The following is a 288,358-nucleotide window of genomic DNA, read 5'->3' on the forward strand; positions in this document are numbered from 1 at the left end:
AATCCTCCTGCAGTTAAATACCAGATCACTGCTCTCTCTCACTGTCTTAGTCTGAGCTCTCCCCAAAATGGAACCTGAGACAAAGGCTTAAATGAAGTAGTTACTTGAAAACATGATGTCAGGGAACAGGAATATAGATAAAGGAGTGAAGAGTGAAGGAGGGAAAGGATTGTCTAGGATGCATCATCAAGTTGGCCGCTGTCAGGGGTGACAAGCTCCCACTCTCACCGGATTTCTGGGGAGCCTTATAAGTTCCAACTGAAAACTGTCTGCCTGGGAGAGTGAAAAGGGAAGCATGTTCCCGTCCATCCCCATTCCCAGTGGCCAGGGATGGCCCCACACATGTCAACTCCCTTGTGCTGTGAGTTGCACATGCCTGAGCCATGATATGGTTCCCACGGTACCGGGTCAGGACATTCCAGCATCAGGAGCATGACAGGACCACAGCACAAGGCTGGCCTCCGTCAGGCTGCACCCAGACAAAGCTGCTTGAAGCGTGCACAGAACTGGTGACCACAGCAGCAGTGCGAGCGAGAGGATTTGGAGTGTGGCAGAGGCGGTGTCTGCACAATCCACTTCTTTCTCCTGTTTGTGCCTGCTCCACCCCGTTTGTATTCACTCCACCGTAGATAGTCCCCTTCAAGCTGGCACCAGCCACAAACTCTGCAAAACGGTTATTGCTGTTGCATCTGATCCCAAGACCAGAGTAATCTTCTTCATCTTCATCCTCCATCACTCACTCAGATTGCTCTTACCCTTGGCCAGCATCTCGGTCTAGGTGGCTTCCTTGGAGGGGGACCTTGAGTATCAGAATTTCAGCACAATATACAGATAAGAGACTCCCGAAACACTGCCACAGAGGCATTCCTTAAGCTTTCATAACATTTCTCAGCCACCTCAATTCTTAAAATTACCACAGCTCCCATACTGTTTAAGGACCACCACTACCAGACAACCCGATGCCTCTGCCTGGACCCCATCCCAGTCCACTACCAGTCTTAATCATTGGGACACTTCTGGCCAGGAATTGGGTCCTTATCACCTTTGACGGGTGGCCTCACTCCAAAATCCCAGTCCCAGCAATTGCAGCCTGGGTTCCCTGAAAGCAGAACCTGGGACAAAGTATTACACGCAGGTCGAGTGAAACAGGGAAGGAAGAAAGTCAATACAAGGATGAGTTTTCAAGGTTCACTGCAATAGACAACAGTACTCCCTCCTCAGGAACACGCTAAAGAGTCTCATGAGATGAACCTGAGAACCGGCTACATGAGCAGCAAATGTTATGAAGAGCGAGCTCTTCAGAGATTTAATCAGTTTGCCAAATGCTTACACCAACCTCTTTTAATCTGATAACACTTTATGAGTAAGAATTTACTTTCACACCCGAAGAAAATAGCTTTAGAATAAAGTTCATAGGGCTTTCTCGTGTGCTTTATTTAATTTCATGTCCTACTCTGCACAAGAAATTTGGAGGAATATGGGCTAATGGAGATGCTTACAGAGGTCTTGGTCAAATGCGCCACTGGCTTTCATTAACTGTTTTTAAAGATCTTTAAAATTTTTCTTAAAATACATAAAACTAAGACAATAGCATCATTTAGTGGAACAAATTCTGTTGTATCGGCTTGTGCTCACTTTCATTTGAGACACTTTAAAGCTAAAAGGAACGGAGGGAGGTTGAAAGAAGTTGGTCCATTGGAGACGAGGAAGGGAAGTGTGAAAAGCTGTGACTTCTCTTTCTAAGAACGACAGAGAGAAGAAAACAATGGACATAACAGGGGACGTTTGCTCACTTACCTTCAGCCAACAGCAATCAAACACAGAAAATATGAGTGCACTATAAAAATAATTGACACAAAAATGCTAATTAAATTCAAAAGAATTGACCTGAACAAGCCTTTAATCAATTTAGATCATCATCATAAGTGTATTTTTCCCCAGTATTTCTCACAATACTGCATATCATCTACATTCATGGTTATTTGGTCTTAGCATCTAATTATAAAAGCTTACAATTCTGCTTCAGTTGCACATGCAAAGACAGAAAACCATTCTCTAATCCCTCAGGGCACAAGGCTATGACATTGGTCCATGGGCATTGTGTTTATGGAGAATTTTCTTCTTTCAACTGTGTTTTCATTTGTATCACATGGAAGGGCCCTGAGGTCACTGGGCCGTCTTGGGCAGTCAAATATCAAGTAAATCTTAATGAGAAAGAAACCGCTTGTTCATCAAATGCAGCTTCAGGATTTTCACAAGCCCTTTTCTCTCTCATTATTCCTTTTAAAACAACCATGAGAAATTGTAGCTATAGGGAGGCAACAAGATAGCATGTAAATTATAATCCTGATTTTGTGTAAAGTGTGTGTATACAACATAACCACACAGAGAAAAAGATTAGAAAAATATAGACCAAAATGGTAACAATGGTTATCTCTGGGGGGTGAGGCTGAAGTGATCATTATTTCCTTTCTGCATTTCCTCAGCTCTTCACTGTTGCCCTGAGCCCTCCAGAATCCAGCCTTGTGTTGATATGGCAACCATGAAAACCTTGCTTTATTTTTCATATGCTAAAGAAGATAAAGTCCTCAATAATCATCCGTGACAACTGTCAAAAGGCCACAGAAACACTCAGGATGGACGTAGAACCCCCCCTTGCTCGTGAGAGTTTTCAGGCTGCACATCCAAAGCCCAGCATCATCCTCACATGGTCCAGCCTTGAGAGAAGCTTCTTGGATTTGTTTTCAAGGAAAACAAAATCCTGGGGGAGCAGGAGGTGGGGGAATTGGATAAAGGTGGTCAAAATGTACAAGATTCCAGTTATAAGATAAATAAGTACTGGGGATGTATGGTACAATACGACTATAGTTAACACTGCTGTATGGTATGTATGAAAGTTGCTAAGAGAGTGGATCCTAAAAGTTCTCATCATAAGGGAAAAATTGTGACTATGTGAGGAGATGGATGTTAACTAAACTTACAGTAATCATTTTGCAGTATATGCATGTCAAGTCATTGTGCTGTACACCTTCAACGTATACAGAGCTGTTAAGTCAACTATAGCTCAGTAAAACTGGGGGGAAAAAGATTAGAAAGCAGTTCCATAAATGTATAAAATTGGTTCTTAAGAATGATAAATGATTTCATTTCCTTAAAAAAAAAAGATAAAAACAGGATCGTAAGTTTTGGTTCTCATGCCAAAGAATAAGAAACTCTCCTGTTAGTCTTCACAAAGCCAGGGAGTCAGTCAGATCCTAGATAGTAACTCATATCTGGGGCTCAACCAAAGTAACACAACCACCTGAAGGTATTTGGAGGGTTTACCCAAATGTTTAAGTTTAAATTTAACATTTTTTCTTTGGAACCTACTATTAAAAGCTACAGAGAATGACCACATACTCACACACACTGTAGAAAGTTAAAGCTGCCTGCACGTCTTTGGCAGGCTTGTAGGTTATTTTTCTCAGGCTGGATCTGCTGGGATGACACAGGGTCAGTGCCTCTGGAAGACGGGACCCTGGACTCCATACCTGCCGGGCCTCTGAAGTGTCATGACCCTGGTCAGCTTCAACCACTGTCTTTTCCCTCATCCCCACTTCTAACCAACCCCCAAGTCCCTAAACACCTCTGGAACCCATACTCCCCTTCCACATCTACTCCTGCAACCTTGGCCCAGGTCTGGCCCAGGTCATGGTCATCTCTCACCTGCATTGCTGCACCAGCCCTTGACTCTTCACTAACCTCGCCAGTTCAGCCTTCCCATGAACTCAGCCCTGATCGTATCGCTTCTCTGCACATCCCTTCCATGACCTTCTAAATGCCCTCAAAATAAAGTCGTAATTCCTTTGGCATGACCTCATATTTCACACTGTATGTTCCCGCAACCCCAACTCCAACCCCACCCTCCTAGTGTCCCCAGCACTCCAGCCATCCTGAACTTCCTGATCTCTCACTGCTGGATCTGACACACGTGGATCCCCTGGCTGGAGCACTCATCTCTACTCAACCCTCCGGCCCAGGTTTGATGCTACTGGCTCTGGAGAAACATCTCCAATCTTGGCAGGGTTAGATGCTACTTTTCTATCCCTCATTGTGTCCCTGTGATGAAACAGCCCATTTGCTCCCTCCTTCACTAGTCCATAAGCTCTTTCTGGTGATGGACTGTGTCTTACTTTCTCAGCTCTTAACACAGTCAGATACATAAAAGACATTCAACAAATACTGATTCCATGAGAAGCAATAACATCACAGTGCTCTTGGTTTACCACAGATAGAATCTTCAACCATCCTCACTCCCCTTGACACAGACCTTCGGGATTTGATCAGTTCAATCACAGGACCATTCCAGATTTCTCCTCCTTTCCTTCATCTCTTACACAAAGAGAAATAAGGGAAACTGATCACTGGAGGTTCTGTATCAGGAGTCCTTTTTGGAAGAGAAAAGGCTTGAATCATCTGTTATCCAAATATCTTTCCTTTCTGCAGGATTGTCCTTATAGTTTCCTACATGTAGATTTTGGTCTGTCTGGTCATGAAAAAGTCTGAAACTACATAAACTCTGAGGCTGCGCTGTGAGACATAAAATTAGAGGAACGTCTCAAATCGATCGGTCCCTTCCTTCACTTCATTGTGAATTAGGAAGAAAATACTGAGATGCACAGGACAGTGGTTAATAAAAACCCACCTGATACCAGATTCAGACTTTTAAGACCAGAACAAATGACGTCTTCGTCTCAGAGGCAATAAAATCTCCAAGTGCGCACCCCCATTTGCCTTCCATTCTGCTTGCTCTCTGTTCCTTTACCTACAAACCTTGAGGAGAAAAGAGGATTTCTCCCCCTGCAGTTACTTCTTCTGTTTCTACTCCTTCTCAGTTCCTCCACCCTTAGGCCACAAAAGTTTCACCTCTGAGCAAAATCAGTCTTGAACTTTGGATCTGGAGACTGAAGTATTAGGGTGAGAATTTATATTCAATTTTTATTTATTTATTAAAATTTTTTCTTTTTAAAAAATGTTTACTGGTTTTAAAAAACTTTTTTTTTGGTTTTTATTTTGTGGGGGGTAATTAGGTTTATTTATTTGTTTGTTTGTTTTTTTAATGGCGGTACTGGGGATTGAACCCAGGACTTCCTGCATGCTAAGCATGCGCTCTGCCACGGAGCTATACCCTCCTCCTATAAATTATTAACAGTCATCATTATATTATTGCTCATGCTGCCTTTTGAGGAGGGAAAGTGAGATCTTCGCTTTACTGAGTGGACTATTTGAGAGGATTTTTTTTTTTACCCCAAAATTTGGGTGTGTTTTTAAGCAAACTAGAACAAAGGAATGTATGATTTGTTTTTTTTCTTTTGCTGCTGTTTACTAGGGGAAATTTCTTCCTTCCTCCCTCCCTCCCTTCCTCTCTTATCCTATATACACATAGTAGAAATCTGGGCTAATTAATAGGGAGTTAGATACCCAAAATAGGAGACTCCCAATGCATTTATACAGCTAACAGTGACTTACAACATAAGTGCTGATTATTCTTTCTGCATGTAGAACTTAAGCAACAGAATTATGTTTCCAGCTATGTTGACAGAGAAAATAATCAGATGTCTTTCCTCACTCCATCCCCAGCTTATCAGTTTAATGGCTTCCTCCCAAAAGGAGGTGTGTAATGCGGGGGGGTGTGGTACATGTACAAATGACGAGCATTTAGTAAGTCAACAGCATTATTTTGTTTTCAAATTCTTTCCTGTTCCTAGAAATTTATATTCAGTCATTTGAACTCTGCATAATTACAAGAGATATTTAACTGAGCTTAAGCTTATTTAAAGTAACCAAGCTCCTTCCATCTCATTGATCTTAGATTTCAATTCCCTCCCACCCATGTCTCTTCTACCTGGTGCATAGCAATTTTCTTTGACAGAGAGGATGGAGACATAGATTGGTGTAGATTTATGGCCCCTTTCTCTGCTAACGGTCCACCTCATTTGCACTCTTCTCACTCATCTTTATCATTTTTCCAAGTATCGGTGCATTCACAACTTCTGCCTCCTCTAGCACATTCTAATGCTTTGTGCCATTTTTACATCTGCTTTGTACTATGATTTTTCCTCCATCTTCTACTCATAGTTCTTCCCTTGTAACCATACCTTCACATATGCTAAAAAAGCAGAGATTTTTTTTCCTTCCGTGGTAATCCTGCCTTTTCAGATTTCCTGTAGTCATAACAAAGCCTATCTTGCCAAAAGGCCATGCAGGTAAAACCTTGTGCCAAATCCTGTAGCTTGTTCCCCGAAGCTGCTTTTTGGCAGCTGGTAGAAACATGGATGACTGACATCCACAGAAATCACAACGCCAATGGGTGCTTTGACGCTTCTCCCTCAAGTTGTGGGTGTGATTCCGCAAAAGGGGTTCTAATCGGACTTCCTCATGAAGAGGATGTCTGAAGGAGCAGAGAGACAGGCACTGGGCATCTCTCTATGACATTTAAACTTCTAAGTCTTAGCCTTTTAAAAAATAATAATGAAATAAAGGGCCAGCTTTGACTGACCATGCTAAGACTACTTTAAATACGTTCTAAAACTGTGCTTTAAATTTTCCCCCAAAATATATTTGACCTGTGTAAGAGTTACAGGTCCTTTAAGAAACTGTTTCTGGAAGGCTGCACCGAAGGCAGTTCAAGAGCTGAAGCCAAGGATGAGGCATTGCTAAGGGAATCTGTTTCCCTGGGATACTAATTCACTCCAAATATTGTACATAAATTAAGCCAGCAGCTACTGAAAGAAGTAATTTATGGGAGAGGAAACACTAAAGAGATTTAAAAGAAAAGAACTGTCTTCTAAGTAGAGAAAAAGACATCAGGGGCCCAGGAGGAACCCTTCTCTCTCCATCCCAGCCTTCTACTTGTTCTCTAGAAGCTTCTGCTCCCTCCTCATTCCTTCCGTTTTCCTTTCTCCACTGTGGCAGGTGGGACTGACTGGCTCGCTGACTAGGGGAAGGGTCTCTCCCACAGGCACCTGCTCTTTCCTCGTCTTTTTAATAAGGAAGCTGCTCTCTGCATACATGCTCTCCTGGTTGTGTCCTCAAACTTCCCTCTCTCCCTGGCGCTGCAGTGGGACACCTGCAGTTCTGAGGGGTAAGTCCAGTTCAGGGAGGAAGGGGTCAGACACTGACTACCAGCCCCACCCCCCTTCCTGACAGCTTTGCTGTTAAATGTTTTTTTTTCCAATTTTTAAAATTGACATATAGTCGATTTATATTGTTGTATAAATTTCCTTTAAGCTTTTTTTTTTTTTAATGAAGGTCCTGGGGATTGAACCCAGGACCTTGTGCATGCTAAGCATGTGCTCTACCACTGAGCTATACTCTCCTCTCTAGTGGTTAAATCTTCTAAGCTGAGTTTTTAGAATAAAGAGTTGACTTTTTATTTTCATAATGCAAATATAAGCATAGAAATCTCTTATTTTAGGTAAACCCATCAATGCCTGATTTACTACTTTTAATCAGGACAGCGTAACCACTGGCTGGCACCTCCACTGGGGGCAGTACCCCTAATCCTAGGTTTGTTCAGAACCTGACAACCTTTTCATTCCTCTGAATAACCTAAACCAACCACTGAAAATCACTGTTCCCCAGCCACTGGCAGCAAGGAAAACAGCCAAAATAAACACACCAGTCGAGCCACCCACAGAACCGTCCACTCGACCCAGGAGTTTCAGTGGGTTTGTACAGACATCCGCTGGGATCTAAGTGCCCTCTGTTTCTTTAAACAGTTACCTGTTCCCAAAAAGGACTGCAGAGACATTTCTGCTTAGGTCTAAATGCACATACATGTCATTCCCATAGCCCTCTGGATAAATGAAAATATGTGTCTGTCATTTGGGGCTTTGTGATACCATAGTCTGAAGGTTCAACCTACCAGCCTTGGTCTAGTTAAAACTACAGACTAAGAGTTAGTGGCTGTTAGTATCCCCCATGTGATGCTGGATGAAGCTGCCTATTGTCTGGTCTCTATAAACAGCTTGTCAAGGATCCAAAGACAGTATTGCCACATCATATTCAGCTCCTCCTAACTTCAGGGACACTTCCAGCAAAGGGCTGCTCTTAGAAAAGGCAAATGTCCCCTGTGCAGTATCAGGCTGTCCACTCATGAAACTACAAGTTCCTGGAGACGCATGGCTCTGAGTTCTTTTTTCAAAACCTGACTTTGAGCTTGTCTGTCGGTTGCTAACTTCTATTTGACTACACGGAGCTTTTCATTTCAATTGATAAATCCCACCCATCTGCTTACATCTCCTGGCAAAAAAAAAAAAAATAAATATAAATAAAATTATTTGATGAAAACATTCTTGTAAACCAGCTATCCATCATGAATAAAGTCAAGAAAGGTTTCTCTACTGAAATGTATGTGATTGTAAAGGCAATAGCTGAGGTGGGAAAAGGAAAAAATCTGTGTGTATAGGAGAGAAATTAGGCATCGTTCCTTTAATAAGGGCAGAAACTTGTATGACATGTTCCTTGGCCAAGCAGCTACTTCCTTAAAACCCTGGTTTTAAACAAAGACTCTGAAATGTCGCCGTTCCCTCCAAAGTACATGGAAAGGGCATTGAGCTGAAGACAGGGGTGCATGGTTTTGAGTCCAAGTGGGTTCCAGTCCTGATTCTTTCTGGGTATAATTTTGGGGTTTTTTTCTCTTTTTCTTTTCTTGTTTTTCGTCTTTCTTTCTTTCTTTTCTTCTTTCATTTTTTTCCTTTTCTTTTTGTCTCCTTCTTTCTTTTTTTTTTTTTTTTTGGATAACCATTTCACTTTTCAATTCTGTCTTCAGTCAAGTGGGAGAATAAAAACATCTGTCCTACCTCACACAGTAGCTGTGCGGAATAACTGTGCAGCTTGCCTCGAATGCATTGGAGCAGGCTCCAATAACTGTGAACAAGTTCTCCACGGTGTCAAGCACTATGGACAATGTTATTAGTAACTTTTATTCTTCCACACAAATGAGCCAAGTCTTTACCCAAATCCTCAGCTTCCTGAAAGTCCCAAATACCCAGGTTCAAAAGACAGGACAAGGAATTCCATTCTAAGGGAAATGAGAAATGATCTAACATAGTCCAACATCTCCCAAAGTGAGCCGCCCTGAGAGAGGCTGGTTTTTCTTAAGTTCCATCACTTTCCAGGACTCTGGCCACTGTGCCTGCTCCTACCACAGAATGTCTGTTTGTCTAATAAAGCCAAATAAGGGCCAATGGCAGCCCAGCAACTCCATGGCCAAGACCACAGATGCAGAAAAACAACACTCTGAATAATTCAGAATGGTGGCCACACAAGCAGAGAGCCAAATGGCAGAGATAAACGCTCAGGGAACTTACCCACCCTCTTTTTCCTCTTGATTTCTTCCCCATTTCCTTTTGACAATGTCCAATGAAACACAAAAAGGACACCTCTGAACGATAAACTTGTGAGAGTCTATTGATAGGTCTGTCGGACTCCATTACACTACTTAAGAAAGCAAGCTTACATTAAGACTGAGAGTCAATTTAATGCATTTTTTTCTGGTGCATTTTTTTCTTTGCCAAGAATCAGAATAAAAGGGCAGGGGGGAAATACTAAAACCAGGAGACTCCAGTACATAATGCAAGGTCCAGACAAATCCATATATAATCCTAATGCGTTGAGAGATCTTCTTACGGAAAAAGATTTCATTCGAAGTTGCTGCTAGTTTTGATGCAAATGTAAATGCAAATGCCATGGCCCACAAGCCTAGGGATTCCAGTGGGCAGAGCACGGTCATAACCAGTTGTTCTTTGTTAAGATTTCTATTTCAGAGTCAAGTGTGCCTTGGCAGCGATCATCGCTGTGCCTAATGCAGGTAATCCGAACCGAGGAAAAGACACTGTGGAAAAATACCAAATATTTACTCTACCTAACCTAGCAACTCCTACTCAACAACACGTGCGCTGCAGATTTGTAAGTTGGAGCCCATGGCTGTGGAAAGTTCACTACAGGATAAAAACATACACTGCGTATGGCAGTTCCTATACAGCAAGCCTCTTCTGCTCAGTCTAAGAAAACTCTACTTACTACCCAGCAGATAATGAGACTGACGGCCTAACACCCCTAAGGTGGCAGGACTTTTCTCTTTTTTTTTTGCCCCCCCCCCAAATAAAAAGTCAAATAATAACATCGTTGAATCTCCCAGTTAAACTCCAGTCCAATTCAAAACTCATCTTCAGAGCTGTCGGCTAAGAGCATTACTCGATCTTGCATGCTGTTGAATTCTCTCTGCTGGGGAAAGAAAACAGAAAAGTATTAACTCCTGCCGCAGAGCAAAGCTGAGAAACAGGTCCCCTTTAACCGAACATGAACAGATGAAGCCGAGGGAGCAGCTGCGGCAGCTAATTCGAACCACTGGGCACGTCCCTACCATTCATGCATCATTAAGCACCGTGTGTTTTATTAAGCAAATTAGAAAAGCGAAGAACGTTCCGCCACTGATCAGGTTTTGCTGTTGCTAATTCCATACCTTTCTTTTATGCCTTTTGAAGCCATTTCTCCTTCGGCGATTCATAACCTTAATGCTGTAGAGCGCTCCCAAGATGAACAAGGCTCCAGCTATCCCAACCCCTACGGGCACCAGCATCCCAGACATATACCCAGCCTGCAGAGGAAAGAAAATATGCATTAGGATGCTAAACAGACCGCTGCCCTGGGTTGCCCAGGTCTGCTGGATGGCAGCAGGTTGTTAGACCCTTTGAATTCTCCTGTCTGCCTTGTGATAGATAAAACAGCACCTGGAATAAAGTGACTTTTTAGGGAGAAGGCAACCCAAGAGGAGATAGGGCGATTTGGAAATTATTTTTTAATTGAAATATAGTCAGTTACAATGAGTCAGTTTCTGGTGTACAGCACAATGTCCCAGTCATGCATGTATACATACATATATTCATTTTCATAAAGGGTTTTTATAAGACATTGAATATAGTTCCCTGTGCTATACAAAATGAATTTGTTTTTTATCTATTTTTATATACAGTGGTTAACGTTTGCAAATCTCAAACTTTGAGATATTTCAAACACTTAGAAGAAGTACTGAAATAAATCAGCCAGACCCAGTGGCACCTCCAGCCACTTGTTTATGCACATTTGTCAACTTCAGGTTTTGGTGACAGAAATGTAATTTGTATTAAAGATGGATGAAGTAAGCCTCTGAGAATGCCAGGACTATTAAAATGCTATAAATTGGAAATATCAGCCTGAGTCGAGCTCCAGGGTAGATGGAGTGCCCTCTGGAATACTGTGTTTCTTGGAGGGCGAATGGAGAGCCTTGACTTTGATGGTCCCTCTCTCAGAATCTTAGCTGCATCATAGTAAGAAAGGAAGAAGCGAAGTGCTGTGTGTGACTGAAAAGGGAGAGCTTCTGGAGACAACAGGGCGAGAAGGACCTTCAGAGAAAAGAGGAAGGCTGTTAGCATTCGAGCAGAGGCAGAAAAGACAAGGGCGAGGAGAGAGCTGCACACAAGGTGGGTGGGCTTGTTTATACGAAAGGAAAATCTGTCCAATGGACAACACAAAGTTGAGGGTTGGGAGGGAACTCTGAGTGTCCCCGGCCCCAAAGAAAAGAAGTGGCAGAGGAGGGACAAAGACCACTGCCAACAGCACTGGTATCTTCCAAAGAGCCTGGAGGTTCAAATCCATGTGGGTCTCCAACATCCCCAAGGTGTCACTATGGATACCTCGGTCCTAAGACAGCAGCGTGATCGCCACACATCCCTGGGCTTGGGTAGGTAGCTCAGGACCAACCCAAGCTTGGGGTAGGGCCATCCCTATGTCTTGACACCTACGGGCTAAAGGAATATGAAATAACTGGAGCCCTTTCATGGGCAAACATGACACTGGTTTGCCTTCCATGATGGGTCCCTCTAGAAAACTACCCAGACAAAACACAGAAACAATGAACAATTTTTAAAGCTGTAATAAGTACTTTAGATAGGCATTATGGGGGGGAGGGGTGTGAACCAAGAGTCTGTTCATTTATTTGACTATTTTGAAAACTATTAATATAGCACAAACTATTTCTAGTATCTTTCAGAATGAGCCCAAAACAGAGAAGGACAAAAAAGTAAAAGTCCTTTAAAAAGCGCTGAAGTAAGCAGGCTGTGATGCTTTCCCACCAGTTCTAGAAGTAAATCAAAGGCACAGACAAGACCTTACAAAACTGCAGCGCCCTCTTCTGGTCCACAGCCAGCTCACTCACTGGTTCTGTTTTCCAGAGTCTTGAGTCAGAGCAGAATATGGAAATTTTTCCATTAATTTGAGAACAAGAGCATTGTTTCTCAGCATACTAAGTGTTTCTCCCCAAGAAACAAAGCCCATTCATTTTTCAACAAATTTATATGCTTTGCAGAAACCCAAATTTTTTCTAAAGTTCTTCCAGAGCTCGGTAAGACTTATGGAAAGTCTGTAATTTTCCACGTGGGAAAACGCTGGACAGCTGCAAAGTTTTGGTGCTCTCACCAGAACTATGAATTTGTTTTTTACACCACCACTCCCAGTGCATGGAAATATATGTATATGTTGATGTATGGTCAACTTTAAGCCCAGTAGATTAGATTTTACAGAGCAGTACGTTTGAAGGATGATATTTGAGCTTTTGGAAGTTCAATCTGAACAACCTCTGTGTGGGTCTCCTCACACTACATAACTCAACCCCACACCAAAAACATGAATATTACAAAATGTGTCACTCTTTCCACATTTCTTATTTACACATTGAGACTTCTCCTTTCTAGAGCTTTAAATCATGTAGACTTCACAAAAATTTAGTTCATCTCTCTCTTCTCTTTTGAATCCCTTTTGTGTGTGTGTGTGTGTGTGTGTGTGTCCATCTGTTTGACTGTCTTGCATTTTCCTGTGCTTTGAAATTACAATTACAGGATGGGAACAAAGGAACATACCCCCTTCAAATATAACTTAAACTTTCCTCTTTCAAAACTTGTTGCCTACAACTTGTTACCTGCAAAAATGAAAACAGGATGCATGTGCATACTTCTTAAGTTATAAACACTACCTTTTCTCTGTTCAGAATTATTGGGTATACATGTCCCTCTACGTGTAACATCCTGAGAAGGACACAACCGCATCTGCACATATTCCAACTGAGAATGCATAACTTGACTCTAATCATGAGGAGACATCCAATGAAGCTAAATGAAAGAATATTCTTTTTTTTTTTAAAGGCACTATGTTCTTTAAAAATATCAGTGTCACGAAAGGCAAAAGATGGCTATAAAAATATTCCAAATTAAAGAAAACTAAAAAATCCTGACAACTAAATGTGTTATACGACCCTAGACTAGATTCTGTACTGGAGGAGAAAAAAAACTTTTATTTATAAAGGACATTCTGGCTCTGTTAACTAAGACGCTGAACTATGGATGCCCATACAGAGAAAAGCACGATATTAATGTCAATGGACTCAAGCTGGTAATTGTGCTATGGTTTGCTAACAGAACAGTCCTATTTGTAGGAAATACACATGGAAGTATTTGGCCTAAAAGGGCCACAATGTGCGCAACCTTCCCCCAAACGACTCAGAGAAAAAGAGCAGAGATGGGGAGCCGATGCCAGCAGATAAGAAAACAAATGGGGCGGCGTGGGAAGAATGAGTGCATCTGGAGGAAAGGTGCAGAGTGTTCTTTGTTCTGTTCTTATTCTTAGACATTTTCCGTAAATTTGAAATTATTTCCAAATAAATAGTTCAAAAATTAAAGAATGGATCGTAAGGTAAAATTTACTAGATACAGTTGTTTGTGTTTCTGTTTGGCTTTGGTTCTGATTTGTCTGTTTTGTTTTGTATTTATGAGAAAGGTATCCTTACTACTTAGGAAAATGTATTTGTTCAGAAATATTAGTTTTCAAGAAAATCAAATGATACACGGTACTGCCTAAAGTCTGCTGAATTCAGACAGCACCCTCGTGATGTCTATTCCACAGTGGCTCTCCAGCTTAAGCGTGCATCAGAATCCCCTAAACAAGACTTGTTCAAATACAGATTGTCGGGCCCCTTTCCCAGAGTTTCTGACTCAGTAGATCTGGGGTAGGACTTGAGATGTTGCATTTCTAGCACGCTCCCAGGTGATGCCAATGCTACTCATCTAGACTGTATGTGAGAATCGCTGCTATGAAGTACAGCCTGGATCCATTTTCTGGATTACTTCCTAAAGCTAGAAGAAATAGAACGATCTTATACCTACAGAGCAGGTCTTTCTTATACAACTAAAATTTTGATGCATCTTCAATTCAAGAAACAATATAGATGTTGAAATAACACATCAACAGGTAGCCAGGTAAAGATTTGCCAAAGAAGCATCACTAACTTGGACATTTAACCAGAAAGAAGGTGGACGGAAGGAGGCTAGGGACTGTCCCTCAATATCCATTCACCCCTTCTTCTAGAGCAACAGAACCTCCCCTTTGGGCTGCGCACAGAATAGCAATGACTTCTCCCTGCCTTCCATGCAGCTGGATGTGACCAAGTGATAAGCCTCACTAAGGAGATGACACATCAGTGACACATGCAAATTCCAGAGCATGCTCTTCAAGAGAGGAGCAGAGCCTCTGTCCACACTCCAACTTAAAATGGCAGAGCACCTTTATCTTCCCTTCTAAGAGGGGAGGGATGTCTTAGCTTCCCCTTTTCCTCCTTCCTTCTGGCTAGAATATGGACCTAGCTAAGAATATGGTCCTAACTGCCATCCAGGACCTCAAAATGATCTTGAGAATAGAGGTCACAAATGATGGAGCATCAAACAGAAGGAGCCTGAGCCTTCACGGTGTTGCTTCTCACTAATCCTTGATCACTACCTCCAGACTCGTAAATGAGAGACAAGCAAACTTCTGTTTGGTTAAGCCATTGTCATTGGGGGGTTGCCTGTCACTCAAAGCTAATCGTAATCCTCACTAATACAGAAAAACTACATAATAACAACAAAAGGAACAATTCAGAACTTTTTAGAACACCAACCACCCTTCCTAGAGTCCAGCTAACCAACAGGGAAACCAATATTGGGAACAATTAAATGAAGCTAAACTGAGAAGATACCCTGGGTTGATGGAAAAGCCAGTTAAATATGCAGTTTAGTTTTCAGTTCTAAGGGATTCTGTGACTTTTATCAAAGTGGCAATAGTTCCATTCTCAAATAGTTTCTGAAGATAATGACTAACAAGACTTTTATTTTCTTTTTCTTATCTTTTATTTTTTGTTTTCTTTTATCTTTTTTTTTTGTTTTCTTTTGACTAACAAGGCTTTTATAAATGATAGCTAGCTAGACAGATGAAGAGAAAGAGAGAAAGAAAGAAGGAGGAAGGGAGAGAGGGAGGGAGAGAGAGGAAGATATGTACACACATATATACACATAGACATACGTGTGTGCGTGTGTTCACATATGAATGCAAGTATCAAGTAAAGTGTGATATTTCACTTCCAGAGGGAGAGGACTGATTAGACTGAGTCCCTCCAAGAAAGAGTCAAAACATGAAAACAAGGCATAAAATAAGTCAACCACGGTGGGAGTCTCAACTCTTCTTCTTCCATTTTTTTTTAAACTAAATCATAACTAAAAAATACTACAGAATGAAATGAAGAGAGGACTGGGAAAACTTCAAAATAGTCCAGAAAACTAAGAGCATACAAAGAATTATCTCCCTTGGTGAAACGGAGCAGGGAGAGGGTGCCAGGCCTTTGAGACAAGATAAGAAGGAAGGAACCACAGGAGGAGAAGAGACAGCCTTTCTCTAAGGCTAACACAGGTTTCTAAAAGCAGTAGCAATCCTATATATACAGGCAGGTAAGACATTTTGAACATCCAACTTCAAAACAGGCTACACGCCAACATTTGTTTTCTTAAGTTTATTTTTGTCTACTTTTGTAACTCAGAGGACACTTCCTGTAGAAACAATGACATATGGATTCGTAGATTAAACTATCAAAGCCTGTTTGCTTTCCACTGCAGCATGTCTTCCTCTGAAACATAACAAGAAGCACTGCCAATGTAAGTATATTCAGTTCTAAACTTTTGAGCTCCTTTTACCCCAAATCTTGCTCAGTCTGTCTGATTATAGTCACCCCGCCTTAGACAACTGGACCCGTCACAGATACCAACATGGCCTCCACTGATGTCAACAGGCTTAAAATTCTTCAACATTCCTTTTAGTATATATGAACATAAAATAATCTCATTCTCAAAAACTACCCATGCTGAATTTTACTGAAAAGCAAAAAAATAAAAGTGAGCATTAAGATAGTTATATAATTTTAGTTGCAACTGGATGTTTTCTTTTATCCTTTAACATTAAGCTGTAGCAAAATAAGTGTTAATCATTCAAATATGGGGAAATTGACCTCAAACAATAAACAAAGATATGGAATACCATCCACCGATTTATATTCTGAGGCAGGTGAATCTGAAGTAACTCAGTATCTGGCAGTTGAAAAGATTTCCATTTAACTAAACCCCCAGTGAAATCTGAGCTGGGTTATAGTAATGGGATCTGACACAAGCTACAGCATGGAGTTCAGAATTCCATCAATATTTTTATGAGCAATTCCAGTTTGAAATGACAAGGTAATCCAAAATTAGAGCCTAGAGAGTGTTGAAAATTAAAAGAAAATGAAAAATATGAACCTGGAAGGAAGTTAATATTGCCAATCACAGACGAAGATGGCAGAATTATGCCAGAGAGGAAACTATTTTTCTATAGTTGGTCATTCCAGACAGGTCAGCTCATCACTCGGTAAGCAATGGCACCATGCTGGACTGCATAAAAGTGGGACTAAGGAGAGTGCTCAGGTGTTTTTGTTTAATTGAAGTATTGTTGATTTACAATGTTGTGTTAGTTCCTAGTGTACAGCTGAGTGATTCAGTTACACACATATATACATACATTTTTTTCATTTTAGGTTATTATACGATGTTGAATACAGTTCCCTGTGATATACAGTAGGACTTTGTTGTTTATTTTATATATAGTAGTTAGTATCTGCAAATCCCTAACTCCTAATTTATCCCTCCCTCCACTGTTTCCCGTTTGGGAACCACAAGTTTGTTTTCTATGTCTGGGAGTCTGTTTCTGCTTTGTAAATAAGTTCATTTGCATCATTGCTTTTTAGATTCCACATATAAGTGATATCACATGATATTCGTCTTTCTCTGTCTGACTTACTTCATTCAGTATGATAATCTCTAGGTCTGTCCATGTTTCTGCAAATGGCATTACGTCATCCTTTTTATGGCTGAGTAGTATTCCATTGTGTGTGTGTACACACGCATATATATATATATATACACACCACATCTTCTTTATCCAATCATCTGCTGATGGACATTTAGGTTGCTTCCATGTCTTGGCTGTTGTAAACAGTGCTGCTATAAATATTTTTCAGGTGTTTTTAATCCAGCCTCCCATTATGGTTTAAGGATGTCCTTCCCATCACAAACTTGTATTCTTAAGTCAAGTCCATCAATTTTTGGCCTAGGCTCAGAAATATCAATGCCTTCCAAAATCCAAGGTATTTCTTCCTCATACTGGAAGATCAGGTTCAAAAGAACCTTGCACTGGCACAAGAAATACCCACTAGAATGGGATTATACTCCGGAAATTCCCTAAAAGGAACTCCACCTCGATATGTCAAGGATGTTACTCAGCTGTGCATATGAGATGTTGCTGCCATGAGAATGAAAAGTGCTCCAAAGAACAAGGCGTCCCTTGTGCTATACAAGAAGGGCCTTAAAGGGAAGGCCTTCTTTCTTGCTGGGTACCTGGAAGCAGCTTTGTATCTCTGCATGGATTACCAGAATCAGGATAATGAATTAAAGCTCCATTGCTCTGAAGAGCTTCTATTTGACAAAGCCATGCCCTCCAAGATAAACCCCAAGGAAGAAAATACTTCTCTTACCTTGTCTTTTAGTTTTTCCATCCAACTTCTCACTAAGGAAAATAAGAGAAAAAAAATGTAAATAGCTATCTTCTTACTTATACTTCATTGTGTTAATTTGATAATTTACTTATATTTCATAGTATTAAGTTAATTTGATACAATGAAATTTCCATTGCATGAGATTTAGCGAAAGAGTCAACAGTATTAACATCAGGACAGTAACAGTCTTGTCTTTATTCTCATTTACTTAAAAATGCAAAAAACAGCACAAACGTATCCCTCATGTCATCATTAGATGAACAGAGAATTTTTTTGTTTGCTAAACATTTTTCTGTTATTATTGACTGCTTTGGGGGTGGTCTGGGGAAAGAGAGAGGACATCGCCTTTAAAATATCAAGTTCACTTCTTATTGGACATTCTTTACTCCTCATCTTTCTCACGTTCCTTCACTTGAACCATTGTCAGGGAACAGAGGCAGGAAGGTACAAGAGGCAGGCCGGGGCTGCCCAGCTCTTGCCGAGCAGTGCACACTTCAGGGTCTGCAGCTGCACAGTGCCTCACACAGCTGCCCAGCTGTGCTGCTGCTGCGGGGAGAAGGCAGCCATGGACCACAGTACATGAGAGGGAGGTTCGGGCTCGGACCCAATACGCTTCATTTATGGACACCGACATTTGAATTTCATGTAATTTTCTTACATAGCAAACGTTTTTCTTTCAATTTTTTTCTAACCATATTAAAACCTGGAAACCATTCTTTGTTCCTGGGCCGTATAAGAACAAACAGCAGACTTGGGCCATGGGTCAGCTTGCTGAGCCCTGGCAGAGATATGTTTTACCCAAGAAGCTGGTGTCTCCATGTACAATCTGACTTTAGAAGTAACGTGTCTGACAGTAGTGATGACAGCTAACAGGTGTATGGCTTTCCCCCTTACAAAGTATGTTCACTTATATTGCATCATTTGACAGGGAAACCAATGACAAACATGAGAGTCAGATAAGATGACCCTCAGGGAAAAGAAACTGAGACAGTTAAGAGGCTTGCCCATGATTACCCAGGGAGTCAAGAGTCGCTGGAACTCCAACCACCACCTGATTAATGACCTACAGGGATAAGATTTCCCAACTACCCATTTCTTTTGATGAAATCACCATTCTCCTGCTCTCTCAGGCTGAAAAATGTGGAGATCCCTTTGGCTCCTCTATCTCCTTCAGTCCCTGGCTTCAATCTCTCATGTCAAAACCATGGCAAGACCTCTCAGGTTTCTCCTCCCTCATCACTCCTTCTGTGTCAACTGGGATTCAGGCAAAGATGGTGGTGCTCAGTCAGAATAAGATCAGAGTCAAGAGAAGGTCAAAGGAAGAAAGTGCAGGAACCTCAAGAACTAAGCCACAGATTAGTGATTCTGAGAGTGGTTCCATGGAGAAGTGAGGACAGCCACTGATTTGCCGAGTGACTCTGGAGAAATTAGCAAACCTCTTGGACCCTCAGTTTCCTCATCTGTGAAATGGAGATGGTAAAACCTGTCTTGCAAGATGGTTGTGAAGATTAGAAATAACATGTGTAAAATGTCTAGTATAGAACTAGTGTAGAGAATCTAGAAAACAAAGACAATAAATCTGGGACAGCAGTGGAGAAAGACAAATCAAATACAAGTATTGTGTTAACATGTCTCAACTAAGCCCAAGACATAAAGTTAAATTCTAGCAAGAGACTGCTACCAATTCATTCATTCAACAATATGTATGATGCACAGTGAGGGACGGAGCAGGAGAGCCAGTTACTGGGGCACAGGGCCAACCTCTGAAGCAAGATGTTTGGAACCAGAGAATCAGCCAGGAATTACACAAAGAGCAAAGCAAAAGAGAGATGGGAGCAGGAACATTGGTGTGAGCACCTTGTGAAGGAAGGGAACGGGGGCGGGAGCGGGGAGCTGACTACCTATGGATGACGGCACAAGTGTAGTTTGGAGAAGAGGCAAAGGAGGTCCAAATCATACCAGGGTCTGAGGCACTGACAGGCTTTTGAACTGTAGGAAATTCATCGCCAAGAGAAATGCTTTAACTTGGGCCTTCTCAAGGCAGGTCTCACTGGCAAACTGGCCAGATCTTAGGTTCTCAGAGTAAATTTCAGAGTCCTCCTTTGGATGATTCTTAATGCAGTAATTCTCCACTGGAGGAGGGACAGCTCATCAGCATGGGATGTGCACATGTGCACTGGTGGTTTGAAAAAGCACGTTCAGTGAATCTAGTTCTGTAGTTTGTAATGGGAACTAAAGAAAGAAAGCTGGGTGAACTCTTCTTGGCTAGTGAGAGGGGTAATACACCGAAAACAGACAGTATTTGGGGGAACAAGGGTCTAAAAAATGTTAAGAAAAAAACCTGCTCTTTAGAGTATGGGAGCTTGGTAGTGTTTCCCAAACTAAGAACGTGAGACCTCTAAGGGTGACACCTTGTGCTTCCCAAGCGTCCGCCAGGGTCCTTAACATGGTATCGGTCAGGTGCTTAATAAATATTTTTTCTCTTCTTTCCGCAAACAGATATTGCTTTTAAATGAGTTCACAACTTTCAAGGAAACATGATTTTCTTTCATGAGATTTCTTTCTATAAACTGTTTCCAACACAATGTTCAAAGCCAGTGTAAAAATAAATTTAACACAATGGTAGTTTTGAAACTTAAGAAACAGAAATTAATAAGGGCATGCAAAAGCTACAAGAGAGAAAATCAGAAATTTTTTAAATAAAAAAAGATGATTCTTTATGAAGAGGAGAACCAATGACTGCAGTTTTTTTTCCCCCAAATAGACAAAACATCACACTGTTAAAAGGGGATATAAATTGACACAACTTTTTGGAGGTGCAAGGAGAATTTGCAACTGATATCAAAAGCTTTTTTAAAAAGTTTGTTTTTTTTAATTCAAAGTTCCAGTTGTAGAAGAAATGTACCTTAAACAATTAATCATGGATATGCATTAAAATTTTTATTTAAATGCTGGTCACTGCCACATTATTTATAATAGAAAAGAACATGAAAACAGCATCAATATTCAGCAATAGAAGAATGGTTTAAACACTTGAAAGAAAACAAAACCTTAGGCTACATCTACAGAGAGGACTATTATACAAAAATTAAAATTATTTAAAGAAAAATACTTCATGGCATGGTGTTGTTCTCATTATGTATTGTAAATGAAAAAAATGGGAGCCCAAGTTTGTGCATAAAAATAGCATGTGTATAATTGAAATGATGTACATCAAAAGGTTAACTGACAATATTGTCTCACCTCCTCACTCCCTTGCTGTGCTTCCTAGAGCTACATCCCAGATTAATTCTTCATGCCACAATCTAGCTTTTAGGGAGACTGCAAAGTAAGACACTGGTCTTACGTCTGCTCTATGGGCAGGCCTGCCCTCTGGCACACGGAGTTTATTTATTTTGCACATTAAAACAACTCTCGGGGGGAAGGTATAGCTCAGCGGTAGAGTGTGTGCTTAGCATGACGAGATCCTGGGTTCAATCCTCGATACCTCCATTAACAATAAATAAATGAGGAAGAGGCAAGATGGCGGAGTAGAAGGACACTCATAAGTCACCCTCTCCCACAAATACACCAAGACCCACATCTACAGACCCACTCAGCCAACCAGAGCACCTGCGGAACTCCAACAGATCATCGCCCTCTTCAAAAGATAAAGACGCCAAAAATCTGGTAGGAGAAAAGGAAAAAAGAAAGAACAAAAGGCAAAGCAGCGCGGGACGGGTCCCGCGGGGAGGAAGTGGCAAAGGAGGACTGGCGCTCGCTCGCTGGGTCTCCCCTCTCCAACTGAGAGGCCAGCGGGATGGAGGGGGAGCCTCCGGGGCTCGGATCTGTACAGAGCAGCCCTTGTCTGACAGAACTAAGTTAAACGGGCACAGAGCGTCCCTCCCAACACCCAACCTGAGACACCGGCCGGCAGCAGCGGGCAGGGCCAGGCTGCATAATCTGGGCGGAGGACGGGGGCGGCTGCACGGAGGAAACTCCGGGGGACTGCAAGGGGCTGGGCGCCGGGGCTGTGGGTGTACAGGACAGAACAACCTGGGCCCTCCATAAAACAGCAAGGTTGATGTGCTCTCGGGGGGAGGGTGCATACCCCCATCTCTGAAAACCCGCGGAAACTTTTCAGGGGAAGAGAGGCGGGGCCCAGGCACAGCCGCCATATTCTCCGGCGCTGAGCACCCAGGCGGGGGCGGGGGCGAAACCTGCATCCCACCAAAGGGCTTCGCAGCCTCAAAGGCCAGACTGCGACAAGCCTACAGCCTGGAGCAGATAGGATCCTTCCATCCTGGTCCCTCAGAGAACTTGCTCCACAAAGACAAACAAGGAGCTGGGTCTTGGCTCGGAGCAGGGACGAGGCTGTCCCTCCGTCTTCCCCGAGCCCACCCGCGGAGCGCCGACCAGGGTGGAGCGCGCAGCCGCACAGAGCAGCGGAGCTACGGGCGGCGCAGGTAGAGGGAGAGCGGCCCCACGCCTGTCGGGCAGGAACACAGCCCCTGACCAAGGTGCTGGGAGGGGGCACGACCAGCCCTCCTGCCTGGCCAGTCTGCAACATCTGACTGCGGCATCCAGACGGGCAGTGACCCGCCCACCCACAGCAGAGGAGAGCTGCACCTGACCCCGTGTTAGGAGGAGGCGCGATCTGCTTGCCGACAGGTGCTGGGAGCAGCACAGAAGAGGGCGCCAACGGAGGGCCTATGAAAACAAGCTGAGCTTCCAAAACAGGCCGAAGACAGAAAGACTTCACATTAAAAGCACACAGACTCCAGGAGAACACCGACAACCCCCTTTTTTTAAAAAATCTGTTTTTACCTGTTCTATTTTCTATTACTCTCTTAATTTTTACTTCTTAATTCATTTCTATTTCTCTTGGGTTTTGATGTCCTGTTATTGATTAGACACAGGTTTCAAATACATCTATTCATCTCCCCACCCCCCTTTTTTTTTAAAGGTTTTAAAAGGACTTCTCAACCCGATTAATACTCTGCTTCAACTCGCTCTTCTATTATTCATTATACACTGTTTTCAAACCCTCTTTCTCCCTTCTTTTAAAAATCTTTCTCTCTCTCTATTTTTTTTCCTTTTTTTTCCTAAGTTCTATTCCTAAATAGGCATTAGACAGATAAAATCCTTAAGATCCAAAATAGACAACTGATACTCCATAAACCACAGTGCCAGAGAGGTATGAGCAAGATGAAGAAGCAGAGAAACCTTTCCCAATTAAAAGAACAAGAGGAATCCCCTGAAAGAAAGCTCAATGAAATAGACATCGATAGCCTACTAGATCAAGATTTCAAAAAAGGAGTGATCAAATTGCTGAAGGAATTAAAAGAGATAGTGTTTAGAGATATAAAATATGTCAAAATGAAATTGAAGCTATAAAGAAGAGCCAAGTAGAATGGGTAAACTCATTGACAGAGATGAGGAATGATCTAATAGCTGTGCAAAGCCGACTAGTTAATGCAGAGGAACGAATTAGTGATCTAGAAGACAGGGCAATAGAAAGCACCCATTCAGAAGAACTACAAGATAAGCAAATACAAAATAATGATAATAGCATAAGGGACCTATGGGATAATATAAAGCGTCCCAATCTTCGCATAATAGGGGTCCCAGAAGGGGAAGAAGGATCAAAGGGAATTGAAAAGGTTTTTGAAGAAATCATGGCTGAAAACTTCCCAAACTTAAAGAAGGAATCAGATATCCAAGTACAGGAAGCTCAGAGGGTCCCAAACAGGAAGAACCCAAATAGACCCACACCAAGACATATCATAATCAAGATGGCCAGGGTCAAGGATAAAGAAATGATTCTAAAGGCAGCAAGAGAAAAGCAAAGAGTGAACTACAAGGGAACCCCCATAAGGCTCTCAGCTGATTTCTCTACACAAACACTACAGGCCAGAAGGGAGTGGCAAGATATATTCAAAGCCCTGAATGAAAAAAAGATGCAGCCTAGGATACTTTATCCAGCAAGGCTATCCTTTAGGATAGAAGGAGAAATAAAGAGTTTCACAGACAAAAAAAAGCTGCAGGAGTTTAGCAACACTAAACCCATGCTAAAAGAAATATTGAAAGGGCTATTCTAAATAGAAAAGCAGCAGGATGCTACAGAAATGAGAAACGTACAACTGGAAAGGTGATAATTCATGAATTACAAATAAAGAAAACACGAAATTATAAAAGAAGACATACAAATCACTGAGAGTGGGAGAGGGAGGCAGGGAAATATAGAATTTTTTTCTTTCTTTTTAAAATTTTTTTAACAGTAGGATGGGTTTGAGATCATGTTATTATCAGTTTAATAAAAACAGTTATAGTAATAGGTTAATAGATTTACAAAAAAGGGTAACCACAAGTCAAAAATTTACAAGGGAGTCACAAAAATTAAATAAAATCCATGATAATACAAAGGAAAATTACCAAACCACAAAAGGAAGAAGAAAGGAACAAAGAGGATATACCAATTCAACTGCAAAGATAAGTTCAAAATGGCAATAAACACACATCTATCATTAATTACTGTAAATGTTAATGGACTAAATGCTCCAGTCAAAAGACATAGAGTGGCAGAGTGGATAATAAAGGAAGAACCTTCAATATGCTGCATACAAGAGACCCACTTTAGGGAGAAGGACACATATAGATTGAGAGTGAAAGGATGGAAAAGGATATTCCATGCAAATGGAAAAGCAAAAAAGCAGGTGTTGCAGTACTGATTTCAGACAAAATAGACTTTAAAACAAAGGCCATAAAGAAAGATAAAGAAGGACATTTTATGATTAAAGGAGTGATACAAGATGAAGATATTACACTCGTTAATATATATGCACCCAATATAGTAGCACCTAAGTACATACAAGAATTACTAACAGAGATAAAGGGGGGTATTGATGGGAATACAATCATAGCTGGAGATTTTAACACTGCATTAACATCACTAGACAGATCTTCCAGACAGAAAATAAACAAGGCAACAGAGAAATACTACAATAGAAAAACTAGACTTGGTGTATATTTTCAGAGCATTACACCCCCAAAAAATAGAATATACATTCTTTTCAAGTGCACATGGAACATTTTCCAGGATCGATCATGTACTTGGACACAAAAGAAACCTCAACAAATTTAAGAAGATAGAAATTATCTCAAGCATCTTTATTGACCACAATGCCATGAAACTGGAAATCAACAACAGAGAAATAAAGGAGAAAAAAAGAAAAGCATGGAGATTAAACAATATGTTATTGAAAAAACAATGGATCAATGAGGAAATCAAAGCTGAAATTAAAAAATACCTTGAGACAAATGATAATGAAAGCACAACCACTCAAAACCTATGGGACACAGCAAAGGCAGTGCTAAGAGGGAAGTTTATAGCGATACAGGCCTTCCTCAAAAAAGAAGAACAATCTCAAATAAACAAGTTAACCCACCACCTGAATCAGTTAGAAAAAGAAGAACAAAAAGCCCCAAAAAGCAGCAGAAGGAAGAAAATAATAAAGATCAGAGAGGAATTAAATACAATAGAGATTAACAAGGCCATAGAAAAAATCAACCAAACCAAAAGCTGGTTTTTTGAAAAAGTGAATAAAATCGACAAACCTCTGGCCAAACTCACAAAGAGGAAAAAAGAGAGAGCACAAATTAGCAAAATAAGAAAGGAAAATGGAGAAATTACAACAAACAAAATAGAAATACAGAATATCATACGAGAATATTATGAAAAACTATATGGAACCAAACTGGATAACCTAGAGGAGATGGACAAGTTTCTGGAAACATACTGTCCACCAAAACTGAATCAAGAAGAAACTGAACACTTGAACAATCCGATCACTAGAAAGGAATTAGAAATAGCAATTAAAAACCTCCCTACAAATAAAAGACCAGGACCGGATGGCTTCACTGGGGAATTCTACCAAACATACAAAGAAGAACTCATACCAGTCCTTCTCAAACTCTTCCAGACGATTGAAAAGGAGGGAATACTCCCAAACTCATTCTATGAAGCCATCATCACCCTGATACCAAAACCAGGCAAAGACACTACAAAAAAAGAGAATTATAGGGCAATATCACTGATGAACATAGACGCCAAAATCCTCACCAAAATTTTAGCAAATAGAATCCAACAACACATAAAAAAGATTATACATCATGACCAAGTGGGGTTCATCCCAGGGACACAAGGCTGGTTCAACATACGCAAATCAATCAATGTAATACATCACATCAACAAGAGAAAGGACAAAAACCACATGATCATCTCAATCGATGCAGAAAAAGCATTTGATAAAATTCAACACCCATTTATGATAAAAACTCTCGCCAAAGTGGGTATAGAGGGAACATATCTCAACATAATAAAAGCTATATATGACAAACCTATAGCCAGCATAGTACTCAACGGTGAAACACTCAAAAGCTTCCCACTAAAATGTGGGACAAGACAAGGATGCCCACTATCACCACTCCTATTCAACATAGTCCTGGAAGTCCTAGCCACAGCAATCAGGCAAGAGAAAGAAGTAAAAGGGATCCAAATTGGAAAAGAAGAGGTAAAAGTGTCGTTATATGCTGATGACATGTTACTATATATAGAAAACCTTAAAAGGTCCACACAAAAGCTACTAGAGCTGATTGAAGAATTCAGCAAGGTAGCAGGTTACAAAATTAATGTTCAAAAATCAGTTGCCTTTCTTTACACTAAAGATAAATCAACAGAAAAAGAAAGTAAAGAAACAATCCCCTTTAAAATAGCATCCAAAGTAATAAAATATCTGGGAATAAATCTAACCAAGGAGGTGAAAGAATTATACACAGAAAACTATAAACCATTGATGAAGGAAATTAAAGAAGACTTTAAAAAAATGGAAAGATATTCCATGCTCTTGGATTGGAAGAATCAATATTGTTAAAATGGTCACACTGCCCAAGGCAATCTACAGATTTAATGCAATCCCTATCCAATTACCCAGGACATATTTCACAGAACTAGAACAAATCATAATAAAATTTATATGGAACCATCAAAGACCTAGAATTGCTAAAGCATTACTGAAGAGAAAGAAAGAGGCTGGAGGAATAACTCTCCCAGACTTCAGACAATACTATAGAGCTACAGTCATCAAGACAGCATGGTATTGGTACCAAAACAGACATATGGACCAATGGAACAGAATAGAGAGCCCAGAAATGAACCCACAAACCTTTGGTCAACTAATCTTCGACAAAGGAGGCAAGAATATACAATGGAATAAAGACAGTCTCTTCAGCAAATGGTGTTGGGAAAACTGGACAGCAGCATGTAAAACAATGAAGCTACAACACACCCTTACACCATATACAAAAATCAACTCAAAATGGATTAAAGACTTAAACATAAGACAAGATACAATAAACCTCCTAGAGGAAAACATAGGCAAAACATTATCTGACATACATTTCAAAAATTTTCTCCTAGAAGAAATAAAAGCAAGAATAAACAAATGGGACCTAATGAAACTTACAAGCTTCTGCAGAGCAAAGGAAACCAGAAATAAAACAAGAAGAAAACCTACGGAATGGGAGAAAATTTTTGCAAGTGAAACCGACAAAGGCTTGATCTCCAAAATATATAAGCAGCTCATACGACTCAATAAGAAAAAAATAAACAACCCAATCCAAAAATGGGCAGAAGACCTAAACAAGCAATTCTCCAAGGAAGACATACAAATGATCAAAAAGCACATGAAAAAATGTTCAATATCACTAATTATCAGAGAAATGCAAATCAAAACTACAATGAGGTATCACCTCACACCAGTCAGAATGGCCGTCATTCAAAAATCCAAAAATGACAAATGCTGGACAGGCTGTGGAGAAAGGGGAACCCTCCTATGCTGCTGGTGGGAATGCAGTTTGGTGCAGCCACTGTGGAAAACAGTGTGGAGATTCCTCAAAAGACTAGGAATAGACTTACCATATGACCCAGGAATCCCACTCCTGGGCTTGTATCCAGAAGGAAATTTACTTCAGGATGACACCTGCACCCCAATGTTCATAGCAGCACTATTTACAATAGCCAAAACATGGAAACAGCCTAAATGTCCATCAACAGGTGACTGGATAAAGAAGATGTGGTATATTTATACAATGGAATACTACTCAGCCATAAAAACCGACAACATAATGCCATTTGCAGCAACATGGATGCTCCTAGAGAATGTCATTCTAAGTGAAGTAAGCCAGAAAGAGGAAGAAAAATACCAGATGAGATCACTCATATGTGGAATCTAAAAAAAAAAACAAAAACAAACAAACAAACAAAAACAAAGCATAAATACAGGACAGAAATAGACTCATGGGCAGAGAATACAGACTTGTGGTTACCAGGGGGGCAGAGGGTGGGAAGGGATAGACTGGGATTTCAAAATTGTAGAATAGATAAACAAGATTACACTGTATAGCACAGGGAAATATACACAAAATGTTACGATAAATCACAGAGGAAAAAATGTGACAATGAGTGTGTATATGTCCATGAATGACTGAAAGATTGTGCTGAACACTAGAATTTGACAGAACATTGTAAAATGATTATAATCAATAAAAAATGTTAAAAAAACACAATAAATAAATAGAAACGTAATTAACCCCCCAAAGAAAAGCAAACAATAAATAAAAAATAAAATTTTAAAAAAAGAATGTTTTAAAAAAAAACCTCTCAGAATAAACAGAAGTAAAAAGCAGCAAACACAGGCAAACTGGCCAAGTTCAAGGCAGAGGCCTCTCCACTTATTCAAATTAACTCTAACTGAAGGACCTCAGGCTGCCTGAATTGATAAAATATTCCCTTTCCAAACAGCATTGTGCAAGATGTACTGCATGGCTAGTCCCACTCAGCTCACATTCAGTTTTGACTGTTACAAACACAGCCTCTTTAATAATCAAATTTTCAACCTCATTTACATCTTTCAGTAAAGTGGGAAACTTGATTTTTATCTCAATGAAAAGAGAAATGTATGTTCCACCTATTAAAAAGTGAAACATCAATACATCTAGCCCTTTGTTCAAAGCACATGTGACCGAACTTCAATTACAGTGCTTCTGCAGTGCCAAGAAATAAATGGAGACGAGCTCTTTCTCTTCCTTGTTATTTAACCGTAAGTGCCTTTTCTAGCCCAAGAAACAGGTTTTTTTCCAACTTACGTAACACATTTAAAAATAATAAAACTTCCCAAGGTTTACATGTTGTCTGCATGTTTTTTCAAAGAACCTTGAGATTTTTCCAGGTACAGATTATTCTCTAATGATGCTAAATTTACCTGCTTTAAAATCACACTGAAATCCTATCTATAATTATTTGCTCCTCACATAATTACAGAACAGCAAGATTCGGATGAACAGAATGACCTACTTCTTCACGTGGGCCAAGTGAGCAGTAATCATGCATCTAGGAAGCAATTAATTCTGAAGGCTCTGCCCTGACATTTACAAAGAAGGGTACAAAGAGCCCAGAACCCTAATCTCTACTTTTAAGTAATATTAAGAGTGTCTTTAGTTGACTTCAAACTTAGGAATGACACTAGATACCAACTGGGAAGCTGCAAAGAAAACAGAATCAATCATCTTAGATCCCCTCTTGCCGGGATCATATATTAATAATAACCACACAGATAAACTCTAAACTCTATGATGAAAAGGCTGTCATGGACTTCAACCACACAGACCTACCTGGGGCATAAATGAAGAAGAAAATATTCCTCCATGTGTTCTTCTTTCTCTGCCCCCAAAAAGAAGCATGCTATACAATACTGCTCAACAAAGGAAAATACAACTTGTCTACACCCCTCTTCTACACCTGATTGCAAGGGTAAACAACAACAACAACAACAACAAACTCATGCATTTTGTCCATGACATCCTTGAAAGTTCTGCTGAGCACAGAAGTTTCTGATCTATGGTTTTACTACCCAGCAGCATCAAGGCCACACTCAGGGGACTTGAAATTCTCCCCAACTCACTCTTATGGGTCTCTCTTCACATCTGCACTCCCTGATTTTCAAATCCTTGATGGAAAAGAAAACAGTATGGTTCTCATACTTTATTTTTAATAGAAAGTTTACTGCTTCCTGAAGTGCTGTATCATCTGGCTTCCTGTGCAAAGTCATGTTTGTGTGCGTTGCCTGTCCCACCCACTAAATCGAAAATTTGCCACCTCCAAACGCTCGTGAGGCCATAGCGGCCATGAAGTCCATCGGGCTTACCCGCACTCTACTCTCAGTGTTATATAAAGGGAAAGACTGCTTCAGCTTCAAGACAAGGTCCCCGCACACCCCTCTCCTTTATATAAATTTTGGGATTTCCACTGATAAAAAGCCATTGCTTGACCATAGCGTGAGGCACAGAGAAGACTGGCTTAGAGACCAGGTAAACTCTGGAGTCTCCTGTTTGCTGATGACCCTTATTTAAACTTTCTGACATGATTCTACCTAATCGACTTGAAGCTCCCGCTTCCCTAGTGCTGTGGCTCAGCCAACAGGAGAAATCAATTAGAAGCGGAGCACTGAATGTGTGCTAAAGTGGTTCTCAAGGTGGCTTCAGGGCTGGTTCCAAAAGTTCCATTTTCTGGTTCATAGTGCAACACTTCTCACAATAATGGGCAAATACCAAGGTGTGCTCTCAAGAGAAATTAAGGCAAACCTTTGGCTAAGAGCACCTGAGCACTGCAGTTAATACGCTCAGAGGCGAGCTTTTCTGCCATCTAAATGGATTACTTGAAAAGCAAGCTTCCCTGAGCTCTTGATCCTTAGGAAAAAACTTTAAGGCCTCGCCGGACCACTATAAGACAGCAGGTGAACCAGCTCCGTCCCCACCTCTCCCTTTTTAAATCCCTTAAGCAAACTTGGCACGTGCTCCCTGGGAGCAGCTGTGCAATGATACAGGGACATCTTTTATTAAAGCAGGAGAGCCCATCTCAGCATCCTTATGCTTTAATCAGTTCAAACATACTTCTGTTTTGCCAAGTTCTTGAGATGCTCGCCCTCCCGTCTGTTATGTCTACTTACTTTCCCTCGTGCTGGGATATGTCCTTGTGTGATCTGTCATTTCTCAGGGGAACTGATTTCTCAGGGAAGGTTATTTTCCCCTAGGAATCTTGCACAGCCTGCATTGCAGAAGTGTCACCTCAGATGAGCAGTTTCTGTTTGCTTGTGCTGAGCACACCAGGGAGTTCACTCACCTGGCGCAGGGCTGTGCATTCATTTCTGAGTTGTGGCTTCTCACATGATGAAGGCAGGCCTGGGGCTTTGGTGTCTTCTTTCTCTGCTACTCTGAGCCCCTTTCCGTTTTCCTGGCTTGTGGTGGGTATTTTTCTAGACCTTTCACCAAGGAGGCAGCTTTTTCAGGATGCCTTCTTATGCAGGGTTTTGGCTCCTGCTCCCTGACCTACACCAGCCCTGCACCAGTCCAAGGTCATGTCTCTTGACCCCATGTTGGTGTTAAACTCCACCCTTCATCCCAGCATCTGTGTGTGGTCCAGAGCTCCCGTAAGACACCACAGCCTCAGCTCAGGAGGCTACTGCTCCGGCCTCAAAGCTGCCGCCTCTGACAACAGCATCCTTTCAAGCTCAGTTGCATACTTTATGTTTTTGTTTTAATTTATGGAGAATTTCTCAGTTTTTAACAGGAGGTAGAAATCTATACTCACTCAGTCCATTCTGCCGCTGGAACTGGAAATGCAGACTCGACATCTAACCGGGTGCTTTTCCTTTTTTATTTATGGAGGTAAAATTTACAAAACTTACAATCGACCATTTTAAGGTGTGTAATCCAGAGACATTCAGCACATTCACAGTGTTTTCTCACCCTTACCTCTAGCTCATCCCAAATTAGGTTTTATTGCCCCAAAAGGCAATAAAGTGACTGCCCATTAAGCAGTCACTCTCCATTCTCCCCTCCCACCAGCCCCCGGAAACTACTAACCTGCTTCCTGTGTTTACAGATTGACCTATTCTAGATACTCCATGTCAGTGGGAGCACACAGTATCTCACCTTTCCTGTCTTCTTTCACTTAGCCTAATGTTTTCAAGGTTTATCCATGTTGTGGCATGTGTACTAATGGCCAAGAAGTACATGAAAAGATGCTGAACATTACTGATCATTAAGAAAATGCAAATCATAGTCACAGTGAGGCACCACTTCACTCACTAGGAAGGCCATAAGGGAAACAAAACAAAAATAAAACACAGAATAACAGTGTTGGCAAGGATGTGGACAAATTGAAACCTCACACATGGCTAGTAGAAACGTAAAGTGTGCAGCCACTGTGGAAAACAATTTGGCGGTTCCTCAAAAAGTTAAATGTAAAATTACCATATGACTCAGCAGTCCCACACACACACACACATATATATATGTACCCAAAAGAACTGAAAACAGGCCCTCAAGCAAATATTTGTCCACTGATGTTCACAACAGCCAAAAGGTGGAAACAATCCAAATGTCCATCAGCTGATGAAAGTATAAACAAAGTGTGGTATATCCATACAATGGAATATGACACAGTCACAAACAGAAAAGAAATACTGATGCTTGCTACAACATAGATGAACCCTAGAAACATTATGCTAAGTGAAAGAAGTGATGGAAGATTAGGTAAAGAAGCTCTGTGGGTCCTTGGGAAGCAGGGTAGATGCCGTAGGGAAGGGAAGAGGTAGAACTATATTCTATCCACACTTACTCATCATGCCTCAGACCCCACGGGATCCCGCCTGCTACACTCCCTTCTAGAGCAAACACCCAACATTACACTCAAGCCAGCCCACCTAGAAGACTGGATCATAGGAGTCTCCTCTTATTAAAATAATTTCCCACTTAAATTATTTACTTCTCTGGAGTAATCATAAAATGTACAAAGTCAATTGCTAGGCAAGAAACAGAGGAATCAGAAGCAAAGTCTTACCTAGGCTTTTTATTTGATATGTTTTCATTTAATTAGAAGAAGAATCTGGCATTTACTGAGTATTTAATAGGTATCAGGTACTGTGTCAGAAAATATCTATAAAGCCTTGTATATTTATGAAATAAAATGAAGACTGCAGATATGCTTAAAAGGGAGGAAGAGAAATTTAATTGTATTTTTTCAGCAGACATAATTAAATCCCAAAGCTCTGAGCATCAATTAGACACTAGAAATAAAATCTGATTATCCCAGAGACACATTTCCATACTTTTATGAGTTGCCTAACTATGCATTGCCCCAAATTAGCCATCAACCAAAAATGGATTTGTTTTTACCTAGTAACAAACAAACCTTGAACCCATTTACGAGTTTCTTATGAAGGAACAACCAGAGACCTTTCGTTTAATTGGCAATATAACTATCTACATTATTAATGATAAGTTTATTTTCTTCTTGAAGTAGAAGTCTAAAGGCCATCAATGCGGCGGCAAGTAACAAATGTGCACTAAGAGAGCCTAACCAAACAACATCCACTTTCTCTGTGGTCCAACGTTATGGGAAAATAGTTTTCCAAGATTTGTGTGAGGTTTTACGTTCACACGGAGATATCCACAATAGGTATCAGAGAGAACTATGGCTACTATAAACATCTTAACTCTAAGAAAGATGCTTCCTGGAGAATGTCATTCTAAGTGAAGTAAGCCAGAAAGAGAAAGAAAAATACCATATGAGATCACTCATATGTGGAATCTAAAAAAAAAACACAAACAAAGCATAAATACAAAACAGAAATAGATTCAGACATAGAATACAAACTTGTGGTTGCCAAGGGGGCAGAGGGTGGGAAGGGATAGACTGGGATTTCAAAATTGTAGAATAGATAAACAAGATTATACTGTATAGCACAGGGAAATATATACAAGATCTTATAGTAGCTCATGGAGAAAAAAATGTGACAATGAATATATATATGTTCATGTATAACTGAAAAATTGTGCTCTACACTAGAATTTGATACAACATTGTAAAATGATTATAAATCAATAAAAAATGTTAAAAAAAGAAAGATTCTTCCACAACTATAATGCAGTTTACAGTAGAGTAACAAAGGAAAATTCAAGACCCACTCATTCACACAGAGCCAAAAATAAATCAAACAAGAATAACTTGATCATCTTGCTCAACATTGTTTTCTCCCAACATACGCTTCCTCAGAGGCTGCCATCTTTGTTCACCTTAGTGCCTCAAGGGCCTCCCTTGTTTCTTTCCAAGCAATACTTTTGAAAGGAAACCTGATCACATCATGCCCTACTTAAAACTCCTTCAGAGCTTCCTCTTGCCTTTGGGGAAAAGTCTAAACGTCTTCCCGTGGCTTACAAGGTCTGCGTGATTTCAGTTCTTGTGAGTTAAGTGTGCCTCACCTCCAAATCTGCCACTTACTCTAACCTCTGTCTCCACCTCCTCTTCTCCCAACTCCCTCCCATCATTCTTCAGGCTCAGCTTACAGCGCACTTTCTCCCCTCTCCTGGGACACCAGGGCATCCTGCGGTTCCCATATCATTAACACCACGTGCCACACAGTCATCCAACCATAATCATTCTTCTTTAATGGCTGTCTTTCCTGTTAGTGGATGAAACCCTCTGAGAGAGGGAATGCCCGTCTTGCGGACTGCTGCAGCTCCACCACCACACGGGTCCCGGCACACGAAGGACACTGTTGAATTAGCGAATCATCTTCCATGAGAACGTATTCTCATGACGACTGGGGCTACTGTCCTCACACATTTGAAGCCACGTAAAGGATAATTGGGCTTATGTAATTAAAATGGTTCCACTGAATACTAACTGCAGGAGGGGTTCTTAACCATTTTTGTGCAATGGATTTCCATCTGTCAGACAAAGATTATGGACCCCTTCTTGGAAGAATGTTTATAAATGCATAAAATAAGGCATATAAAACTCTAAAGAAACAATTATATTTATTTTTTTTCTACTTCTTTTAGGGGGATTAGGTTTGTTTATTTATTTATGGAGTCACTGGGGATTGAACCCAGGACTTCCTGCATGCTAAGCATGCGCTCTACCACTGAGCTACAGCCCTCCCCCCACAACTGTATTTAAATCCCACTACCAAATTATTTTTAAAATTTGTGATACAATAGTAAGTATGTCTTTTTACTTTCTCATTAAATAAGAAGATCGAGTGACAAGTCTAATAGCTACTGTCATTTCAAAGAAATGATGAGCATAAATGACATATTGAGATATCTGTAATTATCTGCAATATTCATTGGTGAGAAAGACACAGTTACTGCTAATACTACTATGGCTACTGGCTCCACTCATAATTAGACAAAATACTAAAATTTAGTTAGTGAAAATAAGGATATCATTTTCACCATCCCAGTTCATGGACCCCTAGGGAGATTCCTGTGAAAGCCATGGGGTTGTATGCTTACCTCTCCTGCTACGGGGAAGTATGGGCTACCCGCCCCCAGTCCCTGGGTCCACAGCCACAGGTGTGCAGTGTGCACATGTCCCTGGGCTGCTGTCAGACACTGGCTGGGCACGCTGGGTGCCAGTGAAGGCTCAGGCCTGTGGGGCAGAGGGGACCTCTAGCCGGCAACTTTGCTCCAGAACTCACCATCAGCCTGGCCAACACATTCTCAGAACTGAGCTGCCATCTGAGTCCTTTCCTACCCAGTCCTCCTTTCCTCCACCTCTCCTCTCCCAGACCTGCACTGCAGTCTGAAAGCTCTCCCAGCCACCTCCTGCTCCTCCTGCTTACCCTTCCCAGGGGGGCTCCCAGTAAATCTCTTGTACACATAATCCCATCTTGACTGCTTCTCGGAAGACCTGAACTAACACAGTCCCTTTTAATCTAAGAAAAAAGAAAGGCCTATTTAACCAATTTTATTCAGACCTGATTCTTCTGAAGATATTTGGACACACTGCATTTATAACACTCTACCAGTACCTACTACCTTATTTCAGAAAAGGGCTTTACAGAGAACTTTTTTTTTTTAACATTTCCCATTAACTCTTTGGCATCTAAAGGAAGAGTCATAAAGGGTTGAAGCCACAGACTAGCCTCCCTGAACAAATGACAATGGCTCATTAAGGAGCCTGGAACAAGAAGAAGAGGGCTGAGACGCCTAGCCAGCACAAAGACTTTGTTTAAACAATATGATTTGAAGTAAACACAATGGCAACCCCTCAGAATATCCTGCTTCTCATTTTTGAGAGCCCCTCTGACTCAACACCATGGGATACGAAGTGAATGCGTCAGAACTCCACATACACAATAGAGAAGTTAATATGCTGGGTGGCTAGCTATACTTAGAATTGCAGAGAAGATGCTGAGAAGGCACGATTGTGACAGTCAATTTTAATGGAGAAAAGGGGGAAAAGACTGTTTATAGCACAGGGCATTCCCCTTCCCCAAGCTTCACTTCTTCCACAAAGGATTTCAGGTACGACAACAACATAGAACGTAATATTAGAGCCAAAATAGAGAAGAATACACCAAATAAAAAAATAAGCGAAATGTAAATAAGCACAGAAGAATCAAGATGAGAGAAATAAACACAGGCATGAAGTTCCTAAGAGCAGATGGGGAGAAACACGTTCTTAGCACTCAATGTCGAAAGTTGAAACACATTCTCTCACAGGAACATTTTCCGGTGCGTTGGTTAGATTCTGCAGGACCCTTAAACGAAGCTCTACTTCCACGATATTGTGAGCTGAATCAGTAGTTGTGGCTGCTCCAGGGACCTCATCATGACATGTAACATGGTTTCTAAGTGATAAGGCCCTCTGCCTTTCAAATCAATTTTAGGAAAAGAATTCACTCAGAAATGTAAAACATCTTGCATTACCCTATGTAAACAGAAAACATGGTGCTATGGGTTGAAATGTGTCCCAACCCCCAAAAAGATATGTTGGTGTCCTAACTCCAGTATCTCAGAATGTGACTTAACTGGAAATAGGAGGCTTACAGATATAATTCGTTAAATTAAAAGGAAATCATACTGGAGCAGGATGGGCCCTTAATCCAATATGACTGATGTCCTTATAAGAGGGGAGAGACAGAGAGAGAGGATGTCACTTGAAAATACAGAGACCTACAGGGAAACGCTGGCCATGTGGCCACCAAGGCAGAGACTGGAGTGAGTATCTACGAGTCAGGGAACAACAAGGATTCCCCAGAAGCCAGGAGAGAAGCATGGAACAGACTCTCCCTTAGAGCCTCAAGAGAGAACCAGCCCTGCTGACACTATGATTTCGATGTCTAGCCCCAGGACTGTGAGAGTGTCCATTTCTCTTGTTTAAAGCCGCCCGGTGCACGGTTCTTTCTTATGGTAGCCCAACGAAAGCAGCACGATAACACAGGGCTCCTCCCCGCTCAGCCCGCCTGCTGCTCTCACCACCAAGTGTCTGATTTGTAAATTTCACGGTAATGTACCAGGTTTCACCGGGCTTGATTCCAAGCCAGAGGTGGACCCATGCTTTTGGAAACTGGAACCCTGGTAGCAAAACTCAGCCTGCTGCTGCTCTCCAGAACCTGAGTCACCTCTTTGTTCCTAGGGAGCAATTTGCATGCTGAGAGGATCTAGTTCAATTCTGGCCTCAGTATATGACACTTAAGTGGCACTTGTCTTCCAAGAATACTTACCAAAATTGCCTCATTAATTCTCCCCACTGCCTTGTGCAGTAAGAAAGGGACAAGTACCATTATCTCAATTTTGAAAATGAAGACACTGAATCCTAAGATCCTGGGTCTATGGAGAGCAGTGAGAGGTCATCACTTCCAAAGAGGCCCAATTGTGTTGCTTGGCAGAATCACCTGAGCAACTCAGCGAAAATACAGATTCACGGGCCCAGCTCAGCAGCTCCAGGACACAGCCCAAGAGCCTGTATTTCTGACAAGTTCCCCAAGAAATTTTTTTTATAACCTGACTAGTTCAATTCATGAACTGGCACTTGAGAACCACATTGGTCTTGTCTTCTTCAAGTTTGAGAAATATGTGGCAGACCCCTTTTACAAGATAAAAATTCTTAGGATTCTCCAGTGCTAACAAATCATCTTTATTATAATGTTACTTAAGTAGCTACAACCCTAAGCCTAGATATGAACCCCTAATCCTGATAGCTCATTCAAATGACATAAAACCAAAACAAATTCATAAATTAAATGGAATCCCAATAAAATGTCATTCTAAGTGAAGCCAGAAAGAGAAAGAAAAATACCATGATATCAGTCATGTGGAATCTAGAAAGAAAGAAAGAAAGAAAGAAAGAAAGAAAGAAAGAAAGAAAGAAAGAAAGAAAGAATAAGAAAAAAGAGGACACTAATAAACTCATCTACAAAAGAAACAGACTTGCAGACACAGTAAACAATCTTATGGTTACCAGAGAAAGGGGGTGGGAAGAGATAAATTTGGGAGTTTGAGATTTGCAAATGTTAGCAACTATATATAAAAATAGTTTAAAAAAACAAATTTCTTCTGTATAGCACAAGGAACTATATCTAATACCTTGTAATAACCTTTAATGAAAAATATGAAAACGAATATATGTATATATATGCATGACTGAGACATTGTGCTGTACACCACAAACTGACACATTGTAACTGACTATACTTCAACAATTTTTTTAAATTCAGAATTGACACCACCAGTCACTATACGACCACTGCACTGACTGCTACAGAACTGGTCCCTGACAGCACAGCAGGCTTGGCCGCCGGTGCTGCAAGAGACTCCGCCCCCTCCCCTCCTCTCCAAGAACCACGGCCGGGCCTGCCTTCCTGCTGCCTGCCTCAATGTCATGGCCTTCACTGCAAGAGAATGTGATCACAAACACAGTGTAAACGCAGGTTTTCCAATCATGCGGCACACTCAGCTCTAAGGAATCATCCGAATCGTCTAAATTGTGCTTCATCCTGATGGATTCACATTTTTATCCAAACGCAAACACAAGATTTAAAATTTCTCATAGTAAACTTGTGGATCTCCCTTTGATAAACACTGATCTAATATATCTAATCCACCTGTGTTCTTTCCTGGAGAGTCAGAATTCAGTGAATGTGGGCTTCACTGTCTTCCTAATAGTTAACAGTGTACCATGCTCACTATATAGCAGACACACTGTTCCAAGCCTTTTACATGAACTAACTTGTTTACTCCTCATATCAACCATGTAAGGTAGGTGCAACCATTATCTCCACTGTGCAGACGAGAGGACTGGTCCAGAGAGAGCAATTTGCCTGGGATAACACAGCTCGGAAGCCTCAGACTTGGGATTTGAACCCAGGAAGTCTAGCTCCAGACCCTGTGCTCTTCACCACTAATTAAACATACTTTCAAGTGAGGTATTCATATTCCATGATTAATGGTACAGTCTGACTTCTCTCTACTCCCAACAAGTGGGAATTTGAGACACTGGATCCAGGATTAGTGTGTGAGTTGCACTAATTAGGAGCTTGGGTGAGAGGTGAGAGGTTGCACTGCACAGAGATAGAAACGAAGGGACTTAGGGACTCACCGAGTCAGAAAACCAGGCAAACCGCCCAAGCAGGCATCCATCCAGAAAAGTTAGGTAAAGCAGAAAAATCTGGGTGGATATCAATAGTACAGAAACCAAGGAAACCAGATGTGTGAGCAGGTCTGAAGCGGAGTGAGGCAGAACTTAGAAATATTCTCTAAGCAGAAAAGGGAAATGTCTGCAGTCTTGCAGTGTGACAGAGGAAGATAAAGTTGCCAGTTTTGCTGCAGTAGAACCTGCAAAAGGAACCCCAGTCGGCTGAGGATGAACTTACACATGTTGCCCAAGAGAACGCCTCACAAGAGAGTCAAAGGTGACACTGGGATCTCTGGAGAGTTAAAGTCACCAAAGCTCACGAAAGAAAAACCCAAGTCTCCCTCCTCAAAGACAACTGCATCTTTTATCTGGTCATCTGCCAGGTGTTTAAATGAACCTCACTAACTAATACTTACTTCTCACTTTCTAAAAATATAAAGACATCAGGCTACATCGAGTTGCTATGGACTCAATCGCAGGTGAAGCAGGAAGATTAAACAGCATGCTTTTCAAAAACTTTCTTTGGACATAATTAATAGGAGGCTGACTTAAATGAAAACTCAGTTTGTGTGGTAATGATAAAAGATATCCTTGTAATACTGACCAATAGGGCTTTTTCCTGCCCTTCAAATTATCTGAACGTTCACCTTGGCAGTCAGCACTTTATGCCTGTCTGCTTCTGGAGAGATCTTGGCACTTTTTCTAACAGAAGGGCAATTTTTTTTGAAGGGAACAACAACAATAAAAAATCACAAGGAAAATGTTGGACATGAGAAGAACTGATAGAAAATAAAAAAGGATGTGAAAGCATAATAAACAAGAGGAGAAACAGTAGAGAGACACAAGACAGTGAAAGCCAGAGAAGGGAAATCAGGGGAAAGGAGTTTTTTTAAGTGACTGATTGATATCGAGTAAGAGTGAAAGTCATTCAAATGCAACCTGAAAATGCTTTGTGCCCATAATTAAACCTTTTACTTCATAAATAAGAAAATCAACCCACTGGACTTTTGATCAGGCCTCCCTGATGAGAGAGAAAAGAAACTTAAGCAAAAAATCAAAGAAAAACTGTGCCACAGAGAATAGATGATCTCTCACAGCTGCAAGATATATGTACTTGTTTCTGAACTATAAAAAAATGTCATAATCACAGATACTCACATTTCACACTTTTTTCAGAGAGACTCTCTCCCTGTCTGCATCAGCAGTAAGTTTTATGTATGATGGTTTCGGCACCAAAAGTAGCCATCTCTTTTAGAGTACAAAGTAGAAGCAAAGATGTAGACCCAGAAGACCCACGTTGTTTTGAACTTGAGATGCCTACAAAGAGTCTCAATAATTTATTAAGCTTCTTTTATGACCAGGCACTTGCTAGAGGATGAATACAGAGATGACCAAGACTCAGCCCCTGCTCTTCAGGGAGCTGATAGTTCACAGGGAAGCCCTTGAGAGGATTAACAGCAAAAGTGGTTAAGTCCCCATGATGGCAAACAATGAATGAAGGCATTAATGAAGGAGTATTCTTACTACTGAGGAAATTCAGAGAGTTCATTTCCCTCCGAGGATTTTCAAAGATAATGACTTAGTGACATGAGGTGCCACAGAGTAAGCTCAGCCCTCTAACAGCACAGGCACCTCCACTCAGAAAAGCAACACTTATTTTAAGTCTCAACTATTGAATCCTGATCAATCCTGACTCTGTTGGTCCCCCTTATGATTCAAAGTTCCCATGGTTTAGAGAGAGTGATTCTACTCAGAAGTATTTTGGGTGAAGGCTTTTGTATCCATTTAGCTTCTCACAGAGAGCATCAAAATAACCGATTCGAACCTGGATTTCGCAGTACTTTGTCCTACATCTCAGGTCCCACAGCACGACATTCACTTCTAACCATCGGCTTCAAGTGCAGCACTTTCCAGATGGCTTTCCTCTCTGTGTTTTGATTTTCCAACTGTCGAGGCTAACGCATATTAGTACAACACTGTCCAACCCTGCAGATGCTGTAACATGGGGAGAGCGGAGACAGACAGACCCTTCTCCAAAGTCTGCACAGCTGGAGTAGCGCCCTTGGCTGCTTTACTCGCATTCAGTTAGGTCCAAGCAAGTCAAGGAGGACCACACTCCTGAAAGCCCTGTCTTACAGCACTCAGACCCACGCCTCCCTCTCTCTTTCCACCCAGTGGACCTGGGGAGAGCCAGAGGCAAACAAATCAACCGTGTGAGTGACTGCCTTCTCCCACAGTAAGCAACCGGAAGAACATAAGGAGACCAGGCACAGACACTGAGACCTGCCATCACTCCTGGGGCAACAGTCCTGGGGGCACGGGACCAGCTGCCCAGCTGAGTAACCAGAGAAAGACGAGCCCAGCTGTTTGCCCGGTCTTGCTTTGTGTTGGATTTGCTTCTTTCTTTTTCTTTTTTTCTTCAGTGTTGGATTTTTTTTTTTCATTGTGATTACACACACACACACACACACACACACACAAAATGAAACTTATCATCTTAACCTTTTTTAAATAAACAGTTCAAGAGCGTTAATTATACTCAGATTGTTGTGCAGTGGATCTCCAGAACTTTTTCATCTTACAAAACTGAAATCTATACCCCTTAAACAACAGCTCCCCACCCCCCTCTCTCCTCAGCCCCTGGCATAGACCTGTTCTTGTGTTTTAATTAAGGTGAGTAGTACTTAGAAGGCAGGAACAGAGCTGGGTAGAGTGTCTGACATTAAGCTCCTCCACTTCACAACGATATCAACATTATGTGACATCATGTCACAAATAGCAATGAAATAGGGATAAAGGACATTACTTGTGGATAATCTTACAACTAAAGGAAAGATTCCTGATGTGCTGTTCTTTGCACACTGTGAAGTCAGGCAGCATCTCTTTCAGGAATGCTGATCAGACACGCACACAGGCTCCAAGGCTCCAAGGCTCTGTGGGGAGGGGGGGTGGCGGGGGAGGTTATTGACTCTAGTAATATTTCTTCCTATGCTCCTGCCAGTGATCTTCAGCAATGCAAAATCTGCAACAGCTCAGCAAATAAATAATGCAGTTTGAAGAGCAGCACTAAAAGATGATGATAAACCTAACCAAATCAATGTCTAGGGCCAATTGATGGCTTCAGAAAACGCCCAATTAATCAAACAGCCCCTCCAGTTAAGAAAAAAAAAGTCATATATTCTCAGCAGCTTCAAGCTCCTGGGATGAGCCTGGATAAGAAGTTGACAGATGTTATAGAACTTTGATGTAGAGCCATTCTTACAAGAGGGCTGCACTCACCCAACTCTCCAAACATCATAACACACCAGGTCAGGGCCAAGACTAGTAAGTGTTCAATTGATGCAACATCCAACACAGCTGAAATGATAAAGGTAAAAAAGTTCTGCTGGAGAAAACAAGTAACTCTACTTGGCTAGCCAACATATTCATACAGATAACGTTTATGGAAGAGAAGAAATTCTTAAACCTCTCCATAACTTTGCATAAAAAGGGTCATTTGTTATAGCAAACAATCCATGTCCTTTCCAGGGCATCACCATTTGGGATGTCAGTGCTCTTTCTTTGAATTCAGAAGGTCTATATGAACTTCCTCCTTTGGTCTCTGGAGGTTCCTCTGGGCTCCGCCCTTGGTCTCCAGCCTTCACTCTACATCAGGAAATACGAGGTAACAATAGCCTGTTTCCACTTGACTTGAGTTTCATAAGGCACTCTTTAAAAGACATCCTAGGCTTGCCTACTTGTTGGCAATTCAAAATTAAACACACAAAAAAAGAAAAAACTCTAGCATATTCTAAACATGAATGTTTGAAACAATTTTCCACATCTCTATTTTATTCCAGACTACTATCAAAGTTCCGGCACATTATCCAAAGGCTCTCTGCTCACTCACCTTGTCCCAGGCCTTGGGCATCTCCCACTCAGATCACTACCATTATCGAAGGCTCTCCTTCATTTGGACCCACCTGGACTTTTCTACCCTCCCAGACACAGACCAGACTCCAGTCAGACCCGGTCCTATGTCATCTACACCCCTGTCCCCAGTTTCTCTAACTCTCGTTTCCTCCATAACACTTTCGGTCATTCTTATATCAACTAAGATATAAGACTGTCTGCCTACTGGTTGTCAGCTCTGGGCTAAGTATTGCACACACATGTCATGTGGTTCTCAAAACAACTCTCCTGCTATCCCCAATTCACAAAGGAGGAAGCGGAGATAGGACTGAGTTCACAGGGCATACTACAAATACCTGGTGTGAACTGGCTCGATTTCAGGGCTTTTCATCAAAGCACTTTCAGACCTGTTGGTTTGTCTGCCTCCCTCTCAGCTGTATTTTCTCCAGCAACTGCTCCTCCATCTTGAAAGTCTTTTCCTTTGGCTTCTATGATGTCATGCTTCCCCGCACCTCTCAGTTTACACCTCCTCAGCCTTCTTTGGGGGTCTGATTGACCTACTCTATCTCACTTGTGAATGACTAAAGTTCCCCATGGTCCTATTCCAAGTCACAGTCGCTTTGAAACCATATTAAAATGTTCAGCGAAGAGTTAACTACCAACCAGGTTGGTACCTATATGGCTTCCTGATGACATAACATTCAAGGATGTTCTTTTTTTTCTCCTTAAAGCAATTATGTGGTAATGTCACTTGCCAGTAAAGCGATCAAGACCTTCAGTATCACATACAATTTGTTTGCAACGGTTTGAACGTAAAAACACTATACTGAAAATTTAGATAAAAATATAACCTTTCATGCCTCACCATTTAAGTCCTTTGATTTCATTTGGGTTTGGTCCAGGATAACCAAACACACTCATTATTTCCCATCTGCTCTGGGTCAGACTATGGGGGAACCCTCTCCCTTGGACCTGTATTTCAAGAAGGTACAGACCACCCTGCCCCTGCTAAGTGGAAAAAGCCACAGAAGCCTGTGCGACTTCAATCAAAATGGTGGCCATGGCTTCCCCGAGTCCTGAGGGCTGCTCAGGCCATGTGCATACATCAGTGGAGAGGAAAACACAGCACAGAGAAAAAATATTTCCAATGTGATCCTCTATGGGGCCAAGTTTCCTCTCATTTACTAATTCTGATCAAGAAAGGAACAAAAATACATCGCATATTTCGCAGGTCAAACAGATATACTTACTACATGGAACAAAATAAGCATTCAGTTAAATCTGTCAATCATTCATTTAAAAAACAGTTTTAAGGGATTATGAAATAAATGAACGTGTGCTAAATTCATAGAAGAAATCAGGTGAAATAAACAGGGCTCTTTCCTGGGTTTCAGGATCTTGTCATCTTAAAGAGATCATGTATGCATATAACTTTAATATGAGACAATATAATTACCTCATATTTAATTAATTAGTAGCAGAGCATCTTTAAAGTGCCATGTTATTAAGAAATAGTCCTTACATCTTTGCTCAAACTTGAGCCACAGACCAGCCTCATGGCATCACGTGGGAGCTTGTCAGAAATGCAGACTCTCAGGCGCCACCGCACACCTGCTGAACCAGAATCTGCACTTTAATCAGGTCCCCAGGGATTCAGATGCTCCATAAAGTTCGGAGAGGCACTGCTTTACATTCTTTGGCTCTCTGTCACTGCCCACCTACCACAACTTAATGGAAGTCGACTTCAAAACAGGGACTTAGATTTTTATAGAAGAAATGTTCAACACACTGTTTTCAAAGTGAACCTCTCAGGGATTTGTTTTAGAATTTAAATGCACAAAATGTGATTCAAAAGCTCAGCAAACTGTATGGCCCTGCATTTTAATATCCGATAAGGACTCAGACCCTTGCCTGAGACATGGAAGGATTTAAAAATACATCTCTATTCATAGAGGTAAGAATATTTTCTTTTCATGCTTTGTATGTATTAGGTTGACCTTGCAGAAGCCACTGGAGGAGATGGAAATTTTTATCCAGAAGTTTCAACCTGATGATTAAAAAAATTTTAAAGGGAGTATCACGGGAGGGAGCCGAGATGGGATTCCTCCCAACTTCGGAGCTGCTGAGTCACAGAGTCATAAACTGTGAGCGCAGGAAAGACCTGGAGGTTATTCTCTCGGCTCTGCCATACTCCCAGGGAAAATCAGTCTGCACTACTTCGCATCTATAGGTTCTTTTTCCAACGAGCTCCAAACGATTCACATTTATCAACCAACCAATCAGCCAACCCACAGTCTAACCTTCTGCAAAGTGCAAGACGGGCAGAGAGAACACTCGTTCCTTCACAAAGCTCGTCACTTCATGAGACAGAATAAAAGCACCTCACAAATGAGATGCACAGGGAGGAGATTCTTCGGGAGGAGAAGAGATCCCTTGAGATAAGGGGTCAGGGAGGGCTTCACAGCGCTGGAAGGAACCTTGGCGCTCACCCATCCCAGGTCTTCCCTTCCTGCTAAGGCAACGGAAGGGCAAGGGGTTAAGCCCTTTAGTCAGAGTCATAATGTAAGTCTCCCGAGGAACTAGAGTGAGGCCAGGCTCTCAACCAACTCCTTCCCCCACACCACGCAGCCCCTCAGCAGTGCCGGCTTCCTGGACTTGAGCTCTAAGGCAAAGTCTGCTGGGTGTCCACCAAAATCCATCCTCCCCTCTCTTCCACAGCAACAGGGCCATACCTGGGCACATGCTGCCCAGCTGCCCCACTTTTCTATTCTTCTGCAGCTAGAGCTGGCCCTGTGACTAAGTTGTTGTCAATGAAATGTCCATAAAGTGACATATGCAACTTTGGGATCCGGAAGTGCCTCTTTCACACTCTTCTTCCCCTTCCCACCAACTGCAGCCCCAACACCACCAACATCCTAGTGGATGTCAGAGCAGCAACTTAGAAAGGAACCTGCATCCCTGAATCCCGTGGAGCAGAGCTACCTACCAACCCGGAATGTTCACTTCAGACTTTCATGTGAGAAAGAAAGAAACTTCTCTCTACTTTAAGCCACTGAATTCCTTGGAGGTATCTTTGCTATAACAGTCCAGCTTTACCCTAAGCAACACAGTTTATAACTGATATATAACCAAAGTGAGGTTCAATGCAATGGCGTACGAACTGTAACAAGAAGTCTGATACTTTCTTACTTTAATAAGATAAGAATCACTTTGCATTCGCTCAGTTCCTGGTACACATGGATGGAGACTCGGATAGAGATTTTTTTTGGGCAAACAGACAGACGTGTTATTGGGCACTTACCAGGTACCAGACAATTTGTTAAACAACTTACGTGCACATTAGATTAATTAATCCTCACTATAACCCTCTGAGCTTGGTACTCTTTATTTTTGCTTTACACATGAGAAAAAAATGTAGCTGAGAAGGATTAATTAATTAATTCTGTAACTAGTTCGTGCTGAGCAGAATTCAGACCTAAGGATAACTGACTCCAGAGCCAGTGCTGTCTTTTAAGATGCTATATTCTGTGTGTGTGTGTGTGTGTGTGTGTGTGTTTTGATAGACAGAGATCAAGTGAATAAAATAATTGTGGCAGCTAGATGTGGTGACCAAAAACACTGGAACGAGAGACAAGAGACCTGGGATTGTCACAAGTTGTAACTCTGGCCAAGCTATTTAGCTTCTCAGAGCCTCAGTGTCCCCTAGTGCAAGAGGTGCTACCTGAATCACATGATCTTTAAAGAAACAGCCCTGACAAGTCTGCAGCAGAGATACCAGCTGTCACACGCTGCCATCTATACAAACATTCTTTCACTCTCAAATCTGAACCAAGCAGAAGACCTTGCTAGAGGAATAAGGGCTGTGTGGTCTGAAGGAACAGCATAGTACAGAAGTTTAAACAAGAAATACAAAACAACTACGGTACACCCATAAACTCAAATGCATGGGGTTTCACAGTGGCATAGGTCGTTACCCTATTTCCTGTTCAACTCCAGCTCCTTATTTTAATTCAGCAAAAGAGGACAGTATTAAGAACAGTCCCAGAATGGAAAGGTAAGAAAGTCAGCTCTTTTCTACCATTGTGTTTCATTGCAGCCTTGCTCAAAGAGCAGTAAATTAAAGAAATAAGTATAGTGGGTTGGGGGAGGTGGGTATAGCTCAGTGGTAGAGTGCATGCTTAGCATGTACGAGGTCCTGGGTTCAATCCCCAGTACGTCCATTAAAAAATAATAATATATTTTTTTAAATATCTCAAATAAAGAACCTAACTTAAAAAAAAAAAGAAGCACAGGAATATATATTTATCACAGACCACAGCATTTAAAGAGAAGAATTGGAAAGGTCTTAGGGATAAGCCCTAAGGATTCATGAAAGAGATGACTGATTCCTAGAGCAGGAATTTTTAAGCATTCTGTAATGTGGTGAAGAGAGGTAGAAAGAGCAGACAGTAAAAAGTGGAGCACATAACCCATCCTAGAGACACGAAGAGAAGGGTTTGTGGGATATAAATGATCAACAGAAAAAAGCTGCATTAGCACACGCTAAGGCTGGGAGCCTTTGGGAACAGGAGCAAGTGGCATGAAATATTTAAATAGGCTTTCTGGTATTTCATGTTTCCCAGGGTACACATAAATCTAAGAGGTCATGCTCTTGGTGACCTGCGGAATGAGAGCTGCTAGGCCACTCTGCGAAACACTTTGTCCAACCCTAGACACCATGATCACTGTAGCAAGGGGGTAAGATTTCAGAAGCGCCCTGGCAAGGATGCTAAATCTCATCACAGAGTGAGCTCTAATTTTAAAGTCAACATTTATGGCCAGCCTCTTACATTAAGTATGCCCTTCCAAGGTCTAGGGGGTGTAGATTCAAAATGTCTCTTCGGCTGCTGCCTGTGGAGAGAGTTCCAAATGAACTACTGGAAATGACTCAACTCATGTTTGGAACACTAATCATCTCAAAAGTAGCCTGTAAATACCAATTCACGCCACATCACTCACCAAAAATATGCCACCAAAAATTCTCCAAAGCAGTAAGTCTCTCTGCCTAGGGCGTTTATGGGGAATTAATGACCAACTGGAGTCGATGGGCTTTGACCAGAAGCAGCAGTTATTAATGCACAGGAAAAATGTTATACTCGCTTCATTTCTCCAAAGGTAGCATCCTTCAATGTGTGCAGAATATAAAACCCCAGATACTGCATTATATGTGAGTTCTCTGGTGTTTATGAACAGACTGGTGGACTCCCTTATGACTACAGCTCCAGATTTCAAGCAATTGAAAAGCTAAGTAACAGGATCTGTCAGGAGGATATTTACAGTTTAAACCATGTTGTCAACACACAGGAAACAAAGAGAGATTCAGACCAGCTAAAACACAACTCTCCTACAGTCTGCAAAAAACGGAAAAATGCTTTCAGTGTCTTCATATTCAGTCCATTGGATTGTAGTCCATTTTAATCAATATGGAATTCGGTTTTGAATCTTGTTTAACATGAACACAATTTCAACATTACTCCAACTTTTCCTGAGCTCTGTTGTGGTCACTCTTTCACTTGTCTGGCTGCACTGAAAAGACAGAGTAATTCATCTCTGGAGTCTCCTACACAGGGTAGTAGAAGCCGCATTAATGAGTCAGCTCTGCAGTTACTTCCTCATAACTCTTTGTCACTAACAGGGAACAGCGTGTTCCTGGCTTTGTACCCCCACTGCCCAAATCTACCCCTTTATTCTAACACCATGGAACTCGGGGAAGGCAATTTGGTCCTAATTCTAACAGAAAAATTGACTGCTGTCAGCAAAGACTGGTGAAGGTCTGGTAGAGATATAAAGCTTTTGAAAATATCTTTTCCCCTTAATAACTGATAGCCCTCCAAAACTGTGGCTTGATCACTAGAAATTGCAGCATGTGTGAGTCTTAGATCCAGATGTCACTAAAGAGGAATAACTGGACAACTACGACTTTGATCTTGTAGATTATCCCCCAGGCCTGCGCCCGGTGAATCTGTATTCAGAGACGTGATAATAAGGCATCCACAATGAGCACTTCTGAGTCAGAATGTCATTCTCAAAATACCTTTCTGGCTGAAAGAGGTGACTGCTCTTCAGAGAAATGAAGACCAGGGAGAAAGGTATCTGCAGGGTGTTTGGGTTGGCAGGGGGCCTTTTTCAGAGCATGTACAGTAAATGGACCAAGGGAAGATGTTTTCAGAGTTCCCAGATTCCCAAACTTCCTCTGTGTGTTTTTCTAATGGTCACAAGCAATAACATATCTGTTAGCTCCATTCTCCCTGGCTCTCCCTCTCCAGGTCTTCCCAGCTGGACCACTGATGCAGCCTTGGCCTGACCCTAGTTCCCAAGGCAATGATGGCGGAGACAGTCTGCACCAACAGCCCCTGCTTAGCCCCTCAGCCCCATTTGGTGAGGCTTAGAATGAGTTCACATTCCAGATTCTGGGTTAGCCTGCCACCCCGTCAGGTTTCTCCAGGACTAGCCTGGCCGAGGGCAGGCTTACAGAAGAATCTAGCTCATCTCTTGCAGCCCTAACTCCCAATCCCTGTGCTGGCTCAGTCCAGAGGAGCCAGGTTCTCAACTCTGATTGATCTTGATCTCCCAATCTAGAACCAGCGACCTTTTCCTGAGCCCCAGCTCACTGGCCAGGCCCCGAAATCCTGCCAGTTCCTTTTCCACGGCTTGACCCTGGCATCCCACCTACCAGCACCAATTCTCATACCTGGAGCCCAGCTCCCTGTGTAACACCACACATGAACCACTTCTGGATTCCCCACTGCCTTGCTCAGCCCACCTCAGTGGTTGCCTTTGAATTAATCATTTCTGAAATCAGGGCTGAAACTGTCCATTTCCATCAGACATCATGCCTGCTTCCCCTGCTATCCCCTCCAGAGACAGAGTCTGGTTTCTTCAAAAAGAGAAAGCTTCTAAGAGACAAGGAAGAAATCCAAGCCATGGTAACTACTGGTAACCACTGTAGAGGCTGGTGAGATTAGCATCAAAAATGACCAGTTTCAATCTGGTAGGACTTTTCTCAGCTCCTGAGAATATTCCACAGATCTAGTTCTACATTAAAAGTTGGAGGGTAGTTGAGGGGGTGAGTGAGCAGGGCTGCCACATTCCATTTTTCTTCAATCGTGTGACTCCCCTTGGAGCTGCGGAGGACCCCATCTGCAGGGGCAGCTTTCAATGAGGGGGTTGGAGGATGACTCCGAAGTGGAGGCAGAAGTCAAAAGAATCCAGCTTACACTGGGATCTCTGCTTGTATTATCTTATTTACTCCTCACAAAAGCCCAAAGAGGCCAGAGTAACCCCATCCCATTCAGAAAACACCAGGGCTCTGAAACGTTAGCTTGTCCCAAGTCACTCACTTTATTAAGTGCAAAGCTGATCACCGAGCCCAGATCTGTTAGATCCTGATCCCTGAGCTCTATCCAGCAGCTACCAAGACTTCCTTGGAGAATCTCTGCCAGAGGCAGGGAGGGTAACCAGAAGGCAATGGAACGCAGAGTCATGGAAGAGGAAGAGGCCGGTACTGCCCAACACAGCAGAAAGGCAATGTAAGAGCTGAAAAGGGATGACATACATGGCAAATGATGTTGCCGGAAATAAGTGCTTATTAAGTGTTACTATGTGCTTGGAACTATGCAAGCACTTCAGCTGTACTGACTCTTTCAAGCCTTACAACAGCCCCCAGGATGGGCTCTTTTTATTGATAAACATAAAGTAAGACATAGAAAGTTTAAATAATTTGCCGAAGTTCATACCACTAGAAGGGAGTGGAGCCTGGACTGGAAGCCAGGCAAGTGGGCCCCAGGGTCTGCAGGCTTAGCCCTCCTAGGATGTCCCCAAAGACCCCAGCAAGAAGAGTTTGGGTGGGGTGGTGCGATTTAGCCAATGTTCGGCCTGGCCGTGAAGGGAAAGAGAGAAGGCAAGCAGGAGCTCAAAAGGGCTATGTGTTTCCCCAGGGCTGCCATAACCAAGTACCAGAAACTCGTCCCCACAGTTCTGGAGGCTGGAAATAAAACATCAAGGTGTTATCAGGGCCATACTCCCTCAGGGGCCTCTAGGGGAGGACCCTCCTTGCCCCTTCCAGTTCCTGGTGGCCCCACGTGTTCTTGGCTTGTGGAAGCCTCACTCCAATCTCTGCCTCACTCCTCCCATGGCTCCTTCCCTCAGTGTGTTTGCTTCTGTGTCTCCTTGTGTGGTGTCTGTACCCAAATCGCCCTCTTCTTACAGAGACATCAGTCACCTCTGATTAAGATTCAGCCTAATAACTTCATCTTAACTTGATTAAATCTGCAAAGACCCTATTTCCGAACACGGTCACATTCACCGCTGTTGGGGGTTAGGACTTCAACATGTCTTTTTTTCGGGGGTGGGGGTGGAAATACAATTCAACCCATAACAGGACCCATGGGTTCAAGGGAAGGATGTTTAAAGGTAAATCTGGGGAAGATGATCTACACGCTCTTTTAAAATAACATTTTATTAAAGATCAGTTGGTAGGGCACGGTTCTTTCCAAATGAGCAGAAAATCTGATTATCTGCCTCCCAAGAAAGGCTTGCCATGCCTGGCACATCATTTTTAGTATTCTGTTTTGATTTAATGAGTTGGAGAAGGACACAACCTCACAGCTTTTGCCAGGAACATTCTGGTACCATCCATCTATCACAACCTCCCTAGCTCACAGCTCCCCTGGTCAATAAGAGAGCAGAATCAAAATGCCCATGTCAAGCTGCACGGTTAACTCTCAATCGCGCTGACAGACAGAGGCAAGCAGTTCTATAAACACTGAAACTAACAGCCTTTCCACCTGGCTGGAATTTGATCAGTTTTTTCCACTGACATTTTTCTTAGGCAGTTAAAAAAAAATAGTTCATAAGCCCTCAGTTTATCTTAAACGGAAGTATTAGTCCAAGGAAGTAGCCTGGAAATAGATTAGCAAGTGGAATCCAACAGGGGAGTAAATAGGGTAGCTAACCCACACACTTTTAACCAAAGATTAGCTAGCCATCCTTACAGAATCAACGGTAGGTGGAACCAACACTCAAAATATTGGCACTAAAAGTTTGCCTTAATTCCAGCACAGGATTAGTTATCACAGAAAGAAACTGCCACTCGTAACATTTATGCATTCATTAACTTCTCCCAAAACGTTTGCTAAATTATCACTCACTCCATTCTGACTAGTGTAGCATAATATCCTAAGCATGGAAATTTAGCAAAATTCTAATTAAAAACACCTACAAAGAATGAGCAGGTAGTAGCTGTCAAAGGGTTTCTAATACCATTGAGATACCTCTGATTCTCACTCTCTTTGCTCTTTAAATTTATAACCACTGCATTCACTACAGCATTAGAAGCAAAGAATGGCCACACCCAGTTGAGGCGGGTGATGTCAACATTACCCAGAGGCCAGAGTGCTCTTAAAACAAATACATGACTGTTTATACAAATGGATGTTGTTCTACTCAAACAAGCAACTCCAACGCCACCATTTAGTCCAACAGTATCAATCATTATGCAAACCTTTTTGAAAGACTCCTTTCCTATGATTGCCACCAGAGTACGTAATATATTCTTTGGAATTCATCAATTAATTTAGAAAATCTTTGTACAGTGCCTGCCATGTATGTGATACTGTGCTTTTGTCATTGATTTTGAAAGATTCAGGAGTAATTCAGAGCAAAATCAGACAGATGATACTGTTGACCAAGCAGGGTACTGTCATTTGGGATCAGAAAATATTTCACAAAAAGTGTGCTGCTCCCCAAAGCAGAGTTCACTCTTTCTGCATCTAACACAGCCCTTCAGTGGCTTCGGGATTTCTTCAGACTAGGTCTGCCTGACACAGGACCTTGAAGGATGGATCCTTAGCAAACAATACCATTGATTTAAGAGAATCTGTCTGCATTGCTTTACTGTGTGATTAAAGCCATTCTGTTCCCTCAAGCCTCAAGGCTCCAGGAGAAGCATCCAATCAGATATTCAGGCTGAGCCCACCAGGCAGCATTACCATTTATTTTCTTGTTCAGAGACTGTCCTTTTCCCCCCAGTTTCCCTTGAGAGATCAAAACTGAGTCGCTGTGTCTTCTATGCAGCACTGCAAGTATACAGCATATCTCCACAGAAGTTCCCCTCATGGCCACTCTGTCCTTTAGAATGAGTCTGTCCCTTCCTAATTGACTCTTCCATGCAGAATAGAAATGAGCCAGCTCTGCAGTGACTGGATGACCCATTCATCCAGCAATATGGCTCCATGTTACCCCCACCTCCTAACACTCATGTCCTTGAACTTCCTGAGACTCCTCTTGAGCATGGGCAGAATCTGTGATTTGCTTCTAACCAATGGAATATGGTAACAGTGACGGAATGTCACTTCTGTGACTATGTTACCTAAAACTGTAATGTATGTCTTGCCCATAGACCTTCCATCTTGTTGGCTTCAATGAAGCGAGCTGCTGGCTGTGAGTTATGGTGAGACCCACATGGTAAGTAACTGAGGGCATCCTCAAACCAACAGCCAACAAAAACCTGAAGCCCTCAGTCCTACTGCCCACAAGACATTGAATTCTGCCAACAATTATGTGACCTTGGAGGCAAACCTTCTCCAGTTGGTCCTTGAGATGAGGTCATAGCTTCAGCTGATCCCTTAAAGCTAAGGTTCTGAAGCAGAAGACCTAAGCAGTGCCTTGCTCTTGACATTATTTCAGCTCCATAAGCTTTCCCATCACGTCAGTCATCTTGCTTGTTCATTTACCTCAAATAAAATGACCACTAATTTTTAGAAACTGCCAGGACAATGCTATAACTGCCAACAGCATGTATATTTAGTGGTCAATCCTGATACTGGTGTCTTAGCATGTGTAATAAACATGTTATAATACGCCACAGCCGTGTCTGTGCATTCACTGCCTGCACATGCCAGGTGAGAAGGCCAATCCGGTCCTTCACAGTTGCCTTCAGGAGTAAACAGGGAATCCAGAATAGGTAAACTGAGTGAGGGGCAGGGCTAGGGGAAGAGAGGAATGGGGAGTGATGCTTAATGGGTGTGGGGCCTCCTTTGGGAGGGATTAAAATGTCCTGGAATTAGATGGAGGTAATGGTTGTACAACATTGCAAATGTATCAAATGCCACTGAATTGGACACTTTAAAATGGTTAATGGTTACTTTACGTTACATGAATTTTACAACACAAAATAGGTTTTTAATGTTAAAAAAAAAAGAGTAAATAAGGAGAAATAGAAACCAAGAAGGCTTTGAAGGGTTCAGAGAAATATTTTTTGAACTACAAAGGAAGGTCAGTCTGGTCACTTTTCCATGAAGAGACATCAAAAGCAACTGTAGTCTAGACTATTACCAAATGCTATGTTCACGGACTCTAAGAGGTCATTGATGATAAGATTTACCAGTGGCATTAAAAATACACATTGGCTGCAAGACTTATCCACGATTTTAGAAGCATTAAAATGCAAACATCATTGGTATTAGAATCAGAGCAAAACAGAATCACAAATAAACTAAACGTGGTTGCTACTAATTTAAACAGATACATTTTACTGGACTAATCTGCAATGTGACTTAGAATGCACTGATAAAAAAAATTAAGAACTATAATGTCAACTATGGAAAAAATGCAGAGAAAATAACAGGAAGATTATAGGTCATTTATTTCCTCTGAGTAGAGGGATTGTGGATAAGTTTTCCCATCTTCTTCAAACACTTCTGAAATGTTAAGATAGGGTTTCCTCTCCTTCCATCTTCTTTCTGGCTTCCCATCTTCCCCTGATAGGAAGAGGACCTTCCAGCCTTAGGCACCAGGGGAAAGTGATGGCAACAGAGAGGATGGTTTGTCTAGATCAGTACTTTCCACTGAAAACTTCATGTAGTCAACAAAAATTTATGAGAGTCTATTACATGGTAGGCATTATTCTAGACACCAGAGGGACAACTGTGAATACGAAATGTCTCTGATTGTGGAGCTTCCAATCAAGACCACAGGGTAAAACTGAAGCCACAGTGGGAGAGAGATGAAGATGAAGGAGGGGAGGAGACCAAGGAAGAGGGACTTCTGACCACTCGTGGAAGGAGAATCAGGACAGCCTGAATGGCAACCCGAAGGAAGTGGTAGCAAAATGTTCTGGTCTCCAGTCCTTCTGTGGTCTGCTCTAAACAAAGGCTCTTTGTGGGGCGCACAGAGCCAGAAGCCTGCCCAGCTCTCCTGGGCATAACGCCAGGATTGTACATTTTATCCAGAATTTTTACTTTGAGCATATACTGCTTCTTAGTCACAATAAACAAACAAAAATAAATGAAATGGACCACAATTAACCCCCATCTAACACCTTTTAGCCAATCAAGCAGGTGGTTTTAGAAGAGGTCAGGCAGGCCATTATCTGCAAAACATAATCACCTTATGAAAATATATAAAATAAGAAATCCCAAGTGAAGCTGAAATTTCACTTCAAGTTTAAAAAAACAAGAGAGAAAGAATAAGTGAACGAGAGTGTCACATTTCTCTTTGGGAAGTGCTGGCTTCTGAATTCTAATGGATTGTCTGTCATTGAAGCATCATTTAAGGGGTCTAAGTGATTCTTCTTCTCAGAATGTTAATGGATGTGACATAGGTGCTAGAGGATTAAAAGGAAGTAAGAATATGAATGAGGCAAGCAGATACTGAAATGAGATCTTGTAAAAGCTTTTAGTTTTTTTTTTATCATTCACACCCCTGAAAATGGATATGTCTGCAAATTGACTATAAAAATCAACTTGCCACATTTGGAAATGATAGGGTGGATTATCAGTTCATTCCTTTCCCCCAAGAAAACTTTTAGCTGCTGATGCTTTTGCATTAAAGGAAGCATTAATGTTTCCACCTGAAGCTTTACGTATTGATCACTACTCACTGACTAGAGTAATTGCCTCCACTTGAGGTATGCTGTAGCCTTGAAAGATGTTCCTCACTTCTCGGAACACCCCATTACCAAGCCTGTCACGATTAGATAGCATCATATTTGCCTTGCTCAGCTGAAACTAAGACATTTCACCAGTCTTAATGATGCCTACCTGATAACTAATTCATTTGGGAACGAGCCTAATGATTTGTCATTGACGGACACAGAGGCAGATTTCAGGGAACCAAGAAGAGAGACAATGACAAGTTGTGTTGAGCAACTTACCCTTGTTTCTTAGCCAGCAGGTAAAAGCGTTACAAGGCACGTGTTTCAACTCTCGGATTTGATGTGATACAGCCAAAATAAAGATATCAACTCTTACAGCTTAAGGGGACTCTAAAGATCTAGTCCAAAGACTCCCTGGCCATCAGGTCAGGATCTACCTGCAGGTATCAAAGCCTTACGAGAAAGATCAGCAAGCCAGTTTAACTTCCAAGTTTCTTCTTTCTGCAGTTACTGACATTTCCACCGAGATGAGAAATACTGCAGTTACCAATTCCATCCATTTACGTATGCATGTACATTCATTTGTTTATTTCAGTCAACCAACAACCACTTACTGAGCTGCTAAAATGTGCCATACACCATGATAGGTCTTAGGGAATACAAAGATGAACGAGGTATGATTCCTTGCCTTCGAGTAGCTCATGAGTAGCTCACAGTCCTATAAGGAAGACAGACATACAAATACAACACCATCAGCAAAGAGCCATGGAAGTATAAACAAAGAAGTAATCAACTCACAAGAATTCTCCCAAAGAAGATGGCATCTGCATTAGGTCCTACAGCATGAAGAGGCATTCCCCAGACCAACAGGGGAGCAGTGGGAAGAGGAATTCCAGACAGAGAGACCTGGACGTGCAAAATCTTAGACACATGAAAGAACACGGCATGCTCAGGTCAAGAAGCGTTCAGTGTGGCAAGGACGTGATGTACACGGGACAAGAGAGGCAGCAGAAGGTAAGATTATAGGAAGGCAGATTTGAGGTCAAAATGTGCACAGCCTTAAAGGTCATGCAAAAGACACTCATGTTACCCCATAGGAAAATGAGGTAGCCAACACAAGGCTTTAATTTAAATGGAACTATTCTGTCTTACTCAAATTTATTGTTTCTTAGAACCTAGCATAACAGCCTTTCTCACAATATAAATATTTGTTCAGTGGGGTTGTTGCTACTTCAACAGACATAATCAAACTTGTGTTTTATTTTATTTCATTTTATTTTATTTTATCTTATTTTTTTAATGAAGGTACTGGGAATCGAACCTGGGACCTCATGCATGCTAAGCACACGCTCTACCACTGAGCTATATCCACCCCTTCAGACCTGTGTTTTAGAAGGATATCACTGAAAATAGTGCAGAGATGGATTGGAGTGGAAAAGACTGCAAGAAAGGAGATCAGTAAAGAGGCTCTTGCAGTAGTCTGGGCAAGAGAGGACGCTGGCCTACGAAAGGCAGGATGGCAAGGAAGAATGAGTCCAACAGCCACTTAGGAGAAAGAATGGATGGGACTTTGCTACCAACTGGATGTGGGAACTGAGCGAAACAGAGAGGAATTAGAGATGACACTCAGATTTCTAGCTTAGACAACAAGTGTTCCCAAATGGATTGGCACCCCTGTCAGCTGAAAGAGGAGGAAGAAGTCGACAGGATCCAGCCCACAGGTGGAAGGGTTACACCTGGACTGGGAGTGGCTCACCTCTTCTTTTGAGTCACAAAGGAAGACATACTCAATACATTGGAAGTGAGTATGGAGGAAAATTAAAAGGGCACCAACATAGTGAACTCAGATTAGTACAAAGCCCCTTCAGATACATGAAAAAACTGAATCTCAGTTGCTCTGAGTTACCCAAGACCACACCATACATTAGAAGCAAAGCCAGAGCAATATAAGAAGTTTCCCCAGGGCTCCTCCATGATGTTATAATGTTTCTTTTCACAAATCAAGACACTGCCAAACACTTTAACCTCCTGAGCATGGAAATGGAAGAGGGGACATGTATGTAAATTAAGAGAACTTGTGTACAGCTATGCCTTTGACTGTCCATCTCTTCACTGTTCTGTTCAGCTCTTGACAATCTGTTTTATAATCTAACACATTGGAACATTTATTTTCTTTATTCCAAGGGAAAGAATTGGAAAGATCAATAGATACAGTCATGCTAGACTTGAGGCCATGGAGTTTGTAATGTGACAAAGAAATGTTTTTTGAATGAATTAAATATAGGTGAGTGCGGATCCCAGAGTTTAAAAAAAAAAAAAAAGCTTAGCTTTGCAATTTCTTAACTGAAAAAGAGGCAAGAGAAGTTGTTACTGATTCATCAGAACACATTTCTGCTGTCTCTGCAATACAAATTTTTGAGTCTTAGAAGGCATTCAGATTTACTAAGTTGTTTTTATTCTTCCGAAAATCAGTATCTGTGACTCTTAATAAATTGAATTTGGAACTTCAAAATGTAATTCATGAGTCACTGGAGCTACAGCAAATATTGAACAGAATAACTTCATGTTCCTTGTCAATATTTCTTTCTTTATTATCTGCTTTAAACACATTGATCACCCCCTGTGGATTGCGTCCCCTGAGGAAACGCAACTATCACCCATATTTGGGTGAGGTGGCGATCAACATGTTAAATGACCGAGATCTAATGTATGGACAATGCTTCCATCCAGCCCGGTCACGTAACTGTAGCCTAAGTAGCTCCCAGTTCTTTAGGCTGACTTCAACACCCTGATGGAATGGGAAGCTTTTTGTTTAATCCAATTTTCCAGTGAGGTGTGGATGTGGAAAGAAGGGAAAGGCAGACTGCCTCAACTTTCAAGTTTACCTTCCATGTCTCACACGCCAATAAAACAATCAAGAGTATTTGTCAAAGTACCCCACATATAAAAGACACCAACCTTTCAATATCTCTAGGGAGAGGTAATGATAGTAATAAATAAGTAAAAATAAACAATAAGTTAATTAATTAAAATGGTTAAAAGGAAGGCATTTTTTAAATTCTTGTTTTTAATTGAAGTGTGGTCAATTTACAATGTTAAAAGGAAGGCTATTTTTTTTTAATGTATTTCATATGGTGTTGATGACAAAGGAGCTAAACTGAACCGTAACTGAGCAGAATCTTATGGGGACTTCCTGGGACAGAGCCCTTTCCCCATGTCCTCCCCCTGCCTCTTGTCTGTAGAAAAACTTTAGTCAAAGAATAAACATAATCAGAGAAATGAGAAAATGCAAAAACAAAAGAAAATAAGCAAGCAAGACAAATAATAAGAGTTTAGCCATTAAACAAAGTCAAGGCCCTTTAGTTCCCCCTCAAGGGCTACAGACCATATTCTGAACCATATCCTTGGAGCTGTTTTGCAGACACTGAAACCCCCCTCCCCCCCCACCCAACCCCACCCGGCGGAAGAAATTAACTGCATGATGACCAGACTGCAGCCACGGTGTACGCTGCTCCATCTTACACAACTCTAAGAATGGGCCCCAGGGAAACGGGAACAAACCAAACTTCAAGTTGAAGATTCACTGTTCTAAAAACAATCACGATGATGCTGATCAGCCCACCGCATGACCAATTCCAAGATGACTGTCAGAGCTGACTGTGCTGTTCTGCCCGTAGGCCCCTCCCTCGGCCTGTGCACTCCGAAACTCTCCTTTAAAAGTTCTTGCCCTCTGATCAACGATGGGGAGTCGGTTCTTTGGGACTCAGTCCATGTTCTCCCCAGATTGCCAGCTTCCTCCATAAAGCTGTTTTTCCTTTGACCCAACACTTGTCTCTCAGTGTTGGATTCTTGAGCAACGAGCAGCCAAACCCGAGTTCAGTAACAGAACCACAACAAGAACCCAGGAGAATCTCAAACAGAGTGAAGGAATCCACATGCTGCCCTTCTAGTCTGTGCCTTGACATGTGATACCGGCACCTTCTGAAACACCATTTTATCCCAGAGACCATCCTGATCCCTCAGCTCAGCAAGGCCAGGCCCCCTCGTCATCTACTTTTCAACAAGTACATGCCTTACAACTACACTAATCTCTCTGTGCCATAATGACTTCTCTTTTGGCAGGGAGAGGGCATTTCCCCTTTAATTATCTATCTTTCCCACCTGACAGGAAGCTCCACAAAGCCAGACTGTCTGTACTGACTGTTCCTCATTGTAAGCCCAGAGCCTAGCAAGACCCTCACACATCACAGGTGCCTAGTAAGTACTTCTTGAATGAATGAATTGGTAAATGAAAGAAAGACGAAATGGAACAGTCTGCTGAATCAACTTTTTTCCTGAAAATCTTAGTCTATTATTGGACATATGTTATTAAAAACAATAATACACAGTAAAGGATTTGAGTCTGGGGTGGGGAAGAAAGCTAGATGCTCAGTTAATTTTAATAGCTACCAGTACTCTTTTCCTTTTTCCTTTTGGCCAGCGTTTCCTGGAGTTTTAGCTGACTGCAGCGACATCTACTGACGAGTCAGAGGAAGCTGCATCTTTTCAGCTGCTGATTACAGGTAGTGCCTGAGACTAGACCCCAGGGCACTCGCTCAGGTGTCACCCTGTCATCCCTCATGAGTCTTACAGAACATTCTCTCCATTTTACAGACAGAAGACTTGAGTGTGTATCTCATTCACATATCCCACAGCAAAGTAGGGACCGAGCCCTCAATAGCGACTCCTGCCTACAGCGCCCCTTAATGCAGCCTTGATGAATGAGGAGAGGCTATGACTGTCACACAAATGCATCGCTGGCATAGCTCCTCTTTATCTGAATACCACCTCTCTGTTTATACTTGTCTTTGAGAAACTCCCAGCTTTTGGGGAATTTGCCCCATTAAAATGGGGCAACTCCAAACTAAATGAATTGGGGGGGAAAAAATTAGGAAACCTAGAACAGTATAAGGAACCATCCTTATGCCATTTTGCAAAAACAATATAACTCTGTTATTTTTCTAGTGTCCTTGTTCACTTAAGAACTCACTCTGTGTGAGCCTTACCACTAAGGTCCTTCTGCTGATTATGGTCTAGAAAGCATTAAAAAAATACTAGAGGCAGCACTGTTTGTGATTACAGACAAACATATCCCAACTTATACACTCAAATGCTTACAAAATTCCAGATCTTGCTCAGGACTATGTTTGTTGTCTGAAATAAAGTAAAAAGGTCAAACACCATCCATCCCAAGCCGCTGTCCTCTCATCAGGTCATTCTGTCCATTGATGTCCCCTCTGGTGTGGGCACATTCATACTCTAAAGCGATGATTATCCTAGCAAGCAATCTCCTTTATTTCCTCTTCACCTCCTTGCTTGATCTCAGGAAGGATGAATATATTGACTTAATCAGAAAAAAAATCACCTTTCTAAAGCTGCAGTCTACCTTTAAACAGACTGTTTCTCTTCAGCTTGTGCTTAGAAGACATGATGACATGATCATTACTATGTGGGATTTTCAGTTTCAGCAGGTCGAAAGTAAAGGATATCGAAGCTCGAGAAAGCGACCTGGAAGCCCAGCCCTAGCTTCTCTGCTAACTAGCTCCACACTTGGAACAAATTATGGACCATCCTGAGCCTCAGTTTTCTCTTTAGTAAAGTGGGGATATTAATAACTCTGTTTATCTCATTGTTACGGCAACATGTGTTAAGACGTTTACCACACTATAAGAGGGCCATACAAATTTAAGGAAGTGTTCTCTCTTAAATCACTGAGGAGGTTCTATTCTACTTGCATTTAGCTTCATAAACCAAGAAGCACAAGAGAAATGCAGAATTCAAGACTGTGGAGGACTCTCAAATTCATCTTAACTCAAACCTTCGCTTAAGATGAAATAACTGAGGGGACAGCTTGTGAGGACAAGCCCTGCAGGGCAGGAACCTAGGTCTCCTGACTGCCAGCTCACGCTCATGCCAGGCACCGTGCTCGGTCCCTGGTGAGCAGGTGTCCCACCCCAACCGGCACGGATCATTCCTCTCTGGAATACTGTCATGTGCCCAGTTCTGCACACCTCAGGTAAAGAAATGTTCCTACTCAATTCCAGACTGCTCAGAGGAAATCTGAAAAATACAACCTACAGGGAAAGATCAGTGAATGACAGATCATTCTGCCTAGAGAGGAGAAGCAGCAGCTTTGCAAATGATCTTCATTTCCACTGAGGACCAAAGAGGTGGGGATGGCAGTGATACACTGGTAAATGCTTAACAATCAGTTCTCCTGGAAAAAGATGTGTGCTTGTGTGTGTTTACTACAAATTTTACTGACATAAAGGATGTGCAGCACACAATGTACAAATAGCAGTAACAGATACAATAGTCTTTATCGTAAATCCTATACAGCCAATCAAGCCTCACAAAAAGATTTTTGTCAGTCTTTTTTAGCTGTAAGTAAGCTATGGTTGCAATTCTTCTATGACTGGACAAGTGGAGTTGCACCCCATCCCACTAACTCTTTTTTCAGTAAATTTACTGTCATTAAATCTGATGTGTAATCTACAGTTCAGCTATTCCTCATCCTAACACAAAGTATATTTACTCAACTGAAGCAGCTCCATCGCTTTAACTCTTGACAATCAACAAAACAGTAAGTCAAGCTCTGATGTGTAGCATTTACCCATTTCTATGATATAAATATTCTCATCATAGCCAATTTCAAGCTACCAATATGACATCACTGACTGCAGAGCTGGGAAAAGAGACACAGTAGCCTGTCATTACATAGCGTTTCCACCATACAGATACAACAGACATAAACCACCTCAAGAGCAAGAGCACAGACAGAACTAAAATGTAGTAGAATAATTAGGAAAAGTTTTGAGTATGTTTCCCTCTACTTTTCACATAATTTATTTAATTTTAAGTTTGTCTACTTTATTGATTAAATTCATTTAAATGTAAGTTTATTTAATTTAATAATAGTTTGATTTTTCATAATGGCTGGGTTTAACAATTGGCTTACAGAATTCCTGAAACTTTAACAATTGGCTTTTGCAATTTAGTAAGAGCCTCCAGTGTGGGGCACCCAAAACTGTGAGAGGAATTTGGGTTCATATATTAAAAGCAGTATTTTCATTAAGCTACCATGTGATTTAGAAATTTCAATCCTGGGCATATACCCAGAATAAATGAAAACTCTAATTTGAAAGATACATGCACCCAGTGTTCATAGCAGGACTATTTACATTAGCCAAGAAGTGGAAGCAACCCAAGTGCCCATCAACAGATGACTGGTTTAAGAAGATGTGGTATATAATGGAATATTACTCAGTCATCAAAAAGAATGAAATATTGCCATTTGCAGCAACAGGGATGGACCTAGGGATTATCATACTAAATGAAGTAAGTTAGGCAGAGAAAGAAAATATTATGTGTTATTACTTACATGTGGAATTTAAAAAATAGTACAAATGAATCTACATATAAAACAGAAACAAACTCACAGACATAGAAAACAAACTTATGGTTACCAAAGGGGAAAGGGAGAGGGGAGGGGATAAACTAGGATTAATAGATACAAACTACTATACATAAACTAGATAAGCAACAAGGATTTCCTATAAAACACAGAGAACTATATTCAATATCTTGTAATAACCTATACTGGAAAATAATCTAAAATAGATATACTGAACTGGTTTGCTGTACACCTGAAACTAACACAATATTGTAAATCAACTATACCTCAATATAAAAAAAGAACAGCATTTTCACAACCAAATATAGATGTGGGTTTAATTCTTGGCTCTGCCACTTACTGGATATATGAACTTGATCTTAAAGTATTTCATATGTAAAAAGGAGAAAATATTATTATCTATCTCTTAAGAGTCATTGTGAGGATTAAATCAGGTTTTTTATAAAAGAGCGAAATTAGAACTTTTTCTCATGCCATACACAAAAATAAATTCAAAATGGATCAAAGACCTAAATGTAAGACTGGAAACAATAAAACTCCTAGAAGAAAACATAGGCAGAGCACTCTGACATAAATAGTAGCAAAAATTTTTTGGATCAGTCTCCTAAGGCAAAGGAAACAAAAGCAAAAATAAACAAATGGGACCCAATTAAACTTCAAAGCTTTTGCACAGCAAAGAAAGTCACTGACAAAAGAAATAAACAAAGACAACCTACTGAATGGGAGAAAATATTTGCAAATAATATGACCAATAAGGAGCTAATATCCAAAACAGATATTCAGCTTGTACAACTCAACATCCAAAAAACAAACAATTCAATTAAAAAATGGGTAGAAGACCCAAATGGACATTTTTTCAAAGAAGACATACAGATGGCCAATAGGCACATGAAAAGATGCTTAGTATCACTAAACATCAGAGAAACGCAAACCTAAATCACAATGAGATAACGCCTCACAACTGTCAGAATAGCTAACATCAAAAAGTCTACAAATAACAAATTTTGACAAGGATGTGGAGAAAGGGGAACCCCTGTATGTTATTGGTGGGACTATTAATTGGTGCAGCCACTGTGGAAAACAGTATGAAAATTCCTCAAAAAATTAAAAATAGAACTACCAGATGATCCAGCAATTCCACTCCTGGGTTTTTTACTCAAAGAAAATGAAAACATACACCTAAAAATGTTTGCAGCAGTGTTATTTACAATAGCCAAGACATGGAAGTAACCTCAGTGCCCATCAACAAACGAACGGCTAAAGAAAATGTGAGATATATTATATATATAAAATACACACACACACACACACACACACACACACACACACAGAGTGCAATATTATTCAGCCATAAAAATGAATGAAATTCTGCCATCTGTAACAACATGGATGGATCTAGAGGGTATTATTCTTAATGAAATAAGTCAGACAAGAAAGACAAAAACTGTATGCTATCACTTATAAGTGATATCTAAAAAATAAAAACGAATGAATATAATAAAACAGACTCACAGATATAGAGAACAAATGTGGTTACCAGTGAGGAAGGTGAAGGGACATGATAGGGGTAGAGAATTAAGAGGTACAAACTACTACCATAAAATAAATAAGCTGCAAGGATATATTGTACAGCCCAGGGATATATAGCTATTATTTCACAATAACTTTAAATGGAGTATAATGTATAAAAAATTAAATCACTGTTATACACTGGAAGCTAATCTATATGTTCATGTAAAAATAATAAATAAAATCAGGTTTTCTACATTAACATCATAGCCAATACCTGGTACATGTGAAACATGCAGAAAGTGTATATTATCATTTTTGTTGCTGAAGAATTTTCTCATTGTTAAGCAGTTTAATGAGTTTCCAGGGCAGATGATCATACCCTCTTCTCTGAAAGTTTATGGACATGGAGAAGATGTCCATATGCTTGGAAAGCACTTGTTGGAATGAAGCCAGGGATGAGTGACCCCTAAGCCTTAGGTTCATTATTATCCTTCCTTTTCCTATGAACCACTGCTACCTAGTGTCATTGAAAGAAAGCAGTGGGGGACAAAGAGAGAGAAAGAAAAAAGAAAAGAAGGAAGGAAGGAGGGAGGGAAGGAAGGAAGGGAAGAAATCCAACCTTCACTCCCTAGGTAAGTGGTCAATGACATTAAATGACTAAGTTTATTTTCATTTCAACCTGGATATTTACTTCCTTGGAAGAAAAACAGAACAAAGCTTTGGAAAATGGAAGAGGGATAAAAATTGGTATAGGACCTAAAGCAAGAAAAGTTGGAAAGGAGGAGAGTTAACAAATGAGAACTGGAACCCTCATATGCTGTTGGCAGGGATGGAAATTGGTAGAACTGCTATGGAAAACAGTATGGATATTCCTCCAAAAATTAAGGCTAGAACTACTATATGATCCAGCTATCCCACTTCTGGGTATTTATGCAAAGAATAAGAAAACACCAATTTGAAAGATACATGTAAATCTATGTTCATCACAGCATTATTTACAGTAGCCAAGACAGGGACACAACTGAAGTGCCCATCAGCGATGAATGGATAAAGAAGACGTGGTGCATAAACATGCAGTGGAATATTAGCCATTAAAAAGATGAAATCTTGCCATTTGTGACAACATGGATGGACCAAGAGGGTATTATTCTAAGTGAAATAAGTCAGACGGAGAAAGACAAATGCCATGTGATCTCACTCACATGTGGAATATAAAAAGCAGATAAACAAAATAAATGAACACACCAAATAAAACAAACATGAAGATACAGAAAACAGAGTAGTGGTTACCGAAGGGGAAGGGGTTGGGGAAAGGGCAAAGTGAGTAAAGAGGATCAGCAGTGTAGTGATGGACGGAAACTAAACTTTCAGTGGTGAGCACGCTGTAGTGTATACAGAAGTAGAAATACAATGTTGTACACGTGAAACCTATATAATGTTATAAACCAGTGTCACTTCTACTGAAAAAGAACAGAGAAAAATATAGCATCTGGGAGGTTTCAAATTGGTCGTAGGGAAGCTGTCCAAGAGAGGAAGAGGGCCACCACCTGGTAAGAGCAGACTTGGGAGAGGGGAACTTGAAAGGGCATCACCTGAGGCAGGCTGCTGCCTGCCTGCATGCCAGCTGCCCTGCCAAGACCCCACTGCTGGATCCAGGCACTTGATCCTCCTGTCGGGATCTTCCTGTCCTCCTACCAGGGTTTTGTTTTGTCTGCGCCAAGGCCTCATCCTGCCTGGCCAGCAACGGTGATGTCGATCCATGCCGTAATCTTACTTAGTCCCCTCTGAATAGCCCGGTGAGCTCTCCACACCACGGCCAATGCCCCAGATCATTCTTAAGCTCTGTAAGGAGGCTGCAGACTAGATGGCAGGATGTATTTGGTGGGCACACAGAGAGCAGGGGAGGGGAGGGGCGGGTGTAGCTCAAAGTCCCCTTGAGCTAACCCACATTTAGACGTTAATGACACTCTAGTTATAAAAGCTCTTGTTCCCTTTAAAGATGAGTAAGACCCAACGGTTCTCTCTGATGCAACAATGCCTCAATGAGAAAAAAGTGAGGTCAAGAGCAAGAGCGAATGCACCATTCACAATTATTTACTTCTTGATTTTGCCAAAGATGAAAATTTTTAAGGGTTAAAATTATAATGTATGTAATTAAACTTACTAAAATAATAAGGGAAACATTTCAGTATGCTAGGAAAGTAAGATGTGTTCAGTAAAAGAAGGTATGAGGATTATTTGGTTTGTTAAGTTAAATATAATCAGTCATTATTCTAATTATTGTAAACAAGTCTCTGCATTGAAATCAGGTGTTTAACCACACCTTTTAAGTCTTTTGTTGTTTATAGACAGTTATTGCTGCACTGATGCTACTGCAAAGTGCTTCATCTTTAAGAAGATTCATAGGAATGTTTACAGAAGCAGTTGCAACAGTTCCATCTCAAGATGATGGCTATGGGAAGATTTCAGCCCATACTGCCCTTGGACTCAAGAAACGAGAAGTTGTCCTGCCTCTGGGGCCCCTAGATTAGGCATTCAGAGATTTTTACTCCCTGGTAGGCAGGATCAATACCCCTACTCAGCCCTGAAGTAGCTACAGAAGATGGACCATTGCCCCTCTGCACCCCCATAAGATTATGGGAGTAAATCTGAGTGGGAAATGAGACAGAAAGGAAAGGGGCAGGACAGAGCCATTAAAGGAATGACACAGCAATTAGCACCAAGATGGCAGAAAAGTCAGCTCCCAATAGACCTGGAGGCACAAGATGGTGGGAGATTTGACCTCCAGTGGACCTCGAGCTTCATTATACACACTGTAATGTACTAGCATGGTGAATGACACACCCGCAGGTGCCGTGATAGTTCTGAGGCTAACTACCAAAGGTCAAGGAGAGGGTGGTGGCCTAATTCCTGGGAATCCCCACCCCTTCTCCAAAATAGCTAGAATAATCCTCTCACTTGTTAGCATATAAAAACTATCAACATAGCACCTCCCAGTCACGCTCGCTCTCTCTCCTGCGCTCTCTCTCTCTCTCTCTCTCTCTCTCTCTCTCTCACCTTCCAAGATGATCTACACCATGTCTACAGAGTGTGTATCTACCTTTACTTTAACCACCACTCTGCACTCCTTCCCACATCGTGTACTCCTCTCTCAATAAATCTACTTTTACTCAAATATGGCTCACTCTTGAATTCTTTCCTGAGAGAAGCCAAGGACCCTCACTTGGTGGGTGCATTCCAGGGAGCCAATCGAGACCCGGGACACAGCCATCCTCTCATGCCCCCTTTTCTTCTTGTATCACTATCTTGTTCCTCCCTTCTTCTTTCTCCCCACTGGTAACCACTACTTTGTTCTCTATATCTGTGAGTCTGTTTCTTTTTTTGTTATATTCAGTTGTTTGTTTTATTTTTTATATTCCACATGTAAGTAAGTATGTAAAAGTTCTCATTATAAGAAAAAAATCTTGTAACTAAGTACAGTGATGAATGTTAACTTGACTTATTCTGGTAATCATTTTGCAATACAAAGTATCAAGTCATGTTTTATACCTGAAACTAATGTAATGTTATATGTTAATTATTTCTCAATTAAAAAAAAAAACAATAAAGGCCATTCCAATCAGCACCCAGGAGCACTGAAGGAGGGGGAAAAATAGAGTGAATGCACCAGTGTCCAAGAATACTTTGTATGGGTAAATATTATACCTTAACTTACAAATGGTGAAACTGAGGCTCAGGGACCAGAAATTGACACATTGTAACTGACTGTACTTGAATATAATAATAATAATAATAATAATAATAATAATAATAATAATAATAATAATAACATTCTCAAGTTCCAAGAGCTAGCAAGTGATACAACCAGGATTTGAATCCACATTTTTTTGACTCCACTGCTCACACATATACACACACATCTTCTGAAATTCAGATTCCTCTTGAAACCACATTGGTCTTTAAAATTCCATCCTTTCCCTCCTCATCAGGTTCATTGTCAGCTGTACCATTAATTTAGTTGAACAGAAGTTTCTAGGAACTATTACCAATCACACCAGTCTTGAGTTGTGTTTGACTTAGAGTTAATGAACAAATATAACAATTCTTTCTTAGCTTCCTGATACGGGCTTTGCTCAAGTCTGGAGCATGGTTAATAAAGCAAAGAACCCCTCCTACCATAAGATGAAATGGACATGGCCTCTTACATTTCAGCCATCAGATCTGCCTGGATTGGATTCGCAGCTCCTCTTGTCGCCTTCATCTTCAGAAATTAAAACTATCACCAGGGCAAGGCTCTGCTCCACTGGTGGTGCTCTGTGTCACGACTACATGTGACCACTGGGAACTACAGGGGACCCGGCACTTGTTTAGTGATCTAATTTTGAAAGGATTGTTCACATTTCCCACATGCCAAGATGTAGAAGACATCATCTCTGTTTCTTTCTCTTTCTAGTCTCATCTAATATTTTCTACCTAACCTCAACCTAGGATCCTGTACTGTCCCTGAGGTGACAGCTACCTTCCTACACAAATGTCCTTCAAAGCACGTCTGCTTCATTGGAAGAAAGATGCCCTTCTGTAGCAGTCACTGCTGGTGGCCTATCCAACAGTCACTCACACCTTCCTTGTTGACAGAACCCCAGTTCTGTCCATGTATCCCCCTCTCTGGTACAGGATGTGAATTCTGACTTGTCTAAGCCAGCAGTGAGCAAACTTTTTCTGTAAAGAGACAGCAAATACTTTTGGCTTTGCAGGCCATAAGGTCTCTGTTGCAACTACTCAACTCTGATGTTGCAGGATGAGAGCAACCACAGACAACAGGTAAACAAATGGGCATGGCTGTGTTCTAATAAAACTTTACATAAAGAAACAGGCATCAGGATGAATTTGGTAAGAGCTGTGCTCTGCTGACTCCTGGACTAATGCAATGGGACTAACGTAGTCCCATTTCTTTTGCTAGCGACTGGCTTAGACATGGGCATATGATACAACCACAGCCCATGTGAGATGAAGGGAGATCTGTGAGCAGCTCTGGGAGCCTTCCTTCTTTAAAAAGATTGTAAGGAAGAGATGATCCCTCTCTTCTGCTGGCCACCATCACATCGGGATGTGACGCCTGGAAATGTCACAGCCATTCTGAGGCCATGGAAATCTGGGAGCTATTGTAATCTATGGGACACCCATATGTCCCCCCAGGTGTGAATGGGGAACAATGATTCCTACCTATGAAAGCTAAATGATGTAAAGTCAGTCAAGTGCGAAGCAGAACGGGGGTAGAGCAAGCACTCGGCAAATGAGAGCCACTACTGCTCAATTTGCTCTGTATTTATGTGCCCATTAAATTGCTATGTAAAAGGTGCTGAATAAATAAAAACTCTGAAGAAGCATGTACTTGGAAGCATGTCCTTGGATGTTTTTTTCTCCCAAGAGCAAACCTAGATTCGCCCTGCTCCAATCCGTTCTGACTGGGACTCTCTCGTCCCAGTCTTAGGATTGGGATTCAGCCTGTGACCCTTACCTGAAGGAGGCTGGGGGTTGCTTCCTTGGCACTATGCTCTTCCAAGTCACAGGGAAGTCCTAAAAGTCCACACTTCTTATAAGCACAGATAATAACCACGAAAATGATCTGAGCAGCTGAGTGGTTGGTAAGAAGATCTGTCAGTAAAAGTACAAAAGAGTTCATCCTCATTCCTCCTCTGCAGTAGCTAACAGCCAGATGGTTTTACTTTTGAAGACACTAAGGCAGACAGAGATGAAAAGCCCTTGTCACTATTGTTAAGAGTAAAACAAATAGGGAATAGCTCAATGGTAAAGCGCATGCTTAGCATGCATAAGGTCCTACACTGGGTCATGCTGGAAATAAAAAAAGAATGAATCAGCAAAGGCCACTAGAAATCCTCGTCAAATTTTTATATATAGTTCAACCATTGCACACTCAAGAACATCTAGGTTTTCAAATTTACGTTTGGTAGTGAATTCTCTTTTCTCACATACAGTCTTATAGGGAAATTCCAATGTACAAAAGCTCTTTGAGGAAATAGGTAGGAAAGGAACGGAACCCAGGGGTCTTTCTTACCAAGCCCCTTGCCTTCTCTACCTGTTGAAATCAACCTAACATATAAAGTCTCATATAAATGAGCTTCTGCCTTACTTTGCACATATATATCTACTCGTGTAATGTTACAACCACCCCATGAGCTAACAGTTATTAGGCGTTTTTAGAGTTAGAAGACCCAAGGCTCAGAGAAGTCAAAGATTTGTCCAGGGTCAATGGTGACAAAGAGAAGACCTGAGTTCAAGATGTCCTACTCCAAATTCTAGACTTTCAACTGCCATCCTGAATGTTGTCTCTAATACTGTTCATGGTTCCCCTTGGTTGAAATTACTATTGCACCCTTTGGTACTTTCAGAGCATTTTTTCACAGTATATGTCACTCCCTGCCTCACATTATAATTTTCTTCCCCATGACTCACATGCACCTGGGGAGCAGACACTGTGTTCTGCTCATCACTAATGATCAAGGAATCATTTATAAATAGACAACTGGGTTTGCCTTCCTAGGTGAAGTGCCCTTAGAAGTAGACCCCTGAAAATTCAAAGTGCTCACTAAGCAGGTTTTGCTTCAACTAAGCCGCTTTTACCATCATTACCACCACCACCAGTACCTGCCCCATCTCCCTCCAGGCAGGGTCGTGTGACTAGTTTTCACCAACAGAATCTGAGTGGAAGGAAAAAGAGTCCATTCCAGGCTGAGGAATTTCTAGCAGCCTTTCCCTAAGTTCCCTCTTCTTCTTGCCTCCTGGGTGGATGCAGAGGAGCCAGTGAAGTTGCTTAGGCCCAAGAAGATAGTGGAGACACTTGGTGGAAGTATAACTGAGTGACAGTGGAAACTGTGAAGGGAGCATGTAATAAATCTACTGTATTAAAATTAAGCCACTGAGACTGGAATTGTTTGTTACAGCAACTGGCTCTCTCTGACAGATACATCCCCACTTATCCGAAGTCTATCATTCAGTTCTTTTAGTTAACAAGTATTCTTTCACAATATAAATGCTTCTAAACCAATTAAGGTGACAAGGTACCCTTACTTTAGTGTGTAAGAAACCATTTTAACTTTGGAATAAGGAAGACAGTATTGAATATTCATTTAATGGAGTGTTGCAGCCTCCAAGAATTACCTGATTGGGCTCTGCACCACCTTTAGACTCTTTAAATTGTAGAAAATTGATAGCCATACAAGTAATTCTTCTCTAGACAAGAAAATTAATCGGCCAGTGGAGAAACAGCCCTCATCCCTGGGGGAAGTCAGTCCTGTATCCATTTGTAAATTCACTTTAACAGTCCTTGACACCACATAAATTTGTGATTCTTTGATCTCTTCTTTGATCCATTTGTGGCATCTGCCTGGTTCCTTTATTAATTAATAAGTTTTTAAGGGTCTTTGACACATGTTCATTTTATAAGTGAATGAGAATCATAATTACATCTTCTTTTAAAATTTATCTTTTAACAATTATGAATTATTAATGGTCCCTCAAAAAGCCTTTAAACCAAGGTCTTAAAGAAAGAGTGTTTTGAGTCAGTGAAAGGAATTAAGAGGGGACTAAAGCCTCTTTGGATCCCAGGGCCCTCCTAGGTGGCTGCCACCAGTGCTCAAAGGAAGAGTGCAAAGTGAGGGTGATAAGGATGATGACCAGGAAGAAGGAAGAAAAAAGGGTTGCAAGAGTCCACTGAAAACAAATTTCCCCACATTATCATTTGTCCCATGGTTTCCCCCTACCTCCTTTTTATTAGTGGATTAAGTACAAAAAAAACAAAACAAAAGAAAACAAAAAACCTGTGGTTTCTGCAGCTCAGCCCTGAATGAGTAAGGCCTACCTAGCAAGAACTCTTCACCTTACCTCTGTGTGCACAGCCTCCATTATCCACCTGCATCCCACGTAGCAGGGCTCGGAAGCCCAAGGCCTTGGTCCTGTAGGATGTGCATTATTTACCAACCTTGTGATACACAAACCTAGTGGTAGTTCGCCTGGTACCTGTGGCTGATTTCACACCAAACCTTGTGCCGTTGGAAGTCATCAACTTTACCTCAAGTATTTACCCCCAAGGATTCGTCAGATCTGTCCTGCTGCAAACAGTTGCTGTCTTCTTTCAAGAAGAGCAGCTTGAAATTCAAATCCCATTATTTCAGAAAGATTTCAGCCCTGCAGGAAAACTTAGAGGTGGAAAGAATAAATCAAAATTCCCTCAGCTGTGAGCACTCCTCCATTTTCACTCCTTCCCTGGGTCTTGATAATTTGTATGTTTATAAAGTTTATTTTTAAGATTCTACATGTGAATTGAAATGGGGACCCCTTGCTGGACATATATCTATATTTTGTGCCACATTCTGTGAAAGAATCTTTCTGTCCAACAAAAAATCAGAGAAGTTCTGAGTTGGAAACGCAGAACCCTGTAGTTATTAATTCTCAGATGCTGAAATGAAATGAACAGGTTCACCGGATGACTTCACCCTCCCCTGATCACTGGGCCCAGCTCTGAGGCTTTAGCATTCTCTTTTTATGATCTCAACTGGAGACAGGGAAAAATTACTGAACTGTTCTATTTTCTGAAATGCAAAAGATAAGTGCATTCTTTCTCTGATCCAGGTCAAGTAAGACAAATAAAATTTGGGAGACTCCAAATATTCCAGATTCTTAATACAGTGGACCAATAACATTTGATTAAGTAATTCACCTTAATTTAGCATCATGTAACTTCAAATCAAAAGATAAGGACATCTTTTCCACTGTTTTCTCAATTTTGTTTTAACATAATTGGAAGCTTTTTAACATCTTGGTTTACTTTCCCCTGTATTTTTCAAAAAAGACAATTTATACTCCATTTCTTCATTTTTGAAAATGTTTTCAGTTCTCTCGATATTTCCTCTTGTTCACTTCCCACTAGAGCCTACTAGATGTTTTCATATGTTAATAATTCCCCAACTGCACCTACAAGTACATTCTGATTACAAAGAAATTAGTTCAAAGCATTCTTCTCAGACGTAATGTGCCTTATTAATGTTTTCATTAACTGTAGCTGATGAAGAGATTATTTTCTGGCTTAGTTCCAAGAATCCCTTTCTAGCTCTCCAAAGGAAAAGTGGCTGCTGAATTTTCACATAAGAAATTCATTCCTAATGAATGAAATGTGATTTTTTCCAATTCTCTAATTCAATGTAATTTAATTATAAAAATACAGATAAGGGCTTCAGCTTCTGGAAAGCATTAAGTCTATTATCTCACACAGATCATTAAAAGAAATAAAGATGAATAATCAGAAGCTGAGATATTTGGGTTTAGTTTCCAGAAGGATTCCTAACCAACATGTCCAAATTTATTTATTTTTTTGGTGAACCTCTGATACAAGCACCCAATATCTAAGACCTTTTAAAAAGCATTGAAGACATGAAAAAAGAAAATTTTTTCAAATCAGAACCCTAAAGTATTTAAAATACTATATTATAATTATAATTTTGTTACAGCCAGAAGTGAAATACAAAAAGACAACTTGATTCTCTGACTTAGGGAAGCAATACTTCAGTGGCAAAAAGAATGAGGTTTAATAAATTTCCATATAGGTGATGCCATGTGTGTTTTTATTCTTTGGTAGACGCTACCAAAGGCCTTATTGCTATTCAGCCACCTAATTAACAATATGGAAATTTTTTAAATGATTGATCACTGTGAGAATACAATCATCTGATTCAGATTCTAAAGTAATGAAGGTAGTTGGCCCAACATTTACAAGGTCTGATCATTTCTATGGTGTAGAATCACTCCAACCTAATTCTAAAAAAATACTCTAAAATGTTAGATTACTGGCCACAAAAAAGAAATGGTAGTTACTCGACATGATGCAAGTGTTAGCTAACGCTATGCTGGTAACTGTTTTGCAATATGTAAGTGTAACAAATCAACATGTTGTACAACTTAAACTTACACAATGTTGTATGTCACTCGTATCTCAATGAAGCTATCAAAAATAGAATAAAAATTTTAATTAGTTCATTACTAAAGGATTTGTAGATATAAAAACTACTTTAGGGGAAGTGGAGAGAACCAGAGAAAGTTAAGATCACATTAAGTTCTACCTATCGTATGATATTTAAGCTTAATCTCAGTTATAAGCGTTATGGAAAGCCCTCAGTACCTGATCAGTTACCATTTTTTCCGTGAATCCAGTCAATTACTCCATTTACCACACCCTCTCACCCAACGTTGCTATCCAGGATAGTTAAATAAGGGACTACTATTTAATTGGCAGAGTGCAATAAGGCATCCCTGTCCCTCTTCCCAACTGGAAAGTTTCAGGTTTAGAACAGCTACCACCTGGAAGAGAACCCCCTTTTAAGCCACCAACAGTAGTCAAAAAGAGTAATAATAATAATAAACAAAATGAGATAATGGAGGGGAAAATTAGTTCTACTGACAAGAACTGCTGGGGGAGTTTCACAGAGGACTCAGTGGGAGTTAGGGTTGCCAGGAAGGGCTTCAGCAAGAGCCAGGGGCAGAGAGATAAAACAGGGAGAAGGCCATCCCAAGAAAGAAGAGCAATGGAAGAAAAAAAATGTGGGGGTCAGGAAATGTCCTATGATGTTCTGGTGACAGTGACGATAGCCTAATGAAGGTAGAGGCCTGGGACAAAGCAGTCAGGAGAGAAATAAGGAGAGAAGACAGACCCCAGAGAGATCCTGGAGGTCCTTGAATATATGGGGTACATAAAAGAGACAAACATATTTGAAGAAATGCTTCCTGCCCAGGAACTGTAGAATTCCTGAGTTACCTGATCTAAATCTCCAATTCCTTATTTTAACATTTAATCCCTCCTTCACTCTTGCTGTGGTATATTTTTACTTTGCACCACTAATCCTATAAATTTCAAAAATAGCTCTGGCTTCCTGGGAGGCTGGCAGTTATTCTGGATCACACAGAGCCTACTACTACAGCACTGGAGAGACCCAGCTGGTGCAAAGATTAATATTTCACCAACCAAGACTGATTTCCCTTCCTGAGCCCAGGGAAGCTTTATGCCTCAGGGAGTTGGCTCCGTGCTCCAGACACACAAAATCTCGTACACAGAGGTAGCTGCAGCTGCCACCGTGCTACAGAGACACTCGCCACTAACTCTATTCTGTGAGTTTTCCTCATTAGCATCTGAGACTTAGAGGTGACTCCTCACAAGTTTTCCCAAAAGAAAATTTAGGAGAATAAGGGAATTTGCAGCGTCCCACAGTTAATTTGGACAAAGGGAACTGTGTGTGTGCGTCTGTGTGTCTGTGTCTGTGTGTTAATGATCTGACTTCTATGATTCTTGGAATTAATGAATTTCTAAGCCTCAATTTGGCCTGAGATTCTTTGTGCAAAAGTCCTACAAACTGCTGTGAAAAATCGTTGTGTCCGTCTTTTTTAAAAAATGTAACACAACCCAAAAACTTATCTATGCCATCAATCCTTTCCTCCTTCCGAACAGCTTACCATTTCCTATATTAAAAGAACACAAAAGTTCGACTGTAGCCATTATACATAATTGCTCATCAGAAGTGTCATGAACATCAAAATGAAGGGGAAAACACAGAATACATTAAATTCTTTTTAAGTCAAAACCTGGATTTCTTTAGAGTTAGCCAGCTCTCTTTTTGTCTTCTGGTTCACGACAGTGTCCTCAGAACACACCTGTGAGCACGGATGGAAGCGAGCAGTAGGAAGGAAGTCTTTATTTTTATATATTTAACCTATTTATAACCTACCTCATGCTAAAAAGAGGATTTACAGCTTCTCACAAAGATACCTACAATATAACAGGATAAAAATAAATGGAAAAACTCAGGAAATAAATGCATTTAAAACTAAATTCCTGAGTTTGTCAAAGTTTTCACCACAGGCATATAGCCAGATTTTCTCCTCTAGAAATCCCCAACTACTACCAATCTGCAAGTAACTGATAGCTCAAGGGAAAAGATCTAGGAAGAAATAACTTGGACTCGGAAGGCATCTTGCCCTGCAGACCTAATTTCCCTTAAGCACTCTTTCTTGTGAGGCAAGGAGAGTCAGGGATCAAGGTCTCTAATTTTTTTTTTTTTTGAGTGAAGGTAGATTTATTGAGAGAGATACATTGAAGGGCAAGAGAAAGGCCACGAGGTGTGGGGGTTGGGTGCTCAAATTAAAAGCAGGTACACATTCCATAGACAGAATGCGGGCCGTCTCCGAAGAGGGAGAGAGACAGGGGCGGCCGCAAGGTGCCGTGTTGCTGGTTTTTATGGGCTTGGTGGTTTCATATGCTAATAAGTCTAATTTATTTTATTTTATTTATCTATGTTTTTATTTTATTTTGGGGAGGGGGGAGGTAATTCGGTTTTTATCTATTATTATTATTATTTTTTTAATGGGGTACTAGGGATTGAACCCAGGACCTCATGCACGCTAAGTATGTGCTCTACCACTGAGCTATACCCTCCCCACTGTGATCTCCAATTTAAACTCTGGCACCAGTGTGACTTCTCTACTGCGGAAAAAGGAGGTCTGCACCCAAGTCCTCTGCTCTTCCTGTTTAGGAAAAATAATTAAGTTCTTTCCAAAGAAAGAGTGAATGCCATTACTTCAAATCCAGAAACCCTGGGTACCGTCTTGAGACAGGAAGGAACCCCTAAGTAACTGGCCGGCGCCTACCAAAGGACACTCGTACCCAGAGATGCTCACTCACTCCAGATGCAGGAGTCTGGGCACAAACCTTGACAGTCCAGATTTAGACATCTGCTATGTGACCATGTACTTTCTGGGGAAATTAAACCATGGATATTGACTTTAAGTTTGATCTCTATGTGACTGTAAAAACCTGGTTTTTTTAAGACACACTAATCCAATACACATAAGATCATTACAAGCAATGTAAATTTTGACTAATGGGGATTCAATTCATAAAATATAGAACATTTCTTAAAATCTCCTTTCTCCATCACCCTTCACAAACAGAAGCTGCTTCACCCCAGGCAACACCCAGTAACCGCAGCCTAGGACAGCTGTGCTCCAGGGGTGGGACCCAGGTAGAGGTACTTTGTGTAGCTCTCTAGGGGATTCCAACGTGCAGTCAAGAGTGAGAACCACTGGCCCGGGGCCTTCAGCCAACGTGCCACCCACTTTGTGCTGGTTACGCTAGATTAAGGTTCCTTTCCTTTTCCTTCTGTACACATACTTAGCAGCTTCCTGAGCAACCTCATAATCCACAGCTTAACATGTTAGAGGCCAAAATACACCAACATTTGTCACAGTGAAGGGTTGTTTGAAATCTCACACTTTCCACTATCTTTTACGGAGCATCTTATCATTGCTGACACAGCCTGTGTCGCGTTATATTTAAGTGTTCAATCTTGGCTATACGTTAAGTGTTTTAAAAGAATAAGAAGGATGATGAGGAGAAGAAAGAGAAGGGCTGACCGGTTTAGGGGCCGAGGGTCTGCCTTTCTCACAGACAAGCGCTCAGTTTCTCTAGGACTCAACCACCACACCCTTTGCCTGCAGTTCATTCTGTTTCTACAAATTCAAAACACATGGGTCTTGTGTTTTCTCTCTTTCATCTTCAATCATCCTAAATCACTAGGTAATGAACCTGATAAATAATAAAAAACAAATGATATCATCTTAATGGATTATCCTATCCAGACAGCAAATCTGCATTTTTCTAAAGCCTTCTAGAGATGCATTATTTCAATCTAAAGGAAGGCTCTTAATAGTGAAAAGGAGGCAGTGTTAAAACAGACAGGGTGATATAAATTAGCTGCCCACTCAAAGAAATCCCTGGTTACAAGGGATGATTCAGTTTCTCACTGTGGAATTGCTCGGCCACTGACCTCGCATCTATGGGACCACTCTCTGCCCCATGGTAACTTCTCTCTTAATATGTCAGCCTCTCAGTTCCCACAGCACACAGCACACACGGAGCAGGTGCTCTTTGAATGTCTGGTGAAAAACTAGAAACATTGGAGCTCTTCATTCTTCTACTTTCCTATACTGTTAGTTGAATATCACATTTTTTTAAAGACTTCTAGAGAAAAGTATTCTACTTCCTAAATCAGGAGCCCATTTCAATGTTAGATGCAGGCTTTTGGGGGAAAAAAAGTGAAGACATCTATAATAATTCTGCACTTAATAACTGATGGCTTTTGGAAGCCTTATGTACCCAGAACATCAACCAAACTCTAAAGTGGCCAAAAGTGGTCTCTTCCTAGAACAATGCCACCCTCAGGCCCTCATCCAACTCATGAACTCAAAATATATTTAAGACAAAGATATTAATTAGAGGGTTCTTAGAAGGTAGAAGAGATATGAATAGGAATCAGCCACAAGAGAGGAAAACAGAAAAACCCAAAAGTCATGAGTGATAGATGTGGTGATTGACACGCACCCCTATCTAGTCCATCAGTCATGTGATCACATCCCCTTACCAATCATTGTTCAGAAATCAGCATGTGACCTAACCCAGCCAATCAGAAGTGAGAAGAATTCTACTGGGGGATTCTTGGAAAGGCTTCCTCTCTCCTGAGAAAGAAACACAGTAAAAAGACAGTCATCTTCTTTGTCTGAACAATGTCTTGTCTGTGTGTAACACCTGAAACTGCTTCAGCCACTGCAACTGTAAGGAGGCCAGCCTGGGGCCAAGGTCAACATCTTAAGAAAGACAGTGCAACAACATGGAAAAACTTGAGTCACTGATGACAGCTGAGCTACTGAGTCAGCTGAGTCAGGAGCTCCACCTCTGGACTTCTTGCTTTGAGAGAAAATGTATTTCTTTACTGTAAATCAGTTTAAAGTTTCTGCTACCTGTAGCTAAAGCATCCTAACAGATATAGGATGTACAAAGGGAAGAATTACTGGATATTAATTACATTGGAGATGTTTAAACATCAAAATGGATATGTTGACTTAGGTTATTTATATTGATTTTATACTTTTAAAAGAATAACCGTGTAATTTATTATAGCAAAAGGATAAGAAGTAGTGTGGGCCACAGTATCAGCTCTCTGTACAGATTCTTACTGATAAATCTGAAAATGAACTTGTTAGATCAGAGAAGAAATAGATTCTGCAAACATGAATAAAGAGCTTCCTATCCGCTGCTAGCATTTTTCCCATCAATCAGTGCACCTGAACCACAGCATGGAGCTTTCACTCCTGATCCTCTCTCCTGACAACATGCAGTTCAGCCCATGGTCCCACATCCCGACAGTAAGATCAAGAACTGAGCCCCCGCTCTCCAATGCTTTAGATGCCATGTGTACGTGACAATACAGAAAACAGAAGTGCAGAGAATTAAGCCATGAATCTACTTGCTCTGTCTTAGAAAATCATCTAAGTTTTCTGTTCTTGTTACTTCACAAGAAATGAAACGATAATCTATTCAAAGAGTTTGTATTATTTTTAGCCAATCCCAACTACCCACTTCAATCTGTTCATTTTTAAAGGTTTCCAAGGGTTTTAGCATTTGCTTTGGAATATCATTCATATTGTAAAATAGGATGTAACAATCTCTAAATAAAATAACCCACTTAAAAATAGGAATGAATAAGATGGACAGTTAAGTGTAATTACATTAAATTGGATCACTTTTTAAAGGTCTCATTCTTTACATTTTTAATGATTCACCAAGAAAAAAACTATAGTTAAGTTTACAGTGTTCACACTCAGACTACAGCTGCCACTCACTCAGCTCTACTTTCTAAAATGAAGCTGTTCACGAAACACTTCTTGAAATCTGTATCCTTTCCTATTTCTGCCGTAACAAAGCACCACAGATGCAGCAGCTCAAAGCATCACAAATTTATGATCTTAGAGTTCTGCAGGTCAAAAGTCTGAAATGGGTCTTGAGGGGCTAAAATCAAGGGGTCAGCGGGGTTGTGTTCCTTCTGTAGGCTCAAGGGGAGAATCTATCCATCTCCTTGCCTTTTCCAGGTTCTGGAGGCTGCCAGAACTCCCTGCTTATGGCCACATCTCTCTGACCTCTGCCTGTCATCACAGATTCTTCTCCTCCCACACTCTTTGCTGGGTGATTACACTGGGCCCACCCATAAAACCCAAGATACACTCCCCATCACCAGATCTTTAACTTAATTACATCAGCAAAGTCCTCGGGCCATGCAAAATAACACAGTCACAGGTTTCAAAGATTAGAACATTATGGGGGAGCCATTATTCTTTGTACCACAAAATCTATCACTAAGAGGGGAGGTTTTCCTCTATTTCACATGGTATGAGAGTATTTAGGAAACTGTATCAATTAATATTGATCTGGAAGTTGTCATTGGCTTTGAGTTACTAGGAGATGCTCCTGTCCCACCAAGAAAAAGTTGGTGAGCCAAAAAGATCCTAGACCCAGACAGCATTCTAACACTGTCTTCCCACAGTGGAAAAAAAGAAAGGCTTGAAAGGTTTGTTCCTGATTTTGGTTCCCAGGAAAACTACAACGTGAAAAACATGCCGGCAAACTGAATTTATCAGGAACAGAAGTGGCAGTAAAAGGTAAGAGACATCCAGCGAAATGGTCAATTTTATAAAAAGAAAAATCTGATATTAAATAAAATTTCAGGGCTTGGGGAAATTACTTTTTTAAAAACCCTGTGTCTGTGTCTGCACCATCACTTTATTTTCTGGTGGGGTGGTAGGTAATTAAGTTTACTTATTTACTTATTTTTCAGTGGAGGTGCTGAGAATTGAACCCAGGACCTGTGCCTGCTAAGCATGTGCTCTGCCACTGAGCTATACCCTCCCCCACCCTGGGAAATCACTTTTAAAAGCATAATAAATCACTAAGGGTGTCACTAATTTAAGAAACTTTGGCCATGTATGGAGGCTGGAATCACACAAAGGCATTGGAGGGACGAAAGAGCATGGCACATGCTGACGGGTTGGCAAAGAACATTGCAAGTGGGTAAAAAGAAGCTCTAGGAGATATGGCAGCAGATGAGGCTGGAAAGGTAAGCAAAGGTGCGTCATGGAGAGCTTTGACTGCAAGAGGTTTTAACTTGTACTTTATGAAAACCGTTCTGGTGACAGCGCAGTGGAGGAACAGTGGCAAAGCGTGAGACTGGGGAGAGAAAAAGGCCACGTGAGAAATGGAGGCATGAACTAAGGCAGAGGAAGTGGGATGGAGAAAAAGGAGGCAAGCTGAGAGCTTTTAGTCACAGGTACTGACTGATATGAGAGGACGGGGAAAATAGAGTTGAGGATGATTTCTAGGTGCTCTGATTGGGCAAACAGGTGGATAGTGATGCCTCTGATGAAACTAGGGAGTAGAGGAAGAGACGTGAACTTGGCGTATCGGGGGAGATGATGAACTGGTTCTGGGCATGCTGAATATGAGAAGCCTGTGGGGTTTCCAGGAGGGACTTAGATTTTGAGTCTTGAATTCAGGAAAGAAGTCTGGGGCTGAGATACTGGTTACATGCCTCTTAAATCTTACCTCTGCTACACTGAAGGTATAAGCAGGCCTTTTAAAGACTAAGAGAATTTCAGGAAGATTTCTCTGGAGAAGAGTTCACATCGCCTCAGGTCAAGAGAGTGAGGCATCAAAGAATCACCCAGTGCTTAATAGCATCTCTCCTGAAGAAACCAAGAGGAGACAGACGGGAGCATCCCTCTGACAGGAAAGAGAGAGTCAGAGTTGGGATCAGCCTACATCCATGGAGACTCTCACCAAAGACTCAGCCACACACAGGAGAGAGTTAACTTGGGGTTGTCTGGACACTCGCTGCTGAAGTGAGACTGTATTTGGCGATGAAATGCAATCACGAGAATGAACAGAAGAGTCACAGGACTGCTGAAGGCTCACCCAGAAGCGAGGGAAGAATGTTCCCCATGGAGGAAATTCTAAAAGGACAGAGGATAACAAAGTACGTTTGTTTTAAGACTCCAGACCATTCATGCTGCTTGTTCAGCTGACTGGCTATACACAATCCCTCCCCATTTGGAAGTCCTCCCAGAGCCGACAGCTGTCCTCCAGTTAGGAAGGAGAGACAGAATTCCTTCCAAAAATTAGGTAACTGTGTTCTTCGTGGGCAGATGGAGACTGTTTGGAGCCTGGCTATTGAAAAACATAAATATAAACATATTGAAGAAAAACTTAAGAACTTTTTCCCAAATGAAACACCCCTAAACAGAAAATCCATTCTGTTCCCCCTTCAATACCAATGAAAGAAAGCTGTCACCTCAGAAAAGTAAAAGGAAAGGAGGGAGGGAGGAAAGAAACACGCATGGCTCTTACCCAGGCCCTGATTTTGCTGTTCCCACTCGATGGCGTCCTGGTAGGTGGCTCTTTCCAAAGGGACCACGTTTCTCTGCTCTAAGCCAGGTTCCTGAGACGTGATGCCAGGGAGGGTAAAGCCAGGTAGCTCGGTGTCACCACCCAAGCTCTCGTCCAGGGCGTCTGCATCTTTATCTTCTTCGTCTTCCTCCTCGTCTTCCTCCTCCTCATCTTCCTCCTCTTCATCCTCTTCATCCTCATCTTCTTCTCCCTCTAGGCAAGAAATCAAAGGGAACACGAGGAAATACAGTGAGTGCATACAAATGAATCTTCTGAAATGACCCAGACACTACAAAATCATCACAACTGGCCTTTCAAGACACATTTTATAGCCAAAATCAGGCACTAAGAGCTTTAGGGGGTGATGTGCCCACCATGTACCTACATTTTAAACTTTCAAAAACCACAGTTATGTCAGATAAGTGTCACACACCATGTTTACTGGGAGTCAAATTTCAGGGAAGATGGATCTTTGTTAAAGTTATATTTATATTTACAAGGGTAGGAAACATCCTCTTCCTGTTTTCTAGGGGTTGTTAAAGACCCCTATCTGTTAGAAAGCACACTGAAATACTAGCAGAATGTAAAAGGGGTGTTCCACTCTCTTTATGTTTCATAATGCTCAACAAGAGAACTCATGCTGTTGGCACAGTTTCCTCTCTGTTCTTCTTCCACATCAGTGAGTAGAGCTCACAGCAGTGTCAAGTGAGAGGGACATGAATCCGCTCCTCCATCTGTTCTCCTAGCCCAGGAGTGACCCAAGAAACTGGACACAATTACAGCAACATTCTCAATCCAGTTGTCAAGGGGATGGGGACATGAGCTGTTGATCAAGGACAGTCAGAAAAGCAACACAAGAGAAAAATCATTATCGTTACCATCATCATATGAATTAAATTCATAATGTGTCCTTTGTGATGCTTCAAGCAGCGTAGGTTTAGGCAACTTAAGAGCCCCAATTTGATTTTGTTTCACTAATTTCAATTTTCGAGGAATACTTGGAGGCCTCACCCTCCACAGGAAGGCACCCCTGAAGCCCCCGATGAGGGCCCACAAAAGCCATCGAAGGCCTTCCCCCTGGTCGCTCCCCTTGGCTCTCAACACAGCAGTGACTCTTCCAACGGCAGAGAAGAGAAGAGGGAAGATTAAAACCACCCAAGAATTCTGAGACTTTCCTTTTCGGCTCCCAGCCAGTTTTCTCCACATAGAACCCCTTCCATCATCTATCATTTACAGGTTTTTTTTTAACTTAAAAAAATTACCTGTCAGCTTTTTCATTCTTACATATCCTTTAACTTGGCAGGACTTAATACCTTCCATTATTCCAAAAATTCAACAAACATTTATCAACCACCTAGTCCAGGCACTAGGAATAGAGCGATAATGTTTCTGCTTTCATAGAACTGGTATGTCAGGAGACATACAGAAAACAGACAGATCTACAAATAGATAATCAATACATTACACCCTGATTAAAACTGGCAAGAAGATAGAAAATGCCAGGTGCTACTTTAGATCGAGCGATCAAGGAAAGCTTTTCCGATAAAGTCTGAATAGAGATCACACCAAAATAATGAATTTTCTGGTTTCGTTGAGGTCAGTATCTACAGGAAGAGAAGCATTCTCAGCAGAGGGGAATGGAGGGAACACCCAGGGCAAAGCCTTGAGGCAGATGTCTGCTTATTGTGTTCAAACAACGGCAAAGGAGACTGGGCTCGGGGCTGGGAGGCAGGGAGGCACAGAGAGAATACAGGAAATGAGAAGGAAGGGTGGGCAGGGGCCACATCTAACGTGTATTTATAAGGAATGACGCAGGCTGCAGGGTGGAGAACAGGCTATATCAGAGCACGAGACAAAGCAGGGGGGCCCACCAGGAGGCCGTTTCAGAACCCAGGGGATGGATCATGGTGCTTTGGATGAGCGTGTAGTCCTGGAAAGGGAGAGAGGTGATCAGGTCTGGGATGTAATCTCAAGGTAGAGCCCTGCTGATAATTATAATGTGGGATGTGGGAGGAAGACCCCACTTTACCAAAAATGGGAATGAAAGGATAAAGAGCAAAAATAAGAATTTTATTTGACATACAGTCACTGTGTGATGGCTTGTGCCTACGACATCCAAGTGGAAATGTTGTAAGTCTAGGGAAGGTCAAAGCTGGAGAAAAATCTAGGAGTCATCAACTTACAAATAATACTTAAAACCTTGAGACTGGCTGAGATCACCAAGAAAGTGAGTGTGGATGAAAAGGAAGTGGTCCAGCCCAAGCCCTGGAAAATGGAACATTTAGACGTTGGCCAGCAGAGGGAGATTCAGCAAAGGAGACAGAGAAGTGACCACTGAGGTGGGAGAAAAACCAAGACAAGTGAATAAATCAGTTCTGAGGAGATAAGAAACTGAGACTGTCCACCTGGCTTTGATATTTTGGAAGTCAATAGTGACCTTGCCAGAAGTTGTTTCCTGGGAATGGTAGGGACAAAAGCCCTGGGAGTGCTTCAAAAGGAAATCAGAAAAAAGGAAGTAGACACAGCAAATTTAGAAAACTCTAAGAAGAAATTTGAAAAAGAGAACGGGGCAGTAGAGGGTAGTTGGAGGGAGATACAGGGTCAAGGGTAGGTTTTTGAAATAGGAGATACTACAATTTGCTTGTAATTGATGAGTAAGGTCTGATAGAAAGGGGAAATTGATGATGAGGGAGAGAGAGGAATGTCCTAGGAGATGAGGTATCATAGCAAGGTTATGCACACGGACCCTGGAGCCACATAAACTTAAGGCTGTGTGATTTTGGACACGTTACTGAACTTTGCTGTGCCTCAGTTCTCTCATCTGTAAAACTGGAATGATCCCGACCTCACAGGGCTGTTGTGAGGTTTATATTAGTTAATAATCAGGTGCTTAGAACTAAGCCTGGCACATGGAGCCACCATATGAGGTTGCCTTCTTTGCTGTCCCTGAGAGGGCAGGGGATCCAGTGCCCGGCTGGCTCACAGACAACCTCCACTGCGGTGGACACAGGTGCAGGCAGGTGGGTAGATTTGGTGGCGGGAATAGCTGACTGTTATCACCACACTTCTCTTCTCAGTCAAATGAAAAACTGGAAAGGAAAAGAGAAATGGTGGTGGTTTGAGGTGACAGGGAAAAGTATGAAATAGTCATCTTGAAGGAAATCCGGTAGGACTGCCAGGTAACCCTATGAGTCCCCTTGGGATATGACATTGTAAATTTAAAGTAAGGTGTGTTAAGATGATCGTGGGTTTTTCTTCAGCCACATTCAGCTGCTTGGGTGCAGGAATGGGTAGAGGGGTGGAGTAGGCAGAGACATTTAACCAGCGCCAAGTGGTGCTAGGAGATCTCAGTTGGGGAGGGGTGGGGGGGTGGTTGATTGTGTGTGAAGACAGTGATTATAAAGATGGAGCAAGCAAAAGGTACAAACTCCCAGCAATAGGATAAATAAGTTCTGGGGATCTGATGTATAGAATGGTGACTATAACACCACTGAATTATATACTTGAAAGTTATTAAGACAGTGGATCTTAAATGTTATCACCATACTCCCCAGTTGTAATTATGTGAGAGGATGGAAGTGTTAACTAACCTTATTGTGGTAATCATTTATATATATATGTGTGTGTGTATATATATATATATATATATATATATATATATAAAATTATCACTTTGTACATCTTAAATTTACAAATGTTATATGTCAATAATATCTTAATAAAGCTGAAAATAGAAAAGATGGACCAGGGAGTCCAGTTAAAGAGAAGCTGACAAGGAAGGTGGATAGGGAAAAAGTAAAAGGGTCACTGGATTATGGAGAAAACCATCAGGGATCACCAAGACCATCTGACAGTTTTGCTGACCTTCCTCCTGCCGACAGAAATTGGTCATAGGCTAAAAAGAACTTTTCTTTATTTTTAAAACATTATAAAATCACTTTTAGTTACCTTTCCTCTCCACAAACTTAAGAGTGTTGTACTTGATGGAATAATTGTGACAGTATGATACTGATCCCCTAAGAATGCAAAGACATAATGACAACCTACAGAATGGGAGAAAATATCTGCAAATGATACAACTGACAAAGGCTTAGTTTCCAGAATATATGAACAGCATACACAACTTAATAACAAAAAAACAAACAACCCAATCCAAAAATGGGCAGAAGACCTAAACAAGCAATTCTCCAATGAAAACATACAGATGGCCAATAGGCACATGAAAAAATGCTCAATATCACTAATTATCAGAGAAATGCAAATCAAAACTACAATGAGGTATTACCTCACACCGGTCAGAATGGCCATCATTCAAAAGTCCACCAACAATAAATGCTGGAAAGGGTGTGGAGAAAAGGGAACCCTCCTACACTGTTGTGGGAATGCAGTTTAGTGCAGCAATTATGGAAAACAGTATGGAAATTCCTCAAAAAACTAAAAATAGACTTACTCTATGATCCAGCAATTCCACTCCTGGGCATGTATCTGGGAGGAACTCTAATTTGAAAAGATACCTGAACCCCAATGTTTACAGCAGCACTATATACAGTAGCCAAGACATGGAAACAATCTAAATGTCCATCAACAGATGACTGGATAAAGAAGCAGTGGTGTATTTATGCAGAATACTACTCAGTCATAAAAAAGAATAAAATAATGCCATTTGCAGCAACATGGATGGATCTGAAGATCATCATTGTAAGTGAAGTAAGACAGAAAGAGAAAGAAAAATGCCATATGATATCACTCATGTGTGGAATCTGAAACAAAAAAAAGACACTAATGAACTTATATACAAACAGAAACAGACTCACAGACATAGTAAACAAACTTATGATTACCTGAGAGAGGGAAAGGAGGGTGGGAAGGGATAAATTGGGAGCTCGAGATTTGCAAATATTAACTACTATGTATAAAATAGATTAAAAAAAAACAGCTTTCTTCTGCATAGCACAGGGAACTATATTCAATATCTTATAGTAACCTATAATGAAAAAGAATATGAAAATGAATATATGTGTGTGTATATATATGCATGACTGGGACATTATGCTGTACACCAGAAACTGACACATTACAACGGACTATACTTCAATTTTTAAAAAATGCAAAGACGAAGCCAGAGCTCTGAGCCCTGAATTTCCAGCTTTCATCACTGAACCATTGTCCTCTGACCACTACCAACCACCAACGGCAACTTTTACTTGATCCTTAATGCATTCCTTAATTCCTCCTCTTTAAATTATGGATCTGCATGATCCAGCAATCCCATATCTGGGTTTGGAGCCAAAGGAAATGAAACCACTATCCCAAAGAGAGATCTCCACTCCCATGTTCATGGCAGCATTATTCACAATAGCCAAGGTATGGAAACAACAAAAGTTGTCCATCCATGGATGAATGGATAAAAATGTTAGATATATACATATGTGTGTATATATATACATATATGTATATAATACAAAATTACTCAGCCTTTTAATAAAAGGAAATCTGTCACTTGCAACAACATGGATCAAACTGGAGGGCATTATGCTAAGTGAAATAAGTCAGAGAGAGAAAGGCAAATACTGCATGGTATCACTTACATGTGGAATCAAGAAAAAAAAAATCTAACTCTTGGAAGCAAAGAATCGAAAAGTGATTGCCAGGGTCTGGAGTGGGGGTGGAAACAGGGAGAAGTTGGTAAAAGGATACAAACTTTCAGCTATAAGATGAATAGTTTGAGAATCTGATGTATAACATGGTGACTATAGTTAATAACACTGTACTGTATAATTGAAATTTGCTATGAGAACAGAACTTAAATGTTCTCACCAAAAAAAAGAAAAAAGGGAAATACGTGAGATGATGAACGTGTTAATGCTGGTGGAAACCCTTTCACGATGTATGTGTTTACCAAATCACCATGGTGTACATGTTAAATATCTTACAATTTTATTTGTCAATTATACCTCAATAAAGCTTGCGGGGGCAGAATACAGAGCTATAAAAATAATGAAATGGACCTCAAAAGTCATCTTCCTCGATCCTTCAGCATCCTGCAGAGAGGCTGGATCTAAGCAAGTCTAGGCATCAAAAAGGGTGCTGTCTTCATGATGGGATCTGGAGGATCATGCTTAGGTCAATGTGTGTCATAATCTCTTCCACACTCACCCACTACAGCAGAGCCTTCCTTCTCCTCCCTGCCCTGAATGGATGACATGTGATGTCCAACTCCAAGACAGACAATAAAACCACAGAGTACTCTCTGCAGAAACCCAGATGAGTAATATACAATTTACACTACAGGAAAGGAAGCAAGGACTCTGACTGATACGCTGGATGAAAGAAGAAAGCCTTCTTGAACCACCAACCCTGTCCTTCAACACAACAAAACTTGTAAGGTTTACTAGTTGTCACTTTTAATACTGAGCAAGCCTGAGAAGACAGTTATAGAAAAAAGAAGTTTCAGAAACTGTGTAAAGAAGATAGGAAGAAACATGCTTTACAAGAGAGATTTCTCCTTTAGTCTAGTCTTAGTCCCTCATTACTTCTTCTGCCAGGAATCTTCTTATTTTTTAGGAGGCTACAATCATTTTGTAGCTGTTAAACATTTTTAGTAGCATGTCACCCATACCCTGCTGCAATTTCCAGTGGAACACTGACTACTGTTACAGATCAGTAACAAAAAAGGTATGATCACCTTCCTAATATTCGCGAAATAGTGTATTTTATACCAGTTTGACTCAGAAAGGTGGAAAATGATTGGATAAAGAAAGGATAGTCTTGTCCTCTGTTCTATCACCAATGACTAGCCCACTGCTTGGCCATCTGCAGGGCTCAGTATTTCTTGGCTGAATGGATGAATGGATGAATGCATAGTCTATGAGCTAGATCCAGGTTTTTAACAAGTGGCTAGATCTAAGGAAACAAAGAGTAACATTTAATAAACAATTAGTAACACATTCCTCTGAATAATCTTCCAACAATCACAAAGGAAACCTAACAAATGGACAAGTACAAAACAAAGCAGAGTTGTACAGATTCATCTTTCACTCATAAAAACTGAAGACAAAGTCATCTGTATTTAGTCAGTCTTTCAACTAGTTGCACCCAAGAAAAACGATGTCATGAACACCTCTGAACGCAAAGGAAAGTGACATGAAATATACATTCAGCAAATAAAACTGTGCCAAAAACAATAACTGGTTCAAAGAACTAAAATTAAATGAAGAATTCATTCAAATAACAGGACAATGTTATATTTAAAAACTATAGGGTAATGCTTTCTGAATTTTGTCATTTTGTTCAAATAAACCCCAAGTTTTATTTTTATTTATCTGAATCTCAAAAAAGCATGTGGATCAAGGTAAAACACAAACACACACAATTATTCCACATAAAGATGTCACAGAAAAAGAAAAAAATCAATCTCTAAAAAGAAGCAATTGCTCTTGGTTTACCATATATAACAGACATACCTTCATATATCAACATCTGGTGACATCAAAGAATTGAAGTTCTATTTCTCTTGAGAATCCCTAAAAAAAAACCCACTGCAATCCAGGAAGGGAAAGTTCAGAGAGGTCAGCCTGAGAAGTTTCTCCTAGTCATGTGCCCAGAATGGAAAGAGCATCCTTGTAACTGACACTTCTTTTTCCCAGGTTGACTGGACATCAATTACTTCCTAAAACCAAACAATAACAGTGATGCTAACAGTAACCAAGGGGGTAGTAATAACAGCTTCTGAGTAACCATCTGTTGTGATAGACACAATCCTCCCACCACTTCGCACTGCTCCCACTCCCAAACACCCAAACACCTGCTACAGGTGATGTAAAATTCCCTGTTCACTCTTGCTGAACCAGCATCTGCTCAAGGTGTCCCACTGAATTCAGGATGCATAGTCAGGCATTGACTGAGGTTCCTTGCCATGGAGCTAATGGATTTCCCCATGGTACTCTTACTAAGATCAAGTCACTGGCAGCATGTCCACTGTCAAGAATTCTGACACCTTCAATAGTGAAAAAACTGACTTAGGTGTCAGCCAAACAGCCTACAGAGGTGTTTGGACATTAGACAGCTCAACGTGCAACAGGGTTCAATTTCTGATTGTTGGGCTTGAGGTGAACAGAAACGGTTAAAATTAAAATTGTGAAACATTAAACAGAGACGTCAAGTAACAGTACCACAAGGCCAAGAGATGCTTGATAATATTAAATAACAATGTGTCCACAGCTCAAACAGAGAAATGTCCTGTTGTGGGAAGCAGAGAGGAAAAAAATGTGTCTAGACAGCACCTTCTCTAAGCCAATTTCATCTGCCTGGCTACTGTCTGACAGAATCTCTAAACGGCTATTTCATAATCCATAAAAATACTTTGTACTTACAGGGGGTTTTTCTTCTGCGGAACTCAAAATGCCTCACAGGCATCAATCTCCAAACGTACACAGTTGGCTAAACAGAGAGCAAATTTTATAAGCTTTGTTTTACTACAAGCCTACTTGGGTACTCCAAAATCATAGCAGAGCCTCAAATGGGTTTGCTAAACCCCAAAATTTTGACTCTCTAGGTCAGGCATGGCTTAATTATTTATCACAAATACTTCTGCCTAAAGTTACCAAAACCAAGAGTGTTACTTTTGTCTGGGACACAAGCCATGGGTTAACTCCCAACAAAATCAAAGGAAGATACGGGAGAAAATGTGTCCTGTGATCCTGGCCTGAGTAATCTGACTCTGCTGTAAGGTCTAGTTGCCAGTTAATAGGTAGTTTCCACCAAAGGTACTCAGCTTCTCTCAGTCCATTTTTATGACTGTTTAGACGTTTTTAGATTTCCAGAAAACAGTGCTTTAGCTAGCATTTCCAGAGTACTGCTGATGAATCCACGGGGGCCCCTTGGTGGGGAAGACGTCATCCCAACAACAGGAGTAGGAGGAACCCCGCCTGTAATACTAGTTCCCCAGCAAAACCCGTAGATCCCGGACTTCCAAGAAGACTGGGGTGTTGCCTGTACTTTGTCTCTTTGGAATAACAATGATTAATTTGAATCCTTGTTTTTATTAACCTATTTATTCATTAGCTTTAAGGGTCAAACCTCTCTTTTTCTTTCCTTTACAGAGTTTAAAGTTAAATGTAAGGTACACAGATTAAGGCACACGAAGAAGAGGAAGGATACCGTGAACAGAAACAGGGTGAATTCTCTGGGCAGAGGCTGAGCATGTGTTAGTCTTTCATTTCCCGTCTAAAGAGAATGGCTCTGACACATCCCAGTGGCATACTTTAAAAAAAAAAAATGTTTTGGCATGTGTTTTCCTGGGAACCCCTATACAATATAATCAAGAGCTACTGAAGCAAAATGGTTTCCACACATAAAGAGAGACTGAAGACTTGGGATGATACTGCTTTTATTTTCTAGACTTATTTTTAACTTGGGCATCAAACTGGGTGCAAAACTTAAAAGCCAGAGAAGAGAAAAAATTAAACTTGTTTTGAGGACATGAATCAATTCCCCAGCAGATGGCTCCCTGAGATTGGAAGGGCTGGAGGAACTTCAGAAGCTACTGAAATAATGACCACAAAATAAATTCAGCAGCTCACAAGGTTATGCAGATTTAGAATTTATAGAATTTCATTACATTTCTTAAATCTTAAGTATTTCTGCTAACTAAGCATTTACCTTTTTATCATGTAACATTAGATACATACAAGAGAATATATATTTGTATTATTAATCTTAATAATGAAATGTACCTCAGAGAACTCACCATTCAGCTAAAGAACTGGAATATTATTACTGCTATAGCATCTACTTTCATATTCCTCTATTCTCCTAGCCAACTTCTTCCTCTGAATCCATAAAAAAAATTAATGAATATTAAATTCTGAGACCTTTTTTTCACTCAAAATTATGATTTTTAAGTTCCATACATCTGACCAAACCCTGGTTTGTTAATTTCACTGATTTATGGTATTCCACCTTGCAAACATGTCACAATTTATTTAGCCTCACGTGAATCAACATTGGAGCTATTTGGTTGTTGCCGATCTTTTTACTGTGATGCATAGTACTGTTATGGACATTCGTGTGTGATGTCTAGTCCATCTGTTCAAAGGTTTCTCTAGGGTGTAGCCCTAAAAGTGGAATTGCTGGGTCAAAAGGAATAGAAGTGCTCAACATTCTAAATAATAGTTCCTAACATTCTAAATAATAGTTCCTAATAGTTCCTTAGCTCCATATCCTCACCAACCTTTGGTATTGTCAAATGTTATTTTCTTTTCAATCCGGTGTGTATAAAATGGTACGTCACTTAGAGGTAGTTTGCATTTCTCTAATTATTTATGAGGTTGTGTATCTTATCATAAGGTTGTGTATCTCTGTAAAATGCCTATTCACATGTTGGTTTCCTTTTTTGGAAGGGGTTGTCTGTCATTCGCTGTTGATTTTTTGGAGTTCTTTCCCTTCTGGACACAATCCTTTATCAGTTATATGTATTACAAGCACCTTCCCTAGTTTTAGAGGTTGTACATTCACTGCCTTCCTAGTGTCTTTTTATAAACGTTTTCAGTACTAATATAGTTGACTGCATCAATATTTTCTTTTATGGTTAGAAATTCGTTCAGAAAGTCATTCTGTAATTTTCCTCAATATTTTAAGTTTCACTTTTCACATCTGTTTTTAAACCATATGGAATTGGTTTTTGTGTATCGGGGTACATTCAATCTGACTTAATATTTTTCCATATGAATAACCAACTGTCCCATAACTTTTAGGGAAAAAAAGCTGGGGGGTGGGGGTGGGGGAGATGGCACAGTGGCAGAGTGCATGCTTAGCATGCACCAGGCCCTGGGTTCAATCCCCCGTACCTCCATTAAAACAAACAAATAAATAAATATTCATATCATCTACATTTGACATATGCCCAACAAATTGAACAAGAGCTTTTATTGCCTTTTCAAACTCCATTTTAAATCAATCAATCAATCAATAGCTAGTGAGCTTTCCCCACTGCTCTGTAGTGCCATTGCTGTCATACACCAAGAACCCCTACAGGGGTATCTCTTTCAATGCTCTCTGTTCTGTTCCACTAGTAACTATCCCTGTCCATGACCATATTGTCTGAATATATAAAGATATAGTAAGAGCTTTATAAGTATTAATTTCTGGTAGGGCACGTGTCTCCCTCCTCTAATTTATTCTTCTTCTTTGGCAGTGCACTGGCAATTATTTCTTGGGCTTTTGTTCATACAAATTTTACAAAAAGTTAGTCAAGTTGTCATGAATTAATTAAATGGAGAAATAAAACTATGAAATCTTATTTTTATTACTTCTTTCCTTATATTTGCTTTGGGGCTCTTTTGTTTTTACAGCTTAGGTGGAGGCTTATAGCTTAGGTCATTCATTTTCAGGCTTTCTTCGTTTCTAATAGAAGCTTTAAAAACTAAATATTTCCCTTTATAACATCCCTTTACCTTCATCTTATAAGTTTTGATATAATATTTCACTATGATTCACTTCTAATTATTTTTATTTTCAATTATAATTTTTCCTTGATCCATAAGTTATCTATAAGTATGTATTTAATTTTCAAAAGTATGGGACAACTTATCTTTTTATTTTGAATGTCTAACTAAATTAAACAGACATCAGGAAATTGGCCTGCATGGTATTGATTTGTTGAAATTTGTCAAGATTGCCTTATGGGCTAGTACATGGCCAGCTTTTGTAAATATTTCACTTGTGCTTTAAGATAATAGTGTTCTCTAATAGTTGGGTTTAGTATTTTTTATGTGTCCATTAATGCATTTTGTCTTAAATTTATTTTGTTTGAAAAGTTTAGCAAATTGAAACCAATACGAAAAAAGGATAATACAGGTGAGTTTGTCTTAGCATTCAAAAATCAACCAGTGCAATTCACTATATTAACAAAAAACCATATCATCACCTCAATAGGTACAAAAACACAGAGTCAGAAAAAGCATTTGACAAAATGCAATATCCATTAATAATCAAAAAAACAAAAACAAAAAGTTTCAGCAAACTAGGAAAAGGAGGAAACTTCCTCAACCTGATAAACGACATCTACACAAAACCCACAGCAAACACTATATTTAGCTCCCTTGTATTTATTGTCATTGTTGATATGTTTGAATTCGTTCCTTTATTTGTCCCACTTTTTCTATGCTTTTCCTTCATGTTGGCTCTTGGTGCTATACTCTCTATAATGTCTTCAAATGGATCTTTTGTTCACCAACTCTATCTTATCAAATATTTAACCAATTAATTATTGAAGGTTTTCCTCCAACAATTCTATTTTTATTTCTAAATGCTTTATTTGGTTCTTTAAAAAAAAATCGTCTGGGTCATTTCTGTTAGCTTCTTATTACTTGCTCATTTTTGTGATTTCATCTTTTCTTTCTTTAAACCTTCTATACATCATTATTTTATACTCTATTCCAATCATTTTGGTATCTAAGGTCCCAGATCAGAAGTAGACCAACGAATTGCTTGCCTTTTCTGCTAACTCTCAGTCATGGCTGTTCGTTTCCTTGATTGATCTTTTATTATGAGATCGTATTTGCTTGATTTTCTTCTGTGGGAAACCCATGCATCTCAACTGGACATGGTCTTTTCCAGAAAGGATTAACATCTGCTTCTGTAGGGAGTCAGATTGTGATATAAACCTAGAACTACTTTATTCCTCTTTTAAAGACACAGGCTTAATGTGGGAATTTCAATCCTGGTCCCTCTTCTTGACCCAAGTCCAAACGTAGACTGCTAATGTTACTGTTGTCCTAGAGGATCTCTACATTTCCAATTTGCTTACTCCTTATAGCTCACTTGTTGGATTTCAGCTCACTTTGGGATGCCTCGAGCTAAAAAGTACAATCCTTGGAGATTTTTTTCTGACTGCATTAAAGTATATATTTTACCCAAGATCTTGTCATTGTGCTATGGTTGAGTCTGTCAGACTCTTCATCAGAAGGTGAAATCCAAACAACGTGCTTTCCAAAATTATGCACATCACCTGCATCTGAAGCAGGTCCAACACGCTGAGTAAGAGCTCTTATTGGCTTTTCAAATTCCATTTTCAAATTCCATTTTCAAATTCCCAGTTTCGAACACTCATAAGAGCATCTGCATGTTTAAATTAGATAAAGTCTCAAATGTTATTGTTTATTAAACATTCTGCCATAAATGTTTCTGTTAATTTCTTCAATTCTCTCTGTTTTAAATCTCACAGTGAATTTTTAAAACCTCATATATTAATCTGTACAAATGTCTTGAAGACATTTTGCTAAAGCTCAGATTTCCTATTAACTCTAAAATAGTAAATATAATCATTAGAAAGTCCTTCCATTCTAACGTTAGCAATATTTAAAAGGTATATACGTGAGAAAATAAAAAAGCTTGAGACAAGATAAATCTGCACACTTCAAACACCAGTTGAAAAATATTCTGGATTCAACCCACATTTCAGAGAGATATTTAAATATTTTCTTATTTAATTTAAAGTTACTTTCTTTAAATTAGAGGATTCTGCTATTGATAATGTCATCCCCTATATCTGGTTAGCAAGCTACAAAGATCAGTCTGCATAACCAACCTCACATTTACTGATCATTACATAATCCCTTCTCAGCCTTGACCCCCATGTAATTGGTGTTCTCCATTATCTTCCATAAATCCTGTCCCAAATTAAATTGAGTTATCTTAATAGCCAGAGCCCTAGAGCAATAATTATAAGTTCTAAAGTCTAGCTCCCGTTCATTAAACAACTCACTTTGGATTCAGATGACAGCATTTTACATATTTCCCTTTGGAAAATGAGACTACAGCAATATTGTTCTATCTCTCAAGGGTGCTATAAAGAGAAACATAAAAGCTTTATTATTACTATATCTATAAATTCTGAGCCATCCGGAATAAAACCCCTCTCTGCAGTAATTTAGTAGTTTTAATGGAATATCTGCTTTAAGCAAACCTATACAAAACTTGTGTATAATAATCTATATACACTCAAAAGATAAATCATGGGCTGGTTAGGCTGATTATCAATTTTGTAAAAATATCTATGAAAGTAGATTTCCCCTCCAAACTCTAAAACATGACTAAACTAATTCAAAACGAGGTTTACATATTAATTAGTGGAAATGTGTTTGTTTTACTATACTTGTATGTATTTACCTTCTTGAAACCAGAGATCCTGTCTTATTTCTCTTCGTACCCCACCCCCAAAAATCAAGTCTTGTGCCTTGCACAAAATAAGCCCTCAACGTATGTTGACTGAACAGAAATCAATTGGACAGAACTTTAATTCATTATCTTCCTCTTCAAAATAAGTAGTAATGCCTTTATGGGACTCCAATGTAATTTTTCTTAATTTATATTATATATTCACTTCAAATGAGTATGGTATCAACTTTTTAAGGAAAATCCATCTGCATGCTTTTGTCACCATGGGGAGAGGGATGGCCCATGGTGGAGAAAAGATCTTTGTACAAATTAACTCCAATAACGTTTCTAGAGAAAGAAGTCTCTCTTCCCACCTTTCCTTTCTTTCCTCTCTCCCAATCTGACTTCTCAAAGTGAGTTTAAAGAATCATTTAAGTTTATTGAGTTCCCCTTTCCTGACTGAGTGCAGGTATCGGACTGGATTCCAAAAAGAAGGAAATAATGTTCATCCTCACAATGGGATGCAAGAAATCTAAGTAAATTCCCACTAGATTTCTAGCAGAATGTAACTGGGAACCACCGCTTTGTCCACATAAAAAGTGCTCAGCTTCAGACCCAAAACAAGCACTGGATTTAAAACAGTAACAACAAGTAGGGCAAGTCAAGTAGAAAGCACATCAAATAAAGAAGAAAACAGTCCTAAAACCATGCACTCCATTGCTCATCAGCACTTACCCAACACCTGGTACCCACAGCCACTGTGGACACAAGGCAGAAAGCTCTGACCTTGCCCTTAAGGAGGTTTGGAGAATTCAGTCAAGAGCACAAATTGATGGTCAATGGCTGGGAAAACATTCATTTTGGGTATTCATACTAATAAAAATGAAGTAAGATAGATAAACACTTAAATTGATTCCCAACACTTAAAAACAATCAGAATATTTCATATAAAAACCAGAATGTTCAGCCTACCTTGGAAGAACTCTGAGATCTGGCATCGCTGAGCTCACAGTCTATTCCTGGCAACAACATGAACAGACTCTGTTTGGATCAGAGGAAGTGTGCTCGCTCGCTACTGACGCACACTCACCACTCCGTACTGTCTTACCCACCTTCCTCTTTGCTCACTTACATTATCTCCTTGGTCCCTGACCCATGGCTGCATACAGAGGATGTGAATATTTCATTATAACAATTAATGCCCTTACCCAATTACCCAGGACATATTTCACAGAACTAGAACAAATCATAATAAAATTTATATGGAACCATCAAAGACCTAGAATTGCTAAAGCATTACTGAAGAGAAAGAAATAAGCTGGAGGAATAACTCTCCCAGACTTCAGACAATACTACAGAGCTACAATCATCAAGACAGCATGGTAGTGGTACCAAAACAGACATATAGACCAATGGAACAGAATAGAGAGCCCAGAAATGAACCCACAAACTTTTGGTCAACTCATCTTCGACAAAGGAGGCAAGAATATACAATGGAATAAAGACAGTCTCTTCAGCAAATGGTGTTGGGAAAACTGGACAGCAGCATGTAAAACAATGAAGCTACAACACACCCTTACACCATATACAAAAATCAACTCAAAATGGATTAAAGACTTAAACATAAGACAAGATACAATAAACCTCCTAGAGGAAAACATAGGCAAAACATTATCTGACATACATTTCAAAAATTTTCTCCTAGAAGGAATAAAAGCAAGAATAAACAAATGGGACCTAATGAAACTTACAAGCTTCTGCAGAGCAAAGGAAACCAGAAATAAAACAAGAAGAAAACCTACGGAATGGGAGAAAATTTTTGCAAGTGAAACCGACAAAGGCTTGATCTCCAGAATATATAAGCAGCTCATACGACTCAATAAGAAAAAAATAAACAACCCAATCCAAAAATAGGCAGAAGACCTAAACAAGCAATTCTCCAAGGAAGACATACAAATGATCAAAAAGCACATGAAAAAATGTTCAATATCACTAATTATCAGAGAAATGCAAATCAAAACTACAATGAGGTATCACCTCACACCAGTCAGAATGGCCGTCATTCAAAAATCCACAAATGACAAATGCTGGACAGGCTGTGGAGAAAGGGGAACCCTCCTACACTGCTGGTGGGAATGCAGTTTGGTGCAGCCACTATGGAAAACAGTGTGGAGATTCCTCAAAAGACTAGGAATAGACTTACCATATGACCCAAGAATCCCACTCCTGGGCTTGTATCCAGAAGGAAATCTACTTCAGGATGACACCTGCACCCCAATGTTCATAGCAGCACTATTTACAATAGCCAAAACATGGAAACAGCCTAAATGTCCATCAACAGGTGACTGGATAAAGAAGATGTGGTATATTTATACAATGGAATACTACTCAGCCATAAAAACCGACAACATAATGCCATTTGCAGCAACATGGATGCTCCTGGAGAATGTCATTCTAAGTGAAGTAAGCCAGAAAGAGAAAGAAAAATACCATATGAGATTGCTCATATGTGGAATCTAAAAAACAAAAACAAACAAACAAAAACAAAGCATAAATACAGGACAGAAATAGACTCATGGACAGAGAATACAGACTTGTGGTTACCAGGGGGGTAGAGGGTGGGAAGGGATAGACTGGGATTTCAAAATTGTAGAATAGATAAACAAGATTACACTGTATAGCACAGGGAAATATACACAAAATGTTATGATAAATCACAGAGGAAAAAATGTGACAAGAGTGTGTATATGTCCATGAATGACTGAAAAATTGTGCTGAACACTGGAATTTGACAAAACATTGTAAAATGATTATAAATCAATAAAAAATGTTAAAAAAAACAATTAATGAATAGTAGTAGATGATCATGATACATAATTTTAATTGATAAATGATATAAAATATTCACATTTATTATGTATTTACTCCATGTCATGCATGTATTGACTACATACAAGACCTCATTTTATTCTCACAATAAGAGATAGGAACATCAACATCTCTGCTTTACGCAGATGGAAAAACTGAAGTCTGAAGAAATTAACTAGTTTGGTGAAGATCACAATGCATACTAGTGATGAAGCTAAGACTTAAACTCAGATATGTCTATTTGAGACCAGAACCAGGGCTATTTTCCACTAGTCTACACTGCTCATCAGTGCAGGCTGGGTGGTATGGGAGGCTTCATAAAGGAGGATAACTGTGAGGCGAATGGTTTGTTTCTCCTTCCTGTCCTCTTTTAACTTTAACTTCACAGCCCTCCATTTATGGAGTAGCAAAGCGCTGAGGATCGTGTGTTATAGAAAGCAACAAAACGACTCTATTGTCATACGGGTGTATCTCTTGTATAGTAAGAGCAATGTGATATTGCCCAGACATGAATCGTGACACACTTTCAACAGAGATGGGATTTCCTCTGAAGGGTGGGATGTACATGGTATCCATCGTGATGTTATCTGGCTGTCAGCTGCCTCAGGATTGAAGGTGTCTCCTTCAACCTGGAAAGCAGGACAGACAGTATGTATGTGGGGTTGGGGGCTCTCTACTTGGTGGTGAGCCCTGTAGGAAATTTATATCCTTGTCTTGGCTCTTCCACGGGGGGGGGGGGGGGGCAGAGACAGGGAGGAGGAAATGAGAGGGTAACCCTCTCAAGAGCTGAGAAGCCAAAAAGCCTACCAAGGCGCCTGAGAAGCGGCTCCATAGTTTTGGGTACAGAATATTAAAAGCCATCTCAGAGCTGGAATGAGTCAAGGCCTGGGATCCCTGGGAGCTCGTGAGCTAAGGTAAGATCAGAGAGAAATTTGTACCCTGTAAGCCTAATTCACCGTATGTTTCTTATTTTCTTGGTTTATTTGCTCTGTGTTCCCTCAGGTTTGAGCCAAGCATTTCTATGATTTCTACTAATTTCAGTTGAAACAAGTGAGAAGGTTTTCATTTACACTTGAGCTGGAGCTTTAACAGGACATAGGACTTCTCGGAGAGCACGTGAAGCAGATACCTTGAGAAAATCCAGGGGAAGCAGCATTGGGCCCTCTGGCCAGTGGAGAATCTCCTTCTCATGATAAAACCTTGGAGATTCTTTATACTATTTTTATAGAATTTCACATAGAATATTTTGCCCAGAGATATCAAACAATGTAGAAAGAGGCTGAATGTCTGAGAAAGAAAAAGCACTGGTAAATGTAGTCAGAATCTATGTAAATCTTTCAAGACAAATTTAATATTTCCAAGTGTGAACATTTTTAAAATCTTGTAAGGCCATTCAAATTGATGCACTATATTTTTTCTTCTAATCTTTTCCTTTGGGGATATGTATGCATTTAAATGATAAAAGGTCATCCGATGCCAAAAAACTTCATGGTTATGAAGACAGCTTGATAAAGTGCAGCTGGTAATATCCTTACATTATTTTATACTTTGCTAAGGTTTGTAATTATTGGTACTCTGATGCAATAAAATTCTGATGATTATACCAGTAAAAGGATTGTTATGTCTAGCCTTATATTGGAAAGTCATACCTTTTAAAATATGCCTTAATTTTCTGCAAACCTCTAAAATGCCTTAGAAATCTCCACAGCCCATTATGCAGTTACAAGCTACGTGTTTGCTTCAACAGCTGCACAGAAACCGCCACACACGGAAAGCCCTGCTTGGACCACTCCTCACAGGGATTCTCAAGCCTGGAGTATGAGCCCAGATGAAACACTCAGAACCAATCCTTTGGCCTAGGATTCTGAACAACCTACTCAAGAGGGACACGGTACTGTTTCCGGCAAATCAGGGATTTGTTAGCCTGAGGCTGAGCACCTGGTTCCTCTTCTACACTGGAAAGCAGCTGATTCAAAAAACTATTCTTAAGAAATAGTTCATCTCAGTAATAATGTACAAGGACCTACTGCCTAGCACAGGGAACTATATTCAATATCTTGTAATAACCTATAATGGAAAAGAATCTGAAAAAGAATATATGTATAACTGAGTCACTCTGCTATACACCTGAAACAGACACAACATTGTAAATCAACCATACTTCAATGAAAAAATTCAAAACAAAATTTTTAATAATAATAGTGTAACATCTTTGCATGGTGACATACGGTAACTAGATTTATCATGGTGATCATTTTTAAGTATATAGGAATGTCAAATCAATATGTTGTGCACCAGAAACTAACACAGTGTTGTAGGTCAATTATACTTCAAAAACAAACAACAAAAAAACTCAGAGAAAAAGATATCAGATTGGTGGTTATCAGAAGCAGTGGGTTTGAGAAGGGGTAATTGGATAAAGGCAGTCAAAAGATACAAACTTCCAGTTATAAGATTAATAAGTGCTAGGAATTTAATGTACAACATAATTAACATAATTAACACTGCTGTATGTTATATATTAAAGTTGTTAAGAGAGTAACTCATAAGAGTTCTCATCACAAGTGAAAAAACTTTTTTATTTTTCTTCTATTTTGTATCTACATAAGAGGATGGGTCTTCACTAAACTTATTGTGATAATCATTTCATGGTGTATGAACGTCAAATCATTATGCTGTATATACATTAAACTTATACAGTGCTGTATGCCCATTGTATCTCAATAAAACTGGAAGAATAAAAAAGAAAGAATTCATCTAACCAATAAGCTACTTATAGAAACATGCTTGATCACATGTCTATAAAGTAAGTGATTGCATGCATGTGTGTGTGTGTGTGATAGCTAAAGGAAGATTCACCACCTTTTGGAATATCTTCCACATTTTTAGATTTCCCACCACTTATTTTTCTATAAATATCAAAAGAATAATAGTATATATCTGTATACAAATCTACATAAACACATCAAACACATACACACACACATAAGGCTCCCAAGCATAAATATCAATCCTTATTTCTCTAAGCTAAGGCTGAGCTCTCTCTCCTAACTCTCAGTCCTTTTCCTGTAACTGTTTTGTGATGCCTTCCCAACTTCTACCTTGTGTTTCCATTATTTATGTATTTTTCATAACTCTTCTACTAAAATTAAGACAAGATCTTCTCTCATTTATTCTTTTTCTTTGTTTGTTTGGGTGAGGGGAGGTAATTCAGTTTATCTATCTATTTATTTTTTAATGGAGGTACTGAGGATTGAACCCAGGACCTCGTGCACACTAAGCATGCACTCTACCACAGAACTATACCCTCCCCCCTCCCATTTCTTCTTTTTATTACCTGAATCACCGAGTACTTGTTAAATGTATACACAAATGAATAAACAAACCCACTGAATATGTACACTGCTAAATCCTTTTCTTATCATGAGCCATTGTATAAAATTTCATGACTATCTAAGAGTGAGTTTTACTTAAGCAGTGTAACTTTCTAGTGCAGGGCAACAAAGATGCAAAAAAAAAAGTTGGAAGAATCAACTCTATAACAATATTTACTTGACTGTGATTATACTAATAAATGAACTCCCTATGCTAAGAAAGCACATCAGAAAACTTAGAGTCAATGTCAGTTGTCTTTCTTCCATAGTACAATTTGTAAGCAAAGCTTTATGGTAATACGTCATAACATTGATTTTAAGTATTACTGAAATACTGCTGGCTATGTGAGCACTGGCAGCAGACACGTGATGATCATTCTGAGTGCTGAGTAATTTACTGCACTAACCTATAGAGCACACAGGTACTTAAGAACACAGATCTACCACAAATGCCAGAGAAAGTGTGATGATTTCAGGACAAGACAACAGAATGACTTACCATAAGAGGCAATCAATAAGTGAAATAAACGGTAACTCTGTTATTGAGGCAAAAATAAATCCAAAGCATTTTCAAGAACAAAAGCCAAAACTTGTGTCCATTCTTAACACAATTAGAGTGAAAATCAAAGTGAACATCTTTAACCTCGTTCTACAGTCTCACAAGTAGCAATGGACGATTCAAATTTACCACACTCCACTTGATCTTTAGTATTATACTCCACAGAGCAGCTCCCAAGGGTAAAGCACAGAAACTTGGCTTTGTAAATATGGCCTGGAGATGAGATTTTGACCACTCTTTCTCATTTATCCACTCTAGTTGCCTTCTGAGTCAAAGGTTTTATGAGAATTGAGAAAAAAACAGCAAATATATTCTGAAAAGGAGTGCATATCAGGAAGATCAGAAAAACTGATTTTGTGAATCAAAGTGCAGGTGAAGAGCAAACATTTCTCTCATAAAAATTGCACATGCTGTTAAGAATCTTCAATGGAGCTACCAAAGAAAAATATCTCTGAGGCTTCTCCACAATGTACTGAAAGAATGCATTTTCCAATTTACTTCTCATTGACCAATAAAAGAAAAGAAAACAAAGCATCTTGACTTCAGTACCAATTCTGAGGCCACCACACTGCCAAAAAATACCATTCAGTCATCTGAATGAAGGCATACCTTTCAAACATGACTTTCTCCTGAAATTCTCACATTATCACAGAGAGAATCTTACATCAGAGACAACTAAGAATTCCACTTAAGAAAGGAGAGATAACACCACTATCTCTTCAGTAGAGGAAATTAAGAGGCGCTGCAAATATGTATTAGAAATGCCCTTAGAGGACTGTGGGAAAATAGCCATGATATTAAACACACACACACACACCAAGAGAGAAAAATGGATGTCACTGAAACAGATTCAACAACAAATGACAGAATAATGACAGCTTTCTGGCCTATGTGTGCTGCCTGGCTCGGAAAAGATGTCAAAAACACAATCTTTTAAAACCTAAATATAAGGACAGCCAAAATGGTCTTCAGAAAACAAGGAAAAGACTGTCAGAAAAGAAAATACTGAAGCTAAATGACACATTTGAGTCTTACTTTTTTTAAATCAAGACATTAAAAAAAGTTAAACATGACTTTCCTGTTGGATACTTTAAAAAAAATTATATCTCTTTATATGTTAAAAAAAAGGTAGTATGTTATATGCTTACATATAAAATGTCATTTTTTTTAAAAGGTAATCATCCAGCAAGTCAATTGCTATGAGTTTGTTCCATTAAACCCTGTAATAAATAGCCCCTTTGAAACAGATGAAGAAATAGGAATTGTCTGGAATAATGGCACTGGACAATAAAGTCCCAACACTCAGTCTATTATGACTACAGAAAGACAATAGGACCAATCAGATCAAGAATTCCTGCTCTCCAGAACAAAGGCAATGGTGTTTTTTCTTCTCTTGCAGAATAGCAATAAGCTAACCCAGGCTCATCTTAGGAGAATTCAAGCAAATTCATTGTGTCCCCAAGTCTATCCGATCAGCACCATGGGGAGCACCAAGTGGTTTCCCATTTCCCACGAGTTGGAAGGCCCAGGTACTGACTTCCAAACACTAAGGGAAGAAGTGCTGGGGATGTAAGGAAAGATTACCAAAATCTTAATTACAAGAACTGAGAAACCTGTTTTTGTCCTCATCTCCTCTTTTCTTAGAAACCTAGTACCTGGTACAAGTAGGCCCACAGTAGATTTTTTTCTTAATACTGAATTGTTAAAGCAATAACTTTCCACCCTACAGAATTACTGTTACAATTTTACAGCACAGACAAATTTTTATCTTCCATGGAAATACAGGAAAGGCCAAAATAAGTTTGATTTGTTTAGAGTAAATAGATATCTTCCGTTGGATTTCTAAAATACAGAAAGCATAATTTCTTTCAGTAAGAAATACTGAAAGTCCTGTTACTTTTGATATCAGCATGAAAATATTTCAAAGACAGTAACCCCAAATGAAAAAATTCCAAGTATGTTTTCATAAACAACCAGGAATTTTAAGTTGTCGTTTGGAGCAGAGAAAGACATTAATATTTAACAAAAAAAGGATATCAACTTAAACAGAGATCATGTCCAAAAATTAGTTTATGTACAGATATATATATACACATTATATATACATATATACATATATGTATACATACAAATATATGTACTTTGCCATTATTCAATTTTGAATTAAAAATAAGAACACTTTGTCATGTTTATATTTCAAAGATGCTAAATACAGCCCTAGTAGAGTTATGCCTAAGATAAGTATAATGCATTTTTTATCATCCTGAAAGCATTTGTTCCATAAAAAAAAATACAGAGAAGTAAAGTATATCAAGCAAGGTGACAGATAAACCATTATCCTTTCAAAAATCAAACTGCATTTTTGCTGACAAGGTAAAAGACTTACTGAAATAGGCAAAAGGTGGTCTGCACTTATAGAACCCGGCTTTCCTCAATGCCTGGAAGTGTAAAGCACACCAAACTTCTCCCATTCTACCAATGCACATCCCTCAAGTGCATGTGCCAGAGGCAGAGCAAGCCTGCCTTCAGAACCACAGAGGAAACTCCTCAGAAGCAGACCTCCTATTATGTGTTGAACTGCGCCCTCCGCCCCCCCCCAAAAAACATGGTAAAGTCCTAACCCCGCAGTACTTGTGAATGTGACCTTATTTGGCAATAGAGTGCTGGCAGATGTAACCAAGTTAAGATGTAGTTATCGGGGTAAGCCCTAATCCAGCGGCTGATATCCTTATGAGACGAGGGAAATGTGGGCAGAGACACACACAGGGAAGATGTGAAGATGGGAGCAGAGACAGCAGGGATGCTGCCGCAGGCCAAGGAATGCCTGAGGCACCAGAAAGAAGCTGGAGGAGGCAAGGGATGATTCTTCTCTAGAGGCTTTGGAGGGAGCACAGCCCTGCCTACACCTTGATTCCAGACTTCTGGGCTCCAAAATTGCAAGAGAACAAGTTTCTGTTGTTTTAAGTCACTTAGTTTACCGTACTTTGTTATGGCTGGCCTAGAAAAGGAGAAGACAGCAAGACAAGGTACCAAGTAGATACAACTTTTAGGTTCATTTGGGCCATTAACTATCCCTTAAAGGATAAACATTCCGAAATTTCCACAAAGCTTAGTCCTTGGGTGTGAGGTGTCTAACAAGGGCAGGTCTCCTGTCCATATCGCATTGAGAAAAATATCCCATTCTCTGGAGAAGTGCTCCTGTCCCCTAGTGGGAAGGAAGACATTAAAAGAATATATGAGGTGGGGGGACATACAGGGAGTTTAATAATATAATCAAATAAACACACAGCTTAAACTGGAGAATTGTTTGTCATTTATCAACACATCACAAAGATTCAAACTTGAAACGTAAATAACCTGACATCGCACAACCCTGTTCTGGCTAAGAATAAATGATCTTCCTCTGGGTATAATGCTATGTAAGAATTAAAATCTTCATCCAGTCAAAGCCTCAAGCTGCACTTATATTCCCAGACAAGATGGAAAAACATGCATTGAAAATGAAGGCTTCCAATAACATCCAGGAATCTAGTAGGTTTATCAATTTAAATAAGAGTAGTCACTTCGGCTTTCAGAGGGTGAGATGGACCAGCATAAAACTAATTGTGACATTCTTAACATATGCTAATTAAATATAAATACTTCCTGGTATTTAGGAGAAAAGGTATGCTCATTCAAAACCTTGTCTTAAGCCCGACAACATAGCAGAAAGAATATTTTTAAACCAAAAATGTCTTTTGTAAGCCTTGACAAGGAACATAACTTAGATCAAAACTGACAAAATATATCCTCAAAAAGAAGCTGGAATTGAATGGTGCAGAAGAAAAGCACTAAGACTCCAGGACATCTTAGGCAAGTTAAGAAAATTCTCACACATTTCAATACAACTGCCATCATCTGCTAAATTTAGAGAATTATTGCAGTTTCACAAGTATGGATTATTCACAAATACAATTTTTTTTCTCTCTGATTAAATGAGCCCTCCCGGGTAAAGCTGTCATCTCTAACTCAGGTTAATTTGAGGAAACCTGGTTTTTCCAGATGGCATCCAGGAGAGCAGACAGCTAATATGAGACTACATTCCAAGTTTTTATCTTACCATGGAGTGCAAGAGCTGTTACCCCCTGAGCTCACTTTGATCCATTTCTTAAATCAGACTTCTATGGAATTCGCACTATTCCTAAAATATCACATTTCTCCATCAGAAAACTACTGGTATTATCCTGAGAGTCTGCAATAGTCTGCTGTAAACCTGGCCGAACCACCTTCCTGGCTGTACAGTACACAACATATAAAATCCCAGCACATCCTATGTCTTTACCGCATCAAACGCATGGCTGATGTAGTGCCCGAAAGCTTACCTGTCCTTCACATTAGTTTAAGAAACTGCACTACAAATCTCGACTATTTTGCACCTCCAGCCGGGAGCTGTTCACCTGCCAAAATGCAGTTTAATTAAACAACCTTTCATCATATTTCCAGTCTTCTCATTTGTGGATGTGCAGCTGTGCTCCAAGCATCTTTTTCATACTCTAAGACAATGTCTTGGAAAGTAAAACTTCACATGAATTTCTCAGTCGTAATAGTTAAGGAGACCACCTATCTCCGAAAACTGGAACATCTAACCCAGAGATGTTCAATAGGCAGAATGACCCAGTATGAACAACCACAGCAACCTTACAAAAATACAATCCACATTAAATTTCCACCCAGTTTTCTCAATCCAGCCTGCACTCTGAAATCATCTAAAGCCACTCTTCATAAATGTTGACGCCAGATCCCATCCCATGCCGACTGAATCAGAATCACTGGGAGGAGGACTCAGGCACTAGAATCCTTTAAAAGCTCCCCAAGGTGATGCTAATGTTCAACTGTAATTGAGAAGTACTGATCTAGACCAGGGCGCCGCAAGCTTTTTCGGGAAAGGACCATATTATGAATATTTTAGGCCCTGTAGGCATGGAGTCTGTTGCAACCACACAGCTCTGCGGCTCAGGCACACAAGTAGCCACAGACAAGACATAAACGGACCAGCGTGGCTGTGTCCCAATACCATTATACTTAGGAGTGCTGAAATTTGGATTTTATGTAACTTTTCCATGTCACTAAATGTTGTTGTTCTTTGGATTATTTTTTCAATCATTTAAAAATTTAGCTTGCAAGCCATACAAAAACAGATGGCTGGCCAGATTTGGCCGGGCCATGGTCTACTGACCCCTGATCTACACGGCACACTGAATACACTTCTCCTTGATCTTTTCTCAAAAACAACTATTTTTGGGTTTGTTTTTTTTTTCAACTCAGTGACTCACTCAATCCGTCCCGGAAAAGATCCCCTTCAAAGCATGAATACCTTCAGATTCGAGCTGGTCCAGGCCATACGAGGCGGCTGTGTTAACATAGCTAATGGGGGGAGCAGGAGTTCTTCTCTGGGAAGACGCCTCGGGGTCAGCAAGTTCTGGAGAAGCGCTGGGTGCCTCCTCCATTATTCCAGGGGGCGTCACTGGAGAACCCACAAGAGGTGTGAACAGCTCCTCATTCGGCCCTGTGACTGTGTCCGTTAGGTCTGCCAAACACAAGAGACACAACTTAACCCAAAGAGGATCATTATGGGAAATGTCTACATGTGCTTTTACTTCTTAAGCAAGAAATAACTGATGAAACCACTAACTTACATACAGTAAGTTTGGCACCGAGACCAGCTCCCCTTCCCACACTGCATCGGTCCAGCTCCCCAAGGCAAACACTGTATCTTCCAGGAAAACATACCGTCTCAAATCAGAACTTTGTTTTTAAATTTTAATCTCCCATTTATTCTATTGACAATATTACAGATTTCATAGGATTTTATATAACCTATTACCAAAGGTAGAAAATTTAACAAAAATTTATTTAAATATATGCCAAAGACTTTTTTTTAAGTCAAGTCAAAGAGTAAGAGCTTCAATCTGTGTCTGGAATATGTTCAATTTCAAAGCAGCCAAATTTAGCCCCTGGTATTCTCAAATCTAGGAACTCAAGAATACTAGTATTTTACAAGCTTGGTTGGTCATCAGAATCTCTTGAAGTAATTTTTTTAAGTTGTTGATTGTCATACTTTCTACATATCCCAACTTACTGAATCAGAACCCCCTTGGTGATAAAGCCTGAGAACCTATTTGTAACAGCTCCCAGGCTATGGATCCAGAAATTCTCATACACATTGCTGTTGGCAGTATAAATGGGTGCAACAATTCTAGAAAGCACTTAGGCACTGTCTCCTAAAGTCAAATAGTCATATGCCCCATGGCCAGCAATTCAGTTCCTAGGTATATACCCAAGAGAATGTCCTACACATGTGCACTGGAGAGTATGCAACAGAATATTCATGGCAGCCGTGTTCACAACAGCCAAACCTGGCAATGACCCAAATGCAAATCACTAGGAGAGACTGGATGAAGATTAAGTGAACAGACTGTGATATAATTTCACAATGGAATATTATAAGCAGTCAAAATGAAAGAACCATAGTAAGTAAATATTAGCCATAGAATATTAAGTAAAAAAAAAGTCCCCAGAAGAGTATCTACAGCACAATATTTTTATAAAGTAAAAAACAACTAAAATGTTTAATTGTATAATATTAGAAGTAAAAATAGACATGATAAAACTAAAAGAAAAGGCAGTCCAGGAAATGGCAAACACAAGATTCAGGCTGACGGTTAAACAGGAGGAAGGGGTTTAGGTGGGAAGGGTCATGGGGTTACCTGTACTTTACTGACAAGACCCTAGGGGTGTTCCTCTTGTGGGCAGGGAAAGCAGAATTAGAAGGTATTTATTACATTGCTAAAGATTACTTAGTTAATAAATAAAAGTGGGCTTTAATTAGGCCAATGATGCAACAGAGATGTGAAGTCCAAAAATAATTATTAAATAATAATAATTTTTATAATTCCCAGGTGATTCTGATGATCACCCAGGTTTGAAAACTTTACTGTCCTCAAGATATCAGAGCATCTCCACTTTGTGTACATTATTTCAAATCCTTAAAATAAACTATAAGACAGGTAGGCATTAGTCAGAGATGAACAAACCAAGGCTCAGAGACATTAAGAAACTTGCTTGAAGCCACAAAACCAGTGAGGGCCAAAGCTGGGATTCAAACCCAGGCCCTTGCTGTTTCACCCCGGGCTCCTAGAAGCCTAAGTTGTCAAATTTAGGAGAGAGTTCTCAGAAGGCCTGGCCTTCTCGGGCCTCAGAGATGAGCCGCCAAAAGATTTTACTTGTAAACTAACCCCCTGTCCTTTTAGGCTGCACCACATCTCTCCAAACGAGAGTTCACCTACCTTTCCCTCCAGGTATGTGTGTGGACCCTGGTGACAGGGCCATCTGTCCCACTCATTCTATTCCTTATCAACTCAGAAAAGGTCCACCCCCCAAAACGCCGAGTCCAATACCCTGCCTTACAGACCTTCCATAGCAGGAGTAATTTCAAAAGACGGAGGGACGGCTGTAGTTGAAACTGTTGTGGCCAGAGGCTCCCATCTCCCCGACAGCTGAGTCACACCAGGAACATCAGCTGTGGCCGAGGGGGCCTCCTGTCCTTCCTCAGTCTCCACATCCTCTCTGGTAACCTCGAGGGTAGAAACCTGCTGCTCTTGTGTCACTGAAGATAAAGTGGCGTCTGCTTCTTGAACAGCTGTTGTCATCTCTTGAGTGATGACGTCTTAAAAGGGGGGAAACAACATTTTAAAATAAATTAAATCCCTATACCTGAAAAAGTCACTGTATAACTAATACTTAAAAAAAAAAAAAAAGGAGCCAGGTGTTTCAGGGAATAAGAAGGCAGAGGGATGGCTCAGAAACAAACTGCCAGTAAATAAATGTTCCCCGTGTCACTGTCGTCAGGAGGGGTGAATCAATCTAAGACAGAGATAAAGATGTTAATATTTTTAAAAAACATAAAATAAAATCTAAAACAAAACAGGAAGATCAACAGCTGAGCTCCCTTTTAAGCATATCAACATCATCAGTTCATTAAGAAATAAATTATACAGAACTAAATTTCAAAACTTCTCAAAAGCATTTGTATGTATTAATTTTTGATTTGCATTCCTGAATGGGAAAGGGAAGTTGACATTTTGAATTAAAGAAATAGTAATTAAAATCACCAATGTGTGCTGAGTTTCTATTAGGTGCCATACACACACACTGCCACATGCATGATGGGCATTATCTTATTTAATCTTCCCATATGTAAAAAGGGCAAGGAGTTACTAATATCATTTCATGGAAGCTTACGTATCATAGCAGTCAAGAATGCAGGCTCTACACTATTTACGACAGTCAAGACATGGAAGCAAACTAAATATCCATCAACAGATGACTGGATAAAGAAGTTGTACTATGTATATGCATATATATATATAGCAATATATATATCACTTGTGGTATATACATATATGGTATATCTATAATAAATATATTATACATAGGTAGTAATATATACCTATAATATATAGGTAATATATATATATATCTGTGATCTATATATACATATATATACACACACACATAAGTTGTGGTATGTGTATGTATATATATGCATACACACACACACACATGCACACAATGAATACTGCTCAGCCATAAAAAATAATAAAATAATACCACTTGCAGCAATATGGATGGACCTGAAGATCATCATACTAAGTGAAGTAAGCCAGAAAGAGAAAGAAGAATATCATATGCTATCACTTATATGTGAAATCTAAAAAAAGGACACAAATGAACTTATTTACAAAACAGAAACAGACTCACAGACATAGAAAACAAACTTATGGTTATTAAAGGGGAAAGCAGGAGAGGATAAATTAAGAGCTTGGGATTAACAGATATAAACTACTGTATATAAAACAGACAAACAGAGTCCTACTGTATAGAACAGGGAACTATATTCAATATCTTGTAATAGCCTATAATAAAAAAGAACATGAAAAGATATATATATATGTATAACTAAATCACTATGCTGTGCACCAGAACTTAACACAACATTGTAAACCGATTCTACTCCAATAAAAAAAAATCCAGGTTTAGAGCCAATACGCCTGGGTCTCAATTCTGACTCAGTCACTACTAGCTGTGTGACCATGAACGAATTACTTAGTATCTCTGGGACTTGAGCTTCCTCAGCTGTAAAATGGAAATAATAATAGTATCTATTTAATAGAGTTTTAATAAAGATTAAATCAGATAACACATGTAAAAATACTTAGTCCGTGCCTAGTGCTTGGTAAGTATTCAATAAGTATCAGCTGTTATTACCCCATTTTACAAACAACTGAGGCATAGAAAAGGTAAAGAATCTGACTAAGGTTACATAGTTAGTGCTCTGAACCGCTGTGCTAATGGTGCCCATTGCCAGATGCGTGGATAAACAAGATGTGATACACACACATATACAGCAATATTATTCAGCCATGTCATTGCCCAAGGAACAACTTGGAGTGGCCTCTGTAGAAGGTCTACATTTGCACTGAGATCATAAAACTGAATGAAAGAGACCTGTGGGGTATGACGTATCTATCACAGGCCCACTTTCTTTACAACGTTATAGCCCCCTCAAATGTGTTGTTACAGACTATTTATAAGGGTCAATATCTGCCTCCTTCTTAGGGAGGAGCTATGCTGGAAATTTCAAATACTGAGCCAGTACAAAAACTTAATTTCTAGAAGACTACATTATCTCCATTTTTTTTACATACTAATTCTAGATACTTAGCATATTAGCAAGTCCAGTAAATAATGCAATGAGCAATAGCATTCTAGGAATAGCTGAGAAGATAATACATAGTTTTATCATTTTAAGCAGTATACACTCCTTATGTGGCCCTCATTTTTGAAAGCATAATGAACACTTTTGAGAAAAAATACACAAAAGTAAATGTTCACTCTACGTTCATAATTTCATGAAATTGCAAGAAATATCAAAAGGGCACAGTACTTTGAATAAGTGACTGCTGTTAAAGAAAAAAGAGTGAGAACTAGAAATAGTAATGGGAATTTTAAAAATAGCATTCAAAGTTTCTCTGCATCTCTCATTCTTCCTAATTACTATAGAGGAAAAAATATGATGAGTTATTACAGATTATGTTTAAAATCTGATCTTCAAGTGAACCAGCTGAATCAGAGGACTGATTATAATCTCAGGATCCTCATCTGTTCATAGTACCCAAAAACACCAAGAAATCAGTGTGTTCCCTGAAGAAGACAATGTTCTATGTAGTTCCTGGGCCCTAAAATGAATGGCATTTGCGTTGTTTACTTCTGAAAAATACTTGTAATCACCAGAAAATGGGTAGAAAAGCTTTTTGGCTATTCTCTCACTACTGCTGTCAATAATCTCAATTTTTCTTATTATTTTTAACTCTACAAAACAACTAAATGAGTAAAGTTGAAAGGAATTATTTGACCGTTCCTCTCTTTACCAAGAACATTTAGAAGCTTTTTGATGAATTTGGACAAGGCAGTCAGAACGGATAATTCCAGGCTGAGTTGTTCTCTATCTTCATTGACTCATCCAATGAACAGGTATTTATTGAGCACCTACTGTGTGCCATATATTGTGCTATGTGCTGGGAATAAAAAGAAGCTGCCTGTCAAAAGACTGTAGTTAAAAGTGAAGTAAGCCAGAAAGAGAAAGAAAAATGCCATATGACATCTCTCACATGCAGAATTTTTAAAAAGAAAAAAGAAGACACTGATGAACTTATTTATCTACAAAACAGAGACAGACTCACATAGTAAACAATTTTATGGTTACCAAGGGGGAAAGGGGGTGGGAAGGGATAAATTGGGAATTTGAGATTTGCAGATACTAACTAACTATATATAAAATAAATAAACAACAAGCTTCTTCCGTATAGCACAGGGAACTAGATTCAATATCTTATAGTAACCTATAATGAAAAAGCATATGAAATGAATATATGTATGTATATGTATGATTGAAATATTATGCTGTACACCAGAAATTGACACATTGTAAATTGACTACAGTTCAATTAAAAAAAAAAAAGACTGAGGGGGAGGGTGTAGCTCAGTGGTTGAGTGCCTGCTTAGCATGCACGAGGTCCTGGGTTCAATCCCCAGTACCTCCATTAAAATAATAAGTAAGTAAATAAATAAATAAATGAGTACCTAATTACCTCTCTCCACCAAAATAAAATTTAAAAAAAAAAGACTGTAGTTAAGTGAGGCAATTATGACTAAGTAAGGAGCATATTCAATACGCAAAAACATAATCAGACAATTACCAAATACATTTTACTTTTTAGGCTGTATTAATAGAAGCTAATGCCAATGGAGTACATAAGACTCATGGATTCAATTGTGCAGTGAACAGTCTGGAATTATGTGATTTAATGCTTCAGGAATATCTTAAAGCATTATGGAGAATTGAAGTAAACTTCTTGTTTGGTCATATCTAATATCCTCCCAGTCACATGGACCCAACTCTCTTAATGGAATTTAAAAACCAACTTACAAAACATTCTCTGGAAGCGTCCATGAAAACCTCCAGTATACTAGGTCTTGGGGTCTTTTCAAAGTGAACTGGATGTGTAAAATTCAATCCTTTACCATTTTAATTCAATCTTGATGACACTTTATAAAACATATTACTAATTTGATATTTTCCATTAATGAGGCTACTGAGCTGAAGTAACAGCTGTACATATTCCAAAACAAGTTGGAATGATCAGATGCATGTTTCACTAAGTCTTCCCATCCCCATGCTGCTTCTGACCAACTACACATAATAAAGGAAAAACACGATCCGTCAACAACCAATGCAAGGACTGTCAGCTAGTAACATGCACAGACGTAGCGGCCAAGAGAAAGTAAAAAGTGCAGAATCAAACCAGCAGAGAAGATTTATCTGTATTGGGTTTTTTTCCCCTCACTTCTAGACGATTTTCTTTTTGGGAAAACAGCTCATACGGTTGATATTGTGAGATAAATATTTACTTACCTACAGCCTTTTGGTAAGAAATATCAGGGATGTGAGTGAGTACTTTTTACAACAATGTGTAAGTAAGTATTCTACACTGTTTATTTCACCATTTAAACATACAGCTAATTTTTTTTTACATTTTCCTGTATATTTACACATTTTTATAACAAAATATTTGAAAAATATTCATCTCTATTAGGGTTTCTCAGTGCTACTGACCTCTTGGCTCAGACAAATCTTTGTTGTGGGGGCTGTGTGTGTACCTAACAGCACTTTTGGCCTCTACCCACTAGACGCCCTCTGTCGTGACGAACAAAAATGTCTCCAGAAATAGGTGATGAAGATTAAAAGGTACAAATTTCCAGCTGCAAGATAAATGAGTCACAGGTGGGGAATAAGTCAATAATTAAGAAACATCTTTGTAAGGTGACAGATGGTAACTAAACATATCATGGTGATCACTTTGAAATGTACAGAAGTATCAAATCACTATGTTGTGCACCTAACTAGCTAGGAACTAACATGGTGCTGTCAATTATACTTCAAAAACAAACGAACAAACAAACTCATAGAAAAAGAGATCAGATTTGTGGTTATTAGAGGCAAAGGGTGGAGGGAGAGGAAACTGAATGAAGGCGGTCAAAAGGTACAACCTTCTAGTTATAAGATAAATAAGTTCTAGGGATGTTCAACATCATGAATATAATTAACACTGCTGTATGTTATATATGAAAGTTGTTAAGTGAGTAAATTCTAAGAGTTTTCCTCACAAGGAAAAAACTATTTTTCTATTTCTTTAATTTTGTATTTATATGAGATGATGGATGTTCACTAAACTTACCATGTTAATCACTTCATGCTGTTTGTAAGTCAGACCATTATGCTGTGCACCTTAAACTTACACAGTACCATATGTCAATTACATTTCAATAAAACTGGGAAAAAACGTCTCCAAACATTGCCAAATGATGGGAGGAGACACAAATTATTCCCAGTTGAATACCACTGGTCTATACGCAAGGATTATATTTGGATGTAATTTTTATATAAAATGTATTTTTATTTATTTACTTTTGTTTTTCATTAACACCTAGATAACTTATTTCTAAATTATCACTTAAAAAACATAAAACAACTAAAACTAATAAATGTTTTATGTCAATTATAACTCAATTTTTAAAAAATAGAAACATTTCAAATTAAACAAAGCTTTTTTTCTCCTTCTTTTACCTTTAAATGTATTTCCCAATGGTCGATATGCCTCAGACTCATATTCTGAGATGGAAACAGTGGTCTTTAAGAAGAACATGGCATTATTTTCCTGGGTGGATTCCATGAATTCTGCAGTATTTTGAACGTTTATGACAGAGACCTTCCCATCTTCCATTAGACTTGTGGGAGTAAAGAAACTTTGATCTGTGAAGGCAGATGATTTCTCATCTCCATGTGTTATTAGCAGGGCTGTCCCCATGTGTGTTTCCCCTTCAGGCAGCCTCAGAGCCACACCCGCAGCCTCTGTCAAAGTTTTGCCCCCTTCCATGCCTTCCATGCCATCATCAGTTACTAGGGCTGTCTGAGACGTTTCCATTCTCACCTGAGTCTCCTCTGTATTATCTACGAGCTTTGGGGTCTTTATCTGGCTTACACTCTCTAATTTGGTGTCATCCCACTCATCACTTACGACGGAGGCAGCTGGAACAGCTGTCCTGACACTCACTGTGCCATCTGGGGCTCCCAGCAGGCTGTCAGTTTCTGGCTTAGCACTCAGGGTGGACTCGGAGGTCATGAGCCAGTGTTTGGTGGCAGTAGCCTGGGTATTATCAACTGTCATCTGGGAAAGTTCAGTGCCTGCTTTGGGCTCAGTACCAGGAAAAGAAACTGTCTTATGCTCTGGGTCTGTTTCAAATTTCTCAGCCCTTGGATTGGTGGTTAGCATTTCTTTAGTATTCACAAGGGATAAAGGTGAATGTCCCAGACTCACTCCTTCCTGACTTTCAGTTGCAAACAACTGATCATCCACATAGTGCAGAAAACCTCGTGTTGCTTCAGTGGTTCCCTCCACAATGGGCTGAATGATGGTACTATGGAAGGGTTCCTCGTTCTCATCAATATTCAGAGCAGCAGTTGGGGTGATAGGGTTGGTTAACATGGCCTTGGAAAGCCGGCTTTCGGGAGACATTCTCTCTGGCAGGCTGGAACTAAACATTTCTTCCCTTCCTGGGACCACTGGCTCAGTAGCAGTGTAAATGGCAGAGCTATCAGGCTGCATGAGCCTAACTCCTGGAGGAGGAGTTTCTTTATTAGTAGGGAATTCTTCATTTAAAGACGTTGTTGATGGCCCTCCTAACACTGTCATTGGATCTTCAGAGACTGGAGTGCACTTTGAAGTGATGGAGTTACTTTCTAGGTCATCTGTGTTCATCCTCTCAGAATGCCTTTTTTCTGCATGAACAGGTGCTATCTGCCTTCTTTCCATCCTGGGGAAGGCCAGACATTGTGTGGCAACATTGAGAAGCAGAAGGCTGTTGAAAGCCAGACAAATGTGCACTGCAATTGGTCCGCTCATAGTGGAAGAGAAATGTGCACATAAATTGGCAGAGTTGACAATTCCTGTAATTGAGTCCTGCAGAAAAATAAAGCATATCAGAACTGCCATATAAATATATTTTGTAAATAAGCCCCTTAAAATTAAACCGTAAGTAAAATAATCTCCTTGACCTCATGCTCAGAGACAGTACATAGGAAAGGCTGTTCTATTTCTCTGTACCTTTGAGACATGGTTAACCCAGTTCATTTTTCCCTGCTAAATTTTGCAGCTGATTTAACTTGAAGCTCTCTAGAAAAGGGTACACATAGTTCAAGTCCTAGGTTCATTGTTTTTTAAATATCTACTTGAAATAAACTATCCTTAAAGTCACATTTGTAATATTCTCCTCGAATTCTATGAATCATGTAGTCAAATGACTAGAAATAGCAACATGTCTAGGATATAGAAAGTAAATCTTAACATTTACTTATAGTACTTTCACAGAATCTTTTAAGTATGTTTTAAAATGTATTGAATATCATCATAAAATACCGAATACTAGTTTTATTCAAGAGTTTTTTAAAGCATATAATTGATTTTCAATTAAAATTTGTCTTGAAAATACTTAAATTATTTATTTTCTCTGCAACAACTATAAAAATTAGGTTTTTATAGGCAAAATCTTTGTCTCAAAAAAAAAAGATTAGAAAAGGGAAAATAGTTAAGCAATGTAAATAAGTGTGTTTCTTGAAAAAAACTTTTTAAGACAACCAAAACACATTTTAAATTAGCAATCTTTACTGAATACACATTACTGTAAGATTAAGATTTAGTGCACTTTTTTAAACTACTCACACTCTCGTTACAACTAAAATTACATCAAAACTGCTCATTTTCCCCAAAACTTAAGGGTTTTATGTCTTTTTATCTATTTTGGTGAGTAGGACCCTTTCTATTCCCATCATCAGAAAGTCCTCAGATACTGTTTTCTAGAAACTTAAACCCTGGTATGAAAATTCTAAATCTAAATGTAAAGACTTATCTTTATAAAAGCCATTCTTTTCCTTTCTTCTACATCTAATCATAAAACTATCTGGGTTAGGCACACGACGTGCACACATAAAATATAAAAATTTACATTTCATAAGGCCTTCTGCCCTTAAGAAGTCCAAAGCTTCCACATGCTATCCCATTTAGTCTTACAGCCTCCTTTTGAGTCAGAGAAAATGCCAAGTGCTTAGGGCAAGATCTAGACAGTGGAAGAGAAAGAGTAGGTTGAATTTTTTCACATGAGGAAAGAGGAATCTATGGATTCAGAGCTGAAGCCTCTTGCTGAACTACCAGCACCACGTGAATGAATTATCTTGGAAGCAGCTCCCCCAGCCCCCAGTCAAGCCTTCAGATGACTGTAGCCCGAGCTGACATCTTGACTGCAACTTCCTGAGAGACCCTGAGTCAGCACCACCCAGCTAAGCTACTCCCAAATTCCTACACACAGGCATGGGATGAAATAATAAATATTTTTTGCCATCAAGTTAGGTGTAATTTTTTACACAGAAACCTTGAGTCACAGTACTCTGAGAGAATACAGGAATGGGGTGATGTCATGAGGTGCCACATGCAGAAAAGGAACAGCATTTCAGGGATCATACATTTAGAAGTAGAAGAAGACTGAAGCCAGAGATGACTGGAAGAAAAGTAAGCCACCCACCCAAGAATCCCCAGACATAGTGGAAGGGATGCTAGATGCCCCCCTGCGTAGGATGAGGGCTTGGAACAACTGGATTAAATATTAAACTACACACAGGCTAGCTACCATTGTTTTAAAAGGAGAGACTATGGGAAAGATATTTAGTAAAGAGGGAATAGCATGTGAACATTCTGGACATTATCCCCATACTTCAGCTGAGCCAGCAGGCATCCCAGTTCACGGGCAGGTAACTGACTGGGTAACAGTATTTGACCTGCTGCCTCTATTTTCCTTTCTTAAAACAAAAACATAGGATCGCTGTGAAGCAAGAGTGCTCACAGCTGATGAAACTACACCTTTGGTTTCTGAACAGACAAGCTGAAGTATAAACTACAGAGTCAAAGATACGTAAAAGCTATTGAACTCTCTGGCTCATTTCTAATCCATTCAGAGGGCTGCCCTTTCCTGTACAAATAGTTTTCCCATTCAGTGAAATCTTACCAAACACCCCAGAAAATCGAGGGTGTGGCCTAAAAGCTTGGTTTCCATGATTCTATGCTTCTGGATAAAAACCTAAGAGCAATGGCCATCATGAGGGGCAGTAGAGTTTAGAGGGACATGGACTGGCATCAGAAAAACGACCCGTAGCTTGATTGCTGTTAAAACATACTATGTGATGCTGTACAAATAGCCTCAGTTTCTCCTTTAACAGAATAAGGAGTTAAACAAAATAATTGAAATCCCTTCTTTCCCCATGATTTCATTTTTATATTGTATGTATAGAACACAAAACAAAAATACAAATGTTTTCATTTTGCCATCAAACAGGCAAGGCACCCAAATGATTGCATGAATGCTTCACATTTTATTTATATGTTCCAGAGACATGTGGACTGAGGGGAGAATTTTATGAACAAATCGGATTTGGAGGGTAGTGGGGGACAAACAATACAGATTTAATATAACCTCTATTGCCTTTCCAAGACAGATTTTTTTCCTTCAAGGTTTCATTTTCCCTAGATCTTGAGGTTTAGGATTTCTGTGTGAAGGGAATTCTGCCTTTGCTCCAGAAGACTTTCCTTCTGTAACGAAGTGCCGGCCACCTGCTTTCTAAATCCAATTACAGCAGAAAAAGTGGTGTGAACCACACGCCTATTCTGTGCCTGTGTATTGCAGCCTTATGCTCCTTCTCCCCACTATTCAAAGTGATGCCTGAACTTGAAAAGAAGTGGAAAAGATAGCCTGTGAGGGACGGCAGCAGGGAACACATCTGCAACTCAGATAAATTGGTAGATGACCTTCAAGCTCCTGGTCTTTCTCCATCTTTCAAAGCACAGCACAGGTTCAGAGAGCCCCTCCTAGGAGTTGGATATCCCCCACTGGGAGCTGCATGACATTAGGGAATAAATATGGAAAGGCTGACCGATGTCAGTTCAATGATGTTATTTCCAAACCTAAATAACCACGTGCAATCATATTTTTGAAGGCTATACACCTTTTTTTTTTCCTCGACATTGTCTCCTGTCCTTGTCAAAGTACCTGGCACGGGGAAATGCTTAGTAAATACTGGCTGAACAAACAGATGAATGTCTATAGTTGGAGGACAGGGAGGGAGAGGAGATTTCACTGCTTACTAGAAATTGTGTCTTAATTACCCTAAATTAATTCAAATATCAGAGTATTTAATAAATAAACATTCCTCTGACTTTTCCCTTACACTCTGACTATGGACGCTCCTTTCTTTTCAATCTATCCATTGGTGCAAATTAATTCAGATAAATGAACTCTAACCCAACTGCTAATGGATAGTGGATATTCCTTTCTAATAGCTTAAAAAGCATCCCTTTCTGAGCAAGTCAGTAGCACTTTGTCTGTCATTCGCTATCAAGGTATCCTAATGGCTTGGCAGTGCTCCGAACAATTTACTGGGTTTCTGCCACCAGTGAACAGATAAGCTGTTCTGTCAAGCATTATCTTTGACAATCTTAAATAGATACAGTCCAGAATCTGTTTCTTTGTCGAGTCTAGGCATATTCGAGTTTCAAAGACAAATGAAAGACAACCCAAAATACACAGCCTGAGCCACCCTGTTTGACTTAATAATCAGGTTTAAAAAAAAAAAAAAACTTGGCACTGGAAATAGACACAACATTGTAAACTGACTATAACTCAATTTTAAAAAAAGTTAAAAAAAAAACACTTCGTCAATATTTTTCCAACTGAAATATATGCTGCTCTTGTTCAGCGCATTAACAAAATGGAGACACAAAAGGGAACCAGTGTGTTAAATCATTCTCATCAGTGACAACGCTACTTTTTCCGAAGGAAACTGAGTTTCATGTATAATATATAAGGAACGTGAGCACTGCCTTAAGGGTATTCAAGAAAGGGAAGGCCTGTAGAGGATGCCAAAAAAAAAAAAAGCTGGTGACAGTCTGCCTAATATTTTCCTTTTCTTGGGATAAACACAAATACCATAAAGAGTTGGTGTGGGGTTTGGGGAAGAAAGCTCAGATTTTCACTGTCTACTGGATGTTACTCAGATGCTATCTCAAACACACACAGCATCCGCATCTAAACTGTGGGGTCATCGTGGACTCTTCTCTCCTATAGATGCTAGATTCACAACTTCTGCAGATTCTTCCCTTATAGTATCTCTTGGAATTGTCCCTCCTTGAGGACACTAGACTATCATTATTTTAATTGCCTCTTAATCAATGATCCTGTTCAGACTCTCTCCCCTCCACTCCATTTTATATAATCCAGATGGTTTATCCTTAAGAATAAAAACAACAATAATCACTCAACAATGGCTACTATTTGGAGGATGCCAAGTGCTTTAAGTACTTTATATAAATTATCTTACTTAATCCTTTACAATAACCTAATGAGCTAGGTACTACCATTATCCCCTTTTTGTTTGTTTGTTTTGTTTAGACGAGAAAACTACCAGCGTATAGAGGTTAATTAACTTACCTATGTGATTGTGTCTGTTTTTGAAATTGTGAATTCTGGCAGACATTAACTTTCCTGCCTTTGCCACCACAACTTTCTACCTTCCCAAAACATATCATTTAATGTCCCCAAACATACAATTGCCAAACTCTATATCTGGAATGCCACCCCACACCACCAGTGCCCAGCACAAACACCATTGCCAGCTGGGTATATTGTCCTCTTAGGCACCTTGCTCATTTCAGCTTCCTAAGTTTTGCACACACCACTGCATTAACCAGAATGAACATTCCCTCTTTCTTCCCTTCCCTAGGTATCCAAACCCTGACCCCCCAGGTCATGTCCTGTTTACTACCTGCTATCACAAAAATGCCTGGCCAATTCTTTTCTCATCCTTTTCCCAGCTTCTCTAGCACAAATCGTCATGTCTGTTAAGTCTCATCACTTCAAATAAGATCATGTTCTTTGCATGCAAACACTGGTCTTTTAGCTTCCTTTGTTTGCCATATAATTCCTAATAATGGTAGACACATAGGGGAGATGTTCAATAAACATTTACTGGCGTGAAGTGACTATAAATAAGCATTGAAGCACATGATAAAGAATGTTCAGAATCTCCTTTTTATACTGTAATATGTTCAATGACAGTTTATGGTCTGTCCATGTTGGTCTGTTTTGTTCATCCCCTAGTCACTTCTGGCTACTTATTCAATGTGTCATTTTAATAACAGTAATCATTTCTGTATTCTCATTTCTGCTATACTTTAGGTTTTCAGTTTATTTCATTTAAAAAAAAATAGATCACCAGGAACAAGGGACAAGCCTCAGAGCTTCAGGTCAACTTGCTTTTCAATTACCCCTTCACCTTTCAAAACCCAATTAGTAATTCTTTGATTGATAATGGGAAAAGGAAACTCTTTCCCTTCTTTGTGCCTCAACGATCTATCCATTTGGTGTTTTTCCTAAAGATTATTTTGTCGCTGTCTTATCTTTTCTTTTCTTAATTCTTAAGGCTCTCGTTGCCAACACTATTTCACTTGTCTGAGGCTGAGCTTATCAAGACTCTGACCCTATTAACCCAGCTGCGGCACACAGCATTAAGGTGCCCCATTTCTGATTCCCTGCGCAACTGACAACAGCCACTGGCCTGATATATTGGCTTTAAGATCACCTGACCCTAGCCATCCTTCACTGTAAATTAAGTGGCTAGAGTGTCAGACAATCCTTTCAGTAGCATGTTCAACCACAGTGGGAGGAGAGAGAATAGAGTAACCACAAGAAAAAGCAGAGTCTCCCAGGAGGAAAGTGGCATCAGAGCTGACAGGGAAGAGGGTAAGTAGGCTGGAGTCAAGACGGTTACTCTGGGCACTGCCAGCAAAGTGCTTTACCATTTCTGCAGACCTCAACTAAGTTCTATATATTGAGCCCACAAGCTTTATTCACTCCAATGTAGCGATGAAGATAAATGAAGCTATCTGTGTTTACTACTCCTAGTGCACCAGTCTGTCCCTGATGAAAAAAAAAAAAAAGCTAGACATGAAGATTTAAAAGCTGGCTTCGAGTTCCAGCTCTACCTTGGGAAAATCACTGAAACTCAGTTTCCTCATTGCAAAATGGAGATAATAGTGCTCATTTTGTTTTCTTCAAAGGTGGAAGAGAGATGACAAAGTGATGATAGACATAAAAAATGGTTCTAAGAAAAATTTTAAGTATTGTACCATTCAAGGCATATGCGTGTGGTACTGTCACGCATCCCCCTCAAAATACAGACACACGAACAGCTTGAGGAATCCATAGCATCCCTTTTCTCCTTGAGATATTTCCAAGGAGCTTCCCCTCTCAGCTTTTCATGGAGACAAAGTGACCTGGGAATTGTCTGATGTTTGCAGAATTCCGTCCTAATCAATCTTGATCAACAAGCTCTTGTCCCTCTATCACACCACTCTTGTCAATGACCCAATGTGACACTTCGTTTCTGTTTTTTTTTGGTCCCAAACCTCATTTGCTTGACAAGATCTCTAACTACTAGCTGGCATTTAAAGAGAAAGTAATCCCCAGGTAGACACTTCAAGGATTAAATATAATTTCTAACATTTCAAGCTGAAATGTGATTCAGATGCTTTTCTTATAATCACCAAGAAAACACAATATGAAAAAACAGGACTGACCACACATCTTAATTAGAGAATGAGCTTCCATTTTACAGAAATTAAACTCAGGTTCTCTCTGAACAGCCAGCTTCCCTGTGTGAGAATAAACAGAACTCAACGAACAAAAATACAATTCCCTACACAAGCTTTCAGGCAAACATCTGCTGAATAGAAAGTGAAGTATACCTTTAGCTGACAAGTAGAAATTTTCCACAACAGGTAAGCCTACCTTCCTCATTTTGATCCTATACTTATGTACTTCTACTTAGCATCAAACCGTTCCTGTAAAATCAAATTACGGTACTGAAAGGTCTAGCAGGACATGCCAGAATATAAGAAGCCTCCCATAAAAACGAAGACAAATCCACATCTCCCTAATTGGCTCTGTTGCTGTAGCTACCTTAGACTTGCTGAGTCTTGGGAGTTTTGTGAATAAACACAATCAGTATCAAGTCTGCTGCAAGTGTGCTTGGTTCATTATTATGACAAACACAACAACTCTACCTCATTCATAAGAGTAAGTCAGGCTACCCTTAAATCTCTGCTATGCGTAAATGTTCTGATTCTGTGAAATCTCACCCGGGTTTTCAGTTTCGTGCAATAGATGCTACAATGGGATTCCACCCGCGAGTAGCACTAGTCGGTCAGCGACTGACTCTGTGGGCGTGTAAACGAGACTCCTTGGAGCCCCAACAGCATCACTGGGGATCAAGGAAATACACAAAAAGGAGAGGAGACATGCAAATCTGGTCACACATTTTGCTCCCTACGGAAGAAATCCTTCAGAAGTCTATGGATGGTTTTGTGAGCCACCCCCCTTTCTTCTTAAGTTTCAAACTAAAACTTATAGAAAGAAGGCAGGCTCTTTAAAGCAGCCTCTCTCCTCTCCTCCACAATAGCTCTACACAGAAATGAGGTGCCAAGATCCTGGCAGATACTCGGGATCAGCTTGAGAAGACAAACATTTCTTATCATGGAGAACTCCAAACACTTGAGGGTCCTATATTTTGTGCCCCCGCTCCCTTTTTCGCCAGCCAGGCTCTATATGTTAGGAAGGTTCTGTCAGTGACCAGGTTCTGTCAGGTTCTGTCAGTGACCAGTGACCAGTGACCAGGACGCACATGCGACATCTGGACACCTCCAGGCAGCACCTCGCAACCATTCTGGAGTCTAACCCTCAGGCCCTCGTTCCAATTAACTGACCTTTCCAAGGAGCATCTTCCTGCCTCTGGGGGAACGGTCAGGGTCTGAGCAAGGAGGTTCCGTGACACCTCTGCGCTAAACACTCAACTATTTGTTTTCTGCAAAGTAGCAGAACACGTTTCGGTAGCCACCGCAGCCCCTATTCGCTCCTCAGCTGCTGGGCACTGGCTGGCGTCGGGGACACTGCAACCGATGCTTTGAAAGGATCAAATCTTAGTCTTCGGGAACTTCTCTACCACCGCTGTGAGACTGAGAGGGGGGGGAGAGAAGAAAGAAAGCCCACACAAAAGCAGCCAGCTCTGCAAGCTCCGCCAGCACAAAGGCCCGCTCGCTGGTGCGGAGCAGTGAGGCTGAGCTGGAGCGAGGAGTGCGGCCAGTCCTCCCAGGCCTGCGCGCCGCGCCCCACGCTCCCGGAGCTGCCCCCGCGCCCCCTGCGCCTGGGCTTCGCGTTCCGGCGGGGGCGCAGGGCGCACGCCTGGCGCGCCCCGGGCTGCCGCGCGCCCCGGACTGCAACGCTCACAGGGCGGCCCCGTGCCGCCAGGGGCTCCGGCTCCGGCTCTGACCCGGCGCCCGGTTGCAGCCGCGGCCGCCCGAGTGGCAGAAGCCCGACCCGTCCTCACCTGTGCGCCTTCAGCCGAGCAGCGCGCAGAAGAGAGCAGCGGCGCCCGCGTTCGGCATCCCCACGGCGGCCCCTGCAGGGGTGGCGGCTCCCTCCGCTGTCTGGGACGCCAGGGGGAGGGCACTTCGCCTTGTTGCTTATTCATGAGGCCGCGACTCCGGCTAGGGATTGGACGCTAGGAGTATGTGCCCGCCCAGGCTCGGCGGGCACAGACAACCGATGCCGTCGCCCCACGCCCCTCGGCGTCCACTTCCCCGCCTCCGCTCCGGCGCTGGGGACCGAGCCGCCGGGGCGAGTCCTACCAGAGTCCGGGCTCCCGGGACCCTTTCGGAGACTCCCTGCCGTCCCGATCGTCTTCGCAGCCTGGTCTGCGGAATCTCTCCCTTAGTGCCTACAGAGAAAAGACCAGGGCACCGGTTTTTCTAGAGGAGCCCGAATTTCTCTGGTCCCTGGCTGAGGCGAGGGGCATATATCGGAAGCCGCAGAATGTTCCTTGTGAAAACCATATGGCTTAGCAGTGCCTCTAAGTAGGACCCACAAAGTGGGTAGCCCTACACAAAGTGTTCCCTTCTCAATCACTCAGAGAAGTTGAAAATAAGTAGTAACAGAAGGTACGGTTTCTTGAGCCCTTACTGCTGCCGAGCACAATGCTAGGTGCTTCACTCATTACCTGCTTCTAATCTACCCAATAACCCTGCAAGATATTGGTAATCCCCACTTAACAGAGGAGGAAGTTGAAGCTGAAGGTGTGTAACTCGTCCAAAGTTTTATGGCTCCCGTGGCCACCGGCAATTCACGATCTTCATTCTTGGGTTTCTCAAGGACTCAGTTTCCTTTACCTGATACTCCTAATTTTGGAGAACAGGAGGTGTTAGGAGTTTAAAGGCCCATTCTAGAACAATCCCCAGGGCACTCTACATTTGCAATGCACTTTGTTTTTTATAGTGTGGATAAAAATATTTTTAATGTCTTTAAGTATAACATGGAAAAATCGTTCTTTTTACTTCTATTTCTACTTTAATTATTGAAGTACTGCAATGTACTTTCCACATACGTCATCTCTTGTTACTTTCTTCTTTATAAAAGCCGTCTTAGCCCTCTAGTTATTTGTAAACATCATGAAGTCAGAGCAAGTTCTTGTTCACCTAACAATGCACGGCTATGAACTCTCTTACCTATACCACCTCTCTTTAAAAGATACTATGTTGGGGGCGGAGGGTGTAGCTCAAGCGGTAGAGAGCATGCTCTAATTACCTCTCCCTGCCCCCCCCCAAAAAAAAAAAGATATTATATTTGTGTTTCCAGAAGGGTAGTCAACAAATAGTTGTTGGATTGAATTGCACTGAGCCTGTAAGATCTGTTTTTGAGGTGTAATACAATATAATACGTTGCACTGTGACCAGGCCTTCTTCCTGGATTCAATGCTCACCAGATTGAAAAGCCACACACCCAGCCTGACCAAGATATGTGTCAACATTTTATTTTTATGTAAGTTGTTTGAAATTCAGACCACATCTCATAAAAAATGTTACATAGTATGGTAAAATTCCCAGCTAGACCACAAAATTTATTCTGTTTGATCCAAATGCAGTTAAATAATAGTACTAATAAAAAACCAACCTGATCAATTAGGTGGACCAAAGGACCGAGCAGAATAGAAGACAGCAGGAGAAAGGGACTCCAGCCCCTGGTACATCTAAAGCCAGCCCTGTGCACAGACTTGAAATACTGTTTCTTTAACGTCTTCCTGGCCCCCATTCTGCCATCTTCTCTAACATCTTAGCGTTTTCCTTAGAGACCCACAATACACTTAAGTCCCAGCTATAGAACTCCACTCCCCAGACTGCCTCATTCTCAAAGGTTTCCATTCTCCAAAATTACCCTTCTCCCATAGAAGAATTCCTATTTTCCTTTTCCTCAATACAAATTATTTCAGCTTGCAGTTAAAGTGATCTTGCTGGAACTCATTTATACTAATCCTTTATCCTTCCCAAAATGGTTTGTATTGCTTTAAGCAACTCTGATTAATGCAGTTTATCTCAACAGCTGCTGTCGGTACAAGGCAGTGATAGCAAGATCCACTTCTCCACCCCAGCATACACACAACTATAAATCAGGGAGAATTACACTCTAAAAGTCAAATCAGTCATAGAATACAAATTTGTGGTTGCCAAGGGGGCGAGGGGTGGGAAGGGACAGACAGGGATTTCAAACTGTAGAATAGATAAACAAGATTATACTGTGTAGCACAGGGAAATATATTCAAGATCTTGTGGTAGCTCACAGCGAAAAAAAAAGTGACAATGAACATATGTATGTTCATGTATAACTGAAAAATTGTGCTCTACACTGGAATTTGACACAACATTGTAAAATGACTATACCTCAATAAAGAATGTTAAAAAAATAAATAAAAGTCAAATGAGTAAATCCACATGCAATGAATGTTATTAGCGTTTCATAGGTAAAGCAAGAAATCGTATGTGTACATTAAAAGAGTTAGGCAAACCCCAAAATCCAATCAAGGAAACAAAGAAGCAAGCTCAGGAAGGCCATTTTGGGGTTACCAGATTTACTAAATTAAAACAGAGAATTTCCATTCAAAATTTGGGAGATACTTATGCTAAAAAATTATTTATTGTTTATCTGAAATTCAAATTTAACTGTACTTTATCTGACAACCTTTGTAGTATTAGGTCATTATCTGGTCCTGGTTGATAAAAGCCTTTGTGTCAGACAGGAATTGGTCACATGAAGAACTGGATAACCAACCCCCCAAGAGCCACGAGTGGACAATGGCCATTCAGATACCACCCGGAAGAGTGAGTCTTGGCAATACAGACTTGAGCATTATGGTGTCCTCGGTAAGGCTATCACTAAATTGGGTAGAAATGCTCCACAGTACATTAACTAATTCTCTTTATTCTGATCCCCATGTACAAAGTAGCCTATCTGACTGCTGGATTTCCCATGTATGTTGCCCTTAAGGCATTGCTGAAATGAGTATATGCAAGCTGGATTGTGTGTCTGTAACCAAGGTAACATCACCTAGGTAAGTGCCACTTAAGGGCTCACATAAGGGCTCTTGAAAACCAGCAGGCAAGACATCCCCAGACTCTGCACCACTGTTTCCTGAGGATTTTTTGTTGTTGTTTTAGTTTTGTTTTGTTTTTGTTTGAAATTACACCAGCGACCAGCATGTGAGGCAATCGAACAAAATGAAGTGAAAGAGGCACGTGAGAAAACAACCCACTTGGAAGGCTGGATTTACCTGGAATCTCCTCAAAACTTCTCCCTCAACTTTCAGAAAGTTCCTGTCTTTCGGTGATTTTCCCTTCCTTTATGTTTGAACCCTGTAAGATTCCTTCCTTGGATTTTGTTCTTATTGGTTCCCAAGGCACCCAACAAAGAGGTCCAGCCACGGAAGAACAGGAGTTGCCAGAGGTCATTTGCAAATGGGACATTTAAGTCTTCACTACAGAAGATTGTCTTTTCTTCCTCGTCTTCTTAAAAGTTTATGAGCAGGAGCTTTTCAGAATCTCTCAACATTCTCTGCCCAGGTGCTCCTTGGCTCTAATTCTCTATTGAGGATTTTGTTTGCTTTTAATTTTTTAAGTTGAAATTCCTAGGAGTAGACTTCAGTGCAAAACAGTATTGCTAAGTATACTCCACTCCCTCAGGCTGTGGTGACGGCTGATGGTGGCAGTGATGATGATGTGGTCAATCATGGTAATGATGTTAGAATCAGTTGTTTAAATTCTAATTTGTTTTCACTGCATCCAAAAACCTCAAACACTTGACAGGACCTGCTTCAGTGCTAATGAGTTTAGAGTGTTACCTTGTACTAAATTATGTCTTTAGTATGCAGTTTATTAGGAAGACAAGTGGACAGAATAAATCCAATAACAAAATGATTTTCCTTAAACAAAATTTTTATACACTGTAGTTGCTTTTAACTGTCAACACAAAAGTCCATGATATTTACTGACTTTTATTATTTAACTCCCATTGTGCAAACACCCAGATGAATCCTCTTACTTCTCTTCTTTCCCCATGAAACCTACTGTAATTGTGGAGGCAGAATGTTGTATGCTTTATATTCTCTTCTTTTTAAAATCTGTTATTTTCTATATTCTCATATTAAGTGTTAGATTGCTTTAAGCCCTGAACTTTCTGATTCAGTTCTAACAAGTGGAATTTTGTCTGTTGCCTTGAAAAACCAAGATAAAAGAGCTACTAACACAGGTACAAAAACAAAATTTCTAACAGTATAGCCATTTAAAAAGAAACTTTTTAGATAAAGTCGAGAGTGAAAAACATTTACAAGAAAGAAATCTTGTCTCTCTCTCATCCCCCTCCTTTTTTTTTTGCAGCCATAAATAATGTTCTTGTGAGAGTGTCTGTTAAAAAAAAAAGACTTTAAAAGATCTGAACATCAAAGGTCTAGTCTAATGTCTCCTGTGGAATACACCCTTTAATCCTAAATGAATTGGTCATTGTGAATAACCCTATTCAAAATGGCATCTACAACCCTAGAAAAGATATGAATTACCTTTTACAATGTCAGACTTAAAAGAGTCTCCATCCTTGTCTTTTTTTGTAAGCCTAATGATAAATAAATCAATGACTTTAACAGATTCCTTATCTTAAATAATAAGCATGAGATATTTACTATTGACATATGCTGTGCATATCTACTGCCCATGTTGCAAAGAATGGTTGCTTACTCCTCTCTGCCTCTACCAAGGATAGAATTAAAGAAAAATGGCTTTGCCAGGAACAGCAAAGCTCAGGCCCAAGGAATTGCTCTAGTTAGATTAGAATCTGTTAGAATTGCTCTTGTTAGATTAGATTAGATTAGGCTGGAATAGATTAGCAAAAGAGATTAAATATCTCTTTTGTTCTAGATTTCTGAAAAAGGACGACTTTCATTCTGGCTGGGTTGGAGTTTCTGATGAAACACCATTAGCTCACTCAACAAGGAAATTATGGCGATAGTTATAGATGCGGGAAAACTACCAAATATATTGACTGGGACTAACGACATTGTTGCTTATTATTTGCCTTCCAACAAATGTTTCTTATTGGTATTAACATCACATTCAGGATACACAAGACTGTATTCAATCTGCAGCACACTGACAGCAAAAGCAGAGAACAGGACATGATCATGGAGTATCAACACTATTATCATGAAGATGTTCTTGAAACTCACAATCAGAATAACAGCAACAATGTGAGCATTGGTTTACCAAGGTTTAAATATGGTGTGGACATCAGTGCCCCAACCCCCCCCCCAAAAAAAAACACTTTCTTTCGGTACAGCACTTCATTGCCTGCTAAATTCCTCGTCCCTATACATTTTGGCTAATCCTTCTGGCCAAACTATCTTAGATGGTGGCAGAATTGAGTCCATGTTTCATAATCATTAAGAAACAAGCAGTGCATACTTACCTGGCAGAGGAGATACCATGATCACGAAGATGGTTTTCCCAGGGCGAGGCTCATCCATTGCACTCTGGATGTGCTGACCCCTGCGATTTCCCCAAATGTGGGAAACTCGAATGCATAATTTGTGGTAGTGGGGGACTGCGTTCGCGCTTTCCCCTTAAAAAACAAAAAGAAACAAGCAGTGCATCATCTGTGGGCCATGTGGATGATGCATTCATTTTGGCATTGAGTTTAGCTCCACAGTTAATCAATCCACAAGTGCTTTTGTTTTGTGGAAGAATGTGGTTTGGATGAAGATATTTAAATTGAACTCAACTTTCCTCACAGATCTGAAATTCAGCTAAGAGGAAAAGGTTATGCACACAAAAACATTATGAATAAAACATAGTATAAAATTTCCTCATATGCTTCTTTAACGACCTTAAAATGGCACTGATTTTCATCATCTTTTTTCATGATACCACCACAGAGAAGAACTATCTGATAAAACCTATGTGGGAAGTCCATGTCTTGATATGGTTAGTACATGTGTTATATAACCAGTTATCTTCCCCTCTTTCCCCTCAAATTGTAAGTTCTCTGAATTAAGACAGTATGTTTTATGTAGTCCCACATCTCCCACAACACCTACAGCAGTGCCTTGCTTTGACACAGCAGCTGTTCAAAAAGTATTTGTTGACTATTTAATTATGGCCATTAGTCTATTACTAAAATAAATATGGTAATGCTCATCACTTCACAACTATGAAGCACGCACTGTGTACTACTAACATAGAAAGGAAGTTTGACCAGTTTCAGAATGAAATATACTAATCTCATACAAATTGGGAAGATATATTCTAACATAAGTGGCTCTGAGACTCAGGATTAATTATTCTTTACATCCTATGAGAAGGGATTATTTCGGGCCTGTTTGTGACCTGTCTGAAATCAGAGAACTAAGCCAATTGATATATCAAGTCTCCTTCTTACCCCAAGTCTGCAACCCTTTTAATTGGTAAAGTTCACATTCATTTAAAAAAAAGTTGCATGTGAACAAAATATACCCTGAGAAGAAGGAAGAAAAAAGAAGAAATAGACTGCTTCAAGCTGAATCTGGAGCTCACGTTCTATCCAGGCCCAAATCCCTTGTAAGAATGAGAGCATTATGTTTTGTTTTATTTATTCTTTGTCAAGACCTACAACATACAGTAGACATAAAAGACGCATTTTGCAGAATCAGTTCAAAGCAGTGGTTTACAAAAATAGCCAAAGGGAAAAAAATTTTCCTTCAGAATCAGTGATTGAAAATATGTCTCATACAGTGAAAATTATTTACTTTTGGACTGGTCTAAAGTGTGAGGCATCACCACAAAAGACATGAATTGAGCTCCAAAAGATTCCCAGTAAAGAGAAATGGGATGATCACGTGGTGTTCTTTCTTTTCTCTTTTTGCTTTAAGGAGCTTTCTGTAAGTGGTCTTCAGGCCCAGTGACATGTTTTGTTTTCCTTCCATTTCTCTCTTTGTAAAAGGCATTTCAAGGCACTTACCCCTGTCAGCTAATGTTCATTTTATGACATTGTTCTCAGCAGTCATCTTACGTGGAGGAGCACTTTTCACTCGCATCATATTCTGCTTGGTTCATCGAAAAAAATAAAACTTTTTTTTTCCCCCTGTCAGACTTTATTTTTCCAGTACATTCTGTTTCTCTGGTCTTCTTTTATTAGACCTCTACTTGGTTCCTAGAGTGCATAGTGTTGCTTTTGAAATGTATTGTCCTCTCCAGGGCGTACAATGTCCCTTGTTCTGAAGATACAAGCCTGGGTGCTTTGGCTCGATCCTCTTTGACTGCAGAGTCTTGAATTCCAGTTATGCTGCTGCGTTTGAGGCAACCTCAGGGACTAGAACCAGACCCCTCAGGTGCAATGCCCTATTCATTCAGGAGCAGCTTTACAGGCCCACTCCTCTGCCCAAGGCACAGTCTAAGCAATTGGCTTCACCTCCTCTACCTGGGAGGAGGAGATACGGCAGACAAGAGGGGCATCTTAGGCAAATGATTTAAAAAAAAAAAGATATGAGATAACTAAAAATACCAGAAAATAGAAACCTTTTCCCCATCACACAGAAAGAAATGAAGGCAAAGATGATTACCTCCCCCCTCTTCCTCCTTTTCCATCCCTGCCTTCAGGCCCAGGAGGTAGACTTCTGACTGAAGAAGTGAGGGATGAGGCATCTGAGTTAGGGGAGTGTTAGGTTCTTGCTTTCCTTCTTCTGGCCTTCCTTAGGACCAACCTTGGGGGCAGACACACTGATGAGATGCAGTTTGAGACTGGGGGAGAGATGGCTGAGAGGGCCCCTTTCTTCAGGAAAGCTCAGTGCATTTGGGCCAGTGTGGAGTTTTGCTTTATACACACCGGGACAGTCACGCTGGTTGTTAAGACAATGAAGCACTTCCTTATCAGTTGGTGAAAAGCCATCATCCCAAGCTGTCACTCCTGTACCAGCCTCAGTGCCTCCACCAACTTTCCACCATCCCAAAGTAAATGGTGGGGGGCAGGTAATGCCTGGCACAGTTGGGGATCATGTCTGATTGGTTAGTGTAGCACTCACGCCATTCAAAGCATTTTCAATAGCTTCCCTGTTTGAAGCAGAACAGTGACATCCTCAAAGAGGGAATATGAGAGAAAGACCTTCCCCTCCACATAAACCATTTTCAAATTAGATAGTCCACAAGCAGCATCTTTGTTACAAAGTGGCTCTCCCTAATGGGGGATGCTGGCTCTGCCTTCAAGCCTGTGCCTTGTAGAAAGACGTAGAGCTTGCCTGGAGATTCCTGGCCTTCTAGGATAAAACAGCAACAAGCATTCTAGAATCTAAGTAGAAGTACTGCTTAGGAACCAGGAGTGTGCATTTAGCTTCAAAAGAGGATAATAATAGATTTGATAACCTAGGACTGTTGGATGAAGTGAAATAATGTGGAAAGCACTTAGCACAGTGTTCTTAACACCCATTACATGTTCAATAAACACCATTATTTGAAACAGAGTTCAGGCCCCGTTGATGAGGTATGGATTTCTTGGTATAAAAGGAGGTATTTCCTGAGTTGATGGCTAATACTTTTTTTTCTTTTGAGGAAATTCTGAGAACAGAAGTGAATCTATTGATATCCTCCTATTTAAATTTCAAGAATTTTCTGGAGATAGATTTTAGAGTAATAGTTCTGGTATAATTCTGTAGCATTTTCTTGGAATTTCACCAAGTTTAATCAATACATTTCTCAAATTTAACTGAGGACTTTGGACAATGTTCACCAGGGGCTTCCCATTAACACTAATTCTTTCCCCAAACAGAAATATTCTTAAATAAGCAGAAAACGTTTTTATATTTGCTGTGATTACGCTATTATTTTAAATGATTTAGCATTTTATGAAAATGCACTTAACTGGAATCAATTACATCGCTTACGTAGCTGAAAATAGGTTGGAACTATAATAGTATCTGGCCTATTACAGACATTCAATAAGTTTATCTTATTTACGGATCTCAAAGCACTTTAGAGTTATAAAAGGTGTATTTCTGCTCCAGTTTCCTTCTTTATCAAATGAGACACTAAAAGTGCAAGAGGTTGCCCAGCACCAGGGGAAAGCCATGCAGGAACACATACCTCTGGGTCTGCAGTCCGGGGCTCTTCCTCTCCTGCACAGGCTGTCTCCAGTGGCATGGTCCTGTTTCAAAGTGAGAGATTTAATGGCTTAATCAAAGATTTAGTGTTACAAGAAAGTGAAACATCATCATCTGCTGTGACCCGTCTGTGCCTGGTCTCGTTTCTTTCATCTGACTTGAACCCTTGCCTCATCTTTCTTCTTTGGCTGACTAAGGATGCCTTACTCTTCTTCAGGACTCGCCTTCAGCATCGCCTCCAGGAAACCATCCCTGATAACCAAGCTGGGCTGAGTGCCCTTCCTCGAGCCCCCATCACCCTTGGGCACACCTCTGCCGTAGCACTCAGATTCAGAATAGCTACTTCTCAGGCACCCAGTCTCTACATAGGTGCTGTGTGAAGCCTGCTTCCTGCATCCCATTCAAGCCTCTATCACGTTCCAGCTTGAAGCCTCTCGTTACATTGCATCATCCCCCTATCCATACTCCTCCTCAGTTGGTACCACTCCCCAACTTGTATCTGTCTCAGCTGTTATCTTCCCAGCCTATATCCTCCCCAACCTACATCCCCTCAACGTATCCCCCTGCCAACAGTATCACTCCCCAACTAGTAGTCACCCCAGCCTGTATCCCTCCCAGCTTGTGTCCCCGCTCCACCTGAATGTGCCCTAGCTGACATCTCTCCCCAGCAGACTGTATCTTCCCACCATATCCCCCCAGCCTGTATCCCCCTGTGAAAGGAAGAATTCTACAACAGCTCCAAAGATTCCTGGCCCTTGATAGGCACACAACTTCTCCCAGTTATTCAAACTCTAATATAGGTGCTGTGAAGGGATTCTGCAGATATAATTAAGGTCCCAAATTTGTTGACTTTAAAATAGAGAGACTATATGGGTATGCCTGATCTAATCACAGGAGCCCTTTAAATAGAGGTCCAGAGGTTAGAGACAGAAGTCAGGGAGCCGTGAAGCAGGAGAGGGCAATAGGGAGGGATGTCATGGCGAGGACCTACGAATGCCCTCTAGTTGCTGAGAGTGGCCTCTGCCAGCAGCCAGCAAGAATATGGGGGGACCTCTGTTCTTCAACCACAAAGAACTGAATTCTTCCAACAACCACGTAAGTTTGAAAGAAGACCTTGAGTTCCAGAAAGGAACACAGCCCGCCTTGATTCTAACCTGTGATATGCTGAGTAGAGAACTCAGCCATACCGTGATTGCACATCGAATAAATGAGTGTTGTTTTAAGCCACTAAATTTGTGATAACTTGTTACACAGCAGTAGAAAAGTAAAAGGCCCCCACCTACCCAACCCATATCTCCCCAGTGTGGATCTCCTCAGTCTAAAGCCTCCAGCCTGAGTCTCCCCAGGATGTATCTCCCCAGATTGAATCATTCTTCAGCCTGTTTTGCTCGCTTCCAGCATGGATGCCCCTGGCCTGTCTTCCTCCCATCTTGTCCCATCCACCAGCTGAATGCTCCCCATCCATATACACACAGCCTGTCCTATGCAATGCCTCCATCAACACATACACATACACACACACACACACACACACACACACATCACTAACACCAGCACCAACTCCCACGCACAGCAAAGCACCCTAGGTGATTCAGCCCAAGGAACAACCAGTCAAATTCACAGTCCTCATGACCAGATGGAAATTTTGTCTCCTTTCCAAGACCAGTGAGCAGGGCTGGGCATCCTAAAAGGAAACTGTAGTCTCTTCTCCTTTGCTCTCTTGAGCCTCAAGGCAATTGTGAGCAGCCAGTTAGCCCTACTTCCTTAGCTCTGGGCGCTGCACGAGTTTCCCCAGCATTCAGAGGACCCCTCCAGCTGGCTAAAGGCATTCCCTTTCCAAAGGAAATGCACTGGACCTCAAACCCACTGGCCAAAATCCTTTCATCTCTCCTCACTAAGGGTCTGAAAATCTCTTTCTTCCAGGAATATTTCTGACGTCCCTCCTCTCCCCACATTTCCCACCTCTATTTGAGGACTACGCATTGTCTCCTCTCCTCCTGGACTTTCTTCCTGTTTGTGCTATCCCAGCACTTACATTTGCAGGATGGCGCTTTTCTCAGTCACACATTCCTCCGTAATACATCCTTGTACCCAAACTCTCTCTGACGTGGTGGGAACTAGTGGTGTAAGTGGCTAATATCCACCTTCAAAAAGCAAACATTAAGTGAAGAGGATGAAATATCAGAATAAAAGGATAAATACTTTTTTTTGGCTTTTGTATTTTGGAGAGGAGTTAATTAGGGTTTTTTTTTTTAATGGAGATACTGGGGATTGAACCCAGGACCTCGTGCATATTAAGCATGCACTCTACCACTGAGCTATACCCTCTTCCCACAAAGGAGAAATACTTTTATTTATAATAATACTATGAGGCACAGTTATGACCCTTATTTCACATATTCAGAAACTGAGGCTCAGAAAGGTTAAGTTGTCAAAGGTCACACAGCAAGCAAGCAGTAGAGCTGGGATACCAGCTTAAGCAGTCTGGCTCCAGACTCCATCTTCTTGCCTGCTCCATTGAACACTTACTAAGCATCAGTATCACTGTGCCAAGTAGAGTGTGTGCATGATTTATGTGACAAAGGAGAAGGAGCAAAAGCAGAGAGAAATTTTCCACAGAGAAAGTGGGGCTTGAAGTAGCATGACAGGCAAATTAGGTCTCAGGGTTACAAGGGTGGGGTATTCAAGTCAGGTGAATGGAATAAACTAGGCATAGGAGGAGAACATGCATGTTCTGGTACCATAATTTGCATAGGGGAGTCATGGGAAATAAAGCTGGAGAAAGAATGGAGACAGGATTGCTGCTGCCTTGGATGCCAAGGCAAGGAATTTGGCCTTAGTTGTAAGGCAAAAAGGGAAAGATTTTGAGCAAGTGATTGTTGAGACAGTAGGGGCAGCTGAAGATGGTGACTGACTGGGCTTGGGAGATAAAAAGAAGAGCTAAAAAATTGTTCCAAGGTTTAGTGCTTGGGTGTCTAGAATAAATTTAGTTTTAATAATAAAAACTGATTACATTTGGAACTGAAATTTGCCTTCTTATAATAGTAACCTATATGATTGGCCTTTAAATTCTGCTGGGATGGAATCACATTTGCCCTTTCCATAAAGCAATCCAGGAAAATTTGTATAGGACCAGACAAGTAGGAAGAGTTAACAGGATCACCTGAATCTTGTAGGTGCTCCTTTCCTTATAGAAAAACTCAAAAAGTTCAGCTGTGCTACGGGCATTTGGGCAACGAGCCAGTTGCCTTCTAGGGTAGTACCACCCTAAATAGAACTGTAAGCAGCTTTTGGCAGGAAAGCGCTCTTTGTAGGAACCAGTTCTCTGCAGGAGGCCCCTTTTGTCTTGTCACTAACCTTAAACCAGGCACTCCCATGCTCTGCTCATCTCCAGCCCTTTCAAATCTTTTGCTCATCAGATACCTTTGCCTAGCATGTTGGTTCTTTCCATAGATCTGAGACAAGAGGGAAGGGGACAGGGCATAATCATTAAAAGAATGACACAGCAGTTAGCACCAAGATGGTGGATGATTCAACTCCCAGTAAACCTTGAGCTGCGTGCTAAATGGCACTCCCACAAGTGCCAGGACAATTTTAAGGCTGACCATGAAAGGTCAAAGGGTGGGTAATGGCCCAGTTCCTGAGAATCCCACCCCATTCCCCAAAGTAGACGGAATAATCCTCCCACTTGTTAGCACATGAAGTTACAAAGCCCATAAAAACTAGCAACACCGGGCTTCATGGCTGCGCTCCCTTCTGAGTGACATGACCTGCACTCTTGTATGGAGTGTGCATCTACTTTTACTTTAGCCTAAATGCCCAGCCCCATGCCTCACGTCCTCTCACTCCCTCACCTTCTGAGACAGCCCATACTCTATCTATGCAGTGTGTATGTACCTTTACTTTAAATGGAGCACCCAACCCCACATCTCGCGGCCTTTCTCTTGCACTCTGACTATGGAGTATGTATCTCTCTGAATAAATCTGCCTTTACTCAACTGTGGTTCACTCTGGAATTCTTTCCTGCATACTCCAAGGACCCACACTTGGCAGGGCATATCTCAACCGAGACCTGGGACATGGTCATCCTCTTGTCCCACATTTTTTTTTTCCTGTATCAGATTAAAGAAGTAGAAATGAAGACTAAGTAATCGACAGATGACCAGATCTCTTTCCTAGCTTCTCCTTCAGTAATCTCACAAACCGTGTGAACAAGATGGCATCTAAAGAAAAACCACAAGTTGACAAGCCTGCGTGCAGTCGGGGTGATGGCAACAACTCTGACCCCCTATCTCAGTGATTATCTGAGATTACTTCCCTTTAAAAACTTTCATGGCTGAGCAGAATCTTCAGATTTGTTTTGGGGGAGGGGCATGAGTCCACTTTCTCCCCAGACTGCCAGCATTCTGATTAAAAGCAACTTTCCTTTCTACCAACAGCTACCTCTCAGTAGTGATTTTCGAGCAGTGAGCAGCCAGACCGGAGTTCAGTAACAGGATGACTGAGGAATTCAACTCTAGGGGTTCCTTTTTTGTTCAATATGTATATCCAGCAGGTGAGAAGTAGGTCTCTGTTGACCATGAGACCAAAGCAGATCTAATTTGCTGAGGGTATGGAAAATACTGCTGGTCAACAGTTACAGATTGCAGATCATCACTATATACTCTCCAGCTGTTTTTAGATACTTCATTATTTTTAGGAATTTAGTTGCTATGAATATGCAACCTAAAAGACATACTTCTTCATGTACAGAGTGAGTTAGCAACAAACAATGGAAAGAACATGAGAAAAGATACTTCATGCCAGCACTGGAACCCACTGCGACTACTCAGCAAATCAGGAGAGGTGCTGCATGTGTTCCAACACTGCTTGGCATGGGAGAGTGAACTGAGAGGAGAGGGAGCAGGGGAGACCGATACGTGCCATACCACTGCCCCCAGCACACGCAGGATAGTCCAGACCTGCACGGTAAAGCCGAAAAGCCGAAACTCCAGGGCCAGCTCAGTTCAGTCCTAGTCTTCCCATCTGCCTGCTGCCCGTTCTGTGGACAAGTCACCGTGCCTCTCTGTGTCATAGTCTTGCTCCCCTCAAAAGTTAAAATACTATGTTACATTAAATGCCATCTGCAAAGTACCTCCTAGCACAGCACCCAAAACTTTGAAGAGGGTTGAAACTGTTCTTTTTCTCTTCCCCTCGGTGGGCAGCAGGAAGCAGTGGAGGTAACGGGGTTTTCCACCAGGCAAATGGGCGGGACCCAGGACCAGGGAATCAAAGAGAAGGCAAGTCCTGGGCTGGGACTGGGTGCCAGTATGTTGGGGACACACCTCCACGCTGGCCTGCAGCTTGCTGGGATAGACCTGCAGAATGAGGTGCTCATGGGACAGTGGATGGAGTCAGAAGTGGGTCTCAGGCAAGGCACTAAACACCTGGAGATCACACGGAAAAGGAAGGGAATTTAAACAGCAAGTATGTGTATGGAGGGAGGGAATGGGAATGAGGAGGGATTGAGGAATAGAGTGGGGCTTACAAAATGTTGAAGGCAAGTGCTTTCCAATTTAAAAAAACAAAAAACCTGAGCCAAGATAGGAAAATCTTTGTCCTCATACCAAGATACAGGGACAATCTCCCCTGAGAAAACTGGCATGAAAAGGACAGAGGTTTGGTGACAAAACAAAGACCCAATTTTCAAAACTGGGATAGAAAATGGGAGCAAGGTTGGAGCTGGATGACAAGATCAGATCAGGAGGAACAGCTGGGACCCAGTGCTGAGTCACTGTGACCTGGTGCAGAAGTCAGTGGAAGACACACTCTCCGATTGGTCCTCAGACTTGGCGGTGCAGAAGGATGTCCAGAGCCCTTGCTGTGAGCCAGGAGAGATTGCAAGAGCAGGAATCTGAGCTTGGTACCAAAACGGCAAAGATTCAATGGAATCTTGCAGTCAGCCCTCTCCAGGCACTAGCAGAAGCTACCTTCTCTTCACTGATTTTGCCTCATACTCACCTGGGGGGAGCCTGTTAAAAATGCTAGTGTTCAGCTCACCTCAGACTTAATGAACTAGAATCTTTATGGGTAGGGAAAAATCAACTAGATCTGGTGAATCTGATGCAGACTAAAATCGGAAACCCAGAGGTTTAGATTCTTAACTTTAGACACTCTTCCTTACCTTGATTCTAAATTTATGCATTTATGTCTCTCTACTCACTGTCTCTAGAAAATAAGTAGCTTCTAATAACCATATGCAGCTCAGACTCTGAGGCAGGTTCAAGTAGGTTCTTTTCTGGTGTGGTAAAATACATATAACATGAAACATGCCATCTGAACCTTTTTTAAGTGTGAAATTCAACAGCATCAATTATCCTGCACAATCCTCACCACTATGTATTCTATTTTTTATCACTCCTAACAGAAACTCTGTACCCACTAAGCAATGACTCCCCTTTTTCCCCTCTCCCTGGCTCAGCTCTGGTAACCTCTAATCCACTTTCTGCCTCTACAATGTTGCTTATTCTAATTATGTCATCTAAGAGAAATCCCACAGTATTTGTGTATTCCTTCCTTCACTTGGCATAATGTTTTCAAGGTTCATTCGTGTTATAACATGTATCAGAACTTCATTCCTTCCTATGGCTAAATAATATTCTATTGTGTGTATATATATACCACATTTTGTTTATCCATTCATCTGTTGATAGACACGTGGGTTATTTCCACCTTGTGGCTATTGTGAATGATGCTGCAATGAACACTGGCATGTAAGTATTTGTTTGAGTCACTCTTTTCAGTAGTTTTGATACACACTAAGGAGTGTAATTTCTGGGTTATATGGTACTTCTGTGTTTAACTTTTTAAGAAACTGTCAAACTGTTTTCCACGGAGGCTGCACCATTTTACACTCCCACCAGTAATGTACTATGGTTCCAGTTTCTTCACATCCTCAACATTTGTTTTCCATTTTTAAAATCATAACCATCATAGTAGATGTGAAGTTGTATCTCGCTATAGATTTTATTTGCATTTCCTTAGTGACTAATGATAATGACATCTTTTAATGTGCTTACTGGCCATTTGTGTACTTTCTCAGGGGAAATGTCTATTCAAATCCTTTGCCCATTTTTAAATTGGGTGGTTTGTCATTTTGTTGTTGAGTTGTAGGAGTTCTTTATATATTCTGGATATTAAATCTTTAACAGATATATGATTTGATATATGATTTGCAAATATTTTTTCAAATTTCTATAGGTTGTCTTTTCACTTTCTTGGTAATGTCTTTTGATGCAGAAGAGTTTTTAATTTTGATGGAGTCCAATCGAGTGAAGGGTGTAGAAGACTTTCTGTACCATCCTTGCAACTTTCTTACAGATCTGAAATTAATTCAAAATAAAAATTATCCCCACAAAAAAGTAATGATATCTCCTGTCTACAAAACAGAGTTCTGGAAAAGAAAACAATTTTTGTTTAAAATGTTTTTATACACAAAGAAAAAAGTCTGAAAAGACACCAAACTACTTATGAGTCACTACTTCTAAAGAGTAGAACTGGGTTGAGAAAACGAGGATTTAAACTTTTACTTTATACATCCCTGTATTGTTCAAATATTTTACCAAGAGCATGTATTCATATTGCAATTAAAAATAAAACCACAGAAGACATTTAAAAAAAAACCCTGGGGGTGATAATTAATGAGTGAGGAAACCTTTTCTATTGTATGATAATAGGGAGGGAGGGGGTGGTAAGAAAAGATGTTTTTTAAACAAACAAAAATACATATTTTACAAAAATACATAAAAATGAACAAATAGATGTGAACATATAAACAATTGTTGGTACTTAATAAGAATGGCTTTTATGTCCCTGAGAAGCTTTTCTTGAGAAACTGAGAATTCAAAAATCTTACCATGTTGTTCTCCCAGCCCAACACTCCACTGGTGAGGAAAATCAAGGAAACTCTTAATAACTGAAGCAAACAGTCCACATCTTCACTTTAATTACTGCCTACATTTTGCCAAAGCCAAGGTTGTCTTTGTTCAGAATGACTTCTGTGGGCTGACAAAAAAAAAAATTATAGTTTATCGTGTTTTCCCAAGCCCACTTGCGAAATCAAACTGAATTAAGCACTTGTTAAAATAATGTGCCTAAAAAAGGAGAGAAAAGAAGTTCCATTTAGTGTATGTATGTGTGTAAAAGGGAAATATAAAAGTGACACCAATCAACCAGTACCCAATTTCTTGCCTCTGGCCCCAGAATGGATAGACCACCAAGTCATGTTTTCCCCAGGGCTGTGTGACTTAAAACAAGTGATGGTGATGAAGCTTCCTAAACCAATGCTTGGATTCGCCCCATCTTTCCAGGTCAAGAGAGGGTGAGAGGAGTCAGGTAAAGTCCTAGGGCATCATCCTATGAGGAATTATCAAATGCCAATCTCAGAAGTCTCAGATGGTCAGGGCTCAGATCTTTTATACTATTTTTTACTGTTGTCTCCCAACTCATTCCTCCCACTATTGTACACCATTGTCATGTAGGTGCAGGAAGCTGAGCCTTATCTGTTAATGTCCTGGGTTGTTAACTCTCAGAGACTCAGCAGAGGAGAGGGCAGCTTGACTAATCTATCTTACTTGTGATTCTTTCAATAAATGAGAACATTCTTCTGGCTGGGTTCTTTTGTATCCGAGTACAATATTATCTCTTGACTTGATATATTTTGAACGAAAATATGCTGGTATATAAACCCTGGACATGAATATGACCTAGATTTCCTGTTTTTCTTTAATAAAAGAAAAAAATTATAGAAGAAAATTCCTAATCACAGGTTGAAAACGACCTGACTTAAAAAAATTCTATATCTCAGATTTAATGATCACAAATATACCTTTTAAGATATATACTCTACATCTTGACAGTCATCTATGTATTCAAAAATTATTCATTTATTATCACTACAATGCTGACTAAAACACATTCCCTGCCTTTAAGAATCATACATTCTAATAAGCAATTTTTTCATTTTTAAAAAAGGGCAATAAAAATCACAAAAATATATCACATCATCCTACCAGTTAGATAATAGATTATTTGAGCAAGTTTGCTGAGTGACACACACACACAAATAATAGAAAGTTGTTTGCAAACAACTGTATTGGTGACAATAAATTCAAAATTATATTGCACTACACTGTATGTATTTAGCTATTTTGTATTTCGTTCTCCCCTGATATCACTTTAACAGCATTTCGTTTGTGTTATATGTATTCTGAACCAGAATAAATATTGGGGAAAAGAGTGTTTTCATTGCAAATATTGCAAAGCAACAGAAACTAGTTTTGAGTAATGACACAAAAGGAAGCTTATGTATTTATTCTTCTTAAGTTAGGTCTTAATAGAATTTCAGAAGTAACACTTAAATAATTGTAACCATTTGGGATTACCAGCTAATAATTCTTTTAAAAAGCTAGATCTCTGTATTCTTTCTTTCCAAAAATATATATCCCAGTGGATCAGAAATTTAAACACAAATGCATGACACTATAAATGTACCAGAAAAAAAAGGATAAAAGTTTTTTATAATCTTGCATTATGGAAGCATTTTCTGAATATTACAGTTATTCCAGAAACCATAAAAATGATAAAACAGTTCAGATAAAAATTAATATTTGTAAAGATAAAAATTAAATAGTTAAAAAAGAACTAGGAAGAACATTTGCAACAAACATGACATAAAAAAGGACTGATTTATGTAATAAACAAAGAGCTCTTATAAGAATAAATGCAGTGATGAAATCAAGGAGGCACTGGGAGATGGGGAGGCTATTTATGTTACCTGTCCTCTATTCTTTGGTAAGGACAATTTGATTTTTTCTCAATCTTAGGTAAAGTTCTGTGCAATTACAATTGTAAGGCAAGGTCCGTAGCTCTAACCTTTCCAACAAGGTTGCTTAATTAAGCTCTTCCTGTATAGAAATTCTGATGTTGCTACTAGTAAGAAGACATCAATTCAATAGAATAATGGTCAAAGAACATCAATAGCCAATATAAAATAACCACATGAGGTCTTCAACCCCAACCATCATTAGAGAAAATTACATTAAAATAATCATGCAATACCATTTTCCATCTATCAAATGAGCAAAGAATAAAAAGACTGATGATACCCTGTGCTAGAGAAGATGAAGAAATGAGCACTCTTACCTACGATTGGTAGGAGTGTAAATTGGTACAACTTTCGGCAATGCATTATAGATTATAAAGGATAAACCCATCTATATAGACCTACATTGATATAGACCTAGCAATCCCACTTCTAGGAATTTATCCTACACTTGCCCAAGTGCACAAAGATTATATATTTATGTTCAGCAATGTTCACTGTAGCTTTTGATAATAGTGGAAAACTAAAAATAACCTAAATGTCACCAAAAGGGCTTTGCTAAAAAAAACCTTGGAAAACTATTAAAACTATAGCTATTAAAAAGCACTAAGTTCTGAGGGACTCTGTTTGCCATACTAAGTAATCTGGAATTTGTCCTAATGGTTATGAGTTTTAAGCAAGAGGAGGACACGATCAGAGTTGGGTTTCAGAAAGATCTCTTGGGTAGCAATGTGAAGAAATAAAACCAAGTGAGACATGTGAAAGGGCAGGACAATATTTACAGTAGGAAAATTAGTGAAGAAGTGGTCACAGTAACATAGGAAAGAGACGATGAGTGCTTTTGGCTATTAAAGAACATAAAGAACACGCCAAATGACAGGTGAGGACACCGCTAAAGCCATCTCTGATGCCATCTCCTAGTCCTGCAGCTATCTGACCCCTCAACTCCGCAAAGGGACAGTATTCACCAAGCTTATCTCTCAGGGATGTACGATCATCAAGGCCCAAGTAACAGTGCAAAGAACTCATAGAATCCTGTGGCTACGATGCTCAATTCTTACAGTACAAGCAAAAGTAAAGAGAATAAGAGAGAAAGATGAAGGTCTGAGCTAACATAGTAGCAGCAGCACTAGTAGCAGTGATAGTAGTAGTGGTAGTAAGAATGGAGGGGAGGTAACAGACTGAGATACACGAGGAGAAATCATAGTACCTCATAACTGGTTGAATGTGGGAAGTAAGAAGGAGGAGTTGAGAATGACCACTTTGGGTTTCCAGTTTAGGCTCTTAGAAGGAGTCTGAGATTTTTACTCCTTCCCCAGGAAATCCCTCGTGGGCCTAAAGATCTAGTTGATTCTGAAATAGATCCAGGGCAAAGACCCAGGCAGCTATGTCCTTTAGGGAGGACTAAAGATTCTGTGATGCTACTGTATGGCTGATCTATTGTTTAAATTCTTACCAGTTCTCCTGGCCCAACTGCTATCTTTTGTCACTACATGTTCACATTCTTCCAATGATTAACCCTTGAGCCCACCTTCTATGACTCAGGTGAGGCCTGGGAAACTAAAGCTTTTCTACAAACAAGAGACAGGCAGAGGACATGGCCACGGGGTGGGGGAGGTGGTCTGTCCCAGGAGGGTCCCATGGGGTCTTGCTCAGTTACATAACCATAATCCAGTTTTATAATATTTCCATCACTCCAATAAAAGCCCTAATGACCATTTTCAGTTAATCCCTGTTCCTACCCTGGCCCTAGGTAACTACTAATCTATTTTTTTATCTCTATAGATTTGCCTTTTCTGGACATTTCATATAAATCATACAATATGTGGTTTTTTTGGCTGGCTGCTTCACCTCAGCACAATGACTTTTAGGCTTATTCAATTCATGCTGTAGCAGGTATCAGTAGTTCACTCCTTTTTACTTTTTTTTTTTAACATTTTTTATTGATTTATAATCATTTTACAATGTTGTGTCAAATTCCAGTATTCAGCACAATTTTTCAGTCATTCATGGACATATACACACTCATTGTCACATTTTTTTCTCTGTGAGTTATCATAACATTTTGTGTATATTTCCCTGTGCTATACAGTGTAATCTTATTTATCTATTCTACAGTTTTGAAATCCCAGTCTATCCCTTCCCACCCTCCACCCCCCTGGCAACCACAAGTCTGTATTCTCTGTCCATGAGTCTATTTCTGTCCTGTATTTATGCTTTGTTTTTGTTTGTTCACTCCTTTTTATTGCTGGTAGTATTGTGCCGTATGGCTGTACCACATTTTGTCTGTTCACCAGCGGATGGACATTTGCTGCTTTGCTTTTGCTTCCTTCTTTGCCCTGTGTGACAGAGCACAGACTGATAGTTTTCTCTTCATTCTTTTCACATGCCTACTCACAATTTTAGACAGCGTGGCATATCATTTTCTGTAAGGGTGTGAAGTTAGGCTTTGCCAATTTTTTGGTGAAGGACCAAGTGATTATTTTGGTGACTGGTGAGGATAAAGACATTGTGGTGTCACTAGACCAGTGCCTCACCAGTATTTCCAAACCACAGATGACCGTGACAGGATGTACACCTGCCACAATCCACAAGAGTATACCTCACACACTCCCAAACTGTGGCTACTTCAAAGCAACAGCACCGCAAAACAGTAACAATGGCAGTGATGGCCACCACAATAAAACCTCACTGGGAAGAACGATGTAGTTTGGGAGGAACTCAACGAGAAAAATTACATCAAAAAGTGTTATGCCAAAATAGGAATAAATATGTTGTCCTGACATAAACATTGTCCTACAAGCACTGATGCCCATGGACAATAAGCAAACCTCTCAGAACACACTTTGAGAACTCTGTATGCAGCCTAAATAGTACCCTTGAAGGTAAGAACTATCCTGAAGTGAAACTATGCCCCAAGAAGTGATTCAACCTTCTTGTGTTTTTTAGGTTTTCTTTTTTTAGCTTTTACTTTTTAATATACAAAAGTATACAAACCAATATTAAAAATATCCCAAGAAGCCATCACCAGGCCCAAAAACCATCAAACTATAGACAATCTGCCTCATCCACAAATTAAATCTGCCCCCTCACATTATTTTGAAGCAAATCTCAGGCATCATATAATTTTATCCATAAATATTCCATCATGCAACTCTACAAGAGAATTTTTTTATGATAACCACAATTCCATGATCACAGCTAAAATATGATAACAATAATTACTTAACACAAATTTTCCAGTCATTGCACCTATGATTTGAATTTATAACTTAAAGCAATAAGCCCAGATGGCAAAACAACCTCTGTCAGATGAGGACGTGGAGAAGACAGGCTCCGTGCGTGTCTTGATAGAATACACATGGTAACATTTCTTCACATTGCCAAGTGATCTTGTAGGGCTGGGTTTTAAAGGACGGAGGGATTGCAAAAATAAGCTCGATGAACATATGCCATATGGACATTAAAGGATTACTCTCCCCTTTTGGGTATGAAATGACTAATTAACTATTTGCAGCTAAAATGTGTGGGATCTTTTTCAGAAAATGGAAAAGCTATCCCTCACCAAGCATATTGATTAGAGACATAATCTAGACTGTCTGGGAATAGTTTCTCTGTAGCAGAACAAATCACACCCTTCAGTGCACTATTTAATTTTAGATCTATCTTGTCACATTTATTTAAATGTTTTGGCTCTGGATTTTCTTCTCCTTTAGGCGTGCCTGATGTCCACATTTATAATTTAGCTGTCATTTTTCTCCAAGGTAGTGTGGGGCAATAGGAAAAGCACATGCACGGTATGAACTTATATGTTACTTAAGCTCTCTGAGTAAGGATTTTTTTTCACTTGTTGACCAAAAAGGACATGTGAGGATTAAGTGAGATCACAGATTTTGCATTGTACCTGCATGTACTAGATAATCAGAGTTATTGTTAATAAAAGAGAAGTTTTCAACAGTAAAAATGTATAGTTTACCAAAAGTTTCCCAATATTAGCTTTTTCTTTAGCAGTATTATTTCTTACTGATGCCTCAAAAAACCATGACATTACTATGCATGGATCAGATATCCAAGAAATAACGTTCCCTCTGTCATTGCCATGAATGTAAACAAGAGTTAGAGTAATAGAACTGTAACTGATGGACACAAATCATTCTATTCTGATCTGTTTTTTAAATCAGGTCAAGCCAACCATTTTTATCTATTCTATCCTATCAGAATAAAATATCAAACTTTTCTGTTTGAAACTAACAGTAAGAAAGTAGTAGGAAATAACAACAAAAAAGCCTCATTTTCTCATCTTAGTAATAATACTCCAAAAATCTGAGTCCTTATGTTCTATTCCAAACCTGACCCTGGCCTGAGGTGTAAACTTCCATTTTTGTCCATTCATTTATAGGCACAGCATGAAAATCATTTATACCAGAATATTAAAGAAATAGGTTGCTAGTTCAGCAAAAAACTTTTATGCTCAATGTATGGTTTATTAAAACCTGTATTAAATATTTAAGTCAATTTTCTCTGCCTTTACAAGTTTAACTATGCTGTTGGTAACTAATTCCGTGACTGATGGTATAGGATCTTGCCACACCTCATAGTTAGCAATAAATCTTCATTATGTAGTTCCTCAGAAAGGAAGAGTGTGATAAATCAGCCCAAATGTGTCCTGACCTTAACAGATTTCCTGGTACTATTCTCTGTGAATTCTCTAGTGAATTACTTCCCTTTAGTGAAAGGGGACACATCACCATGATTCCAGCTCATTGTGAGCTCTGGTTCATTATTTGAAGTTTTATTATGATGTGTCATGAGCATTCATGAAATGTGGCATGAAATACTCTTTGAGAGGTCAGCTTCAAAAGCACTACTGTGGTCCATCATGTAGATGAATAGCTACATACTAAGCCTACAGCAGTTTCCTATTGTCCTTTGCTAACTGGCTACAAGGTGAGCTGGGAGCAGTTCAGCTGGTCACCTTTCTATGCCACTGTCTTCCATTCAAAAAATGAGTGAGTGCCTACTCCATAGTCAGTCTTATACCCGGTGTTCATCTACAAAGTCCCTGCCCTCAGGATGAAGGCACAGTAAATAAGAGATTACTTTACAGTAATAATACAGTAATAAGTGTTAATCACTTGTCAAATATTTAGCCAGAACCTACTCTATGCCAGGTGCTCTGTTAGGCCACCAGAGATATAAAGAGTAAACCAAGCAGACAAAAATATTTTAATGTGCCGTAATGTCACAGGATGCCATGGAGGTCCAGATAAAGTGGATCTAAATAGACTGAAAAATAGACCAGGGGTCAGGGAAAGCTTTTCAGAGGAGGTGATACTTCAGCAAAGTTTAGAAAGATGAAGAAGAAAAGATGCTAGATAATGAAGACATTCTAGGCGCATTACGGGAGGTGTGAAGCAGCAGGATACATCTGGCAAAGCACTGGCAGGTTGATAAAGCTGCTTCTTTATCTGAACGCTGCAGAATGTCACTGTAAGACTTTAAGCAAAGAGTGTCATGATTGTATTCGCATGTTAGAGTGCTCACTCTGCCTGAAATACAAATAATGGATCGTGGAGAGGACAGAGAGGCCAATTAAGCAGCTGGTGTCATAATCCTGATTGCTGAGTAGGAGTGGAGAATATATGGTTTATATTAAACACACTACAGGACTTTGCAACTGATTAGGTTAGGACAGATTGAATGAGGGGGGCCTAGGAGACTTCTAGATTTCTGGCTATAAATGCAACTACTTGAGTCATTGGTGCTGATGAAAACTCTTCATCAACTAAAAACTGGAGAGCGTTTATAATGCATTCAATAAGCCTAGGATTAGGTCACCTTCTCAACCACCCTGGACCTAAAGTTAGTCTCCAAGTTAAAGACGGTGAGTTATTCCTGGATATAGTAGGTAATTGTTAGCTTTGAGGAGGATTTTGATGACTAAGAATGAACACTTTATTAACATGGGCTCAAGATCTAGTTTCATTTTGGGGACATAACTGCAAGAGTAGTTGAAAAAGAAGTTGAAAAATAAAGCTACATTATGAGAGCTGCAATGACTAAATCTCATACTTTAGAAAGGATTAATTAGGTTGCACTAATAAAATTGGAACTATAAAGCCTCTCTGACCATGGTCACTTTGATTGATTAAATCAGAATATAATTTTTCTACTACGGTGCTTGAGAAAACAGCTCTAAACTGTGTTCAAAGCCTTATTGCACTTTTGTTGTTATTAAGAATAAAATTACTCTTCTCCCATATATTACCTTGTAATGGTAATTTGTCACATACCATCATTATTGACTAATTAAGGATCACCATTTCTCTCATGGACTCTTGCAATAGCTTGCAGATTGTTTTCTCACCGCCAGTCTCAGTCCCCTGCATTTCATCCTGGTCTATCCCACTTCAGAATAAGTGAACATAAACTGATTAAACTGAATGCAAACATGACATTATCTTCTCTTAACATATTTTGAATGGTGACTAATAACTATAGCACAAAGTTCAAATTTTACAGCATATCAGTAAAGAGCTTAATGATTTGGATCCATCACTTCTTGCCAACTGACAGCACATTACCATCCCTCCAGCCTTAGCAACTTTCTTAGTATCTTGCCACATGTAGTTTTCTCAACCTGGAATGCCCTCCCTGTAGCTCTAGACTGGAAAACTGCCACTGAACTTCTAGAGAGAGTTCATGTATTCTGCTCTCCATTATTTATTGCTGTTCCCACCTCTCCTGAAAAAATTGCAAGTTGCTCCCTGGTGTCTGCCTCTAAATTTCCATGTTCATCCAAGCATTAGCTTTTATCAATAGTTTTAAGTTTTTTGATTTGTCTATAAATGTGACTATAAGCTCTTGAGGCTAGGAATTTTGTTTTTTGTGGGTTTTTGTTTTTGTAACTTTGTTTTATATTTGTACTTCCGGTGCCTAGCAGAGCATCTGCTTGAATTCAAGAATGGATAAAAGAACATCTCCTCCCGGAAGCTGCTCTGCACCATTTCTGAGGCAGTTTGTTGGTCCTTTCCTGTCTTCCCTTTAATATTTTCCATGTATTTCCAGTATGGTACTTCTCACTTTATATGTTTATCCCCCCAGAATAGTCTGTGAGCTGAGACCATTTTTTTCTTATTTTTGTAGTCTCTGAATCCAGCATGCAATAGACCCTCAAACACTATCTATTAAAAGAAGGAAACCTTGAAAGCATGCTTCTCGGACTTGTGGGTTATGCTATTTTTTTTAATACATGTAATGCCAAACACTTGATTCAAAAAGACTTAAACTAGGCAAAGATGGCTGCCATGTCCTGCCCACTGCTGTCTTCTGCAGACAGTGGGGTGTCACTTCAGGACCTTGCTTCGGACGTGTAAGATTCCCCCCTAACCATTAACCCACTGATGTCTCTGTCACTGACTCCGGGCTCTTTCTTCAGCCTTGAGGCTGAGCAAGTACAGGGCTTGCAGGCTGTGGGGTGCAGCCCAACAACAGAGAACTCAGGTAATGTGTCAGCCTTATAGCCATCAATCCCATATGTGAAAAGTGAAAGTAAGAGTATGTGTGAAGGACACCATAAATCTCATCGAAGAGAACATTGGCAAAACATTCTCTGACATAAATCGTAGCAAAGTTTTCCTAGGTCAGTCTACCAAGGGAATAGAAATAAAAGCGAAAATAAACAGATGGGACCTAATGAAATTTGTAAGCTTTTGCACAGCAAAGGAAACGATTATTAGATAAATAAGTACCAGGGATATAATGTACAACATGATGACTGCAGTCAGCTCTGCTATGTGATATATAGAAAGGTTGTTAAAAGAGTAAATCCTAAGAGTTCTCACCACAAAGAGAATTTCTTCCTCTTCTTTTTACTGTATCTATATGAAGGGATGTATGTTAACTAAACTTATTAATCATTTCACAGTGTATGTAAATCAAACCAACATGCTGTATACCTTAAATTTATACAGTGATTTATGTCAATTATTTCTCAGCAAAACTGAGAGAGAAAAAAAAAGAAAAAAAAGATTGAGGTTTTCTAAGAAAACAGGACACATCTGGATAATAGTTACACAGGCTGACTGACTGCTGAGGAAGTCATCATTCTACCCAAAGGAGAGTCAGAAACCACTGGGCAACAAAAACAAACAGAAAACAAAGGAGAAAACTAAAGCCCAGAGAGTTTAACGGAGTTGCCTGAGGTCAGTCAGCTAACAAATAGACTTAGGACTTGATCTCGGGTTTGTATGCCAAACTGTTGGAAGTTGGGTTTCTTTAAAGTGATTCTTATCCTTTCAGCATTTTCCATTTTTTTTAATGGCTAAGTGTATTAGCAAACGCATTTTTCAGTATCTTGCAGATCCCAACTAGTTATTAGTCTTCTGTTCATCATTGGAACCATCTGGGGAGATAATTCTCATCAGAGATGGACAGGAAAGTCTTATATTAGGTTGGAGTTTAGACTTGAATGACTCTTAGATCACTTCATATACTAAGATTGCAAAATTCTAGGATAAAATACAATTAATTGAATTAATATATAACTACTTTATAATTACACTGCGAAGTTTTGGCCCTGGAGTCAAACTGTGTTTGAATTCCTGCTCTGCCACTTAACCACTGAGATGACTTGGGCACATGATTTAATTTCTTTCAGCTTTAGTCTCCTCATTTGTAAGACAGACATACTAACACTTAGCTCATTGTGAAGAATGAATGGGATTATAGACAGCAAACAGAGCTAGCAAATAGAACTCAATAAATATTAGCTCTACCGATATGTAGGGAGGTGGTGAAAGAAACTGTCAAAGGAGAGGGTATACAGTAAGAGAAGAGGTCTGAGGGCAGAGCTATGGAGAACATTTTGCTGGTGTGCTGGGTTGCACAGTATTCCCCAAAATTCTTGTCCACTGGAAACTTTAAAATGTGATCTTACTTGGAATTAGAGTCTTTGTGGACATAATCAAGTTAAAATGAGATCATACTGGGTTAGGATTAGGGCCCTAATATAATGACTTGTATTCTTATAAGAGGGAAACTTGGACACAGAGATACACAAAAGGAAAATGTGAAAACACAGGGAAGAGAACATCATGCGAAGACACAGAGAGACAGGGAAGAAGACGAGGTGATGTAAGAGACAGAGGTTGGAATGATGCACCTACAAACCAAGGAAAACCAAGGATTGCCAGCAACCAGCAGAAGCTAGAAAGAGGCAAGGAAGTATCCTTCCCTAGAGCCTTCACAGAGAGCATGACCTTGCTGACAGCTTAATCTCAAACTTCTAGCCTCCACAACTATGAGAGGATACATTTCCCTTGCTTTAAGCTACTCAGTTTGTGGTACTTCGGTGTGGCATCCCTAGGAAACTAATCCAGCTGGTGAGCAGTCACAGAAAACACAGGATGGATAATAATAACACTTTATAGTTTCAAAATATAATGTCAATTGATCCTCATAAATACCTTGAGAAGGAGCAGTTCACAGATAAGAAAATGGATGATCAAAAGTATTAGAGACTTGACAGAAGTTGGCAGAAACAGAATTTGAATCCCAGAGTAAGATCCTGTTTTAACACTCCCACCCTATTAAGCAAAATGCTTCAATCCTTTCCCACTCTTTTTGACGTTTCCTTCCCCATCACAACCCCAACTTCATTTTCTTACCTCCAGCAACTCACTTTCAGGAAGACTACTAATCAGTGAATTCTACTAGTATCACATTGTCCAAGCTTATGCATTATACAGCCTTAAGTCTTATTATAGAAAGAATTTATCTTTCGTAGGGATGTTTAGACATCTACAGTAGGTAAGCAAGACCCACTGGGGGAAAACAGGTCACTCCTCTACCTATAGTCCTAGAGACAAGACAGCAACCTACCCCCTGACTCCAGTCTTCACAGTCAATTTCAGCAGAAAGAAAAAAAGGTGTGAAATGACAAAGTTGTAAACACTCCATATTATAGAATTCTTATTGTGTATTCACACTGGCACAGAAAGATAGCTTACTAACTTTTTCTGGGTTTCACAGCTACTCAGTTTTAGAATAAACAAGAACCCGTGGTTCAACGTTCCTTCCATTAAACCACCTTGATTTTTCCTCCATAGATTTGCAGATGCTACTTTAACTGCTTTTTTAAGATTAAAATTAACTTTCAGCACAATGACTATCATATAAAGATGTGTATGTATTATTCTCTAAGCCATCAGTAGTACAGGCTTTGAAATCTTAAAGTCTTGGGATCCAGTCCTGGCTTTGCTGTGGGGACACTGGGAACATTACTTCAGTTCGAACAGGTAAGCGACTAATACCTACTCTTGGTATTTCTTGAGAAGAATTAATGATAGGCGAAACACCTGGCACAGAGAATTGTGCCCCGAGACCGCACAGATCAAAGCTTTTTGGGTTGTCCTTTCTCTCAGCAGCCATAGCGTGGAGCTCTCTCGGAAAACCTGACCACAGAAGTAAGCCGAAAGACCTCCGCCCCGAGAGCCACTTGAGGGCGTGTCCAGGGGAAGGTCCCCAGCGTTGGCTCCGCCCCAACACGGGGTGCCCTGCGCGCCTAATGGCCTCGGCTCTCTGCGTTCCCACATTCTGATCAGCAGCCGCCCGCGCCTCTTCCTCCCTAACCCCCTTCCTCCCTAGTCCCCCAGACGGGGGTGCCTGCCAGGATTCGAGACCAACGCGGAATGAGGCACAGCCTGGGACAGCCCGAGCCCGGCGCGCCGCGACCACACAAGGCCCCCGCCGTCGCCGCGGCTCGAGCGCCGTCGCTCTGGCCCCGCCCCCCGAGAGCTGAGCTCTTTTGGCCGCCGAGTCCGCGCCCTCCTTCTTACCGGCGTATTTACTACCATGCCGCTGTACGAAGGCCTGGGGAGCGGCGGCGAGAAAACGGCGGTCGTGATAGACCTGGGAGAGGCTTTTACCAAGTGAGTGGCCGCAGCGCTGGCTGCGGTCGTCCCGTAGGGGAGGGCGGGTAGCCGAGCCCCAGGCCCAGCCCGGGCCCTCATCGCAGGCTCTAGGAGCGGCATTTTACGTCTCCTTTGCTTCCCTCGGGTCTGGTTCTGATTCCTGGAGAGGCCCGGGAGGCTTCAGGAGAATTGCCTTTGTTGCCGCCCTGGGTCATCACCCCAAACTGCACGGACCCTTCGGGGTCATCCATGCAGGGGATGACAGCGAACCGAGACCCCGCTTACCCTAGGCTTGTCTGCTGAGGAAGGGGCGGCCGAACTGTAATACTTGATGACAACCTTCATTATTAAATTTTAGTGAACAGAGCTTCTGTTAGTGCTGGAAGTTCAAATATGTGTAAGACAGGTCTATTGCTTTCCAAGAGTAGGAAATCGAGTGAGGGAGACTGAACGCATAAAGAAGTGAAACCCTATAAACAAAAGACTCCAGAGGTCTTTTGCTGCACCACCCTCCTCCCACCTCCAACTCTTCGATTAGGAAATTTAACATATTTTAAAAGGCAATTTGTAAACACTGGAGTAGTGGCTCTCAGCTTTTCAGATGGCAGAAATCCCTTTGACGACCGAATGAAAGCCACAAATGAAATGAAAGCCACACAACCCTTAAAATACCTGCACACAATTTCGAAGGTTGGTGAATCAGCACAGTGGTTTTTGGACTCCAGATTGAGAGCCCTTGTACTGAGTTCAGGAAGGAGAGTGACAGAATTGCGTCTTACATGTCTGAAATGGAAACATTTGAAAATTTGTTATGTATTTCTGAACAGTGCTGAACACATAGTATGTATTTAATAACTATTTGTTGAGGAAATAGTCAGAAGAGCCTGTTTAATAATTGGACTTCAGGTGATCGAGAATTGGATAAAACATAGTCTTTGGTTCCTGACATCCTCTTACTGTTCTATGCAAGATACTCCCATATTTATATTTTCCTATTTATTTTTAAAGGTTTATTTTAATAGCATCATAGAATTACCTTGAAGCTGACACCCAAAGGTAATTACTTGAATATGCTGAGGAAATGAGAAGTGGAAAATTACTATATAGGAGGATAATTATTGACAAAGACAACAGGAGGGTGATAAGATGAATTTATGCAGCCAACCGGTGGGTTGCATCCTGGGGAATTTGAGGAGCACTGGTACAAGTAAACATGGAGATGTGACTAATAGAAGATGGAGAGAGCTATTTGGGAATAGGAGGAGATCAGTACTGAAAACCAGGAAGACAAGAAGAGAGAATGTTAAGAATAAACTTGTGGAATCTATTTGCTGAATGTGAAATCTATTTCCTCAACCAACCTTTTTCATATTATATTGTGATAATGCTCTGCTTTTGCAAATTGTGTTTGCATGTCATTAGTTATACCAAACCGTTTTGTGGCACAAGGTAATGGGCCTCCCCTCCCATATAAGTATCGTATCAGTGAGGCCTCAGAAATTATTTAAGGCAATCCGTCGTGGAATGTTTTGATTAAAACAATGAAATTAAGTCTCCCAGTGTGGGGGGAAAAAAAGGATAAACTTACACTGTAGTCCTTTTTAGCAACTCTTTAGCAAAGTTTTATTTTACATGAAACAGAATTGGAAATGCTTAAATACTCAGGAGAATAGTTTTAAAAAAACGGTGAAATATTATGCAATTTAAAAAATGATAGAACGAAGACTATATTAATAATATGGGCAGAAGCTTATTGTATGAGTTCATGATGTATGAATTGTGTGATTATAATTATGTCAAATATGCATAGTTTAAAAAATAGACCAAAAGAAACACAACAATGTGAAACTAATAATATTAGAATGATGGAATTATGAGTAACATGAATTATAGGAATGAAGTCACATAATGGAATATAGATCCAGGGTTGTAGAGATGTGCTACCTAAAATTTAAGTAAAATTAAAAACTGAAAGAAAAAAAAAAAGTAAAGGCTACCCTAAAATAATTCATTGATTTTACTGTCGTTAATTTGAGACTATTTTATTTTTTACCTTTATACACAATTATGAATAGACGGTATTAACTTTTCCTAAGGTTTTTTTTTGTCCCTTTGAACGCATCAGGGATGTTTCTAGATGTTTTGTGACCACTGCTTAGAAACAAATACAGAAAAAGTTGTTCTATGAAAAATATACAGAAAGAATGTTATAGTAAGTTGAATATTTCAATTTTCTATTTATTTGCAGGTGTGGATTTGCAGGAGAAACTGGTCCAAGATGCATAATTCCTAGTGTGATAAAAAAAGCTGGCATGCCTAAGGTATTATTTTTTAACAAATTAGCAAAATAAATGCCATAATGTAAAATATTTTAAAATGTGACTTTAAGTAAGATTGATTAGAACAGTACTAAATATATAGCTTATGATCATAGTCCAAGAAAACTATTTTGAATCTTTGTTTAGGTTTAATTTTGCATACCAGAAAATTTACCTGTTTAAGGTGTACAATTCAGTGATTTTTAGTAAATATATCTAGTTGTGCAACCATCACCATAGTCCAGTTTTAGAACTTTTTTTTATCACAATAAGATTTCTAATGCCTGTTTGTTAATCCCATGTCCCACCCTCAGCCCACCACTGATGTTCTTTCTGTCTCTGTAAATTTGCCTTTTCTATACAATTTATATAAATGGAATTATGTAATTTTAAGAAAAAGCTTTTAACCTTAGTATAATAATTACATAAGTCTTGTAATGTAATTATAGCATCACTTTATTCTTACCCTGTTTAAAGTATAAGCCAGGTCATCATTTCTTTATCTGTAATTCAGAAGACCTGTGAAAAACAAATTTTTTTAAAGAAAAGTTTCTTGCCAGAGCTCATTTGGCAGATTAGGAATTGTAGAACAATAGAAAGAATATTTTTGCATGGCACAAAATTCACCTGTTAAAATCAAATATAGATTTTTCTATCATAACTTAGTATTTGCATTCCTGAAAAACCTCTTTTAGATCACAAACAAAAAAAGGTTTTTGGGAAAAATAGGGTTGGAGCAGACCACATAAAACCATTTGAACTTTGTAATCCGAGCAGTAGCAAAAACAAAAATTAATACCTTCGGAAAAAAAAATTAGAATAGTTTTGAGGTGTGACTAACTGTGGCTGGAGGCTCTCTCAGGGACATTTACAATCAAATGAAATAATTGAAACCATTGCTTAGTGGTTACTGTGACAGTGCAGACAAAAGTGAGCTCTAAGTCCCTTGGGCTGTTGTTAAGGTAGGACCAGGAGGATATGCAGCCTGATAAAGAGTCTTGTATGGGTCCACTCTGGTACTGGAGCCCCTGGTACACAAGATCATTTAAACTTTTTAAAAATAGGTCTGAGAGAATGCCTATTTTTGGCCACTGAGTCAATAATGGTTATAACCTGCTATCATAATTTCAGCTCCTTTCACCTAATATGAACTCTACAACCTTCATATAATAAGGACGTCATTCCCTTATTTAACAAATATGAACATGTTTCGTTTCATAAAAGCAAATGTTGGAGCAGAGTACAGTAAATGAAACTCTTATGATGTATTAGTGTTGACTGTGGCACCCATAGTTCATTAGCGTTTGCATATACTGTTTAAGTGCTAATGCTGCATGTTTTCATTTTTGCTACACATACTTATGAGCTATGTACTTGGTGCCTGACACTGTATCAATTGAAGGAGGATATATTATAAGCAAGCCAGAAATAGTTCTTGCCCTGTGGAGCTTGTAGTCTAATGGGAAAGTAGACATTTTACGAGTAATTAAGTGGGGTGATACTACAAAAGGGAAAGTGTCAGTGCTTTGGGAGTGAGTAACACGGACTGAACCAGGTCTGCAGTATTTGAGGAAGCCTTTGAAGCTTTTTAATCGATGCTGATTTTTATCAGTGCTGCCAAATGATGTCAGATGGAAGAAAAATGTGATGAACACAGCTCTTTACTTACTATGGACACACCTTTATCCCCATAAACCAAAACATTTCATCATCTTGGACATACCAGTTCTTGAAGATTTCTAATTTAAGTGATTAATTTATTTTAATGTTTGCATCTACTCTAAATTCAAATTGCTTTTGATTGACTACCAGAAAATCCATTAGTAATTAAAGCGTGTTTTAATTTGAGATTATTTTATTATTGTAAATTAATAAATCATTTAAATTTCTTATAGCCTATCAAAGTTGTACAATATAATATCAATACAGAAGAATTATATTCCTACCTCAAGGAATTCATCCACATCCTGTATTTCAGGTAAAATGCAATTGTGTTTTTCTCCCCAGCTTTTCCTAATGCCCATCGTTAGGTTGTATTTGGTTGTATTATTTCTAATGACAAAAAAAAAGAGGTTAACGGTCATTGCCATTTTAACTTTCTTATTTTCAGTCTTTTCAAAATGTATTTGAAGACTAGAAAACTGGCAAGCATAAGAAAATACTGGAAACAAATCAAATGTCCATTAATAAAGGGAATTGGATAATTTAATTATTGTACATCCATATAAGAAAACAATATATTGTCATTTAAGAAGATTTCTTTATCTGTATGTACTGATACAGAAAAATGTCTTAGATATTATGATTATTTATTTAGTTATTTTGATATTTTGATAATTTAAAAAACACAAGTTGCAGAACAACATCCATGGAATGAGTATTTCTGTTAAAATGTATGCATGTATTACACAATAATGAAGATACACAAACTACTCTAAGTAGTAGTTTCTGGATAGCAGAAATGTAAGATATTTTTATGTTTTCCAAGTTATAAACTTCTATAATATTTGGAGTCTTGTGAGCATACACTACTTTTGTAGCCTAAAAAAAGAAAATATCTTTTTAATGGCTCAAGTTAGTATTCATGATAGGCTGTAGTTTTTGTTTTCTGAGATAATTGAGTTAATAGATATAAATTTCCTGACACAGTGCATGGCACATGGTAAGAGGTCAAAAACATTGTCTCTCTGTGGTATATACATACACAACGGAATACTACTCAGCCATAAAAAGAACAAAATTTTGCCCCTTGCAGCAACATGGATGGACTTAGAACGGGTTATGCTAACTGAAGTAAGCCAGACAGAGAAAGACAAATACTGTATGATATGGCTTATAATTGGAATCTAAAAAAATGCAACAAACTACCAAATATGAAAAAAGAAGCAGACTCAGATACAGAGAACAAACTAGAGGTTACCAGTGGGTGGGGGGAGGCAATATAGGGGTTGGGGCATGAGAGGCACAAACAGTTGGGTGTAAAATAGGCTCTAGGATGTACAACACGGGGAATATAGCCAGTATTTTATAATAACTGTAAATGGGAAGTAGCCTTTTAAAATTGTGTAAAAACTTTAAAAACATTAAAAAATTTTGTTTTAGCTATCTTTTCTGGATGATAAAGATGTCATTTTGTCATAAAATTTCTTAAGCGAAGGTGGTATGATTTCTCTAATCTTGACAAGTTGCATTATGTACCAATATAAGTACAAACTTTTATTTACTTTTAAAAACAAAACCATCACTTTTCAGGCATCTGTTGGTGAATCCCAGAGACCGCAGAGTTGTGGTTATTGAGTCGGTATTGTGTCCTTCCCATTTCAGAGAGACACTTGCTCGTGTTCTTTTCAAGTATTTTGAGGTACCTATTTTGTTGATTTTTGTGGTTCTTCAGTTTAATGTTAACTACTATATTGTAATGTTTTAAAAATGTAGTTCATAATATAAACTGTATGAATAAAGACAATCAAGAATCTCTCCAAAAGAGAGAGAACTGAATTAATAAAAGTGCTTCATAATGTCATTTCAGAGTGAAACAACTTAGAGAATTTAAAGAGTGTTTTTATTTATTGTATTATATTTCGATTATTGTGTATATTCAAATAAATCAACAAACTAGTTCTTAATTAAGTGCCATAAAATGGTTGAATAGGTACTGTAATATAACTATGAATTTTTTCAAATATATTTGAAATGTAAGAGAATACCTTCAACTACTAACATTCATCCTGGTTTTATTGTTGCTATTGTTGTTTTGGATTTGTTATTTTCTAGGTTCCATCTGTCCTGCTTGCTCCAAGTCATCTAATGGCTCTTCTTACACTTGGGATAAACTCTGCCATGGTCCTGGATTGTGGATATAGGGAAAGCCTGGTGTTACCTGTATCTTTTTTGTGAACCAGCTAATTTGGCAGTTTTTACTCTACTTTAAAATAATTAGGCTTATTACAGATAGTTTTTATTGAATCAAACTATTTTGGGTTATCATGTACAAATGTGAGATATGTGGAAAAAATTCATAGGATTGTGAGACTTAAATTTATTTTTTGTAGAAATTGTTATATGACTTGGTCCCAGTGTATACTCCAGAGATCAGACCTTGTGACTATTATGTTCAGTTTTTAAGAGGAACATCAGCTAATTAGGATGTGTTAAAGAAGTTGACTAGGATAGTCAAGTTCTAAGAAGAGATCATGCGAAGAATAATTAGGAGAAACTGAAATGAGAAAGTTAAACCAAGAAAAATTAAAACTTATTTGGGACATGAAAGCTGCCTTCAAATAGCTGAAGGGCTCATTGTGGAAAAGTGAATACATATTTTTTCTATCTCCTAAGGCTGTCATGGATACAGAATGACATAGGGTTTATGAGTTTGGGTTTTGGAATCAAATACACACATACATGTAAATCTCAGCTATGCTTCTCGCTAGTTGTATGATACTGGTCAAATAGCTTAATCTCTTTTGGCCTCATTTCCTCATTTATAAAGTGGGATTAAATTAATTCCACTTCATAGGGACATTGTGTGACTTGAGTGAGTCATGTAATGTATGTAAAGTATGGCACATAGTAACTTGCTCAGTTTTTATATTTGCTATTGGGAAGAACTCTAGTAATTTAAACTGTCCCCAAATGAAATTACTGACCATAAACTGGTACATTCCTTGTCATTAGAAGAATTTAAGCAGAGGATAGGTCAGTGTCTCTTAGAAATGTTATAGTGGACATTTGCTGCATTTGAAAAGGAGGTTAAAGTACATAAATGCATGACTTGCAGTTTTTGAGATCTGCGTGTTACTTTATTAGAAGAAATACTCATGGGAAGGAAGTCAAGAATCATTAGCTCCTAAGGAACTAAGTTAGGCAATAACTTTTTAAATATAAAGTATTTTATGTATAAGTCTCATAACAACCCTGCAACATAGGTATTATTCTCCTCATTATGTAAATAAGATTGTTGAAAGTTGAGATAGGTAGTTGACCCAAGATCGTAGAAGCATACGGCCAATATATAAACCTGTCTTTGTCTCCAAAGCCAATGCTCTTACTAATATACTTTTTTCCTTTTCATAAATATTGTACTTAAAAAACATCAGCAAGAAATATGTAAAGTAACGTAGCAAACTCACAGTACAATATTGTCCACTATCCTGTTATCTCTAATAAAAACACAGTGTGAGACATACATGTAATTTAAAATTTTTCTAGGCACTACAGTTTTGAAAGTACAAATGAAAGAGCTGAAATTAGTAGTATATTTTATTTAGCCCAATATATTTAAGATATTATCATTTCAATATATAATCAACATAAAAAATTAGGGATGTTTTACAGGGTTTTTTATATTATCTAAATTTGCTATATAGTTTATTCTTACAGTGCATCTCAATTCAGATCAGCCACATTTCAAGTGCACAGTGGCTACTTTATTGGACAGCCTAGCTCTAACTAATGAATTCTCTGTGTGTGTATGTTTAACTGTTTTCGTTGGAGAAGAATATAAAAAAAGACTGATTTTTCTGTAACTCTTCTAAAAATAAGAAATAAAACTTTGGCATCCAAGCTGATTTAGAACAGTAGTGCAGAGGTGAGGAAAATATTGAGGAAAACACATTTTATCTCCTAAAATAGTAATATCCTTGACTACCTTGTAGATATATGAAGGAATCCCAGTACTAAATTGTTGGGGAGCACTCCCCCTTGGAGGAAGAGCACTTCACAAGTAAGTTTCTTGGCATTTAGCACATTTGCCTCACTTATGCCACAAAAACAGATGCTAATTTTTTGACAGTGATCAATAGAGGGTTGTAATATGGACATTCAGTGTTATTTACTCCATTCTTCATTAGCCTTGAGTTATATTCATCTTTTGAGGGTAAAACTACTTTTATTTAAAGTATCATGATATGTTATGAAGCAAAAGTATTAAATAAGAAAAGCATATCAGCTGTAAGATTTTAATTCCAGTAACTTTTTTTTTATCTTCAGAGAGTTGGAAACTCAACTGTTGGAACAATGTACTGTTGACACCAGTGCTGCTAAAGAACAGAGCCTTCCCTCTGTGATGGGTAAACTCATTTTAAACTATTTAACAGTGGTTTTGCGTTCCTTTTTCATTCTTCAGCTCATTTTTTTTTTGTGCTCTGTTGCATAGTTATTCTCTTCCCCACATCACTCTAATGTCATGGCTTCAATTATAAAGTCATCATTGAGCTATTAATCACCAAATCCAATAGGTGAATTTTAATCGTTGTTTTTAGAACTTCTGACATTGTGGATTATCATATACTCTTGATATTGTCTCTTTCCTTGGCTTTCAGGACTCACCTTTATGGTGTTCTCTGGTATCCTCTAATTTCTCCAAGTATTCCTTCTTAGTTTCCTCTGCTCTTACTTTCTTTGCTGTTACTCTTCTAGGAATTTGTTTTTTGTTCCTTTTTCTTCCTACTGGCTTTCTAAAAGTGATCTCTTCTGTTCCCATAACTTCTGCTATATCTCTATGCTGTTGATGCTCAAGTGTATCACTGGGCCTGACCGTTTTTCTAAACTTCTTATATCCAGCTGATTCTTAGATATAAACTAGGCATACCTCTAGGCACCTCAAACTTAAGACTTCCAAAAGTAAACATTATCTCCTCCCCTAGATTTGTTTCAACAAATCATTAGAGAGGGGAGGGTATAGCTCAGTGGTAGAGCGCATGCTTAGCATGCATAAGGTCCTGGGTTCCATCCCCAGTACCTCCTCTAAAAATAAACAAACCTAATTACCTCCCCACCACCACCAAAATAAAATAATTAAAAAAAAATCATTGTTAGATAAAGATAACATCTTCCTTACATTCTATTTTAGAAAATGGGAGTTTATCAATCCTTTCAGTTCTCCCTCAGAAATCTCTTTTTCGTCTCTTTTTTTCTGTCATCCACAACATCTCTTTTTTTCTATCATCTGAAAAAAAAAAGACATTGCAAACTAGTCCCTCATTGCTTCTTGCTTGCGTTATTATAGGAGCCTACTCTTTGGACTGATCCAGTCTAATTCACACTGTTGCCAAGAATAACTTTCAGAAAACAAATCTGATTACATTGCTCTTTTGCTTGAGAATTTTTGCTGACCCCCACAGGTTAAAATTCAAATTATCTGTTTGATATACATGTTTCTTCACAATCCAACTTTACTCTACCTCTTAGATTTGACTACTAAACTCAGCCCTTTGCACCTTACTTCAGCTACAGTAAGTTTCATACGGTCTTCTAGGCCATAGTCCTTGCACTGTAGTTCTTCCACAGTCCTCTGCCTTCATTTATACTATTTCTTTACCTGGGATATTTTTCTTTACCTGTTTAGGTTTTTGATCCCTCTATATGACTGAGCCAGAATGTCATCTTAATTGTGAAGCCTTCCTCATTTTCCCTAAGCAGAATAAATTGCTTCCCTCTCTGTTACACCCTCAGCAGTATTTATTATAGCACATATGACATAGTCTCATTTGTCTGTTAACTTGTTTCCTTCGTTAGCCTTTGGAAATCCCTGTCTTATTTATTTCTCAATCTGTAGCACCTAGTATAGCACCTAGTATAGTCTGAATAAATGTTGCAAAGAGAAAGGTGGGTTTTTAAGGACATTTATCCTTGCATATAGTGTTTTTCTGTGGTTCTTTAAGTAGTTAAGATAATAGCATTCTTCATTGTAGATCAGATTGCTATTTTTCTATTCCAGATAAACTCTGTTACCTTTTTAGGTATCATGATGACAGTTTATAAAAGATATCCAAAGATAATTAGTTTAGTGTAGCATCCCAACATTTTTTTTTTCTTTCTTCTTTTTGAGGGAGAGGGAGAGAGGGAGGAGAGATTAGGTTAGAATATAGAAAAGTAAACTAAGAGGGAGAATGGGGAAATCCAAGGTTGCTGTGGCCACCACGCAAAGTACTAACCACAGTCCAAGTCACGGCACCAAAAAATGTTACCCCAAAAGGTAAAGACCTCAGTTCTTGTCATACACGAAAGATAAGTCTACAGTTGGGAGACAGTGCATTGTGTAGTGAAGAATTTTAAAAGATTTATTTAGAAAAGGAAAAATACACCTCCAAGAACAGGAGGTGGGCCGATCCAAGGGAGGAAAAAGCCCAAGGCAGTTTTAATAAAGGTCTTCTTTAAAACTGACCCTGACATTTCCTTAAAATTCTGAACTGTATGTTCTTGAACACCCTTTCTTTAACCAACCATTTTGCACTCTGATTCTAGTCTTTCCCTCTCATATGCCCCCAGATCTGAGTCTGCAATAGTTAGTGTTGCAGTCCTACTAGTTGAGGAATTAAATCATACCACTGTTTGCTGAAGGATCTGTTTAGGAGAATCAGAAATGCAGATACACGTAAAGTATCTCTTGTCAAGTTTCCTTAGCAAAGATTAGATACAGGTCTTACATAGACTTAGGTGTCCTGAAGTGAACTCTGAATGAGCCTCTTTCAATTAGTATTTAGAACCTAGTTCAAAAAAGAATGAGTATACCAACTTATGAAGACTACCCTAAGTACATTGATTTGAAAAGTGCACAATTTAAATGTAAAGTATATACAAAATATTATACTTCTTATTCTCCTAAATTAACTGAAATTTAAATACGATTTTTCAAAGTCAGAGCCATTGGCATTGCTCTTTCTTCTCCTCGTTTGCAGAGTTTAAATGGGCTGTGATCATTCACTAAGATTGAGAAGCCCTTTCCCAAAGCAGCATCTACTCCTAGCTAAAATAAGCCCTTTATTTTCAAGCTTGCTTTCCATGTTGCCTAAAGAAAACTGCTTTCAGATTACCAAATGTCTTTGGCACATGTAGGAATTTATTTGAATATTCCTAGAGAGTATAGCAGATGTGAAATGTTATGGTTTTTAGCACTTATTCTTAAACTGTAGGTTCTTATAATCTAGTTACATTTCTCTCATCTGTTTGTAGCCAGACTTAAAGCCAGTTTTGGAAATCTTTATATCCTCCTGTGAGATAAAGTTTAACATTTAACGACAGGAGTCTTCAAACTTTTTGATTACAGACTGGCCCCATCAGTAAAAAAATGTTGAGTATGTACCTTCACTACATAGTTATATTTATATTTATTTATGAACTATATATGTATCATTATTAGTGTGTTATGAAACACCATAGGAAGAATTTGAAAAAGGCAGTATAGTAAATGTAAAATAATAATTCTAAAGTCATATTTACTAATGGTAAAATTTTTTGCTTCCTCACAAAAAAGCAATGTGACTAAATATTGTTTATTATTTAGTAAAGGTTATAGCCTTAGATTTTGAAGGTGTAGTTTTTAAGTTTATTTTAATTCTTAGTTTCATTGGCTGTCATAACTTAAAGATATAGCTGACAAGATGTGTAGATCCAGATGGAAGAAGTACCTGATTACCCTTATTAAATCATGATTCCTTTAGTAGCTATACATTTCTATCTTCCTTGATGTAAATAATCTGTTCTTGTAATATTTTTACATACTTAACAGTGGGTTAAAAATTCCAAGTTTAGAAGATTTTAAATTTAGATTAAATTTAAAATTTTGTTTCTGAGTCTGACTCAGAAAACTAGATTTGTTGACAACAAAATCACGTAACATGGTAAAATATCCAAACATCCATCTTCCAAAGTCTTCCTGTAGTATGTAGGTTTCTTTGAATAGATAAATGTCACCTTCACTGTGAAGAAAAAATTAAGTCTGTGTGTGATCCTTTTTACAAATACGTATTAGGTTAGCATGTCACTGACAGTCATTTATTATCACAGGAAAGATAAGCAAACTTGAAACTTCACTTTTTGTAAAAGAAAAGTAGATAGCTCATGTTTGAGCCCTACATTTCTTCCAAGTACTTGAGCATAAGATAACCAACAAATCTTTTTACAGTAGAAAAGATTTTCTTGGTCAATTTCTATCTAATGCTAGTTATTCTACTATATTTTTAAGGTCTTGTTTTTATCAAATTTATGAGTATCTGACATTCTGTAGCACTTTGTACACATCTGGCTTCAACGTCTGTGCTTTGGCTTGGCTTTGAATGATGAAGTTTCTTCCCTAAAAGGAAAGTTGATTTTTCTGTTTGGCTCCTAAAAAATCATAGTATTTTTTTTTAACTTTGCTGAAATGAAAAATGGAAATGTGGATGCAATTTAATAGACTGTTTCTGCTTATTATTAAAGTTCTGTAAGTTCTAAATCAAACTTCTGTTTTAGGTTCAATTCCAGAAGGTGTCTTAGAGGATATTAAAGGTAAGCTAAGTTCCCATTTTTGCTCCCTTCATCATTAAGTATTCATTTGGAGGGCATGTGTTTCTAAGTATTTACACAGATATAAAATATATTAAATCCATAATGTAATCCCTAAAAATATTTAACACATAGGCTGTGGAATAATGAAAGTAAAATTTTTGTTTTTCTTCAGATTTATGGAAGCTTTTGGCATTATTTATGATGTATTATTGAGGAAACTACTTAAATGATAGAATATACAGAGTTAGCAGGGAATTAGCAGTTTTCACAGTATGAATTAGCAGTTAAATTGCTTATGAAAGCCACTGATTTTAAGTTGTTTAGCATTTTTTTAACTCTAGTTTTTAAAATACCTTTTATAAATACATTTTTATAAAGTCATTTTCCTGACTTGAGAAATCCTACTGTTGAGGAAAGAATATTAGATGCACTTTAATAAGATATGTTACTTCTCTGTTAGAGTGTATTTTTATGATAATGTTTAAATTGTTTTCTGGTATTTTGGTGCACTAAAAGGAAAAGCAGTTAAAATGTAATATTCTTCAGTACTGAGAGTGCCAAGTAAAATTAATATTCTAGAATATTTAATAGAGAATTAGACAATAATGGATTTTAGAGTTAAATGGGACCTGGAGATAATCTGGTACACTGGGTCCCTGAAATATTAAATGATTTGTTCAGTGTCACACAATAGGTAGGGTTAGAGCGAAGGCTGCAAAATGGATCTTGTTCATTATATTGCTTAGTTATGTGGTATAATTGCCTAAAATTTCTTTGGTTATTATAAAATTTCAGTCATTTGCACATGCTTATTGCAGTAGCTCAAATAATACAGAAATATCTCAAATGAAATGAACAGTTGCCCTTCCCTTCTTCCACTCCTATCCCCTATGATGTAATAGTTGTTAACTCTTTGGAATGTTTTTTCCCATATAGCTTTCAGCTTGTGAAAAGATGTTTAACTTTCCTATTGGTCAGGGAAACATCTCAGATTGACAAAATTGTAAAGATAGACATTCAGTATTCCTGAGATTATGGGAAACTTAATATATTGCTATTAATAAGAATTTAAAACTAACCTTTTTGGAAAGCATTCTGGCATATTTGTAAAAACTGAAAGTGCATCACATCTAAGAGGGGATGTTGGGTAAAATTTGGTGACTTCATAATTAGGAATACCATATAGCTATTAAAAAGGAGGAGCTAGATGTATTGATTTGGGAGGATGTCCGTAGTATATTATGGGGAAAAAACTTGTTGCTGAATAATATGTACAATGGGAACCCACTTCTATTAAAAGTGAGTATGCAATATATACACACACTGACAAACACTCATATCAGTTACTCATGTAGTTTAATACCTAAATTTTTTCAATTATTTTAAAATCCTTAAGTGTAATTTATCTGTTTTTGGATGTTTAATTCAGTGAATTTGGTTTCTTTTAAGAAGGGCACCTCCCTATGCCAAGTATATAAGATGTTGAAGTCTTAAGTGTTTACCTTGCTTAGATAGTTATGAGGACTTAAAGTATAAAATACATAAGTAACTTGAGCACCTACATTATTGTCTAGCATATTAATATATTGCAGATCTTTTTTATTGAAGTATAGTTGATTTACAATGTTTCAGGTGTACAGCAGAGTGATCTGTTTTATATGTATATATACACATATATATTCTTTTTCAGATTCTTTTCCATTATAGGTTAAGATATTGAATATAGTTTCCTGTGCTATATAGTAGGTCCTTGGCATATTGTAGATTCTCAACAAATATATAAGTTTATGTTAACATGTTTTGCAAGTAAGCAACCAAAGCATTAGATTTCTTGTGTTCAACATCAGTTTTGTCTCTGCTTGAAAAAATGTTTAATTCCTGCCTATTTCTGAAAATAATTTGAAGGTGCTTGTTGTAAAAGGTGCTTTGCAACAGAAATAATCTTTAAAAGGATAAATATTCAAAGTAAAAAATAAAAAGTGATAACGTGTGCCAAGAGGGAGAAAATAATCATGCCAAAAAACCCTAAACAGAGGAGTGTTACTGCAACTAAGACCAAAATGTGGTTTTGTGTTCTAACCAATCAAGATTTTTTAAAAAGAATCAGATAGATATATAATGTCAATCTGGTTCAAAAAAACATGCTGTTCAGTTAGAAGAGGTACATTTTCATGATGCTAAAATTCATTTTTATTGTGGTACTCTTTACACAAGGAATACCAAAAAACATACTCATTTTCTCAAAGGTTTTTTTTTTAATGTGGCTTTATGGAAGACAAACATGCAGCATGTCTTATGGTTCCTCAGTGAATGAAAAGGTATTTTATTTGTGAATAAATTATCATAAGCTAACTAAAGACAGTTTATAAAATCTGAGGGAACGGATGATTAACATGTCCACTTGAATAGAATTGTTTTAACTCAAACGACTCAATTACAAACCATAACAATGTCTCTTTCTTTAAGTGCGCACTTGCTTTGTTAGTGATCTGAAGCGTGGACTAAAAATTCAAGGAGCGAAATTTAATATTGATGGGAATACTGAGGTAAGTTAAAAATAAATATATAATTTTTTTCCGGAGTTTATGACTACATACTTACGCATATGATACTTACATTTCAGCGCCCGTCACCACCCCCAAATGTTGACTACCCATTAGATGGAGAGAAGATTTTACATGTCCTTGGATCAATCAGGTTAGACTTTAATTTTTATGAGCAAAATAATGAACTGAAATAAATTTTTGGCCTTTAAAAATATTTGTATAAAACTTTAATATTGCTGATTTAATAATTATGTGTTTTCCATTAAGCCTCATCATTCATGATTAGTTTTATTATTCAACTTTTTAATATTTTAAAACTTTAAAATAATGCATTTTTCTGTCCTTCAAAGTAATTCAAATTAATTTAAGTAATGAAACTAACCATTCTTTGAGGCAGAGAATAAAGTGTGATACCTTAAAACAGGATTCATCAAACTTTTGTAAAGGACCAAATGGTAAAATACCTTAGCCTTTGGGGCCATATGGTCTCTGTTGCAGCTACTCGGCTCTGCGGTTGGAATGCAAAGTCAGCCATGGGCAATATGTAAATACGTGAGCATGGCTGTGTTCCAATAAAACTTTATTTGCAAAAAACAGATAGTGGGCTAGATTTGGCTTGTAGGCCATAGTTTACTGACTCCTGCAAAAAAATGTCTTGTTAAAAAGAATACATTCTTCCAAATATGCTAAATTTTTAGGACAAGTTAGTAGTTCACCTTTTTATTATTCATTATTTGGTCTGATGATACAATATAAGTTTCAAGGACTTATATGTTATATCAGTAACAATGTAATTTTTATTTATACCCAAGCTATATTAAATTTATACTATAAAAATTTCATTGTAAAATACTAGATCGGAAATACACAGAAAAGAAATAGAATGTACATGTAGAAGATCCCGTTAGATTTTGAGATAATGAATATAAAGGTTGAGATACTAAAAGGATAAATATAAATATACAGATGTTAAAGATAGTAGATTGGGAAAACAGAAAAGTGAGAATGTAACACTTTCTGGTAGTAACTTTTTATCATTTTACCTCTTAAGTTGTATTCATTAATTTACTATTTAAAATTTTCTTCTGATTGTTTAGTGGAGCCCAGAATACAAGAAGAAAATCTGTTTTAGAAAATTCAACTGATATGGAGCTTTTTGGCTACATAACAGTAGGAAAATACATTGGAAATAAAAAACCACTGTGTCTCACATTCCATACCAATTTAATATACAATTGTTTGCTAACATGTTTTTCCTACCAAAAAATCCAGTTCCATTGACATTTTCTAACTAGATACAGTCCAGACCAGTAATTTATTTGCCAGACTTTTTTCCAAGACCTTTTCTTTGATAAGTCTGCTTCTAGATTTCCGTTAAATTTACATAAAACAGTAATTATTTATAATTTCTAGGTTTTTTTTTTTTTAAGTATGGTGAGAACTTCAAATTATTTGTGAAAAAGTCTTGGTACAGAATCCTCCTAGAGTTTTACAGTTGTATTACCTATATTAAAAAGATTTTTAAAATTATTTTTCTTTCTAAATCATTCAACATAATTCACATAGAAAAAAACAACTTATTTTCCATCCTTTTATTTCTTTGGTTAAGTAATAATTGTAAAATTATGTTATTTCAATATCAAATCAACTGACAGATTTGGAAAAAGAAAACTGATGCTTTGTAAGCATTCATGTCAACTGGTAGAAGCAAAAGTGTGCAGGCATAGCAGCAAGTTGCTGACTAGCTGTGTGTTCACATACTGTAGGCCTCAGTACACTGTACTGATGAAATGGACAGTTAGCAAATAGGTTGAGTCTCAGGAAGAGAATTTTGTTTTGAAAAAGATTCAAAAAAACTTTAAAGTAGTATGCATAGTTTGATCCCAATTAAAAAAATTAATGTATGTATATGTATAGTTTTGTATTGCATTGATTAGGATTTAGTTTGGTTTCCTTTTAAACAAACCTGGAAATAGTGACATCAGCAAGATGGAATTTGTCTGTCATTCAAAAGCAGTTCAGAGGTAGTCTAAGGATGGTATGGCAGCTGCCATCAAAGACCAAAACTTCTTTCTGTCTGTCATCTTTGAGGTGTAGTCCTTGTCCTTGGGGTCCAGGGTGGTTGCTGGATTAGCTACTACATCTATGTTTCAAGCAAGTAGTCCAGGGAGGGAAAGGAAAAAAGACTTCCTCTCCTTTTTTTTTTTTTTTTTTTTTCCTCTCCTTTTAAAGAAGACTTTCTAGAAGTCCCACATACTACTTTTGCCTCCCGTCTCACTGTCTGGTACTTAGCTACATCTAGCTTCAAGGGACGCTGGTAAATAGTGTCTCAACTGGTGAGGGGCATTGTATCTAGATTAAAAATAGAGTTTTATCTTTTTTATTTTCAAATAGTTATAGATTCACAGGAAGTTGCAAAGATAATGTAGAGATGCCCCATGTACTCTCTCTCTATTTCTCTCAATGGATATATCTTACATATTGTACAATATCAAAGCCAGTAAATTGGCATTGGTGTAATATGTATGTATTGTACTGTGTAATTTTATCATATGTAGATTTTCTTAATTACCACCACCACAATCAAGATACAGAATTATTTCATCACAACAGAGATTTTCTTTGTGCTATCAAAAATAGGGTTCTTTTAATTTGAGAACGAATAGGAAAGTGAATACTTTATTAGGCAGCTAACAGTCTTTGCCATGTACTTTTAAAAACAAAGAAATACTTTGAGCTGGGTAGGGGAGGGTCTTGTTTGTTTTTAAATCTCTTGTATCACTGCTGATCTGCTTGTTGAATCCTACTGACTTTTACAGAATTCTGCTCCTTTTCTGTTACTAGGTTTAAGGTGGTATAACTGGAAAAAAAATATATGTAAATCTATACATAAAAATAGTTATAGCTAATACTTAGGGAGTACCTCCTGTGTGCCAGGTGCTGCTCTCTTAACTCATTGAGTCTTCATTGCCACACCTGTGAGGCAAGTGCTGCTATTCTCCTCGTTTACAAATGTGACCACTTTGGGTTTTAATCATTATTCTGTATTAACATAGTACTGGGACTTAAAAATATGTTGGTAGGACTAATGATGTGTACTGTATTATATTATGAGATATTAACAAAGCACTCTGTTTTTAATCTCATTAGAGACTCAGTTGTGGAAATTCTTTTTGAACAAGATAATGAAGAGAAATCAGTTGCCACTTTAATATTGGATTCCCTTATGCAGGTATTTTTATTTTGTGAAAGGTTTCAATTTATGACTATAGCCCTTTAGAGAAAATTTACAAATCATCTATATTTTTAATTTTAGCCATTGGTTACATTTTTTTTTTAGCTTTTATGTTACATTTTATAATTATTGAGTTTTGGCACTGAGATATGGTATCCACAACATTTCAAACCCAGGAGTAATACATTCAGTCGACATAACCATGCATTCTTTTTCCATAACAATGATACCAGATTTTTATTTTATACCTAGTATGGCTTACAGTTTCTTCAAATACAGGTTTGCATAGTATTGAATTTTAAATTCCACAGAATTCCAAAATATGTCTCTTTTGTTTAATGACTATGGAATTATAGAACTCTGTGTAAAGTACTATCACTTTGGAAGATACTATCTACCTCTACAGCTCTACTGGGGGACTTTTATGAAAAACATAACATCAGTAAAGGACTTTAACATTCCTGATTCTTAGAACTGACATGGAAACATATTTTTTCTAAGAATGTTATCTTCCCACTCAACAACTGGCTCTGGATATAATACTGTAAAGACAGTACCTTAGAAAAATTAGGTTTCCAAGTATTTTTCTTACTAAAAAAGAAATGAAAAGTTATTTATTCTCATATTCTTGGCTCAATTCAGTCATTCTACCCTGAAAATGAGAATACTCCCATATTACTACTATATGCCCTGTGGGATTTAAAATTCTACACTATCAGATTTTAAAATCTTTAAAGTTCCATATAAGTATATGGTAATATTATTATTACAGTGATTTATGTGCCACATGAAAAACTCCCTTGATAAAGAAACCTTGCTGTGGCCCTTGTAATAAAATCATCACCTATTTAATTTGTCATATATAATCTGTATATTTTCTTAAATTCAGTCAAGCATTATTAATACAGTTAAGCTTAACTCTTTTTTTTTTTATTTGTCTTTAATAACAGTGCCCAATAGACACCAGGAAGCAACTAGCAGAGAATTTGGTAGTCATAGGTGGTACCTCTATGTTACCAGGATTTCTCCACAGACTACTTGCAGAGATAAGGTATTTGGTAGAAAAACCAAAATATAAAAAAATACTTGGTACCAAGACATTCCGAATTCATACTCCACCTGCAAAGGCTAATTGTGTAGCCTGGTTGGGAGGTAGGTATTTAGTTTTTTAAAAAATAATGATTATGTAGTAATTGGTTCCTGAATGACATTACTAATAAATGTATTAGAATAGATGATTCATTGTTCAAAATTGCCTACTTAATAAACTAATAGAATTATTAAATAATTTTCTTTGAACATTGACTTTCCCTTAAATTATTAAGTTTTGAAATTATATACATATTTCTCTTGACTTTTGTACTTTGATTTTTTTTAAACTTCTGTATCCAATTAAAGTCATCCTAAATAGCGATAGTGATAGCTGTGCATTTATTCCAGTTATGCTACCATTGCTCAAAACATTCGTTTTAATTCCTTCCAAAGCTACTTTGTGAGCCTTATATGAAAATTGATCTCTTATTTTATAAGTACACTTTATTTTGTGACTGAGTTCATTGAATGTTTTAGGAAATGATAGTTTTATTGAAATATGGAAATAACCTAATAAAGAGACTACTTTGAAGAGAAAACAATCATGGATGTGTATATTTGTATAAGTTCTGATACATGTTTTATGATGCGGTTACAGTTAATGGGTATCAGGATCATTCAGAGGGAAAAATCAAGTCTTTCCTGAAAAGTAGCATTTGGTCAAAATGGTATTTCCATCTAGGACAGGTGGATTTAGTTACAAAATTATTTTTTTGAGACTGCCTTGTGGGTCTTCATAAGGTCTTCAGCATAGACTCTAGGATAGTATGATTGGCGTGTTGGGTTTTGCACTTCTGTTTTGTTTATTCACATATAATCTTAGAGTTGTGGCAAGAAAACTAAGGGTGTTATTTATTGCATTTACACAGAGTTGAAAATACTTTCTACCCTACTCTACCTCACCTGCATCTAAACACAGTAATACTTATTTTCACTGTAATCTAGCCCATTTAAGTTATTTTCAACCCAAGAGTTATGGCTTACTCTATTATTCAAAATGGAGAATATAGAACAACTTTATTTTGAAGAGTGAATATGCATTACAGAATTTTACCTGTTCTCTCTTTTTGTATAATGCAGTGGATGTACGTGTACATAAAATTTTCCAGTAAGTTTTCATCTCAGCTGAAAAAATATTTTTACCACACAGGTGCTATTTTTGGAGCACTGCAAGACATACTTGGGAGCCGTTCAGTCTCAAAGGAATGTTATAACCAGGCAGGCCGTATACCTGATTGGTGTTCTCTTAATAACCCACCTTTGGAAATGATGTTTGATGTCGGGAAAGCTCAGCCACCTCTGATGAAGAGAGCATTTTCCACTGAGAAATGAAAGTTTGATTAGAATTCAGCTTTGCTTCATTTCAAATATCTAATCAGTTACAAGCAAACTGTACAAAGTATGTGCGATGCTGTTAGAGATGACTAGTAGAAGTGAAAGCTTTTCTGTAATTATTCTTCACATTAATATTTAATTATTTTGACTCTGATTTCTCTTGTGTAGTAGTAAATTGGTAGTTGATGCTTATGAAATTAGTTGTATCAATAAAATATAGTAAAGCTGTTTAATTTTGAAAGTTTTTACATAGTTCATTTTTTAAAAAGAATAAAAACATTGTCCCAATTCACATAATCTGTCCTGAGCTTTGGAGACTTCATTAATTTCATTATTTTCAGCAATTATTTCATTTAAATAATAATGTTACCATTTCCAGTTATTTCAAATATTAACATGGGTCTATTTCTTAAAACCCTTTTGCTTTGATATTTATGTGTCCATGTTATACTAATGCCATTTTTCCAGAAATATATTTGACTTTTTGGACTGAGAATATTGGGTAACATAGTTAAGCATTTGGTAAGCAAAATATGGAAATGTTCACTTTTAAACTTTATTTTATGAACTTCTAAGAGAAAAAGATACTTCATGTTTATGCAAAGATATTTCATTTTATGCATTTTTATGCAACTGCTTTATAAATGTATTCATAACGTCTTTAATCTCTTTTGTGCTTTTTATCTTCTTAAGACAGGGGATCTTTGAAATATGTGATTAGTCATTACTTAATTTTTATTTTTGTTTTTCTTCATTTGTTTTTAATGAACTACCTCTTACTGGAATTCTACTGGTTTCATTTTTTCTAAGTACCTGTGAAGATGGAAAATACATACATATGTATGCTCAGTCCTGAAGACTGAGTAGGAATGTATACATTTTCTAGACTATGTATCCTAAGTCCATTCTTACTCATAATTTAATCATTCTGCCTTTTTCTGGATCCTTCCTAGTTTTGCCATATGCTTTATGTATGAAGATAGTACAAACCAACACCTGAAAGAGCCGGTTCCTAGCATTAAGAATAGGAAAGGGTTCATTTTCATATTTATGTGTGTGTTACTTTTTCAAATACTTCTAGGTCTACTTTGTCACCATGTACTGCTATTTTAATAGCCCCAAACTAAGATTCATTCAGTATTTATTGATTCTCTGCTGTGTACCTAGTATAGTTTTAGACACTGTAAGTGCTGCAAAAGTAGGACATGGACCTTTGCCCTTAGAGGGATGACAGGTTAGTAGAAGTGGATGTGTACACAATTGATGATACAAAGCAGAATGTGGTGTGTGCCATAATGGGCATTAATTGCTTTTTTACTGATGTAGTTAGTTCTAACCAGGGAGTACAGGAGGCTTTTGACTTTGTTCCTAAAGGATGAGGAGAATTTCAGTAATTGGGGGTTATTCCAGGCTACAGGCTGTGTGAACTGAATTCTCTACACAAAATCTTAAAAGCATTTGGCACTGAGATGTGACACTGCTAATTATAATTTAGGATTAGATCACAAAGAACTTGAAAACCATATTAAACCAGTGAATAAAACTATGAAAACCCAATTTTGCCATCCAGTTTCCTAATATATTCATTCCTGAAATTGAGATGACTCCGTCCTCTGGGGCTTACCACTTTTCTGCAGCACTCTTTCTCCCAAGTAAGACTTTTCTCATAAGCATATTATCTGTAATTGAAGCACTTACCAATTTTCAACTTGCATTTATTTTTCTGCAGGTTTTATCTTCCTTTCTGGAATGTAAGCTCCATAAGAACAAAGTCTTCCTTTCTTAACTTTGAAATCTCTCGATGGGATGGCCATGAATAGATGTACTACTAATTATCAATTGTATGGATTCACTGTTTTATTATTATCTTTTGTAGTAAACATAACTTAGATTTTTTTGTAGAATTTGGATTATTTATGGGAAGTTTTTCATCATTGAATAATACAAAAATAAGATCTCAGGTGGAATATAACTTTATAGATAGCTGTAAAGTGGCAGACACCCAGTGGCTAAGGTTAAGGAATGGGGTCCTCTGTTGGAGACTGAACTGTGTGCCTTAGAGGGATATGTTGAAGTACTGACTCCAAATACCTGTGAATGTGACCATATTTGGGAATAAAGTCTTTGCTGATGAAATCAAATTATGAGGATTTGAGTGGGCCCTCATCCACTATGACTGGTGTCCTTATATGAAAAGGAAAATGCCATGTGAGACAGAGAAACACGAGGAGAAAACGTGTGAAAAACAGAGGCAGAGATTAGAGTTAGGCACCTGCAAACCAAAGAACACCAAGGGTTGCTGATGACACCAGAAAGGTAAAGAAGCAAAGAATAAACTCTTCAAGAGAGCCTTTGAGAGCATGACTCTGCCTACAACTTGTTTCAAGCTTCTAGCCTCCAGAATTGTGAGACTACTTTTCTGTTCTTTGAAGCTACCTAGATTGGGGTAGTTTGTTATGGCAGTCCTGGGAATACACCTTTTTCAATTCACTAGTTCAACACATAGTTACTGAACATCTGCCAAATACTGATTTAGGTGCTTCAGGTACCTTAGTGAGCAAAGAGAAAAATCTCACCTTTGTGGACCTACATTCCAAGGGTGTGGGAGAAAGTGAAGAGAGAGAAGTTAAAAGGTGATACCCTCTGTGGAAGAAATAGTGTGGGATAAAGTGGATGGTGGGGTAGTTGCGAGTTAGAATAGGGTGACTGGGATTGGGCTCATTTCTTAGTTACTCAAAGACAAATTAGGCAAGCATAACAATAAATATATATTTGGTCTCTGCCCTCAGTTCCTGTCACAAAGCTCCTTAAAACCCTTGTAAATTCCTTAGTGATGGAGGTGTTAGGAGCATTTTATATCTTTCTAAATCCCTTGGAATTTTTGGGGTAATACAAGTGTCTTTTATTCTAATGAGGCAACTCGGTGGGCTCCTGAATGGCTTCAGGATCGGGGTGGTCACCAGAAAGTCTTAAGCCATGATTAGAAATAGAACTTTCAGCCCCATCCTCAAGAGGAGAGGAGTTGGAAATTGAGTCAATAATCATGCCTGTGTGATGAAGCCTACTTAAAAATCCCTAAACTACAGAATTCACAGAGCTTCCAGGATGGTGACCATACTCAGTGCTGGGAGAGTGGCATGCCAAAGAGGACATGGAAGTTCCGTGCTCCTTTCCCATACCTTGCCTTGTGTGCCTCCTATTTGGCTATTCCAGATTTGTATCCTTTTTAATAAACCAAGAATAAGTAGTTTTCCTGAGTTCTATGAGCTATTCTAGGAAATTATCAAACCTGAGGAGAGGATTGTGAGAACCCCTGATCTACAGTGGGTTGGTCAGAAGTGGAGAGGCCTGGACTTGTCATTGGCATTCTGACAACATTTAGACAAGTCGGTCAGTGTCTAGCTCAAAACACCAAATATCATCCTCTCTTAGCTAAATGAGTGATTTTTGCCTGTTTCAAGTTTATCCCTCCTTTAGTCTGCTTTCCCTATAGATAAGATTTATTAAGATCATAGGATTGCTCTGGCTTTCTGAGAACACCTAACCCAGAAGGAACCCCTACTTCCTTAGACCCTTCCCAAAATTACTCAATTAAAGCCCAAATCCTAAAATAGTTTCTAACACTCTTCCTGAGACACTCCAGGTCACCCTTGCTGCAAGGAGTAGTAAGCCAAACTTGTTCAACCACAGGTGTTTTTTGGTCTTTGGCTGCAGGGCATTGTCAGGATCAAGAGATGGGAGGAGAGGAATCCTGAGCCTAGGCGACTGTGAGGTAATTTGCTCCAAAGAGGAAAAAGAAACACAATGGTAGCCTGCAGGGAAACTAGGTCAAAGGTTTTGTTTTGTTTTGTTTTAAAATAGAGAAATAACATATTTGTACGTTGAAGGCAAAAACCGAGAGAAAATTGGTCATTTATTTAGTAGGAGGGAAGGTAGTAGGTAACACTCTGAGTACACAACTAGTACTTTAGGTAAGAGCTAGCTAGCATTGCTCACCTACACGGTCCCGGGAGTGAGAGTCTGGAACGTGCTTGGCTGTGGTTTAGACGTTCTTTTTCAGATTACTCCAAAGTTGTCAGTGAAGAAAGGAGAAAGGCGGAAGTCCTGTCTCCTACAATATCTAATTGCCCAAACCAAATTTCACATCTCGGTTCTTTCGTGCTTCTGTTTCAAAGCGCCTCATCTTTACCAGAATATTGACTTCCTAATATCTATCCAGTTGGATGGATAGCTGCCAAATATAGTCCCAGGAACAATGGAATTAAACCTGATTCCACCCTGGTTGTCTACATCTGACCACAGAAAGAAACATTTCTCACTATTTCTCCGGAGGTCATTCCCCCCACCCCTACCCCAGGACAAGCCTTATATTGAGAAGAAGAAAAAGTAAAATAAACAAGAAAGGAAGGCACATTCTCTTCGAAGTCCTTCTCCTCTCTGTTTTTACATCGGATCGCGGAAGTTTTATAAAAGCTGCCAAAACCGAGGCTTATGATAAAATAAAAAGCCTCCCTCTATCAGCAGTTTTGCAAGTATACAGTAACACACAAAAATCAGTTTCAACTTTAAACAGTGGCCTTTCAGTTTCCTCTGTGCTTTAGGAGGCGGTGGGGATGGAGGGAGGGATCGCGGAAAGGAAGAGGAACGAGTGATTCTAAAGCGCGCAAGCGCAGTTTGAGACCTGTTTAGTTTGCAAAATGGCCTTTTTTCCAGAGATCTGGTTAATATTGAAAGTATCTAAATTAATCTGGTTTAAAAAACTCTTCGTAGTTATAATGTTGCAGAGAAACCTCAAAACATTTAAGGGGAAGTAGAATCCTTTAATAAAACAGCTAAGTACGCCCAACGTGGGGCTCGAACCCACGACCCTGGGATTAAGAGTCCCATGCTCTACCGACTGAGCTAGCCGGGCACCTGACAACGTGCCTTCTTTTTTCTTCTCTTGATGAGTGTTGAACGACATATACTTTTCTTTTCCAATTCCTTGTTTGTATTAAAAAATTGTTTCATACTATTCGATATTAACTTCCAAATTAGTTATAAGAATTCTTTTAAAATATTTTATACTTAATCTAATTGTACTTAGATTTAATAATTTTTGTTGCTTGTGTATCCCAAGATAACTGAAAACTTAGGCAAGTCCTTATCATCACAGAATAACTGAATCTTTTTTTCCGAATATTTACTGCCGAATATGGTATCTTCTTTACATAAATACGTATCAAGGCTATTCACCTTCTATCAAATGGCATAATGGTTCCTACAATTTTGGGCGCAGCATTTAAAAAGTCCAACCTCTAAGAGTTAGCTACGCGGAAAAAGAGTGGAGCCTAGCTATTTTCCTTTAATATGATCCAGTCAAGGAAAGTTAAATTAAGGAAGGGGGTACTGGTTCAATTAAAATACGGCCTAACAATTGAGAGATAGGACCCTCAGCGATTGTTATTACTATCTAACTCAAAAGACAAGCTGGGAGGAAAGGATTATAGAGTCACTGCGTCTTATGGTAAAGAATGTTAATTATAAGAGAAAAGGAGAACTGATGCTGAACAAATTATGACAACCTGGGACAATGTAATAATCTCCTACGGAAATATATATATATAACATATATTATATATATATACATATATATATATATATATACACATACATACACATATTCTGTGATGCTAGTGAAATTCTCTAGATAAGGAATTCTGCAAATTTCTGTGATGGGGTTGGTGTCCATCCTACTGCTCAGAACAGCCAACTGAAGCCTAGTTGTAAACGCGGGAGTTACAAAGAACTCTTAGGATACTACCCCTAAAACACAGTATTTAGAAGTTAAACACATTGCGCATCACATTTCCTGAGCTACTTAATTAAAACATAATAATAAAGTGTGGCATTACATAATATATGTTTAGATTCCTCAAAGTGCACCTAGGATTTAAGTAGAATATTTAAAATTTTCCAACTTCAAATATTAACACAATTATTCACTAACACTTTTTTCTTGAAATTGCAAACTATGGTTTATTTAGACTCTTTTATAACTTGGCAAAATGTAACTGGGAAGTGAATTTGTATTTATATGCATTTTCAACACATTTATTAAGTACTTACCATGCGCAAAGCACTGTTACGTATTCTAATAGATGGATGTATAAAACAGACTCTGACAACCTCAAAAAACTTACCACCCTGTAAGAAAGATATGTGTAAATTACATACCAATTTTATATGCACTACTTCCTAAAGTAATTTGGAGTAATTAAAACAAACAAATACATCCATACCCATACCTTTTAAGTTTTCTAATGAATCAGGTAAATAATCAAGAACTTCAGACAAATATAATTCATTGTATTCTTCCAAGATACAAGATAACAACAATCCAGCCCCCAAATAGGCAGTTCATCTGACAATGAGTTCAGAAAGAACTCCAAATTTTTGATTATTAATGGATATACAATAGGCACTAGGCACTCAGTTTTTATCACATAAAAGCAGGAAAGTTAATTAAGAGTTTAACTGGGCCCCTAAACAAGTTAGGAGTATTTGTAGTTTACCTTCAAAGTAAACCCTCCTAGGATTATACTCTTTAGCTTTCTTCAGCACTTTCTTGGCTTACCCTGGTTTGAACCAAGACCTCTTATGAAAAAATTGCAACTAGAATATTTCAGTGAGAATTAGGCAAATTACATGACTAGTCTTCCAAGTGTATCTAAATACATTTATTCAAGAATAAAAACTAACCTTTTTATAATGCTTCATTATCAAGGAGAAGCAATTGAATTTCCTCTTTCCCCCTTACTGTCTACATCCAATTTTTCAGCAGGCCCTGCGTATCTAAAATCCATCTCCATGTTTTCACCTCCACTGCTACCACTCTAGTCCAATCACCCTCCACTACTTCTTGCCTACCGGACTGCAATAGCTTTCCAACTAATCTCTACTGGTATTCTTCTCTGTAGCTATCATTCTTCACACAAAAGCAAAAGAGATCATTTAATAACTAAATTAGATCATGTAATACTGCTTGAAAAACTGCTGATGACCTCATAGTAGAAAGCCCATAATAACTATGGAAGGAAAGATAGAATTAAAAAATCATGACTTGGCAATCATCATAACAATTTATTCTAATAAGAATCATGGAATACTATAGTGAGTGAAAGGTTGAGTAGCAGGATATTTACATAGTCTCAAGGTATTTCTTCATAAGATATTAACCACAAAGGGCAAAACAGAAACAAATTGACATCATGTGCTCCTAACATAAGGTTCTAATATGATTACAAGGTTACTTTTGTGGCATTCCTGCCAAAAAAGCTTCACTTTAATCTATCATGAAAAAAGTCATACAAACCTAAACGGTGGAATATCCTACAAAGCAAATGGTTTGTACTCTTCAAAAGCGTTAATGTCATGAAACCTAAAGAAATATTATAAAACTGTTGTCCTTATTAAAGGAGACTAGAGACATGACAACTGAATGTAAAATGTGATCCTGGATTTTCTTTTGCTATGAAAAGCATTACTGAGAGATTTACTAAAATCAAAATAACATCTGTAGACTAGAAAAAAGGTGTTAATTTTCTGATTTTCATACTTGCACTGTGGATATGTAAAACAATGTTTTCGTTTTTGGGGAAAGACACACTGAAGTATTTAGCAGTTAAAAACATGCTGCTGGCTTTCCATTTAAAATCAGATTAAAATCCAAACCACAAGATCTGATCCCATGTCTACTTCTCTGATTTCACTTCTTGTCATTCTCCCCTACTTAGTCACTATGACAGGCCACACTGACCTGCTAGTTCCTACAACAAGCCAAGCTTATATTCCTGTAAGAACCCCAAGCTTCAGTTTAAATACCACCCATTTTGAAAGTCACTCCATAAGTAACAGGTCTAAGTTCAAACTTCCATTGTTTTTTTCTTTTTCACCACAAGGTGCAACTACTTTGCTTGTTTACTTTTTGTTGCCTATTTTTTCCTATTGAAAATAAACTCATTAAGGGATGAGAAACTCTCGTTCACCGTTTTATCAGCAGTGCTTAACTGAGTACTTGGGACACATTAGATCTTATCAATCTTTAGTCTTATCCTCTACTATTCAGAATTATACTCACAAAATGAATGCTAATGCTTTTGTAAAGTTCCGAGCTGAGTTCAAAGGTGATACCCTTAGTGCACAACTTCCTTCCTGTGAGCTTAGGTGAATGCTGGGGATACCGTCAAGATACTGGGTTAGAACCAGGACGCCAAGGGTGGGGGGAGACCTCTCCCCTATCGTTTTCTCTGGTCTTTGTAAGGGTATAAGAATCTCTCCGCTTTGCTTTAGAAAGAATAAGGCAGCGAAAAAGATGGGAAGAAGATAAATAATAATTTCTAGGAAATGGAACGGAGCAGCTTCTTAGGCAAAACAAAGATTCAGTCTCCCCAAGATACTCAACACCAAAATTGGAAAGGAGGAATGTCTTGCCTATCTCCACCTCTATTACTTCTGCACATGCGCGTCGTCTGCCACGCGCCTCACCTCCTTTTCCCACAATCCTCTGTTCCGGAACGAGCCAAAGAGAAGAAGGCTATTGGTTGAAAGAAGAGCCAATGAGAGGGCCTGTTACTAGTCTGCGTGCTGCGGTGTAGGGGGAACGCTTTAGGCCGTGAAGCACCAGGCGACCCACTGGTTTGAGCACGATGAGCTCCATCGGCACCGGGGTGAGTTCGTTGTTTCTCGGTGTAGTAGTCTAGACTAAGGATTCGCGTGGAAGGGAGCGCGGACAGCCTGCTTGGGCTGCGCCGACTCGGGGTGAGCTGGGACTGCCTGCGGGCAAGTGGGCCGCTTCCAGGATGCGGTGCCCGGCGGTCTTATCTACGCTGATTGCTAGGCCCGCGTCTGCGGTGACCGTGACCTGAAGCCTCTCAGCTCAGGTGTAGCGGGCTCGGGGAGGCAGCAGGGAGATTTGGAGCGGTCTTGGATTGCTGAGTCACTTTCCTTAGCCGCTTAGGGAAACCGAAAGTGGAAACTCGGGGGACCTGAAATAATGTGTTTGAAGGGTATAGGCGACGGTTAGCCTCTTCAGAATCACTGAGGCAGGGCGGCTTGAGATTCTAAGGTCTGGACGGCCTTTGCAGTTCCTAAGGTGCTGCTGACTCACGGGAATCCTCTCTCCCTTCGAGTGTACTGATGGGTCACTCAGTATGAGTCCCTTCCTGGAACCCTGTCAGAACTAATAAGAAAAATTGTCTAAAAAGCGGAATCTGAAGTATCCTGTCTATTTTTTCTTTGTCCCAGCTTTTCCTGCTCAAATTACTTAGCAGTACTTTTGAGGTATCAGTACCGGAAGCGTTTAAATGAGTACTTTCACTAGACTGTTCAGGATTTTCGTGTTGGATTTGTTAACTTGTTCGGGTTACTGCCTTCCTTTGTTAAGCGTACTGCATATATAAACTGTTTTGCTCACTCCTTTTATGTATTTCTCCACATAGAAAATACAGCTTTTGTTTAGAAATATTTATTGGCTGATTGCACTAGAGGCATTGAATAATGGGTTTCTCACTTTTTCTATTCCCATTGTTCACAAGATTTTGATACTCACCGTTAGGCCCAAATACTGGTTTTCTGAATTTGAAAATAGGCAACTTATGGTTTAATTCATTCAGGAATGAGATGCTAGGGTTGTCATACTGTTTTTGGATTAGTAGATGCTCAGTACTACCTGTTGTAGCAAATTGACTTTGCAACCACATTCATATACTGTAAATTCATAGCATTTAGTTCTACAGACCCTTTATTTTGATACTCCAGCGGTAGAGTTAAGAATCTTGGTATAACAGGTTCACATACTGAGAGTCAGAAAGCACCACTGTTGAAGGCTTATATCCTGTCTTCACTTCAAGAACTCCAGATATGAAGACCTGTCTTCTTGATATTTCTCTCCACCTGATTGCTTAATAGACGTTTCAAGCTACATGTCCAAAGTAGATCTATGGGTTTTCTTCTTCCCTTCCCATTTTGCATCTCCTGCAATTTTCATTTCAGTGACTGGCCCAGTACTAGTTGCTCAAATGAAAAAAATTTATGATGCACTTTTAATTTCATTTTTGCTTTGGTCCAATCCATTGGCAAGGTTTGTTTGACTGTACCCTCAAAAGATAACGCCTTCCATCTCTTTTTCTCTAGTCTAAGCCACTACCTTTGGAATACCTGATCTCTGCATCTACTCTTACTCCCTCTAGAATTCATTTTCCAGACGAATGGTGTTTTTAAGAAATTAGGTATAACCCCTCCAACCCACTCCCCCAAACTCCAATGACTTCCTGCTGCATTTAGAATAAGAAGTTAGCTTCCTGCTCCAGCCTAGAAGACCTATGGTTTGGCCTTTACATACCTCTGATACAGTTTACTCTTCTGTCTACCACTTACAGTGCTCAAGACACAGTGGCTTTACTTCTTATTCTTGATTGTGCTAAGCTTATTTCTACCCTAATGTCTTTTATAAACTAGCTGTTTAGGATAGGGAAGAGGAGCTGTCCAAATGCCAGGACAGTTCCTCCTACCTATCTTGAATAGCTGGTTACTTGTTACTTAGGTCTGGCTCAGCCTCAATAAATATTAACTGCCCCAGCAACACCTTCCCTGATGAGGTGGTCTGTGGTAGTTCCCTTCACCCTGTCTTATTTTCATCTTAGTACCTTTTCTGGTTTACTGCTGTATCTCCAGCACCTGGATTTGTTCATGATCTGATTTGAAAATGAAGGACTTGTAGAATATGTATTCTTTGCATTTCCTTACAGTGACTAACATTGAATAGATGCTAATTAAATGTTTGAGTGCTCAATGATGTGTCCAAGGTCCTTAAGTTTATTAGTGCCACAGCTATGAATTAAAATTTTCTGACTCCCGTGCTATTTCTACCATAGTAATTTTTTAAAAAAAGGAGCAGTGTTCTGTGTGGGAAGAGTTCTGACTTTACCCAGGACTTACATCCATTGCTTTTCAATAGCAGAAATCTAAAGTGTGTAACTTATTAGTCGCTGTTGTTGCTCTGACTTGTTTCCCCTTTTCAAAGCAAATCTTTCTTGAGATTTAACACGTTTGTAATGTGTAAGTCATTTAGGGAGAAAAGTTGTAAGGTATTTACTACCAAAGATACACCATTATAAGCTTACTGTTATCTTTTTCCTCCTAGTATGACCTGTCAGCCTCTACATTCTCTCCTGATGGAAGAGTTTTTCAAGTTGAATATGCTATGAAGGCCGTGGAAAACAGTAGGTAAGAAACATTGTTTTACTTGAAATTAGCATGTTTTAAGCAGGTATTAAATGTCTCTTTATCTGTATTTTTGGTAATTAGGCTTTGTTATTGTTACTTTGGCACAAAATGATATATGCCCTAAAATAATTCCAATTTATTTGTAATTTCCAGATCTCTGTTTAGGTCATATCTTTCCGTGACCCTCAGTTCTAAAATTCTAGTTGATTCCAGGATTATGAAATGAAATGAATTGGACTTCTTTAAAAATTTTCTTTTATAACATCTCATTCAGATATCTTAAATTTTTTAGGCCTACTAAACAAATGGTATTGGGTGTTTGAACTCGGATTTTGTCATCATAATGAAAAGTTGTACATAGGGAAATGTTTCAGAATTTTTGAAAAGCTCACATGTAAATTTTTTTTTAATATCTACTAGTACCTTCAATATTTGATGATGGATGTTTCATGAGGGTAGAGACTGAAACTCATCTTTGCATATGCTAGCACACAGACCTCAGTAGTTATTGAATAAATGTTCATTTTTTGTGCCATCTTTTGACTGGTAGAAAGATATATGAATTTCTACTGGTTTATGAAATAGTATTTAAAATTTTTTGAGCAAAAATACATTTTAAGTCTTCTTACAGGATTTGTTAATGAAGCTAACTTATTTTGTGTTTAAATGTATTATTAGAGATAGTGGTACTTAGAAACTGTCAGTGTCTGATAATATAATAGAAATAAGGCTGATAAGAATTTTAGGCTGAATTGTATTTTATTATTGTATACAAAGCTTGGTAGAATTCAGAAGAGAATCAAATTTAAGAAAAAGTTGACACATTTTTTCCCCTATTGATAAAGGAAGATAGGCTGTAGACCAAGGAGCTGGAGAAAGACTTGAGGAAGTTACTGTTTTTCTCTTCCTCCTTTGCATTCTCGCATTTTCATTGGTGTAAAAAACTGGTAAGAGATGTCTTGACTAAGAAAAACTGGAGATATATTTTGAAACCATCTGTAATCCAGGTAATTGAGACTAGGCTATGAGGATCTGTGTATCTTAGCAATTTGTTTTCCATAAAATATTTCTAAATATAGTTTAAAACAGTTACATTTAAGCAAACTTGAGGAAATATAATTTTCAAAAAATGAAAAATTGAAAATCAATGTATTTTTTTCTGTATAAAGAAAAGATACCAGCAAAATTCCTCTTTTAAAGGGTTCTGTGTAACCTGGTATGGTAGAATATTGGATGAGAGTCAGAAGCTGTGAATTTTCCTCCTAGCTGCTGCTTAGTAGTAATGTTATACAGGGTTCCACTGTTCAGTTCTCTGAATGTTACTTTTTTGTCTGTAAAATTGGGATGTGGACATTTAACCTAATTACTTCACATACCTTATTACCATACAGATAGAATACATGGAAAAACATTTGAAAATTTTTGTTTTGTGGGCAAAGAGAGTGGAAAATAGAAAAATTAGATTGCATATGAATTTTCTTAAGAGTGTGGCATATAAATTGATAGAAAACATATACTCATATAATTTGATATAAGATTATATTCTTGCATCAAAAGGAGGTAAATTCTTTTAGAGAAAGAAGTTTAATCTTGGGGTTTTAAAAGTCAAATATTTTTGAGTACCTGTTCTGGTAAGCATAGGAACTACCAAAGCAAATAATTAATGACATATATGTGAATACTTAAAAGCATTTTATTAAAAATATTAACATGATCATAACTATTTTATAAAAGTATGCCCTTAGAAGGTAATATGCAAAAGAAAAAAAGGGGGAAGATTGAATTGTAATCTTCCCCTTCAGCCTCATTGAGGAGCCAAGATACAAAAGGAGGATTGTGCAACATGACAGTAAGGCTAGATTGTTTAGAACAAAATTGCTTGGAAAAAAAAATCACTGAGAACCTCAAAGAGCATTTATTTATGTATGCTATAGGTTCTATCAATATTTATCATCACCCAAAAGAGCATTTATTTATGGAGGTTTTGGTTCTATCAGTATTTACCATATTAGAAGTTAAAACTGAAAAACTGATAAATATTTATAAATTCATTAAAAAATAATAAATACAACTACATGTTAACAAGTAAATTAACATTTATTAAAATATTTAAGTAACATTAATAACACTTTTAATGAAAATTACTTTTCCAAAACATTAAAAAAATTTAATGAGAAGAGTGGCATTGTTTTACATTTTTGTAAATGTATAATTAATTGAAGCTTGATAGAAGACAGATTCTCATTTCTGCTTCAATATGTTGTTACTTTTGTTGAAGCATGTGAAGCCAGTCAGGTTTCATATAGATATGTGGTTGGAAAAGTCAGGAGTATTTTAATGGCCTTTCACGTAATTACGCATGTTGTTCTTCGATACACTGAAACTGGACAAAGGTTAGTTTCTTAAAGGTTATTGTAGTGTGGAGTCTGAAAACATAAAAATGTACTTTTTGTACTTTTACATTAAAATCTATTGGACTGTCTTGCACTTTGCATGTTTTACTCTTGCATGATTTGTAACACTGTGAGTTGGTCATTTGGAAAGTATTAGTTCACTGAGTTATAACAGACCTTCCAAATTTGACATGTTATAAACTATCAGAAACATTACACTTGTTAATATCACCACTAATCTGATCATGAAAGTTTGGGAAGCATACAAGCTCACAGTAGTGAATATGTTTCCTAAAATTCCAATTTATGCTTGAAAACTCAAATTTTATCACTGGCAACAAAATACTGTCAGTTGTTTTCCTTGAAGTGACAGGCTCACTTTGTTCATTTTAGAAAAAGTCTGCCAAAGATGTAAATGGAAAATAACCATAGTTGTCTGACCTTCTTTGTGGTAAAAACAGATGTTCCATGAAGAAATTCATAACTCAGTACAGTTTTATCAGTGCTTTTTCCTTTAGGTAACCATTGTATTTTGATGCACAGCAGAAGTACTTTGGCTAACTTCCATTTTATTATAATAATAAAAAGGGTGGTACTAAAGGGTCGACATCTAATAAAATTCATTATTACTGCTTTATCAAGGACATTGTTAACTAAGAATGGCTTAAAAAAGACCTGTGACAGCACAGCAATGGAGAATACAATGATTCTTAGCTTACTACTAACCATTTGTTGTCACTGCTTTATTTGTGTTCAAGTGCCAGCAGCTTTACCCACCAGTGCTTCTGTATCATCAGTGCAAATGACCACACAGTGGCTAAGGAAGATGATGTCTTTGCATTTTTATGAAAATAATTTTGACCTCATAGACTACACTTTGAGAACTTTTAATTTGGAAAAAAGAATGTTTTAAGTGCTGAAAAGTGAGGAAGATGATGAGCTGGAATAATTGGGAAAGGCTACCTGAGGCTGTAGAGCTTGAGTTCAAGTGAACTTGCAAAAGTTTGTGGAAATGTATTTAAATATGCAGTGGTGAGAAGGAAGTGTATTCTAGTACCCAGGATAACCTCAATAAAGACGTAAAATAAAAATGAACAGTAAGGTATTTGAGAGATGACAATGAGGTTGAATTTAGTAGAGCACAGGATTTATAATAGGAATCTGAGTAAGCTAGATGGGCTTTGCAGATTTTCAGGGCTTTTGAAAGCTGGGACAAGGAGTTTAAACCTGAAAGGGGAGCCCCTGGAGATACCTGCAGTATGGGAGAAGGAGTGTCTGAAATTCTTAACAAAATTTGTGAGTATGTGGCTTGGTTCATTTTTCTGGTTGTTTCTGATCAGAATTTTCTTTATTAAAGTGATGAGAAGATGAGAGTAATTAATATATTTTCATCTTGAAATGGCGATATATAATTTCTCTATTTTACTTAAGAGATTATTTTAAGATCTATTTTGTTTTAAATAGTTGTACAATATATGTATTTTATTTTTATATACTTATTATGAGCCACTAATGGTTGTTACAGAAAAAGTGAAAGAAAAAGAATTATAATCTTTCCAGCCAGACTAGTCACTATTAACTTTTTAGTTTGTATGTAGCCTGTCCTTTTAATGCATATTATGTACCATTTTCAATGGACATGACTTTAGTCAACATTTACTAGCATATGGCTAACAATATGGTAGACACTGTGCCATTTGGTACATATTTTATTGGCATCTTTTTTCACTTATATATTAGTACCTTTCTGTGTCATAATGTAGATTTTTGTTGTTGTTCACATGATCATTTATATGGCTCTAATTCATCACACTAGGTTGTCTGCCCTTTCTAGTTTTCAGATCTATTTTAAAGAATTGGTATGCTTTAAGAAATGAATTTGCCTATTTTTGTTTTTTTTTAAACTTGGTTTTACAAAGTTTCTTTTATTTTCATTAAAAAAAATTGATTTTCTTCTACTTGTTTTAGTACAGCTATTGGAATCAGATGTAAAGATGGCGTTGTCTTTGGGGTAGAAAAATTAGTCCTTTCTAAACTTTATGAAGAAGGTTCCAACAAACGACTTTTTAATGTTGATCGGCATGTTGGAATGGTAAGGTCACATTTTAAATTGTTCCTTTTTTCCTTGTTCAATTTCTTGTGAAGTAACTAACTGGAATATATTAAAACTGTGATTATAAGAAACCATTTATTACTTTAGCATTGAGGCAGGAACAGAGCAGCCACAGAAGTAATCACAGAGAGTTACTGGTTTGTGAACAGGTCACTGTCCAAAAGAAGGGTAGTATTCTTACAACCTGATTGGAGATAGAAATGCCAAGCTGCCTTAAGAGAAAGGAGGGCAGGATGGTGAGAAGTATGTGTAGAAAAGAAATCTTGGCAGCATAGATCACCAATGAAGGCATATGCTTGAGAGGCAAAGAATCTAGGTTTTTGTATCCCTAGTGAGGATCACTGTTACTGTTATCAGAAAGATAATACCTTTATAGTGAGGTGAAACATCCAGAAAGGATGTCTGATGAAAGGAAAAGTGAACACATCCTTTTTAGTAGCTTCATAGGCATCACTATATTTCAGTTATTTCATGCAGCTGATAGATTAAGTGAATGCTTTTGCACAATTGCAGGCCAAGACATAAATATATTACTGGTATATACTGAAATCTTCCTGTATAGATGCCAGACTTTCTTTAGTAAGAACGACAACCAAAAAAAGAAAAGAAATGATTTTTAAACCCTGCTTATTGAAAAGGCAAGGAAGAAAAGACAACACCTGTGTGCTAGGCAGTATGAATGAGACTCTTTACATAAATTATCTCATTTAATCCTGACAACTCAGTGAAAGTAATATTAATCAATATTAATCTCATTTTTTACAGAAAACACACAACTAGTAAAGAAATATGCTGGGGCTCATACTTGGGTCTGCATGGTCTATGTCCAAAGCCCATTCTGCGGGGTGAGGTCCTATAGCATCTGTCTACTCACTCTGCTGAAATACCAGTAGCATTAGTTTTTCTAAATGAGATGTGTTATGCACAAACACAAAAAGGACTAGCAAAATATAACCAGTAAACTATAAAGCTGTAAGTAAATTTTTTTGCTTCAATTATTTTTTGAAACGGTTTTCTCTCCTGAACAAACTTACTATTGCCAGTGAAACTGGTATGTTTTCATGAAACTTGCCATATTGTAACATAGTTGAATTAGTGACTCCTGCATTCTTTCACTTAATAAACAAAACTTTAGGTTAGGTGTATTTTGAAAAAAATCATACACGCTTATAGGCACTTTGGTGATGAAAAAGATTTTATTGCTTTAGAATTTTCAAATTTGTCTCATTTGTTATTTAAAGCCAGGAAATTGATGGTATTCCTTTTAGCTGGAAATCAGCAAAACATTAGACATTTAAGAAAGCTGGAGAAAATAAAGAATTACTGTTCTGTCTCCACCACTGTCATCTTCAAGTGATGTGATAAATTATTAGACTTCACAGTAAGTTTTCTCCAAAGCAATGGAAGATTCTTTAAATGGTGAAACTTACTAGCTGGGTATCCTTAGGAAGTTATTCTAAACACCAGTCTCACCTGCAAAACTATGGTGGTAAGAGTACCTACCTTCATGCATAATTATATAAAATGCTTATTAGCATGTAATAAGTGCTCAACGTTAGGGATTTTCATCATTATTACTATCACTAAGTAGCAGTAGACAAAAAGGCAGTTAAAAATCCTGATAGCACTTACTTTAAAATTCTGTAAGTCTTCTATGCCAGTGGTTCCTAGACTTTGTTGATTCCCAGTACCCCTAAGTGTTTTCAATAATTTCTTTTTTGTTTTCATGGCTTCCCTAGACCAAAAGAAATACCTAGTGGTTCTGTTTATTATATATGTAGATCCAAACTATTTATGTCCTAAAAACTTAGTAGCTGTAAAAAATAATACACAAAGAAAAATATTTTTAAAGAACCACAATTACAAATGTGTGCTGCACAATTTCTTAAACTTTAGAATTGGATTAGATTCTGCCTCCTGCCCCATTTCCTGTTCTGTATTAATTTTTGTGCAGCACTTACTTATCTGAAGAACCCAGCTTCTCAACAGTACGATCACATTGAAAGGAATGTACAATGATCTAATGTTGAAACTGAGCTACTTCAACAATTTCCGCCGTTTTAAAACATCCCACAGTTCTTGAGTTCACTTTAGTGCCCTTGGGATATCTCAGCACATGGTTTGGTAACTGCAGTTCTAAACCACCAGTCTTGGAAGATTTGTGGTTTGTCATGTTTTGGTTTGACATTTTAATTTATTAGTCAGGCTGAAAAGAGATTTGAGGTTGTACCTTTTAGGTCAAATCTTTTTAATAACTTTTTAACACAGAACTGCTTTAAATGAAGAAGAGTCCTGATCAGAGCCAATGGTTTTATTTTTCTTTGTTGTTGTTTATTCTTTATAATGAAGTGGTAAGTGGGGAGACATGGAGTATTTATAGAAATATTCCTTCTGAATGTGATCATTGGACAAAACAATGAAGTCACACTTGGTAAATTTCCAAACTGTAATCCTGTGCTCAGTCATCAAAATGCCAGAATGCCTTGTAAAGACCTTTAAGCGAAAAAAATTTATTCTAATGGTGATGTTTAAAAAAATAATAAGCCTACAATAATTACACTTACCTGATTTGTGATAGGAATGTTATCCATTGAACTAGTACTTTTTTTTTTTTTTCAGGCAGTTGCAGGCTTGTTGGCAGATGCTCGTTCTTTAGCAGACATTGCAAGAGAAGAGGCTTCCAACTTTAGATCTAACTTTGGATATAACATTCCACTAAAAGTAAGTTGATAAATGTTGAGAAGCTTTTTGAACAGTAAGAGAAGTTTATTAATAAGCTCTTCTGTTTTCTCACCCACAGCATCTTGCAGACAGAGTGGCCATGTATGTACATGCCTATACACTCTACAGTGCTGTTAGACCTTTTGGTTGCAGGTATGAAATTTTGTGAGATATTCAGTCATATTTGTACTATAGTTATGTTTTCCCAGCATCTTTTATTCACCTTTTATACCCTTAAAAAATGAACTATTATCAGGAAGTATTCAGTGACTAAATAAAATGGTGTGCATAAAAATACTTCGAAAAGTGAAAGACTATGCAGATTTGATAAACACAACTCAGTGATGTTTTAATCTGATTATAATAAATTCTCTGAAGGAAGGTGGTCAAAAGGTGTAAACTTCTAAGGTTTAAGATAAATATGTACTTGGGATGTAATATACATGATGACTAGTTAACACTGCTGTGTGATTAAAAAGGAAAGTTTTTAATAGAGTAGATCCTTAGAGTTCTCATCACAAGGAAGAATTTTTTTCTTTTTATTGTTTCTGTATAAGATGATGGATGTTAACTAAACCTAGTGTGGTAATCATATTACAATATATGTAAGTCAAACCATCATGCTGTGTACCTTAAACTTATACAGTGATCTGTGTAAATTATTTCTCAGTAAAACTGGGGAAAAATTTTCTCTGGAATTAGACCTAGACATTTTCACGAAATTGTAAGCTGATTTTAAATATATTCCATCTTGTCATTATTAGGTAGCCAACTGTACTGACACTTGAGTTTTCTCATTAATTCCCATCTGATATACTTTAAGCAGTAGGTAAAATCTTCTTAAATGGAAGTTGGCTATTACAGTATTCCGCACATAAATGATAACATAAGATGAGGCTGGTTTCTTTTCTACTTATAATTTCAAAAAATCATTTATGATTATTTAATATCCTAATTTTAATTTGTTGAGCATAAAAAAAAGTGTTGAACCATTTTGGATTATTGCAGAAAATAAATGGAGGAGTACTGGGGAATAACCAAAAAAGAATGAAGGGTGTCTGAGGTGGATTCAGTGTACTCCCTTCAGGATTTGTCCTCTTAGCTTTTTCATGTTTATGCCTTTACCTGTTGGGCCCTCTTATTAATTGTCCTTCTATCTACTGATGTCCATCTTTCTCCTTTGTGTGCACTGCTGTCCTCTCAGGGAAGTTTCATCAGAAAGTTTAATACAATAAAGCCACATGAATTTTGAAGTTTCAAGTATATCAGTTTTTATCCAAACTACCTTATCAAAGTGCTTACTATGAGTTATATGGGTATTAGTAGTTTATCTTAGAAAGTGTAATTGCATTTTTATCACTATATATTTTTAATACTATTAAATTAAGAACCATAGTTTAAATTATTAATTTACTTGTATGCAGTTTCATGTTAGGGTCTTACAGCGTGAATGATGGTGCACAACTCTACATGATTGACCCTTCAGGTGTTTCATATGTGAGTAGTTTTGAATCATCTGAAATTGTATTTGTATTTTGCTGGTATCTCATTAGCACTTAAATGATATTTGGATTACATGATGTTTCTTTAAAATTCATTCAAAGAAGGCAACATTTTCTTGTTTAATATTAGTAACAACAGCCTGTGGATATGAAGCAGAGCAGACATTTGTGGCTTTCAATATGCTATTATAGAAACTGCATAGTGAACATAAAATTTGAATGTTATTTCCTTTATAACTACAAATATTAGCAATGTCAAAACTGAATACAGTACCTTCCTTTTTAAAAAAGGATTTTAAATGAGATTTCTTGGACGTTTCTCTAATTACCTTTTCTTAACTGTCTTAATACTTTAATGGTTTTTATACTTGCGAAAAAACTAAGGCTATGTTTTGTTATTATACACAAATATAGTTGTTACACAAGTAACAAGTATAAAAACCTTTACAATATAAAAAAATGAAGGCTTAAGAGTATTGGACTCTTATGAATTATTTATTTCAACTTCATTTTGTTACAATGCAAAAATTTTTTTATTCCTAGAGACAAAAATGTCTCTAGTTCATGAAGAATATATAATGACATAATTTTTCTTTGGATATACCTCTTGAAAATAATCCAGATTATCCTAGAATTAAGTTTTTTAATTTTTTGAGTCCCTTCATATTCATGTTTTCTGACTGTATTTCTCCATACATGCTTCTGAATGTCATTTAACATCTTTTCATTAACCTTTAAATAGAAACAGTAGTCATTACTTGTGAAAGTGTATTAATTTAATAATACATGTGTATTTTTGGTGTGTGTTCTTTTTAAACAGGGTTATTGGGGCTGTGCCATTGGCAAAGCCAGGCAAGCTGCAAAGACAGAAATAGAAAAGCTTCAGGTAACATGTATTTATTGCTTAAATTTCTGCTATAACATTATCCTTATGTAGTGATGTTTTTATCACCACAAACTGAACCTTTTACTCCAAGTGTGGTTGGCTGTTTTCAGTAGTTTTCTGAAGGTGGATGAATAGGAATGCTGGCAACATATTTACCTGGAGAGTTGTATCATGGATCCCTTTATAACTTTGATGGCTGCTTATTATAAGCTCTTAATCCAGAAAAATATAAGCAGAAATTTTCATATACTTTCACAAAATCCCTGAAGGTCATTCATGGAGCCCTCTGAACCTTAGGTTAAGAACTTTGTTGTTTTACTGTATCATTTTTTCTTCTCTAGAGCACAGCTTTTGTCTATGGAGCACATTAATACTCTGCTCCTTTGCTTCCCTTTCCTTTGTTCCTATCTAAATGAGGCATGGAACCCTGCCATCTATTAGTGTGAAAATTTTCTTAAAAGCCTACCGGTTTTTGTTTTAGCCATAAATTGATCAACTTAATGGTGAAACAGTATCCACCTGCTTATCAGAAACTCCTCAAAAGACAACTATGTAACTTAGAGTATTTTGGTAAATTACAGTAAGAAAAAATTTCACATACGTTTAATATTAGTGCTGTATTGGAACCTTGCTCAACTAATACTCATTCAACTTATTTAAAGCCAGGTTGTAGAAAACATTTTTTCAGTGCCTGGAATTAATGTCAAGTTCTAGACATTTAAAAGCCTAATTCATGTTTGGTATTTTAGTAAAATTGACAAAAGAACCTTAGAGATCACTTAGCTCAAATCCAATCCAGGGTTAAACACACTGGCTAGAGTCATAAAATACTGCTTATGAACAATTCACAGACCTCACAGTTGTTAAACCAGTGTCCTTTTCCATCATACAATTCCTGGTGTTGTACTAAGTTCCTGTCTTCTATTCTTTTCCCTTTTGCTTTCATCTCTCAGTATTATGTGGAAATCTGAAAATAGAGTATTTAGAACAGTCAACTATCTTTTTGTGCTCTGTGGTTAAATCCTAGCAGGGAAAAGGAATACCAACCAATCATAGCTAAGAACTGAGGAAGAGCATTTCAACTGAGGAACATGTACACTTAATGATGAAAAATATGCTCTAAATCAGAGGTTAGCACACTGTGGCCCACTGCCTTCTTTTTAAAGTTTTATTGGAGCAAAGCCATATTCAGTCTAGCTGCTTTTGCACTAGTACAACAGTTGAGTTTAATAGTTGGAACAAAGACTGAAGACCCTATCCCATTGACTTAAGTATTACTCTGGTCTGGTTTTTTGCTTATGTTCTGTTTAAAAGGAATATTATTTTATGAAATAAAAACTTCAACATATGTAAAAATATATTTGCTATTTAAGACATACCTTTTTTAACTTTGCTTAAGTTTGCCTTTGTACATTACAATTAATTTACTAAATACAGAGCTTAACTTGTAAGGGCAAAAGTATGAAGATTGGTATTTTCCTTTTCTTCACCCCCAATTTAACATGAAAATTCTAATCATCAGAAAAGATCAGTACAACAAATATCTCCATCTAGACTGAAGTTATTATGTTCCAATATTTTACCTTCCTGAACTATTTAAAACAAAAATTGCAGACATTGTGACATTGTATCTCTAACTGCTTCAGCATTCATCTCCTTAGAATATCATTATCACACATCATCTAATATTCAGTCCATAATCAAATTGCCTTAATAATCTTGTGTCATTTGTAACTGTTTTTCAAACCATGATATAATTAAGGTTCACATACTGAATCTGTTTCTCTTATCTAAGAGTGTTCCTCTCACCCCCATATTCATTTTTTGAAGAACCTATGCTGGTTGCTTTTGTAGTTGGTCCCACGGATTTGTCTATCCCTAATAAGACTGTTACATTCTTGTGGGGAGTGTATAGCTCAAGTGGTAGAGTGAATGCTTAGCATGCATGAGGTCCTGGGTTCAATCCCCAGTTCCTCCTCTAAGAATAAATAAATAAGTAAACCTAATTATCTCCCCCCACCAAAACCAAAATAAAATTGAAAATGAAAAAGTATGGTTTAAAAAAAATTGTTATTCTTAAATTCAGTATTATGATTTTTTTTGTCATTGTTTGTCATGCAGCTGTACCAGCAGAAGGCAGAGCTAGAGCATCGAGATTTCTACATACAAAAAAATAGGAAAAATATCAATAAACCTAGTTTAGAGATACAGTAATTGAATCACCTCAAGTCTAAACTGCTGTATGTAACTTTTATTTTTCACCATTTCCCATCCTTCTTAGCATATCTAGAATATGAATACCAGTTTGCTCAAACTTCTTTTAATCTTGTCATGTGTATTCAGAAATGTATATACCTTAAAAAAAACCCTGCATCGTTTACTCCCAATATCTATAGTACATAGACTTCTTTGCTGGGCACCTAAGGACTATTTTTCTGCCTGATTTCCAAATGTTCACTTCTGCTTTGTGCAGTTTATTTATCTTCAAAATCCAACTATGTTCTAAGAATCCACTCAAGTCTTGGTTCTTCAAAGCCTTCCTTGACATTTTTGCATTTTTGTCTTAAATAATTTCATGATGGACAATTTATCTCATTCCTTCATCCCTCTGTATTTTGTATATAGAAGGTATCATAGTTTATTTGCATTTTATTATCCTAAATTGGCTATAAAGAAAAAACACATTTCTTTGCCAGTCTTTTAAACATCAGGGTCTGCCTATGAATAGGTGCATAGAAGAGTCTTGGTTTTTATAAATTTTAATACTTATCACAAAATTTAGTGGTGCCCATGGGTTAAGACTATGTTTTGGTATAATCATTAAAAAACATTAAACTGTAAATAAAAAGCATATTAAATTCTGGTCATTTTGGAAATTTGGTTATTTTCCTTGGTTTTATTTCTGAGAATCTATCTCAAGAGCATGGGTTACTGATGAAAGTTGTGGGAAGAATCTGAAAAGTTACACAAGTGGAAGGTCTTCCTCTGACTCATAACTTAATGAATATATATATTTTCTGCAGATGAAAGAAATGACCTGCCGTGATGTTGTTAAAGAAGTTGCAAAAATGTAAGTTGAAATTTTCCTTAGCATTGACAAAAATATTTCACTTGATCTTACTTTATACATCAGTTCTAAGAGGCTGTTTTGTTTGGAAATAACTCAGTGCATGATTTTTAGAAAGTGAATCCAACATTCTAAGAAGCGTCATTAGGGAGAAATGTCCATATTTCAAGTGACGACGAGTGAGATGGGAAAAAATAGCTTTTGACAAAATATATTCCTCTTAAGGTGACAGAACAGAAGAACGAAAGACATGGTGAACTTCTAGGGACTTCACCTGATGGCTCCCAATGTCTTAAATCTCAGAAATCCCAATAGCCATAATCTTAGCTTGTAACTTTATTTTAGGCCTACTGCTAATTCTTTCTATATACATGATCCATGAAGCTGGCTTATTTATAGCCTCTATTTCTTTAGGCAAGATATGTTAATTATAAAAATTCTTACAACAAGATGAGAAGAGCAGTATTTCAAAACATTTAGAAATAGCTTAAGAAAGCCTAAAGTGGTTCACAGCCAATGCTATATAACAGTAATAGTAAACAAAGCCAGTAAACTTTGAGTGGCAGTGCTTCAAAATTCGTGATTCCTTTTAACAGACTCACAGATAAACACACTTGTGGTTTCTGAAAGGGAAGAAGGGGGGATAAATTAGGAGGATGCTATTAACAGATACACACTACTATATATAAAATGGATAGACAGTGGGGATTTACTGTATAGCACAGGAAACTATACTTAATGTCTTATAATGACCTATAATGGAAAAGAGTTTGAAAAAGAATATATATATGTATGTATAACTGAATCACTTTACTACACCTGAAAGTAATGCAACATTGTAAATCAGCCATACTTCAATGTTAAAAAAATCATGATTCTTTTAGATCAAAGAATGCAGGCATTTGGTATTCCAAAAAAGATCTAGTAAAATGCTGGTTTTGCAGCCAGCTTTTCAGATTTTTAAAAGTAATAAATACAATGTTCCAGGGAATTCACAGCACCTCTAACTATCACGTGTTAGAACTATATGAACAGGGCCTAGTCAGTATTTTCTGCAAGTGTCTCAGGTTTTACAGTTAATACATGGAAGGAAAAAAAGTCCTAGAGGGCTCTGTTATATAATAAATATACTATTTGAACGGTACTCTTTATCTCTAAACTGATAGCTTAACATGTAGAATATTAAAATCAAGTGTTTTATTATTTTGTACCAACTGTCCAGCACTCCTGCTACTGTCATCTCCCCCCACCCTCCCACCATGAGACCCCTCCCCTTTCCAGTTTGTGAAAAAAACAGAATCCATTCTATGATTGTCAATTAATAACAACCTAAGGAACCCAGAAAGTAAATATTCCTCACTGAATTGTGCAACATGATAAACTCATGAGTTTTATCAGTTTCCTTCACTGGAAAGTCTTTGGGAAATCAGCCCTTACCACACCTTTTGTTTAGATGTAACAGTAGTATAACAGTAGACACTAATTTGTTCTACATAAGAAAGCCATCTGTTCATCATTTAATAAAATGGAGCACTGTGTATCTCCTACTTAGTTCTGGAAAATTAAGATGCTTTCTCATATTACAGCAAGGCTTTAGGAATACCCTCCAAAGGTGTATAAGATGGTGAAAAGTATAAAATAACAAAGCTTTGCTCTGGTACTATTTTTTTTAAACTTTCCTTTTACTGTAATATGTTGTGTGACAGTTCCTCCTTGTTTATTGCAATTTGTCACGTACTATTTGAGGGCCAGGTTAAGGGACATATAGAATGGTCAAGAGGTTTAAAAATATTCCTGTCAAGAAGGTGCAGACTGAAGAGACCACTAATTGTAAATTAATACGTATGTTCATTTTTTAAAAAATAATCAGTTAACGGGAAAAAAAACAGATATTCTGTAAAGGAACAGGTAATAATGCTTTTTCCCATTTGAAAATCTTCCTTATGAGGTATCTTTAAGTTATATCTCTCAAAGAATGTATCAAAATAACTTGGGCTGTAAAGGTATAAGGTATGTTGAATCCTTTGTAATGAGTATTTAATTTTTTACCAGTCCTTGTGTAATTTTCATAATATAGACTATATATAATATGGCTGTATAATTTTGTAAATACATTAGGCATGACTGTTCTAATTTGCTGAGTGCATGAACAAATAGTAGATGACCAAATGAATATAAATTTTTCCTTTTCTGTTCTAGAATTTACATAGTACACGATGAAGTTAAGGATAAAGCTTTTGAACTAGAGCTCAGCTGGGTTGGTGAAAGTAAGTTATTTTTTCTACATCTATTTGCTCTAGGAGTCGCCTGTAGCAAACCTAGTTTACTACTGATTGCCTTTTTCCCTCTCCTTTTAAATTTTTAATGGCATACACACACACACACACACACAAATAAATAATGAATTGATGAAGTATCACAGCATGGATAGATACACTCATGTAACCACTGATCTGGTCAACAAGTAGACCAGCCCAGTACAAACCACTGGGTGTAACAGGCTACAAGGATATACTGTACAACATGGGGAATATAGCCAATCTTTTGTAATAATTGTAAGTGGAATGTAACCTTTAAAAACTGTAAAGAAAATAAGTAAGAATTAAAAAACCAGAAAGTAAAAAAAAAGCCTCCCAGATCACCCCTTAGGCCTCCTTGAAATCACAGCCTTTACCTTCTCCCCAAAGGTAACCACTGTCTTGAATTCTCACACTGTAGATGGTTTTTGCCTATTGTTGAATTTTATTTAAATGGACTTATACATATTGTATATGTATTCTTTTGTTCCTGATTTCTTCAACATTGTATTTGTGTAAATTAATTTTGTTGTTAGGATAGTAGTATTTGTTCATTTGACTTGCTGTATAGTGTTCTGTTTTCTGAATACACCACACTGTTTTCATCTCTCTGTTGCTAGGGAGTTGGGCTCCTTCCAGTGTTTGTGTATGAATAATGCAGTTGTGGACATCTTGTACATTTATTTTAATAGACACATGTAGCATCTCTGTTGGAAATAAACATAAGAGTGGAATTGCTGGGTCATGAAATATGCGTATGTTCAGCTGCAGTAGGTATTGGCCAAAAGGTGTTCCGGCCACTGGGTGCCTTTCCAATACAAATAAAGCCAGAACAAATTTAGCTGGTACTCTTGTTTTGAAGGAAAAGTTCTGCTTAATAATTGACTAGCGGGGAGGGTATAGCTTAGTTGGTAGAATGCACGCCTAGCATGCAAACATGGGTTCAATCCCCAGTAACTCCATTAAAGTAAATAAAACAAACCTAATTACCTTACCCCCTCCAAAAAATTGAAGTCGTATTTGCTTTTTCCACACATTCATTGCTTATTTTTAAAAAATTGTTACTGGGAGCCACCCTCCTCCCTGCTCTTTTCTTTCTGGTATGGCAACCATAGGGCTTCAAGGACAGCTTTTTAATTCTAATCATGCTGTGAATGAATGCTAAGGATTTATTACAGCATCAGGATAAATCATGGCATAATTTATTCTGTTTCTGTAAGAGCTAAATTTGGGCAAATTTAATCTCTTACGTAGAGAAAACACAAAGATGAGTTTGAAGAATCTAGTATTAACCTGTGGACTGGCTAGACTGTATGGTATTGCAAATCACAACATAATCCTTGTTTTTAATTCATATATTCAAAAATATATGGCTTATTTTACAGTAACTAAAGGAAGACATGAAATTGTTCCAAAAGATATAAGGGAAGAGGCAGAGAAATATGCTAAGGTAAGCCACAGCATGAAAACTACTTTAGCTGAAAGTATCATGGGAAAATGTTGATTTCTGTTAATTAACACTTAAGAGTTGAACTGAACTAAGGATAGAAATTTTCTAGGTTATACTCAATGGGAATAAAGTTGCCCTTGTTCCAAAAAAATTTTTTTGTGTTTGTGAAAATGGTAAGGTGTTTTCAGGACATTTAATGCTTTCATATTGTGTGTGTATTCTATCAACAATATCATCACTGATTTGTTAGAGCAAGATATACTTAGTTATCCTTTACTTGGATGTCTTATTCTAAACCATTGTTCATTTTCACTTAATAAAGAATTTTTAATGACAGGTGCTTAAGTAGATTCAGGTTGTTACAGCAATGATAAAAACTGATTTTAAACACCATTTATCTCTTATAACAGGAGTCCCTGAAGGAAGAAGATGAATCGGATGATGATAACATGTAACATTAACTTCAGCATCTATTTTAAATTTCTAATACAGTCCCGTGTAACTATTTAGCCCTGTGGATTATTACATACTCACTGACCAATTTTCATTAAATTTTTGTCTTGTAACAACTGAAGTTTGGTTAATATCTGCTTGACAAAATTGTGGGCGTAACTGAGCACATACTTATTCAGCACTACAATGTAGATTTATGTCTTATTTAAAATTCCTTAATTAAAATACTGCAGAAAGAGGCTTTGGAATCAAATTAAGTTAAAGCTCCATTTCATCACTCGTCTAGAATCTGAATATCCTGCTGGGCCGTTGTATAAAAAGTACCAAGCAACCTAGTAGGCAATTAATTGATACCACTGCCCAGTTTTGTATTTACTGAGATGACTGCTGGCCATCAGCTACTGGTAACCTTTAGGTGTGATGCACAAGAAAGAAGTTTCAGGTTGGAGAGTCAAGAATTTTATTTTTCTTTTGAGTGGATTTCAATAAGGATCCACAAAGTCCTTATTCTGTCACTTAAAATTTTTCTTAATCTGTGAAGTTCAAATAAAAATACCCATAAATTTTATGCTAAAAAATAAATCAGAAATATGTGGAAGTGCTCTGTAACCGGAACTGTTACCAAGTGGAATACTCAGTATCACAGCCTTCAAGGAACAGTAGCACTCACAGCAGGAAGAAACAATTTGAACTCAGGCCAAGTATGCCAGGTACACACACACACCACACATACACACACACACACACACACACACACACACCACACACACACACCCATCCACCCACCCTTTACTGGGCTCATGCCAGTGTCACTCCACTCAACTGTTATGCTTTCCTAAGAAGGTAATCTAGTCATTGAATTAGCAGCAGGGTGTTGCTGGACTTTGAGCATCTGTATAGTTGAAATAGCAAATCATTATACATGAATAATTAACTACTATACAAACAACTCAAAACCAGTATCTCATTATCATGGCTGCTTTTACGTAAAATTACCTGCTATATTTTACAACTGATACATTTAACTCAGAATGACACCAGTGGCCTTGGACAAAACACCTAAACAACATTAAGTTAGATTTACCTACAGACAGATAACTAACTATCCTAAGCCAGTATCTATCCATTCTTTACTTTTCCAACTTCCAAAGTATAAAAGGCACATGAATCGATGCTGTTTTACAGTGCTGTAACTCTGTTCTTAAATTCACATCAGTATATTTAACACTCTTTAAAAGAATAGACGATGGTTCTAGAGAAACCTAAATTTGAGCAGCTAAGCCCCCTCAAAACATACATCAGGTAAATCTGAAACTACTTAAGTAGATATACCTAGCTTTTCAGCTATTATAAGAGGAAAGCAATTTATTTTCATACATGCTATACACAGGATTAAAAATAATCTAGGTTCATCTGTAGGAGCACTTTGTAACTACACCATTAGGATATGATTAGTCTGTGAGGGGAAAAAAAAGCTGGTACATTTTACTTTGACAAGATTATAAATTTATTTTCAGAAAAGATTGAATACCTTATTACCATAAACATTCTTGATACTGGTACCTAAAAAAAAATAGTAAAAAAAATTTTAAAGAAAAAAGTTTTGGCTTAGAGATTATAAATAATAGAATATACTTAGACTATAAAAGCACTTATCTGATACAACTATCCATTTGCTTTCATTCCTGTTATTTATAAAGGAACCTGAAAAATAAATGAGAAAAATCATGTTGTAGGCCATCAGTAATGTTCAACTGATTGAAACATTTAAAATACTCTTCCAATTAAGGTTTGAAGAGCAAATTAAGATTACAAATTAGTACTCATTTAAAAAAAAAATCCCCTTACCAAAGTGCTGTTAAGAAATCAGAAGAAATCCACAAATGAAAAAATCAAGTCTTAATGTAAAACACTCAATTCTAATATGGTTTCTCTAACTTTGGAATCTCTCACCTTTGGAAATGAAACCTAGACTGGACCTCTTACTTTCCCACACTCTACCATATTCATATTGTATTTGCCAAGCCTAGGCTATTTCTTAACTGGTCTTTCCTAAGGACTCCCACCACCTGCGGAAGAAGGGAATGCATATGGTAGATAAATGTTTCTCCATCTAGTTCAGAGACCACCTGCATAAGAATTCTCCATAGACTTGAAGCGAGGCCCAGGAATCTGTATGTTGAACAACAAACTGATGTAATGCTTATGAATACAGTGAAATTTAAGACTTGCTGATTTTGACACTGCTTGTTAAAAGGAGAATATAGCAACAGACATAGTTACTTTATTATAGTGTTTCAAGAGAATGAAGGATGAAGCTGTAGGGCATGATGGGTATTCAGGAAATTTTTTTTTTTTCCCCAATGGATTTTTAAAGAAATACATGTCTCAGAAATAGGAGCACATACCTACATGATAAAAAGGGAAGTATCTGGTAAAACCTTTATAGATGGTTTCTAGTATCTGATGATTCAGCATCAGCTCTCTAAACATTTCCAACATGAGGGACAAAGAGCCAGGGTGCTGATAAGGAAGAAATTTTGCAAGTGTTCAGAGATTAAAAAGCATTTTTCATATTTTACTGACAGGTCAAAAAAAAAGAGAAACAGCTCTGATTAAGACAGGTCAGGTCAATATGGTCAAAGAAAACATTATCTAAGGGCTTGGTTCCAGCACTGCAAAAAACCCTTAACACAAGATGGATTCCCTTACCAGCAATATGAGGTGATTTAGGTTTACACTGAAAGTATGTTCTACTAACATCTTCTATTAACACCTAATTAGAAGTTCATTTCATAGGATAAAAAATGTGACAGATAATTATTAATTGTTTATATCTAAATGTTGTATTTTACTAACAAAAGATTAACATCATTTTACTGCAATCTTTCCCCGGAAAATATTCACTATTCACTCCATTTCTATTCTAATCACCATTTGACATTTCACCTGTCCTACTGAAAATAAGAGTAAATGTGGCTGAATGCAGTTCTTACATATTTCTAAAGGAAAAGTCTACTAGAAATGAACAGATACACTTCCTTCACAGGCGATGTAATGACTCATTAAAAAACTAAAATACATTTGACACAGAAAGCCTAAAAGGCCTGCCACCAATGTTGGCAAGTCATACACTAATTATTTCTGACAACAGAGTTTTTCTTCCTTCTCCAAAACTCTTTCATGATACGAAGCCAAATGAAGCTTTCTGATGAATGACTTAATGTGTAGACATGACATGTCACCCCTCCAATCTAGATTTTTGGACAGCTTCCAAAATGAATTTCAGAAGAGATGCTTTGAACGTGAAACTCAGGCTTGTCTACTCTAAATCCATTCTTTCCCCTAAATGGAAATCTGACAAAACAGGAAGTACTTAGCAGCATAGAGAAGCAAGTTTTGTGGCTTAAGTATTTACTGGTAACAGTAGTTCTTCGTAACTGTAATAAAATGCAGAACTACAAATTTGAGAAGAAAACAGCAAAAATTTCCCTTGGTTACCAAGGTTCCCTTGACAATTTAAAGGCCTTAAAAAGACAGTATCGTATGATGCATGGAGGAATAAAAAACAGGAAGATGACTTTTCTTTTTGTTACGTTCCTTCACATAAGAACATCCCTCCAAATTAAACAAACACTGAAAGGAGTTTTGTGACTGCATGTGAAGACACAAAGATTCAAAACAAAACCAGAATTCGGGTTTAGTCTGAAGGAACCTACTTCGCGAAAATTTTTTGTTTATGCTTGCTGTAGAATTTGAATATAAATACAATATCCTATCTACAAAAAAATATAAATATACACCTCTAAGTGGGACATTAGGATTAGCAGTCAGTAACACACTACCAAACATATCATAAACTTACAAAAGGAAAAAAGAATGCCTCCTCCCCCATGAGTTCTTCCAGCTGCTTTCCCCACTCTCAATTCCACTGCTGTTGAAACAACTAGAAGCATTTTCAGGTAACAATTACTTTGTATCTTCACTTTTAAACTATCACACCTAAGGGTACAGCAGTATATCAAAGTGCCTAGTAAATGTTAAAACCACCAAATAAATGAAAAGCATTATGATTATCTAGTGCATTTGCCTACTCTGCAAAAGCAGGTTCAGACCCAGAGTAAATCATGAAATCAACTTTGTGGGTCACAACAGATTAAAAAAAAAAAAAGACTACAGGAGAAAACACTTGAGTGCACTGTACTTGCATATATTCTTTGTACGGGCAGTACGTAAACACACAAAATAGAAATTTCACTATAATGAAACTGATCAATGATCTTGCTTAGCTATTATGAAATACCTGTTTTACCAGAACACTAATATAAAACAGTGAGGTAGGTAGGACATTAAAGTTTCTGTCAATTTGATCCTATGTGATAAGAATATCAGGAACTTCTTTAAGTGCTAAAATTACCAAGTCAATGTCTGATACTTTTGATTTTCAGGGGTTGTTAAGTATTAGTTAACCTTTCTGATACTTAAATACCAGAAGTATGCTTAGGAATTCTTTGAAAAAGATGGTGAAGTGGGACTGTTAAGTATTAAGAGTTGTAAATACCTAGCTGTGAATGTTTGTCCCTTATACTCTAAAAGCAAACACTCATATAGAGTAATGTATCCCAACCAATGAGAACAGGCTTATGATCAGAAGACAGAGCACTTGGTCTTCAAATCCAGTGTTCTGTATTAGGACACTAACTCAACCCAATATCCCACTGAACTACTGTAAAATTTCTGAGAATTTTTGAGCTAAGGGAACATAGTTGCTGCTCTACCTCTATGAATGCCCACTATGAGCCTGATATTTTCACTTATGTTCCTATTTCCCACATTGCCATTTCTTCTAAACCTAGAGGCAAAGACTCCATTACTATTACAGTAACCAAAGATCAAGTAAGTGTCCTCATGAAATATCCCACCCTGTTCCTATTCTGACTATTCCTACTTTTATGCCTAGAAGCATTATGGTATTGTGGTAAGAAAAAGGTGCTTGTAGAGTGAGATTATGGGTTCAATAACTGAATCAGGTGGTTTGTATATTCTGTTATTGGCAACAAATGTACCCTTAGTCCTGGCCAAACTTTTCACAAATTTGGACCACTGTGGGTGAGGAAGATCAGTGGGTGGGCAGATCTAAGAAAAATCAGCTATGGTCAGAAAAACAATCCCTCCTCTAGTGGTTAATTAGACATATTATCCTTTAAAAAACAGTAAGAAATCATTCTAATGAAAATTCTTAACCTATGGATAGTCCCCAGAGTTATCTACTCTCTACACATTCTGGAATCTGACCCAATTCCTAAACCTCAAGTGATCTCATTTGAAGTAACTGATCAGGCAAGGAGTTCCTGGTATACAAAAACTGACAAAGCACATTTTTACAGGCAAGCACTTGTCCACTAAATGTCACCTTTTAGCTTGCTATACCTTTTATAAACCTTGAGTCCACAAATGAGTGCCTACTAAAGCCAAGGCCTGTGACAGATTCTAAACTTACAAAGGTGAATAGGTACAGTTCTGTCTGTAAGATGTCATAATTTAGTGAATATAAATGGACAAAAAGCTAAAATATACAAAGTGGTAGGAATCATGTAAAAGGAAATATAAAAATTCATATGGGCAGATTACCTATAGTTGCAGAGGTATTAAGGAAAGCTTTACTTAAAAAGCAGCTTTTGAACATGTAGTAATAGGGCAACAATACAGATGGCTGGAAAAGTATGAATGAAAACAAAGAGGTGAGAAAACATGGAGCTTGTACAAGAGAGCCGTCATAGTTTTAGTGTGACTGCAGCAAATAATACCTGAAAGGAAGAAGTAGAAAATAAGTTTGGGGAGATGTTGACAATGACCTTCTGGAAGTTCTTGAATAGGAGGCAAGATTCTAGATGCTTTACTTTCAGTATATAGGGAGGTATGGGCGCAGAGGGTGGGACAGGAAGCTCTGCTTCTAGTGGCAGGGTCTGGGGAAGGGTTAGCAAGTGCCATGTCTAGCTGCGAAGGTGTCAAGGAGTCCCTGAAGCAGCCCAAAGAGATGAACGACAGAACCAGTTCTGCCTCTCCCCAAGAAGAGAAGGCATTCAAGCAGAAACAGAGCAAAGAAACCGGAGAAGCTACAAGCTGTGGGGAAAGGCCCCTGGCCACAGGTGGAATTAAGCAATCTGGTAAAAAGTAAGCTGTTCCTCATGCCTGAGGCAATGATGATCCTTAATTCCAGTCTTGTTTAAACATTTGGAGTGCCTGCTATACCATCTATTGGCCACCTATAGCTAGGATGAAGTGTTGTCTTGGAACCTACTATACACCTATGAATGAACTTTTTGTTAAAAGAAAAAAAAAGAATGAACTTTTTGTTAAAACTCTCCTGGAATGAGAGACATTATGTAGCAACACTATACACACTACCACCACCACCTAATACCTGGCATCATTCTAAGCACTGTACATATACTGAACTCATTTACTACTAATCCCAACCAGGTCCGTTCTATTACTATCCCTATTTTACAGATGAGGCAGAGGTTAAGAAATTTTTCCTAAACCACCCATCTCCACAAAATACCCTGGCCACACCCACACATTCTAAAACTAAGTATCTTTTTTGCTATCTCTGAACAATTTTAAAAGTTATCATTCTAATTGGGGTTTGGGGAAGACCTAAATCCTGTAATTCAAATGACTTAATCTTCGAAAAATAAAAGATATCAAGGCAAGAGATTAATAAAAGAGAAGCAATGAAAACATACACACAACCACATATTCACTAAAAACTAAAAATGCTGAAAAATGCACAAACGTTGTTTCTGAATGTAGTAATTATTTTTCCCTCAATCTGTAAATCTCAACCTGTAAACAGATTATAGCTTTGTAACTCAAAGCTAGTGTTAACGATAAACTTTTTAATACCTATTTAAATGATATCAATGATGGTCTTAATATATATAACAAAGTAGCTCAAATTTCATAAGCTCATATATTACCCCAAAAGGGTTATTTAGGTTTTATAAAAACAGATTAAAAAGCCAAATCAGAAGGAGAAAAAGGAAAAAAAGTATTACCTAAGATTAGTAACAAAATCATAAACTCTCCCTTGCTAAACAGCAGGGAAGAAAACATATGCTATATGTAAATTATCTCAATAAAACTGGAAGAAAAAAAAGAATGAGAAACTAACCTCTTTAACTTCGTTCGAGACTCATCTAGTTTTCCTGCACCTATTTTACTTACTAATCCACTTTAACTATTTTTTTTCAAGTTGTACTTTAAAAATCAGAAATAAGAAAGCCCTAATAAAAGCACAAAAAGTCTACTGGAAGAATGGAATCAAAAGTCAGAATAAAGAAAACAATGTAAGGTCCGGCATATGCCTTATCCCCAGGTAGGGACCCCATAGGCAATATGACTTCATGTGACCATTAAGAAAGTAATGACATTTAATAAGGCATTAGACTACACAGAAATTGCAAAGGTTGGTTTGGTTGCAAATAAGCAAATTATGTAACTTTCCAAAAAATAACAAAATCACTAGAAAAGCAGCTACATTCAACGTAACAATCTGTTCTACTTCTCCAACACAGACATTTACAGAAATAAACTATACAATGGAGCAAATTCTATCATTTTTCAAAAGAGATACATATAATAGTAACACGGCCAATCTTGATTACTAAAGAATAGTTAAGTAAAACTGCATACCTGAAACAGAATTTTCAACAGATAGCAGATCCAGGTCTTTTTAAGACTGGGACACCGTTTCATTTTTTCACAAAATGAGGCTTACGCTAGAAAACAAAGACTTTTTTTTGTTTTGAGTATGCTATATAGTCCACACACTCAGAACAGACTGGTCTGCCTCACTTCCAAACATTGTTCCTGATGAGATCTCTGTATGTCAAGTATTTTACCATGGATTAAAATCTTAAAAATCATGAAAATGTTCAGTGTTCTGTAATTAAAAATCCAGAAATGGCAACCACATGAATGGGTAAAAAAAATCCATAGGTATGTTCTAATTTTGAGGCTTGTCCAAAAATATGTTGGGATGCTAAATATATAGCCTCACTTGATCCTTGACCAAATAAAACATTCTGCTCTCAAAACAGTTTTTCTTTATAAAAAATTACTAAAAATTTAACAACTTTGATTTTGTAGGAAACATTATTCTACCAGTTTGGGCTCACTGAAATAGGTTACAAAATTCTATGAAAATTTTCCTTCATTTATTCCTAAGAGATGATTTAGTGACTGTTTAATTAATATTCATCTATGGTTGCCTTCCATTATGGTATCATAAAATCCTTAAAAAAATTGAGAAAACAATCATGAATAACTTCTTAATGAGTTTCATAAATCTATGTTATATTAGCGATTACAAGTCAATTCAGTATTAAATCAAGTTCTGGAACACCAATAAATTTTTGAAAGTTAAGACAGCATCTGCAGAACATCATGAATTTTCAGGAGAGAACTACTATGAAGAAAAACATAAGTTAGCTTATTTCACATATCTTGTATACTAAAGATGCATAAAGATTGATAAGAAATATTGATAGAGCATCTATCGTGCACCTGATGTAGGGAAACATAACAGTGATTAAAACTGCAATTGTTACTCTCTGGGAGTAGAGTCTCAAGACCAGGAAGAGCCAAATACAAAACATTGTGAAGAGAGGGACGTAAAGGGTCCTGTGAAGGTACAAGAGCGCCAAGAGAATGCAGGTAAGAATGGAAAACTTTAAGGCAGGCTATGAGGAAACATAGTTAAACTCAACTAACTCTACCATAAAAAACAATTTGTTTTTAGTACCCTCTAAGTGCACTACTGTAGCAAAGTGTTTCACCGTATAAATGCCTAACTATTCTAGAACAAAAAATAAATTAGTTTTAAGAAATTACTCCTAAGGTCTAAATAAATTCTCAAGTTTATTTCACTCTATGTGTGATTTAAAAGACTGTAACAATTTTACTTGGATAAACTGAGACCCAGGAGAGAAAGTTCAAAAATAAAACTAAATTAAAAAGAAAGTTGGGGGCGGGGAAGTAATAAAAGGAAAAATGACAACAAATGCAAGTGCAGTAAGAGCAAAAACTTTCTGATGGACAACAGTATAATCCCTTTGGCCTTGTATTTCCACTTCTGGGAATTCATTCTAAAGAAATAATCAGGGATATGAGGAAAGATCTAAATGCCTAGAAACGTCAGCCATAGATGTCAGTTCTTAGACAAAATATTTTGTAAGACATGAGCAAGGATATTCAGACATATTACTGCTATTATAGAAATATTAAGAGGTCAGGTTACATAAATTATGGTACATCTATGCAGAACACAATGAGGCCATGAAAAATACTTAGCATGCTCCTAATATTTTCCATAAAGAAAAAACCTGAATGACAAAATGAATACAATGACAGAATGATCTCTGTTTTGTAAAACAAAACCAGAGAAAATGAGAAACCCCTCTATATAATGTACAACTACAGTATAAATGGTAATCACCTTTTGCAGGAGGCAATACAAGAGATTCTGTTTTCTTCTTTTGGCTTTTTGGTAATTTCCAAATGCCCACTGACATGCATTATTTGGATCAGATAACAAAAGTTTTAAGTTGGGTTGTAGAATTACAGGTGATTGATTACCCTTGCCCTAGCTGGGACGTTCAGCAGCATCGTTTTATAATTTTCTTAAGAGAAAAAAAAAATCGCTTCACTTCTAAATTCTTACTTAAATATTTTTCCTACATGCCAAATTTTTAAATAGGGAGGAAAAAAAAAATCACTAAAATGTTCGTATTATTCCTTGATGAAAATATTAAGTACTTAAAACCCCAGAAATGGGAATGGCATGAATGGATAAACAAATTCATTAAGTATGTCCTAATTCTGAGACTTCATTCTAAAGTATCACATCAGGAAGCTAATTATACACTCATTTGAACCCCTGACCACTTTTCAACTACTTCTCTTCCATTTTGCTATTTATGGTTTTACTTACTGATCCATACAAAAAAACCTGATCAGGCTGTCTCACGAATTTTCTAAAGATTTTTTTTTTTTACAGATATCAAAACTCACCTCAGTAACACTTTCGGATATTCGTCTCTGAAACTGTCCAGTTTTCTTCAGACCAACTGCCAAAAACAAAACAAAACAAAACCAAAAAACCTCAACCCAATAAATTCTTAAATCACTCAATCATTTTCTAGTGTGGAGCCCCACCAATACAGCAATAGGTTCAAAACAGAAATATGAGGATAATTTTAAGCAGCCATTCAGATCCGTATGACTAGGTCATTTAACAGAAATACCAACATGCATTCCATTTTCTTGGTTAGTAACTAAGAAAAGTCATCGCTGAAATGAAAAATTGACTCAATTCGTTAAAAGGTTTTCTTAACGAGTAAACTTGGTCAGCGTGGATAATGGTCCATGGATTTATTTCACTCTTTAAAACAACTTGTCAACTATTACTCTATTTTCGCCATTTCAAATGCGTTTTTGCTTTATTTAACAGAGGACAAGACTTTGCTAGTAGAACAAGATTAATGGCTGCCCTGAACAAAGTCCTATGGGGGAGGTCCTTTTATCTAAGGTGTTTTCAGTCCCTGCAAAACCACTGCCATTTCCTTTCAAAAAGCAGCATAAGCCTCATGAGTGTGGCAGTCTCCTATGGTCAGAGGAGCGGCATCTGTGCGAGCAAGCGAACTCCTCAGCACCCCAAAACCCAGCGTTTCCTTTCGTTTCCTCATCGCTTAACCGCGTGAGGAGCACGCGGCAATACCTCTCCCCATGCACGATGGGTCTAAGAACCTCGCCTTCCTCTTCTTAATCAAGGACGCGCCCACAGCCGGTGGCACTTGGTTGCAGAATATGACAAGCTCCCGAAACCCACTTCCAAAGGGAGAAAGCACTGCTCTGAGATGGGCAGAATCCAGAAAAATCTCTCACAGTCCCGAGAGGAGCCAAAAGGACCAGCCCTGGGAAAAAGACGCACTCGTCCCCTCCGCCCCTTTCTCTGGGGCAGCGGGAGAGGAAGCCTCGCCCCCTTTCAGCCCGCCCCCTGCTCCCCACCCCGCCGCAGACAGAACTCCCTCCGCCATGGCTGCCGCGCGGCCCCCTCACTTCCGGTGCCGGTGCCGCTAGAGCTGCGCCATCCCCCAGTCCACTGGACAGTCATAGCTTCCAACTGACCTTTTTGACAGACCCACGACTCTTCCAGCCTTCACTAGGTGCTGTCCTGGGGGGAACGGTGGATGGGTGCTGCCGTAAAGTGAATCTACAGGATGAAGACTCCGCTCTCGCCTAGCCAGAAACATAAAATGCGATAGTGCTGCGGCCACCGCTGCCCAGACAAAATGGCGCCGAGAAGCTGGTTCGGCGCAGGCGCCTTGGAAAGACCCTGCCCCGCCCCCGTGCAAGTCCTGGCCGCAGCTCCGGGTTCGGTTTCCATGGGACATTCCATCTCCAATCCTAGTGCGGAACTGCTCTTCCTGACCCCTCAATTGACCAATCAGTGCTCAGTCAAGCACATCCGGAGTCGTCTTTACCAATCATTTCTCAGGACTTGCTTACTCAATACCTGATTCTCCAGTAACGTTAGTCTTCGGAGACAGCCAATCACAAGTGGAAGATGTCCTACCTGCTGTTTTTCGCACCAATCCATGAAGTTTCAGAGCTACATCCAATGAGGACGGCAGGTAGCGAGCTCCAATCCGAAACTCTTCGGCGTCATGAGCAGCCAATAGGAGTTCGTGTAGAAGCGAGTCTGCTCAACAGCTTGTTATTTGGTGGATTGTGGCAGTAAATCGGGCGAGTGGGGAACCGGGCGCAGGAACTGCTGCCGCGGCCGGGAGTGGTACTGCCCGGACGGGGGCCCACGGGGGTCAGTGGGGCGGAGGACACGGGAGCTGACAGCGCGCACTTCACCCGCAGGTAGTAGGTAGGGAGAAGGGAAGCGGGGGATACTGAATGGACGAAGCTGCACTAGCAGCTGGTGCTACTGCCCGGGGTCCCGGTGCAGTTGGAAGCTTTGGAGGTGGGGAGTGGGATGCTAGGCAAGCGGGGCGGCGAGCGCAGGGGAAGCGGCAGGTCGTGGGGCAGCGGCAGCAACTGCAGGAACCGCCGCCGCAGCTGCCTCCTCGGCCGCTGCCCCGGGTCCCCGGGAAAATGGCTGTGGGGCTGGCCGCGCCGCTAAGTTTGCTTTCGCGCGGCGAGGAGCGGGCTACTTGGGGAAGCCGGTCCCCAACTCGGCGGCGCGTCCTCCCCTGTGGAGTCCGTGGCAGGACCCGGGAGACTGGGGGCTGGTACCGCTCGGGGCTGTACAAAAAGTTGAGGCGGGCGCGGGGAGGAGGCGGCGGCTGCCGCTGTGCGGCTCCCCTCCCCTCCCACACCCTGTCCGGGCCACCTCCCCTCCTCCTCTCCGCCCGCCCCCCCCCCGCCTGCTCCCCCTCGCGGGTCTTTCCTCCCTTGCGCGCCTCCGGGCTGAAGGCCGCGGCCCCTGCCCCTTCGGGTGAAGAAGCGCTTCTCCTTCCTGACATGGTGCAGAGCCGAGGAAGGAGAGCAATGGCGCCGTGACACTCCGCTGCCGCCACCGCGGGCCCGGGGCGGGCCGAGGGGGCCGAGCAGTGGAGGCGGGGCGCGGGCCGAAGTCGGGGTATCCGGGGGGCGGCGGACCTGAAGCCCGGCGACCGCGCCTGCGGGGGATCCGGGGAAACCCAAAAGGTGCCCTGTCCTTCTCCAGGGCGAACCGTCCTGGGGCTCTGAGTTGAGCATTCCGGGTCAAAGTGGCGAGCCGAGGCAGGGGCGCGGTGGGCCGCTGGAGAACTCCGCGGCGGAACCCGCTGCCCTTTGGCGCCCGTGGGGTTCTCGCCGCCCCCTCCGCTCCTGCGTCCTGGCTGCCCTCCGGGGGATCTTAGCCCTTCACTGGTGAGGGTTCTGCCCCTCCCCGCTGGCGTTTGTTTACTTTCTTTCTCCGGGTCGCTCCCCTCTGTTGATTGATTCTGTGCCTGTCTTTCCCCGTGTTTCTAGCGACGGAGAAGATAGCTCGTTGAGCTGGAACCCCACAGATCACCAATAAAAATGAAGGTAAGTGGAGTCAACGCTGCTCTGAAGCTCGCGCCCTGGACACTGCCTGGCGTGAGGCTGGTGCTGTGGAATGTCATTTCCTTTTTTCTTTCTTTCTTTTTTTTGCTACTCAGAAATGATCTCTCTCCTAAGCAGCGCTTTCTGAAAATGAGGACGTGTTGAATGGGTGAGAAATGATCATTGTGTCTAAATGCGGTCAGTTCAGCCCCTCTTCGAAGCAGTTAGCACTTTGGAAAGGCTGGTGCAGGCTTTCCATTGTTGTCCATTGGGCTAGTATTTTTAAACACTTCCTGTGTTGGCAGCAACCTTTGCAGAAGTAAATCTTTTGTCCTGCTTTGGTTCTTTGGGGGATTTTTTGAAAATTTTTTTTGTCCCCAGTGCCAGTACGATTTTCTAAGGAAGGAATGTGTGGATTGTATAAGGGAGATACCATTTCTTCTGGGGATAAAGTGAAATTCTGTGGCTAAAATATTTAAAGGTGAACTAAAATTAAGTTTTTATATATTATTACTATAATTAATAATGCTTAACTTTAGTTCAGTCGTTATAGTAAATATTTTAAACATATATCCGACCTGAAAATACTCTTCAGAAGACAACTAATACTGCAAACATCGTATGTGATGTTTAAAGGGAAAGGAAGGTATAGCATCCTACATTTCTCTGGCATTGAATGTTTCAGGTCAGATATTTATTTGCCAAAAGTGTTTCTCTTCGATTTGCATTATTTGTAAATGCACCAACTTTAAAAGATACTTGATTCCTTACTGTTTCAATGTATTAAGCTCTGAAATGCAGTATTTTTCAAATTTTCTCTTCCGTTCCTGTTTCTTTGGAGTGGCACATGTAACCTTCTTTAACGTTATTTGGGAAAACTTAGAAACTGAGAAATAATTTTCTACTTGAAAGTATTTCTCTAAAGTGTACACTGTCACCTTTGCACTTAGCGATGTTGATTTGAGCTTGTATGAATACACTTATTAAATTTTAAAAACGTTGGTAAAATGGTAGATGGCAATCGTTCTGTTACTGTCAAGATTAAAATGAATGGTGGAGTGAAATGTCTCACATCTTTCAATGTATCATTCTTGATCGTGGCCATTTGTTAAAAGTAGATGTTTCTTTGTGAAGCTTTTTTTTTTTTTTGTATACTGAGATTAGTGTGGTAAATGAGGTATGGATGCAAGTTCTGAGCCATTGGGTCATATCTCTGATCATCAGCTAATTTAGACAAAAACCTTTAAAATGCAGCTTTTAGCCAACGATTTTTCTCAATAATGCTCTCTTTATCAAAGGATGGGCTTCATTTCCTTTCTGTACAGTTAGTGTATCTAAAAAGATGTCTTTATGTAGCTGTATTAATAAACATTTACTTATGTAGTATTATTGTTAATTTTAATAGCAATATTTCTTTTAGTTTGAAAACAAATTTCAGGAGGCCATTATTAAATAATTTAGCTTTATGAGACACTTAGTATGAACATACCTTTTCTGATTTTTCTTATTTTTTCATTTCTTAAATAAATTGTAAAATTGTTGAATTATTTTGTAGCTGGAAGAAAAACATTATGTTTCCCTACTGATACTTTCAAGTTACAATTTAAAATGTTTTATTTTAGCAAGATACAGTTTATAAAATAAAGAATTGTTAATAAAGTGTTTGCTTTAGGGGTATTTTTCAAATTACGTAATGATATTAATAAGCAAATACTATTAATGTCCCTATTACTTTAACTACAGAACCTTTTGATGAGACTTGTGGTTGGAGCAGGGGAAATAGTAGTGACATTGACGTTTTGTGTTCCTTTCATCAGGCGGCGGATGAGCCTGCCTACCTGACAGTGGGAACTGATGTCAGTGCCAAGTACCGAGGTGCCTTCTGTGAGGCAAAAATTAAGACTGTGAAAAGGCTGGTAAAAGTTAAGGTAATTTTTCTTTTTTAATGCAACAGCTTTATTTACTCGATTGAAGAGAGTTGGGGGTGGGGAGACTGCAAATCAACATTTTATTTATTGAATCATTAATTACTTCACTTACTAAATCATTGCTGTATGAAAGCACTGTTATATGTAAAACTATAGGAATAGCACATTAAGAATTGAGAAATAACTCAAAATGAGAGAATATTCCAAAGTGCTTCTATGAAAATATTGTACTCATGATACTTTCCATCATTTGGATCTTTCCTGTTTGTGGTAGCATGCTTACTTAGGCTATAGTTTATCTTCTCACCTTTCACATTATGCAGGTAGAGACGATTTCAAGTGATTAGGAAAAACAATACAGTGTGAATGATAATTTCAAGATGGCATTAAAAATGATTTAAGAATTTTATTTTTAAGATGATTTTATGGATAGAAAAAAGTTAATGCATTTTTCCTGTACACTGTTTGGAAACTGAGGAAAGTACTGAGGGGTTAAAAGCCCTTGTTTACAACGTTTGAGAGCTGTAGAATAAAGTTCATGCAAGTCCTCTTTGATACTACTCCATAGAGATTTGATACGTTCTACCAGATTTTGTGTGGTGCTTTCTGTAACAGTGTTGTTGTTGTTATTGTTTTTGGATCATGCTGTACTTTCAGTTTGCTTTTCACTTACATATGAAAGGAGGAAGTGTTTGCCTTGTTCCATCCCCAATACCTGGAGTAGTGCCTGATACACACTTGGCATTCAGAATATGTTGAATGAATGAATGAACAGTGATTGTCAAAGTGTGGCCCAGGACCAGCAGCATCAGCCTCACCTGAGAACGTGTTTAAAATTAAGCAAATTCTGATAGGGCCCAATGACTGTGTTGTAACAAGCCCCCCAAGTGTTTCTGATGCATGTTGAAGTTGGAGAACCACTGAACCAGAGGAGTGTGATTTGTGTGGTAGACAAATAGACAAAATCTATGACTACTTTAAACTTTCTGTTTAAATTTTCATCTACTGGTGAAACTTTTCAAGTATTACTAAGACATCATTTGACATTCATTTCTTGTTTTATGTAGCCTTTTTACTATGTCAGCCATACAGGATTTGATTACTACATACTTATGTGGAATTAACTTTTTGTTAGTATTGTGGCTCTTTATAGATTTACTCAATTAATTTAAAGCCAATACAGTGATTGGGGAGGTCTTATCATACATAAATTACCTAGAATTTGATGTTTCTCCTTATTTGGGTATTTGCTCCTCCACCGTATGTGGGGGAATCTGTAGTCGAAAGAAGCACCTACATGTGATTGAATTGCATATCAGATTATTATTCAGGTATATTTAATAAAGGACCAGAAGAGCACTGGTTTTAATTTATTTACCTTGCATGTAGACAATAAAGTTTGATACTTTTTGGTTTGTTTTATATATACTTGTTGACAGAACTTTTTATAGGTTGTTAATAAAAAGCAGTGAAGGCAGTTTTAAGGTGTTACAATAAACACTACAGATTATAAATCTTCTATAGTTAATTCAGCAAACATTTAAGTGCCCTTAATACGCATTGACACTTGCTAACTGCTGGGGATATAGTGATGAAGGAGGACTCTAGCCCTCAAGGGGCTCACAGTTAATGAGACAGTAAACATAAATACAAGACAATGTAAAAAGTATAATACCAAAGGTAACCATAGGATGCTAAGAAAACAGACATTTTTGTTACAGTGTTACCATAAATGTATTCTTTTAAAAGTAATATGCGAACTATTGTGCAAAAATGTTTTTTAGGTACTCCTGAAACAGGATAATACTACACAATTGGTGCAAGATGACCAAGTAAAGGGTCCTTTAAGAGTACGTATGTTGTACAGTTCTAAATCTGAAATGGTGAATCATAAATTCATACAGTGATTTATTGAATTTTACATTTGTAGACACACTTTAAAAATGTTGTAAGAATGTTAATCAGAAAACAAAAATATAAGTGAGGTGTTGAACAGTTACTATAAGTTATGATATTGCAATGGCTGTATCCTTAGTGTAAGAATGTTAAATGAGTTTCAGCTACCTTTTTTGGAATTCTTGGATTGGAATACTTCATTTTGTTTTTCATACTGTTACCACAGATGTTTAGCTTACTAAGTAATATATGAGTTTCATAAATCTGAATCTTCTGTTGTTCTAACTTACCAAGTAAACTATGTTGACTTAATAATTCAATTTAATGAATACCTATATTATGTTTTCCATCCATTTCTGGCCATTTGTTTATGTAATAAATCTTTGTTATGTCAGAGTACCACTTCAGTTAATATCTGATATACAAAGGTCTGGAAGCTGAAAGAAGGTCAACTGGTTCATCCCTCTGTTTCCAGGTGAACCTTTATCTAAAAGGTCCCTTAAATACAAATGCTGAATCCAGTATTCAGTATTTCTGTAAAAGAAAATTGAAGCTATGTTTTTTATCTTGTGGTTTTTCGGTTCTTACATTCTACAGTTTTCTTGAAGTCAATATAATGTAATAAAAAAAATTATTAAATAATACTTAAAAGACTGGGTTCTCATCCTGGACTTTTTTGCAAATTATTTTCTCTTACTGGGCCACAATTTTCAATGTGTAAAATCGGGGTAATAATAACTATTTTATCGATGCCTAAGTATGTGGGGCTTGGATTGCATGATAAATGTATAAACACCATAAAAGATAGAGATTTAAGCCATTAAAAGGTAGAATGATCATAAATAGATTTTTTTGTACTCAGGTCATATAGTTGGTAGGAGTGATTTGGTTTGTTTATTGGTGATGAAATTTCGATTTTGTTTTTTAGGTTGGAGCTATTGTTGAAACAAGGACATCTGATGGATCCTTTCAGGAAGCTGTTATCAGCAAGTTGACAGATGCTAGTTGGTATACTGTGGGTAAGTAGTTAAGAAATTTAATTTGGGTGTTTCATAGCCCTCTTTTTTGTAAATACATTGAATCGTTATGTTAGCAGAGAAATATGTATTTTTTTCCTGTCAATTTACTTGACGTAAATGGCTAAAATTCTAATGACACCTTGGTGATAAAAACATACTTATCTTTTTATGATTACTATAGCCACTTATGGCTGTTTCATCCAGGAATATACTTCTTTTCTAGGTTATCATGATAGTTCTTTTAAAGAAAGTAAATTTATATGGTTTTCTTCCATTAGAAAATGCAATATAACTTAGTATTTTAAATAATCAGACTTTTAAACTTTTCCTGTAATTACAATTAAAATTGCATAGTTGCAGTTTTTTGTTTTATTGCTGCCTATTTTATATATGGGTAATGTAGATGTTACCACAAAATTTATAGAGTAAAAAAATTCTGACTAGAATAGATTCAGGCCTATTGCACTGGCTTTAAAAAACTTTACTGTGGTGAGTAGCAACAAGTGTCATAATACATGTAGATTGAAACCTAAATGTAGTACCTATATAGTTGCTATCATTATGTTGATGAGAATAGCAATGATTAACATTTCCAAATCTCCTCAGTCTTTTCAGACCACACAGTCCTGTGAATAACATCCAGTCCTTTGCTTTACACTGAACACCTATAGCATTGTTTGATTTTTACATCTATGTCTTGGTATAAGAGATGTAATTATAATGTTGTGGTTTCCTTGTAGAAGGAAAAGAAATGACCATTTAGATTTATTTTTAGTGTACTTGATTTTTTGCTTTGGGTAAAAATCATTTATCTCTAGTTGATGCTCAAAACTGTGAAGAACATGCTTTGGTTGAAAATTGTACTTCCTGTGTCTTACTCTGTGCCTTCTGTTAATAGTAGCAGTTTTCTGTATGTAACTACTATTTTCTAACCTTTTTTATTCTTCTTGGACCTCCTAGAAGTTGATGTTGGTTCACAATGGTGCTATTATTCTGAACGATACATTTTTAGGAGGCTTAGTTGTCGCTCTTGACAGTTGTTAGAGATTTAAAAACTAAGCCTAATGTTAACTTTTAAAGATTAAGTAAATACAATTTTGCTATATTAAATAAGGCAGTGATAAAAATGACAGGAGTGGATGTGTGCAGAGTCATGGGAAGTTGTATGATGCATGTTCAAATAATACTATTAATGCTATTTGGTGCTCAGTATCAAGGTTGCATTCATGATACTTGTGAAATTTTACTGATATAATGCTTATGCTTCTGCAGAAGCAATACTTTTCAGGTCTTCACATTTTAGATTTACAAATAGCAATCTGTATCCTTTACATAAATGACATTTTAAAATTTCTAAGAGCTATTGCTACTGAGCCTTCTCTATGATGATTTTCTGTGGTAGGTAATTACAGAAGAAATAATAATACAATTTTTGTTCTCAAAGAGCTTAGAACCTTAATTGCATATGATTCATATATTAAGCATTAGTTCACGTAAGAATCACTTGGTGCTTGTTTAAAAACATGAGGATTTGAGGACCCCAAATCTTTCCAGTTTAGGAGGTGTGGAATGGCAACCCAAGAATCTTTTTATAAGCACGTTGAGTGAATCTAATGCAGGTAGTACACACTTAGGAAAAACAGACCATACTTTGTAGAAAGAGACTAATACAGGAGAAAAATTCAAAATACTTAGGATTTTTGCATCTGTGTAATGAGAGAGTGACTACAATTTTTTAAGATGTTAAGAGGCACTGTTCTTTCAAGTATATTCAGTATTACACTAGTACAGCACTCTGCTGTAAAGAACATTTAAGTATTGAAAGATGTAGACCACATAAAGAATGATCAGTTTTAAAGGTACAAAATAAAATGTGTGATCTCTCACAGGTCATGAACTTTCTATATTTTTCTTTAATTGAGCACCTACTACCTACTGGGTTTAATCGCTCTTTTCTGGAGTTTTTCTTGATTTCTGCTTCTTAGAGAAGTGTTATGTAGGTAGTATCAGAAAATTATCTCAAGTACTATTAATGGTCTCACTGACATTTTTTGATTTTAAGGGATCTTGAAATTATGTCAGATTACTAAAAATGAAACACAAAGGGGTACCACTGCTGGTTTAGATCAAATATGAGTTATGATCATTGTTGATTAAAAGTTACTGGAGTCAGTGATATTAACTCCTTATATAATGTGTGTATGTATTTTTCCTATAATAGTTGAATAAACAATTTTGAAAGACATTATGTATCTAATGTAACTCAATTTAAAAAAAATCTGATAATACCTTGCCCTGTAATGTTGAACAATAAATAGCGCCAGTTCTTGGATATTTCTTGGTTTGTTTTTTTTTTTGAGACTTGGAACTATTTCCTCTTCCTATCATAAAACAGTTCCTCCAGCATAGTTTATTCATTTGATAGTTCTTATCCTTGCATTGAAGATAAGGAATCTGTAATGTATGGAAGTGTGTTGTTATCTGTCCAGTCATTTAGAAGATATCAAAATTGAGATTAGAATTCCTATCTCCACTTGTATGTTGCCTTTAATTCCTGGCAAATATGACTGTCAGTAAGACATTCTGAAACTGTTCTTCTTTTGCTTTTTTTGGAATATAAAAATAACACGTTGTATTTGAAAAATAAGGAAAATGTAAAGGAAAAAGTTGCCATTAATTTAAATAATTTTATATTTAAATGTACATAAACCCATACTTCACATATCAAGTTTAACAATAAAATCTTTTCCATCATATTTTTGTGACAAATGCTTTTTATGATTCGGGATTTTTCATGCCTTATAGTTAGTATTTTGCACATCAGTTATGTCAGCTCTCATGGAAGTTAAAGGAGTAGAGCAGGGTTAAACTGGTGAAGGATTGACTTTTGTAGAATGTGCTGCAGGCTTCTAAGGTTTTTTAATATGGTTAGAACCTCTTACGACAAATGTTGTTATAACCAAAATCAACACAAAATCTTTTCAAAACCAGATGGTTATTCCGCTGATTAGAAAATCATTCATTAAGAAAAAAGTACTAAGTAACAAAAAAAATCTGTTCAGTCCTGTGATAGGCTCTAACCCATTGTTTAAATGGTTTTCCATAAGACTTAGCATTCCCATCTTTTAAACATAAAATTATACATTTGAATGTTAATTTCTTCAGTTCACAGATTCCTCAAGTTTTTCATCTTAGCTGCTGAGCGGACTTATACAGGTATCACAGGTGATTTTATGAGTAACAGAACTAATGGTTTTACCTAGGGTACGCATATATTTTTAATTTTAAAGGTTTTACTCCATTATGGGAAAAATCATAACTGCTATAAACATATAAAACAATAAGACTTATTTTTACAGAGTCAGAATTCTTAACTTCTTCCCCAGTGTTCATTTTATGCCTCTGCTTCTTACCTATTTATTATGCATTTTGATTTCCCCCCTTCACTAAATTGTAGCTCACAGATTAACCTTCTAATTGTCAATTTCTTTATCTATAAAAGGAAGATAGTGATTCCTACCTTGTAGAGGCTGCTGTGAGGATTAGGGACATGGTAGAAACTTAAAGTATGTCTTTGGATAGATAAAGTTGACGTACTATTTTTATCATCTTACTGTTCTCCAGCATCTAATAGGCCATGATAACAGGAAGATTTTCTGTTTTTAGTAGTTAGAGAACAGATCCCTGTGGCTTTTGTTTCTTTGAATTCTAACAATTGAGGGGTAGGCTTTGTATAGGCTTTGTTTGAATTAGCATTATTTTGTCTAGTATAACTAATGTTATGGAGAGAGTCTTAACTTTGTCATTTTCCTCAAACTAGGTTTTAGTATTTATATGTAATATACTAACAGATACTACTTTTGTAGTATCTGGTCTTTTGCACTCAGTGAATAATCTATTCAAATGCCATTTTTGGCAAATATAAGACATTTCGTACCTCATAATTACTAAATCCGTATAGTCTGACTTTTTTTCTCTTGGCATGCTGTAGTATATGTCTTGAACCAAAAATAAGCTACATTTATTATATACACCAGGTAAATATTTAACTCTTATCAAAAAGCCAGAATCACTCTTCAGTACCTACAAATTTTGTGTTCTTTTAGATGATACTTCTAACATGGAAGTTATAGAGGAAACTTCTTGTAAATGGAACTTCTTCATGATTTTGATAATCAAGGATGTCATGATTAAATAGGTCCCCTGTGTTACTGGGCTTTGTCTATGTTTGTGGAAAAGATTTTGTTGCATAAATTTGATATTAGTGATTGGTCTTACATTCTCATTCTTCTTCCTCCCACCTCCATCACGTAATGATGTGGTGTATATGAGTGTATGTGTGCGTGTCCAGTGTCACCATCTTTGGTACTGTAGGCATTAAGGAAAATTAGAACTTTTAAGGTGTTATTCTTTAGTATACTTGTGACATTAATAATAACACGAAGAATTATTTTAAGTATGGTATGATAATTTCATGATTTTGAATTTTTAAAAGAACAGTGGTTTATTTAACAGACTTGATAATATTATATGAATCATAATTTTGATACAGAGGTTTACAGTAGTGTTAATTCAGTGTAGGTTAGTGATGTCACTGTTGGAGGATGTTGTGTTTTATCCTGTCATTGTGTCTGCAGGTGGTCCTTAATTTCTGTATCATTGACAGTGTGTAACACAGCTGCTTTTGTGGAATCATTATGGGACTTTAAGTATGTGCTTCAAGAGCTTTTAATTTTTTCTGGACTGTTTCCTACATGTAAGAGGATCTAAACTAGGTGTCTTTAGTCTAAGAGAAAGAACTGACTGTGGTAGATAAATATTGAAGAAGTTGAGCACTCTTATGTAATTAAGTTTCTAACGTGAAAAAAATTAAGTTTATGATTTGAAGGCAAGGTGTTTGCTTATGAAACAACCCTTTTTTTCAAAAAAAATGAGGATTCTAATTATATAGATAGATGACAAGGTAAAGGTTCTAAGATACTAAATCAAGATAATGTAGAATTTTCCATTCTTAACATTAACCTATTCTGTTAGAATGGGAAAACGCCTGTAATTGTAAAAATTAGGATTAAATCTTAAAGTAATAATCATTTTCTTGTATGCATTCCTGTGTATATGTTTTTTCCATGATTTATACAAACATTTGTTGATGTGTATATGCATTTTAAGTGTCTGAGGTAAGGCGTCTGTCTTCTTTTATTTTTTCATAATGCTTGGTGTCAAGTGTCTTCTGAGAGCATTATCTTTGTAAATCTTAGGTATCAAAACCAGAGTACATTTCTGAAAAATTAAACCTATAAAATTATCAAAATAGTATATATAGCTATATATATGGAGAGCACTGGTGATAAATTGTTAAATTCCTTACCCCCATTTCCTTGAAATATTTACATATAGTTTCCAAGTAGTACGATTTTTTGAAATGTACAAGTAAAAACTTGAGAAAGCTTCTGTGCAATTATGACTTATGTTTTAGAATTAAAAAAAAATCATCCTTCTGATGTTTCCTTGCTTTACCTTTTATATTTAAACTTCTTGCACCGTCTTCTATAAAAAGAAACATGTTCAATTTTATGACTTTAGAATTTGCCTGCCAGTACTTCTGTTCCAGCAGGTTATCATGCACATAAGTAGAAGCATTAGAGTAGACCAGCAGCGTTACCAGAAATCAAGCAGTTTCTGGACATTAGAGATACTCCATTGATAACTGTTGCGAAGAAACCCATAATACGTCTTTTTTTAAACCAGGTTTTTGTTCATTTTTCTAGGATTAAAGATAATTTAATATCTGTGCGTTGACTAAGTTGCTGATGGTTTAAGAAGGTGGTTCTGTAGTGATACAAACAGAAAAAGTGAATAGAGACACTTAACACAGTTGGGGCAGCCATTAACCTGTTTGGTATCTACAGAATGAAAAATGTGTGTATATTTTAAAAGGTTTGGGGGCATAACTAACAAATAGTGGATCTTATAAATATTAAGCCCCAGATAAACAGCAATGATAGCATTATGTGCAGTTAAATTTTATTAATATGCCTAAATTCTCTGATCTCTTTTGCTTATTGCAGTATTTGATGATGGTGATGAGAGAACATTGAGACGCACCTCACTTTGCCTGAAAGGAGAGAGACATTTTGCCGAGAGTGAGGTAGGGAGACATGGATGAGCTTTCTGAGTTTGAACAGCAGCTACTAATGTAGAGGCGAAAAGTGACTTAATCTGTTTGTTTCTTATCCAGACACTTGACCAGCTTCCATTAACAAATCCAGAGCATTTTGGAACTCCAGTAATTGCAAAGAAGACAAACAGAGGAAGGAGGTCCTCTCTGCCTGTGTGAGTGTTTTCATATACAGTGACATTACAATTATTACAACGTTCTACAAATGGTTTTTCTAGGGTGGCTAAACTTGTTTGGGTAACCTTTCCATAGCATCTCATATCTGTGTTTTAGGCACTGTGTTTTAGCAGAACTTGTTCTTAATTCTTAGACAAAGTAATAGGAATAATGATCACAATCCCTTTTTCAAAAAGGCTGTTTTTGTTTTGAGTTACTTTGCCAAATTCCTTAATTGATATGAGTTTCCTGTTTTAAATGAGTATATGTGTTTTTTAACCTTTTTATTTCAAAAACATTTCAAATTTAAAAATTATAAGAATAATACAGTAAATTTCATATACTCATCATCTAGATTCACAAATTGTTAAAAATTTTAGGCACATTTGCTTTATCATTTCCTCTCAATATATATAATTATTTCTAATTTAATAATAATTTTAATTGGCTGAAACATTTGAGAGGAAATATAAGCATCATGACCTTTTACCCCTAAATAATTTATTTAAGAACAGGGACATTCATCTTATATAACCAAAGTATGGTTATCAAATTTAGAACAGTTAATATTGATAGAATGCTATTATTTAATAATAGCTAGTTCATATTTCAAATTTTCCCAGTTGTTCCAATAATAGCCTTTATACTATCCCCTTATTCCAGGATTCAATCCAAGATCATGCATTGCATTTAGTTTACATGATTCTTAAGAAGTCTCCTTTAATCTAAAAAAGTTCCTCAGCCCTTTTTTTTTTTTTGCTTCTTCATGGCATTGACGTTTTTGAAGAGTACAGGCCAGTTGTTTTGTAGACTTTTCCTCACTGTGGGATTGTCTGACTGTTCAGTTATCCAGCTAGGTTATCTAAATAAACCTTCTGATGTGTTTTATGAGATCTTTTTCATAACCTGTTAGAAAATTAGAGTTATATTATCTGGCATTCAGCATACATAAAAAGTAGAAGGACAGTCTTTTGAAATGTATTTGGCACAGTAAGTACTTTATGGTGGTACAGCTTTTCTGTCCAAGCCGATGGTTAGCATGAGTCCAAGTCCAGATCCTAGTGATGTAGTGAAGTGAACTGATAGTTCTGTGGACAGCTCAGGACTGCTTCTGTGGGGCTAGGGAAGTATCCACTTCTTCAGTTCCAGTATAGATGAAGAGGCTACTACTCTGGGGTAATGCAGATTAGAAATTGAATTGTACACACTAAAATTCACACCACTCTGACTAAATAAAAAATGCTTTATGTTCAGATCATGATAAAGTTATTCTTTTAGTAATGAAGATGAAAAAGAAGAAGAAAGTAGTGAGGAGGAAGATGAAGATAAGCGACGTCTCAATGATGAATTATTAGGAAAAGTTGTAAGTGTGGTATCTACATCTGAGAAGACTGAATGGTATCCTGCTTTGGTAAGTAAGGTTTCTTTGCACAGCTAATTCACCATTTAAAATATTTGTGTAGCAGGGATTTTTAAAAAGCATTTAAAATATTTTGAAAGTGTTACACAAATTTAATATGGACTTCATTGCAAAATTGAGCAGTCCTACTCAGGTCCCACCTACTTCACTGTCTTCTTTTGTTATTTCCTTTGTTTAATTCTCTGTAACCAAGTGTTTATTGGGATCTTTCAGTTTGTCTTTCAAAACATGTCCAGTGGTATATTTTTATGCTGTTTCTATTACCATTTTACATATGATATACAGGAACTACCTCCAGCTTCCCTTAACTTGATTCCTAAATGCCTTCTTTATTAAATCCAGACTAATTTTCTAGAAGTCACTTTTATAGAGAAATTTTTAAACATTGAATTAATCATGATAGTCCCATTCTCAAAAAAACCCTGCACTGACTCTGCCTCATGCATCAGTTCTGCATTCTTTGGATGGATATCTGAGGTCATCCCTAGCTCTCTACTTAGGCTCTTTCTTAACTGTTCCTTGTGTAAGAAACTTCTCTTCTCCAAGCTTTTACACCTTAAATCAATTCGTATTTTCTGAGGAGCTGCAATGAGTTCAGCTTTTCTCTAAGCCCCTTAGAAGAGAGAAAAGTATAAGACTTGTAACATATTGCCCTCAAGAAGTTTACTATACATACCTAACAGATTATGCCATAATTAAATACTATATAGTAATTTAAAAAAATTTTGGTGTAGACACTGGAGCAGGACAAGTATTAGGGAAAAGAAGGGTAAACCTAGGCTTTAGAAATGGCAAATATTGGATAGGTTGGTAGAGAAAACTAATCTTTGCTTACTTGGGGAAGGGATGAGAAGGGATGGGCAAGAGAATTACTTCATGAGAGAAATCAGTAGTACTTGGTAATAACCTGTCTCCCTTTTCTCCTCTTCCTATGCCTCTCCTTTTAAACAGCTCTTAAGGTTCCGCTCAAGTCCTACCTTTTCTGCAGAGTCTCCCTTAACCACTTTAACATACATGTGCCCTTTCTTCTCTGAGTTTTGATATCATTTATTATCTCCTATGATAATTTTGGCACAAAATGTGTCCCAAAATAGATTAGACTCCTATAAAGAACTGACGCCATGTTTTAGGTTTCTATGTGCATGTAGATACATTACTCAATTCCTACTTAACAGACTTACTTTACATAGGAGAAGTTTGAAAATCCTTTGAACCTTTCAGCTATACAGGCAAACAAATAAATGGGTTTAGATTCAGAATACTCAGGTCGTAATTTGCCAAGAGATTTAAAAATAATAATAAATCCCTTTATTGATTCAACAGGTTTATCATTTCACAGGTGATACAGAAAGTAAAAGATGAGTAAGAATCAGTTTTACACTTGATGATTTTATAGTGTAATGCAGAGAATAACCCAAGTAACTATAATATAAAATAGTATACATTCATTATTAGGACTTCTTGTCCTGAGACACGGCATTTATTTGAAGGAAATCCAAAAAAAAAAAGACTTAACCTTTCCCCCTAAACAAAAGCCTTCATGAAGCCAGTGCTTTTGAGCTGAGCCTTGAAGGATTTAAAATTAGTAAGCAGAGCTTCACTAGAGGACCTTCTTAGAGGAAATAAAATAAGTAATAGCAAAAAAGCAAAGGGTTTGTTCATGGAACTAAGTGCTCTGGGAATCCATTTTGGCTAAATATTAGATGTGAGTAGGGACATAATAGGAAATAAGACTGGGAAGATAATTTGGATCTATGGCAGAAGTGTCTTTAAAATTCTATCTAAAGGATTTGGACATGATTCTGCATAGTATTTTGCAAAAAAGTGACATTATTTGAGCTGCATGTTTAGGAATGTTAATGAGCAGTGGTACAGTGGATGGATTGTTTTTAGAAGGAGTGGAGGTGGCAGGAATCAATTTGGAGGCCATAAGCATAAGAGTGGTCTGCATGTGAGGTGACTAAGTCTTGGGTTGTGCCTACTCATCCTATAAGACTTAACCTTGATCCTTTACTGCCACACATTATCCTTCCCCAGTTTGGGTTAAATCTTCCTCATATGTGCTTTTATTTTATCTTACACCTAGTGGTATCACTGTACTTCCCCTCTGTTATGTTCCTTCTGTGTATCTTTTTGTATTTACCCCTCCATTACAGTCTTAGCTCCTTGAGGGCAGACACAACTACATTATTAGCCTAGTAATTACCAGCACCTAAGAAACAAACATTTACGACCATCTGATGTGAAGACAGTTGATAGGGCTGCCAAGAATTTTTAATTGTCTGGACATATGCTGTTTAATACTTTAGCCATTAGCACATTTAATATTAAGTAGAAATAAGCATTGAGTCTCTCAGTTGCACTGGGCACATTTTAAGGTGCTCAGCCCCATGTTATTCATTGCTACTGTATTGATCAGTGCAGACAGAGAACATTTCCATCATTGCAGAAAGTTCTGTGGATGGTGCTAGATTATCGCAGGGGGACTAATGTTTAGCAGGTACATTTCAGCAATTTATTAGTAGACTTTAATTTTTTAATATATTCAGTTCTATAAAGAATATACAGAGATTGGTTAGTTACTAATGTTAAGATATTTTATCTTTAAAAGTTAAGAAATTTAAAAGTTCTTTACTCAGATTTTCTCTGATTATCTTTTTTTAAGTACTAAAAATTCTGCATGCCTTGGTAAGTATGGGAACTATAGGTGCATATTTTAAACAAACAGATTTCAAAATAGATCTGATTCAAGTATATTTAAAAAATTATAATATGCCATATTTTCATCATACCATATATTTTATTTTTTGTACAGTAAATGAGTTATTATTTATTGTAGTATGAATCCTAACATTTAAGTTGCCACGTTCTAATTTATATTTCATTAATTATTCATTTTACAATCTAATGACTGGATAAATTAAATATCTAGAAAATCAGTATGCTAAAGAAAAATTATAAGGTGATCTTTTGTAAGTAATTCATTAGTAATGGAAGCTATTGACAATGAACCTATTTCTTATCAAATATAAGCCTTTCAAGAAGTTAGGAATCCAGAATTATTTTTAAAAAAATATTCTTTTTTTGAGCAGAGGAAATAGATATCAGTCTGTTCTTATTTTATATTTCAGGTAGTATCTCCCAGCTGTAATGATGATATTACCGTGAAAAAAGACCAATGTTTAGTTCGGTCATTTACTGATTCTAAATTGTGAGTAATGAATCTCTTTATAGTGTTAAATTGGGAGGAAAAAAAATGGAATCACAGTCATAGACTCTTCCTCACTCCAAGACTTTGTTTTTAAAAGTTTAATCATTTCACGAACTGAGAAGTTGTTACCTAATAAGTTTTGAGTTTCTGTAACTGTAGGTGGTTTTTCACTGAAAATTTTTATATTAAAAACTGAACAATATGTGAGAATAATATTTTACTTATTTACTTATTTTTTGTTTAGAGGGAAGGTAATTAGGTTTACTTAATGGAAGTACTGGGGATTGAACCCAGGACCTCGTGCATACTACGCATGCACTCTACCACTGAGCTATACCCTCCCCAAAAAAGTTTTTAAATAAAGCAAAGTATTGATTTTCTCCTTATTTGTAAGAATTCTGTATTTTTATCGTGTGTATTATTTCTTATGAAATGAAACATGAAATTTACTTTTAATAGAATTTATATTACTAAAATAACTATTTTGACTTTTTTCCTGATTAAAAGTCAGATTTTTAAACTTTCTTTAACCTTAACTTTCGTTTCAAAAAAAAGACGTAAGATTATATTTTTATTGAGTTGTAATTCTTTGTGAAAAACTAGATATATCTTACAATGATAAAAATGTTTTAATATTATTTCTATTAATTTTTTTTACTAAACTGAATAGTAAATTTGAGAAATATGAAAGATCAAAATAGACACTATAAAGAAAACATCATGCTGATACAAACTACCCCATACTGTGTATAAAGAGCTTTGTATAAATTGAAATATTATAAATGTGAGGCTTTCATATTAGTGTACTTTGAGTATGTGACTCTTTATAATTATTAGCTTTGCGTATAATACTTCTTGCCATTTATTAAGGATTATGATATACATGGTCTCTTTAAAATAATTTATAGGCAAAATAATTTTGAGTTTTTGAGATTTACATTTTCTGTGTATTAACATGGACTGTTTAAGTGATCATTTTTATTTAATAATGGTTTCCCTCCCCTTTATTCTTCTCCAAAATTAGTTATTCTATAGCAAGAAAGGATATCAAGGAAATAGACATTCTCAGTCTGCCTGAATCTGAGCTCTCTGCCAAACCAGGTAAAAATAAGGATGAATCAATCCATTATTTCATGATGTGGCTCTTAATGTCAAATTTAGTGACTCAGACAAGACTGAATTTTCTCTGGTGCCGTTTTACCTGTTTAGAATTGTTTTTAATGCCTTTTAAAAATATCTAGATAAAGTATTTGATTTGTAATTTTTAGATAATTTTAACTTTCTATGTTTTACCATTAACATTTCTGACAGTATTCCCTAAAGAAAAATAAACATTAATATGTTATAACTTATGAAATATGTCCAAATTTACTGTATCATCTTAGAACTGATAGCTGAATTTGAATCCAGATCTTTTGACTCTGAATGTCATGCCTTTCTATTCTGTGCTGCTAATTCCGTAATAACTGCTGAAGTACCTTTTACCCGTAGGGCTGCAGAAAGCAAGCATCTTCTTAAAAACAAGAGTTGTTCCTGATAATTGGAAAATGGATATAAGTGAAATCCTTGAGTCATCCAGTAGTGATGATGAAGATGGCCCAGCTGAAGAAAATGATGAAGAGAAGGAAAAGGAGGCCAAAAAGGAAGAAGAAGAGATGGTAGGTGAAATTTCATGTTTGTAACATATAAAAACGTTTTAATACTCTAAAAATAATACCTTTGTATATTTTCCCTGTGTTTAGATTCTTTATATTGTTTGTTTCTGTCTTTCCTAGCTCAACTTTATTGGGGAGGGGGGTGTTTTTTGGCTTCTAGCTTAGTGAGCAAATCAGAACTAATTTAAGGACTTTTCAGGTTAAATGAGCAACAAATGCAAACTTTTTTTTTTCTTTTTATGTGTTTTCCAAACAACTAAGTAGGAAGGGAATGTAACTTTTAGATATATTACATATGTTCATTTAAATTATTGCCAGATGGAGTAACTTATTATTCTACTTTAAACAGGAAAGTCAGGGTCAGAAAGGTTAAATAACTTTACCAAGGTGGCACAGCTCAAATGTGGAGAACTGGGATTTGAACCCAGGTTTGGTCTGACTTCAAAGTCTCACCTTTCAGACATTTGACTTGTTTCAGGCATTTCACAGTATCTCAAGGATAATGGGGATTCAAAAACTCCTATCTAAACAGAAAGAATATTTCATTTGGCAGTTTGATAAAAGATTTAAATTGCATTTTATAAGTGCTAACAGTTTTCTTTGTAATGTCACTGTGTCATTGAGAATATATATGTAATTGTAGGAAATCATTCATGAGGTACCACAAAATTGCTTACATGAATATTGCTGTCTATTTATTCAGCAGTGTTTTGTCAAATGGGATAAATTGTCGAGTATATTTTTGGTTGTTACGAGGTAAAGGAGCTTAGGGCCAGACAAAGAGAATGAGTTTACTGAAAAAGAAGACCTATTTGAGCATGAAAAATATTTGCTTGGAAAATGTGGAATGCTTGTTTCTTTTTTACACACACAAATATGAATTTATGAAACAAAATGAGTATACTTGTATGTGATGAAGGGCATATGATATTTCTTTCCTTTTACTTCCCCTGCGGTATTTGGTTTTTTGCACTCTGAAATCAGAATGGCGGTTCATACTTACAGGCTGCCTACAGAGTTGCCATAGTAACGTGCTGTTGGTTTTAAGTGAGCATGCTCGGAAAGACAGGAAGGTTTTGCAGAGGCTTGGCAGGTTGCCAATGGAGGTTTGCCAGATGCTTTGAAATGGGCTGTCTTTCTTTTCCTTTCATGTAATGTCTGATTTTTATGTGGAAGAGAATGTAAGTAGTGCTGTATAACCCTGCGGATGCTATGCCCTAAGAGGGAAAGCAAATATTTGCAAGTCAGACTGAAAAATGTTCAGACACTGTACTGATTAAGTAGAAGGGGAAATCTAACCATTTTGCATGTGAAAGAAAATGCAGCATATAGGTAAGATTTTTTTTCATATTACCATTTTGACTGCCAAAAGTGAGGTTAAATAAGAATTTTAGGTGTTGATGATGTGGCTGATAGGGTAGGACTCGGAACCAAGCGTAATTGTTTCTTGTGAAAGAGACAGTAGGAGTCTATTTTTAGAATATCAGAGGATAAAGACTATTTTTCTGAAATAGAAGATAGATTTTGAAATGAAAATGATAATGACAGTTTGGCAACATTCAGGATTTAAAGTCTAAATATTAAATGTGATTTTTGTATTTTATTTGTATTTATTTATAGATATGTTTTCAAGGTAAATAGGCCACATTTTCAGGGTGTGAACTGTTGCAATCTGGTTTTGCTTTTTTTTTTTTAATTAACATTAAAGTTGGGATCTTACATTGCCAAATATTGAAAAAGATTAGTCTCTTCATTTTTGCTTATACTTTTAATTGGTATCCCTTTCAGACTGCATTTTCCCTACTCCCCAACCCCCCCAGAAACCTGAAATTTTAAACAAAGAGGGTAAAAAAAGCTTTGGAGTAGGTTAGACAGGATGGCTATAAAATAGTAAGTAGTAAATGGTGCTCTTATTATGGGTATTAATTTCATAAAAGTCACAGTGTTTTATTCAAGCTGTGAGTAAACGTTGGTAAAAAATAAGAGCAGAGGGAAGCTCTGTTACCTATTGTTTGAAGGTAATAAGTAAAGGAATTAAAAAGGTAAGGACCATTGTAAGGATAGTGTCTTCTTAAAATGTATTACTTAATTTATGAACCTGTTAAAATTAGGTGAACCAAGATGCTTTTCATCTACCGAAAAATAAAAGCAAAATCACAAAATGTAGGTATTCGTTTATATTATGATGATTTAAGATTATTTTTCAGATATTTATTTTCATAGCATATACTTCGTTGAATAACTTGATAGAAACCAATTCCTCTTTTTCTCTGGCAATACAGTAGATTCCCTTGGGTGAGATTTTGGTTGCTTTAGAAAAAAAAAAAAATCAGCTGCATTTCTTGCTCTTGGATTTAAGATTTAGATGCTGAATCATTCTAACCTGCCTTGAATAGTAATTTTAAAAAATTTAATATATTGTAAAGCTGAAAAACAGTTTAATCTATATATAGCAAAGAAAAAAATGATTATAATATAAAATGAATTAAAATCTGACAAGCCAGGGCCTACCTGGCTTAGTCATTATAGGCCTTTACTACATCAGTGAGGCTAAGCTGTTGTATTACATTATAGATCATAATTCTTAACAAAATGTAATGATGTTATGCTTTTCATAAAGATTTAATGTTGCTTGACAATGATCAAAAGAGCTTTTATAACATTCTGTAAACCACTATACCAGTACTTTAGCCTGTCATTTGGTGTTTGTAAATTTTATGCAGTAGAATCGTACAAGTGTTAGATACTTCTGCAGTGTTAATGGGCAGTGAACATTGTTTTTGTATTTGATGCTTTGAGTACTCTAACATAGCCTTAAGAGATTTGAGATTCCATGGCTTTATCATGGAGGAGCTTTACCATCCTTTTTATTTCATATTGTTTTTAATTTCTAAGCATTGGAGTTTAGGATTTGAGTACCAGAAATATATTTTATACTATTACTGGGTTGGAAAAGCCTTGAGAGTCTGCCAGGAAGTAGGTCCTATCTGTTTTGGTGGTTTAAATTTTAACTCATTGACAATTACATTGAAAAAGATCCTGGAGAATATTTTTGTGGGTATTACTTAAATGTCTTTTGTTAAGACATTTTTATGTTAGAAAAGATATGTTAATTTCCCTTTGAGCTTTGAAATTGAGAAGTCCATGTAAACATAGATAGTAATGTCAATTATTCATTTACTCCTGACTTATATTTAATTAGGATGAATGTAGGAGTTTTGTCTAAGGATAAAATAAATACGGGATTGTTAGAAGACTGAATATCAGGGAGGAATTTGACTAGTCTTAGCTCTTTTATCCTTCTGATTTACGATAGGTAGGCTTCTATATTGAGCCCTTTCAAAAATCTCTAATTTCATATTTTGCTATGAAAATTAGAATTTAGTGAATTTTTATAAGAAATACTATTTTTTGTTTAGAAGTATTGACACCCATTTCTCCAGTCATTGAAGTTCTAGGGATCACTGTTACATGCAATTCCTAGGATTATATTCTACTATTATAAAAATAATAAGTGCTTGAACTTTTTAATTCATGGAAATGCAAAATTTTAAAAATGCTTAAATCAAGTGTTATTTGTGCATATTTATGCCTTTTTGTAGATGAACCATAAAGGCATTTGTTAGTGATCATTCCAGATCAGTGTGGGTATAAACCTATAGTAAATGTTTGATAACTCTGGAAATTATGTTAAGTCAATAAAATTTACAGAAAAATTTAAAGGTAATGTTAGTATTTTAGGTGTATCTAGTAACTTCAGCTGCCAATCAAGTGTTTCTAAGTAGGCCCTATAAGGCCAACCTTTAATGAATAATTGAGACTAGCTTGCAATTCAAATATAATAACTTATTTGCTAAAATCTTAAAGTGTAGCCTGTTAAATAAGCAAACAAAAGTCCTAATGTGTTTTAGCAAAACCTTTCTTCAAAGTGGTAGCATAAGGCTCTATCCAAATTAGGATCATCTAATCAGATTAATGAGGGAGGATTCCACATTTGTACACACAAATACAGCCACATTTTTATGGTTTATAGGAATACACTTCTCATATCAAAATATTTTATAGTTGTGGTAGGATGACTGATTTTAAAGCCTTAGATTTGATAGCATCTGAACCACAGCTTGATTAAAAATGGGGTGCGTGTGCCTTTTCAAATAGGGGGAAAATTACTTATTTGTTTTAGGCATGTTGTTAAGTTTTTCGTGAAATTTCTGAAATTGTCTTACCACATGATGAATGTATCATTCATGGCATCTACGTGATTTCTGAAATTTTCTGTTTTAGTTGTACACAAAAGAAAAGAATGGTACCACTCTAAATTTTATAATTAACAAATTTCATTGGGCCTTCAACACTGCTGGTCAATTCTTGGGTTTCTATAATCTAATCATTATCTCCATTAAACCAGCAGCCCTACCCCAGCTCCAGTTCCAACTTCAGAAAAAAACTACGAGCTTCAGATTGGGAGCATGCTCTAAACCCCACCTGCCGGTTCTCCTTCCCTTAATGTACAATTGATGATATGCTGTCTTCTATAAGATGAGTCCCTCCTTTTATGCTCTGGACTTCATTCCCTTATTTCATGTTTTAGACTCTGAACTGTCTCTTTTCTTTCCAGCATCTTTAACCTATTCTTTTCTGTTGTATCCTTCTTATCAGCTTTTAAAAAAATACTTGTCTCTCTCCAGCCTTCCAGCAGTCTGTCCAGATTCCTTCCACCAACTCCTCCCCTTATAGCCAGATTGCTCAGAGTTATATACACTGTTCTATTTCCTGACCTCCCATTCACCCCTAATTCACTGTCGTGTGTCCTGTACTCCCACTACAGTGCAAGCAACTTTACTAAGATCACTAGTGACCTCCAACAAATTTTTGTGCTAACTCCAACAAATTTTTGTGGTAAATCCAACAAATTTTTGTTATGATCTCATTTGACTCCTTAGTAGTACTCAGCATCTTTGACATGCTTACCTTCTTAAATCACCTGACATCTGTGACATTACTCTTTTTTTTCTGGTTTACTTCCTAACTAAATGATGTAATGACTCCACATCTATATGTGCATCAAAGATGTCTCTTAAGTCTCTTCTTAACTCCAGACATTTATATTAAACTTCCAATAATGATTTTTTCTTATTTTGTAAGTCCTCAAACTTAATATGCGCAAGATTGCACTCATCCTTCCCCCAAAACCTGTCCTTTCCTTGTTTGTTCCTAATTCATTTGAATAGATGCCCCATCCTCCTAATTACTCAAGCCAGATAAATGGAAGTCGCCTTAATTCTCCCACTCTTGCCCCGCTGTCTAATGAGATACCAGATCCTGTCTCTTCTACCTACTTTATGGCTCTCAAATTTGCCCAGTTCCTCAGTTTCTACTCTCTCTGTCACCTTGGTTACCAAGCCATTATTCTCTCCCTGGCCAGCCTAGCACAGTAGCAGCCTGCTCTTCCCACGTAACTGCTTATCCTCCTCCGATCTATTCTCCATTCTGCAGCTAAGTAGGATTTTTAACACTAGAAATATAAAAATGTGATTCCTCTTGGAATAAATTAATTTTAGAGCACAAAATGAAAGTAAAACTAAATGCCAATCACTGATGATAAAATTATGACCAAAATAGGCACATCTCTAACCTCATGGAACTTATTGAGCACTTATATTGTAACATGTTGGAACTTTGAAGACTACAAACATGAATGACTTAACTTAAACTTACACTAAAAAATAAAAATCTCAGCATTGACGCCTCTCTCTCACTCTTGCATGCTCTCTCGCTCTCGCTCTCTCTCTCTGGGGGAGGGGTCATCTTTTCCTCACCAGGTGGCAAGGCTAATTCAGGCACTGACCCTCCTTGTTGTGAACTGTGACAGTAATTTCCCTTTCACTTCCAATCCATCAGACTCATTCTTGGCAGAGAACTTTTAAAAACACAAATCTGATCTAATTCCTCTCTAGCTCTCTCAAGCCTCACATCTACCCACAGTATCTCATTCTGATTCTCTAACATATCATTACAAAATCCTTGGCCAATCACAGCCTGCCTTTGCCAGCCTCATGTTTATGCTCTTTGCTCTAGGTCCCCGGCAGTCTGTTCTTTACATTCTGAGGCTTTCCCCAATGTTACCACCATTACCCCATCCCCAGCAGAACCATTCATCCCCTCTCCTTGCTCCTATATTCTTTCATATATTTTACAACACTTATTATTACATTGTGTCAAATTGGCTTGTTTTACATTTCTGCACCTCCTGCCAGACTTGAGGGCCAAAAGTAGAAGGTACCATGTCTTCTCATTTTAACTGCAGTACTTAAGCAAAAATCCGTGATTTGTGGTTACTACAAAAACTGTTTGAACAGAATTTGAAGACATAGTGTGCATAGTCAGAAAATTCGATCCAGTAGTGTAAACAGATATACAGCTACCTATAAAACTGGGTAGTGTGTTAGTGTATTTAGTCCTGCTAACTAAAATGATAAATTTCTTGAAACTATGATCATATTCATGTCTCTTCTATATCATTAACCCACTTCCCTGCACTGGCATTTTACTGGGTGCATAGTTTACTCATCACATGCTTGACTAAATGAAGGGAAGAAGGCTCATCAGCAGTCTAGTGGACTCTACCTCCCATTATTAAAACCCTCTCCCACTCTAAAATCCTTGAGGGATGCAACACCCTCTGGCTCCCAACAGGAAATGCTATAGGTAGGAAAATACCATGAATAGAGAAAGCACACTGTGATAGCCAATACAAGCCCCCGTACAAGTCATAAAGGTAGAGTCTTTTTGTTGGCATTTTCTACCATATGCAATTTTACTCTAAGGTGAGTAATAACACAGCTATTTTTTTTTAAAAGATGATGGTAAAGAATTACTTATTGTAAGAGATTAAGCAGTTTTGATTTTTGCAAAGACTATCAGCTAAATTTAAAGCTTTGTTTATAGCCTCATTTCTTCCTTTTTTGTCAAAAATAAACTTCCTCTCAAGCAGGCAGTTGTTTTTATGTAGAATTCTTTACCCATTTGATTCTTGTTTTTCACCTGCTAACTGCATCTGAACTTAAAGTTTTATGGCTATGGTTTCTCATGACACTCAAAACAATCTTGGATCCTCTAACTTTTAATTCCAATGAATTTAAACTGCCAATTTTTATGTATAAAACTATATTCTTAATCATTAAGAATTTATCAGATGTTTGGTACATCTTTATAACTACCTAATTTGCAGTTGATGGATTCATTTTGTTGACTTGTTTTTGGGAGAAACTGATTTCAACTCTTTTTTAAAAGAAATTGTTTTTACATACACTGGATACAACAGTCTTCTTTGAGCTTGGTAAGATGATAAATACTAGAAATGAGGGGTTAGTGTGAGGAGAGACTACGATTAAGAGGGTCAGGCACAGCATAGAGTCAGTCTGGCATAAACTATTTTTGTTCTTTCCTTATTCCAGAAGTCCTTAAAATTAATATCTGAAATGATTCTTAGGCTACCAGATTCCTTTTTTCTTGCATTTACTCATTGGCAGTTGTTTTAATAGTCTTACAAAAGCAAGATTTTTTAAATTCACTTGAGGAAAAGACTGCCATCTCCTGATTTAAGCATTTGGTAAAAACCTCTGTTAACTCTGCAGTGGTTATTAAGTCTGTATATTGCTAAGTTTTGAAGCTTACTAGAACTGAAACAAGTTTCTTTGTATTTGGTTAAACTGCAATGTTATAAATCATTCTTAATGAATGTACTAAAAGGAAAAAAAAAGACTGTTACTTAAAGATCTTACTCACTTTCCCTTGATTGCCTCATGCTTTTATTATATATTTTAATCGATCTTGATTGCCTCATTTTTTATTATATATTTTAATCAACTACATGTTTATTGATCATGGCTATAGTATTACCTATTAAAATTCTTTAAAAATACATAATTTTAATGGGACTACTACCCTCTGGACTGTGAACACTCAGTATATTTTGCTTGACAGTTACCTTTGCTTTGAATATGGTTTAGAAAGACAAAAGTCTGAATTCTTCTTTTAGAATATAGAAAAATAGTAGTACTCTGAAATTAAATTATGATACTTTATATGGAAGAAATATATCAGTGTTTTCTTTGTTTCTCCATAGTATTGTTAAAGGATTTTCCCAAATATTAGTTTATAAGTAGTCTTATCAGAAAAGGAAATATTTTATTAAAACCCATAATCCATTGGTTTGACTAGAGCCAAGACCTTGGCAGAATAAGAAGAAATCATTAGGTTTATATAATTAGTAAAATGTAACACATAAATAGGTGTTCATGGGGATAGTTTTTCTACATGCATATTTCTATTAGTTTTTTTTTCCCCCCATAGAACTAACTTAGTAGTTATGTATCTAGTTTACTTCCCTAAGAAATAATTTTCATTGTCTTCTTTTTAGGGGTTGCAAAGTCAACTGCAGAGGCCATGCAAGAAAGGCAAATGAGAAAAGTAGGCTAGTGTGATACAAGAGGGGCTAGTGGAGTCTGGACAAAATAAAATTTATTGACTCATTTAAATGCATTTAAATTTCTTTAAAACATTGTGCTAAACAAACAAAAACCCTTTGCCACATGACTTTGCAACCTCTGGTTTACAGTCATTCAATAGTAACAAAATTTTAAGTGGAGTATTTTAAAATAATAAGTACATTTGTAATTATTATACTTACCTATAAATATATTTTTATGGGGCCACATAATATTTTGAGGGTTTTTTTTAAAAAAATACCAAATGAGGTCGGGGGAGGATATAGCTCAGTGGTAGAGTGTATGCTTAGCATGCATGAGATCCTGGGTTCAATCCTTAGTACCTCAATCAATCAATCAATCAATCAATCAAATTACCCACTCCCCCAAAACAAACAAACAAAAATTAGAAAAACAAACAAAAATACCAGATGAGGTGAAAACACTCACCCCATTCCTGAATGTTTTCCTCATGGCTAATCTTAGTCCCAGTGGTGTTACTCAAGGGGAAGTTTCAACAGATAAGTGGGGTGAAGAGTAGAGATTATATATCTTGACAGTTGTTTCAAATCAGCTCTATGAAAATATGAATTAAAACCTGACATTAGAGGATTTTGAGAAAATTCATATTTTCTGGCTTCATTAAAATTTTATCCCTTACCTTGTGTTCACAAAACAAAAAAAACAAAACAAAAAAGACAGTGTATCTCCTGTTCATTGTTCTATATGTTTGTATATCTTACCTTTACAGCCTGAGGAAGAACTTGATCCTGAAGAGAGGGACAACTTCCTCCAACAGCTTTATAAGTTTATGGAAGACAGAGGTATTTTCATGCTCATTATTAAAAGTAGTCATTCCTTTTAGAGTTTTATATTCTAGGTTTATGCATTATTTTTGTTAGAATTATGGGTATATGGATTTGGAGTTCAAGCCTAAGAATCAGTTACAGCTGATAATAATAACTATTTGGACTAAAAACAACTACTAATATTTATTTTGAGTAGAAATATAGAGGAAAGTAGTTCTGGTATAATTAAATTTTATCTCCTTGGGAAAATATTTTAATAATATTCCACTAATAAGAAGTGAACAATCATGGTGTTAATCTGCATACCCCTAATGCTCTTTTTATGGCAAGTAAACTAGTCTGATTCTTGGTCTTAACAAATTAAACATAATCAGCCCCTATGTAAACAGAGTAGGATCTCTAACAGAGTTAGAAGAAATAGAACCTTTATAAGTCATCATACTTCTTGACATTATATTAGTCCTAGAAATCCTCAGATGAATTGGTTTAGGCATTCTGTGGCCTTCAGAAATGATCCTTCAGATTACTGTCAACAGTCTTAACATTTGTGTTAAAGCAGTGAAAACGGAACTGTGGCTTAAAATGTGCCCTTTTCGTTAAATGTGTTCTTGCTCAGGCTCCTTGAACCAGAAATATTGTTGGCTACACTTTGCAGGCCCAAGGTTTGATTTAGTTTTACCTAGTTCAGTGGCAGTTATAGAGGTGATTTTGTTGATTGTGGAAATAAATCTAAAGACCATAATGCTGCATAAAGAATATAGAGAATATTTTGTGTTGTCTTATATAATTTGAGGTTGTTTAAATATACGCCTCTGATTAACAAAATTTGGGAAATTAGAAATTGATAAGCTTTGTTTTCAACTTAATATTTTCCATTTGAATTAACATTGTATTTCTGCTCTCTGATACTAAAAAGGTACTCCAATCAACAAACCACCTGTTTTGGGCTATAAAGATCTCAATCTCTTCAAACTGTTTAGACTGGTTTATCATCAAGGTGGATGTGACAATGTAAGTAAGACTGTAATGAAAAGTTAAATTGTCTAATGTTGCACTGTTAAATGCACTTCAGGTAATAAACACATTTTCTTAATGAACATAGAATATTAGTGTAAAGATTATTTCCCTTTGCAAATGTTAACAAATAAAAACTTAATTTTCCAGATTGATAGTGGTGCTGTATGGAAGCAAATTTATATGGACCTTGGCATTCCTATTTTGAATTCAGCTGCTTCCTACAATGTAAAAACTGCTTATAGAAAGTAAGTAGTATAGTTTATTCATCAAAGAATATATATTTAAAGGAATATTTTCCATTTAATTTGTTAACAGTTAAACAAGAACATACCAATCAAAGAACATTAAAGTTAGAGAAAGTATAAAAAGGTTTAGGTTAATAGTTACTTGTGAGTAAAAGTCATTTCAGTGCACTAAGTCTGCTTTACTTCATTTTTCATGTTGTTACGATTTTCTTTTCAAAATCAAAGATGCAGGCAGTATTTACAGTATGAAATTATAATACATGTTTTATCTGTGGTAAACAGCCTTCATATCAAAACTGTAATATCTATGGTTAGTTATGACAAGCCCAGATTTTTCAGGAAAGAAATTTTTTTATGATCAATATTTCTGCCTATAATCCTATATAAAACACCAAGAAATTAGTAACAGAAAAAGTACTTTTTTTAAAAAAAGGCTTGACTTTCACTTTTCAAACATATATATGTGTGTTTAATAATGTAGTATTTAGGTTAAATGTAAAGACTAAGATTTCTTAAAATGACATATTGTTTGTTTAGGTATCTCTATGGTTTTGAGGAATACTGCCGTTCTGCAAATATTCAGTTCAGAACTATTCACCACCATGAACCAAAAGTAAAAGAAGAAGAAAAAGACTTAGAAGAATCCATGGAAGAGGCTCTCAAAGTAGATCAAGAAATGCCTTTAGTCGAAGTGAAGAGTGAACCTGAGGAAAACATTGATTCAAACAGTGAAAGTGAAAGAGAAGAGATAGAATTAAAATCTCCAAGAGTAAGTAGTTAATACTAGTTTTATTTGATTTGTTTTAAGCATTATTTTAAATTTTTTTAGTATGGACATTTTCAGACATACCCAAAAATACCCCATGAACCTAGTTTATTTTGCAGTATTTAGACTTTTCAGCCAGGCTAACTAACCTAGCTGCCTTTCTTCTCCCTGAAAAGCCATTCCTCCTCTTCTTCTCTATATATGTCTGTCCCAGTCATTTTCATCTGGGGTCCATCTCAAATATTCACCACCTTCAAGTCTTCTGCTAAAATGTTACCTCACTGAAGCGTATCCTGGTCACCTTATCTAAAATTGTGACCTACCTCCTCTCTTTGGCACTTGCCATCCCTCTAATGTGGTCCTTTCTATCTGTAGTTTACTTCCTTATTCTCTTTATTATTTATTGTTTCTTTTACCCATTCTGCACTACAATCTCACTCCACAGGGCAGGGATTAGTGATGATTCCATTTGTTGACAGATCCCAGGCATCTAGGATAGATAGTGCCTGGCACATAGTAAGGATATTATTAAATAGTTGTTGAGTGAATGAATCTGCTCTTCATAATACTTCTGACCTCAACCAGGTGGGATGTTTTCTTTCTCTTTACTCCACAGCACACTGAACAGCTCTGTGGCAGCTTTTCATGTCTGCCTTTTTTCCTAGTCATGTGTACAGTGACTGGTTTTAGCTTCTAACTCTACTCTTCTCCCTATTTGTATATAATTCAAATCAGGAGTTCTCGGCCACTATTTTGATCATTGTCTGATCATGTCTACATGATAGGATTTATCAAATTTTGGAAGTGGAAAGAAATTTTATCACACTATCAAAGAAGTTCAGTTACTGTAATGCATCTTATTTTTTAGTGAAATCAAATGAAAGAGAAGATGAAACTACTGTCTCTTTTATTTGCTCAGAAAACAGTTTTTAAAACTGTCCATTCTATCATCTAGTAAATGGACTCTTCTGGTGAATTTCATGAAACATCCAAAGTGGTTTGTTTTTTTTCTTTTTTGAGTTTTAAAAATTATGGTAAATACACATAAAATTTATCATCTTAACCATTTTTACGTGTACAGTTCAGTGACATTAACTACATTCATATTGTTGTACAACCATCAGCACCATCCTGCTCCAGAACTTTTTCATCTTGCAAAGCTGAAACTATACCCGTTTAACAGTAACTCCTCATTCCTTTCTTCCCCAGCCTCTGGCAACCACCATTCTACTTTCTGTCACTAAGAATTTGACTACTCTAGGTACTTCATATAAGTGGAATTATACAGTATTTGCCCTTTTGTGACTGGTTTATTTCACTTAGCATATAAGGTCTTCAAGGTTCATCCACGTATGCATCAGAATATCCGTCCTTTTTAAGAATGAAAAATATCCCCATTATGTGTATTGTGGACATACTTCCTTGTCATTACATAAAAACCTTCCTCATCTTTATGTAAAACATCTGCAAAGTAGTGCATAGTATTGATGTACCATAAATTTAACTTCCTCAAGATTTTCTCCAATTTTTTATGATTACAAAAAGTGCTGCAATAAATATGCTTGTAAAAATGTCGTCCCCATTTATCTAAATACAGAGGCTTGTAAAAATGTCCTCCCCATTTTTCTGAATACAGAGGCCAGACTTCTAAAAATGGGATTTCTGGGACAAAGGTATAAGTTATACAGACCTAAATTTGGTGGATAACAGATGCTTTCATCCATTTATGTACAGATACTTAAAGAGCACCTACTACATGCTGGGCACTGTCTAGATTTGAGGATACAGGAGTGAATAATACACAGCTCCTGGCCTTGTGGAACTTACATTTAAGTTTTTTTTTTCTACTTCCGCTGTTTAAATAGCACAGTCATGAACTAGGGAAAACGTCTTGTTATACTGAGATACTAACTGTAAAGCATTCTAGTGCTCCCAGAGTTGTTGGCTCCTTTTTATCCTAACTTTATCCCAAGCAGAGAGGAATTCTGCCAGTGTGTAGAGGCTGACTGGGAGGAGAATTTAGCAGGTAGTGAAATGGCTCACCAGTTTCATGGTCAGTTGAGCATGCAACAAGAGGCTGGATTTTAAAAGCTGCTGGGGATATAACAAGTTACTGCTGGCCTGGTGAGCTCTTCAGATACTCATTCAAAGAAATCAACTCACTTTTTAGCCACTGAGACAATTCAGTCCTTTTAAAATGTAATCACACAGAATTACAGTGATATGTAAATTTTATCTTCAACAGTGGAATTAGAGATGACAGAGCTTTCAAAGAGTCCATAACTTGAGGGATTGATTTATTATTATTATTAATTTATACCATGGACACTTAGATAATTCTTTTAAAACCTGTATTGTTTTCGAGAAATAGTAAAAATGAGATAAAATAATACAGTGGACAAAGGGGAAAATTTTTGTGTTATGTAGGATGTAGTCCAGGATCATAGTAGACCTGGATATAATTAAGTAATTTACATTTTCTTTCGAGAGGAAGAGACATAATTAAGTAGTTTACGTTTTACTTTCGAGAGGAAGAGAAAATTACACAAGAGTTAAATGGTTGTCAGCGTCTCAAGCCAGAGAGAAGACTAGTCATTGCTGTAAAGGTTTAAGGAAAAGATAACATTTTTCTCCTTTGTGGTGATAGTTATTTTAAAGCTCCTATCCCCTCTACTAGGGACGACGGAGAATTGCTCGAGATGCAAATTCAATTAAAAAGGAAATTGAAGAGGAGAAAACAGAAGACAAATTAAAAGATAATGATACAGAAAATAAGGATGTAGATGATGACTATGAAACTGCAGAGAAAAAAGAAAATGAGCTACTACTGGGGAGAAAAAGTACACCAAAGCAAAAAGAGAAGAAAATTAAAAAGCAGGAGGATTCTGACAAAGACTCAGAGGAAGAGGAAGAGAAAAGCCAAGAGAGGTACATTATCTTATATTTGCTCTCCAGAAGTACCTGTCTGGGGTACAGCAGCGCTCTGTTCCTGCTTAGAGATTCAGGTCTGAGGGAATGTTTTCTTATTGGGACTTCCGTTCCTCTTGTCTAATGAAGGTGAGACACATTGTGAAGATGATGTGTATCGCCTTTCGGAATTGGAGAATATACTGGTCGCACCATTTTAATAGCACTTGTGCCCTAAACAGTGGCCTCAAAGAAGGCTGCGCCACCCAGTCAAAAGAAAGGTCCTGCACTTGACAGCAGGGAAGGGAGCTGGAGAAAAATGGAGGAAGTGGACAAGAGGAAACAGCGACAGCAAAAATTCCATTTTAAAAAAGGTACAATGTGGGAAAGCTAACAAACACATGGGTGCACAGTACTAGCAGACGTTTCTGTGTGTTAGCTTTATCTAAGACATTTTTCATTTTCAAGTTACTGTATTAGAATAAGTGGCATGCACCCCTGATTCTAGCCGGGAAAATACATTCTTGCCCCACATCACAACAATTAAATTTCAGCTTTTTAATGTTCATCCTGTTTGCTGTTGAGTGAAAACTGTTTCTGTTTTGGGGTTTTTTTTTTAATGTATTATACATGTATGGGCTGAATTGACTTAAAAATAACCAAAGATTAGGCAGTCCAGCTAGATCAAGGTAATATCCAGCTGTGTTCAGTTGGCCATTTCTGTGTTGTCAAATGGATTTACTAATTTTTAGACATTACTAAAAATATGAATTTTAATTCAGCAACAACAGCGTAACACACTTACTTGTAATACGGGCTCTCCTCCACAGTTAGTTTTCAATTATTATCTGGTGCTACATTTTCTACAAATGTGAGTTAAGCAAAATGAGCAGAAGTGACCTGCTGCATCCAACTAGTGGCTGACACCCATCTGAAAATTAACCATTGAGAAAATATTTGAAAAAATAGGAATGATTAGTGAGTAGGAGAGAGGTAACTTTATGATTTAATACAAATAGGTATAGGAGCTGTCACAATTACATGCGAATTAGATTAGTGAATAAAGTTCTCTAGTGAAATATGATTAAAATTAGGGAAAGTGGGTGGAAATAATTGGAGTTGAGTATAATGATATGAGTGCAGTATTTCAAATATTTGGAGAATGAATTTAGGCAAATGTAAACCACTTAAAAAGTACAACCTAATTATAGTTAGAAGAATCGTTAAAAATAAGCATCAAAATATGTATATTTTATAATACCTATAATACATAAAACATGTAATACATATATATATACATACATTATGTGGTTTTAAAAGCCTTTATAATTGGTATGTAAATAGAACAAATGTTTATTTTAGAGATATAAAATTTCACAGACTTGATTATGAAGAACAAAATTTCCTTTTGTTAAATAAAAATTGAATATACAAACGTAGTCTGTATTCTCATTCAGTTGCACGAATCATGGAAATGGGAAACTTTTATCTGTAGAGATGTCTATTTTAAGTAGTTTCTTACAGTGTTTTGAAATTACTTTATCAGGATATAATTGGAAGTTCCCTTGGAAAGAAAACATTCCCACTGCTAAGAGGGTTGTCAGAGCTTCTTCATGTCGGGTCCCCAGTTGGTCCCTAAAATAATAATAGAGCACAGTACCTCTTCTTAATCTTTTGAAACTCTTGTGACACAAGAATGATCTTTGATGAAAATCTCCTCTGAATCCTTATAGGGCTAATAAAGAATGTTTTATTTGTAAAAATATTAAAAAATATTGTTGGACATCCCTATGTGAATCTCCCTCATACTTGATAATCAAAACAAAGAAAAACTGATGGTAGATGTGTAAAACCCAGTAGAAATCAACACAAGATATGCAAAGCTTTGTTCTCCTGATGTTATCCCACAGTTAGAACAAGAGATGTAGTTCTCAAATATCTATTGTTTCTTTTTAGGGTGGGGAAACCTTTGAAGTATAAACTAGTTTAAAAGATATAGTTACTCAGGTATTTAGCCCTTGCCCATCAATTTGCCCACCAAAAAACTAGTCTTGGTTAAGAACCATTCTGAACTGAGCAGAAAGCAGTAGTCAAGAAGATTTAAGACAGCCGCGGGAAGTTACAAACTATCTTTAGATCATTTTCATGTATAAGGTGGCACTTGAGTATGAATCCTAAACACTTTTTCAAAGCATGTTGTTCTTACTTTGTTTTATCAAAAGTGACTCCACATCCTGATTAACTGATTATTGACCTTTAAGAAGTACGGATTTACTTTTGGTACAGTGCACCTTTACATAATAAATAAGTTCCCTAGTAAGTAGTCTATAAATATCTTCTCCTTCTCCTCCTTCTTCTCCTCCTCCACTGACATGTTATTAAGGTAATACTCGTCTACATGTTGGACTCTTTTAGCATATGTTATTTTCCATTAAGTTATAAGTAGCATTATCAATGTTATAACTTACCACAGGGAAGAAACTGAAAGCAAATGTGACTCTGAAGGGGAGGAAGATGAGGAAGACGCAGAACCCTGCCTAACAGGAACCAAAGTGAAAGTAAAATATGGACGAGGGAAAACGCAGAAAATCTATGAAGCCAGTATTAAAAGCACTGAAATCGATGATGGCGAAGTTTTATACTTGGTACATTACTATGGATGGAATGTCAGGTAAGCAAGAAATGTATGTTGTCTTTTGAGATTTCTTTCATTGGTTCAAAAAGATCAATTTAATGTTTTGAAGAACTAAAGCAAATAGTATATATGTGTATATGTGTTTACTATTTGTATCTGAATTTTCCAAGATTTCTAACATTCCCACTGTTCTATTAGCTACGTCAACACTTCCAGTGAAAGGTCACCAGAATCATACGTACCTATAGTTGAACAAGTTGGGTTTAGTACTCATTTGCAGTGAGGAAGAATGCACGGCTTGGGGAACCACATGGCACCTCAGTAAGAGGGTGAATAAGTGAAAGCTTAGGGTACCGCCTTTGGGAACAGCAGTAGTCCAGGATTCCATGGAAACATCCTTCAGGGAGCCAGGCCTGTAGCTCCCAACAGTACAAGTCAGGTTTGTTTTTTGTTTGTTTCTTTATCACATTTATCAGAAATCAGGCGTATATCAAACACTGTAATAATTTTAAATTGGCTAATTAATAAAGAAAGAATGTTAGGTAGGACTTAGATCTAAGCTTCTATTGGGCAATTTTGGGGAGCACTTAAGGAAATGGGGCTTTGCTCTACATTGGATCCTGTCAAGATGTGGTGGGGGTAATTCTGTGATTGGTTATCTTAATTTTACCTATAAGGAGAGAAGACTAGACCAAGGTTAAATCTGTCAGTGGTAAATCAGCAGAGAAAGAGGATGTTTGGTCATTTTTGTGGCTTGGGCAGTGTTCCTGTTTTTTCCGTGTTGAGACATGATTAGGAAGTGATCTTGTTTTTATCTTGATCCATCATGGTCATTGGACAGATCTATCTGGTGTTGACGTTCTGTGAAATTTTTCATGTTCACCAGGAGAACAACATGCCTCAGCTGTGAGGGGCAGGACAGCTCTGTAGCATCAGCACGGTCCAGCAGATAGTACCAGGCCAGTTCCTGAATGTCAGGGACTACTTTTCTTTCTCCTTTAGAAAGTTTTGTGTGTGCAGTAGCTGCTTGCCCCATAGGTGACTGGCACCAGAGCGCTTCAGAGTTTCCCTACATACCCAATGTGTGCTTTGTTACACCTCAATTCCCTCATCACCAAATTGGGGAAGATAAAGTACCTACTTTACAGAGATGTGAGAAGTAGTGCTAATGCCTATTTTAACGTGCAGAGTTAACATAGTGCCTGGGACTTAGTAAGTGCTCAATAAACATTAACTTTTTTTTTTTTTTTTTAGTGAGAGTGAGTTTGGTTTCTGTTGTCTCACATCATTTTAAAAGAGTGTGGGTTTAATGAATAGCATATAAAACTTTAATTTTTTTTCTCTTTTTTCATACCAGCCCCTGTGCCCTTCACATTTATGCCAACACTAAAAACAAGCTTTTTCATCCATCTGACAGTTGTTTTGTATGTATGTATGTATTGACCTGAGGGGGAAGGACTACACTTACCAACCTTGAGTCCCTGACTTCGCAGCTGCAGCCCGTTGTAGCCTTCTTTCTCCTTAGATTCTGTTTAGTTCACAACCGTCAACTCTCACCTACCGTCAGTGTGCCTGTTGTACTTTCCAGAATTTCCCCTTCCTGTCACCCGTCTCTCATCTTTTTAATGTTTCATCATATGACTCTTCTTTCAGTGATTTTAGTATATGCTCATGTTCTTCCTAACTGGTTATTCGCATGGTTAATGGTTTTTCATCGGCCTTCTGTACTTCTAGATATTGGGTAAATCCAGGAGGAGATTGTTTTTAAACCTCAGTATAGGTGCTCTCGGTACTGTGTCAGCTGAACTTGTGCATATTGGAACTGTGCCCTTCTTTTGTATGGCCTCATGGTAATTGGGTTACAAAGTAAGGGTATGGTTTCCATCATTGTGGTGCAGTTCAAGGCAAGGCCTGCCTGTAGTTTTTTTGTTTACATGTTCAGATTAAGATTTTTTTGAGCTCTGTAAATACCTATATATTTACATACGGTAAGAACTATTATTTAGTTCTCGAAAGTTTAATTTCTTATTTGCCCCAGATAAGTAACTTTGACTGTATTGAAATTCAGAGTGATGTCAGTAGTTTTGGAAAGGAGAAGTTTTCAAGTTGAACTAAACAGAATAAACTTAGATAAAGGAAATAGCTCTTAGATAAACGAAATTTTTTTTTAATTTCAGTCTTAGAGGTGACATACTTTAGAATAAGATTTTATTAGAAATACTGGAGGCTAGAGATAGCTCTGGGAGGAAGAGAGTTGAAGAGAACTTCATAAAGCAATCTGGAACTGATCATATTACAGATTTGAATTTACCTGACTTTTTTTTGTATTATTTGGTCAATAGAATTTAATTCCAGTGCAGAATCAGCTTATTTCATCAAGTTCAGATGTGTGGGAGTTGTGGAAAACAAGGTGGTTCAAACAATCTTGAATCTATTTAGAGTCTGCATACCCTGCTCTCCCTCTAAGCCTGTTTACCCTGAGAAATTCTCCTGCCTTGCCCTTTGGTGGCAGGTACACAAAACACTTAGTATGGCACCTGCCTGGTACATGCTACCAGCAAACTAGCACCTGTGCCTTTCACATTTCTGCCAACACTATAACCAGACTCTTTAGTCTGTCTCACTGTTGTTTTTCTTTGGTGAATACATTTCAAATAAGGTATTCTTGTGAATTTGTAATATATTCTTTATTTTAAGGTATGATGAATGGGTGAAGGCTGACAGGATAATCTGGCCGTTGGACAAAGGTGGACCAAAGAAAAAACAGAAGAAAAAAGCTAAAGTATGTACACAGATTGATATCCTTTATGATGGGTACAGGAAATTATCCATATTGTGTTTTTTAATAAACCTTATTTTGTCATTGATTCTTTCAAAGTAATTGTGATTTTCTCTCTTATAATCCAGAAGCTTAAAAAGTGAAAAATTTAAACACATTACCACACTGTTTCACGCAGGAAAGGTGTTAACCAGTGACCCCCAGGGCATAGGTTTTAAACGCAAAGGCCTATAGAGTCTCTAGAAAAGGGGTAAAGTAGGACTGAGAGCAGCACAAAAGAGGTCACCTTCCGTATCTAGAGAGAGTAGAACTAACCACTCTGCTGTGGGATGCAGGTGCAGGGTTGCCAGATTTTAGGACTTTTTAAGACAACTATATTTTTTAAAATGTGAAATCTGATCTTTAAATGCTGGAAGCTAATACTAAAGTTTAAAACATATCGCCTGGCCGACTGTACCCTCATCCACACCCTCAATTCTCAGTCTTTGCTTTAGAGATGAAGGCAGGTATCTTTCTTTTCCTCAGGGAATAATAAGAAACATGGGGGCATGCTGAGTAGTTATGTATCTCTCTAGTATATATCCTTGGTTGGAGAAGTAGAATGCTGATTTTTCATAAGGTGTTCCTTCTCATACATCTTGTTCTTGTTACCCAGAATAAAGAAGACAGTGAAAAGGATGAAAAGAGGGATGAAGAGAGGCAGAAGTCAAAACGGGGACGACCTCCTTTAAAATCTACTCTTTCATCGAACATGCCGTATGGTTTGTCTAAGACTCCAAACAGTGAAGGAAAATCAGGTACCAGAAGTGCTCGCAGCAATATGCCAGACAGCTCACCTCTGTCAAATGGAATGGAAGGTGCTCAATTTTGAGGATCATTGATTTTTTTAAAAATCAATAATATAAATAATAAAACTTCAGTTATGTGAGAGATTCATAGAAAGTCATCTAGGTTTTTAATCTTTCTTGATTTAAACTACAGAATTTGACTTGAAGAAAGTGTTTTTTTTTTTGCTATATCATGTTTATTTAAAATTTAGTGGTGTTTTACTTTAATTAGGAAATACCTTGTTTTGTCAATACCATAGGAATATTCTACTTTAATAGAGGGTAGGTTGACAAGCCATGCATTCTCTGTGTGCTGCAGTGCCCTGCAGAGCATGCACCAGTGTCTCCTGTAACCCAGTGCTGTTCCCCTAGGATTGCTCAGTAAAGCTGAAACTCTATTGTTCAAAGAAAGCACAATCTAATGTGGTAAAGGCATGTTTTGTGATGAATATAGGTGAACAGATTTTATTCTGCTTTTACCTTTTCCCCCACTTCCCCACTTTTCTACCTTTGTATATAGAAATTTTGTGATTTAAGAAATGTTAAATAGTCATCTTATATAAGAATTTCCCTCCCTTCAAGAAAAATGCTTTTCTGAACCACAGGATTATCATTGAATCCATGTGGAGCTTCTGTGCAAATTAGAAAAGGGCACTTCCCTTCTTTACTGCCATCTACTGGAAGCTTGTCATAGTACATAATTGCGACATGTCCACAAGTGGAAGATGCTCTTTTAGATGCATGCCCTTGTGCAGTGTACATCTTACAAAACTATACGTAGTCTTGCTAAACTACCTTATTAAAGCAGTTCTTTTTTTATTATGAGAAAAAATTAATTGTAAATTCTGTATATAATAAAACCACAAAACTGCATATCTCTTCATTTAAAAAGTACATTGAAGCTTTCCTTTTTGCACCTCTTTAGAATATGAGCACCATGTGGGCAGAATTTTTATATTTGCAACTTCTATACAGTATTAGAACCCTACTTTATTATTTTAAAAATTCTCTGACTTAAAGAAAATGATTTCTTTTGTAAGAAGGTAACTGGCCTATACTTTTATGTCTGTTAATCAGAGGAATATTTAAAGTTTTGAGAATTCAGACTTCTTATTTTGTACATATCTTTTCAGAATTATTTTAAGTAGAAGTAAATGTCATGTTCTTTTCTAAGGACACAAAATGGGCATTACTTTTATTAATCAGTATCTACTAGATTTCAGATCAAACCTCTTAATATATTAACGTCATATTTCAGTACTAGTCTTTTGATTTTTCTAAGTGTTATAGCCTAAATGTGATGCTAGTAAAAATTGCAAAATAGCTCTTTTACAGAATTGAGATAATAATAGTTTCTATGTAATGTATTTTCACGTGAAATTTGAGATCATCCCCCTCCACTTTTGGCACAAATGTATTTCATAAATGTCTACAAGGAGGTATTCAGAGGTACACAATTAAGAATTCTGTCTTTGGTAGAATTTTTTTTTACAAAATTACATTAGTAATTAAGATAGAAACCTTTGTAACACAGTAATTTCCCCTTGCAGACTCCTGTTCATCTGATAGTGAAGCAGAAGACCTTTTAGAAAAGAATTTGATGAATGAAGAACTTTCTCCTGATATTAAAGAAGAATTAGAAAAGAGTGAAAATTTAAATGATGATAAACTAGATGAAGAAAATCCAAAGATTGCTGCACATACCTTAAAAGAAAATGATAGGACTCAAATGCAACCTTTAGAAACCTTGAAGTTGGAAGTTGGAGAGAATGAAATAGTACAGATTTTTGGAAATAAAGTGGAACAAATAGAAGAAGTTAAGAAAGAGGCAGAAAAATCTCCCAAAGGAAAGGGAAGACGAAGCAAGACAAAAGATCTTTCTTTAGAAATTATGAAGGTTTCATCATTTAGCCAGGATGAAGCAGGAAGTGAACCCCATACAGATGCTCAGAGTCTAGAATTTTCTTCGTTAGATAGTAAAAACGTTTTTTCGGCTACTGAAGATGAAACCGATCAATGTGCAAAAGAAAAAAAGTTGAAACGGAAAATACTGGGACAATCATCACCAGAAAAAAAAATAAGAATTGAAAATGGAATGGAAATGACAAATAGCATATCTCAAGAAAGGACCAGTGATTGTGTTACATCTGAGGGGATGAAAAACTTAAATTTTGAACATCACTTTGAAATAGAAAATGAAGGAATGCCATCGTTAATAGCAGAGCCAAACCAGTGCATTCAAGAACTGACTAATGAAAAATTTGATAGTCCAGCTGAAGACACTGTAAATACTCCATTAAAAGATGAAGAGGATGCAATGCCTCTGATTGGACCTGAAACTCTGGTTTGCCATGAAGTAGATTTGGATGATCTGGATGAGAAGGATAAGACCAGCATTGAGGATGTAGTTGCTGAAAGCTCTGAGTCTAACTCTCTCGTTTCTGTCCCACCAGCCCTACCTCCTGTAGCACAGCATAACTTTTCAGTAGCTTCACCACTTACTCTCAGCCAAGATGAGTCTCGAAGTGTAAAAAGTGAGAGTGACATAACCATTGAAGTTGACAGTATTGCTGAAGAATCTCAGGAAGGTCTCTGTGAGAGGGAATCAGCAAATGGATTTGAAGCCAGTGTTGCCTCTGGTCCCTGTAGTATAATTGTTCAAGAAAGAGAGAACAGAGAGAAGGGTAAGGACTTTCTAGAGAGAAAATGAGCCTTTATATTAAAACAAAAAATTAGTAAGCTGAGAGTTTTAGGAACTGTTGATCTGTTGAGTACTCTTCCTCCCTCCCCTCCACCCCCTCCCTTTTTATAAACATAGAGATAGAAATTCATGTGGAGTAGACAGATGAATAGATATACTTGCTCTCAGTTTTTTTTCTAATTCTCTCTTTCCCTTTATTTCAGGTCAGAAAAGGCCAAGTGATGGAACTAGCGGATTATTGGCAAAAAAGCAAAAGCGAACCCCAAAGCGAACAAGTGCTGTAGCCAAAAATGAAAAGAATGGAGCAGCAGGTTGGTGCTTTTCGATGCTGGCTTTGGTATGGTGTTAGGATTTTTGGCAGTTTGCTGGCTTAGTTATTTGCGTCAGTGTGAAAATAAGTTTGGTTTATCATGTTCTAAAAATAGCAGTTTTTCCATTTATAATCTGAAGGTGTTTGTAAATTTTATTTAGAGCTGGGATAGCTGTGATTTTTTTATGCTTATTTCACTTGTGTTTCTTATGTGAAGTGATTTAATATTAGAGGAACATAACTGGGAATTTTGAACAAAAGAAAAACAACATTTGCTGTGGTAGTAAAAGCAGATTATGTTTACATTTCTGAATGGAATGTTTTCCTTTAATCTAGAAAAACTGATTTCTAAATAGCATCATGGTAACTTTAAAACATGGGGAAATAAAATTCTTATTGAAATAAACAAGAAAATTAATAAATCAATAATAATAGAATAGATTACATGAAAAACAGACTTCTGTACAATCAAGAATAAAATTAAGTTATAGAATTTAATAGAAATAAACATGGCTGATTCTGAGGAATTAAAATGTTACCTCCAAAACATGCCTTTGTACAAGTGTGAAAGGGAAATTCCACATTACAGTAGCTAGATATTCCAAGGAAGGAGTATGTAATTTATTTAAGATAAAAGGCGTTTCAAAGAAGCTTTTGAGTCATAATTCAGGTTCTGAGTAGCCAGATATGGCTAGTGACAGGGACAGTACAGGTCTAGAGTACAGAGAAAGAGTGATGGGAGATGAGACTAGGAAGATAGCAGGAATTACAAAGGGAAAATTGGTAACTTTACAGTGGATAAATCCAGTGCACACCACCTTAATCAGATGATCAAAGTGAACACCATCAGTAATGGGACACCACCTGCCAGGATACAAGAACACAGCTGCACATCTGTAATATTCCTGTCAAAGATGCATAACCTGAATGTAATCATGAGGAACCATCAACAAATTCAAACTAAAGGACATTCTGTAAAATAACTAGTCTGTAATTTAAAAAACTGTCAAAGATGATGCAGAATAGATAAACAAGATTATACTGTATAGCACAGGGAAATATATAAGATCTTGTGGTAGCTCATAGCAGAAAAAAAATGTGACAATGAATATATGTATGTTGGTGTATAACTGAAAAATTGTGCTCTACACTGAAATTTGACACAACATTGTAAGATGACTATCACTCAATAAAAAAAGTAGAAAATAAATAATTAATTAAATAAAATAAAAATAAAAAATTGTCAAAGATGAAAGTCAAGGAAAGAACTATTCTAGATTGAAGGAGACTTACGAGGCATGACAACTAAATGCAGTATGTAATTCTCTACTGGATCCTTTTGCTATAAAGGACATTATTGGGTCAGGTAGAGAAGTTTGTATGGGATCTGAGGATTAGATGATAGTAATCTGTGTTAACCTCCTGACTTTGATGGTTGTGTTATGGTTCTTTAGGAGTGTGGTTGTTTTAAAAACATATCCACAAATATGTTGAAACTCTTCCCTTCAAGAGACAAAACCTAGTTTCTTCCTCTTGAGTGTGGGTTGAATTTAGTGACTCAATTCTAACTGATAAAATAAAGTGGACATGATGGAATATGACTTCAGAGAATAGGTCATAGAAGGCACTGCGAATCCTCCCTGCTCTTCCTTGGATCACTTGCTCTGGGAGAAATTAGCTGCCATGTTGTGAGGACACTCTAGCAGTCTCAGGAGAGGCCCACATGATAAGGAACTGAGTATATCTTGCAATGAGCCATCAAGGAACTGAGGCCTCCTGCTAACAGCCGTGTGAGTGAGCCATCTTGGAAGCATATCCTCCAGCTCCAGCCAAGTCTTCAGAGACCAGAGTCTTCGCTAAAAGCTTGACTGTAGCCTTACAAGATTCCCTGAGCCAGACCACACAGCCAAACTGCTCCCTGATTCTTTCTGACCCTCAGAAACCGTATGAGGTATTAAACATTAGGTTTAAACTGCTAAGTTTTGGGCTAATTTGCAGGTAACTAACACAAGGAGAATGTTCTTATTTATAAGAAATAAAGTACTCAAATATGGCAGGGGAACTTACCTTCAAATATTAGAAAAATATTCTTTGGTAACTTTTCTTACAACTTTTTTGTAAGTTTGAAGATTGTGTCTAAATAAAAAGTTAAAAAGATTAAGAAGGAAAAAAGATGATCAGTTTTACTTTTTGGAGAGAATCTTTGGTTTAATTAAGGCAGTGAAAGAAGGAATGAATTAAAGAGATTTGGGACAAAAATCACTGGGACTCAATTATTATTAGTTAGATATGAGGAACTGGTTAACTGACAAATGGCATACAGGAGTAGCAGTAGGTTTTCAGAGAGTAATTTAGGGAGTGTGTAGTTAGCGGCACCCAGTATTAGAAAATAAGGGTCTGGAGATTAGAAGGAAGTCTGTTTTTTAGAAGATAGTTGTCGAAGGATTTTAAGATAGATGATAAAGCTGCTATTGGAGAGTCATAAAATGAGAAGACAAAGGACCAGAAGTACAATTAGGTGGCAGATCCCTTTACGTGGGCCACAAAGAGTAGAGTAGAAACTGATCAGAGATAAATGAAAATGAGTAAACATTATTTGGTTTGAATAAAAAAGTTTCAAATGTCACAGAATATTCAAGTAGGATTAAAATATATTCATTGAACAAAGAATTTCTCTTTCAGGAAACTTGACCCTAAAGAGAAGGAGAGAGTTGTCAGCTAAAAGGGGAAGTTTTCCTTTCCTTCCTTCCCTCTCTAAGGGTGGAAAAGTTTTAAGCATGTTAGTAGGCTGGGAAGAGAAGATAAAGTGATGTTGGGATTTTCCAGAGGAGCTGGGAATAAATGCTTTCAAGAGTATAGTTGAAGAGATTAATTTATCCAGAATAGTCTCTTCTTTTTGAGGCCAAAAAAGGGTGATAGAGACAGATACAGTAGGGGAGGGGCTGGGAAATTGTATAACCCTCAACTTTGCCTCTTCAGGAGAAGGCAAAGTTGGCTGGTGAGAGTGAATCAGGTGGAAGTAGGGTTTTCAGCTTGGAAAAAAGGAAATTAAATTGAGAGAGAATACTCATTTGTTATTAAGTAAAAACCAAAAGCATTTCTAAATACAGATTTGGTGAGGAGGGATGTAGAGTTGCAAACAAATATCTGCTCTTATTTTCTTATACATATGTTTAATGTATATTGTATATCTTATGTATATGTTATATTTTATATATTATATAATATAATTTATTATATATATGTTTAACAAAAGTTGAATGTGTATATATCAAGGTTTTTTTTAATTGGATATTTTGGGTTTTTTTTTTTCTTTCTTTCAGTAAAGGTACTGGGGTTTGAATCAAGGACCTTGTGCATGCTAAGCATACTCTCTTCCGCTGAGCTCTACCCCCAGCCCCCTATCAGCATCTTTTGTGGTTTTTCATACATATAATTTGGGCTGGTCCCATTTTGGGTTGTTTTTATGTTTTGTTTTAATCATAGATGGGGCAATACTATGCTTATTGTTTTATTAACTTTGCTTTTTCATTTCACAATATATTTTGGATGTTTTGCCTTTTTTCCTAAGGAATGCTGGCTCATTCTTTTTAACAACTTTAGCACAGTATTCAGTAGCATATAATTTTTAGCCACTTCTCTCTTGGTAGGCATTTAGTTTATTTCCATTTTCTTTTTTTTTCTATTTATTTTTCTTTTTTCTTTTTTTTATTCTTTTTTGGCAGGGGAGGTAATTAGGTTTATTTATTTATTTTAGTGGAGGTACTGGGGACTGAACCCAGGACCTTGTGCTTGTGCATATTAGGCATGCACTCTACCACTGAGCAATACCTTGCACCCTCATTTTCTTATTGTTATAAACTTAGCACATTTGTGCATGTATTTCTTTCGGATACCAAAAAAGGATAATTGCTGGGTCTGTTACATTTTAACATTTGAGACTTTTATCATTTATAATCTGAGTCATTTTTTTTATTATAGGACAAAGCAGTGATAGTGAAGATCTTCCCGTCCTAGACAATTCAAGTAAATGTACCCCAGTAAAGCATCTTAGTGTATCTAAGCCACAGAAGCTTGCACGATCTCCTGCAAGAATATCCCCTCACATCAAAGATGGAGAAAAAGATAAACACAGAGAGAAACATCCGAATTCATCCCCTCGGACATATAAGTGGAGCTTTCAACTCAGTAAGAAGCTTATAGAAAACTTGAGCATGTATTATAAAGTGGTATATATTTTAAAATGTCAAAGTAAGGAATAATGATTAGCTATTTTATTTATTTAGATATTCCAAATACTGTCTTTATCAATAATCAGTACTTATTATCTTAAATACAGATCTGTGTCTTTTCATGGTACTGACTTGATAAATACTGACTGACAAAAGATCTCCAGTTATGGAATAAGACATATATAATTTATATAAATTGATGAAACTTAGACACGCTTTCTTGCATTGACAATTGGAAATAACTAATAAATGAGGAAAACAACAATACAAAGGAACTATTTGGATAACTACAATATTAGATCAGGGTGGCCTGTGTGTTGATTTTTATTGTATTTTTCTGATCATTTAAGTAATACAAGTTTAGTATAGAAAACTGGGATATATATATAGAAATCTTATTCATGAATTAATGTCTTCCCTTTTTATAGAGCCTTATTTAGTTTACTGTTAAGTTGTAATAAACTTAAGCTTTTGTTGATTTCTGAATTGGACTTTTGATAGAACTGCCATCTTTTTTTCTCATAGAATTATTTTATAATCCAAGTTATCCTTTTTTCTCTTTTAGATGAGTTAGACAATATGAACAGTACAGAGAGAATCTCTTTTCTGCAAGAAAAACTACAGGAAATCAGAAAATATTACATGTCTTTGAAGTCTGAAGTTGCAACCATAGATAGGAGGAGAAAAAGATTAAAAAAGAAAGACAGAGAAGGTAATTTGCTTATAAATTTTCTTACCTTATTTTTCAAATATATATTCTATCACTTTAGAAGATTTAGTTTTGTCACTCTGAGTACAGTACCTATTTATTATTGTTTTTAGATTCCTAGTGTTTTCTTGTTTGTTGTTGTTGAAGTGGGTCAACAACTGAATTAATCAGAATGAAACTATTGAAAGGAACTATGGACTGTTTTACAAAATGTGTGATTTTACTAAATGTGGGTTCTCAAGAAGAGCCTGCTTCCTCTGAATTTCACTTAAGGCTCAACAGACATTTATTGGCTGCCTGTTAACAGGCACTGTATTTTTTATTATGGGATTCATGAGTAAGCATATGGCTTATACTCAAGGAGATTATCTTGTGGGATAATAAGTCACTTCCTAAGCAACTGCTATATAAGATAGTTCAGCTCTACAACATTAATGCACACGTACCAGATGCCAGGCCCTCTTTCAGGTGGTGGAAGTACAAAGATGAATGAGATATATACCTTGATCTCAAAGTCTTAACGTCTAGTGGACTGTGTGATGAGGGCCCTGAGAGAGGGATGAACGAGTCTAGGAGTTGGTGGAGGGAGAGATGACTGGAGTAATCATGGAGAGAGAGTAGTGTCTGACCTAAACCTTTAAAAGGTATAGGACTGATTTCTTGTGAAACTTTGACATGCTCATGTCTACCCCAAGCCACACTAAAATAATAGTAAATTAAAATTAAAAGCCCTGTACCCACAAGGACAAGATAATGGGACAGCAAACTATGACAGACAAGAAATGTCAGCAGCATATCTTTTGGAAGCTGAGAAGCACATGGACTGGAACTGTCCCAGCAGATGAGAGAATGCTAAAAAACCTAAGCTTGTTTTATCCTTGCAGTTGGACAAAACAACGAGGAACAAGCTAATTCATACTACATCACCCCAGAAAAGCACTGAAGGCAGGGATACAGTGTGAGGCTGAAAAATGAAGATTGGTTGAAAATGGAAAGAGAAATTGGATCCTTTCATCCTACCCTGTGAAGCAAACTGCCTTTTCCCCTAACTCCAGCAGAAAATAGAGATTAATTTATTGGAGGGGGAGAGGGATCAATAGGCTTGTAGGTAGACTAAGGGACACCAGCCATAACTGAAGGTGAGGGTCAAGTGATAAACCGAAAACAATGAGCTTGAGTGAAAGTTTGTAGTACTGAATGATGAGACTCCTATTCCTTTTCCAACCAAAGATCTTATCCTCTTGGCTCTCTGAAAGCTGGTAATCAAGCTTATGTTCATTCCTGGGAGGAAATTGAAAGATTCCTCTGGAGAAACTGGTCAACTCAAGAGAAATGACCTAACATAGATATCAGCATTTGGAGGTTCCTGAGGCAAAAAAAAAAACAAAAAAACCCCCAAAAAAACGATTTTGCAAATCACTACATGTGCACTGCCTAACATTTAAAAGCCCTGCATACTCATGTACAGCTTCCAGTTAGCTTTTTAATGTTCCCCTCTGAAATATGGAAGCCACAAGATGAGATGTTGAGGAAAGCCTCTGCATAAAGACAGGAACCAAAATAGAAAGTGAGAATAAAAAGGAACTTGGAAAAAACAGACAGTGTGTCATATAAAAACAACAAACTGTAATTAATATCCAGAGTTACAGGAAAGATATTGCAGTCTTGAAACAAGAATATGATTCTATTAATAAAATTCAGAAAACATGAAGGATCTCTTAAAAATGATAGTGGGAATAAAAAAATTTAATAGAAGTATTAGACAGCACAGCTAAAGAAATCCCAGCAGAAGGTCAAAAAGACAATAGGAGAGAGGAGAGCTAAGAGAAGTATAAGATCTGGCCAGGAGATCCAACTTCTGAATCGTAGAGTTACTGGAAAGAGAGCACTGAATAAGCAGGAGGAAATTGTCATCAAAGAAACAATATAAGAAAAATTTCCAAAACTGAAGGATATGAGACAGAAGATTGAAAAGACCTCTATTAAAAACGGGGAGATAAATCACACTAAAGCACATTATGAAATTTCAGAACCCGGTGGTAAAGGTAAGATTCTAAAAGCTAACCATATAAAGGTACATATCGCAAACTGGGTCTCAGAACAGTGTTGGATTTCTCATGTCAGATTTCTCAGTGGTGACACTAAAACTAGAAGCCAAGCTACAAAGGTAACATGAGATCGCAAACAAAGAATCCCACACAGGAAAACAGTAAGGAAGATCTCAAGGTGATCGTGAGTGGAAGCCCTAGGAAGACCGTTGCAAAGCTGGCCTACAAAGCATCTATTTCAGGAATAGGATGGAACAGGAGAAGGGGGCTCTAGGAGGGATGTCTCTTTAAGGAGAAAAAAAAAAAGATATATTAACTGATTGGCTTGCCCATATTGAGAGGAGTGTTCTGCCTATGGCAGAGAGTTAAGAGGATGAATTACTGATAAGAATGGCTTGTTATACATGGTCTTAAATCATCCTACTCCAAGTCTAGCAGTTTTTAATTCCTGGAAGTATGATGAGCAAATGGAAAGAGATCAGACTTTCCATGTTTGTCCTTTTCTATAAAAACTGTAATTTTTTAATACGGAATTTTTAAATACAAAAAGAAAAAAAGAACAAATTAACAAATTGAAATTTCTTCAGAGAAAGTTCAACTGCTTTAAGGTTTCCTTAGGTTTCCTAAGTTTCAGACAACCAAAAAGATTCTTTTCTTACAGTCTTCTTTTTTGTTTTCTTAGTTTTCTGTGTGTGAAGTGAGTTACTAAAGTGAGACATTTGACTTCTAGCATACATAATAGAATTTGTAATAATGAGTTACATGTCATATTGGCAGTACAAACACACTGAGGGAGATATACTTAAATAAACAAAAATTAAAACTTTAAGTAAGATAGGATTAATTGGGCAAAGGTTGACAGGAGAGCCCTGCAAAGAAAAGAAGTTAAAAGTAAAAACTGAAAAATGGCAAAGCACTTGATGCTGAGTGGTGATCCTTAATCCACGTTATGTGCTCCTGCAGAGTTATGTTAAAGTCGTTTGACGGCTTTTTTCTAATCTCACACCCACATTTCCATCCTGATCCCAAGATTCTGTTACCTGACCTAGATTACTACCCTTTGCTTATGAGGATGTTGTGTCCATTGAGTGTACTGGGGCAGGATAAAGATAGGAAGCCAATGATTAGCTTCCTATCTTTAGGTTAGGTTACAAGAAATTCTCTAGGATAAGTGAATTCTTTTATGGTCTTATAAGCCAGAGATAAAGCAGGAATTTGCTATAGTGAGCATTTATCTCAGGTTGACCTTGTTTCTGATTTGGGGCAAGGTGAGTTTTTTCAAGGATCATTGAAGTCTTTAGTCTTTACATTTTATGCTACTTTTGTTTTTTTTTTTTTAATGGAGTTACTTAATTTACCAGAGACTGATCCCACTCAATTGAGCCAAACAAAATTTTTGCTGACAAAGTTTTATTATTCCTTCATGCACCATTTAAGAGGACTATAATTGAAGTAAATAATGTTAAGAAATGTATTTCTAATTTGCTGGGGGCTGGGTATCTGTGTGTGATAGTTTAAGTCTGATGTAGTTCTTTTGATTCCACAGTGTCTCATGCAGGAGCCTCCATGTCATCGGCTTCGTCAGACACTGGCATGAGTCCCTCCTCGTCGTCTCCCCCACAAAATGTGCTTGCTGTAGAATGCAGGTGATAAACGTTTTCTCTGCCTCCCTAGCAGTTTGCTGCCATGGACAAAATCCCCAAATCCTAAAATACAACCACAGAAAGCACTCAACTGGTTTGACATTGCTAAGTATATCCTGTACACTTTTCCAGGCTGGATTGTATCTATTCCCTTCTCTTTTCTTTTTTTCTGTTGCCAAAAAAAAAAAAAAAAAAAAAAAAAAGCTGATGAATAATTGAAGTTTAGGCAGCTTGCCATATTTGTCATAATTTTTCCTTTTTAATTTTTTTTTCATTTTTTGTGAAGATAGAAAAAGGGCACTTAGCAAATTTGAATTTGTATAATAAAGCTTTCAGGAGTTAGAGAAATCATAGACAAGCAAGTGCACACGATAAACATCAAAATATTATCCAGCTGAATAGTTACTGCTGCACTTTCACTAAGATGTATATGAACACTTGGTGAGTTAGGGGGTTTATGTTGTGGTTTTTTTTTTTGTTGTTGTTGTTGTTTTTTTATTTTTGTGGAAGCACTTGCTATTTAGAACTGCCAAAGTATATGTTCAGCAGTGTGCCCAGGTTTAAGGTGTAAATTGGACAAAATAAATTGTGAAAGGAAGTGTAGTTGACTGAAAACTACAGTTGTAATAAGTCTTCCACTTTTTATAGAATTTTTGAGCACACAATTATGCAAATATTTTAATGTTTATTAATGTTTACAGTGGAATTGTGAATAAGTTTTCAGTGGACTATCTTATCCCTTGACAAAAATATTTTGTCTTTTTTCTATGTAATTTCAGAGTTTTTATTTTGTTACAAAAAGACAAAAATGAAATATATAACAACAATGAAGTTATTTAACAAGATTTCTAAAGCTGAAAATTTTGTGTAAAATAAGGTATTATCTTGCAACTTGTTAAATATATTTATTCAGACATTGGATGTTGTATTTTTATGTATTTTTTAAAATATTAATAAAATTGAAAAAAAGAAAATTCTAGGTTAATTCACTCTTCGAATGACAATAGCTCTCAGCTGTCCCTTTTACAGGAGGCTGCATCCAGCAGCTTTCCCTGTAGTGAAGGGAGTTTGTTTCAGTCTTTCAACAGTGTAGAACTATAAATGGGCATCTGGATCATTAAAGTATGTCCTCATTTAGAAACTTTGGCAGTCCTAGTATTTAAACTGTTTTGAGGATCAAATTTTTGGTTGCCCTTAAGATATTCTGTCACAGTTTTTATGTTTGCTATACTGCCGAATAAATTTATATCTCCCAAAGTTGAGATGCAACAACTAAGTAAAGCAACTATGTATGCTTTGTTTGTGAATTGTTTCACAGACTGATACATTTTGTAAATAATTCTTCCAAAATCATGTATTTAAAGCAGTTTTGCCATATACATTATGTAAAAAGGTGATTTTTTAAAATCAGTTTTTAAAGTCATGTTTGTACATTGAAAGGGGTTTTTTTTAAACCTCCTTTTCTGTGTTTAATATGCTGTAGAGTAATAACCTAGATGCTCTAGACTGTATATCAGGATCTGATTTGCAAGAACAGAGTCAGAGCCAAACACTAGTGATGGCATAGCATTACTGAAATCATTGTTTCTTAATTTCATTTTACCATATTGTGAACTTGTGATTCAGATTCCTTCCATTTTCGCAGAGAATTAAAAACAAAAAAGTACTCTTGTGAAATGCACTTTTCTGTCTTTTCTTTGCAAAGCAGAGTATTTCACTGTAAAATAAAATGGCGCTCAGTGGGCAGTATTAATAAAGGCCATGTTTTAAACATAGGCTTTATATTTTTAGTTTTCATTTAAGTGATTGTTTTTTTCCTAAGTGCCAGTAACTTACAGTTGGAAAACTAGGTTTCATAAAACAAAGCATATTCAAAATATTCTTTAGTCTTTACAAGAAAATATTTCTAGTACTTAATTGTAAAAATTTAAAAAGTGTGTCATTCAAATACAGTTGGAACTTGGAGGCAACCTTAGATTCACACATTAGATATCTTAATGGTTTATCAGCTTGAATATTGTCCTTTGTAATCAACATAAATCTGGTAATCGAAGTATTGGGACCTCGCTATAGGGAACAAAGTTATATATTCATTGAATGGGTATATGGATACTGTTAAAATACTTTTTTGCGTGAGCTGGAAAAGATTATAAAAGTAACTGAATTCTGAAAAAATACTGACTAGGTATTAAATTTAAATATTGGGCATATTTTGAGTTTAGCTAAACTTTGAGTAGATAGCTCTTACATGTGATTTAAAAAAGTAAAATATAAAGATAATCTTTAATATCTAAAATGGAAGATGCTATCTATACAATCAAGTTATTTGAAGATTATGGAGATTTCTGTTTTAGTATTCCATTGTGTGCATTTATTGTTATTTATGTTAAATTTCTAGCTTTCTTGTCCTTCACTAAGAAGGATGTTTGTACTTAGCACATAGATGCTATGTCTTCTGTGAAATTGCTTTAAATTATGGAAGTCTATATGCATCATGCTGTTCATTTGCTTATATACCTTTCTTAAAAGCCTTGTAATTTACCTATCAACACTGAAAGCATTTGAAGCTTATTTAACCACACATAAAAACTATTACCAGAAATCACTCATCAACAGTTTATTGAGTATTTTCTATGTGCCAGGCATTGTGCTAAAGCCCAGGAGACACGACAGTGAACAAGACAGAAAAAGGTCCCTGTCTTCATAGCGTGTATAATCTAACGAGCTAGATGTTAAACAGTTAACCCGTGTAATTCTTAACTGCAGGTGTGATTTAGCACATCAGGAGAAGAGAAAAGGATACAGAACCCAACTAGTTTGAAGGCCAAAGTGGTATGGGAAGGCTTTGCAGAGAAAGTAACAATAAAACTGAATCCTCCTCCCCAGTGAGGATTGTAAATTGGCTAGACAAATGGGAGGAGAAATACGGAGAGTCGAATGCTCAGGTACACTGGGGAGGAGAGACTGGTAGAAATAGAACAGAGCTGAGGCAGAAGAGACAGGAGCCATGTCAAGCAAAGCAATTCAGGCTGCCCATCTCTGCCTCTTGCTCCTCCTTTTCCCCTCAGCACTCTCATCCCTATTTGTCCAGAGCTATTTGAAGAGCCATTTTTCCATGAAGCTTTTGCTGACTTCTCACCACCTCAGAATATCACCCTCTTTTATAAATGCTCTGACAGCAATCTCAATGTGTATTATTCTACCTGACAGCTTACCTTGTATTATGTTTACTTATGCATGTGTCTTTCTACCCTGCTAGGTGTTTAGTTCCTAAGTACTCCTCAGTCACAGTAGTATCCCACAAAGTGCCTGGTCCAGCATCTAACAGAGTAAGATGGTCAAAAACTATGTTTACTTAAATTGATAAAAATTACTTTTGAATTGTTTTTGTTTCTGTTTTTTACTAGTGACCCTAGTGCACAAAGTCAGACATTTAAAAGTTGTCTTTGGTGTTCTTTTCACAAAGTGATGTTAAAAAATCATTTGAAAAGTATAGATTTGTTTAACAGTCTAATCCTCAACTTAAAATATTCTTAAACTTTTTCTCCTTGTTTTGTCTTCCCTCTTCCATTGCTGGGAACAGAGATTTTTATCCTATTACAGGAAGACTACAGTATGTGATGGCATTTATCACTAATGAAGGCTGAATGATTCTTACAATGGAGTTTGCACTAATGGGGAATTTCTAACAAATATATGCTTAGCATTTTCAGAGTAGAAATTTTTTTTTTAGTCTTTTCCATTTTATTAACAAAATCAACTGAGGTTTTTCCTTGTTGAGAAGCACAGTAAAACCTTGCTTATTCATATAGATCCATTATAACTTTTTAAACAATAAGAAGGGCAGTGTTTATAATTTTGGAATTTGTAGTTAACATCATTATGAAGACAGTTTCATTTTGTAATCTGTACCATGCAAAATTCATCTTGAAAAGTTCTGTGAAAAGCTTAAATAACTTCCATGTAAGTATAATAAATGGTTATTGTGCACAAGTGATTGGATTTCTTCTCAAGGTTAAGTTACTTTAAACTAAGACAATCTGATTTTCAAGAGTCTCACCAGTTTAGGATTGTCAGGTTTAGCAAATAAAAATACAGGATACCCAGTTAAATTTGAATTTTAGATGAACAATAGATTCTTTTCAGATAATTTTTTTAGTATACATATGTCCCATGTAAAAATTATTTATCTGAAATTCAAATTTAACTGGGCATCCTATATTTTAACTGCAAATCCTACAACCAGTTTCTTTCTTGTTATATTCCAAGACATATTTATTATCCTCTAGAGAATCTTGGTCCCTGGTGGAGGATTACAGACAGCTGAAGTTTCCCTTGGTTACCAAGGACGAATGAGCCTAGGAAGTCCATAAGAGATTTCTTAGAATTAACCATTTCCTCTATGCAGTCATTGTCTCCTACAATAGCTAAGCTTGACAAGATAGTTGCGAACACAGATACTGGTAGTGTTCCTCTGATAGGTGCCTTTGCCACCAAGTGCTGACTGTTCTCCGAAATTCCCTTTGATCCCTATCCAATCCTGCTCTCAAATAAAAATCTAAACTAATGCTGACTGTCGAAATTAAAAACTTCTCTATGACAGACATTTAATAATTATGAATAAAGCCACTATAAATAGTTACAAACAGATTTTTGTATGGATATAACGTTTTCATTTCCCTTGGGTAAACATGTAGGAGTAAGGTATATGTGACTGTACCATTTTGCATTCCCACCAGCAATACATAAGAGTTCCCAGGGGCACTATACATCCTTGCCAGCACTGGATATTATCAGGTTTTTTGTTTCTTTGTTTTTAGCAATTCTAAGAATATTGTCACACTTAGAAAGACAGAGTGATTTGCCCATGTTCAGTTAGCTAAGTTATAAATGACTGCTTATAAATTCTCCTAAGGAGAATCCCAGACCCCATACGTTCTCCTTAACCATACCAAGTGCTGGGGTGGATGTGGAACTAGAACTCTTAATAGTCTGCTGGTGAGACTACAAAATGGTACAACAACTTGGTAAAATTTTTGGCGATTTATTAAAAATTTAAACATATGACCCAACCATTCCACTCCTAGGTCCTCACCCAAGAAAAATGAAAGCATGTCCACACATAGCAACTTTATTAATAACAAAAACGTGAAACAACCCAAATGCCCATCAGCCGGTGAATGGATAAACTGTTGCATAACCATCGAATGGGATACAGCCTAGCAACAAAAAGGAACTCACGATGTAGGCAGCAAATTAAATGAATCTCAGTTATGCTGGGTGAAAGCAGCCAGTCAAGAAAGAGTATACACTTTATAATTTTATTTATATAAAGTTCTAGAAAATACATACTAATCTATAGTGACAGAAAGCAAATCATTGGTTTCCTGGAAACTTGGTGGTGGGTGTGAAGTGGGGAGTGGTGTGGGAGGGAGAGATTACAAAGTGGCCAAGAAAACTTCTGGGGGTGATGGTTGTGTTCATTATCTTGGTTGGTTGTGATGGTTTTAGGGGTGTGCATATATGTGATAATTAATAAAATGTATACTCTCAATGTGTGCAGGATTAACATAAAACAGTCTTCTAAAACAAAAAAAGCTTAGGAAGCATGCAAACCCAAGTTCACTGTGGTTGGCTAGTGTGGAACTCAAGTTTAATCAAATGAGTGATTTTTTTTTTTTTTTTTAGCCTGGTAAAAGCAAGGAGAGATTTGTGCTTTTTCCTACCTACATATGTTATGACCCTTTTGAGGTTCCTTTGACCAGAAATCTTAAGATCTTCCTGCTAAAATAGGTATATGCCCAGTGTATTATTTTTCAGTGTTGAGTATAAATAGAAATACTATGTTTCATAATTTAGCTAAGCTAATTTATGTACTCTTTTTCTTTTTCCTCCAAATATATGAACACTTCTTAAATACCCTTTGAAAAAGTGATGCTATTGAATTGAAAATTTTACTGTAATGACTTCGGGTGGTCTCTTGAATTAGATTTTATGTGACCTTCGTTTCTTGTCATTAGAGTTTAAACTCTTTCATCCTGTCTAAATTGCTAGTTTAATATCTCAGGATTCCTGCCTTACAGTTTTATCACACTTTCTGATTCTGTGTCTTTAGTCTCTATCTGTTTTCTTTATTGCCTCAAGGTTCCTTCCCTCCTCAGTGCCTCACCTCCCTTTATTTAGCCTTCTCTTGGGACACATCCGCAAGCATTTAACCTGGCCTCTGGAGATTCTTCTTAGTTATATCTTCCTAGTACTAAATAACTGACATAAGTAAGAGATGAGGAAATGGCTAATGTCTAAAAGAGAGTAATAATGTTAAAAGGACTTTATATGCAGAAATCAGTGGTTCCTTTTTTTTTTTCATTCATTGGTTCATTTGGCAAGTATCAGTAGGTTGTTTTCTGTATACAATGTACTGCTCTGGTAGAGTAGGATTTTAGGACAATAGATTCAACTTGCCAAGAATAGACTTCAAAATAAATAACTCTTTAAAATTGATAAACCTCTAGTCAGGCTGATTAGGAAATAAAGAAGACACATATTACCAACATCGGGAATGAGAGAGGTGGCATTGCTGCAGATTGTATCTATAGCTGTTACAGGGATAATAAAGGAATATCCTGAATATCTCTGTGCTAATAAATTCAACAACTCAGATGAAATGGAAAAATTCATCAAAAGACACAAATTACCAAAATTCACTCAAGAAGAAATATATACCCTGAATAGCCCTGTATCTATTATCAAATGGAATTAATTTTGAAAAACCTTCCCACAAAGTAAACTCAAGGTTCAGCTTCACTGTGAATTCTACCAAACATTTGAGGAAGACAAAATATGAATTCTACTCAAACTCTTCCAAAAAGTCAAAGACAAAGGAATGCTGCCAATGCACTCTTTTGAGGCCAGCAAGACACTTCAGAAAAGGCAAAACTATGGAGACACTAAAAAAAATTAGTGGTTGCCAGGGGGCTGGGGAGAGAGGGGTATGAATAGGTGGAGTGCAGAGGATTTTAGAGCAGTGAAACTTCTGCATTGTGCTACAAGGATGGAGACAGTTATTATATCCTTGTCAAAATCATTATACACTTATACACCACCAAGAGTGAACTCTAACACAAGCTATAGACTTTAAGCGATAATGATGTGTGAATATAGGTTCATCAGTTACAACAAATGTGCCACTCTTGTGTAGGATGTTGATAGTAGGGGAGATTGTGCTTATATGGATTCAGGGGTTATGTGGGAACCTTCTGTACTTCCCACGCAATTTTTCTGTGAATCTAAAACTTCTCTAAAAAGATAGTCACTTAAAAAACGGGTTCAGTATCATTAGGCATGAGGGAAATGCACAGTGAGAATCCACTACCTGCCTATTAGACTGTTAAAAAAGGTTGACCATACCAAGTGTTGGCAACAATATGGAGGACCTGGAACTCTCATATACTGCTATAGCCATTTTGGAAAATGTTTGGCAGTTTCTTAAAAAATTAAACATACTCCTCTATCATATGATCCAGCCATTTCACCTTTAGCAATTTACTTAAGAGAATAAGAAAGATGTGTTCATATAAAGACCAGTATACAAATGTTTATAGCAGCTTTATTTGTAACAGCCCCAAACTGGAAATAATCCAAATGTTCATCAACAGGTGAATGGTTAAGCAAAATGTAGTATATCAATAAAAATGAACTACTGATAAAGCAATATGGATGAATCTGAAGTTATGCTGAGTGAAAGAATCCAAACAATAAAAGAGTATATATATGATTCCGTTTACAGTTGACCCTTGAGAAACATGGGTTTGAACTGCATAAGCCACTTAAGAATTTTTTAAACAGTAAATGCTCTAGTACTACATGATCCAAGGTTGGCTGAATCTGATGATGTGGAACTATGGGCACAGAGGGCCAACTATAAGTTATATGATTTTCCACTGCATGGAGGGTTGGCACCCTAACCCCCACATTGTTCAAGGTTCAACTATATATAATAATATAGAAAATGCAAACTAATGTATAGTGACAGAAAGCAGAGGATGATGGGGGAGACAGGGATGGATGAGTGGAGAATGGACTAAAAAAAGGGGCTGAGGAAACTGGGGGTGATGGATATGATTATTTTGATTTTGGTTATGGTTTTATGGATGTATACCTATGTCAGAATGCATCAAATTTACACTTTAAATATATGGAACTTATTGTATAACCTCCATAAAGCTGTTTAAAAGCAAGAAAGCTTTCAGGTAGGAGGGTATAGCTCAAGTGGTGGAGCACATGCTTAGCATGTAGGAGGTCCTGGATTCAATCCCCAGTACCTCCTCTAAAAGTAAATAAATAAACTTAATTACCGCCACCCCCAATAAGAATAAAAAAAAATCAAGAGAGCTATTATCCATCATAGAACCATGCTTTTGGGACAATTATTAATGTTACTTCAATTTGGAAAATGACCAAAGAATTGCAGGAATTCTTATCACCAAATTAGCAAGAGTGGTGTCTTTGTTTGAGAAGAAAAATCTACCCTTACCATAGAAACTTGCTTGGTAATTTTTCATTTACTTCACAGTATGGTCTCTGTGACAATTTCAACTTCAGTAAGTTGTTTTTGCTATAATAATTCTCCTACCTTTACATGTCACTGTTTATTTTGTCCCTGAACACTCAGCTAGTCTCCATGGTTTCCGTGGCGCCCACCCCTCTCCATGCACTACGCGGATTAACTATGAGCTCACTGTAAGTGAAGGATGGGAAGAGGCGGGGCGGTAGAGTGGTTTTATTAGAAGACGAGCAACCAGCCTAGAAAAAGACGGTCTGGAGCCAGACTAAACCGGTCTCCAAGATTCTGAACTAAAAAGCACTCCCAGGTCACCAGTAACAGTGGATGCTGATACAGTCCTCTCGTCTGTTAGTGTTTACAGTCAGGTTTTGACAATAGCCCAGACTCCTGAATAGAAGAGTAACTTATCATAGGAAGAAACATAACAGTACTCTAGAAAACAATTCTGTAATTGTGACTTACATCTGCTAACTTTTAAATACCACGGGTGGCTTCTCAGCCCCAGGGGTGGTCGCAGCAGAGATGATCATCTTGCTAGGTAGTACACACTAGTAATATCAGTAAACCATAAGAAGCGGTTGAATAACCAACCAAACAAAAAAGATAAAGTTAGGTCTTAAGCTTAAGCCCTCTCTTTGGCTTAAAAATGAAAACTCTGGTATTTGGAGGGGGGGGTGGAAACTCTTCTTTCTGTTGTGCCTGCTGAATAAGGCAAATATTAAAAAAGCATCTAGGTTTGCAAGTATCCTGGGTCTCTCAGAGCTGATTCTGCTCTGGACCCTGGGCTTTCAGGCCAGCCCAGCAAATTTACGTTTTTTCTAGGCTAAATAATAGTAATAATTTAAATAATCGTTTCTAATTAATAATAAATAATTACTTCAACACGCCTCCTTCCTCCTGCTATTGGACTAAGGTGGCTGGGGACTTTGGACTGCTGGGTTTGTTCAGGTGACAAAGCAGACCGGGTTGGGGAGTACGGACTAGTGTTCAAGTGCTCGGCGGGCAGTACTGTGAACTAGGAGATGACCAAAGTTATGGCTCAACTTAAATCTGCCACTGAGGGAACAGAGGCCTAAGGAGGATCAGTTCCCCAGGTAACCGGATTCTGACATACCGCGATTTGCCGGAATGGGTGCCGTGGGCAGGGGGACAGGGGCGCGTTTGGGTAAGGGGTTCAGAACTTGGAGTGTGACCTACCTGGGTTCGAACGGAGCTCTGCTACTCGGTGGCTGCGACACTCCCACACACGTCCCTTCGGACCCTCGGTTTCCTTCTCTGTCCGCCCGCGGCGGTGCGAGGCGTCGAAGCGCCGCTCTTCACACCTGCGGCGCGGCGCACAGGAAGCTCCGAGGCCGGAATGGGCGCCGCGTCGGCGCCCCGTCGGCGCCCCCTGTCGGCCCGCCGGGCTCTCCGCGCTCGCGGGCCCGCGCCCAACGCTCGGCTCGTGGGACGCCCGCGGCCGGATGTCCTGCGTCCGCACCCTCCTGGGTGTCCTGGCGGCCCTGGCGGCCTGTGGCGCCGTCGCCTTCCTCGGCTACTGTCTTTACTTCGACCGGAGGCGGCGTGGCGACCCCGCGTTCAAGCGCCGCCTGCGGGAAAGTGAGTGTACGGCGGCGCCGGGGAGGGCCGGGCCGGGCCGTGTCGGGCCAGGCGGGCGGCGGCGGGGCTGACCCGGCCCACGGGGTGAGACGGGGCGGCGGGGCGGCCTCCGTCGGAGGCCCGCGGGGCGCACGCCGGCGTCGGGACGGCTCCCGACCAGCACGTGGCACGTTGTGTTTGCAGAAAGAAGAGCCCAGCAGCAAAAGGCTGAGGGTCGGGGCGCCCAGGTGAAGTGCTTTAGAGACGCCGAGGTGGCGTTACAGTGAGTAACCTCTCGCCGATGCAGAGGCAGGCTCGGCCTCAGGGTCCCTGCTGCTCCCGGAGCAGCCATTGCCTGGCGCCTCTCTGCCTGCGCTCACCCCGCTCCGTTCAGCCTCGGCTTAGTTTCTGGTGTCCGCTTACGAAAGAAAGGGAAAGAAGGAAGGACCTTTTGGGGCCATGAAAAGGCAGCTAAGCAGTAAAAGGAGTGGAAAAGGCCTTCTTTTAGTATTAAAAAGAAGAAAGAGGAGCCTTTGCCCTTCCTGAGCCGCACCAGACTCTTAGAATGCCAGGCCCGGCGAAGGCCAGCTGGCGTTGCTGCACCCCTGACTTCAGTCCCACAGGGCCTTTGTTCTAGCGCAGAAGCCTAACGAATCCTCATTTTCTCCAAAACGGAATTTGATTCGTCGTTTTTAAAGATGATCACAATCATCTTGGCGACCGATCCAACTTCACGAATGCACATCAACTCTAAAGCAGAGAGTTCTTAGGTTCTTCTGTGAGTTTTCATTGTCAGCCAGTCATCGCGACGACTCTGCTTGAGGCCTTGTTCTAGGTCAGCAGTGGGGACCGAATATCCCCCATGTAACAGGAGCCCAGAGGGCTAGGGTGTCATTTTCAGGGCAGGATTATTATGGAGGTGTTCTACTTACCTATTGCTGCTTTAACCTTAGTGGCTTTAAACAGTATCTGTTTTGTTTCTGAATCTGCAATTTGAGCAGAGCTGGGTGGGGATAGCACCTTTCCGCTCTACTCAGCTTTAGCCAGGTTGACCCCAGGGCTAGGTGCTGGATCACCTGAAGACTCACTCCCTCATATGCTGGGCAGTTAAATGCTGGCTGTCCACTTAGCTGGGACTGTTGGACAGAACACCTACACTTGTCCTTTCCGTGTGGCATGATTTTCCTCACAGCATGTTGGCTGGGTTCCAAGGGGGACCAGGCAAGTGGATAATATATTTGTGTGTGTGTATACACACAGTTGACCCTTGAACAACACGGAGGTTGAGGCAACAACTTTTCCTCAGTCCAGAATCTGAGTATAACTTTATAGATGGCCCTCTGTATCTATGGTCCCAAATCTGACAATTCAACCATCCACAGATTATGTAGCAATTATGTAGTGCCTATTTATTGAAAAAAAAGAATCTGCATATAAGTGGACCCGGGTAGCCTCAAACCCATGTTGTTCAAAGATCAATTGGGTGTATGTATTTTTATATATACATATGAGAGAGAAAAAGTGGGAGAGTGTGCCAAGGGGTGCCACTTCTGCCCTGTTGAGGCCCACTCAGTTTCAAGGGGAGAAGAAATAGACTCCAGCTCTTAAAAGGGGAGGCAAGGCTCTGGGAGTGCATGTGCGCCTGCTGTGGCTGTTTTTGTAACATACAGTTATTCACAGAAGACTTTGGAAGAGAAGTGGCATTGAGCTGAGCTTGAAAAGATGTGTTAAATGTGGTTCCTAGTTTCGGGGAGATGAAATTCAGGATGAAGGGAACTGAATATACATAAACATGCAAAATGGGGGATCTGCCAGGCCTATTCAGTAAGTCAGTCTGACAAAGAAGTCACCGTGGGGGATGGTGGGAGGTAAGGTTGGAAGGCTAAGTAGGGGCGTGTGAGGGAAGGCTTTGAAGGCCAGGTTAAGGAATTCAAACTCAGTAGGGGAATTACTAAAGATTTCTGAGAGTTTTTTTAAAAAGAAGGAGAAAAAAACTTTTTAGATTAGATCAGGCAGGAGTTTGCTGGATGGATTGGAGGAAAAGAAGTTTTTGTAGTCATACAGGTGAGAGGTAATCAGTCCTGAACAGTGGTGTCGGTGGCAACTGGTGGTGGGAGATGTGAGCCAAACTGTCCAGAAAGAATAGACACTTCCTGCTGACCGATTAAAGGGTCATAGAGAGCAGGAGTCAGAGATTTTCGGAGTTTCACAATGGAGTCTCTTGGGAGAAAAAAGTTAAACTGACATAGTTAGGAAAGCAGGACGGAGCGTATCCACGGCTGGGCAGGAGAGGGCGATGCTTACCCTGGGGCAGAGCCTGGCATAGCCCAGATCGCTCTCCTTCGTTGCTCTCATTCGTGGTTACAGTTCCACTGTTTGTTTATGTGATTATTTGATTGATGCTTTCTACTTAATAGAATCTGCTCCGTGAGGGCAGACCTCATCTGTGTTTTTACTTTCCATTATCTCTCCAGTACCTGGAACAGTGTCTAGTACATTGTAGGTGCCCAGCAAATATTTTTGAATGCCTTTTATTGTAGACTGAGAGAAATAGCTTGTGCACAGGTACAGACCACAAAATTGCAATATCCAGAGTGTTGTGGCCAGAGAGATAGCTGAGTGGTGGCTTGGTGTCTTATCGTGGAGGGCTTTGAATGCCAAACTGGAAAGTTTTGATATTCTTCTGTTGTGGTGGATAACCAGTAATGATGACTTTATTTCAGAGAATGGACGCAATTATTATTATTTTTTTTGGAGGATGGGATGGAGGAGGGAAGTTGAAGAGAGGAAAACTAGTGGCAGTCCAGATGGGAAATAATGAAGATCTGAATTATTTCAAATGACAAAGAGGCAGAAGCAGGATTTTTCAAATGTTATTTAATATAATCCTTAAAACAACTGTATTCTTCAAATTTTATAGATGAATCAACTAAGACACAGAGAGATGTCTCTTCCCACCTCTTCTAGGATCTGTCTTCCTCCTCGCCCCAGGCCCTTTCTGTTTCCCAAAGTATGGTCTATGGTCAATCTGCACTAGATTTACCTGAAGTATTTGTTAAAATTTTGATTGTCTGACCCAAGCACCAGCCATTCTGATTTAGGGGATCAGGAGTAGCCCAGGGGTTATGGGGTCAGTGATTCTCAGACTTCAGAATTCATAAGCATCATCTGAGGAGCTTGTTAAAATGCAGATTCCTCAGCTCTCCTCATAGAGATTGATTTAGGAGGTCTGGGTGGAGCCCAAGAAGCTGCAGTTGTAATAGCTCCTTCTGCCCATTCTCTGTGAAACACTGCGCTCAGATTCTGCATAATCCCTCATCTCCCTGGAAGCTCCTTCCTGTCTCCATAAGTGATCTCCAGTATACCACTCTAGACCTGGGGCCCCACATTTCTCCTGCCTGCTGGACTCTGCGGCCTAGACACCCTACTGGCACCTCAGTTTAGTGTGTTTAGAAGTAAACTCATCCTTCCATCCCTTGCCACTGCTCCTCCTCTGTTCCCTTGTGATGCTGCTGCTATCGCTAGCCTCCCTGCTGTGACCCCAACTCATCTGGCTTAAATATCAGCCTCATCTTTCACAGTAGTCCCCAGTTCTTACTTGTCTATGCTCGGTCTCATATCCTATTCCCTTTCTGTTTCTATCGCTTCTACGTTACTTCAGGCTTTTGTTACCTTTTATCCAGGATGTTGTAATAATTTCCTAGCTTGTCTCCCTGACTGTTTTCTTATGTTATCAGTTTAAGTTCTTTTAGACTGTGGCTCTGGGTATGTAACGTTTTGCAGTAGCTCTCTACTCTGCGGATGAAAGACCAGTCCTCTTAGCTTGGCACCGTGGACTTCCACGGGTGCTTTCCGTATTGACAGGCCGATTTTCCTAAGGATTAGAAATAATATATAGATAGTCCTCAGTCCATAGCTGGCCTTCAATAATTGGTAATTATTATTGTTGCTGCATTCACTGTATCATAATCCAGCTCTGTAAGATCATTTGATATTTTCCCTGCAATTTTGTGTCACTTGTACTTTCTTTCTTTTTTTTGGGTACTCTTTGTTCATCAGACTTTCACTGAGCTTCTCCACATCTCATATGCCGTCTTTTCTGGGAAACTTTCCCAGTCTCCCAGCCAGATGCAATGTCTCTGTACTTTGAGCCCCAGAAGACATTGGACTTCATTGTTAATGTGTTCCTGATGTAACTGTACTTATCTTTTCCCCTGGTTAGACTCTGGGCTCCATGGGGATGAACACAGGGGTCTTGGTCTCCTTCCCCTTCAGCTCTCCCTAGAGTGTCCTGCTCTTGCTCACTAAGTATCTGTTGAATGAAACCTGTGGTTGCTACTGATCATCAGCACGTTTGCTGGTAAAAGCTTAAAATACGACCTCATCTGCAGGTTCATTCCATTTAAAAAAGAGAATTCTTGGGGAAAACAAACATACAACTCTCTGCATAGAAAAGACTGGGACTGAAGTGACTGCAGTGCAGTTGATACTTTGGGCTAGGGACTGCCCACTTTACCTTTAAAGACCAGCCCTTGGCACGGTACCAGTGATGATGCCATACTGTGAGTCTGGTCACCTTCATCCACCAGGGTGCAGCAAACCACAGCATCCTTCTCAGTATCACCAACTGCCCTGCCAACCCCCCACCATGGTCTCTGCTAAATCAATAAGCACTGTTAATACCCTAGGCAAGAAAATAGGTTTGCAACATATAAAGAAATTACACTAATTACAATGGGATTTCTCCTATGAGTACTTACAAAGCTGGGTAAAATATGGATGAAGTTATTAAAAGCATCTCAACCAAACTTGAATATGCCATTTTTTTGGGGGGGTTCAATTTTTTTATTATAAGATGAGGTAAATTTAAATTAGTCTTCTGACTTTATTTCTCAGAGTTGTTAAAAGGGCTAAATGACAATGTAACTCATGAAAATATATTGAAAAGTACAAAAGCTGAGGTAAAATAGTCATCAGGGTTCCAGGTTTTAAGGAATTAGAGTAACTGAAAAATAAAACTGGCTGGGCTGCAGCCTGAAAGATGATGTATGTGCTTGTTTAACAAGGTGTCATCTAGGAAGGCCGTCATATACGTGTGGTGACAAGTCACAGCCACTGTCCATCATGTATTTTTTATCTTTTGTGACCTGACATTATAACTCCATTTTAAGAAACTGTTTCAAATAATATAAAGAACAACTGCATTTGTCATACTTTGGATTTAGAGAACCAGGTTCAAGATGTGCTTTTTAAATAAAAGTTAAATAATTTTCACCAGTATCCATATGCCTTACATTCATTACTCACTGTTAAATATTCTGTGACTCTTAGTTGTGGGATCCAGCAAAGAATGAAAAATCGCAAGAACTTTTCCTGCAAGAGGTACGAATGGGAGAACTTTGGTTATCCAGAGGTAAGAATGTAAACATTCCTTTATGAAGAGTTATTTATGATGATTTATGTTTGAGAAATATTTATGGATTAGTATTTGTGTGTCAAATGTGTTAACCAACTTGCTTTAGTTAAACTGTCCCAGTGTTTTTACTTCATCACATTGTCTAGCTCCAGTGTGTTACAGGTAATGTTCAAGCTCACGTTGCCATCTTAGAAGTGGGCAGATGGAGATGCAAAGCCAAATACAAGAACACCTTGTTTGTTGTCAGATGAAATTCTAAGTGAATGAGTTTTCCAAATGACTAAACGTTGTATGAATCAAAACCTAAAAAAATTTTAACTGCTTTACAAAAATTTTCCTGCCTTAGAATATTCTTAATAAAATAATTACTTGTTTTTGATGATAAAATTATTATGAATGACCACTCTTGTACTGTGTCTAATGTAGCAATGCCTGTAGGGGTACCTTGCACTTAATGGCCAGGAGTTGTATTTTGAATGATAATTTATCCCTACCAAATTCCAGATTTGAGAAAACGTCACAATATTGTCAGGTAAAATGATAGACAGTGCAAGTATTTTACAAATATTGTATATAATAATCATGTCTTTATTCTGGTGTTAAACATTAGAAAGAAAAATAATGTTTTGAGGCTTCTTATATAAGGGATAAATGAGCATTACACCAATTTATGTGTCTTTTTTTTGAAGTGTTGAAAATTCCCTTGCATATCACAGTGCCTGTAGCTGTTTTTGCTTCTTTTTATTGTCTTTTTTGAAAACATTTTTTCAGTCTGCAATAAGAGAGTAGCATCCTCCAGAATTTATAAAAATGAAGAGAAAGTCGAAATCCTGGACAGTTCATAGTGATACCTAAGAACTTTACTTTAATCCAGTGGCTTAATGGTTTTGAGAAATGAAAAAGCCATTCAAAGGGATTGCACATTAATCATTACAATTTGAAATTTTAATACTTTATTCAGTACAATATTTTCTCTTAGGTAGTTTTATAAATGGACTAAAAGTATCTGTTAAGTATTAATGACACAATGAATAGTTAGGACTTAGATAATATAAACAGAAGTGATTTTACACAAGGTAATAAAGCATAAGTTTTAAGGACCTTCATTTGCATGGGCCTCCCTGAAGGTTCTGGGAAGGGTCTTGCCAATTTTGTATTTTATTGTATAAATTAATTAGCACTTTTAGGGTTATATAATTCTACTATATTTTACTTCTAATGCAGCTATCATTTTGGTTGCTTTTCTTTAAGTCCCGACCAAACCCCAAGCCAATTAAATAACAACCTCTGGAGTGGGACCCAGGTGTCAGTATTCTTTAAACCTCCCTAGGTTATTACAGTATACTGGTTGAGAACCAGTGTTTGGATGCAATCATTTTTAACCCAGAGTATCAGTTTCCTCTGCTCCTTTCTGCCACCACTCCTAATCAGCACTACTTTGTTGATGGTTATAGGACTATCTCAGTTGTGTTTATGTCTGTATAACCAGAGGGACTATACAGCCAAAAATTTTTATTGAAATCTGATTAGCCAATTTGATTGAATTTATTGTTTGATTGACTTAATCGACCAAGTTGATTATTGTTTTTGGGTCACATTAGCTCCATCAACTTGAGAGCAGGCACTATTATATCTTTTCCTTTTTCTTTAAAATGTTCGATACAAAGTTTATTTCCTACCTAGTTATGTTAAATATGTCAAAATTTCAACTCTGTTATTTCATAACACCTGAAGAGAGGCAGCACATAGTAGTCCCAGCGTTCAGAAAATTAGGTTCTATTACTAATTCTGGCATTAAATAGCTTTGAAACCTTATTTCATTTATCTTTGCCTCAGTTTCCTAAAACAAGGTAGTGAGACTAAGTGATTCCATGTTTTAACTTAAATAGAAATTCTGTGATTAGTTTCCACTCTTCACGAATTTTCATTCTACTTTACAGCCAATCATTCTAAAACTAATTTTAAAACCACTTAGAAATCAAAGTTCATAAATCTCTTTTCTTCCCCTGAATATGTAATTCATATTACACTAATCTTGTTTCAACTCTTTGATAATACAATCTATTTTTAAAAAGTCTCATTTAGCTAGAACATCAAGATGTTTCATCTGTTACATCAATTACACATGCAGAATTTAAAGATAACTTGTGTCAGTAACACCACACGACAGCCTTTTAAAAAAACTCAATACCTCCCTCTTGCATACCCAAATTGCAAAAAATGAACATTTCCAATGCAGGAATACAATCTGAAATAATAATCTGGGTCATAAAGTTACCGTATGGCAGCCTGACCACAGTGAATCTAATTGGCAGCTCAACATTTCCCCTTTATACACTTTACTCTTTTTGAGACTTGTTTAAATAGTCTTTAGTTTGATATGATTTTGTAGTTTTAATGTTGGTGCTTCCTTGGTAATCTGTAGAATGTATATTTTGAAGAGCTTTAAAATCTTGCTCTAAACTTACCAATCTGTTTCAGGAGAGCATCGAATGGGGGTTGAACATCTCAGCAATGCCCTTTTGGTGTGTGGGCAACCGCGGGAACTTCTGAAAGTTTTCAAACATACACTTCCTCCCAAGGTATTTGAGATGCTGTTGCACAGAATTCCCCGTATTTGCCAGGTAAGCATATAGTCAGTTATCTTTGTGAAACAAACACAATAAATAACCATGTTGGGCTTGATTACACAGAAATAGCAGTGTGTATGTGAATGGCCCAAAGTTTTAAATGAGTGAAATCTCTAAATTTTTGTTTGCTTTTCTTGCTGTAAGATGAAACAAGCTTATTCTTTCATGTTCCTTTGACTATAATGAATTTTATATTTTGTTGAATATTATACATGTTTCAACATTTCAACTTTAAAGATAGCATTGTTAACATTGTTTATCTTTGTACTTTCAAAGACATTAAAATTATTGACTGCAATGTCAACAGAGGCCTATAAGTTAAATGCTACTGTTAGTTAAATGACCTAATGGCTTAAAAATTAGATGTAATACAGAAAAATGTAAATTATCAAAGCAGAATAATACTTCTACTTTCCAATATGACAAAACATAGAAATCACTTCGGTAAATTTAAACATACAGGCTAGTTAGTGTTAAGTACAAGTTCATAAGAGTATCAAATAAAATCCATTCATAAGTCAATTTATTAATAGGTGTTAGTCCACTTGTACTTACCAAACTGCTGGGTGTACTTATGCATCAACTAGAATTTCCTGCAAATGCCTGAATTTGTTTTAAGATTCATTTTGTCATAAGACACAACTTTAACTTTGGTTTATTTTTTATTACACTGATCAGATGCAATGGCTGAGAATACACTGTATATTGTTAGCCTGACTTTGAATCATTCATGTTGGGTTCTCGGCTTTTGAACAAAACACAAAACAATATAGTCTCCCCTAAAGTGTAATAATCAACTCTTAAACATTCCCAGGGTAGTCTCAAATGGGGTGTTTCCTGAAGATACATGAAAATGTTGCTAGCATAAGAATATGTAGTGCCCACCCTGACACAAGAAGGGAGGCAAGAAAAGGATTGTGCATTGAAATGATTAGTAAGTAACTATTTTATGTATTTACCAGCAATTTGAGGCAGACATGAATGAACAGGAATACTTGGAGGA

The 288,358-nt window shown here is 38.0% G+C and overlaps 6 protein-coding genes, 3 long non-coding RNA genes and 3 other non-coding genes across 29 annotated transcripts in view; 5 read left to right on the plus strand and 7 right to left on the minus strand.

Moving 5' to 3' along the window:
* Nucleotides 1-8,457: 8,457 nt before the first annotated feature.
* Nucleotides 8,458-127,806, minus strand: ARMH4 (armadillo like helical domain containing 4). 2 transcript variants are annotated; one of them, XM_031679082.2, is made up of 8 exons: nt 127,681-127,806; nt 117,766-119,158; nt 111,991-112,245; nt 109,894-110,106; nt 83,544-83,795; nt 17,939-17,970; nt 10,508-10,642; nt 8,458-10,266 (listed from the first exon to the last, which is right to left on the minus strand). In XM_031679082.2, exons 2-8 carry the CDS (start codon nt 119,099-119,101, stop codon nt 10,201-10,203), a joined length of 2,289 nt encoding a protein of 762 aa, XP_031534942.1. In that variant the 5' UTR covers nt 119,102-119,158; nt 127,681-127,806; the 3' UTR covers nt 8,458-10,200. The 2 variants fall into 2 exon arrangements, with proteins under 2 accessions (XP_031534942.1, XP_031534941.1); XM_031679081.2 differs by having other exon boundaries at nt 8,458-10,269.
* Nucleotides 127,807-133,125: 5,319 nt separating this feature from the next.
* On the plus strand, nt 133,126-133,289 carry LOC116281097 (U1 spliceosomal RNA). The gene has a single exon (XR_004190553.1). It is a non-coding gene; the product is annotated as a U1 spliceosomal RNA (small nuclear RNA).
* Nucleotides 133,290-135,877: 2,588 nt separating this feature from the next.
* Nucleotides 135,878-141,969, minus strand: LOC140697133 (uncharacterized). Its single transcript, XR_012073965.1, has 5 exons — nt 141,753-141,969; nt 140,149-140,246; nt 138,827-138,935; nt 136,775-136,835; nt 135,878-135,951 (listed from the first exon to the last, which is right to left on the minus strand). It is a non-coding gene; the product is annotated as an uncharacterized lncRNA (long non-coding RNA).
* On the minus strand, nt 139,048-139,119 carry TRNAI-AAU (transfer RNA isoleucine (anticodon AAU)). The gene has a single exon. It is a non-coding gene; the product is annotated as a tRNA-Ile (tRNA).
* Nucleotides 141,970-157,356: 15,387 nt separating the features above from the next.
* On the plus strand, nt 157,357-178,599 carry ACTR10 (actin related protein 10). Its single transcript, XM_006199731.4, has 13 exons — nt 157,357-157,584; nt 159,815-159,887; nt 161,780-161,862; nt 163,137-163,245; nt 163,659-163,766; nt 165,539-165,606; nt 165,873-165,952; nt 170,115-170,150; nt 172,617-172,696; nt 172,774-172,847; nt 175,847-175,928; nt 176,882-177,083; nt 178,174-178,599. Exons 1-13 carry the CDS (start codon nt 157,508-157,510, stop codon nt 178,353-178,355), a joined length of 1,254 nt encoding a protein of 417 aa, XP_006199793.1. The 5' UTR covers nt 157,357-157,507; the 3' UTR covers nt 178,356-178,599.
* Nucleotides 178,600-183,197: 4,598 nt separating this feature from the next.
* Nucleotides 183,198-183,270, minus strand: TRNAK-CUU (transfer RNA lysine (anticodon CUU)). Its single transcript has one exon. It is a non-coding gene; the product is annotated as a tRNA-Lys (tRNA).
* A 3,660-nt stretch (nt 183,271-186,930) lies between these two features.
* Nucleotides 186,931-206,626, plus strand: PSMA3 (proteasome 20S subunit alpha 3). The gene is made up of 11 exons (XM_006199729.4): nt 186,931-187,066; nt 189,541-189,623; nt 193,985-194,108; nt 196,749-196,850; nt 196,930-197,003; nt 198,275-198,347; nt 199,173-199,238; nt 202,262-202,308; nt 204,505-204,572; nt 205,988-206,052; nt 206,463-206,626. The coding sequence occupies exons 1-11, from the start codon at nt 187,046-187,048 to the stop codon at nt 206,505-206,507; spliced, it is 768 nt and encodes a 255-aa protein (XP_006199791.1). The 5' UTR covers nt 186,931-187,045; the 3' UTR covers nt 206,508-206,626.
* Nucleotides 206,627-206,808: 182 nt separating this feature from the next.
* Nucleotides 206,809-217,911, minus strand: LOC140696938 (uncharacterized). Its single transcript, XR_012073638.1, has 3 exons — nt 217,699-217,911; nt 216,583-216,638; nt 206,809-208,209 (listed from the first exon to the last, which is right to left on the minus strand). It is a non-coding gene; the product is annotated as an uncharacterized lncRNA (long non-coding RNA).
* A 389-nt stretch (nt 217,912-218,300) lies between these two features.
* On the plus strand, nt 218,301-270,943 carry ARID4A (AT-rich interaction domain 4A). Of its 5 annotated transcripts, XM_072963128.1 has the most exons (25): nt 218,311-218,446; nt 219,248-219,432; nt 219,535-219,591; nt 221,406-221,516; nt 223,301-223,366; nt 224,341-224,431; nt 230,500-230,579; nt 230,670-230,764; nt 232,044-232,176; nt 235,317-235,396; nt 236,421-236,497; nt 236,888-237,054; nt 246,292-246,364; nt 247,266-247,360; nt 247,514-247,611; nt 248,149-248,380; nt 251,055-251,305; nt 253,758-253,955; nt 256,617-256,701; nt 257,354-257,555; nt 259,076-260,209; nt 260,430-260,537; nt 264,518-264,724; nt 265,334-265,480; nt 269,072-270,943. In XM_072963128.1, the coding sequence occupies exons 3-25, from the start codon at nt 219,586-219,588 to the stop codon at nt 269,173-269,175; spliced, it is 3,840 nt and encodes a 1,279-aa protein (XP_072819229.1). In that variant the 5' UTR covers nt 218,311-218,446; nt 219,248-219,432; nt 219,535-219,585; the 3' UTR covers nt 269,176-270,943. The 5 variants fall into 5 exon arrangements, with proteins under 5 accessions (XP_031534943.1, XP_015091020.1, XP_072819230.1 ...); XM_031679083.2 differs by lacking the exon at nt 219,248-219,432 and having other exon boundaries at nt 218,301-218,439; XM_015235534.3 differs by lacking the exon at nt 219,248-219,432 and having other exon boundaries at nt 218,301-218,439; nt 257,354-257,495.
* On the minus strand, nt 222,964-279,156 carry LOC140696941 (uncharacterized). 7 transcript variants are annotated; one of them, XR_012073647.1, is made up of 5 exons: nt 278,194-278,317; nt 252,090-252,215; nt 245,991-246,116; nt 236,875-236,998; nt 222,964-223,946 (listed from the first exon to the last, which is right to left on the minus strand). It is a non-coding gene; the product is annotated as an uncharacterized lncRNA (long non-coding RNA). The 7 variants fall into 7 exon arrangements; XR_012073650.1 differs by lacking the exon at nt 222,964-223,946 and adding an exon at nt 226,746-226,885; XR_012073645.1 differs by lacking the exons at nt 222,964-223,946; nt 278,194-278,317 and adding exons at nt 231,728-231,936; nt 278,929-279,156.
* TOMM20L (translocase of outer mitochondrial membrane 20 like) overlaps nt 279,144-288,358 on the plus strand; it is an 18,347-nt gene continuing 9,132 nt past the window's right edge. For 2 of the 5 annotated variants that reach the window (XM_072963144.1, XM_072963145.1), the window contains exons 1-4: nt 279,144-279,330; nt 279,514-279,557; nt 284,641-284,722; nt 287,207-287,349. In XM_072963144.1, the coding sequence (XP_072819245.1) occupies nt 279,195-279,330; nt 279,514-279,557; nt 284,641-284,722; nt 287,207-287,349 (405 nt within the window). In that variant the 5' untranslated portion in view covers nt 279,144-279,194. Of the gene's footprint in view, nt 279,331-279,513; nt 279,558-284,640; nt 284,723-287,206; nt 287,350-288,317 lie in introns of all 5 variants that reach the window. The other 3 variants (XM_072963146.1, XM_072963143.1, XM_072963147.1) reach the window with 3 other exon arrangements.
* Nucleotides 288,005-288,358, minus strand: part of TIMM9 (translocase of inner mitochondrial membrane 9) — an 11,460-nt gene continuing 11,106 nt past the window's right edge. For all 3 annotated transcript variants that reach the window (XM_072963148.1, XM_015235532.3, XM_072963149.1), the window contains exon 6: nt 288,005-288,358. This exon is cut by the window's right edge and continues 602 nt beyond it. The gene's annotated coding sequence lies outside the window, so the exon portion shown is untranslated.

Source organism: Vicugna pacos, chromosome 6 (assembly GCF_048564905.1).
Source record: "Vicugna pacos chromosome 6, VicPac4, whole genome shotgun sequence".
In the NCBI taxonomy this organism is placed as follows: Eukaryota; Metazoa; Chordata; class Mammalia; order Artiodactyla; family Camelidae; genus Vicugna; species Vicugna pacos.

Bases quoted from the DNA above. Each gene is read 5' to 3' on its own strand.
- ARMH4 (XM_031679081.2), bottom strand. From the start codon at position 119,101: ATGAGCGGACCAATTGCAGTGCACATTTGTCTGGCTTTCAACAGCCTT. The intron at 112,246-117,765 runs GTAAAAGAAGGA...CCCCCTTTTAAG, and splicing joins ATTGGGAAATACATTTAAAG to ACGTCATCACTCAAGAGATG. The intron at 83,796-109,893 runs GTATTCATGCTT...TTTCTTGCCTAG, and splicing joins GGACCAGCTCGAATCTGAAG to AGGGAGAAGAAGATGAGGAT.
- ACTR10 (XM_006199731.4), top strand. From the start codon at position 157,508: ATGCCGCTGTACGAAGGCCTGGGGAGCGGCGGCGAGAAAACGGCGGTC. The intron at 159,888-161,779 runs GTATTATTTTTT...AATTTCTTATAG, and splicing joins AAAAAGCTGGCATGCCTAAG to CCTATCAAAGTTGTACAATA. The intron at 170,151-172,616 runs GTAAGCTAAGTT...TCTTTCTTTAAG, and splicing joins TGTCTTAGAGGATATTAAAG to TGCGCACTTGCTTTGTTAGT.
- PSMA3 (XM_006199729.4), top strand. From the start codon at position 187,046: ATGAGCTCCATCGGCACCGGG. The intron at 199,239-202,261 runs GTAACATGTATT...TATTTTCTGCAG, and splicing joins CAGAAATAGAAAAGCTTCAG to ATGAAAGAAATGACCTGCCG. The intron at 206,053-206,462 runs GTAAGCCACAGC...CTCTTATAACAG, and splicing joins AGGCAGAGAAATATGCTAAG to GAGTCCCTGAAGGAAGAAGA.
- ARID4A (XM_031679083.2), top strand. The intron at 236,498-236,887 runs GTAAAAATAAGG...TTTTACCCGTAG, and splicing joins TGAGCTCTCTGCCAAACCAG to GGCTGCAGAAAGCAAGCATC. The intron at 257,556-259,075 runs GTGCTCAATTTT...TTCCCCTTGCAG, and splicing joins TCTGTCAAATGGAATGGAAG to ACTCCTGTTCATCTGATAGT.